Source organism: Leopardus geoffroyi, chromosome A1, assembly GCF_018350155.1.
Source record: "Leopardus geoffroyi isolate Oge1 chromosome A1, O.geoffroyi_Oge1_pat1.0, whole genome shotgun sequence".
NCBI lineage: Eukaryota > Metazoa > Chordata > Mammalia > Carnivora > Felidae > Leopardus > Leopardus geoffroyi.
Genome location: NC_059326.1, coordinates 17149630 through 17412026, shown reverse-complemented (window position 1 = coordinate 17412026; position 262397 = coordinate 17149630). Strand labels below are relative to the sequence as shown.

The 262397-nt window shown below is 40.9% G+C and overlaps 2 protein-coding genes across 3 annotated transcripts; one reads left to right on the top strand and one right to left on the bottom strand.

The window, feature by feature from the left end:
• The first annotated feature begins 1686 nt into the window (after window positions 1–1686).
• STOML3 (stomatin like 3) lies at window positions 1687–25637 on the top strand. The gene is made up of 7 exons (XM_045474839.1): window positions 1687–2274; window positions 17088–17191; window positions 17271–17343; window positions 19495–19577; window positions 20951–21154; window positions 23021–23155; window positions 25002–25637. Exons 1-7 carry the CDS (start codon window positions 2223–2225, stop codon window positions 25224–25226), a joined length of 876 nt encoding a protein of 291 aa, XP_045330795.1. The 5' UTR covers window positions 1687–2222; the 3' UTR covers window positions 25227–25637.
• Window positions 25638–36239: 10602 nt separating this feature from the next.
• On the bottom strand, window positions 36240–205123 carry FREM2 (FRAS1 related extracellular matrix 2). 2 transcript variants are annotated; one of them, XM_045474818.1, is made up of 24 exons: window positions 199665–205123; window positions 194322–194411; window positions 129530–129676; window positions 122227–122457; window positions 107882–108007; window positions 106511–106762; window positions 74767–74916; window positions 72596–72805; window positions 70936–71133; window positions 69981–70145; window positions 69002–69184; window positions 65363–65493; window positions 63670–63828; window positions 62073–62376; window positions 59289–59420; window positions 56234–56565; window positions 47175–47367; window positions 45149–45253; window positions 43608–43735; window positions 43120–43254; window positions 41738–41864; window positions 40692–40879; window positions 40337–40483; window positions 36240–38600 (listed from the first exon to the last, which is right to left on the bottom strand). In XM_045474818.1, exons 1-24 carry the CDS (start codon window positions 204844–204846, stop codon window positions 38088–38090), a joined length of 9528 nt encoding a protein of 3175 aa, XP_045330774.1. In that variant the 5' UTR covers window positions 204847–205123; the 3' UTR covers window positions 36240–38087. The 2 variants fall into 2 exon arrangements, with proteins under 2 accessions (XP_045330774.1, XP_045330780.1); XM_045474824.1 differs by lacking the exon at window positions 36240–38600 and adding an exon at window positions 39098–39324 and having other exon boundaries at window positions 199665–205113.
• Window positions 205124–262397: the final 57274 nt, after the last annotated feature.

Sequence of the window (262397 nt, the reverse complement as noted above, 5' to 3'; positions counted from 1 at the left end):
CAGTGTCACATGATCAGTTTGTAGGAGAGCCAAGACTTCTTTATACCCAGGCGGTGCGAGCCCAGGGCCTGCTTTCTTACCCACTGTGCCTCTGGCATGATTTCCACATCAAGCCATAACCAAGGATGTATGGGCGCAATGCAGAGAAAAGTATTCTACAGCAGACACACGAACTCTGTGCACACGTATCTGTTTTAATCTGAGTTTCTGGTCCCTGGCCTCCTTTCCCAAAGTTCTAATATTCCATATTAATTCTTATAATTACAAACTGTGCGTGACAGTTTTTGGCTATTACTGTAATTTGAGTTTGTAGAGGAGGCAATTAAGAGTATCGAGTAGTTGGCAAAAGTACCCCACAATCTGGGAGAAGACAATAGCTAGATAGTTGGGGAAGAAAGACCGGAAAAGACAGGATGACCTGGGAAAGATCCGAGTTTGTTCTTTATCGCTTTGTTTTCACACCTGGGAAACAAAATATTGTTTGGAATATTGATATAAAAAAGATGAACATCGGGGTGCCTGGGTGGCTCAGTCGGTTGAGCGTCCGATTTCGGCTCAGGTCATGATCTTGTGGTTCGTGAGTTCGAGCCCCGCATCGGGCTCTGTGCTGATGGCTCAGAGCCTGGAGCCTGCTTCGGATTCTGTGTCTCCCTCTCTCTCTGACCCTCCCCCGCTCATGCTCTGTCTCTCTCTCTCTGTCAAAAATAAATAAAACATTAAAAAAAAAAAAGATGAACATCATTAAAGTAGAAGATTGGCTCTTTCTTTTTTTTTTTTTTTTAATTTTTTTTCAACGTTTATTTATTTTTGGGACAGAGAGAGACAGAGCATGAACGGGGGAGGGGCAGAGAGAGAGGGAGACACAGAATCAGAAACAGGCTCCAGGCTCTGAGCCATCAGCCCAGAGCCCGACGCGGGGCTCGAACTCACGGACCGCGAGATCGTGACCTGACTGAAGTCGGACGCTTGACCGACTGCGCCACCCGGGCACCCCTGGCTCTTTCTGTAGTAGAGGAAGACCTACATTGTCCTTGACCGTAAGTGGTATGATGAAAAAAGCACTCCTGAGACAGGAGCCTGGGGACCTGAATTCGAGAAACAGGGTTGCCATTTGTGAGCTGTTATTGTTGACAAGTTACTTATTCATTCATTCTACATGTATCTGTTGGGCATCAGCTATGTGCCTGGGTTGTTCTAATGCTGCAGGTGCCATGGCACAAAAATAAAGAACTAGTCACATCCCTTAAGCAAGTTATGGTATAGTTCAGGGGTCATCAAACATTTTCTGTAAAGGGATAGATAGAAAATATTTCAGGCTTTGCAGGCTGCATGGTGTCTATAGCAAATACTCAACTATGCAGGTGTGGTACAAAAGTGGCCACAGCCAACACAGAAACAAATGGATGTGGCTGTGTTCCAGTAACACTTTATTTACAAAAATAGGTGGCAGACCAAATTTGGCTAGCAGGCTGTGGTTAGCCAACACCTAGTCTAGAGGAAGAAGCAAGTATTAACCAGATAAGTGTGCATGTGGCAACATATGCAAAGGCCCTGTGGCACAGAGGACACAGATAGCTTTAGTGGGGTTCATAGAAGGTCAGTGTGGCTATGTGCCAAGTGAGTGAGGATTACCATGTGAGTGAGTCAGGAAAGGGAGAGAGGGGCAGACTAGCAGGAACTTTGGGAGGCACTTAAAATTTTAGTCTTTGCCATACTAACAGTTGGCAGTCATTGGATTACTTTAAGCAGGATGGCAACATGATCAGATTCAGGTTTTAAAAGATCACTCACTACAGTGTATAGATTGAATTGAATGAAATCTCATCATCTGAAACATAAGAATAGGTAAACTATATCAACAGTTCGTTGTGGTGAACAAATCGCACAAGGTGCATAAAAGTGTGTTATGAAATATAAATGATGTAGCGAATTACCTAGAGCTGTTTTACAGGAAGCAAAGGTCATGTTCTTTTGAATGTTCTCTATGAACAAAGGCAGTCTGAATTCATGAAAGAAATCGTTTTGTTTATGTTAACGGGCTTCCTTCACCAGGGAAACTGCTCCTTGGGGTGCTCCAGAAAGACGAGGGACTTCTCTCTCTCTCGCTCATTCCGTCTCTGTCTCCTTTCCCTCTCCCAAGCACATCGGGGTGCTGCCTGGAGCCCAGGCCTGGCTCCAAACCCATGAAAATTGGCCAAGCATAAAAGCTTCTCAAGAATGAGATGGATCCTGGGGCATCTTCCCCCGAGAAGCTGGATAAAGAGAATTTAGTGGGTAAGTCCCTCTTTTGTGCCCTAAGCTTGTTTTTTGTACGTTAAGCAGGGCGAGAGTTGTGGCATTTGTGAGAGTTACAGGGTTACCCATGAAGGGGATTGATACGTTTCGGGACTGGCGTCAATTCCAGTTGGAGCCCAGGATTTTGGATTCATTGCTTTTTGTGGCTTTGTTTTTTCTTCTCAAACAGCAGTCTGTCATCTGCTCTTTTCTTCAATGTTACCTAGAATTTGTGTTTGCCTTTACACTCTTTGGTTTTTCTTTTTTTGCATATTACATAGCAAAGACCCCAGGCTGAAATGTATCCGTTTTCAAATATCAGCTGGTGATGCTGTGATTAAAAAGAAAAGTTGATGTGAGCTGCATCATGTTTGGTACATGGAGAAAAGTTGAGGAAGATAAAAACTTGGGCCATAAGCACTAACTACTACCTTGAACGGCATGTCGGTATTATGAAGCATTTTGCTTGCATTATATTTTTAAATATTTTTTAACGTTTATTCACTTTTTGAGAGACAGAAACAGAGTGCGAGCAGGGCAGGGGCAGAGCGAGAGGGAGACACAGAATCCGAAGCAGGCTCCAGTCCCTGAGCTGTCAGCACAGAGCCCGACGCGGGGCCCGAACTCACGGACCGTGAGATCATGACCTGAGCCGAAGTCGGACGCTCAACCGACTGAGCCACCCAGGCGCCCCAGATTTTTAAATCCTACAATAATTCTGAGGTAGCTTCTTGCATAATCTCATTTTATGAGGGAGAAAACTGAGTTTGGGGGAGCTTAAAAACTTGTTGAACTTCCGGAAAGTGATGATACACATGTGTAGGTATGTGCATATGTGTGAGGAGGGAGAGGGGGTCCTTACCCACCCTCTCTATACTTTATGCTGCTGAAGAAGTCCCAATGAAAGCTAGAAATAGAGAACACATTTGGCATGATCGATTTGTAAAAGGAAAAGTATACGTGTAGAGATATTTATCTACATCGATATGTTGGAGGCAGTAAATATCCCTTGGAAGCTAAGAGGGAGGTCTTTCGAGAATACCTTCCATTATCTTTTTAAACAAGAAGTTTCCTAAGACATTTAGCTTCCAATCAACAAGAGAAAGCAGCAGCTGGGAAAATGGTATGGCTGGAGCTCCAGACTAGTGAGATATTTAAAACTGTCCACAGGGTTACTTGGTTTTGGTTTTTTTTTTTTTTTTTTTTTTTTTCAACGTTTATTTATTTTTGGGACAGAGAGAGACAGAGCATGAACGGGGGAGGGGCAGAGAGAGAGGGAGACACAGAATCGGAAACAGGCTCCAGGCTCTGAGCCATCAGCCCAGAGCCCGACGCGGGGCTCGAACTCACGGACCGCGAGATCGTGACCTGAGCTGAAGTCGGCCGCTTAACCGACTGCGCCACCCAGGCGCCCCTGGTTTTGTTTTTTTTTAAATATAGTGAAAACCCTGCACTATCACAGTGCAAACCGAGATGGAGCTTATATGTCACAACCTCTGATTTCATATGCTTTTGGCAGTTTATGAGAGATGTGGCATCGGTCATTCTCTGGAGATGGGGGGGGTGAGTTCGCCCTTGCCCTCCTCCATCTTGGATACGTCAAGGAGCTGACCTTAGTTAGTGTTTCAAACTGTGTGGAAATTTCCACTTACAAATGTTGAGGGAATTAAATGAGTGATTGAGCCCTTGTTGTCACCTCCAGCAGGAGACTTCTGCGGTACTGTGCCACTAGCTTGTGGCACAAACGTCCGGAAGCCACCAGTGTGCATCTCTTCCCAACTCCAAGCTCAGTGACATCACAGGGGAGATCAAATCTATAGAGTGCTATAAATTAGGGCTCCCTCCCCCCCTCCACCTGGTTGTTAAACACGTACTCATGTAATGTACTCATGTAACTCAGGACGACACTACTCATTAGCCGTTGGCTTCTCTCACACTCCTTATTTTGTTCCTTTTCTCTTTAAGAATTAAAGTGAAGCCAATTGGAATCTTAATCATCCAAATCTTGGAATTTCTTCTCCATGTTAATATGAAAAAAAATTTTTCCCAGGGAGTTTTTTACAACACAGGGGGCTTTGGTCCTCATCCCTGGAAGGCCTGGTACTCTAGTTCTGGGATGGGCTCACGATTTTGCATCCAAGGAAGTTGCAAGCTGGTGAGGTTGCCAGGCTGAGACCACACTTCGAGTAGCACAGGATTTCTTTCTAGCAATTCTGTGTTTTCCCTGAAGAATATCCCTTGATGCAAGCTGGGTGCACATGTCAGAGAAACAGGCAGGAGGGAAAATGACCTACAGGTGATGAAAAGATAGTATTTACCAGGAAGGGTTTGCTTCAGATTTTATGTCGGGCACCTAAAATCCTTGATTCTCTGAAGAAAGAACCAGGAAAGTGCTGAGACTGTACTTCACTGACTGTATCTCCACAGGATTGGAAGTGAATAGAAAGAGGGAGAACTTGTAACGCTACATCCCCAGGCCCAGGGAAGGTGATCTCGTTCTACACACTTTTTATTTTTCCCCTGGGAGGCATCCAGGTTTTCCTGCTGTGGAAACAGAAAGGACTTTTTTTCTTTTTTTACTTCATGTGATTAAGTTTCTTATTTAAAGATCCCCTCGGGGCGCCTGGGTGGCGCAGTCGGTTAAGCGTCCGACTTCAGCCAGGTCACGATCTCGCGGCCCGTGAGTTCGAGCCCCGCGTCAGGCTCTGGGCTGATGGCTCAGAGCCTGGAGCCTGTTTCCGATTCTGTGTCTCCCTCTCTCTCTGCCCCTCCCCCGTTCATGCTCTGTCTCTCTCTGTCCCAAAAATAAATAAACGTTGAAAAAAAAAATTTTTAAAGATCCCCTCTTAATATTATAAAGGTATCAAAAATTAAGAAAACTTAGGACAGTCTTGCGGAGGAGGAAAAATTTCCCCTTACCCTTCAAAGACTCTTCTGGCTGGCCTCGGAATTAAATTGACCCGAGACTGACTAATGGGAGATAATCAAATCTAATTGTGTACAAACAGGAACCCCACATGCATAAGAGGTTCAAAGACAGAAAGATAAAATGAGGTACATGTGTCATCCTGACCTACGGAATGGGCCAGCGCCCTGGGGCCCCAAAGGGGAGGAGGGCAATTCTCAGGGCAATAAGAGCAGGTGCTTGATAATTACATGTTTGCTCGGCCACGGAGATGGGTCACTTAGAGAAAATTCATCTCTGGTAAGAACTCTCATTCTGGGAAAACCCTCCGATTTAAGTTCTTCTAGGTAGTTAAGGGAGGAGCAAAGATCTCTCTTGAGCTCACTGGGTCTTGATTTCTCCTCCAAATACTCACATGCCAAAGTAGCCCACTTTGGGGAGATTTGTTCTGACCCCCTTCAGTATAAACCGATCATACTCGCACTGTTCAGAATTAACCACTGTTAATATTTGGGTCAGTTTCTTCCAATATTTTTCCATGCGTGTATTTTGTGCTGATTGGGATCATATCATGCATAGAATTTTTCCTTCTCCTGCTTTTTTCTTTTAACATCATACCATAGGCATTTTCATGTCTTCATAAATTGTTTACAAAAATATCCGTGATGTGATATTGTGTGGGTATGTGGTGGTTTGTTTCATTATCTCTCCACTGGACTCTCAGAGAGTTTTTTACTTACCCGTGTCATAAATAACACTATCACGAGACTGCACCTAAATCTTAAGGACAAAGTATTTGTTGTTGCTGTTGGCCATGCTGTTATTTCACACAGAAAAGGGAGGTTGAGGAGACAGAAGAATGACGCAAGCAGGGGAGAAGACAAACCTTTTCTCTGCCCTTTTAGGTTCTTTGGCAGGTCTACTAATTAAATGAACGTAAGACAACTCGCGGGAGAAAAACACCTCGCATGAACGCGAGAGGCTCTACGACAGTCAGGCAATTGAGGGTTATGTGCCAGCCTGAGCTAAGAAGAAGGGGGCGGTGGGCTGGGGCTTCCAACACACAGGAAGGGGAGAAGAGCAAACGTTTGGTAAATAAATGTTTGTCATACCAGGCAGAAACCGTGGGACGCGGAGAGGAATTTAAACGAACAGGTCCTGCCCATCTCCCCTTGGCTAACCACACCCTTTGTAATGATCTCCGATGATCTCTCCCTGGACCAAAAGCTCTTCTTGAGTCTTTTGGGCCTTGCATACCTGCAGTTCAGAATAATCTGTGTGCCAAAGCAGCCTGTTCTGGGGAGGCTCATTCTGGACGCCTTCATAAGGAAAACATGTTCTTCGTTCTCTTCTCATAATGGTATGGGGGTTTGGTACAGCAGTAGCGTGAAGGACAAAATGTGAGACCAGATGGTTCTCAGTTTAATTGCCTCTCTGGAGAGCAGGCAGAATCTCTTCCGACGGATCATTATTTCCAGACAAGAGGCGTCAAACTGATCACTAAATCTACTGTGCTGCTGAACATCATCCTTTTTTTTGTTTGTTTTTGAGCATCATTTTTGATCATTCGGTGCATTTGGTTGCCATTCACCTCATTCATTTGATGAATGAATTTAAAATCTACCGTGTGTCAGGAGATGGAGACCTAAAAATAAAATGCCTGCTCTCAAAGCCCCACAAATCTCCAGGCAAGGCACACGAGTTAGCTGAAAATTACAACGTCCTATGAAAAGCCACGATGGAGGGTGTACGAGAAATTCAGAAGAGGAGCGCCCAAAGGTGGGGGTGAGAGAGAAGACTCTTCCTAGAAGAGGTGACGAGTGAGGGGAGCGGTGTGGCCAGGTGAGGGAGAGGAGAATGGGGGACGTGAAGGGGGGCTGGGGGCCACAAAGGCCCACGCAGAGGCACAAAGATGTGTGAGGACACTCGTGCTTAACTCTAATACAGGGGTTTGTGTGCTGTTAGCATGTGGCTTAGTCAGCTAGACCCAGAGGTGACAGACCAAAGCCCTGCCACCTGAAAAACTGAAGATTTCCTCAGAGCCCGTGTGTCAAGCCTGGTCTCCTAATGCGCGCTTGGGTGTTGCTGCATTTGACTGATGGGATGAAGGCTCATTGGAACTCATGGTGAGGAGGCTGCAGGCAAGGTTCCTCTGGAGGGAGGTCATGACACGGGCCGCACGAGGGGCTTCCCTTGGGTTGGCCGTGCTTGAATTCTTAAGCTGAAGGTGGGAGGGCATAAGGCATTAGAAGCAGTTATTTTTACACCTTCTTGAACATTTAAATATTCTATTTCAAAATATGTCTTCCATATTTCTATAAGAGACCCCACGGCACAAAGGAAATCAGTATACGTGTGTCGTCAGGTTCACGTAACTATTCAGCACCGATCATCGTTCTGTGGGTGAGACGTAATTATCACATTTTAGAGAACCCTCATGGTTGTGAAATGTGGTAGTCATAGGTGTAGCGACGATAAGATCACCACCTAGCTCTGATTTAGTAGTTTTGCACTGAAGATCTGGTCTCTCTCTCTCTCTTTCTTTGAGTAAGAACTTACAGTCAGGGGCTCCATTACTTTAGGAGGCAGATACATTCAGGGGTAGGGATTTATTGTACATTCTTGAAAATGTCGTTCTTGCCCACATAGAGGGGCCATCATCTGGACGGACCAGAATATCCACAATGTATATGTAGAATCTTATCTGGTAAAAGAAAGCAAATTACCAAATAAATAAATAAACAAATAAATAAAATATTATGTAAGTGCTCAGCGTAAAAAATGCACCAAAGTTAAAAAAGACTTAGTGAAGACTATTGCAATAGAGGAGAGAGGCCACAACTCAGTGTGAACCAACTGTGTTCAAACAAAGGCGAATAGGGTTTCTAAAGCCTGGAGCGAGCTACTGGAAAACGAGTGGGGGAGTTTAGGAGATGGTCAGAGGCCATCTGTGTTTGCTAATACACTTCTCTCATCTTTCTGACAGGCAGCATATTCACACCTTGCAGCGAGGTGCCCACGGCAGTCAGGCTCCCGCACCCCACAAAAAATTGGGAGTGCTACCTTCTTAGAGGATTACATTTCAAAAAAAGGGCTCCCAGGTGCTTGAGAAAATAATCCTAGCAAGAGGCTTTTCAAAATCTTCTTAAGGGGCACCTGGGTGGCTCAGTCGGTTAAGCGTCCGACTTCAGCTCAGGTCACGATCTCACAGTCCGTGAGTTCGAGCCCCGTGTCAGGCTCTGGGCTGATGGCTCAGAGCCTGGAGCCTGCTTCCAGTTCTGTGTCTCCGTCTCTCTCTGCCCCTCCCCCGTTCATGCTCTGTCTCTCTCTGTCTCAAAAATAAATAAACGTTAAAAAAAAAAATTAAAAAAAAAATCTTCTTAAAAAGATTTATGTCTTGGGGTGCCTGGTTGGCTCAGTTGGTTAAGTGTCAGACTCTTGATTTCGGCTCAGGTCATGATCTGGGCTTAGGTCATGATCTCACAGGTTGTGGGTTCAAGCCCCGTGTCAAGCTCTGTGCTGTCAGCACAGAGCCTGCTCCAGATTCTCTGTCTCCCTGTCTCTCTGTCCCTCCACTGATCTCTCTCTCTCAAAACAAGCAAACAAACAAACATACAAACATAAAAAAAAAAAAAAAAGAAGAAGATTTATGTCTTAAAGGGGCAGAGAAAGAACTTACCATAAGTGTTTCTAAAGAAAATGCTCTAAGAAAACAGAGATTAGGGGCCAAGAATCTATAAAAATCTGTTTAATGTTTAGTCAATCTGATGGAAATGTTAAGAGTGTCTTTTTTTTTTTTTTTTTTAAGTTTATGTATTTTGAGAGGGAGACAGAGAGAGGGGGGGAAAGAGCATGCTTGTGATCAGGGGAGGGTAAGCGAGAGGGAGAGAGATTCCCAAGAGGCTCTGCATTGTCAGCACTGAGCCTGACCTGGGGCTCCAGCTCATGAACTGCGAGATCATGACCATGAGATCATGACCTGAGCCGAAATCAAGAGTTGGACGTTTAACCGATTAAGCCACCCGGGTGCCCTACAAGTGTCTTGACCAAAATACACCTCTAGGACAATGCTAGGCAGTGTGTTGGTTGGTTAGAGGGCCTCCTGATACGGCTAATATCCTTTACACGTAACCTAATCCGAGCAACTAGTTATTATTGTATTAACAGAGGAGGAAACTAAGACTTAAGTGGCTTGCGTGGTGAGTCGGATGTCATCCAACTTTCACGTGAAGGCGTCTCAATTAGAATGTGTGGTGAATGACTCAGGGCCTCCACTGCTCATCGGGGCCGGGCACTGTGTCCATCTGTCCACAGGCTGGCTTTGCTGAAGGTTTCCCATTCTGTCTGTCCTCTCTCTGAGAATGCAGAGTAAGCAGTGAGTTTTCCATCCTCAATACTAGCCTGACCTTATATCCTCTGGTTTTTATTTGATTGATTGATTGATTTTTAATGTTTATTTATTTTTGAGAAATAGAGTATGAGCAGGGGAGGGGCAGAGAGAGAGGGAGACGCAGAATCCAAAGCAGGCTCCAGGCTTCGAGCCGTCAGCACAGAGCCCGACAAGGGGCTCGAACTCACGGACCTCGAGGTCATGACCTGAGCCGAAGTCGGACGCTTGACCGACTGAGCCACCCAGGCACCCCTGTTTGAACTATTTATTGAAGTGTGAGATACATACACATAAGTGCACAAGTCTTAAGTGTTTATCTGGACAGACTGAATAGACAAACAGACAATGGCTGGACCATATATAAAAATAGAACTCTGAGGAACAGCCTGTAGCCGCCTGTCCCCCAAAACAACCCCCTTTGTCTGTAATAACCAGCCCAGGAAGCCAGCCTGTCAGGAAGTCAGTCTTGCAAGAAACTAGATTGTTATCTCTAGTGACAACTCAGGAAGCTAAACAATAACTTCTGTAACTATCAGTCCCAAAGGGCCTAAATAACTGACAGCTTCTCTACTTTTTGTCCCTGCTTCCAACTTAGGACCAACTAACGAAAGCCAAGTCTGCTCCTTTACCCAATCACAGGGGATGCCTGGCTTTCAGGGAGCCCAGCTGTAGCTTCCACATGCCAACAGCCTCCAGTCGCCTGAAGCCTTCCCCCTTTTCCACCACGAAGCCCCCGACTCCTCTGTCCGCCTTTCAGTCTCTGACAAAACTCAAGTGACAGAGGCTGACTCTTGTGTCAGATAGCAAGGCTCTGGATAAAGAAACTTTGCTGTTCTCATTTGATTGGTCTTTGTTTATTTCCACAGCCTTGATATGTGTAAGTCTATGCGATCACCACCCTGATCGAGATATGGAAAATAACAGCACCTAGAAAGTTTCCTCATCCCTTCCCAGAAAATACCCAACCCCATTAATTAGAGACAGCTACTACTCTGAATTCAAACCTAATACATTAGTTTTGCTCGTTTTTGAATGAGATGATGCAAAATAAGTGAGATCTTACAGTATATATTCTTATACATAGGGTAAGAATATAGATAAGTATAATATAATAAGTATATTACACATGGGATCAAAACACGTGCCCTCTTGGGTCCCGCTTATTTTGCTCAATATTTTGTTTTGAGATTCATCTGTATTTTGCATATGGCGGTAGCTTTGTCTTTTTTTCTTTCTGGGTAGTACTCCTTTATATGAGTATGCCACAATTTTATTTATTCATTTTACTATTGATGGGTTAGGGTGGCTCTACATTTCTTGAATTTTATGAATAAAATTGCAATGACCATTCTTGAACGTGTTTTCACTGTCATTATTACTTAGAAGTTGAAGACTGAGTCATAGAGTCAGTGTGTTTAACTTTAGTAGATATTTTCAAATAGTTTTTCAAGCTGATCGTGTCAATTTGCACACCTGAGGGTTCGCTGGGGCACAACCTTGCCACAATGTGGTATTGTCTGTCCTTAACACTTGCCTCTCTGGAAGCCGTGTATTATTATCTCATTGTGGTTTTGCTTTTCATTTTCCTGATGTGTAATGTATGTCCTTCTGTTCTGGCGTTTTGAAACAATGTCACAAAAACCCAAACAGCTATTTCTGCTTAGAGAAGAATATAACTGTTTTGTAGTAACACGGATCTGCGGGCAAGGGGCAAGGGTCGTATGTGGTATTGACCTGATATTTAAATACTATTGACCGAGCCAAAGTAAGAAATAAGCAACCAAGTCACCTCGCCTGCTTTACTAAAATTCGTTTCTACTTCAAGCGCCATATAAGTGGGGATTTGGAATAGTCTCCCTTACTTCCTGGCCTCACCCAAGTAAGTTATCAATCTTGCTTTAAGCGTTTACCCATAGTCCTAAAGGTTATGTAAGTTTCCTCTGGTGCTACAGGCGGGGGCTAAATGCAGAAACAAAGCCCCGGAGGCATGCCTCTGTAAGTGAGGCTCCGTTTTGCCTCATTGCCTAAATCATTAAAGACACACAGGAATTACTGTCAGTTTGGGAGACGTGTGGGTCCCAGTTTACCTAAAAAGAGATTAAGATGATGATGACACCACTAACCAGGAAGTTTTCAGGCTGCAAAATGAAGGCTGGGCCTCCGTTATCCCTGAAGTCCTTCCAACTGAAGTCCCAGGGTCCTTTCCCCCAGGGTCAGCAGTGCAGGGTCTCGGGTTCTGTGTGTCAAGGCTCTGCCTTTCTCTTTCCAGCTCGAAGGAAGTGTAGTGACTGAACATACTGCTGTTCTTTGTCACAGCCACATACAGGAGGGAATCGCCGCTTACATTGCCAGGGGGACATTTCCTACAAGGCAGCACAGCAAAGACCCGACCCTGTGACTTGTCCCTCCTGTCTCTCTCCTGCAGACATGAACCCTTGCTGGCAAGTTCCCCATCTTCTCCTCCTTTGTATCCTCGGCCCCAGCATGATGCCTGGTCTAGAACTGGGAAAATACTGCTCAACGGAGGGATGAGAAATCGAGAGGAATTTGTTGGGGGTGGCAAAACCCCGTTCTCTGCTGGGCAGTGAGCGTACGAGGATGGCCATGTGATACTGTGACAATTACAGAAAAGACACCTCCGTGGATTTGGAGGAAGCGGGACAGAATTAGGCGTGCCGCGAGCTTAGCGGGGTAATGCCGAGGTTGTATGGGGCCCTTTCCTTCCGTTAAGAAGGCTCCTGCAGCAACCTTGTGGAGGCTGCAATGGAGGCGCGATGGGAGGTTCCTGAAGATCCTTGGTAACACAATCCCTGCCCATCTTCTCAGTCAGAATGGGGAGCCTGGGTCCCGCTTCCCCACACTTGCTTTGTGGGTTCTCTGTGAAGGGGAGGCTGGAAGATCGCCTCTGCTCCAAGCCTGTACAGCTGGCTGGCCAGGCTGGCTGCTGGGCCTGCAGGGAAGCTGGGTAACTGTGCTCCCAGCCCCACTTTAACGACAGCTAATGACACCCCCGGGCTCCACAATTCTCCCAGCGGTAGTGGCCTGGGGGATGCTAATGCTCAAGGGTAAATCTGGGCAGATTAATCACACTCTCATCTGTTGTGTCTCTCAGCACGTTTAGTACCTAACACAGCCTCACTGGCAGCTGGTGACGCAAGGGCTTGATGGCGCTCCGGAGGCATGCCGACGGTTGGGGGGGACGGGCCTGGTTCTCCGCCGCAGACACTTGCTTATGCAGCTTGGTGTTCAGAGTGTAGCTGGTCTGGAAACGTCTAGCGCTCCCTCAGGGCACAGACTGTAGCTCGTGTCCTTGTTGGAGCCCAGCTGCCTGTGTGCCTTGCTCTGCTGGAGTCACAGCCCCGGGACACCCCAAGGGGCCTGAATAGCAACGACGTCACCCTCACCGAGATTCCAGGGAAGTGCAACTTGTCCCCGAGAGAACGTGTACAAGCACGGGTTCGGGGGCGGGGGGCAGGGGGGGGGGGACAGTGTGCGGTAATTACGAAGAATGAGGTCGATCTGCACGTGCTGACATGAAGCATCTCTAAGATACGTTCGGTTTTCAAAAACGGAGTTTAGTGTGGTGCCACAGCTCACCAAATCTACAAATGTAAGCATTTTTAATGCTTGTTTATTTATTTTTGAGAAAGAGAGAGAGAGAGCACAAGCAGGGGAGGGGCAGAGAGAGACACACACAAAATCTGGAGCAGGCTCCAGGCTCTGAGCTGTCAGCACAGAGCCCAATGCCAGACTTGAACTCATGAACTGTGAGATCATGACCTGATCTGCAGTTGGATGCTTAACTGACTGAGCCACCCAGTGGCCCCGAAGCCAAATGTTTTCTAATAATGGTTACATGTATATAAATGCATTGAATAGGTCTATAATGAAATGCACCAAATCAACAACTATGGGACCATTCTAGATAAAAGTGGGCTAAGGGGAGGACGGTCAGGGGGACCTTGATTTTATCCATGTTGCTTTGGATTTTTTTTTTTTTTTTTTTACAATGAGAATGTTTATAAACAGGCTGTGTCATTAATAGTAGTTTAAAAAGCACTAATAAGCAAAATGCAGCAAAGATTCTATTAGAATGTACAAAATGTCTTTTTAGCCTGCATAATGATAGTCGAATCTACTTCAGTGTGGTCCGAGGCTTTGGAAGGTGATATTTTAAAAATGTAAACTTTGGGGGCTCCTGGGTGGCTCAGTCGGTTAAGCGTCCGACTTCAGCCCAGGTCATGATCTCACAGTCCGTGAGTTCGAGCCCCGCGTGGGGCTCTGTGCTGACAGCTCAGAGCCTGGGTAAACTTTGGATATGCAGGCCAGCCCTTATTGCTATTGAGTATATCTTTATGTGTGTCTAGAGCCTATTAAAGGGCATTTGCCCCCAAGTTTTTAATACTAAATATGTGTCTAAAACTTAGATGCTTCTCATCTGTCGGAATGTCATAATTGAGAAGACTCAAAATATCTAGTGAGGAGAAGCGTGTGGAAATAGCCACGGTGTCACAGTGTGCCATTGATGACAGTGTGGGGTGGTCTGAAGTCTTTGAAGGGCACTTACCGCTTAACAAAATTGTAAATACTCATCTCTTTGACCTAACGCTTTCACTGCCAGGCATTTACCCTACATAAAGTGTGTAAAAACACATATTAGAAAGCACTCATCACAAGATTGTTCGTAAGCGCGAAACCCTAGAACTCTCCTGAATGTTCATACGCTTCCGGCGTGGGCACTGACCAGCCAGTAACAGTAAAGTGGGTAAGTGAGGATGCTTTTGAGGTGGCATCAGTTAGACCTAGTGACTTCCGCGGCTGAACAGGGAAGGGGCAGCGATAACCCTGTGTCTCTAACGTGGACAATAAGGTGGATGGTTTAGGCATTAATGGAGCTAGAGACAGTGCAAGTTGTTTGTGGAATTATCTGGGGGAAGGCATCTAATATGTGCAGTTAATTCGGGTGCTTGTGTGGAGAATAGGACTCAGTTGGAGGAAGTGTGGGGTGAGGTGGGGCGGTCGTCAAGAAGAGGAGAGTGAGAAGGAATGAGAACGGAAAAGAGGGTGGAATAGTGAATATAAACAATAAAATAAGCATACAGGGTCAGCCGGACCTGTGGGTTTTACAAACATGAGCTCGAAAACCTGAGAAATTATATAATGGAAGTGGTGAAAGCTACAAAGTTTTAAGTGATTGGAGTCTGATTTGAAGTTAGCATTGTAGGGCAATAGTCTTTAAGCCAAAATGGCCCTGTTATCATAACGTGGGATTAGCAAAAAGACATCCAATGTAATGAGTCAGAGTAACAAGATTCTGTGAAAAGTCAGAAATGTCAAATACCAGTGGCTGACAATTCCCTGTAATATCTGTAAAATGAGAATAAGAGTAATAATATATATTTACTAATGTAGATGTTAATGTATGGGCCAAGTGCCATATAAAAATTATCTCATTTAGTCCTCATCAAATCCTTCAAGCTAGTTGACTGCCATCCCCAGCCTATAGATGAGGAAGTGGAGGCTTAGAAAGATTGAGTGCCTTGCCTAAGACCTCAGCACCAGCAGGTGAGAGATCTCTTGTAGAAACTCATACCTTGGGCTCTTCAAAATGGTTTTCCTGCCATACTGTCTCCCTTTGGGGGTAATGATACCTACCTGTCTCCCTAAAAGATTGTCTTGAATTTCAACCTGGAGAATCCTGGGGGCAAAGGAAGTTGTCTTTTAAAATGGTACCCTATGGCACAAAAACAGACACATAGACCAATGGAATAGAATAGAAACCCCAGAACTAGACCCACAAACGTATGGCCAACTCATCTTTGACAAAGCAGGAAAGAACATCCAATGGAAAAAAGACAGCCTCTTTAACAAATGGTGCTGGGAGAACTGGACAGCAACATGCAGAAGGTTGAAACTAGACCACTTTCTCACACCATTCACAAAAATAAACTCAAAATGGATAAAGGACCTGAATGTGAGACAGGAAACCATCAAAACCTTAGAGGAGAAAGCAGGAAAAGACCTCTCTGACCTCAGCCGTAGCAATCTCTTACTCAACACATCCCCAAAGGCAAGGGAATTAAAAGCAAAAGTGAATTACTGGGACCTTATGAAGATAAAAAGCTTCTGCACAGCAAAGGAAACAACCAACAAAACTAAAAGGCAACCAACGGAATGGGAAAAGATATTTGCAAATGACATATCGGACAAAGGGCTAGTATCCAAAATCTATAAAGAGCTCACCAAACTCCACACCCGAAAAACAAATAACCCAGTGAAGAAATGGGCAGAAAACATGAATAGACACTTCTCTAAAGAAGACATCCGGATGGCCAACAGGCACATGAAAAGATGTTCAGCGTCGCTCCTCATCAGGGAAATACAAATCAAAACCACACTCAGATATCACCTCACGCCAGTCAGAGTGGCCGAAATGAACAAATCAGGAGACTATAGATGCTGAAGAGGATGTGGAGAAACGGGAACCCTCTTGCACTGTTGGTGGGAATGCAAATTGGTGCAGCCGCTCTGGAAAGCAGTGTGGAGGTTCCTCAGAAAATTAAAAATAGACCTACCCTATGACCCAGCAATAGCACTGCTAGGAATTTATCCAAGGGATACAGGAGTACTGATGCATAGGGGCACTTGTACCCCAATGTTCATAGCAGCACTCTCAACAATAGCCAAATTATGGAAAGAGCCTAAATGTCCATCAACTGATGAATGGATAAAGAAATTACACAATGGAATACTACGTGGCAATGAGAAAAAATGAAATATGGCCTTTTGTAGCAACATGGATGGAACTGGAGAGTGTGATGCTAAGTGAAATAAGCCATACAGAGAAAGACAGATACCATATGGTTTCACTCTTATGTGGATCCTGAGAAACTTAACAGGAACCCATGGGGGAGGGGGAGGAAAAAAGAAAAAAAAAAAAAGGTTAGAGTGGGAGAGAGCCAAAGCATAAGAGACTGTTAAGAACTGAGAACAAACTGAGGGTTGATGGGGGGTGGGAGGGAGGAGAGGGTGGGTGATGGGTATTGAGGAGGGCACCTTTTGGGATGAGCACTGGGTGTTGTATGGAAACCAATTTGACAATAAATTTCATATAATAAAAAAATAATAATAAAATAAAATAAAATAAAATGGTACCCTAGTGATTCTGATGTAGGTAGTCCATACTCTGGGCAACAGTGTTTTATATGTTTTGAGGATTATAAACCATGTCAATCCTACCAAATAGAATGGTAGTTATTATTACTGATTGCTATAAGACTTTGCTTTGAAGGGACAGGTCAATTTCAGTCTAAAGCCCTGAGTGAACAGTGTGTGTGTGTGTGTGTGTGTGTGTGTGTGTGTGTGTTTACTGCATTTATAGGTGTGCCTGGATTTAGATCTCCGCCTCAGTGCCATCAGGCATGGCCAGCCATCTGGGTAGTATCCTTACTCATGCAGCTGAATGGCTTTTTCTAAGAACCACATAAATTACAGGCTTGCTTCCTCCTCATTTTCTAGGCATCAGCAGTAAACGGCTTGGTGTATGTGGCTGGATCCTGTTTTCCCTTTCTGTCCTGTTGATGATCATTACCTTCCCCATCTCCATATGGATGTGCTTGAAGGTAATACCCTGGGAAATAAATTGGACTCTGTATGAGCTGATGAACCATTAAGACTAAATGCTCTCCCTTAATCTCTTAGATCATTAAGGAGTATGAACGTGCTGTTGTATTCCGACTGGGACGCATCCAAGCTGACAAAGCCAGAGGGCCAGGTAGGACACTGTGGGTGCCCCTGACAAGGATCACAGGCACCTAATACTATGACTATTGCCACCAAAACTTTTCCCGGCACCTTCTACTGAGAAGAAAAAAAAAATCACAGGAAGCTGGAACCCTTGCCTCTCTGTATAATTGAAGGATGTGGTTCTGTTATGCAAGTTAATATGAATGACCACTAAACCATTAGTTTGAGAGTTTGGAAATCTGGTTCTGTCTCTTAACATTTCCCTCCGAGAGATTCAATGAACCTGAGCAAACAGTGGCTCTGTTACGTTGGCTGGATGTCACTTATTACCGAGACCACTAAAGGAGTGACGTGACAGAAGAATGAGGGGAGGAAGTAAATGGCCAAGGTAGATGATTAAATTACTCAGGAAGAATATTCCAGGAGCTGGTTTTTGATTCTCAGTCTTCGAAAAGAGCTAATGGAAAAGTAAAAGGCAATTTCCTCTTCTGGCAAGTAGATTAATAGAAATATAGAGCTGGAAGCCATTGTAGAACTCCTTTGGCCAAAGGTAGTATTTCTTTTCATCTTTTCTCTTAGAATGAAGAGTGTTCTAAATTCATGTTGTAAAAGGATGGGCTTTGGGAGAGGGGGCATGAGAAGGTCTGAGGTACTAAAACTCTAGAAGTTAGATATTGATTTAATTCTCGTAACTTCTCTTGGTCTACGTGTAGTTGAACTATATGAAGTGGCTAATATTTGTTTTTGACTCTCAAACATGACAATTTCATAGGATAAATTCTAATATTTTGAAAGGAGAGGTCACCAAAAATAGCATCCTAGAGGATACATGAAAAAGACGGGTTATCTGCAATACCTCTCTAATAACATTTGTTTCCTTCTCCTTGTTATGATGTATGTGAGTACACACGTTCTCTGTCCAGCTGGACTATAACCCCTCTGGGGGGCAAGAACTCTCCTATCCACCGTGATACTGCAAGTGCTCTGCACTTGACCATGCACCATGGTAGGCACTCAGATACCTGTTGCATAAAAAAATGTAAGAAATTTCAAAAGCAGAAGCTTGCTAAAGACAGTTGGTCATTTCAAGCAGTATAATCCTACTTGTGTAACTCTGTAAAGGACCTAAGAGAAAGAATGCAAGAATTATTTATGATGGGTGGTCTCATGAGTTTGTCCAAATAGAAGTGTTAGACTCATCCAACTCAGGTGTATCAGACCAAGGTTGACCCCTTGTTGGTTATGTTGCATTTGGTGCGGCCAAATGTATAAGCAGGGTAAAGTTGGATTTGAACTTGGAGGACTCTAGAGAAAACTGTATCTCTCTTAAATGAGTTTTCCCAGAAGATTTCACCACTAGATGTCCCAGGATAACTACTCTCGTCATACGTGTCTCTGGGGCTAATGAGTTACCTCAGAAAGCCATAAGAACTAGAGGGAAACAAGCCAAATTGCTAATGGAAAGCCTCTTCACTTTTGTAAATTGTCCATTATGCTTTAATAATGCAAGTATTAATAATAAGTTTTGCCAATTCTTTTTTTTTTATATGAAATTTATTGTCACATTGGTTTCCATACAACACCCAGTGCTCATCCCAATAGGTGCCCTCCTCAATGCCCATCATCCACTTTCCCCTCCTTCCCATCCCCCATCAACCCTCAGTTTATTCTCAGTTTTTAAGAGTCTCTTATGGTTTGGCTCCCTCCCTCTCTAACCTAACAATAATAACTAGTTGTGTGGATTAAGTTACATGTAAAGGATATTAGCCGTATCAGGAGGCCCTCTAACCAACCAACACACTGCCTAGCATTGTCCTAGAGGTGTATTTTGGTCAAGACACTTGTAGGGCACCCGGGTGGCTTAATCGGTTAAACGTCCAACTCTTGATTTCGGCTCAGGTCATGATCTCATGGTCATGATCTCGCAGTTCATGAGCTGGAGCCCCAGGTCAGGCTCAGTGCTGACAATGCAGAGCCTCTTGGGAATCTCTCTCCCTCTCGCTTACCCTCCCCTGATCACAAGCATGCTCTTTCCCCCTCTCTCTCTGTCTCCCTCTCAAAATACATAAATAAACTAAAACAGAAATCCTTAAAAATAATGTATCACATAACTAGGATATGATTTGTTGCAGTTATTTACCATAAGGTAAGATTTTAAGCTATATTTTCATTTTCTTAGGCTTGATCCTGGTCCTGCCCTGCATCGATGTGTTTGTCAAAGTTGATCTCCGAACTGTTACCTGCAACATTCCTCCACAAGAGGTAATGCTGGTTAAAGCTAAATCACTAGAAATAAAACCTGTATCTTCCCCATTACATGGCCAGTTGACATTTTACAGTTCATTTTCAAACTATAGGAGGCCTGCTTGAGAAGTCGTGGGTGGGTCCTAAAACCACTGGGCTTTGCTTTGAGAATAAAGCCAAGGGCAAGGGTTGGATTGCTCTAAGCCTTGGAATGGCTGGGAGGGGAAAGTGCCAGAGGATAGAGAGAAAAGGTACAGTTGGCAGAGAATCTGGGGTGGGGAACAATAGACAAGATGCTCGGAAAAGTCAGGTAAGTTGTATAAAGGAGCTAAATAATTTGGTGGAGGGCAGGGTTTGGTTATGATATTATCCTTGCTGTCATCTTTCCAGAAGGTGAGATATATATATATAGTGAGTGGATACAGCACAGTGGCTGGGCCTGGGGAAAGAACAGACATTGCACAGAGCCCACTGGCATTTGGATTTCAAATAACTGTTTTCAGTTCTTAAAGCACTGTAAATAAATATCCAAGACCAGTAACTGGGCAAAAAGGGAGGAGAAACAGAGTTGCTAATAACCAGAAGGATTCACGAAGAGGAAAGAAAATGGGAGTGGGACCTACAATGTGGGAGGGCAGAGGTGATGAGAGGGTTATGAGTCAACATTAGTTTTCTTTTCTCTGGCCCAGGAAACTCGGTCAAGACCCGGCAATCCTCGTCCTTACTTTGGGATTCGGCCTGTGTCATGAGAGCGTTTGGGATGCCTTGTGACTTATCGTGGGCCTTTTCATCAACAGTTCTAGATGGGAGAGGGGAGGCCTAAGTTCTGCTCCTATGCCAGAGATCTCTCAGTGGCTGCAGAGACCCTTGTCACCTCACTCAGAACGATTAAGGCAGAGCCTCTGTAAAATATAGACTATAGAACATCCTCTCTGTCTGAATGCAGGACGCGGTCTCCGGTGACATCTATGTTTTCTAAGAAGCACTGCTGTTCGTCAAATGTGATAAAAACTGAAAACCAAAAAGTTTTCAGGCATCAGGGAGACAAGCGTTCTACCTCTGTTTAGAGAGTAGAATTCCAGAGAGGTGCTCTTGCTACGTTGTAAAATACAAGTGCTGATTCTCACCAGCGCAAATCAAGGGCCTCGGGGTGTAAGACTTCCCCGAGATGAAGTTACGGGGCTGGGGACGGACTACAAACGTATAGGAATTTTTGTCGCCAACTACAATGATGTTGTACTCAAGCCAGGGCGGATTTTGGGTGATGCTGGCACGAGCCGTAATCATTAACGCTCTCCTCCCGTGGAGAGGGCTCTTAGGCTGGCTGGCACTTTGTCAGTTGCTGTGCAAGTCGTAATAAACACGTGCTTCTCCCTGTTCTTGCCCTCCAGATCCTCACCAGAGACTCTGTGACTACCCAAGTGGATGGAGTCGTCTATTACAGAATCCATAGCGCTGTCTCTGCAGTGGCTAACGTCAACGATGTCCACCAAGCCACGTTTCTGTTGGCTCAGACGACTCTGAGAAATGTCTTAGGGACGCAGACCTTGTCCCAAATCTTAGCTGGCCGAGAGGAGATTGCCCACAGCATCCAGGTAAAGATGCTGGGAACGAAAAGCCCGTATCTTTAGTCGGTTCATTTTAATGATCAGTAATCACCAAACATCAGCAGTTCTAAGAACCCCTCTCACGTGCATGCACACGCACTCACACAAAAGCCATATGCACACACACACACACACACACTCACAGGGCCGCTGTAAACACTGGGCCTCAGTGTTTGGTTTTATTCCTTTCTAATCACAAGGTGTAGATTTTGTTTATGTATTTATTTATTTAAAAAAATTTTTAATGTTTTATTTTATATTTGAGAGAGGGAGAGGGAGAATCTGTAGCAGACTCCAGGCTCCGAGCTGTCAGCGCAAAGGCCGATGCAGGGCTTGAACTCACGACTAGTGAGATCATGGCCTGAGCTGAAGTCGGACGCTTAACCGACTGAGCCACCCAATCTACAAGGTGGACTTAAATTTTGGAGCAGGAGAAGGGGAGCCATAGGAATTGTACACTTCACCCATTTTGTTTGGAATTCGAAATTATGACTTAGCATTGTTCACGTTAGCTTTCTGAAGAGCTTAGAGTCCTTTTTAGCTTGGGTTACTCCAGAAGAGGGGCCGCCATTTCTCAGCCAGCCCGTGTGTTTCTGCATGTAAGTGGAATATTAAAACAGGATTCAATGGAGACAGCATGGGCCTGCCATCCCTGGAAAATCTGACATCACACTACCAATATCAGTATTAACATTGGTAGTAACCATAATTATAATATTGATGAGGATGTTGCAGGCAGCCTCCTCACCTCTTGCACACCCCAGTTTATAGACAGGTTTCTGTATGTTTTTTAAATCAATTATGTTTTGATTCTGAGCCTCCCTTCCGTACCTTAGGAGGGAAATTCAACTTTGGTCTTGGCATCTCCTCAGTCCCTACCGTGGCACAGAGTCCCCAAGGTTTCATGAGATAATATCAGTTCTGCATAACCCTCCAAATCATTTGTAAGAGCCCCATGAGTTTGACAAGTTGGATGTTTCCCCTGCCACCGTCTGGTCACTGGCTCCTTGGGAGGTCTCCCCATCTCCCCGGGTTCTGCAGACATCATGGAAAGGCGAGAGATCACTTGCCATTTGGTAGCACAGAGATCTCTACTGCTTGTCTGATCTTACTGTTTCGCAAGGCATTTTTTTTTTTCATCCCTCCCCATCCAGGATAACCGACGTGCTATCCTAGGGTGGTCTTAAGTTTTTACAAAGGACAAAAATATCTTTGATTATAGCCTGCTTGTGCTCTACAAAAAAAAAAAAAATTGTGCCTGGCTACCTGTTTAAAACTGGACACAGGGCAGAGGTTAAATGGAGCAAGGCACGTAATATCTCAAAAAGTACCCTATGGTATTTATTGAGTTACCGTGAGGCACTGGTACATTTCTTACATATATAGTCTCCAAGTCTCACGAAAATCCTGAAAGGAAACCTTTTAAGGATGAGAAAACTAAGAATCAGAGAGGTTAAGCAACTGGCCCAATGATGCACAGCTGCAAATGGCAGAGCCGGGACAAAATCCAGGAATGTCTGAGGAGCCAGCGTGCTGCTGCCTGCTTGATGTCCGTGGCAAGAAAATGTGGGCTATTTGCTCAGCTCTAGGTGGATGACATTAGGAATAGTTTGGGGGTCAATCCTGATAGCTTTTGAAAGATCTATCCGGCTATGCTTCTGAATCCTTCCTGGGATTCACTTCAATTCCTGGACGTGATCGGTAAGGACTCCTATTCCTTTCCCAAACGGTCCCACTCCAAATGCCGTGAATACAAAAGGAGAAAAAGAAGAGGGATTTCTCTTGCAAATAGAAAGCATATCCGTAATATCACCTGTCTTCTGAACCGTGGCCTTTCTTTTGCTTTGGAAACAGACCTTACTTGATGATGCCACCGAGCTGTGGGGGATCCGGGTGGCCCGAGTGGAAATCAAAGACGTCCGGATTCCCACGCAGTTACAGAGATCCATGGCAGCCGAGGCAGAGGCGACCCGGGAAGCCAGGGCCAGGGTAAGGGCTACTCTGTCTACACTGCAAGATGCCTCCCCTTGGAGCAGACAGGAACAGACCTTGAATGGAAGATCAGGCGTTCTCCATTATTTTGTTAAGAAAAGGGTTTCTTTTTCACGGTCTTTACTGCGAATTTCTTCCTGAATTAAAAGGTAATGGGCAGCTTCATGTACCTTGAGGAAGTCTGGCAAGGAGACCTTGAGGAGGTCTCGGGTCAGGGGTCAGGGGTGACTCCACCCCTAAGTCGGGCTGCATTTCAGAGTCTCCGAGAGAGAACTTAAGGCAGCAAACACTAATTCCCAGGCCTCACCTCGGACTCAGCGAAGCAGAGTTTCTTGTGGCTCAGGAATCTACATTTTTTATTTTTTATTTATTTTATTTATTTTTTAAAGTTTATTTATTTTTGAGACAGTGAGAGACAGAGCACGAACAGGGGAGGGGCAGAGAGAGAGGGAGACACAGAATCCGAAACAGGCTCCAGGCTCTGAGCTGTCAGCACAGAGCCCGACGCGGGACTCGAACTCACAGACCTCGAGATCATGACCTGAGCCGAAGTCAGACGCTCAACCCACTGAGCCACCCAGGCGCCCCCAGGAGTCTACACTTTTTAAAGCTAACGACTGTGTGGTTTGTTTTTTTTAATTGAAGTGTAACTGGCAAAGCTAGATTAGTTTCAGGTTGTCAACACACTGATTCAACAATCCTGTGCATTAATCCGCGCTCATCGCGCTAGGTATACTCACCATCTGAAAGCTGGTAATTCTGAGGTAGCCAACGGGTGCCTGTCTTTTGAACATTATTGTTAAAGTGCCTACTGGATTAAAAGGGAGTGGTGGTGGTAATTAAATGCAATCCAGGTCAGAATTACAAAATTCGAGCATAGCCTGGCCTCGAATGCTCTTGAATCTGTTGGATCTACGGTCTTCACGTCTGCATGGATGGGTTTCCTAGAGTGTCAGCAACCAACTATGATGGGGGGGCGCCTGGGTGCCTCAGTGGGAGAAGCGTCTGACTCTTGATTTCAGCACAGGTCGCCATCTCACGGTCGTGGGATCGAGCCCTGCCTCAGGCTCCACGCTGAGTGGGGAGCCTGCTTGAGATTCTCTCTCTCTCTCTCTCTCTCTCTCTCAAAATAAATGAATAAACGTTAAAAAAAGAGCCCACTAAGAGAAACCTTTTGCGTACCCTCTTCAGAATCTTCCTTGTGAACCAATGCAAGTTTTCCTCTGCTCCCATCCCTTCCCCAGCTCTCATTAATCTGCAAAGCTCCAGCGGCTTCTCAGCAGTGGGCTTGGAGGGCGCTTTGGCACAGAGGCAAAGAGCGCTCAGGGCTGGTCTTGGGCAGGAGAGAACTAGGAGGGGAGGGAGCTCTAAAGGGAGCCTTCTAGTATTATCAGAGTGGCACTTGTAGTCAAGAGCAGAGAGAGCTTCAAACGGTTCTCACATTGTAAGAATGAGGCGAAGCTGACAACAGAATAAAAGAAAAACATCTCCTAGGATAAGTGAAAACCACAGAAAGAAGCCAGTTGGAGTCTTTGAATTTCAGACTTCTCTTGGTTTGAGTTAAAGTCAGGGCTTTTATTTTGTTTGCACATGAAATCTGGGGACTCCTAATTTGTACAATCTCTCCCGGCTTCCCGCAACCTCTTCATATTCCCCTGATCACATTAAGACGTGAAACTCTCACCCCCACCAACGAAGCAAGTAGAAGAGACCCTTGTGGGAAAGTGGGGGCTGGCAGGGAGGCGTCCGTATGCAGCCGCCGCAGCCGCCGGAAGCAGAAAGCACTAGTTAGTTACACCTGTAAATTTTGATGTCTGAACTTTTTTTATTTCCGTCCCTTTAGGTCCTTGCAGCAGAAGGAGAAATGAATGCTTCCAAATCTCTGAAGTCAGCCTCCCTGGTGCTGGCCGAGTCCCCCATAGCCCTGCAGCTGCGTTACCTGCAAACTTTAACCACCGTAGCCACAGAGAAGAATTCCACCATTGTGTTTCCTCTGCCCATGAATATCCTGGAGGGCATTGGTGGTGTCAGCTACAACGACCACAAGAAGGTTCCTGACAGAGCCTGAGGTCCCCCGGCTGTAGCCAGCCTTTGCTTTGGGAGTTGTTTCTGTCTGTCAGAAGAACTCAGCGGTAGAAGTGCGGAGAATCCCAACATTATTGAAGCAGAGGACTCCCCAGCTGGAATAGCATTAGCGAGGAAATGCCATAGAGGCTAAAAAAAGGAGGGCTGTGTACTTTTATTATTCAAGAGCATGAACAGCATGATCCTTATTGTAGTCAGTTAGCCGGCCTTCCTGACTTAAGGAGGGAGCTTTTTTGCAGTGAGGGGAAGAAATCCTTGGGTGACTGTGACTAAGATTTCGGCATTACTTTTGATTGGTTTGAGGACGTTCTCTAGATAATTTGTAAAGTCACATAGGCCTCCTGTTTACACGAGATGTTTGCTTTGTAATTCCCGAGTAAAATTTCCAATAATCGCCACAAACTCCCACGATGTTTGAAATTCTGATGGATTTTTAAAAAAATGTTCATTTATTTTTGAGAGGGAGAGCGTGTGCAAGCGGGGGAGGGGCAGAGAGAGAAGGGGGCAGAGGATTCAAAGCAGGCTTGATGCTGACAGCAGAGAGCCCGATGCGGGGCTCAAACCCACAAACCATGAGATCGTGACCTGAGCTGAAGTCAGACGCTTAACTGACTAAGCCACCCAGGTGCCCCAATTCTGATGGATTTGGACGTTAAGGACGGAAGAGGCACTGAGGCTCCCAGCTGCAAACTCATTTCCAGCCCCCAGAGCAGCCTGTACTCCCCTCTCTTGGTGCCCGTGCCCCTGCCTGGAGTGGTAGTCAATGAGCAGTGGCCTGGCACCTTTGTCGCAGGTGGGACAGGGCATGGTGTTTAGATATGAGAATGCTCCTATCTAACCCATTGGTTGAAATCACTGGGGAACATCTTCCTGTGGACTTCATGTTTTCACTCCATTATTAGTCCCAAGAGCCACCGGTCATTAAGAATTGTTTGTAAACTCTATTGGCCCCCTCAAAAAAACACACAAGAAAACAAAAAACAAAGCAAAAAACCAAAAAACCCAACAGCAACAACAACAAAACAAACACACACACAAAACACCTGCTAAAAATAAAGAAGCCACAGAATAGAATATAGATGTGATGTATTTTAAAAATTGCTTTGTCAGAAACTTTTTGTTGCCATGGTGCAATTTTCTTTTGAGTTCTATTCTGAGCAATGGGCTAGAATTTTTAGTTACCATTTAGTGAATGTCTGCTATGTGTTAACAGTGTGCTAAGCCCTTTATGGATGCCAAGAAGTATCTTTATTTTGCAGATGAGAAAGGGATGTCAAGAGGTTAAATAACTTGCCCCAGATCCTGCAGCTAGTTTGGGGTTAGGATTTAAAACGAGGTCTGACTCCAAAGTCCTTGCTCTTAAACATCACGGAGTTTTATTTGGGGGAGGTACAAGGGGGAAGGGGGAGAGGGAGGGGGGGCGACTAGAGCCTTCTCATTCCCTTTTTGTCTCTGGAAGTGTGGGTGTTCACGACAGTTTTTTTTTTTAATGTTTATTTATCTTTGAGAGAGACAGAGACAGAATGCGAGTGGGTTAGGGGCAGAGAGAGAGGGAGACACAGAATCCGAAGCAGGCTCCAGGCTCCCAGCTGTCAGCACAGAGCCTGACGTGGGGCTCGAACCCACGAGCCGTGAGATCATGACCTGAGCTGAAGTCGGACGCTCAACCGACTGAGCCACCCAGGCGCCCCTCCACAACAGGTTTTTCCTGTGTCCAGGACTGTGAGGATTTACACACACATGTGCACACACTCCTTTTCACACTGCAAACATACTTCTTATATAACCCCCTACCCTCACATCCCCCACCCCGCACCCCCATCTCTGCTCACATCCCCTCCGTATGCGCCCCTGTCACACGTAGGTATTATCTGCATATAAGTGCAAAATAGGGATCCCATTCTACCTTTGGTTTCGTAGCCTGCTTTTTTTCATGAAGCCATATCATACTTGATATGAATTCTGAACGATTCACAGTTAATACATTTTTTTAGTAGATTCCACTGACTCTATAACTCTAGCACTCATTTTTAACTCACCAGGGCTCCTATTTTTCCTACGAAGATAAATGCTTGCATTTTGACAAGAATTGGGAGCAGAAACCTATCATAGCTCATCCACACCGGCCAGACTCTGAGTCGGTGAAGTCCTACCGGGTAGACACTTGGTGACCCTACATCTTAAGAACAGTGGGGCAGAGACTGACCCACAGGCTTGGGACACCTGAGGAGGGAGGCTCCCCCTGTACAAGGACATTCTGTGGGCTCACTGCAAAAACCTCTTCCTAGCCTGTTCCAGAAACTCGCAATTATCCCTGCCTTTGGTTTCCAGGATTGCACTAAAAATGCCAATCTTTCCTGTCAACGTGCGGCAAACTCTAAACCAGTGGTTCTCCCTGAAGGTCATGGTTTCTCTCACTTCCTAGAAGATCTTTTGCAAACCGCACAGCCCCGTGGCGTGGGAATGGAGGTGTGGGAGCTGTGTCAGAATCTCTGGGGCTGTGCAGACGTGATCGGAAACTCTCCGGGAGACTCAAATTACTCCGCTCCTCCCGCACTAAGCCTCATTAATTCTTTGGCACTGCGGTAGGTCATTTATTATATCAGTTACTAAGGGCTGACTAAAGAAGTCTCCTTTGAAGGGAAGTATATTTGGGGGCAAATGGTACAGGAGAATGAGGGAAAGTCAGAGCTCTCCCGGAATGCTAACGCCAAAGACGATATTCAAAATACAGTAACCCCTGCCCCCAGTCAGGGTGAAGTTTGGTTTTCTTCTGGGGGAGCGGAGCTGGAAGGGAGGACAAGGCTGGAAGGAGGAAATACAGACAACCTCTTGGAGAGAGGGAAGCATCCGATCTCTTTACCTGTAGGCCCAGACCACGGTAATCCCCAAGAAGATCAAAGCCAGCACAGGTGACCCCTGTCCGTGCTTTTCCTGTTTGGACAGCAGGTATGGTGTGGTGTGGCCTTGAACACAGTGATCAGGCAGGGTCTGGAGTCCCCAGCTGTTCTGACCATTGATTGCCCTTCACATGCTGGGCCAATACAATTTCTGGGGGTCGTTGGCATCACACACATGGATCCCTTAGTGTATTTGGCTGTGCCTGACCTTGGAACAGGTATTCCTGCAGGGATGATCTCTTTCCTGGGTCTTAAATGGGCAACGGTAGGGGAGGGGCAAGATGCCTCTTCTGCCCTTGCGGTAATCCCCCGACCTAATCAGCTTCCCAGGCTCCTAGCCTCTCTCCATCTCTCTCTCTCTCTCTCTCTCTCTTAATCCTTCACACAATCCCTTGATACTAGAATAGGTCGGCTTTTACCCTGCTCTCTTTTTTCTTGTCAGGACTTGCCTCCCACAAAACTCTCACACAAAACTTGACTTTGGTTTTGAAAGTCTTTGTTCTTAGTGCTCTGGTTTTGGGTATAATTAAATACCGTGGAGTCTGGATAAAAAATCTTGGCCCTTCTTCTAGAGTCTACTTTTTTGTTTTTTTTTATCTTTTAAATTTTATTTATTTATTTATTTTGGAGACAAAGAGAGAGAATGAGCAGGGGAGGGGTAGAGAGAGGGAGAGAAAGAGAGAATCCCAAGCAGGCCCTGTGCTGTCAGTGCAGAGTTGGATGCGGGGGCTTGAACTCATGAACTGTGAGATCATGACCTGATCCAAAATCAAGAGTTGGATGCTTAACCTACTGAGCCACCCAGATGCCCCTAGAATCTACTTTAATTCTGCCCCTAAGACAGATTCAAAGAGGGTTGGTCAGTTCCTAGAGATTAATGCCTTTCATAGGCAAACCAAGCAATCCAGAGTCCCTACCCAACCACCTTCTGTATCTGCCTCTCATACTCTGGGTTACTATCCATCTGTCCAATCCTCCAAGGGCCAGATACCGGATATTTAGAGACAGCACGGGGCACCTGGGTGGCTCAGTCTGTTAAACATCTGACTTCGGCTGGGGTCATGATCTCACGGTTTGTGGGTTCAAGGCTTGCATCGGGCTCTGTGCTGACAACTCGGAACCTGGAGTCTGCTCCAGATTCTGTCTCCCTCTCTCTCTGCCCCTCCCCTGCTCATGCTCGTGCGCACTCTCTCTCTCTCTCTCCTGTATCTCAAACATAAAATAAACACAAAATAATTATTTTAGAGACAGCACTATGCCCTAGCCTCCATTAACATTATTCAAATCAGCTAAACCTCATCCTGCTTATCCTGCCTTGGCTGTTTCTGTCCATAAAAACTACAAGTGAGGCTCTTGCCCATACTTTCTCTTGTTCCCTCCGTCTCATGACTGACCCTGGTGCTTCCGTGTGTGGGGCTCCTGTGGTGCGATGGGCCGTCTCCCTTGGGAGCCTATGAGCATCATGTGCTTTCTTTTCAACGGCAATTGTTTCTTGATCCGTTGGCCTTGTCATATCTGAATAGTAACAAAACCTCCATTTGAAAACACCAAATTATGAGCCTGGGGTTAATATCTCCATAGAGAAAGTATCTTCTCCAATTTATCTACACAGAGCAGACACTTGTTTTAATGTGCATAACATGTCCCTGAAAATCATACTCCGTGTAGGTCACACCCCCAGAAAATCATGTCTATAAATTATAAACAACACTTCTTTCATTCATGCCACTGCCTCTGAGGCCTTCTCTTAGGCCCCTTGGGTAATAACAATGCCTCTCGATGTAGTGATCTCTTTAGAATTCAAGCCAAGTGGTAGTGACGGTGTGGAGGGGGGAGGGGCTCCTGTCCTCATCAAAAGTGGCAGAACCACGTCGGGCCCCAGCTACTGTATGTTGTAATGTAGCGTATGTTTCGGACTCAGGAAATCCTGGGGAGATACTTTTCCCTCTTTTTGCAGACACTTTTCCCCAAACGTTCTCTCCCTGATTGGTACCCTGCATCGTCTCTGACCCGTGTCTACTTCCTTTGGATATAATCTTACTCTGTCTTCTCTACCACCTTTAACCATTTTGCAATTAGTCACATTTAAATTTCTAGGATGAGATCATGACGTCTTGAAAGGCTTTTCACCCTATTGTAGGATTTTCAAAAATTGCTATTGACCTTCCTCTGCCACAGTTTACTGGCATGGCTGTTGGGTAGGGAGGGCTCAGACTGGCCTAACGCTGCTCCTGATGACTTCTCCCTCCTAGTCAGGTCCACATTCACTCATACTGGTTAGGGAGCGGTTTTCCCTTAGTTTGCGTCCCTCTGGGGTGATTACGACTTTATGGCATGATCTTATCTCCCACTGTCAATATCTGGCGTGGCTGGATCATGAGCCTTCCCTTCCTTGGTCCTCTTTTCCAATTTCTTGAAGGCCAGGATTTGTCCCTAGCAGCTTGGAAACTTCCTAGCCTACAGGCTTTCTTCTATAGTGAAGATGGAGGGGGGTGTGGGTGTCTCAGTCGGATGAGTGTCTGACTCTCGATTTTGGCTCAGGTCATGATCCCAGGGTCATGGATCTAGCCCCAAGTCAAAGCTCTGTGCTGAGCACGGAGCCTGCTTAAGATTCTCTCTCTCTGTCCCCTCCTCAGCCTCCTCCCCATTTGTGCACTCTCTCTCTAAAATAAAATAAAATAAAATAAAATAAAGATTTATAGTGGAGAAGAATTGAATCCATCATTTCTGGGGCCAATCATAGCTTTTCTGCTACAATATGGCCATTTCTTCCCCCAGCCCTCCACTCCATTTTTTGTGTATTTTGCCCTTTTCTTGGGATTATCCTTTAGTATAATCCTTCAACACAATCCTTCTTATGGCTCTAAGAGGCTGTCTTTGCATTTCTTTTTGGTACTACATTCTGGTGGCCACATATTAAAAATGTGACCATACAAAAATCAGATCATCATTGACTTGAGTGAAGTTCACATAAAGGCAGCTAGACTACCTTGGTCACCCTCTCAGCAATGGACCCGATCAGTTGATTCATCCTTATCAGTGTAGCTGGGCACAGCTTCATAACTGTAGTAGCATCTAGACACCCTGCTCCTTGGGACAGAGTCAGTTCCCTAAATATATAGTTTCCTGTAAGTATACATTGCCCCTGGCGGCCTCTGGCTGTGTCTGCACCTGCTACAACTGGTGAATAAGCACTAAGATCCTGCAGGTAGGTCCCGCTGAGGAGCGGCTGTATTTTTCCATCAGCATCAGAGAATTCGTGGGAACACATGTCCCAGTCTGGAAGCCTGCAGGAACTCAGGCTTCAGACCCAGGAAGGAAATAACCGACACTCATTGCAGACTGCACGAGTTAGTTGATTTTTAGTGAAGTTGAAACCAGAGAATGAACCACAATCATTTGACCATTTTAACACATTTATTTTTATATGGGCTTTATTTATATGAAACATGTGATGTGTTTTGATGGAAAACAGTGGTAGTTATGAAACACAAGTGGCAGCAAGAATTATTTTAGACATGGATTGAAGGCTGAATGGCTCCAGATTATTTGCATAATTGGTTTCCCAGGATAAGTTTCGATATCCAGCAAATATGAAGTATCCCAGTAAATAAACAAAAAAACTAGACCCCCGTTAGCTTTTGAAGAGTTCCCATGGGAAAATCACAAAGGCTATTAAGTTCTGCAAATAATTCCATCACACACAGATATGCCGCTCAGTGGCTGGATAAATATAAATTTACTGAGTGCTCTGGAGGGCTTTGGGGAAGGAAGCAGGCACTTAATACAATTATAAAACACACAACTCCTTGTCCAGGCTGAAGTTTCCTTTTATAGGCAAATGGGCTTAAAAGTACCTTGCCAAAAACTTGAATTCCTGAAACGACAGAAGCAGACTCTGCTTTGTACTTCTTTTTGTAATATGCTTATTTTGGCCCTTACAGAAATGATCTTTTATTCTTACCAGTAATTGCTTTTCTATATTTTAAGTGATTTGTATTATCATGCTTTTTATTATTAAGGTTACTTCTTAAAAATTTACATCTCTCTCTTTGCTTTCTTCTTTTCTAAGGCACAATACTGACAATTCTTATGAAAGGACGATCCAAACATTGGAAAAATAAATACCTGGAGTAGAAGTTCACTTAGAGCATTCAAAGGATCGTGTAATTGGTGTAGGCAACATCTGGCTCCTTGTAAAAAGAACACTGTGCATTTAATAATTACAATTTAAAACACTTCAATGCTGTTAACATTTTAACAGTATTTTTGTTTTGCCATTTATTTCGTTGCAAAGTATTCAATCATCCAAAACAGCCTCATATATGTGATCTCTGGCCTTTTATTTTTACTCAATCAGATCCTTAAAGGGATCTTTTAAAATATCTTAAATGTCAGTGTTGAACCTTTACTGAGAGAATCAAAGCACAGATTGTCATCACATTATTCAATATGATGCTTTTGATCTTTTGAAGGGAGTTCTTTCCTTCATCCAAAAGCCTTAACATTTTATAAAGAAAGGATAGTGCACATGTCCTATGCTCACCTACTAGCTTTCAGATGGATAAGAATATGTTAATTACGTAGTGAAAATGGCAATGGTTTCGAAACTAAAAGGGAAGCATTACAGGAAGAAAGATAAACAAATCTCAGAGGAAGAAAAAAAACCTAGTCCATGAAGAAAGGAACCAAGGAAGGAGGGAAGGAAGGAAGGAAGGAAGGAAGGAAGGAACCAAGGAAGGAAGGAGTAGATGTCATTGCTAGAGCAAGTTTTTTTTTTTATGTTGATTTTTACTAAAACACAATACTAAAAAAAACACACACACAAACAAATATCAGGGAAAAAGTAATAAAATGTACTTGAAAGATAAGAAAGCAACACTTTAAAAGTTTGCAAATTCAATATTCTGATTTTTTTCCCCAATAAAATTAAATCACAATGAGGCTGACGTTAGTAGAGTTTATCAACTTTAGTTCAAGAGGGAATCAGCATTCTTTACTCAAAAACTTTCTGTATAATCTTTCTGGTAAAAAAAACTATAGAAAATACCATGAACTTCTATGTTTAAATGCCTTATTAAAATCAAAATAACTACCAAAATCTGTCTTTTGTTCTTAACATCAAAGGACATGGCAACAAGGAGAACTAGACAGTGAGAGAAACTCTGAACCTATAGATAATATTTTCTGAAAGTGTTTACATCTTTACCAGGCAACACTAGAATCAATACCAGGAAAAAATCTTAAGGAAACATATCAACCTTTGAACTAATGTCCAAGAAACTTCCCACAATAGTATGTTTATACAAATAACCATTCTGTTGACCTTCTCGAAAATCTCCATGTGAACCGTTTCAGTTAAAACTGTAGTTAGGGGCGTCTTTTTTTCTAGAAATGAGATCTTTGGTTGTTTTTAGATGCACATGTGGCTGTGTGTGTGCAAGATAATAGTAGTATTTATAGTTTCCTGCCAACTCGCACATTTCTGAGGCATCGCAGTGGGACTGATTGAACATTTAAGCCCTATTCATCGTTTGCCCTAGGGTTAGTAAAGACACCTGTTTTCTTCCTTTTGTTATTGCTATCATGGCTACAAGAGATGAAAGCTGTTCAAAGAATCATAGCTCACTTGTTTTCAAATGAATACAATTATGTAAATTTCAAATTTGTAAAACATTTGCATCTTTAAAGATATTTTCTTCTTTTTCTTTTTAAAGGACTAAATTGGTTTCTCAGCCAAAACTAAATAGATATTTTCAAAAGAGTAGCAGAAATCAAATTTCCAACTTCAAAAATCTAAACGTCATTACATTCTGCTCTTATTGCAGAATTTTTTTATTCTTTATTATTTCTCAATCTTTATTATTATTCTTTATTATTTCTCAATCTAGGACTATTTTAACCCTTAGCACCAATTTGTACGAGGAAAGACTCCATGATTCTCATACGGGTCCATTTCCATTTTTATTTTTATTTCTTTTTATTATTATTTCTTTTAACGTTTAATTATTTTTGAAAGAGAGACGGAGCATGAGCGGGGGAGGGGCAGAGATGGAGGGAGACACAGGATCTGAAGCAGGCTCAAGGCTCTGAGCTGTCAACACAGAGCCCGCCGTGGGGCACGAACCCACAAGCCATGAGATCATGACCTGAGCTGAAGTCAGACGCTTAACCGACTGAGCCACCCAGGCGCCCCTCCATTTCCATTTTTAAAATGGACCTTGGAGTCGGTTCCCTGGGAAAGACTTAGAGGTAAGAGGACTTGATAAAGAAGTTGTTTGCTGCTTATAGAACTAAATCTCTTCGTATGGAGCCTAGAATCCGTCCTTCTTATCACAAATGCTATGCAGTAGCATGGCAGAATTTCAGTTGACCTTTACTCATACTATTCAAACATTGTGGAGGCTTGTGGGAGGGTGCACTTCAGGAGGTATTGGGGATGTTCACGGTCTGGAACAAGAGTTTATGCGTTATATCCCATTCTTGGAATAAAGTAGGCATGTCTTCCATTCAGAGGAAAAGGATATACAGGGCTATCCACATCCCTGCAACGTATCTTCTCTGTGTAGATTTCTTTTTCAACGTTTATTTATTTTTTTTGGGACAGAGAGAGACAGAGCATGAACGGGGGAGGGGCAGAGAGAGAGGGAGACACAGAATCGGAAACAGGCTCCAGGCTCTGAGCCATCAGCCCAGAGCCCGATGCGGGGCTCGAACTCACGGACAGTGAGATCGTGACCTGGCTGAAGACGGACGCTTAACCGACTGCGCCACCCAGGCGCCCCTCTCTGTGTAGATTTCTGAAGGGCAATTCCATTAAATTATTGATCTGAAACATTTTGCATGAGATCCACAATCAGAATGATCTATAACATGTGGGGTTCTTTCAGGTGAAAAAGATTAGAGCCACTGTCAGCGCTCTGGAGAGATTTTTAAATTGTGGTTCACAGATATGCCTGGTGTGTTCTTGGTCCAGGGGAGGACCTAATGTAAATCTTGATTCCTTTAGTCTAAGAGAAATGCCACATTTGAGCATAACCTGCCTGAGAGCAGGGAGGATACCTTGGTTTCTGTGTAATCTCTCAAAGTGGCTAATTCTAGGAAAGCATTTAGTAAATGTGAACAGAGGGAATGAACTGGAATAAGTAAAACCATGATTAAAACATAATTACGTATTTTAATGCTTCATTGTTCATATGCTAGGGGAGCTACTAAGGCGCTCTCTCTCTCTCTCTCTCTCTCTATATATATATATTTGTGTTTTGGGTTTACTATGCAACATCAAGAAAATCTTGTTTTAATTAGGGTCAGAAGCTACTGAGCATCTAAGGAGCTATTAGAGCTACATCCTGTTGTCTATGGGAAGTTATTTTATGTAATTGGATCTGATAATAAAAGCATAATTCTCTAAAAACAAAATATTGAAAAAAAGCGTCTGCTTTATTGACCAATAAAGCATTTTGCCTGATTCTTTCTTCCACTAAAAAGAGTTTTTATGATTAATGTATATTAAATCACATATTAAGTGAATAGATATAAAAGAAATGATGCCGAAATCCAAACACTTTATACTTAAGAAAGCTGTATCTGCCTATTTCCCTCAGACTCTCTGTTTTCAAGGGGAGGAAGGAAAAGAAGAAGACAGAAAGGGAGAGAAAGAGAGAAGGAAATGGGTGGAGAGGAAGAAACTTCTTTACTAGGAAAGGATGGACATGTTCTGTATTTTATAAACTCTCCAATTTGTATATGGCAATCTCACTAGAAAAACTTAATTGTGGAGTGAAGTTTGGTACAAAGCCAGTGTGGCCCAAGGGCTCAAAACAGACATGTTGTAACGATGCTTCGCTAATTACTACACTCAGTGACAGAGACGCCCAAGACTGCACGGTAGGCTCTGAAGCACCCAAGCTACCAAAGTAGCATAAGGTCAACTGAGGGTACTTGCTCTCACTAAGTGAATTGAACCCCATGCTAAGTCATGAGAAGTCCACACATTGGAAGCTGCGTCATTCATGCTTATGCCTATACTAGTTACGAGGTAACTGAAGCATCTGCCAAGCATCTGCCAGAATGCGAAGCAAAAGGAAAGGGGACAATTAAGAAAGCACTGATGTTTATTTGACAACTGAACTCCTGGGCCATCCAGTACTTTATGTAAGTCCCAGGGTGGAGGGACACCTTTGAGTAATAGGTGATGTTTGTAAATTCCCCAATGGAAGGGGACTACGGTCCACCATGTTCTTTGAAAGACTTTGAATGTCAAGTGCAGAGCTGCCCAAAAGAAGAGAGGCGAGTATCAGACACTTTTCACCTCTCTTTCTCAGCACCAGTGTAGATTCTTTTTTTTTCTTTCCAATAAAGAGATGGTTGGTGCTCACAGACACCAGGTAAGATCCATTCCACTAGATGTCCAGTGTGGCCAGGCTATGGATGCAAGTGAAAGGGGATTCCAGGCGACATTTGAAGGTTGGTTAGTCTTTAGGCACGGTTCTTTTTCTCCCGACTTTCTTTTTGCTTGAAATATATTTACCAGCTTTTGGAAGATTGGTCATTAGACCACTGACATTTTCCTTCCCTTTCCAACCGAAATCTCTGCCATTTGGTAAAAGCACATTTTTTTTTTTCCAGAAAGGCGACAGGAGCCTTGCCAAGCAAGCTCCCTATGTTTCTTGGTTTTTAACACTGTAAGCGGTGTTAAGCATTACATTTTCAGATACTCAGGGATCGCACTGCATCAGCTCCCTGAATTGCAGATGTCACAGAATGCTACTCTCCTCCTGGATCAAAGAAGAAGAAGGCACCTCCAAGACCACCTCTGGGATGACAGTGGCAGAGAGTCCCCTGGTTTAGACCAGATGCTGATTAGCAAGTTAATGAAATGTCCTATGGCCAGTTCGAGTTCTGGACATTGTTATGTGATTGTGCTACTCTGAGGGTTACCCTCAGGTGTCATCTGGCAAAATGTTCTATAAAATGTGTATAGAGGCACTTCGGTTAAACACGTTATGCTAATAAATATCACTTTCTCCCTCCACCACCTGTAATGATATTTTTCATTATCATCTGTGGGTTCAATACTGCAAATATCTAGGCTCAGTTCTTAGAGAACATTGTCTTATAAATGCAAATCTAACGCTATAGCATTTCTTCATCATCCAAACGCCACCAACCCTCTCATTTCCCACAAATGCTGAGCACCAATTAGGTATACTACCATGCAAGAACTCGACTACTTCTCACTATATAACAGCAAAGTCTTTCTTCAACAATCTCTTCCAGGTGGAACATATTCTTTGGTTTAATTTAAAATTAAATAAGCAAATAAAACAAGGACACCATAATTCAAATCCAGACTAGTCAGTTACTTCCCTCTCTCTTTCCTTCCATTCCCTCCCATGTAGTAGAAGAGGTGAATTATGGGTTGAGCTATCCCTGGTCATACTTCTGTGCCGTCTTCGCCTGTTAGAAAACTTGTCATAATAAACAGTGTGTTTATCATCCTTTCAGACTAGCAATTAAACCGTCCTAGTAATAAACTGTTAGGCAGTGAATAAATGATGTGATGATTGCACCTTCAAGGTTCAGACTAACATAGCAACAATAGACTCCTCTTAAACTTCTGAGGGAGTCTGTAGCACCTTTGAATAGATTTGTCTCCACTGTGTGGAGAAAATGCCTAAATGTGAAGTACATCCCTGGCGGTCCATCGCTGGCTCTGCGTATGTTGCCTTTTGGGCAAGAAGAAAGATGCGGTCTGCGGTCTGAATTTGTTCTGTGACGCATGAAAGAGTAGACAGAATTCAAATCCAAGTTCAGTAGTCTGGTCAGGTCCTCTGAGCAGCTTCGTAGCAGAAGTCCCCAAAGCTCTGCTGTTTACGGAAGCATTTGGGTTTCTATCATCTTTCCGAGGCACTTGAGGAAAAGGCTGAATCCACCCGTGGTCATCAAACCTCCGAGCTGTCGTTGTGGTGGCTGTGTGGGGGCATCATGGGCTTGCTGCTGCCCGAGCCCTTCAGGGCGTCCTTTCTCCGGGCGCCCTTCTTGCTCGTGCACATCGTCACTGTGATGGCGGCAAGGCAGAGGGTGAGTAACCCCACGGCGACGCCTCCCACCACCGTGACCAGGCTGACCTCAGAGCTGGGATGGTTGAGCTCCCGGGGGAGGACGCCATCAGGAGGAACTCTCCCGCGGGGGATCTGCTTCTTGCTGGTGCGGTCCAGGGCGACGTGCTGGATGTTTGTTCCCCGGTTGTTTTCAGCACCTATTTCCCAGGCCAGCGGGGGTGGGCTCCTCATCTCCCTCTTCTTCCGGCCTTTGGTACCTGCCTGTGGCTTCCCTGAACTCACCAAAGAGTGGTGCTGGTACTCCACGCTTCTTTTGCCAATACCTCGATTGGCGTTGTCTCTCGATCTTACTGTGTAGATGGTGTGTATGTACCACTCTCGGCCCAGAGCCACCTAGAAAACACAGCTCTGTTTGTTAGAAAATTAAATACCATACCAACCTACTGCATGACTATTGCAAGAGAAGTTAATGGCAGAGACAATAACTGATAATAGACTTTAGTCTGCAAAAGGAATCTACTATTTCAAAAAAATTTTTTTAATGTTTATTTATTCTTGAGAGAGAGAGAGAGATCTGATGAATGCAAGCAGGGGAGGGACAGAGAGAGAGAGGGAGGGAGGCATAGAATCCCAAGCAGTCTCCAGGCTCTGAGCTGTCAGCACAGAGCCCGACGTGGGGCTTGAACCCACGAACCGTGAGATCATGACCTGAGCTGAAGTCAGATGTTTATCTGACTGAGCCACCCAGGCACCCTGGAATCTACTGACTATTTTTGCACGTATAGTACGTACAAGGCTTTGTGTAGAGCACTCTCAAATATTTTGTGCAACTCTTGAGGGAGGGTGTGCTGGTAAGTATTTGGTCATCTGTGACTTGTAGCCATTGAACGTCAGAGCTGTAAAGCGCTTTAAATATCACACAGCTTAACTTATTCATCTCAACAATGAGTAAACAAGAATGCACAGCAGTAACTTGCTCGTGTCCCTCAACTAGTTAGTGGCAGAGGCAGGACTAGAACTCAGACCTTCTGACCCTCAGGACTCGTGTCCGATTTGTCTTGCTGCATATTTACACACAAGACCGTAGAAGAGGTCAGTTTTTCTGCTTTTCCAGGGCCTGTGAAAAGAAGGGATTTTCTGATGGTTTTTTGAAACTTTCAGGATTTATTTATTTATTTATTAAAAAAAAATTTTTTTAACGTTTTATTTATTTTTGAGACAGGGAGAGACAGAGCATGAACAGGGGAGGTTCAGAGAGAGGGAGACACAGAATCTGAAACAGGCTCCAGGCTCTGAGCACAGAGCCTGACGCAGGGCTCGAACTCACAGACCTCGAGATCATGACCTGAGCCAAAGTCGGAGGCTTAACCGACTGAGCCACCCAGGCACCCCGAAACTTTCAGGATTTAGAAGGGGTCAAATGCTTTGAGTGTTAACAGTAAAAATAATTTTAAAAAAGTATCAGAGCAACAAATATACTTCCTTAAGATTCTTCCTTTAGGGTTGAATAAAGATAATGTGTTTCTGCAGCCCATCTTGTCTGGACAATTTTCAGTAAATTTCCTAAAAGGTGTACTTGCTCCCCCAAGGATTCACAGTGGGAACACATCTCTGAGTTTTTCTCAATTGTCTGCTCAGTGTTACGGTCATGTGGGTCTCTTTACCATCTACCTCTAGGTTAGGACATCCTGTCCTAGTTTATAAAGTCTTTGGGAGTGGAGATTTATGAGCAGCGCCCACTTGTTTTTTGGAATCCAGCGTTTCATACAAGATCACTCTAATAAAGATGGTCATGGAAAGTCGACAGGAAGGAAGTTTTGAAGAAGAAAAGCAGAGTTCCCAACCATCAGACTTAGGTTTATATTCTGGGCTGAATGAGGGTCTTCTTTACACATGGACCTAAAGCAATGTTGAGGCATTAATAAAAATAACAATGAGAGTTTACAGAATGCTCACCATATGCTCAATATGGTCCTGTGAGGCTTACCTACCTTACCTAATTCAATGTTACTATGACTTCTGCAACATTACTGTCACTGCCATTTAACAGAAGACATCTGGGGCATTCTGATATTAAGTAACCTGAATGTCCTCGTGGAACTGTTGTAAGTGGCTTGTTACTGGCCCACCTGAAAGAGTGCTGTTGAGTCGACTTTAAACCCATCGGATCCAGGCTGATTCACTAAGAGAACAGCTTCAGGGTCATCCACCGCTAGTCTGGCATTAAACAGGACATTTCCAAAACTGGTGGCTTGTGTCTCTGGCTGAGCTTTGTCCTTTAAGCAACAAGAGAATGAGGAGTGCTGTAGCTAATGACAACTTTTGCAAGTACAGAGTGTTTCTTTCGTTTAGTTTTGTGCAAGTATAAGTATAAAATGTCAGCATTTGGTTTCATTTGAAAAGATGCTATTGTTTTTAAACATCAGGCAAAAACACTTGACTTTGAGTGTCTACCTAGTTCATTGTTTGGGTCAAAGCACTTACCACAATTTTAAATCTATACAGGAGCGAAGGAGAATCAGCTAAGCAGCCATATTCTGCATTCGTGGGACTATATTTGGGAACATAGCCATCAGCTCCAGTGCACAGGAACACCTTCTCAATGCTGCAGTAAAAGGAATCACCTAGATTCTGGACAGGATCTACCATGACTCGACCATAAATTATATCACCTGAAACAGAGACGTGGCAATGTTATTTCTGTTACATGGTAAAATGTGTCTATGTGACACTGCAAATAATTTGTGACAGAAATGCCACCAGAGGGTATTTCCTTCTTTTCCTAATCTGGCATCGAATATTGGAAGACCTTCAGGATCTCACACGCTCCCAGGCTAACACCACTTTGAGAACTGACTACATGTGACTGAAGATTTATTGACCCTTCCGTGCTCGGCCGGTAGCAGGAAGAACCTCCAGGCTTGGCCTATGGTTTAATATTCATAATATTCCACTGTGGCTAAAGCCTGCTTTAGATAAACAAATTACTTGCCAAGACGCAGACTAATAAAGTCTATAAAAAAGAAATATCGATAAAAAGCTGGGTTAGCTTTATTTGATTTTGAAAGAGAGTTTAGGGAAATTCCCTGGTATTCAATCATCTTTTTCACAGCTAGTACTGAACTCCTGCCATGCGTGTTAGGCATTTTGCTAGGTGTTAGAAAGACATCACTGAACAAGACAGCTATAACCCTTGCCCATGAGGCATTTATAATCTCAAGTAGCTGTAGGATTTGAGTCTACGCACCTTGAGAAAAGACTGAAGAAAGCAAACCTAGATTTGTTCCAAAAGTCACTTAGGTAAGGGACATAGAAATAAATTCTTTATTTCCCCAGAAGAAAAACCGTCCAATAACACACATACAATTTCAGTGGCCCTACCCCATCCCTGTCAGAGTGGCAAAGACCCAGTGATATTCTCATAACCATAGCAGGGGTTACAATTTCCCCTCTCAAACATGACCCCAGGAGAGCAAAGCCCAACAGATGCAATGGCAAACAGAGCAGGTGTCCCCCTTGTGAAATGATACCTTCTGCAAAGGCGACATCACTCTCTTGCCCAAATCCCATGGATCCATCAGACAACCAGAGACTCTTCTTGGAGAGCAGGTACATTTGGGTGTTCAAGCTAAACTCAGCTGCTACCGGGTCGCTGACCTGAAACCAAGCGTAAAAGCCCTTTTACGTGTTGTTGATTGTTCTGGTGGTGCATAAATACATTATTCACACACACACACACACACACACACGCATGCACACAGCTGTGTACATGGACCTGCGGAGTCCTAAAGCCTGCACTGCGATTTTCACACCCAACCAAACTAATGAAGGTAATTACAACACTGGTTCTGTCTTTCTTGAGAAGGCAGACCTGGTGAAGTGAAATTTTTTGGCTGGGACTAAATAGCACTGCTTGAGTTCTTTTCCATTGGTGTAACAGGATATATCAAGGTCAGTGGAAGGCCAGCTCTTAATAGAAGTTCTTGGACAAAAAGTGCCATCACCTGTCTTTTAATATATAATGGCAGTTAGGCCCTTTGAGGTGGCATGAACTATAGGATATTTACTTCCCTTGAAGATCAAGAATAAGATAAAGAAGTGTAGAAGAACTCTTGGGAAAATTCTCAGACCTCAAGGCAGCAAACTCCAGGAGGAGACAAGATCACATAAGAAAAACAAAAACAAAAAACAAACAAAAAAACCCCTTCTATACTTTTTTAAAAATTTTAATGTTTATTTATTTTTAATTTTTTTTTTCCAACGTTTATTTATTTGTGGGACAGAGAGAGACAGAGCATGAATGGGGGAGGGGCAGAGAGAGAGGGAGACACAGAATCGGAAACAGGCTCCAGGCTCTGAGCCATCAGCCCAGAGCCCGACACGGGGCTCGAACTCACGGACGGCGAGATCGTGACCTGGCTGAAGTCGGACACTTAACCGACTGCGCCACCCAGGCGCCCCGATGTTTATTTATTTTTGAAAGAGAGAGAGAAAGAGAGAGAGAGAGGGAAAGCTTGTGCGAGTGGGGGAGGGGCAGAGAGAGAGGGAGACAGAGAATTAGAAGCAGACCCCAATCTGTCAGTCCAGAGCCTGAAGTGGGTCTTGAACTCACAAACGGTGAAATCATGACCTGAGCTGAAGTCGGATGCTCAACCGACTGAGCCACCCAGGTGCCCCAACCCTTGCATACTCTTCAACTCTGAGTTGCATATCCTGAACCAATGCCAGATAAAGGGCAGTTCTTTCCTCTTTCCTTCCTTTCTTGCTTCCTTCTTGTCTGACTTCCTTTTTTCTCAGCATGTGAGAATTAAAGTCATTGGGTGAATTTATTTATTTATTTTTACCGAGAAGACCGTGACCTTAATAAAATGGGATTCTGTAAGTCAGGGGAAAATAACTCCAAAAGGCACACCTGTTGGAACCGTATGTCAAGGTCAAAGGTGACAGGCTCTCTGGGGTTGCAGGTGACTGGCAGGCGGTACTCTTGATTCGATGGAATGGTGCACGGCAGCAGCTTTACGGTGTAGGTCCCCGAATAGTCACGCACCTTTGAGGAGAAGAGAGGACGTTTATGTGCTTCATGTAAGAATCTGAGGTGGAGGCCAACCGTAAGAGATTCTTAAATACAGAGAACAAACAGGGTTGATGGGGGGGTGGTGCAGGGGAGAGGGGAAAATGGGTGACGGGCATTGAGGAAGGCACTCGTTGGGATGAGCACCGGGTACTGTATGGAAGCGACGAACCATGGGAATCTACCCCCCAAACCAAGAGCACGCTGTACACACTGTATGTTAGCCAACTTGACAATAAACTACATTAAAAAAAAAAAAAAAAAAAGAATCTGAGGTGTAATCAAAGGCAGCAGAAAAGCAAACTTAAGTAAGAGCCGGAGTCACTTACGGCAAAGTCAGAGACAAAGCTCCATTGCTGTACTGGCTGGTTATAGGTGGGTTCACTCCTTATGAGGCGCAGGGAAAAGGTCAGGCCTGGATGGTCAGCCGACATGATCATTGAGCTCGTGAAGGATGCTAGAAAAGTGCCATTATAATAATGGTATAGTAGTTAAAAGAGTACATAACACATTAGAGCTTTCAAAGTAACTTATCGTACATTGCTTGCTTTTAACACCCAGCCTTCAAAGTCACAGTGTTGGTATAATTGTCCTCATTTTGTCCCCGAGAAACCGGGCTGAGACTGATTATGGTGACTCTCCCAAGATCACACAGCTGGGATGTGTGCCCTCTGATTCCTAATTCAGTGCCTTTTTCCACTTTATAATTCTATCAAGAGATACTTGTGCAGATAACTGTGCTCCAACAGTTCAGGGCTACTTTCCAGGGAGAGGCAGCAGGGCAATAAAAGCTGATGTGAATGCATTTATTGTGCACCGGGGCTATGAGCTGAGTTTTCGTCTATTAGCATCCACACAGCCGGGAAAACCCAATTTATAAGTGGAATCTAATTTTACTTAGATTGTCTGTAATTGTGTCTAAACAAAGATTCAGTTTATTAGAAAGGTAGACATGTGGAAGGGACCTGTAAAGACCAAGAAATTTTATTTTCCAGAACTGTCCATTATAATAAAGCAAAATGAGCCTTTTTGGGTCTGTTTTTCTTGCGGCTCAGTCTCATAAAACTACAATGAACCCTCTTTCTCTTCTGAATTTCAGCCCTATTCTCTCCTTTGTTTAGAGCTCAAACCCAGAAAAAGGAAGGAAGGAGAAGACAGTAAGTGAACTATTTTCCCCTTCCAATCTGACAACAGTTGTCAAAGGGACAATACGCAAAACCAATTTAGTGATATGGAGAATCAAATAAAAAAAGATGTCTAATGAAATGTCCTTTATAAAAAAAAAAAAAAAAAAAGGCCTGGACATAAGACTTCAGTGACTGCCTCCTCGTTGATATTCAAACCACAATCTGCTGTCACAGTTAGTAAAATGACATAGCCAATCCTTATTAAAGATAATTAGTTACCATGTCTGAAATGTAAGTATCACCCTGAAGTGCCACTTCTGCCTCTGTTACAAAGGTTTCTTACAGTGTCTAGAAAATAATTGTGAACGGAGAAGGCTCGCCGAACAAACGACCTAAAATTCCACTTCTCATACAACAGAATTGAACCAGAGAAGGGGGTTGTTGTTGCTAGGCTCTTTATCCAAGGCAGACTCCACCAAAAATGAACTCAGAATTTTCTTTTAAATTTACTTTAACCCTTTTGCGTTTTCTCCAAAAATCTACGTACATAATGATGACTATGCAGCTGATGAGAGGGAGCGGAGCAATTCTCAGGCACCCTGCAGGTAAGTCACAGTGATAATTCATTTGAAAGGAGGGTTTCAGACCTCCCGCGGAAGCATGCTGAAACACGGCACTTGTGGGTGTGGGAAATCTGTATCCTGCTGTCTAGGGCATGGCTGTTAGTGGATTACAGGGCTTACCCGGGTGGGAGAGTACAAACAAGCCGTGGAACTGAGCCTCCGTCTTGAAGTTCACGACCAAGCGCCCCTCTTCGCCGATGCGCATGCTGGTGGGATAGAGAGAACCTACATGGGGAGAGTGCGCAAGAATGGAAATATGGGTGACCTGGGACTTCTGATGGGCAGGATTTCTTCCAAATTTGAAGTCAGAACGGTCTCATCTTTAAACATTCTAGCCAAGGGGTGCTATCGGAAGAATTCTGAGCGATAAGAGACACAAAAGTATTTTGTTTTGTTTTGTTTTGTTTTCTGACAAGAAAAGATGTCTAGAAGGGAGGCAAAATAGAATCAGGGAACGTGAGAGAGGTCACTATGAAATATACAGATTGACTATGATAGACCAAGATTTTTCCCCCCCTAAAAGCATTAGTCTACATAAATGAAGCTGTAAATTGAGGGACACAGTAAAATTGTGAAATGTTGAAGATTTGGACACAGAAGTGGGTTTGTGTTCTCCAGAATGATTCCGAATTTTACGGGCTTAATAAAAACTCCGGAGCTTTTCCAAGACTGTTAGCAGTGTGACCAAAGTTGGTTCCAGACAGAAGAAGGAAACTCCTGGGTGGCTCAGTCGGTTGAGGTCGTTTGTTCCAGGTACTGAGACTTCGGCTTAGGTCATGATCTCATGGTCCTTGAGTTCGAGGCCTGCATCAGGCTCTGTGCCGACAGCTCAGAAACCCGGAGCCTACTTCAGATTCTGTGTCTCCTCTCTCTGCCCCTCCCTGGCTCACACTGTCTCTCTCTCTCTCTCTCAAAGATAAAATAAAAACATTAAAATTTTTTTTTTCTAAAAGGAAAGAAGGAAACATGAGATCCTCATGTAATCCTTGAGAACCCTTGCATGGATCCACATTAAAATGTACTTAAATATACATTTTCTAAGGCAAAATACAGAATTAAAACATGAAAATGTAAAATAATCTGGAATGACCACTCAGGGTGCACATATTACCTATCACATAGCTTTAAGGCGATTTTACTGTGCTTAAGATAGCAAATTTTGATGCACTGTCAAATAGTATTTTCCTCCTGGCTCATAGTAAGTAATGCAGGCATGATGCTCAGATAAGCATGGAACCAGAATAGCAGCATGGGCCTGAAAAGAAACAGTACTCATCCTACTAATAGATAATTAGCTTTATGCTTGCGGACTTTGAATTATACTTCTGACGTGGAGACTGAAACAAAGATTTGCAGATGCTTATGGGCTCAGGAGGTAGTTGTACTCACTACACTGTTCCAAAACATTCAGCTAAAATATCATAGAATAATAGAATTTTAAAATAAAAAGACTACTGGAAGTCTAGCTTATCTTTCAGAAGAAACTGAGTGCCACAAAGTTTAAGGAGTATGTTCAAGATCACACAGCTAGTTAGTTGTGGAGCCAGAACGAGGATCCAAGATATCTCTCCTTCCTCCCTTCCTCCCTTCCTTCCTTCCTTCCTTCCTTCCTTCCTTCCTTCCTTCCTTCCCCTCTCTTCCTCCCTCCCTCCCTCCATCTTTCTTTCTTTTCTTTCTTTCTTTCTTTCTTTCTTTCTTTCTTTCTTTCTTTCTCTCTTCTCCATGCCCCACATGGAGCCCAACAAGGGCTTGAACTTACAACCCTGAGATCAAGACCTGAGTTGAGATCAAGAGTCAGACACGTAAACAACTGAGCCACCCAGGCACTCTCTGAGCCAAGAGGTGCCATTTCTTATGTTCAACTGGAACTTCCTCTATGCATTTTCTAGAATCTAGGAAACATGTTGACTGTAAAATGAACTGTAAGGATTAAATATCCATGAAATATATATGTTATATTTAGCAGGCACATATTATGCAAAATTTGGAGGATTGATATGATTTAGTTTTTCCATGACGAAATAATCTTAAAATATTTAATATAAAGTATATTGAAGGTCACTTCCATTAGTTTAAGCTAGAGTAAAAATTCCTCTTAAGTAATTCAGATGGGTAAGAAAACAAGTTTTCCAAATTATTAACCCACCTTGGAGTTCCGCTTCTGGTGGGCTGCCGATTCCATCATTCCACAAGATGGCAGTGTCATACACAAAAGTCAGACGGAGCTCTGACTTCAAGTCAAAATGTTGCCAGCCTCCTACCCCAACAGGAGAATGGAACACGTAGGAAACATACAGAGGCACTCGAAGGGTCACATAGGACTGTACTAGATTTAGGACCTGAAACAATAAAATTGTACCTATCATCATGATTCGGGGTTAATTAGAGGAGCCTAATTTTGTACAAGCTGTTGTCTCCACTCAGCTAAAGATTTTTAGTAGCCACTGAGGAAAGGAAGTGACAACATTTACACTACTGTCCCCTCACTTAATTATGGAGCAATTAAATAGTTGTTACTACAGTACCTTCCTTTGCAACAAAGGATATGCGGCAGAAATCTTGAAGGTGAATTCCATTGTTTTGAGCATATTATGCCTGCACAGTCTTTTCTGTTTTGTAACAGCTTTATTAAGATACAGTACACACACCATGTAATTCACCTATTAAAGTGGACAAACCCACAGTATTTAATATATTCAGGGAGAGGTGGAATTTTCAACACAATTTTAGGACATTTTCATCACCTCCAAAGGGAATCCCAAACCCATTAGAAGTCATTCTTTTATCCCCTCCTCCTCCAAATCTCTGGCAGCACTAGCCCTATTTTCTGTCTCTATGTATTTGTCAATCCTGGACTTTTCATATAAATGGAATCATAACAACATGCGATCTTTTGTGACAGGTTTCTTTCACTTATGTTTCCAAGGTGCATCCATGTTGCTGCACATGTCAATACTTTTATTTCTGAATAGCCTACCATTTTACGCATAAGCCACACATATTTAGCTGTTCATCAGTTGACGGTCATCTAGGTTACTTCCTGTTTTGAGTTATTATGAATAATACTGCTGTAAGATACTATTAAATTACTACATAAAGGAAGATAAAATAAAGCAGGAAAGACCTAGAAGCAAATATGTTTAGTAATGACATGTAACACTTAATATGTCTCAAAAATAATTGGTTGAAATGAAGTGAACTGCTTGGAATTTTACACTTTCCTTCTTCAGGTATTTTGCAGGTGGGCTAGGACTAATATAGGATAAACTAGTATTTATTTATTGAGCCCCTAGGTTCACAATAAAAGCCATTTAATACTTTTAATCTCCCTCATAATTATATTTATATGTATGTGTGGATGGTTGGATGGATAGATGCTTGGATGGATGGATGGATGAGTCATTGGATGGATGGATCGATAGATGATGCATAGAAAAAGAGAGAGAGGAAAGTTAAGGCTCAAAGAAATGAATTTCTCACAGAATTCTTTAAGCCTCCTCAGTGGCCCCTGCCATTACTGGAGCCCAGCCTTTGACCTGCGCTTTTCTACTCTATCACACCTCATCACATTCCAAACAAAGCTGAGGGTGGTCCTAAGATCACCTAACCAACGTTATCATACTTCAGTCTCAAAACAGCTTTGCAGAATAGCTGGGCAAATATCCTCTTCTACACAAGAGGAAACAGACTTAAGTCAGATCATACTCTTGAGAAGTTCCAGCTGGGCTTTCTGGTACCACTCTAATTCTCCTTCCACAATGAATGGCAACAGGGATCATAGACATGTGTTGGTGAATAATATGAATTATGAGAGCAGTAATTTATCACTTTATCATAGACTAAAAAATAAACTCCTTAAATCACAAAAATGATGATGTGAATTGCCAGCAAAAACATGTAAAAAGGAAACCATCATCCAAGCAAATGATTTGATTCCTAGCTGTGTAGTGGCTAGCATTCCCCATCATCTGCTAGCCCGGCCTGCAGAAGGGGGGCCTTGCAACCAAAGTCCTTTGAGATTATTTTTGTGAAGTGTCGGTATCATTGCAGTTAATGAGAACTGGATCTTGTAGTGCAATTTTAATACTCGGTGTAAAGGAGAGTGATTAAGTCAATGTATATTCCCCTGGAAATTAAGATTAATATTTCATCCTGTGATTTTAATAAACTTTTAAAAATTAGGCTTTAGGCATGAGTTTCCAATTAAACTTTCTAGGTGCTAATCATTTTTGCCAATGTTATGTATCAAATGTTACTATCCTGGAGAGAACTACTAGCATTCATTCCTACGAATAAGTTACTTGGCACAAAGCTCTCTAATTTTATTTTCTTTCATTGGTTCTTGTGGTAACTTAAGAGTTTGGCCATTTCTGGACATGGAATCAGCATCTGACTGCCTTTTCTTGCTCATCACGGCCAGGTCTTCTGTGTCCGCTTAGAACAGCTGTCTGGGGTAAGTGGAGCCAATGGAACAATGTCAATCACCCACGTCACCTCCTGTTCATTCCAGAAAAACTGAAGAAGGCAATGGGGTCAATTTAACTTCTGGACGTCATCTTAATGAGTACTTAATTTTCTTTCTGCCTGTATGACAGGGCTTTTTAAGGTGTTTATTTATATTAGAAGAAATATATCTGGTACATGGTCTTCAAGCAACTGTGACATGACATAGGAGTTTATGGGTCCTTCCGGATGTTTTGAGTTTTTTCAACAAAATGAAATGATACTTTAACTTCCATATTTGAAGGGAAAATATAAAATGCAAATTCTCTGGAAAAGGTAACACAGATATCAATTTCCACTACCACTACTAAGTGGCTAATAATGGGCAGCAAGTATATATTTGGGGAGGTATTGTCAGCTGAAGGGACAAAGGAATTTCTGCTGGGCCATGTCAGATGGGTAGGAGAGGGAAGTAACAGGAAAGAAGATGAATACTCTAAAAGAAAAATTATACTCCGAATGTTGTCTAAGGTGGGAACTAGAGTTGAGGGAAATCACAGTAGATTTAATTGTTCACTTATCTGGGGGGTGCCTGGGTGACTCAGTCGGTTAAACACCTGACTCTTGATTTCAGCTCAAGTCATGATCTCATGGTTTGTGGTGGGTTCGAGACCCATATTGGGCTCTGCACTGATGGCACAGAGCATGCTTGGGATTCTCTCTCTTTTTCTCTCTGCCTCTCCCCTGCACGCACACACTCTCTCAAACAAAAAATTAAATAAACAAACTTAAATAAAAAAAAAAATCTTCACTTATTGGGGCATACAGCTTAAGCCATCCAACTTACATATTGCCTTATTGAAGTAGGCAGTATATATACGCACTGCTTCTTATAGAAGTTGGCAGTATAGGGGCACCTGGGTGGCTCAGTCGGTTGGGCGACCGACTTCGGCTCAGGTCATGATCTCGCGGTCCGGGAGTTCGAGCCCCGTGTCGGGCTCTGTGCTGACAGCTCAGAGCCTGGAGCCTGCTTCCGATTCTGTGTCTCCCTCTCTCTCTGACCCTCCCCCGTTCATGCTCTGTCTCTCTCTGTCTCAAAAATAAATAAACGTAAAAAAAAAAAAAGAAGTTGGCAGTATATATTGTATTAACAAAACCTACCTAGGTTTACTTTGTTCTTTTGCACCTTTTACTCAAGCAAGACTATATTCTACATGTGTTGAAATTAAGCCATGAAGAAGTCAATTGGCTTGCCCAAGATTATTCAGCACAATCAGCACGAACATTCAAGTATCCAGACCAGCACTATTCAATAAAAATATAATGTGAGCCACACATGTAATTTAAAATTTTCTAGTAGCCATACTTCAAAAAGTAAAGGGAGGGGCACCTGGGTGGCCCAGTGGGTTAAGCATCCGACTTTGGCCCAGGTCATGATCTCACGGTTCGTGAATTCAAGCCCCACATAGGGCTCTGAACTGACAGCTCAGAGCCTGGAGCCTGCTTTGGATTCCGTGTCTCCCACTCTCTCTGCCCCTCCCCTGCTCACACTCTGTCTCTCTCTCTCTCAAAAATAAACATTAAGAAAAAAAGTAAAGAGAAACATGCTAAACTAACTTTAAGAATAGTTTACTTAGTCCAGTATATCAAATATATTACATTTTAATATGTAGTCAATAAAAATTTATTTATTTATTTATTTATTTATTTATTTATTTAAGATAGAGAGTATGTGTGTGTACATGGCAGGGGGGCAGTGGGGAGAGGCAGAGGGAGAGAGAGAATTCCAAGCAGGCTCACGCTGTCAGTACAGAGCCCAACACGGGGCTCGATCTCAATGACCATGAGATCATGACCTGAATCAAAACCAAGAGTTGGATGCTTAACCATGTGAGCCACCCAGGCACCTCATGGTTTCTTTGTTTTTTTTTTTTTAAGTGAGAGTAATGTTAGTTCTGTGGAAAGCTGGGAAACTAAAGGCATCTAAAAAGAAAAATCTTGTTCATTAGTCTGTTATCATTGTGCATAGCCAAATTTTCTAGTTCTCTCCAATATACACACACATTTTTAATAACAGCAATGTAATATCATTTATACTACCTTGTATATTGCTTTTTAACTTAATGTTGTTAGCATTTTCTCATGACAAGGAAAATTCTTCAGATACATGACTTTTGATGGCTATATAATATTTTTACCTTGTGGGTAATCATAACTATTCTATTATTGGTCATTTAGTTAATTTCTAATTCTATCATTGTAAATATCCCATAAAGTTATCCTAAATACTAAGGAATCTGTGGACCAGTATTGACCCTACCTCATTCCAGGGTCTCCCTTATGCATCTCTGATCTCATAAGACTTCAGAAAGTCTTGTATGTGGACACAAGCCTAGGCCTCTTTCTTCCAAGTGTTCCTGGATGTGTAGACTGCTAATACTACTAATCCCTTGGCTAAAGATTCTAACTTGTTAAAACAATGATCTCCCCTGGGTAGCTAAGTACATGCTTTATTGAGACTTTAAGCTATTGAGATCGATGAGCCTTCTTTACACATTCACAAACACCACCATCCTGATGATGTAGACATATTTCTGGTAACAAAAGGAGCAATAGAAAGAAATTTCAATCCGTGGGAAATCCATACTAGTGGTAGTCAGATAACATTCTAACAATTCTAGTTCAATTTTTAATCTTTGAAATAAGCACAAACCACATATCCCACATAAAGGTGGGTAGATATAAGATTGTAAAATATTTTTAAATGATCATTGTTTTCAACCTGTGTGGTTTAATTAAAAGACCTTGGGTAGGGGAGCCCGGGTGGCTCAGTCAGTCAAGTGTCAGACTCTCGGTTTTGGCTCAGGTCATGATCTCATGGTTTTGTGAGTTTGAGCCCCGCATTGGGCTCTGTGCTGATGGTGTGGACCCTGCTTGGGATTCTCTCTCTCTCTCTCTCTCTCTCTCTCTCTCTCTCTGCCCCTCCTCCACTCACACTGTCTCTATCTCTCTCAAAAATAAATGAATAAACTTTAAAAATGAAAAAAAAGACCTTGGGTAAATAGTTTAATCAGTGCTTCCCAATACGGTAACCACTAGCCATGTGTGGCTACTGACCATTCAAAATGAGTCTAGTCAGAATTGAGATGTGTTGTGCATGCAAAATACACACCAGACTTCAAAGACAGCAGCAAAAAAAAGTAAAATATCTCATTAAATATAATTTTAGAGGGGTGCCTAGGTGGCTTAGGCAGTTAAGCATCCAACTCTTGATTTTGGCTCAGGTCATGATCTCACAGTTGTGAGCTAAGTTTTGGATTTGTATAACTTTATCAGCAGGGGGCATAGACATAACTGGCATGCATTCTCATGACCACGGTTGGGGAGCATTTTGGTCCCAAGCACAGAGAAGTACATTTGCCTTTTTTGCAATTATATCTGGGACCACATCCATTCCTGTCATTCACCCAATCAAATGGCATTTAATTCACTCCATTAAATGTCCAGATAAGAATCATGATGTGGTTAAGAGCACAGGTTTACAAGTGAATTGAATTTGGGCCATTATTTGAATTCTCTTTGCTTCAGCCTTCTTATCTCTAATAAGGGGGAAAAATTCATATTTGTTTCATAATGTGAGGACAGAATTTGTGGAAATATTATTTAGAAGAATGGTGGGCACAGAGTAGACATTAAATAATTGTTAGCTATTGCTATTATTATCATTATTGTTATCGTTAGTACAATCATTAGGTATTTTCTCTTTTTCTCCAGAACTCAAAAGTAATGGGGAAAATTAGGGAAATATCTCAAAGAGCTACTATGTTTCTTCTACTTTATATTTTCCTCTTCCTCACCTATATTTAAGTAATGTGTGTGTTGGGGGGAGGTGGGGAGAAGTAAAAGTTTAAGCCTAAGGAAGAAAGTAGGGGAAATGGAGATGAACATCTCTGAGCTCCACTCTAAGAGAGTGATCAACATGTCTTATTAGATTGTATTAATGTTTAGTTTATATTGAGGCTTTTAAAATTTTATAACAGGATCCTAAAATTTCAATGATTTATACTGAATCTGGTCATCTCTATTTATGTTGATTGTGATGGTGATACTATTAGATTTATTTTCAACAATTCTAAAGCAAAAAAAACCAAAAACAAAAACAAAGCTTCTAAGAAGAAACTCCTATACGCATCTGGGCATCTTAGGAAGGTAATGCAAACCAGTTAAGGATTGGATGAGATAATTCTTCTATTCCTAGTGTTAGGTACCAGAAGTCTTGGAGGCAGGTTAATCTTAACATCAGCCTCCGGTTGCTAGCTTTCACCTAACGGAGCAGAACCGCTGACAGCTGAACTACAGAAGCAGGGCAGTGACTTTTCTGCCTGGCAGTGGTGATAGGAAGGAAAAAGCACTGAAGTTAAAAAATTAAATAGAGGAACTGTGATTTAAACACACACACACACACACACACACACACACAGCAAAGTATAGTCAATTTAGCTAAGCATTTTATGGTAAGATTTGGCTAGAGACATGAACACATTAGAGGGACAGAATTTGCATTCAAAATGGCCTTGGGGCGAAGCGTATGACTTCAGGTCATGATCTCACAGTTCTGCGTTGGGTTTTGTGCTGACAGCCAGAGTCTGGAGCCTACTTTGGATTCTGTGTCTCCCTCTCTCTGCCCCTCCCCTGCTTGTGCTCTCTCTCTAAAATAAATAAATATTAAAAAAAAATAATGCCCTTGAGACACTGAAGAAGTGGGCAGATGTAATAGGATAGGACTTCAGCGGGCAAGTGCAAGGTTTTCACTAGAGAAGGCTGTCTGGGTTGCAGATATAAAGGATCAAAAAATGCTGCCACTTTGCAGAAAAGATGGAAAACATTCTTGAGGGTGAAAATAAACTATAGCCTAGGTGAGACCCATAGAAAAGCTCCATGGTACTGAGTGAATGATAACAAAGAACTGGAACTAAAATGTAATCCTATTATATATCTAATTTTGTCTATGCTGATAGATCCTGTGACTTATGCAAGATCCTGAGAGAAGAGCAATGAGAAAGAAAACCGGAATGATTGAATAATGGATTGGAAACAAGTTCTGTGAGTCCCAGCTGAAGGAACCAGGGATATTTGACCTATAAAGGAAAAGGCTGACGTAGATTTGTTAATATGAGCCTTGATTTTTATTCTGGGGGAAGACTTTTTTCTTTCATGTTTCTTTCTGGTGGCAAAGATACACTGGGGAAGAGGGACCTGAAGAGGTAACACTTCCGAGGGCTTAAGTAACTCACCCAGGGACACAAAGCTAGAAAACCTCAGAGCCAAATTTAGGTCTACATGTGCTAGTTTCTAAATTTTTTTTTTTCAACGTTTATTTATTTTTGGGACAGAGAGAGACAGAGCATGAACGGGGGAGGGGCAGAGAGAGAGGGAGACATAGAATCGGAAACAGGCTCCAGGCTCTGAGCCATCAGCCCAGAGCCTGACGCGGGGCTCGAACTCACGGACCGCGAGATCGTGACCTGGCTGAAGTCGGACGCTTAACTGACTGCGCCACCCAGGCGCCCCTACATGTGCTAGTTTCTAATATCCATGCTCTTTCCAGCATTCCGTACTGTCTTCCTGTTGGTGTTTCGTGAATTTTTACTAATCCTTGCAAGTTTCTGAATATTTTGCTGCTTTCAGAGGAGATGGAGATAACGTCTCATTACCTGGGAGTCCAGTAGTCCCCAGATGTAATCAATGACTGCCCATTCCACATCAACACTAGCTGACTATGTCAGGTTTCACAGCTTCGCCTCAGGTTAAACTGATACTCTGTTGTCATTCACATTTCTAATGCTACTACATGTTTTATACTTTAACACCACAGGGATATAGATCGGTCAAAATCCGGCCTCACCCTGGCAAAGTCTTGAAGACGTGATACATACGGGGTACCATTGAACACTTTAATGTGTAAGCCTGCTTATATAAACTCTTTGTTTAGTCCAGGTAGGGCAGAACATGGCTTTTAGTTCAAACACTCATTACACTTCTAAACTACACTCAACATATTTTAGATTCTCTATCATAACTGCCAACGGAGATCTTGCTTCTTTATCATTTTGACAACGACTTTGTTCATGATGATGAGGGTAGGGATTTTGTGTGTGTGTGTGTGTGTGTGTGTTGTGTATTTTATGTGCAAATGTCTACGTAGTATGAAGAGGAGTCAGTAAACACAGAGGAGGAATAACAATAAGACTGTAGTACAAATGCTTTTGACTATGTTAGTGATGGAGAAATGAAGCAGACTGGGAGGCAAAGGGGATTTGAAAACTAGGCAGGAGAAGATGGGATAAAGGACAGAAAGATAGAAGGTGCAGGAAGAAAATAAGGAAGAAGAAAAACTGAACTCACCAGAGGATTGAAAATCCTCATCTTAGATGGTTTATGATACATTACAGACATCTGTATGTATACACAATAAATGATAATGTATACTTTGAAAAGAAATTAGTACTTGGAATTTAATAATATCAGAAGAGATGTGGACTTTATGGCAATAATTATACAGTGACCTTTTGATACAAAGACAATGATAATGATTCCAGAAGCAGACGTGAATTTTCACACCAGTCATGCCAGTGCCTCTTGTGCCTAATGAACTACCACCAAGATGGAAGCCTGGAGGTGGGCTTTAGTCCAAATCTGTATACTTGGACAGAACCAACTGGCTTTTCCAGTGACCGAAGCTCAGATGTTCAAATTCCATACCTGTCCATCCGTCCCGATGGTGCCTCCACAGTCAGTCAGAAGTTCTGACATGTCATAGTAGCTAACAAACTCCCATAAGCAGGCCTCCAGGTTCAGGTTTCGATAGAAGCGTAAGGTACTGGAACCTCTGATAGACGAGCTGTACTGGTAAGGATGCGTCTCTCCAATTATTTCTGGATTTTTTGTAGCATCAGTCAAGAAACCATGGTGGGTCTTCACTTCAGTATAGTCCAGAAGATTGGAGCACTGGTGGTTTCCAACTCTTGAGCCGTCAGGACTGAGGGTGAGCTCGAAGTTGGAAAGCTCTTTAGTGGAGATCACAGGGAGCATGCCTGCGAGGAAACGTAATCATGATGCCATTGTCACCAGCAAAGGGCTTAGAACACTTGTCATTTCTTCATCCTCCAGAAGACAAGTGTTATAAAATACTGTATGGCAGTGATTACTCTCAATGTGGTGTCCCAGATGTCCCCTGGAATTTTTCAGGAGATCTGTGATACTAAAACTATTCTCATAATGATTCTAAGGCATTATTTGACTTTCCCACCATTATTCTCTCACTAGTGTACCGTGGACTTCTTCAGAGGGTACAGGTCATCACACATTGCCACAGATTGAATGCAGAAGTAGATAAAAGAATTCAGCTGTCTTTCATTAAGCCAGACATTAAATATATTTTAAAAGTATAAGAAAACCAATAAATTTTTTGATTTATAAATGATAGTTTTTTTGTTTTTATTTCTTTTAATCTTTATTTTTGAGGGAGAGAGAGAGAGAGAGAGAGAGACACGGAGCATGAGTAGGGGAGGAACAGAGAGAGAGGGAGACACAGGATCTGAAGCGGGCTCCAGGCTCCGAGTTGTCAGCACAGAGCCTGACGCGGGGCCCAAACTCATGCACCGCGAGATCATGACCTGAGCTTAAAGTTGGACACTCAACCGACCGAGCCACGCAAGTGCCCCAATTATAGTTATTTTTGTTAAAAGTATGTTTTTCATGCTAATATGTAATGGATTTGTTATTTTTCACTGAATGAAAATAACTCCTTAATTTTAATTTTAAATCTAGGCCATATTTACAGACATAACTCATAAAAACAGGAAGTCTTTGAGATCCTAAATAGTTTTTAGGGATGTTCTGAGACCAAGTTTAAAACTACCCCTATAAAATACAGGCCGAGGGGGTGCCTAGGTGGCGCAGTCGGTTAAGCGTCCGACTTCAGCCAGGTCACGATCTCGCGGTCCGTGAGTTCGAGCCCCGCGTCAGGCTCTGGGCTGATGGCTCAGAGCCTGGAGCCTGTTTCCGATTCTGTGTGTCCCTCTCTCTCTGCCCCTCCCCCGTTCATGCTCTGTCTCTCTCTGTCCCAAAAATAAATAAAAATGTTGAAAAAAAAAATTAAAATACAGGCCGAGGACTGGCAAACTTCTTCCATAAAGGGTCAAATAGTAAATATTTTAAAATTTGTGGGCCATCAGGTCTGTGTCATAACGGCTCGATGCTGCCATGGTAGATGGGAGGCTGCCACGGGAGACATGTAAAAGTATTAACAGAAGACTTTATCATGAACAATGGATTATAATTTCATGTAATTTTCACGCTCCATGAAATATTGTTCTTTTGGTCTTTTCCAAACATTTAAACATGTAAAACCATTCTAAGGTTGCAAGGTTGTTTGAAAAGAGGCAGCAAGCTGGATTTAGCACAGAGGCCACAGTTTGTTGAAGCCCGGTGTAAACAACGCAGCAAAGGACCATGAGAGAGGTGTTCTCCTGGAACCTTACCCACCTCTCGTTCTCAGATTCTTCTAGAGCGACCCTTGGCCTCACGAAAGAACTGGTCAGCTTCTACCATGCTCCTGGAAGAGCTGTGGCTATTGACCAATGCACACAATGCACAGTCAGTGCTGGGAGCAGCATGAGGGACCAGCCTTTCTATTAGGACTGTTAGAGCTGGTTTTTCCCTGCTGGGTCCCTCCTTCCCTTCGCACCTTTGAGTCACATCTCCAACATGAGCCTAGAGATGGGCTGGGTGTACGTGGGTCCCTCACTATGCTGTAAAGTAAAGAGGTGCACATTCTTGCCCACCTATCTCCCACCAACACAAATTTGGGTTTGTAATAAGCAGGAAAAACACACTTACGTCTTTTTTTTCCTGAGAAAGAAAAATTCTACCTTATCGTTCCCAATACTGACCAGTTGTTTCCTCTCACCTAGCTACTTAAACTATAACTAACACACCAAGTGGTGAAATTAATATTAACAATTTATTTCAGGTATAAAGTCATTGACGAGAATAGAACTTGCAAATGTTTTCTGGGGGCGCCTGGGTGGTTCAGTCGGGTAAGCGTCCAACTTCAGCTCCGGTCATGATCTCACGGTCTGTGGGTTCGAGCCCCGCGTCGGGCTCTATGCTGACAGCTCAGAGCCTGGAGCCTGCTTCGGACTCTGTGTCTCCCTTTCTCTCTGCCCCTCCCCCACTCACGCTCTGTCTCTGTCTCTCAAAAGTAAATAAACGTTAAAACAAAAAAACAAAAACAAAAAAAAAAAAGAAAACATTTTCTGTACTTGGGAAAATGTTCCCGGTGTGGATAAAGTTAATGACTCATAAATTCTGGCCACACTTTCTTATCTGGAGAAAATGAACACCATTTATAAATTGGATTTATAAAATTCCGGCTATGAAATAGCAAATACACACTGAAGGCTCAATGAGATGTCGAGATGCTTTACCGGAATTCCAAGTTTAAGATTAAGAGTTTTTAAGGATGGACATATTTGTGCCATTTCATAAAAACTAGCACATTAACCAAAGTTTTGCTCCATCGTGTTTGGACAATGTATTAAATTTATTTCATTTTAAAGAATGCATAAATTGTCACACTTAAAAAAAACAGGATCGAGAGAAAGCAGAAAGACTTGAAAGAAGCAGGACTCGACGGTCAAGTTGCACAATGAACACGTATTGTCTGCTTGGTGATTTCGACCACTCAGTGACATGAACCAGGTACGGAGGAGCCCAAACCACTCCCGTGGCTTCGCTCACCCAAGCCACCTACCGTCTACGTGAGGCATCGTGACGGTGAGCTTGATAAGGTTTGTGTACTCTGGGTCCTCGGGGCCCGTGTAGCGCAGTTTAGCGGAGAACGGTTCTGCTCCCACCGTCCCTGGTACTCGGGGCTGACAAAGACCTCAGGGAAAAACGAACATGTTTATGCTAAAAGAAGAAAACAGACAACACCTAGAGAATGTTTTTAAACTAGGCACCCTTACTTTTTAAGTAGTAAAATTAAAAATTCTCTGTGGACCAAGGCATTGCTAAGAAGAGCGATAAAAAAGCCGAAAACCCTGGTGTGAGAAGCAATCATAGCAGACAGTTTACTGGCTACTTCTTTACATGTTGGGTGTTTTATAAAGTTTGAGAAAACATCGTTATTGTTCAGTGTTTAATTATTCTGTTTACTGTTCAATTGTTTAATACACTGGGCATTCATTCTAGGTTATAATCATACTGACAAAGTCATTTTAATATAAAATGTGAAAGCCGACAGGAAAAAATAACTACAGTTTAATTACATGAATTGGATGTTTACCATAGAATAATATACTTACTGACTAGTCATAAAGTATCGGTAGTGATAATCAAAGCAACTAAAAATGCACTCATCTTTAAAACAAAAAAACCTAAAGTCTCCTTAAAATTAGGGAACAAAATGTATACAGTAGAGTTTTCTCTATATATGTAACTTCTTATGGTATGTGTATTATGAATTATAATTTATAATATACATACTGATACAAAATATACTGATACTGACATATGCAGACACATACTGAAACACATGAGATATAAGATTGTTTTCTGTCTAACATCTATCTAGCTCTCAGTGATCCTCAAGAATGCTGACATGAAAATCTTCCTCCAATGTTTACTTTAAAAGAATTGTAATGTTTTCTTTTTCGTAACATGGAACAAAGATGCGGGGTTGTAATTTCAAGACAATTAGGCAATATATACTCTCTTTTCTATTTGTACAAAACAAAGGAAACAGACAAATATTTATTAAGATAGCAATAAAATCAAGGCAGTTGCCAGCATCTGGACTATTTTATAAAGAGGGGGACTCATTTTAAGGCAGTGTTTAATTTTTTTTTTCCTTTCTGGTACTAACATAACAGTTTGGTTTTTAGAGGAATTTAAAAACCATATATTTTAGGGGTGCCTGGGTGGCTCAGTCGGTTAAGCGTCTGACTTCAGCTCAAGTCATGATCTCGTGGTGAATTTGAGCCCTGTATCGGGCTCTGTGCTGACAGCTTAGAGCCTGGAGCCTGCTTTAGATTCTGTGTCTCCTTCTCTCTCTGCCCCTGACTTGCTCATGCTCTGTCTCTCTCTCTGTCTCAAAAATAAATAAAAACATTAAAAAAATTTAAAATCCATATATTTTAATTCTAACAGAAGAGCATGTTTACTATATATGATATCAATAAATATCGATCCTGAGTATTAACTGTGGGAGGTGGTACTTATAACATTTCTTTATGCAACAAATACACTTCTGAACCATTATATGCAAAGGCAGTTTTAGGAATAAAATCTTATAAACAAACTATTACTTTCAATTTTTTTAATGTTTATTTATTTTTGAGAGTAACAGAGTGCGAGTTGGGGAGGGGCAGAGAGAGAGGGAGACACAGAATCCAAAGCAGGCTCCAGGCTCCAAGCTGTCAGCACAGAGCCCGACGCGGGGCTCGAACTCACGGATCACGAGATTATGAGCCAAAGTCAGTCGTCAACTGACTGAGCCACCCAGGCGCCCCACCAGACTGTTATTTTAAAAATCTAATTAAAAGTTCTCCTCCAGAGTGCAAGATTAGTTTATAAAGTAGAGTTCCTGTCTTTTCAGTGTTGTCTCCAGCTACATCCTGTTCTTCACCTCCAATGTCTGGGCTTCGGCCCTGGACCCCCCCCCCCCCACCCCTCCACCCCTGTAATCACACAGTGTGGGCACCTGTACATCTCTCTCCACCTGCACCATCCCTCCTCGGGCCCGGTCCCCAGCAAACTCCTACTTGTGCAGCAACCAGGTCATCGTATAGGAGCCACCGTGTCCAGATTCTCCCTAGTCTCCCTCTCACATGCTTCCCCATGTCTCTGTAGTTTCCGGATTATCCCAGGATTTTTCAGCCTTCTATCAGTAATTGCTCATGCTTTTCTTTCTCTGTTGTTTCCAAGATTCAGCGTAAGCAGTTTTTCTTTGAGGAAACCTTTCCTGACCCACCCAGGGCAGAACGAATCTGCCTTGTCCAGACTAAAGTTAATCTTTGTCCCCGGCTTGAGTGAATTCCTTGAGAATAAGCATCTTGATCTCTTTTTCTCATCACCAGCAGAAAGTATGCATATGCCAGCCTAAAGTCTGGCATATAACAGGTGATCAAAACACGTGGAACAAATAAATACTTATTTTCTGATGAATATTTTTGTAAAAATGATGTCATTTTTTAAGTACTTGAAGAATATTTAGGCACCAGGGTGGCTCAGTTGGTTAAGTGTCCTACTCTCAATTTCGGCTCAGGTCACGCACGATCTCGCGGTTCGTGAGTTCCAGCCCTGCGTCGGGCTTGGCACTGAGAACACGGAGGCTGCTTGGGGTTTTCTTTCTCCCTCTCTTTCTGCCCCTCGTCCGCTCTCACTCTCTCTCTCAAAACAGATACATAAACTTAAAAAAAAATTAAGCACTTAAAGAATATTAAGGAATGCGTGGGGGCATTTGGGAGAACTAATAGCCAGGAACCAGACATTTGTGTATTTCAGTGGTTGTCATGTGACAATGGCAGTGCGGTACCTTCTTCTCTGCTGATGGTTACGACAGGGCTCATCAGCTCCAGGCCCTCATTGCCATCGGCATTCACAGCACGAGCCGCACACTGCACCCTAGAGCCAGGCTGAAAGTATACGGAGTCTAAGGTGATCATCTTGGATGACGTAAAGAAGGTGTCAAAGTCCACTTCTCTCATGGGGCTGGTCACGCCATCAGGGCCAGCGGGAGCGCTAGTCAGCCATCGGTACCGGGTCAAGGTGTCGTTGATGTTCTCACTTGCACAAATGGAGCCTGTTTTGTCATAGTCTGAGTATTTAGGGTTGCAAGCCTGTGGGAGACAAGTGACTGTTAGGGCCACGGCACAGAACAGCGGAAGTTCTGCCTCTCAAGCTCTCTATCCTAGTGTTTTCCCTGCTGCTTTTTGCCATTTCTACCTGCTATTCATGCAGCCGGCACATTTCTATTCTAGCCCTAACAGCGCATGTGGACTCTGAGCTTCCATTTCAAATAGCTTACTGGGCGTTTCTACTCTAACTTGATGCCCGTAAACTTGTTATGCTTTGCATCACCTCGTGAATCTCCGAGATCCCGAATCATTCTTGTTCTCCCTCCCTCCCTCCCTCCTCTCCTCATCTTGTCCCCCACTTCCGGTGGGTCAGTGAACTTGGCTGATTCTTCTTTTGCAATGTTTAAGCCGGTACCTTCCTTCCCATTCCCAGCACCACCTCGCAGCAGGCTGGGGGTCTTTCCGGGCAAGTGACACACTGCTGTGTGGGGACACTCCAACACAGCCCTCTTCTCCCGCCGTTCCTCTGCGCGAGAACCCCCTGCTACCCAACCGATGAAGTCCACGGTCCTTCGTATAACATGGAAAGACCTCTATAACTTGGCACCAAATTCTTACCTGCCTAGTTAATTCCATAAACATTTATTGTGTGCCTATTATATGTAGATCATTACACTTGGGCTGTGGTCATATAAAAATAACATATAAAAATAAGTGCATTCCAGTTTTGCTCGCAAGGAACTTACAACTTAAAGTCAAGGAGGGGCAAGTAAAAAGTAATCATAATGTGCCATTTTTTTAGCACTATTCCTGTAGCTATAGCTCGTGTTGCAATCACTTCCTCCTGGAATGGCCTTCCCCTATCTGACTCTTATCTTAAAAACTGCTGAAATTCCACACAAGTGCCCCAAGCCTCTTCTCACACATGGAGCTGGGGCTCTAGCTGGCTTTCATGGTCATGATCACATCTTACCCTCTGGTAGAGCGACGATTCCTATCCATTTTTCTCTTCCTTAAAAATCCAATTTTTAAGTTTCCTGAGTGCACAGTTCAACCCTTATTTATTTTTCTATCAATGGCAGACCCTGAGATAACAGGAGATAACACACTGTGTACACATCAGTTAATAAACCTTTGTTGGATAAGGAAGAAAAATGGGAGCTTTATTTGACTAACGTTATGTTTTCCTGTCCCCAAAGTTCAAAGCTTGTGCCTTGTGGTATTTTCCACTTGGCATTTCTTCACGGCAAAGCCTATCCTACACAGGCTAACATCTATAATTATTTTAAATAGTCATTTTGCAATTTTTCTCAATTTTGTCAATTGCCTACTCACTGTGATACAGACGACGGGATAGCCAGACACAGGTCCAGCACTATCTTTAGCTCTGGAAGTGTCATCATACATCAGTAACGACACAATTTGAGGGACAGAAGGAAAAGTGACGTCTGCCATGCTGTTCATTTCTTCTATATACACAATGGCTTTGGTGACCTACAGGGAAAAGATAATTACCTTTGATTATTAAAATATTTGGCTCTAGGAGCTTCTATTGTACGGTATGATACCCATGATGCTTGGCACGTCCCTGGCTTCACAATGATGAGAACTGTCACACGCAGGGCCCCTGCAGAGTGACAGGCCCTATGTGGTTTGTTCTGGGTGATTCTGGCACCTTGGCCATATCTTCTGGCACCAGGGGAGGGTGCATGAGCCCAGGGCAGCCGGGGTTGGCTGGTGGTTCACGAGGTATTTGGGTTCTATTTTTCCTCTCCAAATCGTGATGATCGCGGCTGAATCTGTCTTGGGTTGAGACATGGAAGACCCATGAAAGGGCCAATTAGTTGCTAGTGGGAAAAAAGCTGAGCGACAGGCTGAAATAAGGCAGATCCTAGGGGTCATGTGATAGCATGGCCATGCTGACGCGGATGCCAGTGAAAAGCGAGGCTCTAAATGAGCAGAGACCAGAAGCACAGCCTGAAGCCCAGGCAGAGCATGATGCCAGGACACCTTGCCGATAAATTTGCCTTAGCTCCTGAAGAACCTTCCGATATCTTATATATCACAGTTTCCAAATCTATATTCACCTGTGGATTTGTAAAAGAAGCTGTTGTCCCTTGAAGTGACCTGAATGAATCTCTGTTCCTTTCACCCCAAAGAGTTTAATGCAATGCTCCATAAAAATAACAATAATCATTTTTAATGTGATCAAGGGTTATAAAAAATATATACGTGGGAAAGGTTTTCAGCCCATACTTCTTGAATTTTCAATATGACTTAAAAAACAAGCCAGGCACTGTAGCAGAAATACCATCAAGTAGGAAAGCTTATAAAATGATAACAAATACTGAAGGAAGAAATCTGCCCAATTTGGTTTTGTACTAATAGTAAATCAAATAATCAAAGAAACAGTAAATTTAAGCATAGCTATTAGAAACATTGGTCTGTGCCTAAAATTATTCAGTTGTAGAGATTAAAGTTCAAACGTCAACATTCTGTGGACATTATGTGTATCTTGAAGAAAATTGGTCGGTGACACAATTTAAGTGAAATGAGCACAGAAAACCAGTATTAGGACCATAACATTTTGGTCGCTGAGGCTCCGGACATCAATTTGATAAAGCTAGGATGAGCGGTGGGAATTTTGAGGGACAGCAAACTGTGACGTGGATTAAAATGTACATTTTAATGAGCTGCAGCACTGAATTTACGGTCTTCTCTTTATGTGGAGATGATGCTCTCTTTCTGGAAATGAATCTCCAATTCAATGGCTGCCGACTGAAATGGAAAGGCTAAATGGGCAGACGTGGGGCTCAGTGACTGTAGTCTCTGAGTTTCTCTACACATGACTTTTCAAAGGAGGAGTAATAGGAGCAACATTTATTTCTGAGGTGAAAAGGGGATTATGCACATCTCCTTACACGAGGCTTGCACAAAATTCCATTAGTCTACTGTATACCATGTGAGGCTTATATGCATTTTCCCCGATTAAAGTGCAAGCCCTGAATTTGTGTCCGCATTCTCTTACCTGAGTCTCTGCTATCATGTTCTCATCAGGTTTTAGGTGAACAGTGAAGGCCTCTCTCATTTCTCTGATCCCATCGAAGATTACTTCAATGCTAACAAGATGCTGCGTTTCTCCCTCCTTAAACTCAATTTCTACAAATGCAGAATCACAGATTGAAGTCCTTTACGCACGAATATGTGAAATTTTTGTCAAGCTTTTTTGACAGTGACTCACAATGAGGAAAAACACTTCACACTGTGGCCCAGTGTGTGTGTGTGTGTGTGTGTGTGTGTGTGTATGAATAAAATGGAATCACAAGTTTGAAAACATCATTTATTTTTACTTCAGGTCTTGCACTTCAGTGTTTTCCATTCTATTCAATTTCATCCAAATAAAATTCTAATCAGAAGCTACTATATTTGTTTGTTGGCCCACAGTCTGAAAAAACACAGAGTAATGGAACAGAAAATCACCAGTTCTAATACTGAGGCGTAACCAGAAAAACTGACTTCTTGGTTCCCGAATTTCTGAGCCAATAGGATCCAAGTTAAGTGACTAATTTTACAAATATTATGAACTGTGAACAGCACTTGCCTTAAGTATGTATGGATAATGTAAGGTGGACATAAAATTGTTGAGCTTTTTAATATTATATCAAATTATGTTTTAAGAAGGCTTTTTTCTGTTGTTGGCGTTAATCTTGGAAACTCAGAAAATTCTTTTTGAGAGATGCGAATGGTATTCTTCCCCTCAATCCTGCCCTCGCTAAAAACAAATTTGTTTCATTGTCATGAAAATGAAACCCAGTTATGAGAATCCTTTTAAAAAATTATTCATTTCAAAATTCTTAAAACGTTAAAAATTAATTGCTTTTACTGAACTCAAGAGTCAGCAGCTACCCATATCATGTGACTTGGATAAACGACTTTGTTGGTTTTCCTGTACCTTTTGAGAAACTGGCTCAGAAGAGAAATAAAAAGTTTAATGTATATCGTTCCAATTAGAGAAGATAGCAGATGCTGTTTCCGACGTAACTGAAGTTCCACCATTAGAACTCTAAATTACAAATCCTTTAAAGTGTGGCAGAGGAAAATGTGTCTCCAATGTGTGTTTCTTCTGCTACTTCTATTTTTTTATAAATTATGAAAAAGATTTTTTTCTTTAAAATTGAGTTAGTAAGCCAGATCTCTCTAAAATGAGTTCTGTTTCTATATATAGCCATCTTCCACATTAGCCTTAGCGTGTTCTTTGAGTCTATTAGTCTTGGGTTTCTCAGACCCTGAGAGAATTTAGGGTTCTTGTTCCGGAGGATGAAAAGAGCTGATCATCTCTGGCCCATCAATTTGTTTGGTCTGACTCTGTGACATTTCATTATAAAATTAGTTTTTGAAACCAAAAATATCTGGGGATTGCATAGAAAAATACAGATTTTTTTTTAAGTTCTTTTGCACTTTCCTGCTTGGCAAAAGTCAGCTGGCTATGATGGTGCCGGCTTTTCCCAGCAGGGAATGGACTTTATGGTTCAGTAACGCCTCCAACGTGTCATTTTCCCTCCTACGTCACTTGCTTCACTCTTTTCATCACTTGTTTTAGCCCTTATATAAGCAGTCGAGTTTTATAACATCCAGAGCTACAGAAACCCAATTTCTAAGAAGTTAAAAACTTAAGTATTTCTTTTAAATATTTAAATGACTGTTTTCTCACTGTACACTTGCTAGATGATAGGTAAGTTTCCTCGATGACTCAATTACTTCAGTCTTTATCTGTCACTTTTGACATTTTTAGCACAAAAAAAGTTTCAATTTTTCTTCTATATTTGTTATTTCTGTTTGTTCATTAGGGACTGGCCTCAATTTTGACCACAGGGGGAGAAATTAGAATATGGGTTAGAAGAGATGACATTTTAATCGGAAGCTTTAGAAACAGCATGTTTACAATGGGATAAAAGAGGTACAAGCTGGGGCGCCTGGGTGGCTTGGTGGGTTAAGCGTCTGACTTCGGCTCAGGTCATGATCGCACGGCCTGTGAGTTCGAGCCCCGCGTCGGGCTCTGTGCTGACCGCTCAGAGCCTGCAGCCTATTTCAGATTCTGTGTCTCCCTCTCTCTCTGCCCCTCCCCTGTTCATGCTCTGTCTCTCTCTGTCTCAAAAATAAATAAACGTTAAAAAAAAATTAAAAAAAAAAAAAGAGGCACAAGCTGATTCACTGATATTTAACCTTTTTCTGACTTCATAGGTCAGTTTACTACAGAGGTATAGTTTTATTTCTGCTTCAGCAAAAAAATTTGTTTTGTTTCCTTGAAAAACATTTTCTGTTAAAGGTCACATTCTCCATCTTTAGAAGGTGTTTCCTTTATGTAAAATCTGCTTATTTACAGAAAAAAGACTTATTTTAGATTTTTATAATTTTGTAGCTAACCAGTTTTTTTCTTCTCCTTTTGGGTTGTATGTGATTTATTTCAAATATAATACAATATAATATAATATAATATATATTTAAAATATAAATATATCATTCTTTGCAAAGAGAAAATTCTGAGGATAACTTTGAAGCCTTACAGTTGTCAAACATTTACCATATATGCAAGGAAAACAAGCTTTTTGGTAGAGGATGCTTTTTTTTTTCCTATTGTCTTCATCAACTTTATTACTGACTCAGAAATCATTGTCCATCATTTTCCAACCTTTTTTTTTTTTTTCACAAGTTAGGAGATCAAGGTGAATGCCTGATGCTGTATGATCAAGAACTAAAGATTGGGGACGCCCGGGTGGCTCAGTCAGTTAAGTGTCCGACTTCGGCTCAGGTCATGATCTCACGGCTCATGGGTTGGATCCTCGAATCTGGCTCTCTGCTGTCACTGCAGTGCTCCCTTGGATCCTCTGTCTCTTTCTCTGCCCCCTCCCCCCCACATCAAGAATAAATAAAAACATTAAAAAAAAGAACTAAAGATTGTTGGTAGCAAGAGGTAGGATACTAGAAACAATGTGGATAAGTAGAACTCCACATGATTCACAAACTTACCTTTGACAAAGAAATCAATTTATAGCTATTCTGTCAGCAAATAGCTTATAAAAAGAGAGAGAAGAACTGATTTGTTTTAATTACTCATAAAAATAAATGGTGAAATGGTCCAAAAATTTGAAGAAAGAGAGGGCTGGATGAAAAGCATCCATTACGAAATCCTAAGGCCTGGAAAATTCATGGTCTCTTTGGTTGGTATTTCACCGGCCTTTTTCTGCCCTTCATTAACACAAAATTTGGTAGCTTGAAGTTTTAGATTGTTGGTGTTCTATAAACTAAAAAACTATCTCAGCTACCATGCATATTTTCATCGTACTAGAATATTCTAGAATCGAACTTATTTAGTATCTGATTATCATAATAAAGGTAACACCTATTAAAAGTAAAAGTAGACTTAGAACATAAAGTCATTTGGTCTATTCACAACTTCCCTAAGTCCTCACACATAAACCCTGTAAGTCAAAAGGAAAATTCTGGAACTAAATTCCACTGCCTTTGTTTTTCTGGAAGAGATTAATGTAAAGGGGTATGTCTATTTTTGTTTCAGTTGGCTATTTCTCTTCGTTTTCTCAAGGGCACCAGTGCCAATAAATAGTGTGAGCACCACCCACCTGGAGGCAGGCCCTGGGAACGCCCGTACCTTCTGACACAGGGTGATAGTCTTCTCCAGAGGTGGCTGATCCATCCTTGGTGTGGACTCTCACGATGGAAACCTTCGAAGTATCTCCTTGGCGAATCACTGGAATTTTTATAACCACCGACTCTCCTGGTTCTTTGGGTTCACTGACACTAAATTTGGTTTCTCCAAATTTAATGATGGCCTCTAAAATTGTGAGAAATGTGGATAAATTAAAATGTAAGGGGAATACTTTTTCTTCATTTCTAATGTTTCTTTCCATATGGGAAGAACTTAATTAGTATTACACTCCTGGCATCTCTCTGTCCCCTCACCCATAATTATTGGTGAATGGGTTAAGAGAAACTGAGTGTGTGAAGTCCAGCTCCTTCCTTGGGAATTAACCAGCCCCAGACAGCATGTACTCTGGGTGGCCTCTATGTGCCATAAGTCTTACAGGAGTGGGTCTCTGAGAAAACTGATAATAAATTTTCTCGCTGAGGGAGAAACTGCTGGTCCAGGGCTATCTCTACCAGGTGGGAGGTATGAACATTCAAAATTTGGCATTATATATAAACCATATTCTCCAACATCAACTTTCAATTTTAATGGTTGATTTGGCTCCCCATTTGTCTTACTCTTTTTCCCTATTTCTCAATTGCTTTAAAACCTTAGTCAGAAAGAGGCGGGTGGTACCTGAGTGGCTCAGTCGGTTAACCATCTGACTCTTGATTTCAGCTCAAGTCATGATCTCATGGTTCCTGGGATCAAGCCCCACATCAGGCTCTGTGCTGACAGAGTAGACCCTGCTTGCTTGGGATTCCCTCTCTCCCTCTCTCTCTCCCCCTATCCCGCTCATGCTCACTTTCTTCGTCTCCCTCAAAATAAGTAAATGAACATTAACAAAAAGCAAGAGGGGGTTATTTACCAAGCCACCAAAAATATGAACATAGAGGGATTTCAATTTCCAAATTACAGCTGAACACAAGAAATAACGTCTTACTATCAGCATCATCTTGGATCCTTATCAGAGTTTCATTTTGTTCCCCGACCGCAGCCCCGAAGGGGGAGTTGCTGTGTGGGGTGCCAAGAACCAGGCGGAGCTCCTCTACCTCCTCATAGAGTTTGTCGTCCATCAGCTCAAGGACACAAGGTTTTTCAGTCTCACCTGGCACAGTGATAATGACAGCACGTCAGTTACATCCCATCCCATCCCAATCCCATCCCAGGCCCTAAAGGACACATGGGCTACTAGAATACAAGCACCGCAAGGGCAAGGATGTTGCTTTTTCCCCACTGTACTGACAGGGCGAAGAACAGTATCCGGCATGTCATAAGCCTCCGATAAATATTTGCTGAATGAATGATTAAATGTTTGAACATATGCAACGAGAGCTCCTACTTGTATGGGAAATTTCTTTAATGTCTGTTTTTAAGTTCTGTCGCTCATCTTAGAAAACAAGGATAATGAGCAAATACCAATTTTATGTATGAATTTCTTGCATCACGATCAGGAAGCAAATTTAGCAGCCTTGTACCGGACGGTCAGAGTTAATGTGACCACAGTACTAGTTTCTAGTACAATTACGGGATCAAAGTGATCAAACATTTTGAGGCTCTGAATTGACATTAAACGTGTGACATCTGTTTCCTCTCCTTTCTATCGTTTGAACCCTATCTCCCAGCAGTGGGAGATATCTATACAGCATATCTATACAGCTGATATGCCACTGGGTAAACAATACAGCACATCACTGGAAACTAATTAATAAATTAATACGACATGAAAAAGACATTCGTTCAATCTGTGACAGCCTACTCTGCCCTATTCACACGGTGCCCGTAAAACCACGCCATAAGCTTGTGGAAGTCAGGGACATGTATTTTCCTGGTACGTATTTCTCATCAGAGACTCGGCTTCCTCAAATTCCACAGAAAAATGTCAGGCCCAACCTTACCAGGGAAGAACGTGATGATGGAGCCATCAGTGTTTGGACGTTCCTCAAAGTCCGCCATCACCTGTGCAGACCCCTGGCGTGTGTAGCATCTCACTGAAGACCTGTAGTGAGTGTCTCCATTCCTGTGGATCATTGCGACTATCTGCCCATCATTTTCATTGCCAATATACACCCGTTCTTTGAATTGCATCTTAGGCACTGCCAAAACAAATGGACATCAGGATCAAAGTGGACAGAGATCTCCTTGAGGAAAACGGCATTTCAGAGAACCTGGCTTAGTGGCAAGAATAATGGAACAGAAGTGAGAACTGAATTCCAGTTTCCACGCAGTCACTTGACAATGTTTTGGCGTTAAGCAAATCACTTAAATAAATGAAGTGTTTTGATTTCTCTTATCTGTGAAATTCTGCTCTGCCCATTCCACAGAGTAGGGAGATGCAGTAAAATGGTAAAAAAATAGACAAAACCAGAGACTTTGAGATATCTGTATTTACATATGTTGCTTAATCATGAGCTTTTCAGAATTACTGAAATTTCTGGGTAATTTCTGAATTATCTGTGAATAACACTCAATATTGTGTATATAATTACAAGCTGAGTTTACCCAGACTATGTGAGAAAAGTTGATAATGAATATAGTATTATATATGTGTATGTGTGTGTGTGTGTGTGTGTGTGTGTGTGTGTATATATATATATATATATATATATATATATATACTGTTTTTGATCCTGAATGTTATGTATATACTTTAAGTGATACCTATGATGGGTGAATTAAACATAGGCCTCATTAACAATAGGCTACATTCTTCCAAGCAACGCCACGATCACCATGGTTGAAACTTATTCAAAACTCCCTCATGAGGATGTGTCAGAGAGCCTTACCATGTGTCCAGCAGCTGCATGACTTAGAACTATAGTTTTGGCACCTTATTAGGGAAATTTCAAGTGTCTAGAGATGATAGAAGTCTTGTGTTGAGAAGTGGGAAAAGACCATTACATTCAAGGGTCTGTGCAACCCCATGTGGTTCCATCGAGATACTGATGACAAGCTCACTTCGTTTTTTTAAATTTGGAAAGAAGACTAAAAGTTTTCTTCTGAGACTACCTAATTTTAACAAAATGGTCAGAAGGAGAAAGGAAGACATGGTCAGATAGGGTATTGTTATGGGTCGAATTGCATCCCCTCCAAATTCGTAGGTTGAAGTCCTATAACCCACACAATCTGAAAATGTGACTTTCTTTGAGGATATGGTCTTTACAGAGGTAATCAAGTAAAAATTAGGTCGTGAGAATGGATTCTAATTGACTAGAATTGGTGTCTTTATAAGCAGGGGAAATTTAGACACAGTGACATACATACAAGATAATGTAAAGGCACATAAGGACAAGATGGGTATCTATAAGCCAAAGAAGAGGCATGGAACAGATCCTTCCCACACAGCCCTCGGAACAAACCAACCTTGCCGACATCTTGATTTTGGATTTCTAGCCTCCAGAACTGTGAGACAAGAAATTGTGGAGTCTATAGTACTTTCTTATGGCCGCCCTAGCAGACTTCTACAGGTATGTGAACCCCAGTTCATCATTTTACTTAACATGTATATAAACTCTAGCCTATCATTTTACTCATCATTGTCAATTAATAAACACTCACAATCTGAGACAGAATCATTTATGGACACTGTGGCTTTGCTGGGCTCGCCAAGGGCAGCGTTCATCGGCATACGAAGCACCAGTTCAAATTTCTCAATTCCTTCCAGCACTGGTTGCCCGAGATCGTCCAGGATGGTAACACGAACAGTCTGCATGTTGACTCCAGGTGCAAAATCTAAATTACGGCTGATTCCCACATAGTCGGTTCCAGCTATACGAGTAACAAAAGAATGATTCAGTCAGGGACTGACTAAATTAAACAAGATTATGAGATGCAAATTATGTAGACCTATTTGTGATTCTTTAAAAATATATATAGACCAGTATTACATTGCAAAACATACATTTAATGAAATGCAAAAGGTTAGTATCACATAGGTTTTTGAGATAGTAGAACAAAGACCAGGTTCTGAACTTTATTTTCTTTATGTCTAATGAGCTATTTTAGCTTTGGTTACATAATTCTTCTGTTTTTATTTTAGAATTCTCGAATAGAGTCAATAAAATTCAGGTCTGAGTTAATCAGCACATCAATCATATATATGATTATCGTAAAATTACCTATGAAATACATACATTTAAAGTTTGTTAACATCAGCTAAATATCTATATTCATTTTCCAAAGCTACAAGAAAATATCCTACTTAGGTGTGTGTTTGTCTGTTGGTTAAAGCAACATTTCAGATATAAGCTTTTGTCCCTCTCACTCTACCCATACTCACCCCAGGAAAAGAGAGCAGCCAGCTTTTATTCTCAAAGACATATCTGGTCTTTGGCTTATTATTTTTCAGACCATGGGGTGCAAACCTAGTGTCAACACCTCAATTTATGTCTAAAATAGTTACAAACAAAACTGTCCGTCAATCTTTAGGGAATTCATAAAGGCTGAGAGTGGGTGACAAGGTTTCCATATTATTGCTTCTTTGTTTTCATACCTTCTGTTCTCCTAACCCTCATTTTATATTCTCTCTACCTGTGAATATGCAACTGTGAGTGTATATGCCCTTAATTCATTTTTTTGAAATCTCCATCCAAATGTCCTTGTGGTTCTTCCAGTATTTTTCTTTTCCTCTGCTTCATCTTTAATTTTCATCTTTCTCCGATTTGAATTTTTTCTTAAAAAATGATGAATTCAGGGAATCAAATATTTCCTGGACACTGACTACATGCAAAGTATTATGCTGTTTCCACTACATTAAAAAGGTTAAAACTTCAGTGTGACTTTTAAAATGATATGGTCCCTGCTTGCTTTGTGGGATGAGTGTGTGATGCGTGCGTGATGCACACAAGAAAGACAGAGTGTGTATTGTTGGCAACTTAGAAGAAGAAACAAAGGACATTCCTAATCCTATGCTTACCCTAAACTTTATGATCAACTCTTTGGAGGTGTACATTCCAGAATAAAAGCAAGCATGGACCAGGTAGGGTAGCTTATATACTGAAGCATGGAAAAGCCTTTCGGATCTGAAGTATTTATGGGGACATCTGGTTAAAAGGAGGAGGGAACCAGGTCGGAGATGCACATCTTCAAGATACTTACCCTTCATTAGATTTCTGTGAGAGTGGCTGGCAAGATCATTCTTGTGCACACTGGTGCCATAATATGCAATGATGTTAGATTTGCAAAGTGTAAATCTAATGAATTAGAATCTAATGAATTAGAGAACCAATTCATGCAAAGAAGGCATTAGAATTTAGAGTCTTTGAGTTCTGTGTTTGTAACGAAGCCTCTGATTTGTGGCTTTAAAATATTTTTTGAAATGTTTATTTTTTGAGAGAGAGAGAGAGAGAGAGAGACAGAGTGTGAGCAAGGGAGAGGCAGAGAGAGACAGAGACACAGAATCTGAAGCAGGATCCAGGTTCTGAGCCATCAGCACAGAGCCTGACGCAGGGCTCGAACCCACGAACCGTGAGGTCATGACCTGAGCTGAAGTCGGATGCTTAACAGACTGAGCCACCCAGGCACCCCTGATTTGTGGCTTTTAAATGTATTTTCTCACAGTAATAAAGAGAGCCTAGACTTATCTCCTATATAATAATAATTTCAGAAAAAGTTCCATTCATCCAGACTGCTTTAGGAGGAATGCAGTATTTTAGCTTTCAAGTATTTTGCTTCATGGTGAGTTGAGTACTGTAGAGCAATCGAAAGAGCTGCCATAGGAAACTGCTCACCATCAGCAGAGGGGGGATCTGTTTTCCGAGACCTCACGGTGACACTGGAAGGCTTGGACAGGTCTGTGCCCGTCCTCCACACCCGCACTTCCACGTAGCCGGCGCTCTCGTCCACGGAGTACTCGACATCGCCGAAGTAGAAGACGGGTTCTGTTAAGAATGAGGCAGTGCCCTTTGGATTATTTGTATTTTTTCCGTATCAATCCTTACCAACAGAATTCCAGAGAAGAGAGAGCTTTATTGAACTGACTCCCTTAGATCAGATTTTCTCCTTTCGGTAAGAGAACATCTCTTTAATCTGTTGATTTATATCGTTTTCAGGGCGAAAAGCCTTTGTTGAAAAAGAAAAAAAAAATTATGGTGAAGTGCCTAATGGAACGTTCTCATTTTGAGGCTGAAATTACTTTGTCCCCCATATGTGGGATTATAAGTGGCTTCTAAATGTATTTCCTGGAAGGTTAGCTAGTAAAATAACCCCCAAATGAAACAAAACACATGGGCTGAATTGTTGTAAGTTTGGTTAGACGGCTCAGTGTATCATCTTTTCCCAAGCCTTCAGCCCGGAGACTAGTTGCATTATGACATTTTCTGGTCCATTACATTTGGTCATAATCTGGTGTAACTGGGTCTATCATGACCACTGCAGAGTTAGCACGTACTGGCATAATTGGACTAAATACATATGATTACCCATCCTGAAGACTTTAGGAAGACCACTATAGGTTACCTATAACTCTGTAGGTAGAGTGGGGTGCCCTAAGCCAACTGAAGTTCCACTAGAAAAATAATCTCATACCAAGGTATTAGTCTTAAATATGTATGAAAATGATGTGATTTAGGTCATTAAGGTAAGACGCATGCTCTGAAGACTCTGTATTTTTCTCTGGGTTTGGTGATGAATTGATCTAATCATCATTCTCTGTGTGATTCTGCTTGTGACCAACAATTTACCTTGTGAGACAGTTGACACAAGTCTGAGGAACAGCGAGAGATAGCTGAATAATGAAGAACACTGAGAGATCATTTGTGTTCTGACTTGTAAAAAAACTTACTTTGAAATATTTATAGGTCATAGGAAGGTACAGAAATTATAGGGTATATACTTACTCACTGTGAGCTTATTTTAGAATCAAACTTTGACAAAGATAAATGAATTGAGTGTAGACACAGAATAATAAGATTTGAGACATTTTAGTCATTTGTGTCTGGTTTTATAAGTCTCAAAAGGACTGAGTCTAGAAGGTCATAGGGCTCATCAGTGTTCCTTAAAACACAAGACCATTAAAGAGCTGACCGCCATGTTTCTGAGCATCTAACTGAATTACTAAACACCCAATAATCAAGCAAAACCCTACGATCATGGCTTACAGTCAAAGGAAATCCATTTTGTGCCCTGTTTAACTTGAGCATAAATTCTTTATTTCTCTGACCCAAATAAATTACCTTTGTTAAAACCGGAAAATAATGTTTTTCTTTGTTTCTTCACGTGGGGGGAGAGGCATACTTATCCAAGTTCCCCTGAACTTTTGGATAATACAAAACCAGCCTTAGACATTTTGTTTGCATATTTTGGTTCGGGGGGTGACACATCTGCCCAGGGCATACTTTACCTCCTTCTCACCCTTCCACAACTTGGATGGTGTTAGGACAAGTAAGTGTGTGTGTACATGCAGGTGTTATCTTATTAACCTCAGTCAAGGCAGACCTCAAATACAAGCCAAAAAATTCCTTACATTTCTCACACCTAAGTAGGGGCCAAAGGTGAAGACAGTCTGGAAATGTTTATTCTGACCGAATGGCCAAACCAGGCACATCTGTGTTTGTATGTATGTTTTATGGAGGTCCGATCATCCGTATCCAATGTGATCTCTCTGTGTCACATGGCTGGCAAACAATATCATCATACAAACTAGGTTTCCAAGTTAAGGGAGAGAGTTGTGAAATGCAGTGTGTGTGTGTGTGTGTGTGGGGGGGTGTTCCTATTAAATAACAGCATCTCTCATCTTCCATCCCCCTCTTCCTCATGGATATTGACTAGAAGTGGAACAGATTAAATCATGTGAGGGAGTCTGACTGTTAAACACAAAATGGGCTACATATCAGAGACAAACTGGTGTTCTGCATGTGTGTGTTCAGACTCATTTCGTCTACGATATGTTGTTATGTGATGGTTTAATGCAAAGTTCATACAAGGAAAAACTGAATGAGTCCTATGTAGCACTCTGAAAATTATCCAACTTGTCGATCAGAGTGAAGATTAATGATAACAGTTACCCTATTAGAAAATGAATCACATGTCTGACACATATGTTTTATAGGCATGTGTGTGTGTGGTGTGTGTGGCAGAGAGGCAGAGAAGAGCGAGGGATGGGAGGTCCTGGTCCATGTAACAATGCAATAAATGATATGATTTATGTGAACGGTACAAACCATATTATCACAGTTGCTTATCATACAGTACGGTGTTCCCTCCAGCAGGAAGAAATAGGGCAAATGGAAAAAGGTTTTAACCTTAAATCTCACAATTTTACTACAGTAGCCAACAGAAGGCATTAGAAAAGGTATTTATTTCCTTAAAATTAGTTTTGTGAAAATCAGTAGATTTATTTATGTGATTTCTTTCCCTCTCTGTGCTTCATTGATGATAATTGGAAAACGGATCTATTAATCAATTGTAATCATTGCAGTTAAAGTATAAAGTGATTAATACAATAAGCTTAAAACACATTCAATAGTTTTTATAAGAAAAAAATTCTTGTGAACTGCCTAGTTTCTTAGGATATGAATAAAAATGAGTGGCTAGACATTAGATCTCTCTATCTTTTCAGTGTAGTTGGATGAGACCTGAAAAGAATAATTGTTATTGCTATTTCAAGTTCTCAATACCTTGTAAAAAACTTCTACAATTTAAATATTGTTTATAACTGTTACCATTTGGACCGAATCTCATATACTAATAAAGGAGTTAAAAAATCCTTCAAGCAGTGAGTTGAGTTATAATCACTCAAGATAAATGGCAAGATGTTCCTGGAACATTTTAATGCATAGATAATAAGCAAGAAAAAGGATGCAAAGAATCAACAAATGAAGACTGTCAACGGCTAAAGGATACCTACGCAAAATCCAGAAGAAGTGCTTGTCCTGGAAAATTACTATCATTTATACGCAAGATTTTAACTCCCCTATCTTTGGCATGTTTTGTTTGCATGTTTTATTTCTAGGAGCTTGGTTTCCCTTAAAAGTTAACTGCAAGGGGGCACTTGGGTGGCTCAGCTGATTAAGCATCCAACTCTTGGTTTCAGCTCAGGTCATGATCTCATGGTTTCATGAGTTCGAGCCCCACATCAGGCTCAGTGCTGACAGTGCAGAGCCTGCTTGAGATTCTCTCTTTCTCTCTCTCTCTCTCTTTCTCTCTGCCCCTGTTCACACTGTCTCTGTTTCTCTTAAAAATAAATAAATAAACTTAAAAAAAAAGTTTAACTGCAGATCTTTGTCTATTAGTTTAGTAAAGGCCCACATTATGTCTTCACGTACTGTAGAAAAGCCTATTTATTCTGTAATCAGATCTTAAATAGACACTGTGCTGAGTAAGGTCATAGTCTTAATGGAAAAAACAGTGAGTGGCTGATATTATTACCTGGAATGAGAGAATAATCAAATAAAGCCACATATCCCACAGCCCACACCCCAAAATATAAAACAATTATTCCCCATCAGTCCAGCACCCACAGGTGACCCTCCAGAATACATATTTATTCCCTCTCCAGTGAAAGGTAAGTTATTATCCAAATAGTGTGTGAGCAGTGCAAGGGAGGTTTTAAATTGGTCTAGTGAAATAGTGTGAAATTTATAAAGGAAGTGAAACCATTCTCCGTATCCTTTGTGGTGTTACGTTTTTAAGTAAAAGAGCACAGATGAAGGTATTGAAGATCACAGAAGAGCCTATTTTAGCTCACCGAACAATAACATGCTCGTAAAAAATTTATCTTAAAAAAAATTAACACGCTTTTCAGGGTTGGGGATACTTTTGTCACGAACAGCACAGATAGGATCACGTCTGTTTCTTACAAAAGTAGTTGATGAGGAGGCCTGGCAAGCCAGCCAACAGAGACAAAGGGAAAATAACTCAGGTTCTTCCCCACAGGGAAAAAGTAAACTTTTTTTTTTTTGCTAAGTCTGTGGTATCTAGATTGATGTTTACAATTACACTGTGTCTCACGAGATGAAAGAAATAGGTGCCAGTAGTAATTGCTATCTGGGGCCAAACCTTATTTACTCACGTGTACATGGACCCATGTCAAGTGAGCTTTGTAGTTCTAACCAACAGGTTTGCTCAGAACTGAACAAAACAGACGCTTCCATGCTGTCTTTTGGTTGAGTGCTGAAAACAATACAAAGAAGCCTCCCCAAACTGTTTCCAACTCGGGTCTCTCTCTTCTGAGTTCTGGACCCTGACAACTGGCTGCCTCAACCTGCACTCAACCCCGTGCACCTCAAGGCAAACTTCTGAACAGTCGGCAGAGTCACCTCCACCGCCTGCTCGTGGTTTCTCTTGGTCTCAGGTGCCACTTCCCCAGATTCCGCCAGCCCAGCTGCCATTTTAATTTCCCCAACAGCCACTTAACCAGGCTCTTAACCAAAAAGGTCATCCCTCAGAGCAGATTTCACCACGGTAAGCCAGCTACAGAAAATCTGTCACTAGTCACTACTCTCATAGTTTTGCACATTCTTTTCTCCCTCCTCGTGGGGATAACCTCTGCTCCTTTCAGGCTTCTGCTTAGAAGTTACTTGTGCTGGGAAGCATCCTGTCTTCCCCATCAAATCCCCCACTCTCTCCACAGTTGACGTCTGTCTCTGAGTTCTCCATGGGGAAGAATTAAGCCTCCTTTATTCACTGGCATTTCTCCAACACTTAATGTTATCAATGCTTGGTAGTAGGTGCTCAACCAACATTTGTATAGAGTGAATGAGCATCAGTAAAATTGGATTATTGGTTTTCAGACCAAATGAAACAACACGTCTTTGTGGTGGGTCAGTGAGAAGACTACATTTCTAGCACCAGGTAAGTGGAAGGTTTAAAAAACCTCTGAAGAAGGAGCAAGTGGTGGTCTTTGCAGTAAAATGACTTGGTTAGGGCCACCTTTTAGATCTGGAGGAAGTCCAAGGGGAAAGGAAACTGAGTCACAATGAACACACAGAGAAGGTAAAGAGAATTCCCATTTACTCCCTGACTGACCCCTTCCCATATTGCACCAGTGTTTTTAAAAACCCTTACAGTTGCCAGCCATCTGCATCTTGTTTTAGCTCTTTTCAGCGTCTTTAACAAATAATGACTATTTGTTGAATATCACACTAATTGGTTTGAATTCAATATCTTCATCCTCACAATCACCCTATGTGGTATGTGCCGTACTTGTCTTGTTTTCACAGGTAAGGAAACTAGGGATTAAGGAGATTAAGAGACTTGTCCAAAGTCACACAAGAAGGAAATGGTGGATGCCTAGACAAAGCCTAAGCTCTGAACTAACTTAACTAAGGAACACAGGAGTCATAATACAAAAGGTTTTCAAGCACCGAATGATGTATGGAGGTGTTGGATCACTATATTGTACCCCTGAAACTAATATAATACCCTGTATTAAGTATACTGGAATAAAAAAAAAAGGTTTTCATAAGATTTTGAGGGATAAGATTTTTACCAAGCCATTCAATATATGGAGTTTATCATATAGAAATACTAACGTAAGTGTGTAGAGATTCCTATGCAAGAATGTTTATTGTACTCCATTTGTATCAGGGTGCAATTGGAAACAATTCTCAAATCTATCAGAAGTGGACTGATTAGTTCAGTGGACTGAACTAAATATAGTTCATTTCTAAAATGAAATACCAGGCTATGAAGGTGATTTTATGTTCTTTCTTAAAAATTTTTTTCTTTTAGGTAAAAAAGCTAGTGGAGACATTTACATCTGCTTAAAGGCAGCTTTGTGATTTTGTATCTTATATTCTCTAATCTAGCAGTAATGATAGATTAAAAATGAAAGGTAATATGCCATTTCTTTTTGGTAGCTTTGAAGATTTTCCCCTTTATTGTTAGCATACTTGATAAGGAAAAGGAGAGCTGTGCTCAAACAAGATAAACATCTCTGTGAACTAAAAAGGTAAAAGAACATCACAGTGGTGAGTGGGGCCAAAGTGAACGGTTCTGCTCGTCTCTGAAGTCTGGAGACAGGCTGTAAATCAACATTTGAGTCATAGAAACCGAGCGAAAACATAATTCAAAAGTGAGGGCAAAATATAGGTATTTCTTAGGCAACCAAGATGAAGAGGTTTTACTCCTTTATAGATGCATGCTGAGACATTGCTAAAAGCACACAAGAAAATAAATGAATTCAAAGGGAAGAACCTTACAAGCAAGAACCAACAAAATATGTCGGTAAATCCTATTAATTACAGGCATGAATAATAATCATACCTTACATTCTTCTATAGCAATATTAACTAAAGTCCAAATATGATTTAAAGCAAAATCATTAATAAAAGAGGAACTCTGTATACGAAAAGACAGTTCACCAAGTTTATATAATAATTTCAAATTTGCATTGAAATACATAAAGCAAAAATTGATGGGATTACAGGAAAACATTGACTAATCTACAATTATAGAGGGTTCTTTAATTGCACAACTCAGAAAATGATAGACGAGTCAGAAAAATTTGTAGAAATATCGAAAAAAAATCACAACGTAATCTTTGCCTAATGTATGTATGTATCCCTGCTCCCCAAAACAAAAGATCGGTATCCAAAATAAATTAAAACTCCCATAAATCTATAACAAAAATTCTAATAGCAAACGGAAATACTGGATTATATATAAACATATATACATATATGTGTGTGTGTATTAGACTTTATATATATATACACACACATATATAATATAAAGTTATATAAACATTTAAGTCTCAGAAGAGGAAACTTCCGTTGTCATAATGCAAGTAACCTTAAAATGGGACATTATTTAATACTCGTAAGGTTAGCAAAACCTAAACAGTTCAACAGGATGAGAAAACAGGCATTGTCAGATACTGCTGGTGGGAGTACAAATAGATTCAATCACTTTAGAGAGATTTTGCAACATCTCATAAAATGGAAATTGCACATCCAGCATGAGCCATCAATTCTACCGTTTGGTAAATATCCTACAAAAATTCTGCACATGGATACATAGAAACATTTGCAAGTATGTTTAATGCAATATTATTCATACTTAAAAAACAAGGGGAAAACCCAAATGTCCCTGAGTAAAGGAATGGATAATTAAAACTCATGTAAATGGAATGACTAAGTTGTATACCTGAAACTAAGGTAACATTGTGTATCAACCATACGAAAACAAAACAAAACAAAACAAAAACCAAGAAGCCCAAACCTCATCTAAATGCATCAAAATAGCAGATCTTGAAAAGACTGTGCGAATTAAAACAACAACAACAAAAACAACAACAACAAAGTTGTAAGATATGCAAACCCAATTCATGATCGTTGCTGCTTTGGGAGGCAATGGTAGTTGAAGACCAGAGGGGTCTTCCATTTTATGAAAAGTGTTTGATTCCTTTATTTATTTATTTATTTATTTTTTAAATTTTTTTTTTTTAATTTTTTTTTTCAACGTTTATTTATTTTTGGGACAGAGAGAGAGCATGAACGGGGGAGGGGCAGAGAGAGAGGGAGACACAGAATCGGAAACAGGCTCCAGGCTCCGAGCCATCAGCCCAGAGCCCGACGTGGGGCTCGAACTCACGGACCGCGAGATCGTGACCTGGCTGAAGTCGGACGCTTAACCGACTGCGCCACCCAGGCGCCCCATGATTCCTTTAAAAGATCTGAAGCAACTATGAAAAATGGTAACCATTAGTTTTAGACAGAGTGCATGTTATGCTGTATTATTTTTTACATTTCTGTAATAAAAAGTCTTACATGGTAGATATAGAATGGTACGCGTAACACGATTCATCTTATTACAATGTATGTGTGTATTGTTAATGCACAGAAAAACAAGAAAGAATATATGTCAAGCTGCTAACTGGTTATTTCCTAAGGATGGGATTATGAGGAAATCTGATGTCTTTTGCTATACATTTCTTTGTTCTTTTTTTTAACGTTTATTTATTTTTGAGAGACAGAGAGAGATAGAGTGTGAATGGATGAGGAGCAGAGAAAGACGGAGACACAGAATCCGAAGCAGGCTCCAGTCTCTGAGCTGTCAGCATAGAGCCCGACGTGGGGCTCAAATCCACGGACCACGAGATCATGACCTGAGCAGAAGTCAGATGCTTAACGGATTGAGCCACCCAGGCGCCCCTGCTATACATTTCTTACATACATTAATTTATAGTACACCTTTTATTTTTTTCAAGTTGCATCCATTATTTTGTAAATAAGAAAAACAAGGAGGAGAAAAAACCTGATGAACTTTCTCCTATAAATAACGTTTTCAAAAAATTAGTTTTAAATAATTTTGACTGGGCCTTTCTGTACTTTTCTTTCAAGAAATACTTTCAATATATAAACATAAATTCTTAAGAATGACCTCATATCTAGTCTTTAAAAAGCATTTTCAAAATTCTTGTTGAAAAATAAAGTTCAAATGTGTATTTAAGGGGAAAGCTTAGGAGTATGTATCAGTTTAAAGGCATGTTTTGACATTTCTTTTTCTTGCCAACTATAATTTTCTCAGAGAGAATAAAGAAAAGTCAGTACATGTCTAGAATGTTGATAATTTAAGGACTGAATCTTCCCAAGATTTCAGCTGAGAATACATGGTGAGCCTTTTTCTAAAGTGATAATGTTATCAGAGATTTTACTGACAATCTAGTTTCACTCCAAAACTCTGATTTTGTCTTTTCCAGGGTCTATATAAGTTTAAAATAAAATTTAAGTGTTATGGTCATCTGAGTTTTCCACCATCTAGTAGCATTTGAAAAAGTCTTCCTGAATGCCCTTTACTTAACAAATATTGTTGAGCATCCTGCCTTCTAGGAGAGTGGTTTTTTTGGGTAACTTTTTATTTTTGTTTCTATTCTAAATGATATATTGCATAAACAGAAAGGGGAAGGAAAACTGGTCATGACCCACGAATTGATTTCTCAACTCAAGGGGTTGCAATTTACAATGTCCTAAACACTCCTCTTTATGCGTGGCAATGTTTCCTAAAGGTGGTCACAAATCTGCATTGCAAGGCCCTAGCTGGAGGCGAGGGGGGGGGTGCGGTTTAAATGTAAATTCTGGGGGGTCTCACCTTAAATTGACAAAATCAAAATCTCAAAAAGTTTAAACCGTCCTAGGTGAACTGCATGCATATTCCAGTCTGAGAAACTCAGGAGGATGGTGGGTGGCATTGCGGGGGTGGTGAGGGGTGCAGCAACTGTACCAGGAGACAGGAGCTGTGGTTCAGAGGTTCTCGAAGGTGTGCTGGAGGCAGCAGGACAGCACCCCCGAGAAGACAAAGGTGAGCGTGTGGGCTGAGCAGGTGTTGACAGCAGCGAAAAGGAAGGACGTCTCAGAAGGATGAGGAGGAAGAAAGACCTGAGCATGCGTGGTGGGTTAAACAGAGGTGTGGCTCAAGTATATGGAGTTCCCGAGAGGGCAAATGATGAGGGCCAAGGCTGAGGTCAAAGCCGGTGGTGGCTGTGCCGCATTCTTGCATAGCAGGCCAAGAACTATGGAAAACGGGCAGCCCCTGATCATTTGCAAGCGGAAGCAACACAGAACATGATTTGCAAAAGGGACCCCAGTGGACTGAGGGCAGCAGGGAGATGATAGAGGCTGGAAAACAGTTAAGAAACTACAATGGAGGGAAGAGTTAGTGAGGTCTGAAAGTGGGGAAATGGAGAATTCAGATTCAAGAAGGGCTTCAAAAACAGAGTGGCCATGCTCTGTGATCAGTCAAACGTGGCAGGCAGTAGGAAGTGGATGAGTAGGGCTATCTGGCTTGGTCAACAGGCCAGCTTTTAATTGTGAAGGGTATTCACGTCATTCACAATGCCTTTGCCAACCGATTGTTCTATTATTCTCCCTACTTTCATTCACTATCCTTCTCGACACTCTTGGATGCTACATTTCTTCAAAAACTATATATCAGCGTGCTCCTATTCACGTCTGATCCTTCCTTTAGGGCAGATGAAAATTCCCGGTTATTTGTGGTGAAGAAGCCAGATGAGAGCATCCTCTAGATTTTCACAGAGATAATATATTTAATTAAACCTAAAGTTATGAGTGCTAGGTTTGTCAGAGGCTCTTGACAAACACTAATCATTATTTCCATTACATAATACAGATACTTTCTAATCATATGTATATTGTGACACCTAAAACCGATGTAATCGTAAATACTAGACAACGAAATGATAGATTACGTATGTGAAAAAGGATATTTAATTACAGCATATGTGTGATAGAAAAAGATCTGCCAACGACCCACATGTTCATCAATCAGGGGTTGTTAAGTATGTTATAGGCACACTGTGGAATACTACGTAGTCACTAAAAAGAATGAGCAGGTGTATATGGGCTGGCAGAAAAAGGTTTTTGTGATATATTGCTAGGTAAAATAAGTATATCATGAGATAATATGTATAATATGATCATGTAGTATTAACAAATATATATTATTTTCAATGTGTCTGAACTATTCTAAGTGCATATATATATATATATATATATATATATGCATATACATATTTCATTTAATTCTCTTAACTACCCCTCTGAGGTAAGTACTATTATCATCTCCACTGAGAAAGCTGAAGTCCAGACTTTTAAGATCAGCAGTCAATAAGTGGAAAGGAAATCACACCATCTGCCTCTAGAATATGTGCTACCTGCCACTCGGTATAGCAATAGTTACTTCTAATCAAAGTGAAGATAAAATGCGTGCATGTAAGCGTGCATATAAAAAATCCACACATCACACTTAAGTGACCTCAAGAAAGAGGTGTGGGTTTGGTGAGGGAGATGACCAGACTCTCACCATTTAGTTGATGTCCTTCTTTTTAGTACTCATGTAATAATTTTCTAATAAGAATATGAATACTGAACAAGGCTTAATCTGCATAATGTACCTCCTTTAAACACAACCGCACAGTATTATTAAAGAAAATATATTGATCGGAGAACAAAAAGTCTGTCCTCTCCTTGTTAAAATCCTTAAAACATTTTTTACTCTTTTTAATTTTTTTTTTTTTCAACGTTTATTATTTTTGGGACAGAGAGAGACAGAGCATGAACGGGGGAGGGGCAGAGAGAGAGGGAGACACAGAATCGGAAACAGGCTCCAGGCTCTGAGCCATCAGCCCAGAGCCCGACGCGGGGCTCGAACTCACGGACCGCGAGATCGTGACCTGGCTGAAGTCGGACGCTTAACCGACTGCGCCACCCAGGCGCCCCAAACATTTTTTACTCTTAAGAGGTTCTGGCCTCTTCACCAACTTGCTGTGGTATTTCAGTGTTGTGGATGAGTACACTCTCTAGGGAACTGGTCAGTAATTTCACCTTCAAAGAAACCATTATCTAGAAGTCCCAAGGCCCTGCAAAGTTATCTTTCCTTTCTTCTGTGTAACCTACGTCCGGTTGACAGCTGTCAAGCTGCCTCTGACTTTTCTCATACTGCACATTTCATGTTGTGTTCAAATGACTCATCCAGTCAATCCATCTCCCCCATTGGATCTTTCCAAAGGCAGAAATCATGTATTGTTCATCCGTAAACTCCAACGGGAAGCATGGAGCCTGGCATATGAGGGGTCATCGAAAAATGTGTGGAGACCTAAGCTAAGACTCATCACTGCTTCTAGGGTTCCTAATCAAAAGTAATCATTTTGGTTCCAAAGCTCATCTTGTAAGTGAGGATACACCAATTAATATTATAGTTAATGTCACAGTAATATTATAATTGCCATATTCACTGAGTGTCTGCCTCTGCAAGTCACATTAGAATGTCTGGAATCATTTTTCTTCTTTCTCTGAAAATAGTTAAGAAAGGTGAACATTGTTAGAATATTTTCTTTAAAGGCGTGTAATGAGAATCTTCTTGAGTGACAGACAAGAAAGGAACACAATATTCCATGTAAGAGAAAGTTAGGCTATTATAGATCAGTATTCCTTAGTTATAAAGATAACTTTCTTCATAAAAAAAAAATCATCATAGGAAGGTGGAAACAAAATGAAATATCATTTTAGGCTTAAATTGTCCACAACTTAAAAATTGTTACTGCTCCAAAAACCACCGATAGGCATCCATGTACATTTTTGTTCCTACCGAGACTGACGTGAACTTTGTAAGTGAGATTTCAGAATCGGTGGAGACTCTGACATGCAGGGTGATTTATGTGGGAATCCCAACAGCTGAAGGAAGAAAGATTATGACCAACAGAGTGTCGAACACAGTCTGTGTGAGGTCTCAGGAATAAAAGCATGTGGTTGACACTTGAGAAATAAATAATCTTGACCACAGACAGGCTCCACAATGGACACTTGGAACGTGCCTGCAGGCGGCAAAGGAAGGGCCTCCAGAATAAATAGCTACAACTACTCCATTTGAAGCCGAGGGGAATGTGCTCCTTTATTCTAAGAAGCCTTCTTCCTTGTCTCTCCTTGTGAGTGTTACCCAGAAGCAACTCCACCTTTGCCCCATTGCTCCTAGTGTAGTGCAGGAAAAGACGTCCTGAGAGTTTTCCATCCCTCTGTGTCTTGGTGAGGAAGACACACACCGACCCCTTCCACAAGCCATGGTGCTGGTCTCCGTTTAGGCACTTCCGAAGGCCGGACACCGGGGAAGTCAGCCTCGCTGGTGCCTGGATTTCTGGTCTGCAGCCCAATTGGGCCTGTGAGCAGTCACATCACTGAGCTCGCGGGTCTATGCACATTGTCTTGGTCCCTCTTGGGGACTGCTGTGTTTCTTGTCAATATGATGCTAGCTGGTGGCTACTCTCATTTAGCGTTCACACAACCTGTTCAGGCTTACTTCCCAAATTCTCTTTTGAGAAGAAAATAGTTGCTCCCTCTCACGGAAAAATAGTTAGATCATTTTTGTCTTGCAAATCGTCTGCAAACTAAGGACAAACCATAAACCAAGATGATAAAAATGTAGACATGATGATTTTTCATGTGACTTCTTATATTCAGATAAAACGTCTTCAGTAACATACATGACTCCTAAGGTAGCACCGTGTTTAAACCTTCAAACTTGTGTTTTGTTTTAATTTATAGAGAAGGAAGAACTATACTTCTTTTTTTTTTTTTTTTTAAGTATAGTTAAAAAATAAAGCCACCTCACATCCTAGGCTGTCTCTCCATATATCGTGAGTTAGGACTGAGGAACGGTCATGGCCGAAAGGTGTGATTTACGTGCTTAAAGGGTTGCTGAGGGAGGGGGTCGGTAATGGAACTGGGCAGCTAAGTAAATGGCTTATATGGGGAAACTTAAAAGCCAATTCAAGGCTATTAGTGTTCAGATAAATACAGTGTCACTAAGAAGCTGTCGAACATCTATACTCTTAACAGCTGACTATAAACTGGAGCACGCAGTTGTCCAGAGCAATAGCTATGCCTCCTTGTGACCTTTAGGTGGGAGACTAACTTTGGTTATCAGAGAAGGACCTCAGAAAATTCAAGTGAACTACAAGGTTCATATTTTGTCCTTAAAATGTACAGATTTTGTTCTTGCTGTAGCATTTTATAAACACATGAAATGTATTTTTTAAAATAAATAGAGCTCTGTTCTTTTTTTGTCTTTTTTCCACCTTATAAAAAATAGTAAGTGATGGTAAGACTATTAAGAAAGGTAGCCCTGGTCAGCCTGCTGTCTCTAGGCATTTATCCTTTCATTTATTACATATTTATTGAACACCTCTTATGGCTGAGCACTGTGCTCCATGCTGGACATACTGATGGAGACACAGCCCTTGTCTTCAAGCAGTTTCTGGTCCATAGTTGAAACAGACAGTAAAAGCTGTCATGACAGTAACAATAATGGCAGCTGAACACACTGGTGTTCTAAGTACTTTACATACACTAACTTATTTATTCTTCATAACAGGCCTAGAAAACAGGTGTTAATGTGAAGAAATTGGTACTGAAAGGTGATATATCTTATAAGATATAAGAGCCAGGATTAGACACCAGGCAGTATGGCTTCCAAGCATATCCTGCCTCCATGAATAAAGCAGTTCTAATTGCTTGAACTGTGCTACCAGATTTTGCTAATGATTTATGGTACAGATGATATCTATCTCCTCACTCGTTCTTCCCAACTCAAATGATCATAAATAATCTTTCCCTCAATACTATCACACCTTAGTTCACAGCCACAAGCACCACTATTTGACCGGCAAGTTTTTCCTTTCTTCCCTTCCCTTGAATAGTAACTTGAAAGACTATCCGTTATCTTTAACTTTTTCAGCTCCCATTCACATTGAAACTTATTGGTGCATGGTTTAATCCTCCAAAGCATCCAGAAATCCTCTCTCCAAGTTGACTGGTGCCCTTCTCTTTGCTAAATTCAACTGCATATGGCCAATCTGTGTTTTTTTTTTTTTTTTTTTTTTTTTATCTCTGCAAACTTTAATGCTGGGGGATCATACTTGTCTTCCTGAATCTCTTTATCCTTTTTCTTCTGTAATACCACTCTCCTCTGGCTATTCTCCCATCTTTCCCCTGGTCCTTAATTGTGGGTGTTTCCTTTTAAAGGACAAAAATAAGAAAATGGCCATTAAGCGCTCAGCAAATTACCCTCACACAGTTAAGTGCCAGCCGTGCTACTAAGTCATTATTCTTATTAGCAGTTGGATTTTGAGGCATCGCTGTGAGTTAGCCAGGTAATGTGTGAGCAGGTAGAGTGGGAGAGCATTCCGAGCGGAGGAAGCAGCACAGAGCTTCACACATTTAGGGACTGCAGTCAAGTGGGCACGTATGGTACGTCGCACAGGGCGAGGTGGCGGGGGAAGGAGAAAAACAGAAAGCAACGGCCAGGCCACACAGGACCTTGCGTGCCAAGCTGAGGGGTTGGAACCTTATCCCAGAAGCTGCCACTTGACAGGCGCTCAGTTTCAAGAAGGGGAAGGCAGCGATAAAATGCACGGTCAGGGGGTCTGGAGGATGGATAGGTTGGGGGTGGGCAAACCGGAAGCAGAGAGACTGGTTGACAGCCACTGCAGGAATCTGGGCAAAGTACGAAGCTGGCTGCACAGCTGGTGGCGGTTCTCATGGAAAAGAGAGTAAAGGTACAGTATTCAAGGACAGAAAGGAGGCAGATCAGGAACGTGGGGTGGGGAGTGAGAGAAAGGAGTCCAGCGCTGATCAAATTGCTTACGATGATTAGAAATACAGGAGAAAAGCCAGGTTAGACCAGCCCTGCTCTATTTCATTTGTGTTTTCTTGATTTGCTTTCTTTTAGAAGCGAAGGCACTAGACCTATGGTAACTTGTGTGCCTCTAATACTTCCCCTTTACTGTCTAAAAAGAAAAAGGAGAAGATCCCAAGCATAAGTGAATTACTGAGTTTTCTGTAATTGTGACACAAGGGCTTGATGGAGTTTCCCTCTTCACAGAAGTGTCAAGGGATGCGATGTTTTGAACACGGTAATGAAGCTTTCCTCAGAGAATTAATCAAACATCTTCTCCTGCTCATAGTTTATTTTTCCCCTCAGTACACTGAGCTAGATCCAGTCACACTGGTATTTACATGCACCGACATTTTAAAGAACTTCAGAATATGTCTTCTGGACAAACATCAGTTAAAGCATGCTAGTTAGATTTGTTACTCCGGAAAGTGGGCATAAAATTCGGTGTCTCTTTCCACCCTGACGCATTGTGTGGGGAGTACTCCCTCAGTTCACTGAGCTGTGGACCATGCGTCCTAGACCAACACCTACACTATTTACAATCGGATCTTGTATTTATAAGGTCCCCTTGCGGCAGTGAGAATGTGAAGTGTCCTATGCCTTTGGCTTTTTCAAGCTGTCCCTGGCAATAAGTATGGTCTTGAAAATTATCCCTCTAAGTATGATTTTTGAAAGAAAAAGAAAAAGAAAGGAAGAAAGGAAGGAAGGAAGGATGGATGGAAGGAAGGATGTATGGAAGGAAGAAAAGAAAGAAAGAAAGAAAGAAAGAAAGAAAGAAAGAAAGAAAGAAAAGAAAGAAAGAAAGAAAGAAAGAAAGAAAGAAAGAAAGAAAGAAACGGAAAAAGAAAGAGGGAAAGAATGAGCTTCTTGTTGGCATTTTGACCACAGTGGCATACTTCCTAGGACCATGAAACAGACTGTTTGTGAAACACCCTCAGGGAAACTGAAGCTGAGATATATTTCAGCCCTAGGAGGTGTAAAGAGAGCCCTCTTTCTCTCTCACAATGCCTATATTCTGACTGTTCAGGCTTTTTTAAAAAAAAGTGCTAGCTAATAGAGCTCTACCAACCATTTACTTTTTTTTTTCCTGGGACTGTGTTTAAATTCAGAGGCTGCTGATCTGTACAGTGACTTGGCTCATTCCAGACAGCGCGGTTGTCTCCACAACTGAGACTGTCACAGCCTGAGGGGACATGTGACAATGCACATCAGTTTGTGAGCTGCCAACTCGCACGACTCAGTCTTCCCAGTTCTCTGTGTGGAGGAGACCTGGCCTTTCCCGACCGGGGCCACACTGGATGCTCCTTTGAAAACTCCTGTTACATGTGGACCTGGTCTCCTCATTTGCCATGTTGTATCTGTTGGCCTCTACAGACTGGGCCCACCTTGTTCACCACCGTGTCCTCAGAGCTTTGGACAGTGGCCAGCACTTAGTAGGGTGCAATAAATATGTGAGGTGAGGGCAGGACAAATCTCGCGTTGCTTTTACCCTATCACAGCATCTGGCACCTTGGAGATGCTCGGCAAATATTTCAAATAAATAAACGTATGAACATATATGATTCAAATGTTTGTTCTAGTATGACAGAACGAGGACCTGTTTATTAGAAAAAGGATCAAGAAGGTGTTGATTTCTCTAGAAGTGTGAAGGAAATTTTTCAGCCGTAATTTTAAGTGCTTAAAGTGGCCTAAAGAGGAATTTTTAGTTTTACTATATTTTATATTCCCAACATAGATTATTATCGTAATTATTTGGTATAAAAATGATACAGTTCACTGGTTTTAGCCAATGATATTACCCATATTCTTTACCGGGCAATCTTGTATCTCTCTAGGGTCAGTAAAAAGGTTCTCTACCTCATTTAAAGGAAGATTTAAGGTTACAAGAAAGGGAGGCATAAGATTTATAAACTAGGAATAAAGGGAGAAAAAAAGATCTAGAAGTCTGCTTCAGCAAGACAGAATGAAGACCTGCTTCTTAGGGAATTCCTAAAACCTGTCTGCATCCTGTGAAAGGTAACGTCTCTCTGTAAAGGGAAAGGAAGGTAGGTACACGGAGAACCTGGTGACCCTGTAAAGAGCCCTCATTCCCAAGAGAACTGCTTTTGGTTGGTGGCAGGTTTTATAAGGAGGCAAACTCTCTAAGAAGTTTCACATCTGTACAGTGACCAATGAACTGGCAGATCAACAGTGTCAGAAAATAGTACATTATGTTCCAATTTTTTCCTGAATCTTTCATTCCAATACCGTAAAAGGAGACGCTGCTGTCTTTTAATAATGGAATTTATGGGGCGCCTGGGTGGCTCAGTCGGTTGAGCGTCCGACTTTGGCTCAGGTCATGATCTCATGGTGTGTGGGTTCAAGCCTCACATTGAACTCTGTGCCTGGAGCCTGCTTCGGATTCTGTTGTCTCCCTTTCTCTCTGCCCCTCCTCTGCTCGCATTCTGTCTCTCTCTCTCTCTCTCTCTCTCTCAAAAATAAATAAACATTAAAAAAAATTAACAAAAATGGAATTTATGAAGTACATGGTTTCCACAACAGACCACAGGTACACAGAGCCTTGTCTGGACTCAGTAAATAAATGATCACACGTCTGTAAGTTCACTGTAGGATTTCACAGACTCTGGCCTCTCCCTCCATCATGGGACATGCAGGTCAAGGCTCTGAAGCCCTGCCTTCAGCCAAGTTGCAGTCGTTGGTGTATCGGCATTTTCTTTGTGATTTATGATTTCAACAAGAGGATACACTAGACCTCTGCTGCTGGCGAATAATTAGCAATTTCTTATGCTAGCTTAACATTTATTAAGACATCTCTTCTATTTCCTTTTGCTGCCTTATTGTAATACCTCTCTTAATAATTTTAACCGTAAAAAAATCTGAAGTCTAGTATCTGAGAAGTCATTTCTCAGACGTATGTGATTTTTAGCACTAAAATGGAATTTGTCTGTGACTGAGATCTTGAGGTTCCTACAGATGTTTATAGAGATCTGCTTCCAGGGTTTCGGTGATCATAAATCAGCAATATTTACCCTCTGATGTCTACAAGACGGTATTCCATAGCCAGCATCCACTCTCCCGGGTGGAAGAGATGGGAGTCAGGCATTCAGTGTTAACCAGGAAAAAGACCAAACAAACACAAGACGGCATTTGTCCACAAGGACTTGACAAGAGAGCCGGGCGCCGATCCTTCCAAGTGCAACCCCTTCCCCTGGGCCGGTTGCTAAATGATGTGGAAAAAGCAATGCTGTTCCTTGTCCGGCTGAAGTACCGGAATGCACTACCATGCTTTCCTAACGATCCTTGAGGAATTAAAATTGGTAAAGGGGGCACCAAGATAGCTTATGTACGTAGCTTATGCCTAATGTCTGGAACTGTCAACATTTTAATTATTCCAGGATTCCCAGGATGCTGTTTGCGTAGAAAAGCATCTGGTTTGCTTTACCTTGTCGGGTTCTCTATTAGGATACCTCACACTCTCTCCGAGTAGTCTAGTGTAGAATCAGAAGGCAGCGGTGTATATTCCATGAGGTGGGAAGCCTAATGGTTAGTGCCACGGACCCTGCAGTCAGCCTAGCTGAGTCTTTACCAGCCGTGTGACCTTGAGCAAGCTACCTAGCCACTCACAGATGATGACACTGAGGCACAATTAAACCTCGCTCCTAGTTTGTGTGTCTGTGTGTGAAACAAAATAATTCAAACAAAAGCCTCAGCACACCTAACAAGGGGCTCATGTTAGTTATTATTATTTTATAACGTATATGATATCTATGAGGCCCTAAGAAAAAAAGACAAGGGTTAGTTGAATATTGTGTGGCCAGTGTGGTCCTATTCGGTACCACAGCCTTACCCTCTTAGAGCCACCCCGGCCATATGCATGCCTGCAAATTTACACTCCATGAACTTGAGAGCTTATTTCTGGGCGGACTGGCTCTGTGCCCCGGCCCCGCTCCCTGTGCTCACTCTCTTGCGGGCCATAAGGTCATTCTTCAGTGTAAATTATACAAAATGGTTAGCTGTTCTCGTAGAGAGCTCTGGAGCCTCTGTCTTTTCTGGTAATGGGGGGTGAATGCTTTCATGTGCCTCGCGGGAGAGATGCAAGTGGCTGCTTGCCAAGTGTGCGTGTGTGTGGTGGACGGAAGCCCTTCATGCCTTCCCTGCTGCGAGCAGCGCATTGTATCAACAGTTCAGGAAAGACCAGGGGAGTTGGCAACAGTACACTACCCAAGTCCTTCAGAGCCGCTGACCATAACAGGGTGAGTCAAATGTACTTCGGTTGCTAATGAAGTCCCTTGGGACCCTGGTTCATTTGCCGTATTTTAATACATGCCCCTGAGCCTCAGCCCGCTGTGGGGCTGTTCCCTGTCTACGCCTGGCCTGCTGGGCTCTGGGGCCTGCTGGGCTCTGGGGCCAGCCAGGTTCAGAATCAGGTCGACGGGACCGCAAACAGGGACGCTGAGGGTCCAACCAAAGACCAAGCCTCACTTCTCTGGACCCTCCTACTCAGATTTAGTGAATGACCCGCTCATTCACATCCACAAACGCTCTTTTCCTTACCCTCTCCCACTCTGGAGTTCGCTAGAAATGAATGAAGCCTATAATTTTTGCAACACCCTCCAGAAACCATTATAATTAAAAAAAAAACGATATGAAGTAAACTTTTTATCATAGATGGCTTCAATTTAACTGAAAAGTATAAAATGAGGGAACTAAACCACACTGCTTTAATGTTAGTTATTTTAAAAAGGGGCAACATTTAAAACCAGTTTAAAGGGCCTAAAAGTGTACTTATTGTTTGGTAATTCCAATAACGTGCATCATTTTGCACATTCCTGCAATTTTCTTGTTATATAACAAGGGATACTTAATTATTAATTTGCATGTAACAGCTCCCCCCCCAAATCTGTATATTATTTAATAGACCTATATTCTAATAACCTTTCATTATTCTACTTTACACACTTGACTTATTGGAAATACATGTGAAATTGTACTACATGGTCATCTATCCTTTCACCCTCCCCTCTCTTTCTCGTGGACCTCCTGCATCCTTCTGACTTCAGTTATGACCATCTGGTGCATGCAACCCAAATCCTTAATTCCGGCTTAGTCAGTTCCATATTTATGGAGGTCTATTGCCCAGTTTCAATGGTGTCGCATAGCTAACCTGAACTTGGTGTGTTGAAACAGAATTTCTCATCTTCTTCCAACCTCCTTTCTTCCAGCTAGTTCCCTCATCTAACCTCCTATAATGAATGGTACACCTCCCTACCTTGAGCCTGTCAAGCACAAAGTTTTTTAAAAATTCCCCTCCTCCCTCCGACATGCATGAGGTCCAAGTCATAGCAGGTATCTATAACAGTAGGTTGTTTCCTTTCTAGCCTCACCATCTCACTCTACGCTTCAGGTTCCAATTCTGTGCACATACATTGCTTTCTAGTTAATAACCTCCCAAGACAGCTCTGATTATTGCACGCTCTTGTTCAAACACTTCCGGTGCTCCCTACCCAGTAAATTCAGAACTCCTTATCTCATTCAGTGTCACCCCTGGTATGCTTCGAACCTCTTTTTCAGACTCATGATGCCCACCTTTCTTTTCTTTAGCTACGTTTTAAAGTGCTTTCATACAGATCATGTTCGGTCTTCACAACAATTCTGCAAGGTAAGAAATCCAGGTGATAACACGCTCATGTTTCAAATGAGGAAAACAGACCCAAGAAGAAAAATGGAGTGTTCAGGATTCCTCGACTGGACAACAGTAAAGTGTATCTACAGCCCTGATCGAAGGGTCAGTCAAAGGAGACGGGCACTCAACCTTTCTCGGAAAAGGCCAAACCTGGCCAAAATGGATTGTCCCCTGCTCTCAAAGCCTTTCCCTCCCTCAAGCTTTCACTCGTGTAATCTTGGAAGACTTGGCTCTGTTCTCCATTCACCTGAATCTTTTCTGCCTTCTCTTCCTCTCCTGACTCACAGAGTGATCATGCAATTGCCTTTAATCCCACTCTGCTTTCTGAGTCTCCTTTTTTTCTGTTTCAAATTATTATTGAAATGAATCATTCTCCTTTAACATTTTATGCACTTAGGTTTTTTTTCCTACCAAATAGACCATAAGCATTGTGAGATTCTGGTCTATGTCATAAATGTCCCTGTAGTCCCCACTTGTCACACTCTGTAAATGCATAACAAACATTTACTCTGTGTGTGTATATGTGAGATTCAATTTTTTTTCGTACAGCAGGATATTTCATTTTTGCTATTTTATTCTATTGTTATTTCCAAAGTGTATAATATTTACATCATTGTATCTAGAATCCTTGCCGTGTGAAAAACCTGGTATAATCTTTATCATTCTGGCAATACCTTTCACTCACTGAACACCCATTGGCATTCACTAAATCCTTAGTTAGCATCATCAACGATTTTATTGTTTTTTTAATTTTTGATATAATCATCATCAACTTTTTAAATAGTCTGCTAATGGCTGCAATGCATTAATATTCTAAGCAGTTAGAAACTCATTTCCCATGTCTTGACTTTTAATATTGTTCTAACTCAAGCATTACTAAACCAGAATGTGACTTTGTTTTGTCAAGCTGTTACTTTAATTGAACTTGGCCATTCCTGACAATGACTGGCCTGGCATTACTTAATTGGAGCTTACCCTAATCAAATAATGGTATTAGAGAAGAAAAACGATGGAGACCAGGTCTTTCAGCTCAGCACAAATGAATAAAACATATTTCACCCACATTCCATACCACGATGTATTTTTCTAGTATTAGAAATGTCTTTTTTTTTCCCCGATAAAGTAGGCTTACTGTTGAGAAAGCTTTTCTCATATCAGTAAGCTTTTGAACAGCATTGAATTGAGTTACATTTACCATAGGGCTCACCATGCTGCCTCTTACATGTTCCTGGCTCATATCTAGAATGGTAATTTGTCTAGGGTGGTCGAGGAAGCCAGTCACTTTAGCGAAAACCCCTGCGGGCTGTCACACAAAAGCAGAAAATGGAAGCTTGAATATTCCTTAATTAACTTCCAAAGACTGACAGCAAAGATTAGTGAAATACTGCTAGCCCTGACTTAATTAATACTCTTCCCAGTGAACAAATGCTGTAACCATTCCTGAAGTTGCGCGCATTAAGGACATTGATGGAGGATGTTTAGAAGAGCTGCACAAAAGGACGGCATTATTCTTTTTTTTTTTTTTTTAATTTTTTTTTTTCAACGTTTATTTATTTTTGGGACAGAGGGAGACAGAGCATGAACGGGGGAGGGGCACAGAGAGGGAGACACAGAATCGGAAACAGGCACAGGCTCTGAGCCATCAGCCCAGAACCTGACGCGGGGCTCGAACTCACGGGCCGCGAGATCGTGACCTGGCTGAAGTCGGACGCTTAACCGACTGCGCCACCCAGGCGCCCCAGGACGGCATTATTCTTATGTCAGTGTATAGCTCATGTGGAAGTCTTTCCCAAACACAAGGAAGGCGTTAGCTTCTTAAAGATTCAACACAGATTTTATCAGACGTATTGCTGCACTTTGAACCCCTGCTCTACTCTCAGACCACAGAGAGTGACCCGTGGTTCTGGGTGAGATCCTCAGATACTGGTACCTAAAAAAGTTGCTTCCGGCGTAGTTCTTGATTCTCTACTGTGCAGGCACCGAAACCCCATCTCATTACTTACTTGAGGAACCATCTAGCTTTGGAGAACCAATTCACTTTCGAAAATTCTGATTGCTCTGAGTTACAAAATTACAAAAAATTTATTTCTTATTAGTCAGGGAATGGTTAGATGATTTGCCATCTGCTGTACCTGTGCTGTACCAGACACAGCGGTCAGAGCAAAGGGCGTTGGAAAGTCGGGATGAATATTTCATCCAGACTACGTAACAGGCTTGGACATTCTCCCTACTCCAGTTACATAATTTTTAACGAGTGAGAGACTGGCCACCCTCAGAAACAACACACCTTCCCTCCCTACCAGTACGGACCTGTGTTTATTCTTTTCTAGATTCCATGTCAATGGCCTCCCTTCAGTTATGTCACTAGGTATTACTTACATTTTAATCCCCTTGATGAGTTTCAGGATTCATTATAGCCTAGTGATGAAGCACGTCGGTTCTGAGTTAAACAGACCTAAGTTTAGGACATATATCCAACACTTTACATCTGCGTGTTCTTAAGCAATTTTTTTAGCTTGAGTCTAGTTTTTCCATCTGCCAAGTAGAAGAGATACCTACCTATTCCACAGAGTTGTTTTTAGATTTAACTAGGTAATTCATGTAAAATTTTTGGCACATAGTGAGTGTTCTGAAGTGACAACTGTTAGTATGTATCGGTATTATCGTGCATGCATATACTTTGCCTTTCTCCCCATTAAGCCAGCATTATTTCCTCTCTCCAAGATGAAAGTACTTCAGGGCTAGCAGTATCGTTTTCATTTATAAATATGTACATGACAGGCAAAACATACTCATAAGACGTCAACTTTTAAAATGAAAAAAAATATACGTAAAATTAATATCCCCATTTTACTCATGGAAACTGAGTATTAGAGACATGAATAAAACTTTCTAACACTTTCTTTACTGGGATTGTCGTACCCTTCTAGGGACTACCTTTCTCTTTCCTGTTCTCTTCTTAGCATTCATGAAATGCACTCTGTTTTTTAAGATAAGAGAATTGAGTAAAATATGCCCATGTTATAAATCATATGGGAGCCATTAAACAATCTTATCTTCTCCCATGACTTTGTTATTATCAACAGAGATAACATGTAACAATGTCTCTAGAGCATAGTTCCATCTTAATGTCCAGACCCATATCTCCATTCTCCTACTCCATGGGTAGTACTTTGAAATCACACAGGCTCTTCAAACTAACATGTTCTAAATGAACTCATTGTTCATGTTCTTCCTATGCTCACTCTATCTTGGTGAACTGGACCAGTCTTAGCACAACTGCCCTAGCTAGAAGTTAAAGCATCATTCTTTGGACTTTCCTGTCCAGTCAATCACCATGCCATGCCCATTCTTTCCCAGCATATCTCTTGGATGCCTCCTGGTCCCTTCATCCTCATCCAACCAACCTGTTCAGGCCACTGCACCTATCACCTGCATTTCTCCAACAGCTTCCTGAGCAGCTCAATCTATCCTCTACATTTCAGGCAGAGTGATATTTCTAGGATATGAATCTGATTTTGTCATTCTACTTAAATTAAAGCCTGTTAGTCATTCCCTACTTCTATTTCAACAATAAGACACAACTTCTCTACATGGCAGCCTGGTCCTCTGAGATTGGCCCTTTCTCCATTTCTCCAATCGTCTTTGTTATTCACACCTTTGGGCTGTAGAGTTTTGTTACGTCCACACTGCCCCCTGGACTCATCACTTGCACTCAGCCTGTGCACTTGAGAGTTGCTTCCCCGGAAACATACTTCCCTTCTCTCTTCCCTGGGGTACTCTGGTCCTGCCCTCAAATTCCAGCTAGGACATCATGTTTTTTTTTTTTTTAATTTTTTTTTTTTTCAACGTTTATTTATTTTTGGGACAGAGAGAGACAGAGCATGAACGGGGGAGGGGCAGAGAGAGAGGGAGACACAGAATCGGAAACAGGCTCCAGGCTCTGAGCCATCAGCCCAGAGCCTGACGCGGGGCTCGAACTCACGGACCGCGAGATCGTGACCTGGCCGAAGTCGGACGCTTAACCGACTGCGCCACCCAGGCGCCCCTAGGACATCATGTTTTTTAAGAATCCTTTCCTGGGGCGTTGGGGTGGCTCAGTCGGTTAAGTGTCTGACTTTGGCTCGGGTCATGATCTCTCAGTTGGTGAGTTCAAGCCCTGCGTTGGGCTCTGTGCTGACAGCTCAGAGCCTGGAGCCTGCTTCAGATTCTGTGACTCCCTCACTCTCTGCCCCTTCCCTGCTCACGCTCTCTTTCTGTCTCTCAAAAAAATAAATAAATGTTAAAAACAAAAAACAAAAACAATCCCTTTCTGAACCTGGGCTGGGAAAGATGTCCCTTCCTGGTAGAACACTTATCACATTTATTTTATGCTTGTGTGTTCACTTCTCTGTGTATCCCCCAAAGTGTGAAAAGCCCAGGGGTTTGGAGTTGTGGTTCTTTTGTTTGCTTTTGCACCCAGCAGTCGCTAGAACAGAGGTGCTCAGTTTACATGTCTTTGAACGATTAGAGTGAATATTGGATTCTCACAAAATATTGCTGAACTAGTGAATACACAGTAAACAATACGACACTATCCAGAGATTCCATCTCTCGAGTCATGCTAAGGAAACTTTCAAGTGGAAACTCTCTTCTTTTACTAAAGCGAAACTTGTGCTGTACGTTATTAGGTTAAAAAATGTTACATTCTTAAGTTAAAAAAAATTAAAAAAAATTTTTTTTAATGTTTATTTATTTTTGAGACTGAGAGAGACAGAGCACGAATGGGGGAGGGGCAGAGAGAGAGGGAGACACAGAATCGGAAACAGGCTCCAGGCTCTGAGCCATCAGCCCAGAGCACGACGCGGGGCTCGAACTCACGGACCGTGAGATCGTGACCTGAGCTGAAGTCAGACGCTTAACCGACTGAGCCACCCAGGCACCCCAAGTTAAAAAAAATTTTAAGTTAACAAACTTTGAACTTCTTTAAAATAGATGGCACCGTCTTATTTGTGTATAGTTAATTACGCATTTTCTGGGGAATAATTCTGTTGGTGGATGTGTTCAATATGCGCTTTCCTTGTTTCTTCATTACAGTGAAAGCTTTCTGAGGGCAAAGGAGTATTTATTTTTTTGTTCTAAGTCATCTTCAGAGACCTTGTGGTGCTTTTCCCACAATACAGGACATCAATGAAAGTTAAGGGGTTAAATAAAAAAATAAAGATGCCAAACCAAAGGGTTTTGTCCTAACACAGGAAGATTAATGGCTTACAGTAGCAAATATATATCCTCAAGACATTTTGATTCATGGAAGAAAGGAAAAGACATTTTCATTTCCATATTTCTCTTTGTGGTATTTGTGTAGAGAAGTATATGGTAGCATTAAGATGACTTTCAGGGGCGCCCGGGTGGCTCAATTGGTTAAGTGTCCGACTCTTGGTTTCAGCTCTGGTCAAGATCTCATGGTTCATGGGTTCGAGCCCCACATCAGGCTCCATGCTGACAGTGCAGAGCCTGCTTGGGATTCTCTCTTTCCCTTTCTCTCTGCTCCTCTCCCACCCCTCAAAATTAACAAATAAACTTAAAAAAAAAAAAAGATCTTTCAACAGAGAAACAGAAAGACCTCTTGTTAAGTGATGAAAATTAAGGTCAGCTACAGTACGTTGGGGAGTACAAAACGGACATGGGAGATACAACTTGGCTGAAAGACACGAAGTCTCTTACTGGAAGATACTTTCTGGCTTTGAAAGTCAAGCAAATGGTAAGGATAGGAATTCGCCAGATGAAACAAATAGGGTGTTTTCTGTTGTCTGTGTCTTTTGTACTTTTGCATTTATTCTTCACGCATGTGCAGTTTTCTGGATGGTGGCCAACGTGAGGAATGGGGGAATAGTCAGCGTAACAAACGAGACAGGTTCGAACCAGAAAATTCACATGTAGAAAGTGAGGCACTTGATTCTCTCACTTGACTCCTTTCCAATCTAAAGCCAGACAAATCAACAAACTTAAATCTCCTTCATAAACATAGGTGCAATAGTACTAAATAAAATATTCTCAAATTTAACCTAGCAGTTTATAAAAAATAGGTCCTGAAAGAGGAAGTTTATTCAAGCATGTACATGTGGCTTAAGGCTAGTGCATCTAAACGTGCAAGTCATAGTGTGAATAGGCTGAAGGAAAAAAAAGACTACATGATAATTTCAATAGATGCAGAAAATTTGATGGGATAAGATTTGACTTACTCCTGCTAAAAGCTTTTGTCAGATTGGGTGTTTTCTTAACCCAACAAAATGTTACTAGAATCCTATAGCCTACATGATTCTAAATGGTGGGACATTCTAAATACTTCCTTTCAAGTCAGAAAAAAGACCCAGAATGTCAGAAAACAACAAAAAGAAAACCCCATGGAGGCCCATTCCACTGCTTCTATGCAACATTATGGTAAAAGTCCTACCTAGCACAGGAAGAAATGAGAAGGAAAGAAAACGATGCTGCTAATAGTTAAGGAGGAAACAAATTGTGATGAGTCAATGAGAAGGAAAGGTTGAGGTCTGAGTGCAGGTCCTAAGCACTGTAGGTCGATATTGTTAATCAAGCCAAGGGTCAATATCTGATGTAGTAATCAGCACTGATTTTACACACATCAGAAAATCTCACTGAACGAGTACTATAAATGATCACTTAGCCAGTGGGATGGTCTCTGAAATACTTCACCCAAAAGAACTCTGTGGGGAGGCAGCAGTGGATAAGCGAAGCGTGGAAGCCATCCTCAAACGGTTTCTTATTGCACTGAATATAAGCTCGATCCCCACAACTTCCATGTCAGGGTGGAGATTAAGCCTCAGGAAGAGTTTGTGCCATCTGCTGTGCATGCTACGTGGTCCAGGGAATAATTCCTTCTGATAGGTCATAGTAGTCTCAGAGCTGAGCTTCTGAAGACTTAAAAAGAAAGCGGTTGAAGAGCTGTAGGCAGCGTTCATTTTGCTAGTGGCATTTTGAAGAACTGTGGAGGGAGAGACTCACCGCCCAAATGGGTACAGGATGTGCAGAAGTGGTTTATTCTGGAGACTTGTCTCTAGTCTTTTTTCATCTGGATTGTCCTTTCCTTTCCTCCTTAGATATGAAGGTCTTTCATTTCTTCCGCTAATTTCCTGGACTGTCCTAGTCTTCCTTCTCAGTCTGACTTTGTTTGTTCTCTTGAGACCCGCTCTCTCTGTGTCTACCTCGCTGTTCTTCCTTCCTTCCTTCCTTCCTTCCTTCCTTCCTTCCTTCCTTCCATCCTTCCTTCCCTTTCTTTCTTTCTTTCTTTCTTTCTTTCTTTCTTTCTTTCACCTATTTTTAATGTTTATTTTTGAGAGACAGAGAGAGCGAGAGCATGAGTTGGGGAGAGGCAGAGAGAGGGAGACACAGAATCCGAAGCAGGCTCCAGGCTCTGAGCTGTCAGCCCAGAGCCTGACGCGGGGCTCGAACTCACAAACTGAGATCATGACCTGAGCCGAAGTCGCAAGATCAACTGACTGTGTCACCCAGGTGCCCCTCTTCTCCTTTCTTTTCTTTCCTTTTCCTTTCTTTTTTTTTTCTTCCTTATCCTGACCAGACAGAACGTTATATTTTTAAGAAAATAACTGCAGTATTTGTTGAATAACATTTATAAATCTTGCTTTTAATTTAGAAATAACTATAATCTTTAGAGGTTTCTCCACTGTTATACCACCAGCACAGTTGAAGCAATGCTTTATTTTTTCCCTCTTGTGCATTATTGGCTCTTGGGTGAGGAAAGGGGAATGTTCCCATCCTCCTGATGGTGGTAACATTTTGCCGTCAATGGTTTTGTGTTGAGGGGAGGCATGGACTCGAGTTTAAGAAAGATTAAATTGGTGGCAGTGGGAACAAGGGTTTGCATGGGAAGACATACCAGGATGTGAAACCTGTGAATTCACGATAATCTACATGTGAGATGGAAAGGGTCTCTCTGGACTAGAGAAGTGGTGTTAGAAGTAGAAGGGAAGAGACAGAAGAGAGAAAACAGAAGGAGACATAAAAGGGGTTGGGGGAATGAAGAAATGAAGATGGTTCCTGATAGCATTCCTGACAGTCTGCTGGTCCAATGCTTGCGTGGCGTTCTGAAGCCTTGAAATCAAAGCCCGTGGCCCCAAACCCCCCAGCCCTATTCTGGGGCAAACAGCTCTCGGAGCTTTAGTTACCCCACCCAGAATACCACTTCTGCTGCCTATACCAGGGAATGGAAAGCTCAGTGAAGCATTCGTAATAATAAAGTATTTTACAAATATTATGTAATAGTAGACATCGTACCAATGGTTTCCACAAACTCGTCACCCCTAGATACCAGTGACAGGATAGAAAAGTCATGTATTTGGGGCCCCAATAGTAACTTTGTAGTGTACTAACTTTGTAAATTCAAGTCAGCCTAAGTCACTTGGCCTAAGACTCAGTCTTGCCATAGTAAAACAGGGATCATGACATCACCCTTCACCCTTGAAATGATTTAGCTCTGTACCTATGAAAATGCCTGGCGCTTAATAAATAATGGTTTCTTTGTGTACCTTTATTGTTTCCCCATGTACATCCCACAAAAATCCATATGGGAAAGATTTTTTGCCAACAAAACGAACTGAGCTGAAGTAATCGTTAATTATATTTACTATTTCTAAATTTTTTTTTTTCAACGTTTATTTATTTTTTTTTGGGACAGAGAGAGACAGAGCATGAACGGGGGAGGGGCAGAGAGAGAGGGAGACACAGAATCGGAAACAGGCTCCAGGCTCTGAGCCATCAGCCCAGAGCCCGACGCGGGGCTCGAACTCACGGACCGCGAGATCGTGACCTGGCTGAAGTCGGACGCTTAACCGATTGCGCCACCCAGGCGCCCCTATATTTACTATTTCTAAATTAAATCTCACAATCTTTCTACCTACGTTAACAGAAATAGATAAATATCTAGATAGCAGATAGGTGTTTAGTGTGGACTAGTAACTCTGTTTTGGCTGCCTGGCTTCCTCTCTAAGATCATTTAAAATAAAATTTCTGTACTTTATTTAAATACAGAATAGAATTGCTTATTAGTTTATAGACAAATAAGCTAAAGCAACTGGACATCATTTAAGTGATAGCAGAATCAACACTTTCTTCAAATGCCTCTTGATAAAATCATTCCTAATTTTTGTCACTAGTGGTTTTAAACGTTTTCATTAAAAAAAAAAAGACATGATCTATTTCATGGGATTGTCAGGAGGATGATGTACAGAGGACCCAGGGCTGTGTTTGGCACAGAGTATAAGCTCACAAGCCACGTTACTATCCTTTTAACTTAACTGTCTCTAAACTGTCAAAGACCCTCCCTGGTAGGTTATAATCTTTTTCCTGAGTTTTCATGTTATTTGGAATGAAAACATTTTGACTCTCTTCCAGCTCCTCTCCGAGCCAAAAGATTCATCCACCCAGCTTCTTCCTCTTTAATCGACTATGAGGAAGAGAAAAATATTCCAAGTACTGGGTGCCGGTGGGGGGGGGGGGTCCTTTCGGTTTGCTGCTCTCTCTGTTCCTCAAGAGGTTACTCACAATCGTCCCCCTGGTTCTCTTTTCTCAAGGCACAAACTATTTCTTGAGCTGGGACGATAAGATCTTCTCTGTTTTCTATTCCAAAAGCAGGATTATTTGATGATAATTGAGTTTCCCTCTAAGATAACCCCCCACCCTCCCTTTTTGGTGCAGGGAGCTACCTGTGGGATTTTATTTTCTATATGCTTATTATCTTTCTAGCTATTCATTTATTTTATTTTATTCATTTATTTAATGTTTATTTTTTGAGAGAGAGACAGACAGAGTGTGAGCAGGGGAGGGGCAGAGAGAGAGACGGAGACACTGAATCCGAAGCAGGCTCCAAGCTCTGAGCTGTCAGCACAGAGCCCAACATGGGGCTAGAACCCACAAGCTGTGAGATCATGACCTGAGCCGAAGTCAAACATTTATCTGACTGAGCCACCCATGTGCCCCAAGTTATTTGTTTATTAACAGCCTTGTCTGACGGGTTTCTTTGTTAAACAAGTTCAAATACTGAGATTAATACTGCAAACTATAAACTTTTAAAAGCAAGACAAAACAGGGGCACCTGGGTGGCTCACTCGGTTAAGCCTTTGACTTCAGCTCAGGTCATGATCTCATGGTTCATGAGTTCAAGCCCCGGGTCGGGCTCTGTGCTGACAGCTCAGAGCCTGGAGCCTGCTTCAGATTCTGTGTCTCCTTCTCTCTCTGCCCCCTTTCCCCACTTGTACTCTCTCTGTCTCTCAAAAATAAACATTAAAAAAAATAAATAAATAAAAGCAAGACAAAACAAACAAAAAGGAAATAAATTAAATTGATTATCGCTTCCATTCTTCCTCATGAGACTGGAAAAATTTCATCACCTAACAGTAAGCAGCATTATAAAAGAAAACTGTACAGAGGGAGAAAGCGTACATAGGTGTGACTTTTGCCTTTTAAAAACATTAAATCAAGAAAGCCAAATGGATTGATGCGGCCAACTTTGAAACTTAGTCCCACTACGAAACCAAGCATAATACGAACGTGCATAATTCTCTCACGCTCTTATTTTTCTGTCTAGAAGGTTGTGCCTGATGTTGTTCTGCCTGGTAGGAGGAATAACTTTCAAGTAAATTAGCACTTACCATCATCTTTGTCAGGGACGATTGTAACCCGAGCCCTTGGGTATTCTGATCCAATCCTCCCGCCCATGGGCACGCTCAGAAGGACATGGAATGTTTCCTCCTCTTCATACAGGGAGTCGTCAATAACAACGATGCGACACGTTTTTTCACGCTCATGTCTGTCAAAGTGGATGACACTGGTGTGGTCTTCGGGTCTGGATATGTAATCTGAGTAGGACAGCACCGACGTCGGCACAGTTCCGTCTGCCGTGCCTGGGGACAGAGAATCCAAAAGGTGTTTATGGAGAACATATTACACAAGCGTGTTTCCAGAAATGATTATTTTCACATGCAACACCTTCACGGTCAATTTGTATACGTGAACCTCCCTGGAAATTACCATAGCACCTACATGGTATTCTAGCATTACGTGTCACCTTCACAGTGGTCTCAAACATACAAAGAGTATTACATTTCCAGTGTTTTCTCCTCTACTTCCTGCCACTGGTCTTTCAGAACAACACAATATTACAAAATAATAGCTTCTACTATTCAAATGCTTACTGTGTGCAGGCAAAATGCCAAGTGCTTTACATGCATTGCCTGATTAATCCTCTCAACCACGCTATTGGGGTTTACAGAAGTTAAATCACTTGCTCTGGGACCCAGAGCCCAAGGCTGACCCTGAAGTCTGTGTTTCTGACCACTATTCTTTATTATCTTCCAATTCATACACACACACACACACACACACACACACACACACACACACACATTAATGGGAATTTTCATGAATGCTCAGGTATCAACTGCACATATGACCTTTTGACCTTTTCTTTTACATTTTTAGAAAATCTACCTGTTTTCTAGTTACTAGTATTTAGTATATTAATGAATATTATATATTAATTTTAATTTGGTATTACATAAAATCATCTTTCAGAGGAGGCTTACTAATGAGCAAAAGAAACATCTTGAAATTTGGTTGAAATGAGTTTCAAACTAGTTTACAATGATTTTCTTTTGAGTATGCATTTCTTTGTCTCTGTCTCTCTCTTTTTCCAATAACCCTCTTCCACTTGATCAGGTTTGGGTGGGGAAAGGGGACTTCAATTTCTTACATTCCAAATGGCTTTGAGTGTTCGGATAAGCAACCACAAGAATCAGATGTATTTTGATAGGTAACAGCAGTCCTTCCAGGCCCTCTTGGAAGAGGTCCCCAGAAGTGTAACAGTGAAGGAAGACTTCTGGGCAAGTGCAGCTTTTTTCTTTATGAAAACTGGAATAATAAAACATACCCCTCAAGGCATAATGTTCTGGCTCCAACATGTCAAAGAGGCTTATTTCTATGTCTTTGCGGGGACAGTTCAGTTCATTGGCAAGTCAAGCTACCTTGTTGCGTATAACAGACCACCATCAATTCCTGGCTCACGTCTCCACTTCTTCGGATGGGAATGAACAGCTCACCCACATCTTCTTCAACGGAGTATTCCAACTGGGGAATAAATACAGTCGACTCTAAAGAGAACACACAATCACAGTCACTATTACTTTTATCTGAACTTCAGCAATCCTATGCAAATTAACATTGCTCTAATCCTCAACTTTCCCACTTGCATATTCTTTGAGAATGCCACCCTGTGAAGGGAAGGAAAGAGAAGAGGGGGGCAAAAGCAGGTATAAAGCATGCAGGCTCTGGGCCAGTGAATTCCTAGCCTCGAAATAAGACGCAACATTGCAAAAATAGATAAATAGATAAAAATCTCTGGTAATTGCTTTTTTCCTCAATTAATAAATGCTGCTGACATACTTCCTTTAAACACAGCTTTGTTCACTTGACAGATCAACACCTTCCAATGGTGTAGACAAATTTTAGAGGCAGAAGAGACCTTGGAAGTCACCTTGTCCTACCTCGTACTTTACAGATGAAGAAACCAGAGAGTTGAACTTATTTGCAAAGGCCTCTTTCTGGGTAAGTCAAAATTAAAACTCAAACCTTGTAATGTCTAACTCTAGTACCCTTTTTTTTTAAGTTTTTTAAAAAATGTTTATTTTTGAGAGAGAGAGAGAGAGGCAGAGCATGAGCTGGGGAAGGGCAGAGAAAGAACAAAGAATCTGAAGCAGGCTCCAGACTTTGAGCTGTCAGCACAGAGCCCGATGCTAGGCTCGAACCCATGAGCTGCAGGATCATGAGCTGAGTGGAAGCTGGATGCTTAATCGACTGAGCCACTCAGGCCCCCCAACTCTAGTACTCTTTTTATCTCAAGTCTATTTATCAGCTATAAGGACCATACGTGTGGTTTTCTTCCTCTCCTAGACAAATAACAATGCAGAGTATACAATATTATATTTGTATAATACGTCTAAATGATTCATTTTTAAGGTAGTTGAAAGGCACACTAAATAACAGAATGACATAATTAAATTGTTGAAAATACAGTTCAATGTGAAGCTATGTTTAGTTCAGGATGACATTTAGTTCAATAATTTGACATGATAACTCCTAATAGATACTTTGGTATTTGACTGGGAGTCTGTTTCACTGAAAGTCTCACAAACACATAAAAAAAAAAACGCTTCATGGTTATTTTTAAAACAGTAAGCCACTTTGCTTTTCATGATTATAAAAGACCACTGGAACAGGAGACACAGGCCGCTCAAGGTCTGTGTTCCCTCCTCTCCACCCTGCCCCGTCCCCCAGGAGCTGACTACTATGAACCACATCAAAGGTTTCCCTTGTGCTCTGGCTTCCAGTTGGGTCAGCCAAAGGGAAGCACAGGCAGGACTTGGAGGTCAAGAGCAGAATGGGGTCTGTGGCATTCATTCCCCTGGCTCCCTCAGGGTTCAGGGCTGACCGCACCCCTTCCCCCAAGTAAAGGTCATGGTGCCCGCTGAACTCTCTAGCTCACTCTCTGGGCTCAGCTAACGTCTTCTTCCCTTTCCCTCAGGCCTAGAGGTGGTAATGGTGCCCACTCTTATTCCTTGGGGCACTTTACCATGCCTGGTGGTTTCCTAATCTTTGACCTCAATGTTGTAAATAGTCATATTATTACATTCTTTTAAAATTACTTAATTTAATTTAAGCTATTACATAAAAAAAATGAGTATGTGGGGGTGCCTGGGTGGCTCAGTCAGTTGAGCATCTGACTTCGGCTCAGGTCACGATCTTGTGGTCTGTGAGTTCAAGCCCCGCGTCAGGCTCTGTGCTGACAGCTCAGAGCCTGGAGACTGCTTCAGATTCTGTGTCTCCTTCTTTCTCTCTGCCCCTCCCCCACTTACTCTGTCTCTCTCCCTCTCTCTCTCTCTCTCTCAAAAATAAACACTAAGGGGCACCTGGGTGGCGCAGTCGGTTAAGCGTCCGACTTCAGCCAGGTCACGATCTCACGGTTCGTGAGTTCGAGCCCCGCGTCGGGTTCTGGGCTGATGGCTCAGGCCTGGAGCCTGTTTCCGATTCTGTGTCTCCCTCTCTCTCTGCCCCTCCCCCGTTCATGCTCTGTCTCTCTCTGTCCCAAAAATAAATAAACGTTGAAAAAAAAAAAATTAAAAAAAAAAAATAAAAAAAAATAAACACTAAAAAAAATGAGCATGTGGTTTATTTCTTCTGAGATTCTCACTGATACACCAATTTAAAAAATGGTACCACTAAAAAAATGATGGGTGGATATAAGGTTTTATAACTAATTATTCTTTCATCAAACATTGGTTGGGTGACTTTTACTTGCCAGACATTCCTACTAGGCAGAGGGGATATGGAAGGAGACAAAATTCCTGATCTTACGGAGTTTTCATTTTATTTGGGGTTGGGAAAGAGGAAGAAAATAAACAAATATACAAGAATATGTAGTATGCCAGGAGGTAATGAGTTATGTGAAGAAAATAGAGTGTGCTGAAGGGGACAGGGGCTAAGGCAGGGGAATGTGCCACGGTCGGCCCGTGTTACATGGGAAAGTATCTGTGACAGAGTCACATTTGAGATGAGACTTCAAGGTGGGAATGAGATGCCTTACATACATAGTTTAGAGAAGAGAATTCTCGGCAAAGGAGTGAACAAGTGAAAAGGGCTTCAGGCCTGGGTGTGCCAGGTGTGCACGAGGAATGGCCAGGAGGCCAATGTGGTTTGAGTAAGTTGGGTAAAAAAGAGAAGGCAGGACATGGGACCACAGCAGCAGTGACGGGGTGGGTGCCGGGAAGATCACTTGGCACTTCAGGATCATTGGGAGGATGTCGGGTCTTACTCGGAGTAAAATATTGTGTAAATAATCAAAGACCAACCAACGGGATGAAAACAAGCACAGGCCATTTATTCACTGCGCCATAGCAAAGGAGTCGGCCACTATCACTTGTCTTTAGCAGAGACTCAAAGGCAGGCCGAGGGGTGAGAAAACTGTATAGCGGGAACAAGGGAAGGCTGCAGGGGCGCCCTGGCTGGAGGCTGTGGGTACAGGGAAGCTGTGGGCAAGCTAACTAGAAGCGGGGCATCCTATGTGACTAGTTAGGGGTGCACATCTGGTTTCTCTGGTGGGTCTTAAGTTGAAAATGAGGGCAAAATGAAGGAAACTGTCAGTTATTGATCAAATTTTGACCATCTGGGGCTGACTGCTACGGACAGAGGCTGTGGTTTGGCTTCCCAGTTGCTGTAGGCTGTGGGTCAGAGTTGTATGTTAATACGTGGTCTGTCCGTTGTCTCTGGGTACACTCATCCAGCTCTCAATATAAAAGCATGAGAAGGCTTTAAACACAGGGATGCTGTAAGCTGACATATCTTAAGGACGTTATTTTTGGCTGCTGTGAGATAAAGAGACACTGAGGGCCCAGGAGCTGGCCAGGAGCTCAGTTAGGCTTTGCAGCCGTCTAGGAGAGAGATCACAGCAGAAGACCAGGCGGCGGCAGTGGAGCTGGGATAACATGGCTGTGTGCAGGACATACAAAGGAAGAGCCAAAAGAATTTTCTGATGGATCAGATGTGGTACGTGAGACAGCAGAGGAGTCAAGGGTGATTCCAAGTTTTGCTATCTTGACCGGCCAGAAAGATGACATTGCTGTTTACAGAGACAGCAGGAGAATCAGATGTGGGGCGCAGATCAGGAGTTCCATTTTGGACATATTAAACTTGAGGTCTGAATTTTAGCTGAGATGTCAAACGAGCCAGCTGAGCATACAATCCTGGATTTCAGTGGACAGGTCCAGATTGGAAATAGAAAAATAGAAAAGTGCGAGGCACCAGCATTTTGCTGTAGGTGAAGTCTGAGTCAGAATAAAATCAGTTAGGGAGGGATTGTAGATAAAGAAGACAATGGATCCAAGCACTAACCTTGGGGCAGTTGGAGGTCAGGGAGATAAGGAAGGCTGAGCAAAGGAGGCTGAGGAGGGGTCCCAGGGATGAGAACAACCGAGGGAGTGTGTGGATACTGGAGGTCAAGTGCAAAAAGTGTTTTCAGAAATAGGGAACGAAGGGGCCCCTGGGTGGCTCTGTCGGTAAAGCGTCAGACTTCAGCTCAGGTCATGATATTGTGGTTCATGAGTTCTAGCCTCGCATCGGGCTCTGTGCTGACAGCTCAGAGCCTGGAGCCTGCTTCAGATTCAGTCTCCCTCTCTGTCCCTCCCCCACTCGTGTTCTGTCTGTCTGTCTCTCTCTCTCTCTCTCTCTCTCTGTCAAAAATAAATAAAAAACATCAAAAAAAAAAAACAACAGAGAACAATCAAATGTCTCAAGTGTTGCTGGCAAGTCAAGAAAGCTGAGAATCGATCATTGGATTTAGCAAAGGGAAATTATTGGTTACCTTTATAAGAACTGTTTCAGTGGAGTGGAGGGGACAAAAGCCTGAAGGAATTGGAGGAGAGAAACTGAGAAGACAGCAGGCACAGACACTTAAAAATGTTTGCTGTAAATGGGAACAGAGTGACATCTAGAGAAATATCTTGTTTATTTATAAGAGGAGTTTTTTTAAGGGCAAAATTATTCCTACTAGTATGAAGTAGGATTTTACCAAACATAAAATTTCAATATAGAAATTATCATAGCGCTTCATTAGAAAAAATACACAAGGTGCCATGAAATATTCAAGTCGGGTCTTCAATGAGTTCCAATGAGTTTCTTTTCATGGAAATTAAGTCTGGTACCACCTAGGTTCTGGCAGTCCTCAGGTCATTTACTCCAATGGCATTCGTAGAAATATTACAGAAAGTTTGGTTTCTTTGTTGGGGGTCGGGGGAGAAAGTGAGTGGGGGAGGGCAGAGGGAGAGGGAGAGAGACAACCACAAGCCGACTCCACCAGTGTGGAGCCCAACTCAGGGCTCATCTCACAACCATGAGATCACGACCTAAGCCAAAATCAAGAGTTGGACGCTTAACCGGCTGAGCCACCCAGGGGCCCCAGTTTTGTATCTTTATTAAAGTGTGCTGTGGACTGAATGTGTTCCTCAAAATTTATGCATCGAAGTCCTAACCCTCAAAGTGATGATATATGGAGGTGGGGACAGTTGGGAAGTAATTAGGTTTAGATGAGGTCATGAGGGAGGGGCCCTCATTTTGGGATTAGTATCTTTATAAGAATAGGAAGATCTCTCTTTCTCTCTTTCTCTCTCTCTCTCTCTCTCCCCCCAGGTGTCCAGAGCTTCCTTTTAGCTCTGAAACTCACTCCTACACTTGGTCTGAAAGAGGGTAAACGGGTCCAGCACCACATTTAGGTCTTTCGTTGACCTAATGTGGGCAGAAATGTGCATCTATGGGAGAAACTGGAAAAGGCGAGATGAGGAAAGGCTTTCCTGCTAGGTTTTTCCAGTTCATATCATTTTTCAACTTCATTTTATATATACAGGAGAGCTTATACACAGACTGCCTCAAGTAAGCATAACTTTTTAAAACCCCTGAAAGTGGCATTTGTTTTTTATCAGCCTTAAAAATTATTAGCTCATATGTATGGGATTCTTAACTATTTGCAAAGCCCTATTCTAAACACTTTACATGAGGGATGCCTGGGTGGCTTAGTCGGTGAAGCGTGCCGACTTAAGCTCAGGTCACGATCTCACAGTTCGTGAGTTCGAGCCCCGTGTCGGGTTCTGTGCTGACAGCTCAGAGCCTGGAGCCTGCTTCGGATTCTGTGTCTCCCTCTCTCTCTGTGCCCCTCCCCCGCTTGCACACTGTCTCTCTTTTTCTCTTAGAAATAAACAAACATTAAACACTTCACACATATCGGCTAGTTTTATCCTGGCAACAATCCTTTCACATAAGAACTATTATGATTGCCATTTTATCTCTGAGGACATGAGGCACACAGAGGTTCAAAACCGGCCGAAGCTTAGGCCGGTAGGTAGTGATACCCATATTTGAACCCAAGAAGTCCATCTCAAAGCCCAAGATAGTAACTGCTATGATCCACTTGTAAAAGAAGAGCGCTCGGATCGGCCGGCAGCTGCACTTAGGCCAGAAGGCCCAACTGAGCTTATAAGAGACATAAATTACTGCTAAAAAGCTGGCGGGGACAGCAGAAGCAGAACAAAGGAAGCTAAAAACAAGTATTTGAAAATTTGTTTAGACATCTAATGTATTCATAGAATTCTATATATAAACTTATAAAAGTGTTATGTAAGGAACAAAACCTGCATGATGGTCATACTGACAAAGTTACAGAAGTATTATACAAGTTACATGTATAAATGTACAATAATATGCTTATGAATATAATACCTGTATTATGTAATATAGCAGCATATCATATGTCAGATCCCAACTAGCCCATTAGATGGAAACCATAGCAGTCTCTGGGAGGGTGTTCTTTGAAAGACAAAGCAAGAGTGGTATTATAGAAATAGTAAACTCTGCTAAGTAAATAGAGATACGTAGACAAAAATGACTACAAGGTCATCCTCTCTAACCCTTAACACTGGCTTTCCCATGTAGTAGGTCTATGAGTGACTTTTATTTCCTTTTCTTAAATTTTTTTTTAATGTTTACTTATTTATTTGTGGGGGGGGGGAGAGAGAGAGAGAGAGAGAGGTTACACGTGAGCAGGGGAGGGGCAGAGAGAGGAACAGAGAGAATCCCAAGCAGGCTCCACACCATCAGCCCCCTGTGGGACTCGAACACATGAACCGTGAGATCACGACCTGAACTGAGATCAAGAGTCAGATGCTTAACCGACTGTGCCACCCAGGCACCCCTGGCTTTTACTTCTTTACATCTTTCAGAATTCTTGACAATGAACATGTGTTACTTTTATAGTTTCAGATTGGTTTCATTATTCTGTAAGTGCAAAGATGAAGCTGAGTAAAGTGAATGCATTCGTCATTAGTCACTGCAACTCGATTGTAACGAGTGCTTTGATCTGCAATTACAGTTTTTATTTTTAGGTTTGACTGTGCTGTAACTTTGGCCAAAAATGACTTTTGTTCTCAGAAATAAAATAGTTGTAGTTACATTTGAAAGCTACTGTTCATGCCAGTCTTTTCTCAATTATACTGAACAGATTAAAAAAAAAAACAGATTCTACTAAAACCAAGATAGAACAAATTATCTTCTAAAAATCTCTGTTACAATAGAACAGAGAAAGCAAAGGCAGTGCATGGACAAAGGCACTGAGTGTTTGTTGTCTTTAGAAAGTCTGGAACATTCAAAAGTAACACAGAAGATGTTCCGGTACCTCCTCAGGCTACCATGCTGTCCTCAGCCTGCTCGACAAGTGGCACTGAGTAGGAAGTCTGTCCCTGATACGTTTGATCTTGGACAGCTCTCTTACATTTCTACGGTCTGTTTTTCACTCTCAAACAGACATAGCAATTAGTACAGGCTAATTCAACAGGGACTTGAAAAAGACACAAATGAGAGTAATGAAAACATCTAAATAACATGCTTACAAGTGCTTTTTTAATGGAAGGGTTTTTTTTTTTAATGTTCTTTATTATTTATTTTTGAGGGACAGAGCACGAGTGAGGAGGGAGAGGGGGGACAGAAAATCAGAAGTGGGGTCTGCGGTGACAGCAGTGAGCCCATGTGGGGCTCGAACTCAGGAACCGTGAGATCGTGACTTGAGCTGGTCAGGCGCTCAACTGACTGAGCCACCCAGGCACCCCACATGATAGTAAGTATTACAAGCTCATACCAGGATGCCGTGAGATCCAAAAATTATCCTTTAGCACTAGGCAAATGTTGGTAAGAGTGAATCTTAGGGTAATCTTTGTGCATATCGTTAAAAGTTTTTATTTTGTGAATGTAGAAACTTTCAGGAAGTTTTACAACACTACAATGGCTTTATTTTACACCACCTTTTTTCATATCCACCTTTTGGTGCCAGAAATGTACAGATGTGTGCTGTAATTTTAGCCGGTATTTCAAATTGTTTGCTTCTCTTAAAACAATGGCCTGTGCTTCACGGCAACAGGATTCAAAAAGAAAAAAAAAAAAAAAAACTTCCACTCTCACTGAAATTGAATTTTTTCATGCTTCTTATTATTTTGGTGTCATAGCTGCCGTGGATTACCATTTCATTAATTCTGGACCTTCAAATTTGGTAGCCAATGATCTCCCTATGTCAACTGTGACAACAGTACCAACTTTTAGAAAGAATAATTAATGTTTGTGTTTCACGTTACAGCCTATGTCATCTGAATTCTACTGCATGAAACGGGTTGGCTCACCCAGCACACAAAAGTTTGCCTTTTCTTTGTAGCCAATAAGATTAGCATTCTTGACATAAAAGTTCTACTTTTCTTTAGAATGGTATGTTTATTCTCTACTGTATATTATACAGAATTAACCTAATCTCGTCATACAGAAAATGATTACACAGATCAAATATTTAATTCCCTAGGTTCATGGTTGATTTTTGGTATCATAAAGGTATCAGAACGAGCCCCTTTCAATCAGAAGTTTGCAGATACTTCAAGTATGTACATAGTAAATAATTGCACGAAATACTTAGGGACTTTAGACATCTATGTTCGGTATCTGTACTCGAATACCTATATCTGAGGTTGTAGTCTCGTAGTAAAGTACAAAAAACTAATTTACTCTGGTTAGAAATTATACAAGGTAAAAAAGGAATGGGATCTTAATATAAAATAAGTTTTAGCTCTTACCTATTTTCCTCTTAACAGAAATGAAAATGCTTAATGTTAATTAATATCTAGATGCTTCTCAGAGTGAGAAGAGATGGTGTTATGTCTGACAGTTAGGGAACCGAATAAACAGGAAATCGAGAATCTTCTTTCAGGCTTCTCCTGTGGGTGCTGATTGCTCCTTTATCACAGCACATAACATTGTACATTGTTAGTTATAATAATTTTGTGGAGTGTAATCACCTAATGATACCCTTTCAAAATTAGTATGCCTTCTTCACTGTAGCACCCGCATCCCTACCTCTTAGCAGAATTCCTGACATGTAGCAAAAACTCAATAAACAGCTGTTGAACGTACAGATATATAATGCTGAAGCAGTCTTGATTATCTTTCTAGAATACTTGGTTTTGTTCACCTATACTAATATATTTTTGGCTCGATATATAAAGGGAAAATTAATAGAATAAGAAGAGAAGGAATCACTTTGTTCTTGGGTCTGTTTGTTGGTTTTATATACAAGAATGGGTGAGACAATGCTGCTGTTGGCAAAGCACGTGGTTTAATTAGGATATTATTTCTTTTCAGTCACAAGAAATGACAGAAGATTGCAAAACTCAGAGAATAGAGAGAAGGGCTTCGTAGAAAAAAATCTATATATATTCAAGCACTGGCTCTGGCACTTATTAGCAGAGGACTTTAGGAAAATACATTCTTTGAGCCTCAGAGATCCGATTTGGAAATTGACATATCAATCACAGGTTTACATGAGATGTGACTGCCCAGCTCCTAATGCAGGGTCTGGCTCAACCATGGATATTCAAATATGGTAGAGATTGGCATTGTGATTACTATCTTACCCTTGGCCTATGGAATAATCCTTTTGGAATTCTCTGGGTTAGGTTAGAAAAAAAGGGCAGAAGGAGTAACAGTGACCCGAAATTTCTTCAAAGCCCTTCTTGTCTTATGGCCATCTGCTGTCTGCTGTTGATTCAGTCCAGCCTCGTGGCAGAGGGTCTTTCCACCACAGCTAATTGTTACCGCCCTCAGATAAAGGGTAATCTCACCCATCTCTGACAACGCTAAAGACAACCAATGGACCAAGTGGTCGACTGAGGCAGAGATTTAAGGATGGCACTATTTCTCAGGTTCCTCATCCAGACAACAAGTTAAATGGTTTATGCACTTTAAAACCCCTCCCGGGGTGCCTGGGTGCCTCAATCGAGTAAGCGTCTGACTTTGGCTCAAGTCATGATCTCGCAGTCTGTGAGTTCAAGCCCTGCGTCAGACTCTGTGCTAACAGCTCAGAGCCTGGAGCCTGCTTTGGATTCTGTGTCTCCTCTCTCTACCCCTCCCCTGCTTGCTCTCTCTCTCTCTCTCTCTCTCTCTCAAAAATAAATAAATATTAAAAAAAAAATTTTTTTAAACCCATCCCAACTGGAACTGCATTTGTAAAGGATGGAGACTGTGGAATCAAACTGAAACAAGGAAAGATAACAGTGATAGACGACTGAAAAGTAAGGTAAAAATCTTGACAATAAGAGCAGATTTTCCATGGGAGTGCCTCCAAGGCCACAAGAACCTGGGACAAGGGAAGTATGCCAAAGAGAGATTAACATCTCTGTTTAGCAGTCTGTTTTCTTCTTATTCTAGTGTTCCTCTTTGTATCGCAGACTTCAATTTTTGAGGACATTGAATTGATTGATTTACTCAATAAATGACTAAATGACCCCATTTGTCTAGAAAGCTATTGATCCCTACAATCATGGCAGAATGGTGTGTCCCTCTTTTGTGCGCCCATAGCACTTTGTTAAGTAGAAGGAAAAGTTCTCCATTTTCAGTCCTCTTTTTTCATGCGACAAAATATGTCTGTTCTAGGGGTGCCCGAGTAGCTCAGTCGGTTAAGCATCCAACTCTTGGTTTCAGTTCGGGTCATGATCTTATGGTTTGTGGGATGGAGCCCCACATCAGGCTCGTGGCTAACAGCATGCAGCCTGCTTGGGATTCTCTCTCTCCCTCTCTCATTCTGCCCTTCCCCACTGTCGCTGGTTCTCTTTCTCTCTTTCTCTCAAAATAAATAAATAAACTTTAAAAAAAAACTGAAAAAAGATCTCAAAAAATACATTCTAGACAAAAATGTGGGCTTCTGAAGTCCCATCTGACAGTTGAGCTGTCCGTGCATGGCCCCTCTCTCACTGGCAGGGCAAGTACCAACACGGCAATGAGATTTGCATGTCAACTGTAGGAGATTAGCTCCCTTCTATTCATGGCCACCCAGGGTGTCCAGGGATGAGGAATGGGGTGCACTTGCTCCCAGTGGTGACTGCCCTTTGAGGCAGGCTGCCTTCTTGCACACAGGATGCAGGAAGACATAGTGACTGGACCCACTCCTTAGAGAATGGTCATTTCTATTGATCACAGAGCTTGGCTTTCCAGCCAGAAACCAGGCTGTGTTCTTGGAACCATGTGTTCCCAGCCAGACATTCAAAACATCTGGAGGCATGAGACATATTACAGAACATCCATATGGGTACTGAATAGTACTTGAGGCTAGATAAGTAACTACTTAAGTGTATGCCGTATCTCCGCAGTAGATGTAGATACTCATGTATTGAATAAAACGCATAGTCAGGGGCGCCTGGGTGGCTCAGTCTGTTGAGCGTCCGACTTCGGCTCAGGTCATGATCTCACGGCTCGTTGAGTTTGAGCCCCACGTCAGGCTCTGTGCTGACAACTCAGAGCCTGGAGTCTGCTTTGGATTCTGTGTCCCTCTCTCACTCTGCCCCTCCCTTGCTCATGCTCTGTCTGTCTGTCTCTCTCAAGAATAAAACATTAAAAAAAATTTTTTAATGCAGAGTCATTTAAAATCTTTACCTAAATCACAACTATGTAAGTTAAAAAATATAAATGGATAGAGTATTATAAGAGTATCATTATGAACATGTGAGAATTCAGGATGTATGTATGTATATGCTTGTGTGTGTGGGTAGAAAGAGAGAGTTTATGTTAGTAAGTTGTTTTGTTTGTTTTGTCACAAAACATGGGAGCAAGTGTTCTAAAATTTGTCACATGTAAAATTGAGAGCATTCTATAAACACCAAGTAAAATGCCTAAAATGGTGCATAGGTCTACAAGTATGGAGGTAATAGGGAGGGAGTGAAAGAATGTATATAAAATGTGTTAATTGTGCTGTTTGTCAGCAGTGAGTATGTGATGAATTTCAATTATTATCATTATCAGTAGCCGTTACGGGTAAGTAAGGAACTGGGAAAAGCTCTTTTCTTATATTAACTGGCTAGTAAACAAACAATTTGCAGACTAAAATGAAGCAGTGGTGGTTATTTCCTTTTCTTGCTGCCATAACACTTTGTTTATACTTTATTGCATCACATCACATTCTATTGCAATCATTTATTGGTAGGGCTCTCTTTCCCATTAGACCATAGGCTCTTCGACAGAAAGATTTCTATCCTATTATCTTTGCATCCCTAACACATAGCGCTGTAGCCAGCACACATACGAGCTGAACACATTTTGAATGCATGCAAAATAGAATCTCATAACACGACCTAGAACTAATACATAGAGGGGAAGGTTAGAGGCATAATAGTTCCTAGGGCTAGCAAATTTCTATGTGAAGAGTTACAAGAGAGTGTAGAAAGAAACAGTCAAAATTTTGAAATGGTAGGGAGAGTGACCCTTTAATGGTGGGGAACAAGGGCTCTTTAATCTCTTAAAATGAAATCTAACAATGTTATTTGTGACACTAGAAATAACAACCGTAGTATTGTGTTTATGTTTTATAGAATTCTTTCACAAGAATGATGCAACATGAGACTCATTAATTTTTCTTATTTTGTGCATTAGGAAACTAAATCTTAAGAAAAGGTGTTTGATTTGATTAAGGTCATAAAACTAGAAATGGTAGAATTGGGAATCAAACTCAGATCTTATAACTTTAAGACCAATGGTCTTCAACAAGACATGGAATATACCAGACGTTATGAGACACTTGTCAGTTATCACAGGAACGATCATGGCCTGGAATGACTAGGGCTGAATGTCATCTAGAAAATTCTATAACAACTTTGATGACCATTACATTAAATGACATTATGGCAAAGTTGTGTGTGTGTGTGTGTGTGTGTGTGTGTGTGTGTGTTGTATGTACGTATTTTAATATTCCACTTCTCAGATCTACTATGGGTACAGAGTATAGAGTGTTACCCTATTCTGAGAAATAGAAAGGGACGGATGAGTTTAAGTGACTTATTCCTTAAGGTAAACAATGACAATTATACCAACTGGCAAATAAAGTATCAAAAAATGGCTTCAGGGGTGCCTGGCTGGCTTAGAGGGTAGAACATGTGACTCTTGGTTTCAGGGTTGTGAGTTCAAGCCCCACACTGCACCTAGAGCTTACTTAAAAAAAAATGAAGAAAGAAAGAAATGGCTTCAAACAAACTCTAACTGATGGGCCAGTTCATGTGCATTAAAGCTGCCATGGGCTGGTTCAAAAGAGAGAAGCTTTATTATGCTACCACTTATTCAAGACTTAAGACTCGAAGAAACTTTAATTATTCATTCCTAGATAATGCAGATAAAACTAAATGTAATTAAATGCCAACTGTTCTTTAAAGGAATTAGAAGCATAACTGAACTTCATATTTAACTAAAAGAGAGATGTTAAACAAACAGACCCCGAGCCCAGTTCTCTTATGCTCTCTCTCTAATTAGGTTCAGTCTTTTAACCCAGAGATTTCCACACAGGTCTCCATTTCAGGTACTCAGTAGATTGTATCTTCAGAGAAAATTTAAGAGTTTTCTGACTGACAAAATAAAGTAGGCTGGCAGTTAAAAAGAAAGTCACGTCTGGCTTCTGACAGGATTTCAGCTTGAGAAGACTCTCTCCAACCTTTGAATAAATGCCAGCCCTCAGAAAGCCATTCAACCTTTTTCTTTCTTTCTTTCTTTCTTTTTCTTTTTCTTTCTTTTTCTTTTTTTTCCTTTCCTGACTGCACGGAGACAAGCTAGCACTTAGAAGGATGGCAAGGGGGAGGGAATAGGTCAAATTACACATGAAAGCAGTGAGGTTCACTTTTACCAACATCAGCCAAAGGTGTGCACTCACAAAAAAGCATAATCTAACAGAAATTAAGAGGAGTGATTTAAGACACGATTCGCCAAAGAGCAGGGATAGGTCTGGTGGGTTTTATGTAACAAATGTGGAGGCGCACAGCCAAGTGAAAACTGTTGGCTGATAAAAATTCTAACACTTGAACAATCAAGTGGAACGTGGGGAACAAATTAATCCCAAACGTTCTGATTCTTAAACTCTTTGTTTAAAGGACACTTTAAAAGACATTTAAAAGACTTTAAAAAGTAATGAATTAATTCAAGAAAAATGAGACGAGCAATACTGATTCGAAAGAACAGAATGACAATAAGAGAAAGAACATGCTGATAATTCATATGAGCTTACGTAGTTCATTTACTTGAAATGATATAGCTTCCCTTATTAGTTTTTGGCTTCCCTCTCCCATCAGCATACGTGAGAATATGAAACTATTAGTCTAGAACATTCTCCCCATAGAAAGTCCACACACTGAATTTAAAACTTCCTTTATAAGGTATTTTGTCATTAAAAACCCAACAGCGACGAGACAAACGAGTCGGCAGCTCTCACCATCTCCAGGGTCAACAATCTCCACCGTGGTCACTGCAGGAAATTCCAGAGCAGCCAGCACAGGCTCTGAGAGAACCACCTGGAAGGTCTCCGACTGCTCGTGTTCTCCATCGCTCATGATCCGCACTCTCCAGGTGGCCCTGGTCTGGCCTGGGTTGAACTGCACTTGTCTCTGTGCTTTGCCCTTGAAGTCTTTGTCTTTTTCTGCAGTCCCATCTCTTGTGCCGATACCTGCACAAACACATGGTATCATTTTCTCAGCTTCATTTTTAATTGGATTATTAAAGTTTGCCTTGTCGTTAACCTTTTGTGTGTTATTTATTCTGCCTGCCACTACGTCCAGCTTTGATTCCATGAGCTGGACGATTGGGGTACAGGTGCCACAGTAAAAGGGTTCTACTGTAGGTATTGGGGGTTCATGATTCTGTTCTATTCTTACCTCATGATGGTTTTGCTATATATTCTTTGAACTGTGTTTGTGTTAGAACCTCTTGTAAAGCAAGACTCAGTAAATTAATATTCATGTTGCAAATATTCTTATTCCTACAGTTCATTCAGTCTTAAAAGCTCTTCACTTTTTAAATTTTTTTTAATGTTTGTTTATTTTTTAGAAAGAGAGAGACAGACAGACAGAGCATGAGTGGGGGAGAGGCAGAAAGAGAGAGGAAGACACAGAATCTGAAGCAGGCTCTAGACTCTGAGCTGTCCGCACAGAGCCCGATGTGGGGCTCGAACTCATGAACTGCAAGATCATGGCCTGAACCAAAGTCAGATGCTTAACCTACTGAGGCACCCAGGTGCCCCAAAAAACTCTTCACTTTTACTTTTACATGTGTTATACTGCATGTGCCATATGAGAAAAACATAAGAAAAATTCTCTAACTAGAAAATAAGGAACTCTGTGAGTCAAGAATTCTTTGATAATCAAAGTCGTAAATGGCCAATAATAAAAAAAATTACAATATTCTCTCCACATTTACTGGGGCTAAGATCCTTAAAAGAATATAATTCAGTGATTGTCAATATGACCACATCCAGGTTTGTGTGTGTGTGTGTGTGTGTGTGTGTGTGTGTAACACTTCAGAATTCCATGAAACCATGTGAACAGAACTGGAGAGCTAAATATATGTGATTGCTATGAGCAGTATGTTGGGCTCACTCTGATGGTGCAACTCAAGGTCAATTGCAGTTAGCTGGGAAGGCTGAAGGATCTCTGAGTCTCTCACTACATTACAAGAGGATCTTCACCATCACTATACCATGTTCTCAAGTCACAGGTTATCTATAAACAGTCAACAGTTAACAAATCCAATGTCATCGAAAAATTGTAAATTGCAGTTAGTGCTTGTTCTACTTTGTACTTGTACTAGTATCTCCTTAAGTGCTGAATCCAAACCTCTTAGTGAGCCATGTTAATAGAATAATTTTCAGATAGCGGCATCTGGGTGGCTTAGTTAAGCGTCTGACTTTGGCTCAGGTCATGATCTCATGGTTGTGAGTTTGAGCCTCGTGTCGGTCTCTGCACAGATAGCTTGGAGTCTGGAGTCTCCTTCAGATTCTGTGTCTCCTTCTCTCTCTGTTTCCCCCCTGCCCCCTGTTCATGCTCTGTCTGTCTCTCTCTCTCTCAGAAAAACATTAAAAAGAATAATTTTCAAGTAAATTTCTTTAAATATTGGCATTTTGAGAAAAATTTGTAGGAAAGACAGCTTTAAAAGGGAGGAAATAAAATCTTGTGACTATTAGAATTAAGCCTGAAAATAAAGTGTAGCATTTCTTATTTAATTGAAAAAATTACCTTATTTTTAAATAATGGTGCTTACGTCAGATGAATCTGAATATTCTCATCTGACTGTTAGTTTCATCTTAAAATGACAATGAAAATAAATATTTCATTAAAATATTTTTGCCTTGGGGCCCCTGGGTGGCTCAGTCGGTTAAGCGTCTGACTTTAGTTCAGGCCATGATCTCACGGTTCCTGGGTTTGAGCCCTGCATCGGGCTCTGTGCTGACAGTTCAGAGCCTGGAGCCTGCTTCAGATTCTGGGTCTCCCTCTCTCTGCCCCTCCCCTGCTTTGTTTCTCTCTGTCTCTCAAAGATAAATAAATGTTAAAAAAATTTTTTTAATAAAATATTTTTGTCTTATAGCTCTCAGAAGCAACTGAGATAAAAATATCTCATTTTTTTCAATAGTAGGTAAAACATGATTTTTTAATATCAGGAGGAAAAAGGGCACAGAACCAGGCATTCCAGCACTACGTATCCTGTTGAATGTTGCAGACTTCCCGTTAGCTCTTTGGTTCCTAATGCACACAGACGGGTTGTCAACACCTCTTGGGTCCGCCATGATTCACTGCCAAGGTAATGGATGATGAGAGGAATCATTCTCTATGAGGTTCCAGCACACATGCTGCTCATTGACCCATCTATCCACAGTGGCATGGGCCAGCAGAAGAACTTGCTATTTGCTCTCTGATAACCACTTTTGTTTTGTTTCACCAGCAATGCATTATTTTCTTAGAGATTCAAAAGGCAGTTTAAAAACAAAAAGGAATGCATATAGGGCCGCTCAGTCGGTTAAGCGTCCGACTCTTCGGACTCTTGATTTCAGCTCAGCTCATGATCTCACTGTTTGTGGGTTCAAGCCCCGCATCGACCTCCACACTGATGGTGTGGAGCCTGCTTAAGATTCTCTCTCTCCTTCTCTCTCTGTCCCTCTCCCATGTGCACTCTCTCTCTCAAAAGTAAATAAAAGAATATTTAAAAAAAGGAATGAGTATAATACAAAGAACGTCTACTAGTTCCAACTAGTCATCCTTACTAAGTGATAATCAAGTTATCCAACCTGATAAAATGTAGACTGTCATACCAAATTTCATGGTCGCTGCTAAAAACACATACAATTTTTTTAGATGGACTTTATAAAATATTCCTGATTGGATGTAAATTATAAATAGGCAAGATCGTTGATTTGCCAAGCAAAGAGGAATGGACGTCTGTTTTGTGAAAAAAGACTTACGCCTCTCAAACATGAGGTAAAATTAAGACGGACGTGTCATATTTTTAGAGGGTAAAATAAGACTTAGATGGAATACTAAACTTGCTTTGGGTCAGAAATAAAGATTTCCTTTTTATAATTAACACACAGTACCTAATCTGAGTGTAGTGTTAGTCTATCCTGCTACAGGATACAGTTACTTACTATCCAGGGACCAGCAGCATAAACATCTGAAAGCTTGTTAGAAATGCAGAATTCCAGGCCTTACCCCAGACCCACTGAATCAGAATCAACATTTTAGCAGGATCCAGGTAAATCTTAGATGCATTAAACCTGAGGGTAGGTGGACACATACTAAATATTTCATACCTCCATAGGGCCCTTTACATAGGTGCCCATTTTTTTAAAAATTAAAGAAAAAAACTTTTTAATGTTTTTATTTTTGAGACAGAGAGAGACAGAGCATGAGCAGGGGAGGGGCAGAGAGAGAGGGAGACACAGAATCTGAAGCAGGCTCCAGGCTCTGAGCTGTCAGCACAGAGCCTGATGCGGGGCTTGAACTCATGGACCGTGAGATCATGACCTGAGCCAAAGTTGGACGCTTAACGGACTGAGCCACCCAGGCACCCCTAAACAAAATTGTTTTTAATGGTTATTTTTGAGAGAGGGAGAGAGACAGAGTGTGAGTGGGGAGGGGCAGAGAGAGAGAGGGAGACACAGAATTGAAGCAGGCTCCAGGCTCCGAGCTGTCAGCACAGAGCCCGACGCGGAGCTTGAACTCAAGAACCACGAGATCATGACCTGAGCTGAAGTTGGACGCTTAACCGACAGAGCCACCCAGGCACCCCCTAGGTGCCCATTTTAACAAAGGATGAAGAAATGGTGTGTAGACTGTGGAGGACACAGATTAGTCCACGCTTTAATCTAACATGGTAGATGAGACAGCAAAGTACACACAACGTTCAAAACATGCTCTTAATTGGAGATACAAATATTCAGCTGGTAAATCATACCTATTATAAATAACATTATTAGATGGGGCAAAAAGAATTCTAGAAATCAAAAAGCTTATAAATTGGGCTTAAGTTTATGCTTTTATTTTTTCAAAGAGAACTAATTATTAGACAAACCATATTCCTTTGATTTACTAAGCAAAACCACAATTGCAGCTCTTCCTCTGGTGTGGAAAAATGGCATGGAGGGTAAGCAAGGCACTTTTGGAATGAGAGAACAGATCATATCCTACCTTGGCCATGTAGTGGCCATGGGACCACAGGCAGGTTATGAACTTCCTCTGTTATGGGGGATTTCAGAAGCACCATAGTGTGGTAGTTAGGAAAGTTACCCCTGGGGCCAAATCTCAGCTCTGCTCCTTAGTAGCTTTGGGAGGATGACAACCTCTCTGTTTCTTTACCTGCATCATGGGGGATATAATGACACTCCTCTCACAGGGTTGACTATGTAAGGTATTGGGAACTGGGGCTGGCACATAAGAAGAACTCAATACATTTTAGCCATCATTATTGTCACTTCATAGTCCAGTATGTAACACAGTGGCCGGCACTGAGTAAGCCACTCAAGAAAATGTGAGGTTGAATTAGCGAGTGAAGTAAGTCGTAAGGAGAAAAAGACTAAGGTAACGTACTTAGTGTGCCTAACGAAGTATCTTTTATTTAGTAAATTCACAATAGCTGGTAGCAGTAAGATCTTTGAAATTCCAATACTCTTATGAAATGCAAACACATATTTAATTTGTTAATGGATGATACTGGTTATAAAATTAATAATCATCTCTGAGAAAACACTTACATAAATTTCATGTGATCCATGGCCTCCTAACTATGCTCCTGAACTTAAGTGATAGTCTGCCTCTAGATATCATGCAAACGATCTAATTCTAGAAGCTTGTAAGTGACAGTGGAGGTTTCAGGAAACAGTAACATGAAACACATTCATCGTAGAACTTCTTCCAGGCTTCCCTCCTCTTTAATCTGACTTCCATTCTCCCTCCCAGCTTGAAGTCTATTATCTCTTCAATGATTGATGGGTGTGGGCCACACACAGAAGCCTTTCCAACTTCCTATCTCCCCAGGTTACTGAGTAACGTGTGAGGTTAACCAAGTAGAGCTAAAGAACCTTTGTAGAATGGCTGGTGCTCATCTCCACATGCAGGAAATCATAGTTCGCTAAAAAATTATGCTAGGAGAAAAAAAGAGCCCTTGTTTGACATTTTAGGATTCGGCTTTAAAAAAGAAAATGAAGAGAAAAATGCGAAAAGATAGCTTGAAAAATATCTTTCAACCATTAACTTTCCCATTACTTTCAGTGGAAGTGAGTAATTAAACATACCCACCAGGAATTCTGGCAAAATGCAAATAGATGAAGGCATCCTTAAGAATTGCTGAGGTTCTCTGGGTCTCAGTTATTATTTCCTGCATACTTTCAAGCACAAAGTCCAGTTAAGGCTAATCTCTCACGGACAATAAGTAAGACAGGATCAGATTCTTGATCTGCAGAGCACGCGTGTGTGTGCAAAGAAAACATGCTTCCAAAGAGAGAGAGCACCAAGAGCATTCACTATGCTTTAGAAGGTTAGACAAAGAGAGTGTAAATGGCAGCCAAGAGGAGGCATGTGCAAATCCAGACGGAAGCAGAGCAAAACATGAAAAAAAAAGGGGGGGTGGGGTGGCGCGTGGGTGGCTCAGTTGGTTGAGCGACCGACTTCAGGTCAGGTCATGATCTCACAGTCTGTGAGTTCGAGCCCCGCGTTGGGCTCTGGGCTGACAGCTCAGAGCCTGGAGCCTGCTCCGGATTCTGTGTCTCCCTCTCTCTCTGCCCCTTCCCCGCTCATGCTCACTGTCTCTCTCTCTCTCTGTCAAAAATAAATAAACATTAAAAAATTAAAAAAAAAAGACGGAAGCAGAGCAGCACAAGGTCCGCAGGTGGACCAGCCACCCTGGAGCCAATAACCTGACGGGGTCAGCAGAGAGTGGTGTGAAAATCCCTCTTACATGCTTAAAAAACAAAAAGCACTTAAAAAAATTTTTTAATGTTTATTTATTTTTGAGAGACACACACAGAGAGAGAGAGAGAGAGTATGAGCAGGGGAGGAGCAGAGAGAGGGAGACAGAGGATCCAAAGCGGGCTCTGCGGTGATAGCAGAGAGTTGAATACGGGGCTCAAACTCACGACCCATGAGATCATGACCTGAAGCCAGACACTCAACCGACAGAGCCACCCAGGTGCCCCCAAAACAAAAAACACTTTAAAAATAAGGAGTAATTAATATGCAGCATCCAAATATCAGGGGGGAGCCTGGTGGGGGCAGATTGTGGCTGTGGCAAAGGTATTGTGTGTGGTATGTGTGTGTACCTGTGTGTGTGTGTGTGTGTGTGTGTGTGTGTGTGTATAGGGATCTACTCTTGAATGCTTTTTGAATTTCATGGGCCAGTAAAATTTCAAGTAATTGTTTTGCAGACAAACAAAGGATTAGCAACTTTTATTTTTTATTGCCAACATTTTCCTAGATTCCTATCTTAGCTGATATTCTCACTCAGTGAAAGCTCTTTTACCTCATGAAAGTTCTATCAGCCTAGATGTTATATGTTAGCTTGAACTGGACTTGTAAAAAGGCTTTAGTCTTTGCTTTTGACTTTCAGTTTTATTTAAAAGAGTAAAGCAGGAGAAAATGATTAGTATTTAACGCCTGAGCATTGGTTCTGAAGAAAAGTCACAATGTGCATCTTTTAAGTAGAGCTTTTATGTAGAGTTGGGGTTCTTGGACTTTTTGTGACCTACCAGAGCATTCAAATGCAACAAATAGTAAATTACACGTCAATGTCTAATAGATTACTGAATAGTTTTTCACCCCTTATTATTAAAGTTGCCCTCATATATGTTTTACACTGGCATTTCTGCAGAGTTTTATATTATGGTTAGATTACACACTCCTCTAAACCTCTTCTAAGGTCTATTGACATTTAAAAAATTTTAACCTATGAGCGATTACCGCCATTTTTATGAAGTTATTTATATCAGAGAAAGGTCATATGTAGGTAGAAGGTTTGAAGAGGTATATATATATTTGGTTACACATTTCCTATTTTTATAGCCTTTTGTCTCTATGATTTAGCTTTGACACAAAACTCTTGGCATGTTTCTGAAGCAGTCAAAGAACCTTTAAATGTCAACATCTCCTTAAACTTTAAAACTAGAGCAGTAAACTAAACATATTTTAATCATTGTAAAATTATGGACATTTGCTAGGAACAAAGGGGGATTTTGGAACAGAAATGTCGATTAAACTTACTTATAAATGAAGTCTCTCCCAAGTAACCTCTGCGTTTAAGAACGACATCTAGAAATTTGGAATCCTCATTGATCAGGTAATATTCCTTTTCAAACGAGATCCATGCCCAATTCAGACGAAAATGCTGTTTGGTTAATTTGTTTCCGCCTAGAAAACAAAAATTTAAAGGCCCCAAATTAGTGCTTTCTTGAATGAATGGCCCTAAAATTTCCACAGAGTATTTGGATGATACAACATTAAGAATCATTATAGCCACTTGGTTTGACATGCAACTCCATAATACATACCTGGAGAACAGCTTACTGTTCAGCGATTGTTGTACAGAAATTCAATAGCTGACATCCTTCATAAAATCCCTTGATCTTTAGAAGGCAAAGTGGGTAATGGGGAAGAACCACACAACTACTAGCAGCAATTTTCTTTAAACGTACACCTATCCAAGTTGCAGGACGACCCACGTTCCACAAGGTGCCACTGGAGAGCAAGTTTTCTTCTATAAAGAAGGCTTCAAGGCTCATTTGGATGTTAAAAACACACATACAACTTCACAAATACCTTTTTCTGGTTCACCGAGCAATTGGATGGAAGGCTTTAATTATAACCACTTAAGAAAAAACAAATATCCCTTCTCCGCCTCCCTTCCCACTATACTCCACTCCATTCTTTAGAGCAAACAGACAGCTCTTTTCATTGATTCCATTCTGTTCTCAAGATAAGGCTCTCTCCTCCCACCTCCCCACCAAAATGGAGCTGGCTGCCTATCAGGAGAAAACAAACTGTGTGTGATCTCTCTAATGTGAAAGCTGCTAGGCAAGGAAAATGAAAGGAGAAATGGTTATCAGCTGATCACTCTGCAGTATCCTTCCATTTCCTTTGATCTACACCAATTATTTCAGAGTAAAGTGAAGTTTATAAACAAAGGCATTGGTAATTTCTTTTAAGTCTTTCTGGAAGAGGGTGGAAAAAAGCCCAAGTAACAAACACAGCTAGAGGCACCATTTTAATTCTAATTTCTTCTTTTCTGAGTTCACGTAGAGAGAGCTACTCTAGAGAAGGAGAAACGAAACAGGAAAACATCATGATTTCAATAGACGGAGGGCAAAAAATCTGCACAAGGAGAAACACAGTGACTGAACAAGCACATGAAAAAATGTCCATCTCTGCCAGAAACTTTTAAGAAGAAAAGTTGCAGTGACTTTGAGTTATCAACCAACATGTACTGAAGATGAAAGAGAAAATACCCAGTGCAGCAGAGATTATATAGGGAAATTGGTTTTGCTGTTTATTGCTGTTTGAATTGTAAATTAGCACGAGCCTTTCAGGCAGCTACATGGCAAAATGCAGGCAAGAGACAAAAAGCTGTTCGGTTCGTACCGTTTGATCTTGTAAGTCCTTCTGTGAATTTTTGCTTCAAGAGAAGCAAAAAGATATTTGTAAGGAATCCTTCATTTCAATATTTTCTATAATAGGCACCCAAACCAAAACAACTTTTGAGTTTTTGGGGTGCATCAAATCAATGAGATACTATTGGGCCATTGAACAATAAATGTGACATTCTTAGTGGAAAACTTAAAACACCTAAAGACAGAAACACAAGGCGTTGAAGCTGTGAATGTCGTAGCTACGTAAAATGAGGCATCACAGATGTGGACCTCCTTTGTGTGTTACATGGGCAGGACTATGGACCTTTCCATGTTTTGGTTAATTTTTACAAATATAAATAGATCAGAGGGCAGGAAGCTCATCCATTTTGTCCTTAGGAACGTATCATGCCTACCATCTCCTGCACACGGTGCCGTCTTCGCGAGGAGAGCCCACGGCTGGGGCCTGAAGTGTAAGGCCTACTTCGTTTTTCATCTGCTGTCTGACTTTCAGCAAATGTCTTCCCTAGACCTCTGCTTCCTCATGTGGAGAGTCAAGGGAAGGTAATATTAATTAACGCCTGCGTCCGGCGTGAGAACGAAGGGAGATGACCCACGCAGGCGCGCGGCACGCTGTGGCGCATCGATTGCATCATTCCACAAAAGTTAGCTCGCTGGTCCCCCCCGCCACACCGCGCATGCTCACATCCAGCCCACGCGCCCCCTGCCGGACTCCAGGTAATCCGTCCGAAGTCCCCTTGCGCCTGGCTCCCCTCTGCCTGGTTCCCGCCAGCTGCCGCAGGCGTCAAGGCAGGCCTTCCTTGCGGATTTCCAGTTTGGCCTTGACCTACCCTGTCTTATCCCTGATGCACTCGCTCACTCCCAGATCCAGCCAAGAGCCCGCTGCCCCATGGATTTGCCAGCCTCAGCCACTCCTCCTGTCCCCTCTGTCCTCTGGCCTAAAATGATGGCCCATCATTCTTCTGCTCACATTTTCCACTCCTCGTAGGCTCCCTTAACCACCTCCTTCATGAAGCCTCTCCGGCGCCGACTCCAGCCTCTCATCTGGGTATGATTCACTCACAGATTCCTCTGCGGTTTTGCACGTTAGCAGACATCCCCTCATCTTGCTTAATTGTACAAATTTAATAATTGTACTACATTATACTGATTTTTGTCGGGGAGTCAGAGCGGCCATTCATACTTTTACTATTGCCAACCCTTGGTTTTATTGCCTTTAAAGATATTTAAAGACTTTTTAAGCTCTTGTGTTTATGTTCTCTTACTTGGAACATTTCTCATAGAATGTAACAGATAAGACTAGAATAGCATTTGATCACTTGCACTAACACATAAAACATTTCTGATCTTTCAACTAATTATTACAGGAAAACATCTTTGTGCCACACTTCTCTCTTCCTTCTCATTTACATTGTGGCTCCATCACGGGCCAGATTTTATTCCAAACTTCTTGTACTTCTCGTCAGGCTCTACCAAGCCATTCCTTCTTCATCCTAACATCTCCAGCCTTCTATACAGAAACATCCAGGCACACCCAACTTCTCAGCGTTTTCTGAACAAAGCCGGGGGGGTGGGGGTGCAGAGAGGGAGACACAGAATCTGAAGCAGGCTCCAGGCTCTCAGCTGTCAACACAGAGCCCAACGCAGGGCTCAAACTCACAAACCGTGAGATCATGATCTGAGCCGAAGTCGGACGCTTAATCGACTGAGCCACCCAGGAGCCCCAAACCCACAAAACCTTGAGATCGTGACCTAAGTGGAAACCAAGAGTCCGACACTTAACCAACTGAGCCATTTGGGTGCCCCACAGTAATTGTAATTATTTATCTGCATGCCTGTGTGTGCTTCTTCTAATTGTCTGACCTCCTCGGGACAGGTGCTGGTGAAATTCACCCTAGTCTCCAAGTTCCAAGTAGTGTCTGCAACACAATGAGGATTGAAGAAATCTGTGTCATAAGTATGATTTTTAGGACTAGAGTGGCTAATTTGTGACTCCTGCTTGTTTTATTCCTTTTTTATTCATAACAGTTTTCAGCTTACACAAAGCACATACTTCAGTTTTGACTTGTGACTAATAACACCTGACCTCTTTAGTAACTCTTGTGCTCAACAAATGAATTTTAGTCGACAGTTCTGAATATTTTATTCCTATCTCTTTCCCCTATATCCAAGAAGACATCACTAAACACAGTTTCTCTATTTTTCTAAATTTTTTGACACTTTTTAGCTAATTGTGAGATCTGATTCTAATCCTCTCCTTAAATATTCCAGAAAACATCACACTTCTAAATATTACATGTTTTAAGAATACTGAGTCAAGGAGGCCTTCCCTTCACACTCTGTATAAAACAGTGAGCCCTAGTACAAACCGCAGCATGCTCTAGGCCCTTTATTCTGATTAATTTTTCTCCACAGTCCTTTCCATAACCTCATATCCTATATATGTCTACTTTTGTGTCTGTTCACTTGGTCTGTCCCGATTGCAACACATGATCCAGCCCATTTTGCTTAACTGTTACAGAAACACCTACTAAATGAATTAAGACACTCTAACGTCTCCGTTGAAAGAAATTCAGTACTGCTTCACTTCTCAGGCAATATCAATGTCCTGCATAAATGTAACATAACTCTTTCAGTACTGAGTCTTTTTCTTATATTACAAAAAAAGGAATTGTTTTTAATAACGCCCTTTCTGAAATGTTCTGCATGCGTCTATTCTTAAACACTGTGTAAAGGCTTTAAACGATTACCCATGAATGTGAATCGCTGGGATTTGTATTTATCTCAATGACACCTCCAGGGGTTATTGATGACTCCAGGCCCATTTAACCCTTCCATTGCATTATGAAATAGCTTGGACGGTCTTAGGAACAGGTAACTTCATCTCTCCTTACAAATTTATAAAACTTATTATTGGGTTGGTGCTTATGTTCCGGAAAGATGAAGGTGCCAGGTTACTGGTTAATCAAGGGTTTCAGGTGACACACAGCTGAACAAGTTTGCCAGGATTTCATATGTCTGCGGCTTTGAGATTCTGTTTGAAATAAAATTCAGAAACAGTACCGAGAAACTTGGCTTTGTGAGACAGTGACATGCTCTAAGGTAATTGTTTTAGATGCTTAGCTTTCACTCTAAATCTGGGCTTTCTAAGTAGATATCTTGCTAGAGAATAGGAAGTTAAGTGTATAAAGCTTAATGCTGAATAAATTAAATGCTACATAACTTCTGATTTTTGTACATATGAATGCTACTGCATTTTGGAATTTGTAAAATCTTTTTTTTTTTTTTAATTTTTTTTTTCAATGTTTATTTATTTTTTGGGACAGAGAGAGACAGAGCATGAACGGGGGAGGGGCAGAGAGAGAGGGAGACACAGAATCGGAAACAGGCTCCAGGCTCTGAGCCATCAGCCCAGAGCCTGACACGGGGCTCGAACTCCCGGACCGCGAGATCGTGACCTGGCTGAAGTCGGACATTTAACCGACTGCGCCACCCAGGCGCCCCTGGAATTTGTAAAATCTTAGGCACTACTTCTCATGCAGGAGAGATACAGGGATCTGAGGAACTAAGCTGCCGTTTACTGTAATTCTTTTTACTAAAACTGACCTTGCACAATTGAACTCTGTATTTTATCTAAAGAATGAAAAGACCCAACATATATTCATTCATCACATGCCACATAAACTCCTCTAGCACCTTACTATATGGGAAATAAATGTTAATACTTTTAATACCAATAGCTGCAGCTTACTGAATGTGAAATTAACTTAAACTGACAATTTTTCACTTCAATTTCACTTACTGCTTATTTTACTATTTAATTTTACTTTTATTTCTGATTTTAATTTATTATTTTGCTACTTATTTCAGTTCCTAAAACAGACTCTGTCATCTGTGATGCACAAAGAATGAGTCTCAGCGTGTCACTGGAGACAAGCTAAAGTCCCTAACTGTGTCATAAATCCATACAACAGGTGCCTGCCAGCTGATAACCACACTCCCATAGGCTTTGTCCCCAAACCCTGACACTAAAGCCATTAAGGGTTTGATGAAAAGACCTCTTTTGAACTTTTCCAGCTGGTCTTTAGGGTTCTTCATTTTCTTTTTCAATGGGAACACAAGAGGTTTTTTTTTTTTTTTTTTTTTTTTTTTTTTTTTTTAGAATAACAAAGAATTGCAACCTTCAATTAGCCCTCCCTAAGAACATAGAGCTGCCTGGTTTTTCTAAAGACAAAGTATACATCTTCAATATAAAACTATTCACACCTCTGACTTGTCTTGATCAGGGTAATTTCTAGGTGCCCATTTAGCTTTGATTTTTTTTTTCAAACATATTTTAACAAATATTTTCCTTGGACAAAAGTTAGTTACTGATAGAACCTAATTCTATTGGTTAGATTTTTCTAGCTTGCTAAAATTTCATTTGCCCTCAATAAGGTTCAGACTGAAAGCTGGACTGAAAATCAAATCCATTTTTAAAAGTTGGATATTGTCCTTTATTTTTATTTATTTTTTTTTTAATTTTTTTTTTCAACGTTTATTTATTTTTGGGACAGAGAGAGACACAGCATGAATGCGGGAAGGGCAGAGAGAGGGAGACACAGAATTGGAAACAGGCTCCAGGCTCTGAGCCATCAGCCCAGAGCCCGACGCGGGGCTCGAACTCACGGACCGCGAGATCGTGACCTGGCTGAAGTCGGACGCTTAACCGACTGCGCCACCCAGGCGCCCCATGGATATTGTCCTTTAAAGCAGCAATAGAAATAGACATTTATATTAGAAAAGAGTAAGGCAACGATATTACCTAATTTACTACGAAAATTAGATAATTTGGTTTTTAAGCAGTCTTGTTCTCTTAGAAGGCAAGAACAGTGGTTAACAACCAATGCAGCTACCATCAACATCTATGTTATTAATTGTAGTGAAAATCAAAAACTAAAACTGAAATAAGGCATTTATTGTGCTTCACTTCTGTGCTAGGATGATCTTTTAAACTTTACTTTGCCTTAGAATCTTCCATACGAGAAACTTTGAGAGCTTCCGGAGCCCTGTCCTCCAGCCTTTAGTCAGGTGGATTTCACGGTTTACTGCAAACCCTGGAGGTAAAGCTGCAGTCAACTTGGCTTTGAAACATACCCTCCCCAGTCCCCCAGGAGCTGATATTCAAGTATGGGAGATGGCATAAATACATAGATAAGTGTATATGCTGAAGATTGATAAATGCTGTGGGAGAGGCACTGATAATGAGCTGTGGGAGATCACAGAGAGAAGGACTGCTTTCACCTGAGGGCATCAAAGACAAGTTCATAAAAGAAATAGTGTTTAAATGGGGCCTTAAGTACAGGGTGGTATTTGGACATTCACAGAGATTGGGGGAAGGTGTTCCTGGAAGATTAAGTCTAAGAACGGAGATAAGAAATCCAGTGAGAAGGAAACTTCAGGGAATTCAGTTTGGTAGGAGTTAGGGACATTTCCTAAATACTCACTTCCTTGCCTTCTTGTATAAGTGATTGGATAGTAAAGAAAAAGAGGAAGTGATCTCGATGCTTTAAAATCTGCCCCAAGGGTGTAATCCTGCCTCGAGGCAATCCTGCCTGACCCGGCCACCCCAGGGATGAAGAATCTGGACCTTAAAGGCAGCTGTGCCTTAGTATGACTCACGGAGCTCCCGAAAAACTGAGAGACAGACCCAGAAAAATGGTCAATAGATTTTATACTTTTGTCGACTATTTAATAATTCCAATGGTTGTTTTTGTCCGATAGTGACTTTTGATCATTGATATATCATTTTCTTCCTTCCATCCGTTGATATATCATTTCCTTCCTTCCAGCCACCCCCCGCCCCCCACATGCCACCGCATTCCCACTGCCTTAGACATTCTGAAAAAGAGGCAGCACAGGACAAAGTATCAGGTTCACAAATACAGAGACTATATAGAGAAACGTACAGAAAGAGAGGTAGTGTGCCAAAGACCCAAAGGTGGAGAGAAACAGACACAGCACGTATTGACCTCTATTGGATATGCACAGTCATATATGGTGGTCCCTTAGGCTATTCTCAGGCAAGGCACCTATAAGTTCATCTTTCATAACCAAAACCTAAATGCAGCCCAGATATCTTGGTAACTGTCTCATGAACTACAGGGAATGGAGCTCAAGCATGGATTAGTTCACGTTTTTCTGTAGGATGTAAAGATAAGAAATTGCCAGACAGGGGCGCCTGGGTGGCTCAGTGGTATAAGCATTTAACTTCGGCTCAGGTCATGATCTCCAGATTCACAGAGCCCTGCGTCAGGCTCTGTGCTGACAGCTCAGAGCCTGGAGCCTGCTCTGGATTCTGTGTCTCCCTCTCTCTCTGCCCCTCCCCCACTTATGCTCTGTCTCTCTCTCTCTCAAAAATAAATAAAATGTAAAACAAAATTAAACAAACAAAAAAAAAAAGAAGTTGCCAGATAAGGTGAAGGCAGAGACGGAGCTGACAAATAGACCAACATTCACAATTAGAAGCCAGATCACAATTCGCTTTACCACATGTAGTTTTGTTCCTTAGAAACGTGATTTCATTGAGTACATACCCATGATGGGTATAAGATGCGTACATATACCCATGATGGGTATATGTGTACATGAGATTCCAAAGAGCTGAATTCCTACCCATGTACTCTACCAGAGGTTGATGTACAGTTGATGCCCATTCATTATTCCTGGATTCTGTATTCGCAAATTGGTCTACTCACTAAAATTAATTTGTGACCCCAAAATCAGCACTTGCCAGGCTTTTTGCTCGTTTGTGGACACTTGCCGAGTGCCTTGGAAGAATCTGCATCACCAGATTCTCTGCCTTCGTGTTTCATACTGTAAACTAGTGTCCTTTTCACAGCCTACTTAGTGCCCCCCCCTTCCACATTGTTGTGCTTTGTGTTGGTAATTTCACTGATTAAAATATCACACAATCATAGCGCCACAGTGCAGCTCAGTGTTCCTGAGCAAAGAAAGCTGTGATGCCCTACGGAAAAAATACACGTGTTAGGTAAGCTTGTTCACATATAAGTTATAGAGCTGTTAGCTGTGAGCTTACTGTTAATCAATCTACAGCATGTACCAAATAAGGTATCTTTAAACGGAAACACACACCTAACAGGGTCACGTATTGATTTGGATAATAAAACGTCGTGACCAGAGGCTCACAGGGAACCTTACTCTGTGTTTCTCCTAGGAGCTATCACTCAGCATTGGCAGTGATTTTACAGAGTATGACTACCGCAAATAACAGAAATCAGTTGTATTGCCTCAAAACAAGCTACAATAAGTCATCCTTCTGGGACAAGATAAAACGGAGCATAAGGATTGGAAAAGTGTTCCGCCTCCACACACATCTCACCTCCCTTTAGCCAACCCTTTCCGTGGCACGTGATCAGGAGTGTGAATGGAAAAGAGCCGTCAGTGCATTGTCGGGTGGGCAGCCTGGCCATCTGGACCCAGTAGCACTAATAGCAGTAAAGGGTAAAGGGGATACCGGCTCCTGCGTGGCTATCCTGCCACAATCAGAATGGACAGCAAGAATTCATAGGCTAATTTTTTTAAGTAGGCTCATGCTCAACGTGGGGCTCTAACTCACAGCCCGGAGATCAAGAGTCTCATGCTCTACCGACTGAGCCAGCCAGGGGCCCTGATAATTTTTAGCCTAGAGGAAAATAATACACATGGGATGAGTTCTGATGCACAATAACTCCTAATCCTGCTAGATTCTAATTATCTTAGACTCATTTGTCCTGGGGATATCGGTTCAAGCACAGCCCCCATCTGGGATTCATGCCTATTTATGCTTGTTTGGGGAACGGGAGTAACAGACCTCATGCAGGCTGATTTTTTGGGGCTATGAGGAGCCACTGGAGAGAGAACTCATTGTAATAGAGAGGGATGTGTCAGGCGCAATGATGTAGACTCTGTACAAAGTCTTAAATATCAGAGCAAAGGAGAGATTCAGAGCACAGTGTAAGGGTGTTTGTTACTCATCTCTAATTCATGCCCGGGCTCCCAAATGAATGTTTGGTTCCCGTGAAAAGAGAAAACCGTAAGTGGAAATGGAAAGAGTTACCTGATCACCCTCATTCGTACCAGGTTCCAAGCAGCACTCTTTTGGATATCCTGGTCATTGGATACACAACACAGGGAAAAGTTCACCACGGAGCTCTGGCGCCCACTCCTGGTGGCTCCTGGGGCCATAGGCAGGTCCCAGCTTTGGGGCGGCTGGACCTAGGGACTGGGACTCCAGGCAGAGCTATGGCAACATTGTGGGACTGAGCTTCTCGTGAACACCGACCCTTGAGCAGAAGCATGGGCTTGAGCGACCAGCATTGGCACAACACTGACCAGTCATAGGAGATCCTGGCCAAAAACAACTGGAACTCACGCCAGCACAGGTATAAGTGGGCTGAATGTCAGCTCTGCACTGGAGACCCTGAAATTACATGGAGAATCGGGCTGGACACAATGGGGCCAAGAAGTCAAGGTAATTTTGGTAATACACACATTATCTCAACGCATGTCACAATAACCCTGCCAATTAGGCATTTCTACGTTCTATGGAGGAAGAAAATACCGTCAGGCTAAATTATATGCTTTAACTTGCTGGGTGTGTCATAGATCTAGGATCCACATTCAGCCTGCTGGTATTTTGTACTTCCTCTGAGGAAGCAGATTACTTCATTTGGGTCTGCATTCTATTTACAGATGACTCGAGCTTAATTTTCATTTGCTGTAATTTAATTAATAAATGAGTGCTATAGAACAGAAGCAAACGTGATGTTCTGAGTGTTTCCCACCACCAGCAGCAAACCTTCTCATGCTAATGAGTAGTGAGGCAGACAAATGGTAAGAATTAAGTGGGAGAACAAAGGGTGTAAGGGACAGTGTCCAAAAATTTGAGACTGAATCCTAGAAAAATTAACAGAAGCTAAGAGTAAGACCCCCCTGTTTTATGAATGAATATGGGGACACAGCCAAAAGTTGGGGAAGCTGGTAGGAAAACACTTCCAGGCTGAATGATGTGCTCCATCAGGCCACATCTGGGCCAGAGTGGCAAGTCTGAGCCTGTGGGAATCCTCCAGGTTTCATTAGGCGTGTTCCCCTCCCCCCAACTCCATCCTCCCCCTCCCCCACCCCTGCCTCAAAGGAAAGAACTTACTTTCAGGCTCTGTAACAAAAAGAAAAAGAAAAAGAGGGAACCTCCTAACCTCAGGCTTAAAAAAAATATTTCCTTAATCTAAACTTGATTTAACTGTGCAATACTTGGCTTTCTTAATTAGAAGTTTAAACCCAGTGGAATGAATGCCTTCACTGTTGGTATGCACGGCCAGGATGAGGAATTCAGGTGTACATCTACAGAAGACAAAGGACAAAGCAAACATATAATTGCAAGGTAAGCTCTCATGTACAGCATGCACGTTACCAGATGATCACGTGCGATCTAAATTAAAAGCTAACTTAGTCATCTTAATGCTGTACTTTGAGTGGCCAAGGAAACTTTGTTCTGAAAATGAAAGTGTGATACCGTATTTTAAACAAGAACACACACTAATTCAAGAAGCCATTATGCAGATGAATACAACCATAAACCGCAAGCATTTTGGAACAAGAATGAGGCCTGGGCTGCAAATTTGCATATTTTCTCACTGCCGAATTTTACCAAGATCCAGAAAGCTGTGATTTCATCAAGATTACCAAGCAGCCATGTGCAGAAGAGGAGTGAGTTCCCAGGGGTTTTCAGGTCTAGTCTGGTGGACTTTTGATTTAATAAACTATGATATGATTTCAAATATATTCTTCAACATAAGATCGTAGAACTTGTGTGCTTAAAACATTATGAAATAGTATGAAATATATATACAATTTAAAATTTAAAATTATATATATATATACACACACAATTTAAATTTAAATTTTAAAGGGGGCTTAATTATTTCTCATTAAAGCAGCCCAGAAATAACTTTCCATCCTATTTTTCCCATTAACACATAGAATTAAAAAAAAAAAAAAACCCCAAACCCTGTACTTTCACAGAAACAATACCTGCTCTATCAAAAGCTGAGTTCAGTTTTGTCAAGAAGATCCACACCCTCTCCTGCCTCTGGGGAAAGGAAAAAGTACATAACAAAACACCTGGTGCAGTAAGACTTCTTGCGAGCACCGCCTGAAGCAACAAATTATATAAATTTATTAGATCTCTGGCAACACATTCTTAAAATAAATTTAATAGCCTTAAGGTCTCTGTTCAAACCAGAGTCTAATTCCTTTTGTGGCGCCAGACATCTCCCCCCACCCCATGGAAACTCTACGGGGAAATGAAAGGGGTGCTCCCAGCACCTCTCTGAGTAACCGGTTCAGCACCATTTAGTTAATTCCCTGGGAAGTGCGGTTGTTTTTCTAATTCCTGTTTGTATAACAGCACCATGCACACACACGGCCATTGCAATTAACGGGGATTACAGCTGGAGCTGTAGTTTGGATTATCGTTGGAAAATGCTGTATCCACGTTGAGACAAAAATATAAAAGAGAATAAAATCCCAGAAGTACCTGGATCCGTTAAAAACAAAACAAAACAAAAGAAGAAGAAATCTTCTTTCACCTGAGTTGTTTCTATTGCTACAAACATTTAAATTTAATGGCTGGGAAGGAGGGATCAAGAAGGAATGACAGCATAATAGCCATTCTACGAATTACAATATCATGAGCAAATTTTAACTCCGAATCCTAGAATATTGGAGCTAACAGAGATCACCCCAAAGATACTTTAGAATTAGTCTGCTGTTATTGTTGTTTTTAAGTCTTGAGTTGGGACACGTGTTCCTAGGTCTATTTGTTCTCAGAAACAAAATCAAGGTTTGGATGTTTTAGATTTCTAGACTTAAAATTTAAAAGAAATACGTGGAATCACGTCTAGTTTCCTGGCTGTTGCTCCTGTGACAAACTAAAAAAAGCCTTGTCTTTGAGGTCTGTCAAGGAAGGAAGGAGAGAGGGAAGGAGGGAAGCAGGAAGGGGAGAGAGAGGGGGGCGGTGGGGAATGAAGTAGACGGCCTTCAACGCAGTATGTTTGTTTTTCACATTTTCTTTTCATTTATTTCAGATTAATTTTACAAAGCTAGCTTTTGTACTTAACCTGTGTATTATTTAATTAGTCAAAACCCTTTGGTGACTGCTCTGATCCCTTTAAAATTATTCCAGTGCTACAAATAGAGCCCTCTTTGGTGATTTTACTGTCTCTGATTAACATAAAAGCCATTCTTTTAAATATTTAGCTGCTAAAGAAAAAAAAACACAATAAACATAAAGACAAGCTGGTATGGTCTCAGAGCACGAAACCTTGTAGGAAAAAGATTCAGCCAACATACAGCAATACAACAGTGGTTTTTGTTTGTTTGTTTTTTGTTTTGTTTTGTTTTGTTTTGTTTTTTTGAACAGACTCACAGCACAGTTATTAAGTAGAATGATGGTTCACACACAGTCCCTTCTGTAAGATTTAGACTCTAGTATGGAAGGCAAACCAAATACCCTACATTAGTTATTAAACAAAATGTAAGGTAAACCAGTGAGTATGCAGTACCTGGGGCTCAGAGGAGGGAAGAGAAGATGTTCAGGAGGGGAGACCACCAAAGGCATGGCACGAGGGATACGGAAGAGGGACCTCAAAGGACGGTGTCCCTTTAAGGGAAAGGAATCACAAGAAAACAGGTGTAGGAGAACAGCAAGGTGTGTAAAAGTTCAGCTCTGTGGGGTCTGCAGAAGCAAAGTGGGGAAGGAGGAAATAACCTGGAAAGTGAGGGATTGATGACGGGGTAGAAAAAGACATAATCTGAATTCTGCTTAAGAAATATTAACTTGGGAGGCACCTGGGTGGCTCAGTCAGTTAAGTGGCCGACTTCGGCTCAGGTCATGATCTCGCAGTTTGTGAGTTCGAGCCCCACGTCGGGCTCTATGCTGACAGCTTAGAGCTTGGAGCCTGCTTCGGATTCTGTGTCTCCCTCTCTCTGCCCTCTCCCTCTGCTTTCTCAGAGCACATGCTCTGTTTCTCTCTGTCTCTCAAAAAATGAATAAAAATGTTTAAAAATAAAAAAAGAAAGAAATATTAACTTGGTAGAATTATTTAAGGATTCATTAGGATAAACAGAGACTAGGAATCAAAGATACCATTCACAAATAGCCCCCAAATGCTCCCTGAAATGGATGCTCTGCCAGGGGAAGAGAAAATTTGCATTATGATACAAATGAGTCTATAAATATTGCCGTAAGAAAAATAAAAATCTTCTCCTCAATAAAATGGCAATCCTTAGAATATTAAAATTTACCTTTGAACAAATCAAATGCCTAACCAAAGATGCCCACCGTAAACAGCCAATATCATGAATACTTGAACTAGAAGATTGGACATAGCTTTTGCCAAACTGCCATATCAAATAACTCCTTCTTATTAAAATTCTTTTGGCAACTAACTCTGTATGGATGGAAGTCAAGAAAGAAGAAGGACCCTATCTTTCACTGAATTTTAATAAAAATTTTTAGTAAGTATGGTTTAGAAAGACCCTGATGTCTTTTTAAAACTGAAAACTTTGTATTGTGTTTCAAAATAATTTACAACTGGGATATTCTTGCTTTCAAACTAAACGTAACTTTCTGGTGAGAAAAAGTTGGGTGTTTAATTTGCTACTTCTGTCTGTTTAAAGACAATTACTCTTTTTACTGAGAGAAAAATGTATTATTGTAAACCAGAAGCCATTATTAGTAGCAATGATAAGTTATTTCAATGATCCTTCAATGGCCATCTCAGTTAAAAACTTTTTTTTAAATTTTTACTTTTTAAGTTTCCTTATTTATTTTGAGAGAATGTGAGCTTGAATGGGGGAGGGTCAGAGAGTGAGAATCCCAAGCAGGCTCCACACTATCAGTGCGGAGCTGCTGTGGGACTTGAACTCAGGAACCATAAGATCATGACCTGAGCTGAAATCAAGAGTCGGATGCTGAACTGACTGAGTCACCCAGGTGCCTCTGCATTAAAAACTTTTAAATAAACATTGCCAGCAAGCTTGATGAGTAATTTTCATAATAACAAACCAGGATGAGAAACTAAAACCTTTATTTGAGGTCTTACAATTTAGGCATGAACTTAGGGGTTGGAAACTCAGGCCCTATTTAAATATGCATAAAATCTGATAGTTCTAAGAATTTTTTTTTCTTTTTTTAGTCCTTAAGAAAATGGTGTAAAGTACTTTAAGAGCTCATTTATTTTGAGCAATAAAAAGAAACAATGGCTAGATTTCTTGGGGGCATTTTGGACCTAAGTGTCTATTTGGTATAAATCCACAGGCTAAAGTTTCTTTCTCTCTCTTTCTCTCTCTCTTTCTTTCCATCTCTCTCTATATATCTATCTCAACTTAAAAAGAAAGTGAGGATCCATTTGACAAATTCTTTTAGGCCAAGATAAACCATACAAGTCATAGTATAAACAAGTAGTTCTCGGTTTGGGGGTGGGCTGGGGGAATACATGATTCCCCCATGGGAATACATGTACCCTTGTGGGTACATTGGACAATGTTGGGAGATATTTTTGGTTGTCATAATAAGGGGGAGGGAGAGGTGCCTAGCCAGTGGTGCCTTGTGTGTGGAAGACAGGGAGGCAGGGACTGAAAAATGCGCTGGACAGTCAGATCTCTGCCCCACCAAAAAGAATTAGAATGATCTGGCCCAAAACGTCAATCATGCTATGGAAAAACTCTGGTCTAGACTTATCATATATATATGATATGCATATTATGTTATGTTATATTATATTATTATAATATATGTATATATAATATGTATACACACACACTCATACAACTTAACATAAACATATTATCTGACTTTGTAAATTCCACGCTTTCTTATGAATTGATAATACATGTAGTCCCAGGACGAACATGACTCTTCTTACATACATATGCAGAACGTTTCAAAGCCATCATGGATGTGGAGAAGTTTCTAGGACAAAGATTTTATGTTCTTGTTGCAGGAAGTAGCTGAACCAGTCGTTTTCCTGTGCAGTCAAAATTTGTGGATAATCCTCTGGGAAGTCAGGAGTGAGGATCTTGAGAAATCACCAACTTGTGATAAAAACTGTCACCAAACTGTGACATACCAAACTGTGTCAAAGTGACAGTGCATGCATGATTTAGATTTTAGTATGAAATCAAATATGTGGGTAATGATTTCCATTCCAGAGCTTTTCAGCAGATTAGGCTTCCCTAGAACACCTCTGAGTGAAGAGTAGGATATGGGAGGGCTTCCCGTGGTGATTGTAGGAAGGCAAACCTGGACACTGAATACAGGCCATCCAGCTTTCCATGCCCTTCCAGAACTGAAAGGAGAATCACTGCATATTCCAATTCATGTGTGTGCTAGTGTGCACACACGTACACGTGTGCACGTGCACACACACAGATCCTTACTTTTGCTTTTACAAAGAATGAAAATATTGTCTGAAACGTTCTCCAAAAATATAGAACGTACAGCCATTTATGTAGCTTTCCACTGAACAATTTAGGAAAACATTTCCCAAAATGTGTTTTTTCAAATCTTGTTTTTCCTGTCTGTTCCTAGATATTAAAAAAAAAAATCACTGAGTCAACCAGAAGAGAAATGTCCTGGGATTAAGCTATGTATACAGAATTCTTTACTCTCACATGTCTTAGGGACTTCGATATGGGAATGTGCTCTAAGCATGTATGGGAGGGATAGTGCATGTGGCACTACCCAATCTCATCTCACCAGGGAACCCAGTTTTCAAGGTACTGGGTGAGACTCTGTCCTATAGAATGTCTGTTGGGACAAGATGGCTCTGGGTACAAACCATTTAAAATCTACATATGAGCAGAGAGTCTTGTATAGCATCAATCGCATCCAAGTAATATAATTTTCAATTGCCGACATTTGACACCAAAAGTTGGGATTGCATTTTATAGTCTTGAGGAACAAAACCAATAAAATGAAGTCATTTGCCCCCTTTTCTGTCAGCTGTACAAATTCTGGTTCAAGACACTTCCATTCCCTAATCTAAATGGCAAAGTAAATACATGAGGTTGTAGAATACCAACAAAACCAAAGTTAAGTTCACATAAACCCAACGGACTACTGGTATACTTGTTCCGGAGAGACCACAGGGACTGGTGGAGATGCTTTGCTTTTTTTGTGGTTGAACAGGATAGTGTCCCAGCCATGTTTTTTAATTAGTCAAATGCGGGATCAGATGTCACAGGAGACAAAGATTAGGATTTTGGCCAGTTCCAAAAAACGCAGCTGAAATCACCAACAACGTACAACGAGCCATGTCAGCCTCCCATTTTTTTTGAGTTGGATCTTACTCCCTGTGGATATTTGAACCCTATGATCTGCCCAGCTCTGATAAGGGATTTTAAAGGCTTACTAAAAAGAATGCTTCTGAAGCTATTAAAACAACCGGCACGGGAAGAACTGACTAAGCCGGGTTTTAGAAAGAGGATAATGCTGCAACAAAAACGTTAAGGCTGATAAACAGATAAAAAATCTGAAAGCACATTGTTCCCTCGTCTGCACTTCTTCCTCACCCTGATCGGTAACTACTTCCCATGAGAATGGGATAAATGCTGTAGCTCGGCACTCATCAATTTTAGAAGGGAGCAGAAAGACATCTTTGAGTCAACGACTCACGTCTCAACTGGTTGCCGTCCAGTTCTGTTGGAAAATATCTTTCATTCACTGAAGAACCCAAAGAAGATGGAAAATGTTAATTAACGCCACTACTGGGTCATATATGTATGGAACTGTATGTATATCAGGTGCTCTGGAGATTTAGGGCAACACATGAATATACGTATAGGCGTATGTGTATGTTTTATACACACACACACACATACGCATATACATATATATCCACTTTGGGCCGTCAAGAAACTGACACTGAAAATCCTTACAAGATAAAATTTATACAAACAGAAAACCAGATCATGAGAACCCTTTAAAGAATAAGAAGAAAATGATCTTTGAGGAATATAGAAGATTCTCAAAATGGTTTCTTAAGAGAGGAAAATCTCATAATACGTGTTAGCACCTAAGGATAACAAAGTGAATGAAATGTGGGGAACACCATATTTCTTCCCTTTTTTACTGTCCTGTGTCAGTATGGGAGGGTCAGGATCGGTAGGTGGTGAGACTCTAATAGGATATACCTGATAGACATTACAGAAGCTGGACTCAGTGAATCTGAACAAGGGAAATGGACGGAACTGCCCTAGCTTGTACTCTCAAGGTCTGAATTAAGATATCTGAGCTCGTATGGAAAGCTACACCTGGCCAGTATTTGGAATTCTGCCCTGGTTTCCACCAAGGACCCAGGCACAACTGCCAAATAGGCAGAGTTTGTGCACCTCCTGTGTTGGTAAATTCCTCTTCCACACCTTCGCTCGTTCTCTGGAGTACTCAGATCCCTTTCTGGCCATTTAAAGCCCTCACTCCTTGCGTGTTGGCCCTTCAGCTCTGCATTTTCCTTCTTTCCTCCTAGCCTCAGTTATAAACCCCTGTACGTAAACATTGTCAGGTATAGGACAACTTGTCTTAATTCAGTTATTTGGCCTAAAATATGCATGATTTTATCTTTGCGACGTTTCTTCTAAATAAGGGGCTTTTTGACATTATTCTTCTGCCAGAGGAGACATTTTTAAGGATGGACATTCCACTAATTGTTGCCGACTCTAGACCATTATTCTTGGTTAGTCGGCCAGGGAGTTTAGAGCATTTACTCCTTGGAAGAAGAATCCCATGATTGGTTTACTTCATCTTTCCACCACCACCCACCGGCCTGTCCCCACCCTTCGCCTCTGTCATTTCTAGAGAGAATTGTGGCTAGAAAAATGATTTTGAGTGTCATGAATATAAATGTGGACACTCTGATATGTTTTGGCAAAATCTGGACCACAGCCTTATTTCTTGTTGTGGTCAACATACCTACACGGTATTGCAGCTCTTTCTTTGGGAAAAGTCTGAAGACGTATGATAGCTTCGATAGTGCCCACGTTTCTTTTTCTACTTAGGAACTTGTTTACAGGCCTCATCAAAAAAATCCAACAGTCCTGGGATGTCGTTATGAAGAAAAAAGTCGAGATTTTGAACTTATTTTTAGGGTTCCTAGTTAGCATCAATTATGTAAAGGCCAAGTTAGGACGGATGAGTAGAGATGAAGGAAACTCTTAAGAGTTCTACAAAACAAGATACCCCTGAACACCTGGGAATGAGTATTTGTGCTGTCTTCAGTGAGACAAGATTCCCTCATGTATATGGTACAGGGATCACGAGAGTGAGAAACGGGACTGGATTCCTCATACAGGTGGATCGTGCAGGCTCGAACGTGTACATTACCAGAATGTGAACTTGGCACAGGGCCCCAAACAGAGGCTAGCCGTAAAGAGCCAGGAAGAGAAGAAGGAGAAATGAGGTAGGCAAGCAAGCACACTCAGGAAGAAAATTCCCGCTTTTGCCCCCAGCTCTGTTCTAAAGATATGGATAATACCCCGGCACTGACCGTCTGTTTTCCTGGTTTCAATCTGTGCCTCTTATATATTGGATTAAAAGAAAAACCGAGCTTTTCTATGGACAGGATTTATATAAGGGATCTGAGATAACAGTGACTGGATTGGTGTGCCAGCCTAGACTTCTTCGGTCACTAGAGTTCTCGAGAAGGGGGCAAATTATGACAACTATTTTTAAATTTTCAAGTTTATCCCTTTTTAAAAGACAAAATATGGGAAAACCACAGAGGAACGATGGAAGTGAGCCTGGTGTTTCCAGGGAGCTGATTAAGCACCAAGCCAGAACTTTATAAGTAGTCGTGCCAGAATGAAAAAAATGTATATATATGAAATGTTAGGGAATATACCCAAAGATTTTAACTATGGCATGAAGTCCAAATAACTTTATTTAAATGAGGTATGTTTCAAGATTGACTTTGCAGCCCAGATTGGAACTTCCTATGAAGATGTATCACAAAATATGAATAGCATGTGCAACAACGCTTTTCTTTCTGTCTTTTCTTTCTTTCTTTCTTTCTTTCTTTCTTTCTTTCTTTCTTTCTTTCAAGTTTTTTATTTAAGTTCTAGTTAGTTGACATATAGTGTGATATTGGCTCCAGTGCTCATCCCAACAACACTTTTCTTCTTAAAATAAAAAATACACTTTAAAAAGAATTTATAATAATTGAATTAGATTAAAACCTGGTGAATTTGTGAATATTTACCCTCCCCCCCCCAATCTTGCAGATTCCTTATACTATGTGTGTTCCTTATAGTTCTATTTTCTTTGTTGGTATCACCTTAATATATGAGGATTGCTGGGCCATTCTCCCTAATTAATATTTTATTGGCCATGAATGAATTTGCTTTAGAAAAACACAAGCTGTAATCTGAATGTATACAGTTCGGCTTCTAGTGAGAAATAGGTAATTCAGGGAACTTCAATGTCACGTTGGCTTATGTAAAACTAAATAAATAATGGTTGTGATGATTTGTTACTGCATCGGTGCATCTGTGAGGACAAGTACTGTTGCAAATCTTCCTAATGCCTGGAGAAGGATGGTGGCATTCCTTTTTAATTAAAGAGTTGACATCTATAGAATTATTTGGGATTATTTTAAATTTGGTAACAAGTTGGGGTCATTCAAAGAAGAGCTAAGGTTTGCCACTAATCTGTTAGCTAGAACTACAGTAACAGCATATTTCAGATGCTTCTGTTCTGACTTCATGGGTGTTAATCATTTATATTCTTAGCTGACACTCTTTAAATTCAAAAACATCTTTGTGTTGACTCGGTTCACCTTATCTTTTTTCCATCTCTCCCCTTCTATTCTTGTAAGAATTAGGGGAATGTGACTTTTCATGGTTTGTTTCCAAAGTATTTCACTGATCTTCAGCAATATTTACCTGTAACTGTTTCTGTCAAATATATATATATATATATATATATATATATATATATGCACATGTATATATATACGTATATATACACATACATATACATACATATATAGACACATATACATATGTATATATATTCATTACTACCAATTTTAATTTTTTTAACATTTATTTATTTTTGAAAGACAGAGAGTGAGCAGGGGAGGGGGGGAGAGAGAGAAAGAGACAGACATAGAATCCGAAGCAGGCTCCAGGCTCTGAGCTGTCAGCACACAGCCCGATGCAGGGCTCAAACCACGAACCGTGAGATCATGACCTGAGCCGAAGTCAGACCCCAACTGACTGAGCCACCCAGGCGCCCCAGTTACTACCCATTTTATTAGTCCATTTATTATATAAGTAGTTATGAGTAGTTATCATGAATAAGTCACTATGCTAGGTGCTGGGGACACGGACATAAAAGGCGAGCTCATGATGCGGTAAGGGAAAAGACAAAGAAAGACATCTTTACTGTTGTGTTTGGAAGGGACAGAAATATTGGGGAGCGAAGGGTGCTACAGTGGTTTAGAGGAGGGACACACACAGGCTTGAATACACAGGAACATAATGATGAACAGCTGTTATTGTGTTGCTCTGTAATAAAGTGATGCCTCGTGGCTTACTGAGACTATAAGACTTTCTGTGCTTACGCTAAATGGCCCCATTGTGCCATTGGAGTTTCTGGGCTTTTTCGAAAACAGATTTCTCTTCCTTCCATTATTGTAAGTAGTTTGCTGGCACTTATGTTATCGATGCTCACTTCCTTTGCTAGACTCTCTACCCCCATCCTACTGTTATCCCTGAAATCTTCTGGGAGACTGAAAAAATGAGACAAATGAATGCAGGCTCTCAGTGAACCAAATGGGAGACACCTTGCCACATACGGTTTTGGGGGAGAAAGGAGAGTGGTAAAGAACATACCATCTAGAGTGATAAAAACTTGGGTGGAAAATTTACTCAAGTATGCCAAATATCAAGTTGGCTGGAGCATCTCTGGATTGTAAGTTAAGAATAGATTTGGACAAGAGGAGACCCCCACAGAGGGACATATCTGTAAGTATCGTGCATGGACTTAGTGGCATCAGTTTTGTTCAACAGAGACTCGTTTTACTTACTTGCTCTTTTATTCCAATGTTCTATACACATAAGTTTGTAAAGTATGTTAAGTTTTATCCACATAAAATATCACAGTATTTTCAGTCCTAGTTCAATGTCTAAGTTTTGCAAGAAAACCTAGTTCAGATCTTGCTATTGGGCCATTTTGACCAACAATATGATTGCTTTTGTCCTGATGATTATTGAACAGTTGCCATAGTGTACAAATGTTGGTTCTTGCCAATGTAGAGATAGGGTACCAAGTTAAATCCTAATTTAAATCCTAAACTCAAAACTCATTGGAAGAACTATTGTAGTGTAGTAGCAAAAAAGGGTTGAGGCTCATGGTTAGAAGCTTATGCACAGATGACACGTAGATACTTCTACTCTCTTTGGAAGCCCCTCAAAATCATAACCCTATAAACAATAAAATGGCATGATCCCTCCAAAACCAGAGAATAAGAAAGAATGCAAAAGCAATCTCATTTGAAATCTGGAAAGCAGATGTACAAGTGTAACAGCTTTGGAAGAGTGGAGAACGTAAAAAATGAAATCGGCCTTGGGAAAAGCCCAAAGACCTTATTTGTGCCTATGGACTCTAAAAAGGCTTTATAAGGTGATGGTACCGTGGAGCTCCTCACAGCTAGCCTGTTTTGTCCCCCAGGCCGAATTCACATTCCGGTACCCTTAGGAGTCCACATAATCGCTCTATATGAGGCATCTGACCCTATTTCTCCCTTTCATGATTCTATATCATATAGATTAGGGAATCCTGCTTCACAGAGCACAGCAGAAATAGTCGTTATCAGATTTACAAATGCATATTTTTGCAGAACTCTTAAAGTTGTATCCACCTCTATTCACCTGGCCTAAATGGGTCTGTAAACCACTTAGGCTGAGTGGGGGCTGTAAACATGGGCTCAAGCCCAGGTAGAGATACTTAAAACCTGAACAGTTGGGTATCCTATAAGGAAGAAATTTTCAAGACTGGAAGATTATTGTCTAGCTGTTACTGTAATTAGAGTGCTACTTTGCCTTATTTTAGTTGAACGATTCAAAGATCTATTTTTAGTGGTTTACTCACAGCACATTTCCAGCCTCTGATCAACATGTATTTTTTATTGCCAATATTTTTTAGATGAACAGTAAGAAAAAAATATTCAGAAAACCCTCAGAGCCTCCTTTACCTTCAGACAGCATATCAGACTTTGGCCCTAGACGTACACACTTTGGCTTTGGGAGATTTGTCACCGGTGTTTTGATGAAATGATTCCTACTTTCACTTCCTCACAAAAATGCATGCCTAGACCAGTGACTACGTAGCCTTCCAGGTGAATAATTACTTCCCATGACTGATGAACACAGCTGCTTCCAGTCATTTTCAGAGAAAATGAAAACAATCCTTTCAAAAGGTGAAGGGTCAGGGAGCCCATTAGGTGAAGTGCTATTAAGGTAACAGCTTTCTCAGATTTGTGGTGTCCCGTAGGAAAAACTAAAAGCAAGTATGTCCAGTGCCTTAATTCACTTCTGACAGTGACTTCCCTGGAACCAGAGAGGTCCACGCTTCTAGTTGTTTGCCACGTACCACATTTTACAGACCCACGCTGACTTCGACTGTCCCCGTATATTGATTTTTCGGGAAAATTTATTAAGCTCCAAGTTTGTGGTCATTCCATGACTCGCTTCTGGGCACACAAGATCTTCATTCGAGCGTAATTCCACTTATTTGTAACTTGGAATCAATAATATTTCTTCAATGTTTTAAAATGTGTTAAAAGAGCACAGCATACTCCTGACATTCTCTCAGTTTTTTATTTCTGAACATCTAGCACTGTTTCCCCTCTCAGGGCTGAATCAGGCATGAGCCTCACGCGTCTCTTTTGTGGCCATTCTGCCCTCGCTTCGGGCAGCATGGTTTTGTGGAAGAAACACGCGCTTCTGAGGTAGCTCTGGGGAGCTTTGAATCTCGGCTCTACCAATGACTACATGTGGCTTGAGATATCTTATTAAATTCTCTGTGCCTCAGTTTCCTACCTTGTGACATACCTTAGAGGGTGAGGATGTGGAGTCAATGTGTATAAAGCAAAAATATATATTCTTTTTTTTTTTTAATGTTTATTTATTTTTGAGACAGAGACAGACAGAGCATGAACGGGGGAGGGTCAGAGAGAGGGAGACACAGAATCTGAAACAAGCTCCAGGCTCTGAGCTGTCAGCACAGAGCCTGACGCGGGGCTTGAACTCACGGACCGCAAGATCATGACCTGAGCTGAAGTCGGCCGCTTAACCAACTGAGCCACCCAGGCGCCCCAAAAATATATATTCTTAAATATTATTATGGAAGGTGTGTGTGTGTGTGTGTGTGTGTGTGTGTGTGTGTGTGTGTGTGTGAGTTGTATGTACACAAGAGGGCTGCACTGCTTACCAATGAAACTTATTCTTCACTTTCCGGAGGAACTGTCTTCCTCATCACTATTAAGGCAGGCAAAGAGTCAAGAGTTGCAAGTCTAATCCTTATTCCTATCCTTTTTAAACTAACCACTAATATTGGGGCAAGCTTCCAAATTAATGTCATGCATAAAAGTTTCCTAAAACCTTAATATACAAGAACTTGATTTTCTTTTTTTTTTTTTTTTTTTAAATTTTTTTTTTTTCAACGTTTATTTATTTTGGGGACAGAGAGAGACAGAGCATGAACGGGGGAGGGGCAGAGAGAGAGGGAGACACAGAATCGGAAACAGGCTCCAGGCTCTGAGCCATCAGCCCCGAGCCTGACGCGGGGCTCGAACTCACGGACCGCGAGATCGTGACCTGGCTGAAGTCGGACGCTTAACCGACTGCGCCACCCAGGCGCCCCAAGAACTTGATTTTCTTAAGTGGGGACATACAACTGGGTCTCTATCCGCGATTAAAATTTTAATTATCATATGTACTGGTGCCTACGGAGCCAATAACACTATATTAAATTTTTCATCATGACGAGTGCTGTAACGAAATTACAACCGAATATGGAATGATCCATTTGTTCCCTAATGAGGAATAAAGCTTGCAAATAGGATCCTGTAATTTTCCTGGTCTCTTTTGTTCTTGCAGCAAAGACTATAGCACAGAGAGTAACATGATCATTAAATGTACCGATTGGCTCCAAATAATCATATCGATTCATAGATTTTCAAGTTCATTTGAGAGGCTATAGCTCCTAACAGCGCACGCATTGGTAAAGCCCCATCTCAAACGGTGCATGTTTAAAATCTCACTTAGTTTGCTTTGTTGCCATTCTTCAATGTTTATAAATCACAATTATGTATTTCTATAACATGAAGCTGACTCAAATAGTTAAACTATAAGAGTGGAAGGAACAGTTGAAGAACTATGATTCATCTTGTTATCTAAACAGCTATAAATGTAAGCCATTCTAAACTGAAAGATAAAATTGTGTAGGCATCCGCAGGCGAGGTCCTCTGAATGCTCTCAGACATTAAAAATGTATGAGGGGCGTCTGTGTGGCTCAGTCGGTTAAGTGTCCAACTTCAGCTCAGGTCTTGATCTCACGGTATGTGAGTTTGAGACCCGTGTCAAGCTCTGTGCTGACAGCTCGGAGCCTGGAGCCTGCTTTCGATTCTGTGTCTCCTTCTTTCTCTCTGCCTCTTCCCCACTTGTGCTCTCTCTCTCTCCCTCTCTCCCTCTCTCCCTCTCTCCCTCCCTCTCTCTCTCTCTCTCTCTATATATATATCTAAACAATAAACATTAAAAAATTAAAGAAATACGTAAATTTGGGTTTCTGACACCAATATCACATTTTCTTTTTTTAATTTTTTTTTTTTTTGGAGGGGAGAGGGGCAGAGGGAGAGAGAGAATATTAAGCAGGCTATAAACTCAGCATGGAGCCAGACATGGGGCCAGTCTCATGACGGTGAGATCATGACCTCAGTCGAAATCAAGAGTCTGACGCTCAACCAACTGAGCTGCCCAGGCACCCCCACTGATATCACATTTTCTAAGCTAATGAAAAAAGCAGGTTTAAATTATATCATAATATATTCCAACTACTTTATCATTATCAATAAAACAAGGTCTAGCAATATACTGCATCACCTAGTGCGACCTGGAATCCCTGTCCTTAGAGGGACTGGGTAGGATCTGTTTGGGAATTAGATGAAAAGCATGAAGGCAATCCATATTGCTTTGGGGCTGGGGTGCAGGGATTATCCACTAAAGGAGTGAACACGGGGAGCCTGTGAAGGAGTGAAGCAAGGGGGGTAACAGGAGACTTCATGGAGCAGTTGGGACTTGGGTGGAGTCTTGGAGACAGGCATGATCAGAGCGGGCTGGGTGGGCTCAGGCTTCTGGAAAGAACTCTTCCAGTGTGAGCAGAAGAAGGCATCTATGGGTGGAACAATTTTGTTTCAAGAAGCATCAGGTTGAAACAGGCCAGGAATGCTAGGCAGAACGGGCTACACCTAACTGTTGCCCTATTTTTTTTTTTCCTTCCCATAAAAATCAAAAAAGAAGCCTCTACCTAATGAATCCCAGTTTCCTTACCTGCCATTAACACCTTCTCCACATTGCAGGAGGTCTCCTGGTACCCACCAAAATTGGGTTGTGCAAGGTCACCAATCCAGCCTAAGTTGTCAAATCCATTGGGCAGGTTTTATCATTTGTCTTCCTTTGTTCCCAATATTTGCCAATTTAAAAACTCGTATTAAATTATTTTTGAAACTCTCAATAAAAGAGTGATGATGATGATCATTATTACAACTACCACTACTTTATAATTTCTATTCCTACTAAGACTGTCTCCACCAACAGCAATTATTGTGCACTTACTATGGGCTAGATATTGACAAGTTCTCCACATATATGATATCACCTCATCCTCACGTAAATTCTAGGAGATCGATACTTTAGCCATACCTGCTTTCAAATCGAGAAGCTAGGACTTAGAGAGGTTAGTGACCCTGCCTAGTATGATATAGCTAATATTTCTGAAGTTCAAAACTGATGTCACCCTCCAGGTTTTATTCTGAGCTCTCTGGATGTCTCGTTTGTTTCAAGCTTTTCATGAGCTTGTCTTTCTCAAGAGACTCCTTAGCTGTTGCTCTCCAGGGTTCTATGCTCAGCAATCTGCTGGTCTTAACGTTCTGTGTCTGGCTGATCTTGATCCATTCTCATGGCTCTAGCTCCCACTGGACTCCAATGCCCTTAAAATCTGCAGACTCATCCAATCTACGTTCATCAGCTTCCAAGCAAGGTCATGCATTTTCCATTGCACGTCTGCCTTCGTGTCCCATAAGCCCTTGGAACTCACATGTGTGTCCAAAGCTGAACTCTATTTTTTTTTCTGCAAAGCTGTTTCTCCTGATGTATTCTGTATTGTAGGAAACAGGGCTTTCTTCCTTTCAACTACCAAAGCAGAATCATAGGAGAATCAAAGGAGTCATACCAGCGGCTCATTCACTCACTTCCATATTAATCAGCCACCAAGTCCTAAACATCTCTGGAATCCATCCTCTTTTTTTTTTTTTTTTTTGGCCACAGCAATTTCCTACATAATCTTCCTGCAATAGCTTTCAACCTGTTGTATCTGTCCATCATTTCACACTCTTCTATCTGTCGTCCAAGCTCCACTTAGTTCCCCAATAATCTTCCTGAAATGCTAGTCTATATCATAGCGTTTCCATATGAAAATCCCTCACTAGCTCCCTATTGCCTTGAGGACAAAGTCCAAAACCTTAGAATGCAGGGCATGCAGGAACTTTCATCATCTGTCACCTCCTTATAGTCCAGACTCATTTCCCTGGTGCCTCAATACCAACTGTTCACTAAATCACACCAAACCGGCAGTCCAGAAACATCACGCGTTCCACACTAATGAATATTTAGTGAACACCAATTACATGCCGAACACTGACGTAAGCTGTTGCCTTCACTGCTCTATTCTGCTCTCTTAAAAATTTCTTGGCCGTCACTTTGTTGTAATTTACTATTAGGTCCAATTTTTAAATTATAGTTCAGAACTGGTATGCACTCCACAAGTCAAAGCAAAGTTTCCCTGTAGTTTTATGCACGCTACATAATCTCTGGCAACCTGCACTTTGCCATAGACATTCAAGAAAAATATGGTATTGGTTTATTGTTTCCTTTAGATTTGTGTTAGATCCTGTTTTGAATTTTTAAAAATCTGAGTAATAAAATATATACATTCCATCCATTCAGTATTAAAATTACAACTGTTTAGAGACCTTCTTGGGTTCTTAATTCTTTAAAAGCTAAATCTGTTCCCTATTTTATTCACGTATTCAACAAATGCATGATGTGCAAGGACTATGTTAGGGGTGGAGTATGAACAGATGAAGGAAACATAGTTCCCAGGGGGAAATGGACAGGAGCACCAGCTACTAAAATGCCCACATGTGGTACACACACACACTCTCTCTCTCTCTCTCTGTCTCTCTCTCTCTCTCTGTCTCTCTCTCACTCAGGACTCTTATGGCACAGGGAGCACAAAGCAGTTGTTTCACATAAGTCACTAATGGTTTTCCAAAGTAGACTATGCTGAAGCCAGATCTTCAAAGACAAAGAGGACTTAGTTTAAATAAAAAAAGAGAGTAAGGACATTTGAGTTGGAAGAGACTCCCAAATACCGAGGCCACTAAAAGTCAGAGAGAAAACAAATAAAAAAGAAATAAGGAAGCAGGCACAAGTAAGTGTAAGTTCCCTATCTGTATGACTTCTGTGAAAAGTTAACACTATGTGCTGGTTAATGGGATTTCTTTCTTTCTTTCTTTCTTTCTTTCTTTCTTTCTTTCTTTCTTTCTTTCACTTTGTTTATTTTGAGAGAGAGAATGAGGGAGAGAGGAGGGCAGAGAGAATCCCAAGCAGGCTCTGCATTGTCAGCGAGGAGCCCAATGTGGGGTTAGAACCCATAAACCATGAGATCACGCCTTGAGCTGATAGCAAGAGTCAGACGCTTAACCAGCTGGGCCACCCAGGCACCCCATTTGGGATTTTCATCAAAGGGAAATAGGTTGGTTTTTAAAATCAACATAAATTTCTGTCCCTGATGGTTTCTCATTATTTACTTAAACTAGGAGTATCTAGTTATTCTAAGCTTTGTCTTCCTAATGGTTGAGGTTTAACCAAGAATCTGTGGATGTTTGTCTCATAAGTCACATATTCAAAACAGGCTTCCTATATAATATCATGGTGTATACCTAACAGTGGATACAGAGAACATACTGTCTTAAACCTTTGGGCAAAGGGTGTAAAAAATGGAAATGTTTCATTGTAAAACATCAAAGAGGTTTCATGTGTTGAAATAACACAACATATTATAATAAATTATAAGTACCTTTTTTTTTAAGCTTTTCATAAACCATGCCCGCTCCCTGGTTACAGAGAGCAGTTATGGGAGACGTACCAGTGAATAAAATCATACTTTTAAAAAGGTTCCCTTCATAGGAGTCCCTCAAGGAGACTTCAAACGGGTCCCTCAACTCGTTTCCACTCTCTACTGTGAGGCCCATTTGTTTCCTTTCGAAACAACGTTGTAGCACCCTAAGGCCAGAAAACCTAAGCCAGTTAGAACCACTTGCTCAAAATCATTCTTACAAATAGGTTACTTTCTAGTTAAAAATTATCTTTCAAGGTTTGAGATCTCTTGTATCATTAAGTGAAGCTCTGAGGCACAGGGAAGCTGGACTGGATAAACACTGCAGGGGCAGGGGCAGGGGCAGGGGCAGGGGGCCGTCAGAGTACTGACAAGGTTTCAGGCAGCTACAGGGAGCCACGTTCTACGCCCTGTGTTTTGCCGCTGACGGCTCCTCTCTGTTCCCCGGAGAAAGGAGGACTCCCGTTTTCGCACAAAGTCATGGCATCTCTGTGCCTACGAGGGGGCCAAGTGAACTAAACCCCACGTTTCCTCTCCTCATCCGCTGGCAATATGGGTGGCGATGGCCGCCCAGACGGGGAGGCAGGAAGAAACAGTTGGTGTCACTTAAGGTGTTCACCTCCCCTCGCCTCCACCCATGCTCCTCTGCCCCGAGCAGTGTTTCTGATGATACAAACTCAACTCTAACGGAAACGTTCTGGACTCTTCGCAATTGTGGGTTAAGCTGTTTGGCAACAACGAATGAAGTGTCCTGAGTAGTTCCTCAGTAAGCCTTTTTTTAAAACCTCTTACTACAATTTCTTGTTGTGATGACAAGTAATTACTATTTTGATAAATGAGGTGTTTTGTGTTTTGTTTTTTTTGTACTAAGAATAAAAACTGAAGATGAACGGACAAAGGAATGGTTACCTTTTTCACAGATATAATCAGAGAAAACCATCAAAGACAGCAGGTAATTCCTTCCTTTAATGAACTTCACTTTCAAACGTGGCCATTATGGAGGGGTGTATGTTGCTATTGTAGGTCTCTGCTTATCTAAATAGGCCCACATAATTTCTCAACTCAGGGGCACATTTATAATTTGGATTATAAGGATTAGGAGTTTATACATAAGGGTGTGTGTCAGTTCCTAATAACTATATATAGTGGGAAGATATTAAAACTCTTCATAAAAGGGCAAGTAGGGAGGCTAGGTTTTCTTAATGTACTTTAGCCAAAATGACAATGCCACTACAGATTGAATGCAGAATCAGATATGAGAATCCAGCCAAACATTAAAGAGAGTCCCCAAAATGCATGGCAATGCCACTCTTCTCACTAAGATTTTTATTTAGGAACACATAGTTATTTCTGATAAAAATTTAATATGTTATGGGTACATTATTGTTATATTCAAATGACTCAATACATGGATATTTACAGGTTTTCTCAGCTCAGACTATGGTACATATCAATAGATATATCCCTAGCAAAAGCTCTTTGAGGTCTTTGAGAAGTTTTTCAGAGTGAAAGAGGTTCTAGATCCAAAAAATCTGAGAACTGCTGTTATACGATGTGTATAAACAACAATTTAATCACAAAAAAGCTCCAGGGTTAAGGAAATATCTTTTAACAGGTTATGTATGTAAAAGACTTCATAGTTGCAAACGAAATTCATTTCTTCCTACTAATTTATCTAGCCTCTCCTTTCTCATACTACCTTTTCCTCTTGCCAGATTACAAAATGAATGCTGGATATGTAAACACGTGATTATTGGAAAACAATAGGGTAACACACTCTATTTTTACAAATCAAAACCACTGTAGGGCAGATTAATTTTGCTTTGGTTTGTTCACTTGAAGATGGCTTTTTTAGAAAACCACAAATGGCTAATCATAAGGTGATCTCATTTATTATTCAAATGATTTCTTTCCTGCATTAACTAACACAACCTGTTTATTAGGCTACCTAAATGTTTATTTAGGTATGTTACTTTTCCTGGATTGAGACCAAAAGATTCGCTTTTTATTATTAATTGAACATTAAAGGTGGTTCTGTATCAGACATTTGGTCAAATGCAGGTAGCTTATGCTTCCAGAATATAGATATCAGTGGTATTTTATTCAATAATTTTTAAAATAGTAAAACAAAAGAAAGGAATTTGAACTGCAGAATGATTGCACGTCTCTGCTTCAATTGCTTGGTGTAGATAAAGATTCTTAAAAACTCTTTTGTTTTATTAGAAGAAAAATCCTCTACTGTAATGTTTTCCTAACACATTCCATTAGTGTTTCATGAAATCATTTCAGTGGGTGGATTGCAATCAACGTTTTAACAAAAGAAATAGAGTCAAAAATGTCTGTTTATTGTAGATGCGAAGGAGAAGTGTGATTTCATAAAATGGGTTGTGCTCTTTTTACTTGTTCTAGTACAGGCACACATTTCTGTGCCCTGGAGCTTTTCTGTGGCCCTCCACTGTCTTGCTTTTATTGAATCTGCCCATCCTCAGAAAACACCACTGCCCTCACAGTCCCCTGCAACAGAGGTTGCTGCGTCCCCAGAATCTATTCCCCACGATACGAGAAGGAGGTGCTGGTCCATTCCGAACTCCTCGGTGCCCCACAGAAGCTGGTGGTGGTTCTATTGCCATCCCTTGAAAACCCCTTCCCTCTCTGGCTCCCACATGTTAGCCTGAACCTTGAGACCCCTTGCTCTTTGCCGGATGATGGTCTCAGCTGGCATACGGTTTTCCTGTCACCTGCTGCCAGCCTCTGTCTAAGTAACTGAAATGTTCCATGATGAAGCCTCCCTCATAGTGCCCTTATCAAAGACATTCTGTGTCACTGGTACCCCAACAACCCTTTAACCACTCTCAGTTACTGAAGCCGCATCCCAATAATACAGCGCACACACCCCTCCCCCACTTTCCAGCTCCTAAGCTCAACTGAAGTTCCCCAAACCACGTTTGGTAGTGTTCTCTACACACACAGTCAGTACTGAATTTCTGCTGAACTTTGGCAAGTCTTTCATTATTAATTCCCTATTAACCTGCATTATTAGTCTTGCTTCGATGAACTTCCACCTTCATCAGTTTTTTTTGGCGAGCTTCAGTGATATTTCAGAAGGTCTGCAGCGCTAGAGGCATTGCACATAACTTGCCGAATTTGAACCGGGTCTGACTCCAGCGTCAGTCCTTTCCCCACACCTACACCCATCCCAGCAGGGGCCAGTTCGTGGCGATCTCTGAATCACCGCCTAGAGGGGCGCCTGGGTGGCGCAGTCGGTTAAGCGTCCGACTTCAGCCAGGTCACGATCTCGCGGTCCTTGAGTTCGAGCCCCGCGTCGGGCTCTGGGCTGATGGCTCAGAGCCTGGAGCCTGTTTCCGATTCTGTGTCTCCCTCTCTCTCTGCCCCTCCCCCGTTCATACTCTGTCTCTCTCTGTCCCAAAAATAAATAAACGTTGAATCACCGCCTAGAGCCTAGTACAAAGCCTCACGCACATCGAGAATTCAATAGACACTTGTTCAATGGACAGATAGTGCACTTTGTAAATAATGACTTTGATAACTACATTAGTTTATTAAGTGAAAATAAATCACATGTTGTAATGAACACGGTACTGATGTCTTATTATTTACAGCAATTTCTGTTCGATTAGCAGCATCCCTGGATTGGCAAAGCGCAGTAAGGAAATTGGCAAAATCTGACAGGGAACATGACTCGCTGAGTCCTCATCTGTATGGAGTCTTCGTATCAAAAATCTAAGAGCAAATAATATGAAAATTTTTCCGCTTTAAAGGGCTGCTAAGACATGACATTTTGTCCAACTTAGTTACATTCTTTTAAGAGGATTTTAAGGAAGCTTAGACGTTAAGCACGTTTACTGTTAACATACTTCACAATGAAAAGGATGATGCGTATGTACATATCCCACATTTCTTTTGCAGTCACCATTTTAACTGAATATGAAGTAACTGGTGGCATGAACTATTTTAACGTTTCAAAGCTCTACATGACACATCTAAAGATGAAAATTCAGAATCATTTGCTTTATACCAGGTGTATCAAATGCTGTTGATTCATGGATCTCTTTTCACATCCAATATAATTATTTTCTTAGTTTCTCCTGCACACTTAAAGTTATATATGTGTATGTATATATATCTTTATATTAAATATATGATATGTAATATATAACAATAACATATACATATTATGTGTATTTGTGTATAGATAGATACATGATTCTCACGGACATGAACAATAGCTGTGGACTGAGGTCATCTATCTTTAAGTCACTCTGTTCTGGGCAAAGATTTTCATGTTTTAAAATGTTTATTTACTTTTGAGAGAGACAGAGAGACAGAGAGACAGAAAGCCCAAGCAGGGAAGGGGAAGAGAGAGAGGGAGACACAAATCTGAAATAGGCTCCAGGCTCTGAGCTGTCATCACGGAGCCCGACGCGGGGCTTGAACCCGCGAGCTGTGAGATCATGACCTGAGCCGAGGTCGGACGCTTCACCGACTGAACCACCCAGGCGCTCCTCGGCAAATATGTTGTTTTGTAGCTGGTAATATGGGTGAGCTCCAGGAGAGCAAGCCTGTCTGCTCATTTCAGAACTGCTTCCCAGAGCCTTGAACAACAACAAAATAATGATGACATGTGCTTATTGAAAAATTTTCTTTTCTTCTTGTGAGATTCATGATCTGTTAGCTGGCCAATCTTTTCTACCTGTCCAGGACTATTTTGGTTTGTATCAGTCATCTTGGTGCCCAGTGTGGTTAGTGTCCTCTTTCTCTTCAAAAGTATCCTGGCTAGGTAACAAATTAGACAGTCCTTCGGTAATGACATAGAAGGACTGTGTGTCGAGCGAAGGCCTCTAACAAAGGACCTGCTGCTTGGCTACTTTACATTGGCATCTTGTAATTTCTGGTATACACCTCACCCCCTCCAGGAACACCTATATACTGTTTCTTTTAACGCTTATTTATTTTTGAGAGACAGAGAGAGATAGAGAACAAGCAGGGGAAGAACAGAGAGGGAGACACAGAATCTGAAGCAGGCTCCAGGCTCCGAACTGTCAGCACAGAGCCCGATGCGGGGCTCGAACCCACGAACTGTGAGATCATGACCTGGGCTGAAATTGAACACTTAACCGACTGAGCCACCCAGGTGCCCCATATGTTGTTCCTAAAGCCAATTTATCTACAAATAACCTTTAATCATTTACTTTGTATGTTTTAGCCATAATTTTCTTGACTTAATACCTAAAATAGTTATTGAGTATAATAAAGTCAGTTGAGCAGAAATTTTTTATTTTCTCAGTGGCTACATTTTCTAGAAGTTAATATAGACTTCTCAAGTCTTCTTGAGGTTTTTTTTTTCCCTTATCACCCTTATGAAGAGTACTTTAATAAGATTTTGAATGGTACACTGTTAAAAAATTGAAATTGAACACTAAGTTTGAGTTTTGTGTTTGAACTTAAATTCAGAAAGCAAAGTATGGATTCTTGGGTTTAGACAATAGTCATAGGAGCATTAGTATTTCTCAGCAAAGACATAGGTAAGAACTGTGGAGAAGAAAAACTTATGAAAAATTGAATTGCATAAGAAAATTTTCATAGCCATTTTAGTGTTATTTGAGCTAGGTTTTACCCTTTAAAACTTGAAGAAAAATTGTTTTGAGACTTTTAAAACATACAAACAATAATATTTCTGGCTATTTCTCTCACCTTACCTGCACCTATAAAATGAGGGTGAGAAGCCTTATCTAGATGATAAATCACAGTTCCATAAAAGCTTTTTCATCTTGTAAGGGAAACTATGAACACATCTCAAAACACATAGGTGCAAATAATGGGTTAGGGGGAGGGTGGGGAGTGAGGGTGAGCTGCCTGAGGAATAGGTCAAGTATAATTCTTTTAGTTTCTTCTTGCAACTCTTTCCAAGAAAGTGCCAAGTCTTAATGAGAATCTCCAGCAATCCAGCATTCCTTTCTCCCAGAATAAGATACTGATTCGCACTGATAGAAAGGCAAAGCTCACAGAAAGCCCTCCATCAAGCACATAAGTGCCTTTATTAATCACCTGCCCTGTACATAGTCTAAATATTAAGTTCTTCGGTTCCATTTGCATTTTTACCACTGAATAATGGGTTAGCAGAGAGAATCACTTTATAAGCAAAAAGAAATATCCTTTATAAAGAAGTTGAGTGTATACAAATCCACCTGTTTTTTAAGACAAATGAACCATAAACACACTGAGACAGTACAACAGAAAATTTTAAAATTCCAGTTATAGCAAAAACCTTGTTTACATTGCAACTGAGCCCAGAGCTGCCATGAGATGTGCACAGCAATGGGATCTTGGTTTATTCAACACTAGGCAAAGGCAGGGTCCTAATACTCTTTCTAAATTCTTGGCCATCATGACTCCACTTCCCTTTATCATTCCTAAACAACTATCCTAATAATTAGGGCGGGGGGCGGGGAGTGGAATTGCTCTTCATGTTTTAACTCTCTTCATTTATCTACTTCACAGACTTGTAACCTTATTGTGACGGTTGTCTCTGTTTTATCATTTAAAAACTCTGGAGAAAATCATAGTTCGCCAATGTAAGACACTATGCTTACTGCCAGATTGAAAATAGGACTCTCATTCTTCCTGATATTGCTAATTCATTATATAAAGCACAATTTAAAATACTCTATAATTATGCACCTTTGAAAAAAATGTAACCATGTTTGACCACGAATGCTAAACTTCTAGGGATGATAGAGACCACATGTAGCACTTACGCAGAGGTCTAAAGAAAGCCTCGGCCCATGTATCACACATACTGGATTTGTAATAACACGTCACTCACAAGTGAGGATAGGGTCTGTAAAGAAGTACTCTTTGGTGGAGAGAGTTGACTGAGAATTAATCCAAGTCCTTTCATTAGACTCAAGATGCTAGAAATAAAAGTAGTCCAAATTCCTAGTTTGATCGAGAATTTAGTGATTATTGAAATAAAATTTTAAAACTCACAATCTCATGGAAAGAGCCCAAGTGTCCATCAATTGATGGACTGATGAATAGATAAAGAAGATGTGATATATATAATGGAATATTATTCAGCCACGAAAAAGAATGAAATCTTACCGTTTGCAATAAAATGGAGGGAGCTAGGGAGTATAATGCTAAGCGAGGTAAGTGAGAGAATGGCAAATACCATATGATTTTACTCATGTGGAATTTAAGAAACAAAACAAACAAGGAAAGGAAAAAAAGAGAGACAGAGTGAAAGTAAGAAATAGACTCTTAACTACAGAGAACAAATTGATGGCTACATAGGGGAGGGGCGTGGGAGGATAGGTTAAATAGGTGATGGGGATTAAGATATGCACTTCTGATAACACCAGGTGTTGTACAGAAGTGCTGAATTACCTATATCGGACACTATATATATATATATATATATATATATATATATATATAATATATAATAATATATTTATAATATAATAATATATTTATATATAGTATATTATATATAAACTAATATAACACTGCCTGTTAACTAACTGGAATTAAAATTAAAAGTTAAAAAATACAAAAAAACATAAAAGAGGGTTAATGTAAAAAAAGAAAAATAATAAAAATCACAATCCTGGTGATGCTGGAGTGATAGAAATTATATGCTATTATATTCTTGAGGCTATGACAAATTCATATTCTTTTTGGACAGCAATGTGGGAATACGTTTCAAGGATGACATATAAATTTTTATCACGTTATCATTTCATAAATAAATTAGCAGAAGGACAGTGACACATGCACAAAGAATCCATCATTCGATCCCATAGTGTGCATCATGAGCTTTGTCCTTTGGTATCACCTTTAAAGGAAAATGTCTGTGATCAAATGAGTATGGGGAATTCTGAGTTAAGGTTTTATTTTCTTCAGGACTTTCAAACTCTGTGACTCTTTGGGATGGGGATAAAGTAAGCAGCATTTTCAAACTATATTTGACTATGAAACTCTATAGGGAGTATCTCACGAGCTGGGCATTTCATAGAGAACATATTCATAGAAAGGATAGGGCGGGGAGTCTCTGTGGATGGTCCTTCTAAGTCACAAAGCTTCTGTTCCCTGTTATGTGACCTTCTGAAGAGCCCAAATGGAGAACATGATAACTCAGGCTCATTGTATAACACCTGTAGTACTAATCCTGTTTGGTGAAAATGGTAACAGTGGAAGTCTTGGCAAAGACAAAAGGTGCCCTTGTCTGGTCCTTATCAGAGATTCAGAAAATCACTAGGTAGAAAAAAAATAATATATAGTATTCTGCATTATTTACGGTCTCATGTGCTCTGCAGGGCAAAGCTTCTCAGAGGATCCTAGCCCTGAACATACTATTTATGTGAATGTAAGTATAACCTGAAACTCACTTTCTTCATCCAAGAAACGGACCAACAATATGTCCAAAATATGTTTGTAAGGTTAAATATGGCTTACTTGAAAGTTTTGGCAACGTTATTGTTGTATAATTGTCTATTCCTAAGCCATGCTCATATAATGAGCTTGAATTAACTTGTAATTAAATTGAAGAAGAATATCATTGATTTTATAGTTGTGAATTGTTCTGCTTTTTTTTTCCATCACAAAATTACCTAATAAAATTATGAAATACTATTGGCAGAAGCAGAAGCAAAACAGGTCTGAAGAAAGGAAGACATTGAGATGCTTTGTGGTGCAAAAAGCATGAGGACGTGGCAATAATTATTACATACATAATACATGCCGCCATTGTAATTTACTTGGTGTCCATTCATACATGTATCCACTATGTTTTATTAATAGCTTACTGTGTGTCAAGAGCTATGCAAGGTGCTAGACACAATGGTGAACAGCCATGGTCCCTGCTCTCAGATGGCCTGCAATATTTTATCTATAAAAGTTTTCAAATGCATTTGAAGAGCAGAGTGTTGATCTGTATTTTTTTAAAGCATTTAAAATAAATGAATAGAACGATACGCTACTAAGGGAGATCCTTTTAAATTTACTTATATTGATGATACAGTAAAGATTTCTGTCTTAGACTCAAATCTAAAACCTAAACACCTATGATTTAGAGGTGCTTTGGTGCAGTAGATGAAGTTTCTGGTCAAGTACAGTTGAAATTATATCTAAGGCATAAAAACTACCTCTAATAAGCTTTGGGGAAATAAAACAATACCTTCTTTGCACCTTAATTAAAGTCAGTAAAGAATCTTACTTTGTCAGGCCTGACAATTACCACCTTTCATTTCAACTGTTTTAATTAAAATACCTAGCAACTTGGCAGACGTTTTACCGATTAACTCAACCACCACTTAACTCTTTTAGAAACATCTATCAGATTCAAAATTAAGGTGCAGCAACAGCTGTATGTCCATCATAAGCATAATGGGTAAATGTTTTTATTTCCTCCACCCACAATCCTATGCCTGTGCTAAAACATCACATAAGAACAGTTTGGGCAAAGGGTGGGGTAGGAAGAAGCAGCTGTGATTTCTTTGAGCCCCTCGTGGCCGTGATCTTCACTAGTGGAGGGGAAAAAAAACAATAAAAGGAAAAAAAATATTTCTAACCTTTCTTTTGGATGCATTTTCAAGCATTTACCAAGGGGATATGAGATAGTGAATAGTTCTCAACCTTTATTTAATGGCTCCCTTCCCGTCCCTCCCCGCCACTATATACATGACAGATACCCCTTACAGATTCATACGTCCAAACCTATACTGTCTCTATTTTTTTTTTTTTTTAATTTTTTTTTTTTCAACGTTTATTTATTTTTGGGACAGAGAGAGACAGAGCATGAACGGGGGAGGGGCAGAGAGAGAGGGAGACACAGAATTGGAAACAGGCTCCAGGCTCTGAGCCATCAGCCCAGAGCCTGACGCGGGGCTCGAACTCACGGGCTGCGAGATCGTGACCTGGCTGAAGTCGGACGCTTAACCGACTGCGCCACCCAGGCGCCCCTACTGTCTCTATTTTTGATGCTCTGGCATCTGCGGCCTTGCTGCTGATGGGGAAAGAGACTGCCCCTCCCAACCAACCAACCAACCAACTAACCAACCAACCAACTAGGTGAGCTGAGCCAAACTGAGAAACAGAACGATTCCAGGTTCTCATAACGTCACATCTAATCACCCCTGCAGTCAGCCTCTCCTGGTTTTTTTAAAAAAATTTTAATGTTTATTTATTTTTCAGACACAGAGAGAGACAGACTGCAAGTCGGGGAGGGGCAGAGAGAGAGGGAGACACAGAATCTGAAGCAGGCTCCAGGCTCTGAGCTGTCAGCACAGAGCCTGATGTGGGACTTGAACCCACAAACTGTGAGATTGACTGAGCAGAAGTCAGATGCTTAACTGACTGAGCCACCCAGGTGCCCCTGTCCTGGTTTCTTAATTACACGAATACATTTATTCAAATGTACATACATTTGTGTATAATACATTTATTACAAATACATTTATTTTTGGCTTAAGGACATGTCAATTTTTTTTTTATCACTTTCAACAGAAAGGGTCCTGGTAGACATGAGTGATGATGCTGCTCTCATAAGGATAATTTGTATTTTACATAAAAAAAAAAACGAAATTGGAAGTTACTTCTTCCTGGGTCTCTGCCATGTATACAGGAGTATCCAAAAGGATGCATAGTATTTGCCGGGTCTTGAAGAAGGAAATAATGATGACTGGAACCAAAGTCCCAGAATTCTCCATAAGCAACTCACCATGTTACAGATTTCTGGGAGAGCTGTTTAGTAGGAACTGTCTATTACGGAATGAAGATTTGTGCGCCCTCCCCATTCCTATGTTGAAGCTCCTAGCCCTAGTGTGATGACATTTGGAGATGGGGCCTTTGAGAGGAGGTTGGGGTTGGATGAGGTCACGAGACTGGGCCCTCCTGTTGGAATCAGTGGCTTGATCAGAGCAGAAGGACAGATCTCTTTTGGTCTCGATACACATGCACTGAGGAAAGGCCATGTGAGGACATAGTGAGAATTTGGCCATGTACAATCCAAGAAGAGAGCTCTCACCAGGAACTGAACTGCTTGGCACCCTGATCTCGGACGCTTGTGTGCCTCAATCGGTTGAGTGTCCAACTTCAGCCCAGGTCATGATATCATGGTTCATGAGTTCGAGCCCTGCGTCAGGCTCACTGCTTTCAGTGCAGAGCCTGCTTTGGATCTTCTGTTCCCTTCTCTCTCTGTCCCTCCCCCACTCCCACTCATGCTCTCTCTCTCAAAAATAAATACAGAAATTAATTAACTAGAAAAAACTAAACTAAATTGCTTTTTGGCATTGGTTGCTTAATCTCACAAATGATAGTAATAAACACCCCTAAAGTTGGGCTCTGGAATCCAGTACTCCACCTCTAGTGTGAATTCTGTCACATGCTGGCTGTGGGGTCTTGGTTAAATTACTTTATCTTTCTGCATCTCTGTGTCTTTAAACTGTAAAATATTTTATCTTAGAATGTTCTAATGAGAGGTGCCTGGGTGGTTAAGCGTCTGATTTCAGCTCAGGTCATGATCTCAAGGTTTGTGAATTTGAGCCCCACATCCGGCTCTGTGCTGACAGCTCAGAGCCTAGAGCCTGCTTTGGATTCTGTGTCTCCCTCTCTGTCTGCCCCTGACCAACTCATGCTCTGTCTCTGTCTCTCAAAAATAACCAACCATTGAAAAAAACAAAACAAAAAGAATGTTCTAATGAAAATGAAATGAGATCATGTATAAGGCGTATAGCAAACATTAAGCCAAGTTTGGTTCCTTCCTGTAAGCAGGGCTGACTTTCCATCTGATGGCCATTCCTTCTTACTGTACCTCCCACTACCATCCCCAACTAGTTGTCGATACTATGTAACACACAGGACATAAGGAATAACAATCTAAGGCACAATCTTTCAGCCTGGATGCGCTGGGTCATCTGACTCAGCAAGTAAGTAAATATAAAAGAAACACAAGCCTAACTCCAGAAACATCAGCACTCTAATAAACACAGTGTTAGCAGAGCAAATAAAAACACCGATTCCACCGTTCTTATTGTGCATACAGCCTCTATTACTTACTCTTGACCTTGGGCAAGTCCCTTGGTTGTACCTTAGTCTCCTCACCTGTAAAAAATGGGGATAAATAGCAGACTCTACTCTTAGGATGGTTGTGAAAATTAAGTAAGCTATTAACTACAAAGTGCTTGGAGCGATGTCTGGATTCCAGCTCTACGGGAAATGATGTGAATGATTACGTTTCTTAATTCTCCCAGAGTGGTACATAGCTAGTACCATTGTAGATGCTTGCTAACAAAGTCAATTCACTTCATACAATGGATACTTTCAGGCATTAGGGATTAATCCTTTCCTGGAACCCCAGGTGAGAAGGGACGGATATAGAAAGAGCCCCATAAATGGTGGTCATTACTGAAATTCTATTTAGGGGATAGCGAAGGTACAATTACATCACAACTCACACCCGGCAAGGATCCTAAAAATTCCTTCCACACATTTCTTAACCAAAAGTTTTTTCCTCCCCATTCCTTATCCCAATTCACCAGAAGCTAGCAATGGACATTTTCTTTATGTAAGTAGGAGCAGGGGAAGGATTTCAAACAGTCCTAATTTAATTCAGTATTTCCAAATATTTCTTCTTCTGATATTTGACAAAATAAAAAAGGCATGCCTATGTTAGCAAGCTGTACAGAGTGTTCACTGTGTGCCAGGCACAGATAATAATTCATTTAAGATGAATAAACAAGTCGACTGTGGCACGCCTCCCCAGGTATCTCCAGCTAGGTTCGAAATACTTCAAAGCGCAAATTTTCAACATTCAGCTAAAAATTTTGCAAACCTCTTCAACAGATTGTCAGAAATGACGACTCTAAAGCACTTGAAATCTCGTGTTTGATGTTAACTCTGGATCATAGATTGAATCCCTGAGGTCATTTGAACAGGCAGTAGAATGGAAAACGTATTACCAGTCATAAACTTGGCTTAATTGTCTTTACATCATCGTTTTAAAAAAAAAGAGTTTCTCAAAATGTGCTTCCAATGTCAGTATCATTGATACCTGCCTGAGCCCCGCACTAGACCTGCTGAATCGTATGCTCTGGGGGTTGGGTCCATTCGTCTGCCTTTTAACAAACTCTCCAGGCTATTTTGATGCATGATACGATGTGAGAAGCATGGCTCAAGCAATACAGACTCAGCCTAGTCGGTTAAATAGGCATTAAAAAAAAGAAGTCACAATTTCAGGCAGGATTGTAAACCTACTTTTTCTAAATCAGTGGTTTGCAATCTTGGCTGCTGGAGGACACATCAATGCTTGTGTCCCACCTCCAGGGATTCAGATTCCTGGGACTGGATTTTTTAAATCTCTCCAGGCCATTGTGATATCTGACTAGACTTGGTAATTTATTCTCTCTAAGCCATAGGTAATATACAGGAAAGATGGAAACTATCATCATCTTCAAACTGTATTTTCAGGATTTAACTTTCTGGCACTAGTAGCTTTTGGTATCACAAGGAGATAATGAACCTGTATTCATTCCACTACAACACAAGTGTAAATATTACTTAATTTACATTCCTTAGAATAAGATTTGGCAAATTTCATCAAAATGACTGGATTCATCAGCGCTAAAGATTAGAAAGAGCTAGACTTGCCTCAGAAATAAGACAATGAAACAGTTGATATTTTTCCCCCTGCAGGTTCACAATTTGTGGATAATTTATGCCTGAATATGCAGAGCCTGGCCAGCCACTCTTTTTCATAAAATATGTTATTAAACTGCCTTTTGGATGAGTCTCAGCAGAGGTCATCTTCGATATACTCATTTGGCTTGGTACAGGTTATGGGTCTGTTCCACGGTAAGGACCAGCTTGCCATTGTCCCACAGCAAAGCACCTGCTAGGAAGCTATTTGGCTGGTGTTGTTTCTCTCTACCCCGGGTGGCTACCCGAGGCCATCCCTGCTCTCCTTCTAGTGCGCTGTCTTCACCCAAGGCTGGGACTTTGTGGGGTTGCTCTCTCTCACCCTTTCTGTCCCCTGCCTGTGCTCTCCATGACTTTCTTCTGACGTCTTGCCAGTTTATTTTACTTTCCTCAAGGTCTGGGGACATCTGGATTTGATTTCAATATACTGTCAGCCAGCAAGATTGTTTTTTCTTCTGGACCTACCAAACACACGATTACTTTACTAGTCACAGCACGTGTGTTCATCGCAAGTTGTGATCAGGAATATCTCCATCTACTTCCATTTTTAAGGATACCCTGAATGATACAGGATCCATATTGAGGAGAGGAATAATGCATCTTAGAAACAGGACTCCTTCTTTGGGACCCCAAACCCCTGGGTACCCTAACATTTCCCTCCTGTCCCCAAGGAGGTCAAGAGACCCCATGTTGTCCAGATTCAGCCTTTCTCTCTCCCTTTTGAATGGTTTCTCTGTCCTTGTTCCTTCGGGATATTTCATTTTGGTTCATAAAGCATTTGCAAAACACTTTTCAGCATCTTCAACTGGCAATTCAGTTCAACTGGGGATTTTAGCTTTCTACCCTGTAGGCTCTGGGCTGGAACACTACCCTTACCCTATTCTAGCTCAGGATCAGAGATCCTTCCTGGGGGTAGATACCTAATTTTACAGGGGTATGATTCAGGCAACTTTTTTCTTTAATTTGTACAGATCACTCTGGTCTGAATTTTTAAACCTAAGCTTTTATATGTCAATATTTACCCCAAATTAGATACAAGTAGAATCTGTTGAAGCATGTGTAAGCCCTATAACTGTAAGCAATCTGTCTTGCACATGCAAATAATTGAAAAAAAATCGTCCAATTGAATTGGCTACATTTAGTGTCAATATCTGTAGACAAACTTCCATCTCAATTCTGGTTGATAGTGGGCCAGTTGATTTTCTTTACAGTTAAACTGTCAAGTGTCAACAAGATAGTAGTAAATAAAGATTAATAATGGAGAAAATACATCAAAGAAAAGTTACAATGCTGTTTGTGCATGTCTCCTATCCCTAAGTAACGGGGAAATCCTACCACTAAAACTAGCTCTGGGCCAAATGATGTAATAGGCTAGAAAGAAAATTAGCATCATTACACTTCCCCTTTTAATGACCTTTTTTATTATCCCTTTCCCTTACTTCCTGCCCCTAAAATGTTCCCTGTGAACTCAGCAAGCTGCTGATAAATCTTTTTTTGAAGACCTCCTAGAAATCCTTGATGACTTTTGCATATGAACCTCAAAGAAACTAATTCTAATGATAGAAATTCAAGTATTAGGGAAGGCAGTGGGTTAGATATTTTTACACAGGAGGACCTATCTTATGCCCCTTGGATTCCATCAACATATAGACAAAGTTGGACTTAACTCATTACTTGGCTTATTTTTTTTTTTACAAATTCACTTCGCTTATTTACAAATAGGATGGCTTTGGCAGGCAAAATAATGGCTCTCCAAAGAATTCCACAACCTAATTCCTGGGACCTGTAAATATGTTAGTTTATGTGGCTAAGGGAAATTATGACTGCAAATTAAGTTAAGGGTGCTAATGAGCCAACTGTGAAATGGGGAGATTGTCCTGGAATATCTGGATGAGTCCAACATCACCACAAAGATCCTTTGAAGTGGAAGAGTGAGCAGAAGGTCAGCATTAGAGAGATTTTTGAAGATGCTACACTTCTAGCTTTGCAGATGGAAGAAAGGACAGACCATGGGCCAAGGAATGCAGGTAGCCTCTACGAACTGGAAATGGCAAGAAAACAGATTCTTCTCTAGACCTTCCAGAGGAACACAACCTTGCCCATGCTTTCGTTTCTGCCCAATCAGGTCCATTTTAGAATTCTGACTTCCAAAGTGTAAGACAATAAATTTGTGTTGTTTTAAGTCACTAAGTTGGTGGCCATTAGTTACAGCACAGATAAAATATTAATACAGTAACTTTGAGAAATTTCTTTCAATTCTTTGAGTTTCACTTTCTTCCGAAGTACAATGGGGATAATAGAAATCACGGATTGCTTTTATAGTAACTCAGTGAGTTGACTTGGGAATTTTCTTGTCACATAGAAAGCATTCAATACATACTGTTCCTTACCTCTTCTATCTGCTAGCCCACGACTGACTGAACTGCCACCATAAATCTTGCAATGATCGCTATACTGAGGGCATGTAATTAACAGACAATTGTCTAACAGGTTTTATAAAATAATCTCTTAAATGTATTAGTGTAATTTTTTATACTGAAGGAAAGGGAGAGAAACTGGTATTACAAGAGCCATTAGCAAATACTAGGAAGCTCTGTTTATGCACAGCTTATCATTGGAGGATGTAAAATGACTTCTGAGCTAGTAGATGCTCTGAATAAGCACGCCAGGAATTCAGAGTTCAAAAGATCATTACAAACCATACTTTCTTTCCATTAACACTAAGAGGGAAAAGGAATGCTAAAGGGGGTATTGGTGTCATCAGCTCTTCGAAGAAACAAGAATGTAGCTTGATTCCACCTGTTAGCAGTGGAAGTGAAAATGTAGATGGACCCAAAAATATCTTTTCACCCTGGAGCGGGGGTGCCATAATTAGTCATGTTAATTGCATTAAAGTCATTTAACAACTCATCTCCTAAAAATACGGACTTTAAAAAATGTCTGCAAGTATTTAGATAAATGATAGAATATAATTATACAGTGGTATATAAAGCCATCATTAAAAACCATTGTAGATCTATATTTATTGTTCTAGAAAGATGTGCAAAACATGCTCTGAATTTGGAAGCCAGGATTCAGACTGGTGTACATTGAATGATGCCTTCTTTTTTTTTTTTTTTTTTTTTTTTTTTGGTAAAACATGTGATATGGAAAGAGACACAGCTAATGCTAATCGTGATTTTCTCTGGTGAGTGAGATTATGACTCATGTTCTTTTTAGTTCTACATTCATGAATTCTTCTATCATGAATATGTATACTTGTGTAAAACCTTAAGTACATGCTATTGATGAAAACTCACTCTAAGAGTCTTTCAGGTTGTAAAATGGAAATGTTTTTAAGAAAAAGCTCTTAATTTTCTATATTTTTATCAAGATAAAGATTTAGCCATCTTTAAAAGATCATTCCTCAAGTGAAGCTTGAACCCCAGAAATTTAGAATCAATATCTAATCGAGTCTCACCCTATCTAATAATCAGTTTTAACTCTTGACAACGGCCATTCAGTCAACTTGAATACTTGTAGTGACAGGAAGATATGACATGACAGCTCACTTCAATTAAAGACTGCACATCACCACCAGCCAAATCATATCTTTCTCCTACTTCCAAAATTTGGCTGTGGTTCCAAACTTAAGGTACTTAAAGTCATTTACAACCAAAGCTCTCTTTACTTGGATGCACACCATTGGGAACAAATATAAAGAGAATCTCATTAAAACTTGTGTGTGTGTGTGTGTGTGTGTGTGTGTGTGTGTACGTGCGTGTGCATGCATGTGTGTGTTGGGAGAACAAGAAACAGCAGATATGATTCCTGAGCCAAGGACGTAGGAATAGGTGTGAGGAAAGGGGAAGGAAAGAAGGAAGGTAGAAAACAAGGCCTATATGAAAATATGCTATGTTGATGTTAGGGAACCCCAAAGGTGTTTCCTAATGGTTTGGGGGTATGGGAATAGCTGGGTGCAAGCTGATAAGAATTTTGCTTATGTATATATATTTCTAAGTAATTAAAAAAAATATGAGTATGGTTGACACGCAATGTTACGTTAGTTTCAGGTATACAACATAGTGATTCGGTAAGTCTATATGTCAAGCTATGCTCACCCCAAGTGTAGCTACCGTCTGTCACCACACAACATGATTACAATACCATTGACTGCATTCCCTCTGCTGTGCTTTTTATTCCTATGATAAGCAGAGAAACATGAAATCATACTTTAAAAAAGGGAAAGCAGGAATAAATGTGTTGATTGGTGAAATTACAAGTAGGTGTAATGGTGAGAAATCCATTTGAGGGAGAATATAAGTAGACCGGAGGAAATAAAATAGCGAGCATCGGTTGGGGTCCCAGAGTGACAGACTGTAATTGCATAACCTATAGCATGGTCTAGTTGGTAGATAAAGGAAAGAGATTGAAGGTTTTGAGCAGGTGAGTGACAAAAGTATTATAACAAGGAAAGATACGTTAGTAATAATAGTACACATCACAGGCTCATTCCATTATATATTTGCTTTCCTTGTGCCAGGTAGTCTTTGTAATCTCGCTGAGAGACTGCTACATCAAAATTATGTTCCCATTTTTATAGACGGGAAAACAGAAGTGTAAGGGACTTGAAGCGTAACACAGGTTAATGGACTTTCCTGCTGTCATCCACTCCATTAACAGGTGGCAAAGGGGAGAGCTGGGCTTAAGTTTTCTGAGTCCAAATCCAGGGTGAATCCCAAATCCCATTGAATCACAAGTGCCTAGCTTCCTCTGTGAAGTATTTTATTCAGGAGGAACTTGAAGTTGGGGAGACTAGAGAGGAGAGACAGATTAGAAACTACTAGAATAGTTCAGCAACTCCAGGTACTCGGGTGACTTTCACTGAAGGCATGGAAGGGATCCAGTGATAGTGTGCAAAAGGAAAGTAGCAGGTTGTAGGGACTGGTTAGCTAGAGGATGGGGGAGGAAAGTTAAAAGATGTTTAGATGATTCCAAGGACAGACATACCATGAAAAAAAAATGGGAATGACAGAAGAGCAGCATCAGATAAAGCACCTTAAAACTACAGTCAGAATTAAATGCCCGATTAATTACCGTCTAAGGGTAATTCAGAATATAAGAAAATATTTCCAGCCTTTTTTATATTATTGCTTAAGAGGCCAATTTTGGAGCTAGTCACAGGAAAATGTTACTAACTAATTAAGGTGTAAAACTGGTCCCAAATAGGAATATACTAGGATCCTACTCAAGCAAGATGTGTGTGTGTGTGTGTGTGTGTGTGTGTGTGTGTGTGTGTGTACCTGTCTGCCTTAAGTAACTGATGGGATAAAAATAGAAATGTATACAAAATGCTTTCTGAATTCTAACAAATAAAGGCCATTAAAATACTAAAAGGGGGTCTATATGGATACATTATCCTTGGGGAAGAAATAAGAATATGGCAGATCCTGTATTATACTACCTTGTAGATTCAAAGAAGTCTTAATCATGAATTCAGTTGTATCTATTACTTAAAAACAAAACAAAACAAACAAACAAATTAAAAAAAAAAAAAAAAACTTGGGCCAAGTAACACAATCACCGTGGATTAAGCAACTACCAAACAAGTCAGAATCATGTTTTTCTAGAACATCAGAGAAGAGCCCTTAACCACCGCCAATGTATATACCGTATGCTCCCTGTGTTCCCTGCTGCTTCTAATTCTTTCATTCAGTTTCAGAAATTCACAAGGTAGCTGCTGTATTTAAAACTGTTTGTGGTTACTGTCAATATTTGTGAATAGTAATAATAAAGGGTCAAATGCTCTTTCTACTTCGTGTTTTGTAATTACATGCATTCAATTCACTTTTTTTTCATATAAAAAAAAAAAACACTTTAAAAACTCTAAGACGAGGGGCACCTGGGTGGCTCAGTTGGTTAAGCATCCGACTTCAGCTCAGGTCATGATCTCACAGTTCGTGGGTTTGAGACCTGTGTCAGGCTCTGTGTTGCTAGCTCAGAACCTGGTGTCTGCTTTGGATTCTGTGCCGCCTCCCTCTTTTCTCTCTGCCTCTGTCACTCATGCTCTGTATCTCTCTCTCTCTCTCTCAAAAATAAACATTCAAAAAATGTTTATTGAAATAAACATTCAAAAGATGTTTATTGCAATAAACATTCAAAAAATTAAAAAAAACCTCTAAGATGATTTTTAATTTTTAAAAAGCATTTTAAAAAACTTTAAACATTCAAAAATTAAAAACAATCTGTTTTTTTAAACCACCTGCACATGAATAAAATAGACTGGTGATTGGATCAACACACTGAAAACTTTGGGAATATTCTACTTGAAAGACAATCCTTTCTCTGAACTCTCAAAATCAAATGTCTATCATTCTGAAGACTCTATAACAGACGGTCTTCACATTCACTACGTATATTTGCACAGTGAATATTTAATCAGGCAGGTGAAAATAGAGACTCAAAGATGGACATCTTGAAAAAGGGACTTATTTCCAGTATTTCGACTTTGTCACGCCATTTAGCAACATCGTTTATTTAGAAAAATCGCCAATATAAAGTACTTTGATAATCCATTTTATCTCTTACAGTGTTACTTTTCTCCCAAATTAAGTGAAATTGACATTTAATTGACTTGATGCTTTTTTTTATGAATGTTGCCTTTTACCACATACACACTGGAGGTGGACATGGGGAGGGGTGGTGGGGGGAAGGGCTCACTGGTTGTCTCTGTTCCTGTCAAAGTCATGTAGCAAAAGGGGAATGAAGTGAGTCTATTAAGATAAGGGTAGAAACTCATTCCATTCTCAATGGTGTCTTAACATAAATCAATCAGATTCAGCATGCTTATTATAGTAAGTAAGCTAAAGAAATTTCAGCTGAAATGTCTAAAGGCTAGATCTGTAAAGTAGAAACATATCCGTACGCATAGGAAGAGAAACTCCATTTTATAATAAGCAAGACAGAGTCTGATGTCACCATAAAAGTCTATGCAAAGAATCTTGGAAATGTATATGTTTCTATACACTTATGTGTGCTTGAAAGATATTTAAAAGCAAACACAAGCATCCATTTATTTTACATTTTTTAAACTGGCAAGACTATTCTATTTTCCTTTGGATCCCTCTCTTTACTTCTGAAATGACTCCACCCACAGCTTTAAGAGAAAGTGGTAATCAGTTATTTATGTTCAGTGTTTATTCATGGCTTCACTCTACAAATATTTATTGGACTCCTACTAAGTGCCATGTAGAAACTAAGCACTGGACAAGGAGACATGGATATAAACGAAGCAGCTCCTGCAGTGGAGAAGCTTTATAAACACAAAAATACATAAAAGACTGCAGTGCAGAGTGGCCTGTTCTGAGTGGGTATACTGATAGCTGAGATGGAGAATGCCTTCCGTGCTGATTAATAGATAGACAGAAAGATCATTTAAAAGTTTGCAGAATCAAGATTCAAGCCCAAAATGCTTCGAAGAACTCATATGGTTCACCAAGGTATTACACTGCCTCTCACGAGTCCTAAGGTATTAAGTTCCACCTAATTAAACCTTGCTTTCTGGCGAGTGATTTTTTTGTAACTTTGTCTATAAATGGAGATATTGAATATATTAGAGTCTCATATAATTTGTAAGTCTTAGAAATAATTTGGGTGTCATTGATTAGTTTAAGAAAATCTCAGAGTAGATTTAATACCATGGACAATATCATTGATGTTAAGAGCAGTTTTCTAGGAGCACCTGGGTGGCTCAGTTGGTTAAGTAAGCATCTGACTCTTGATCTCGACTCAGGTCATGCTCTCACTGAGTTGGATCCCCACGTCAGGCTCTGCACAGCTCGTGCTCTCTCTCTCTCTCTCTCTCTCTCTTTGTGTCTCTCAAAATAAGTAAATAAACTTTTTATAAAAAGAGAAGTTTACTACCAACTGGAGCTACAAGTCACTTGGTAACAACCAGTTTAAGGGCTAAGTCATTGGAAAAGTTTGATCCTATGCCAACTCATGGCCCAGGAAGGGTGTCTTTTAGCTTATGAAAGCTGCTTTAAATAAAAGATGGGGTAAAAACAAAAGATATTTAAATTATTAGTGAGTTGATGAGTAATTTGTACTATACCAATACACTTGTGAGAACCTTTAATATTTTACATTGCATAGTATATTAACAACCTTATACATTATACTATATATTATTTGTGCTGCCACATCTTTCGCTTGGTAAGTGATATATATATATATCACTTATATATAATGTACATATATATATGTATGTATATATGTATGCCTCTTCAAGAGACTCAGGCCAGATATTTCTCCCTGACTTCTTCTACCCTTGTGCTTAGGGTCAGACATCACCACCTCTGTTTCCATAACTACTCATATTTGTATTCAGGGATGATATGCAAAGTGTTTATTTATAGATCCATATATTGATATATAAAATAATTTAAATCATACCAATTGCTATATATAAAATACACATATATATTACATGTGAGTGTGTATATGTATATGTACATTATATATAATGTATCATTATATATCATATCATATATCATATTATATCATATTATATATATCATATCATCATATATGTATATATGATATATACATGATATAATATGATATATATATATATATATATATATCATTATATATCGTATCATCCCTGAATACAAATATGAGTAGTTATGGAAACACAGAGGTGATGATGTCTGACCCTAAGCACAAGGGTAGAAGAAGTCAGGGAGAAATATCTGGCCTGAGTCTCTTGAAGAGGCAGGAGGAAGGATATTCAGGAAGAAAGTGAAAGAAAAGGCAGAGCACAGGACGTAGCACGGCATGTGTGGGACTCCTGAGTAGGCTGGGTGGCTGGACAGATCACACTTGGTCAGTACGGACATCACAAAGGGTCTGAATTTTATCCTGTGTTTAACAAGACACCATGTGACAGCTGGAAAATAAAGATGACATCAGATTCGCATGTCAGAAAATCAGCTGTGACAGCAGAGGGGAAGACAAGTTTTTTGTGTGTGTTTTTGTTTTTATTTTTTTAAAGACAATTCAAAAATCACATTTGTAATTTTAGGTAACTATGGAAATGGTATATCTGGATCAGAGGGGAAAGCTGCAAGAGACAAAGAAATCCATTAGGAAAATCACATTAGAAAGAATGTATTCATGCAGCGCCTGGGTGGCTCAGTCGGTTGAGCGTCCGACTTTAGCTCAGATCATGATCTTGTGGTTCATGAATTCTAGCCCTGCACTGGGCTCTGTGCTGACAGCTCAGAGCCTGGAGCCTGCTTCGGATTCTGTGTCTCCCTCTCTCTCTGCCCCTCCCCCACTCGCACTGTCTCTTTCTCTCAAAAATAAATAAACATTTAGGGGCGCCTGGGTGGCTCAGACCATTAAGCGGCCACCTTCAGCTCAGGTCATGATCTCACGGTTCATGGGTTTGAGCCCCGTGTCGGGCTCTGTGCTGACAGCTCAGAGCCTGGAGCCTGTTTCCGATTCTGTGTCTCCCTCTCTCTCTGCCCCTCCCCCACTCGCGCTGTCTCTTTCTCTCAAAAATAAATAAACATTTAGGGGCGCCTGGGTGGCTCAGTCGGTTGAGCGTCCGACTTCGGCTCAGGTCATGATCTCGCGGTCCGTGAGTTCGAGCCCCGCGTCGGGCTCTGTGCTGACAGCTCAGAGCCTGGAACCTGCTTCGGATTCTGTGTCTCCCTCTCTCTCTGACCCTCCCCTGTTCATGCTCTGTCTCTCTCTGTCTCAAAAATAAATAAACGTTAAAAAAAATTAAAAAATTTAGAAAAATGTATTCATTCACTCATTAAGCAGTTATTGAACATCTACATGTGCCAGCAATGAGGACGCGTCAGTGAAAAGCAATGCTGGGAATCTTGGCTCTCACAGATATCCAATTCTATGCTAGTGGGGGAGTGGCTAACATTTACATGGCACTTCTCTGTGCCAGTCATTATTTTAAGCAGTTTACATCTATTAAGTCATTGAAGATAAACCTCAACATGATTCTAATGGGATCACCGGGAATGGAGTTAATGCAGGAATCTGTTTCAATTGAAATTCTGAAAGCAGGTAAAATTAACTGGATTTAGTAACGTGATGGACACGCAGGGTGAAACAACATGACTCTTGAGCTTTAGGTAGCGAGGGTCATTTTTTTCTTAGCGGTTAATAACAATTTCTGAAATGGTTACATGTACCCCACCTTTCTTAATTTTATAGCCATGATGCAGTGCACTTAATTTTGGGCTATTTCTACACACAATAAAGTAAGAGAAGAATTATGGGAACACAGAATGGTTCTTTTCTGTCTCCTGGATTTCTGAAGTCTACTGACCAGTTTTACCACTTTATTTTCAATTTCTGAAGTGGCTCTCTTGAGCTAAGCTTGAGAACACTGTTTTCTGTGTTCTCAACTCAGGCCTCTAACAGTTATATAAGTGGAGTTAAAGGTAGCAGGCGGAGGCTTTACCAAGATGAAATAATTAAACCTTTCTGCACCGAGTTAACCAGCCAAAAAAATGGAGAGCACGTACTCTGTCTCCGCCTGGAAGAATGTAGTCAGAGCTTTCTTGAAACAAAAAGGAAGAGAATCGTGTCCTGGCTTCCTTCACCAAAAGATACTACCGAGGGTGCTATTTTCAAGCTTAGTTCAAAATTAACATAAAGAATATAAAAAGTGTTCTAAATTGAAAAACACATATAGCTTATATAATTTTTCCTTTCATCGTTTTCTTCTAATTTCTTATACCAATAATACTGATATCTTTTGCAAAAAGTAAGTCTTATTGTTAAATAGTGGCTAGCCATAACTGAATAATTCATTTTGGGAACTTCTACCATAACAGCTCTGTAAGAATTCTAAAGGTAAACATCCAAAGGTACATTGTTTCTTTAAGGTACTTATTCCTTCAGTAAGAAATTACTTATATACAGCTCCTAGGCATTGACTTTTTGATTCTTAGGGGCAGAACCAGATGAGTAAATCAGTGACTTCAGTAAGTTTAAGCGAACTGTCCTAAAACAGAATAATACTAAAGAAAATTGTTTATTTTCATTTACACAAACATTTTTGCTCTTAGGAAATGTACATCATTATATCAGTCTACATTTGTGAAGCAAGAAAAAAAATACCTGTTTTTATGTGTGTGTGGCTCACTCACCCTTTTTCACCAGGCCTCACTAAATTTTATTTTTCCTTATTTGCAATCAGGGTTAGGTATCACATTTGTCCCTTTGGCCTCACTGGATTATTACAGAAAGACACATGGCTTTAATACTTATTTTATCACTGTCGTCAGCTGGTTAGACTTGCAGTCAGAACTATCACTTAAGCCTCATATTTGCTAAATCCAGATGCTTTCGAGTGCTATTTTTTCGAGTTACTATATTTAACCTTCAAGTCTATAAAAATTAAACTTCCAGTTATTAAAAGGAAAAAAAAAACATGTAAACTGAGCTGAAGGGACATGGTATTTTGTATTTCCATTGTTTCACCATAGGGAACACTTTGTATTACTAGTTTAACAAAAACTTTTGTTTCACCATTTACTAACAACGAAATAACCTTGGAAGACTTCTTAGCCTTTATTTATTTATTTATTTTTAAATTTTTTTTTTTTCAACGTTTATTTATTTTTGGGACAGAGTGAGACAGAGCATGACCGGGGGAGGGGCAGAGAGAGAGGGAGACACAGAATCGGAAACAGGCTCCAGGCTCTGAGCCATCAGCCCAGAGCCCGACGCGGGGCTCGAACTCACGGACCGCGAGATCGTGACCTGGCTGAAGTCGGACGCTTAACCGACTGTAGAAGACTTCTTAGCCTTTAACCTCAGCAGTATGGAGGTGTTCACCACTTTTCCACTTGCATCCCTGTATTATCTCGTCTCTCCACCCAAAACAAATAGTCTAACTTTATAAACAGCTGCTATGAGAAAAACAAAAGATACTACCGAAGGTGCAATTTTCAAGCTTAGTTCAAAATTAACATGAAGAATATAAAAAGGGTTCTAAATTGGCGCGTCTGGGTGGCTCCATCGGTCAAACGTCTGACTTCGGCTCAGGTCATGATCTCACAGTCCGTGAGTTCGAGCCCCGCATTGGGCTCTATGCTGACAGCTTGGAGCCTGGAGCCTGCTTTGGATTCTGTGTCTCCCTGTCTCTGCCCCTCCCCTGCTCGTGCTCTGTCTCTCTCTGTCTCTCAAAAATAAATAAATGTTAAAAAAAAAAAAGTGTTCTAAATTGGAGACCAAACATAGCTATATATGATTTTCTATTCATCCTTTTCTTCTAATTTCTTAGTACCAATAATACCGACATCCTTTGTAAAAAGTAAGTCTTATGTTAAACGGAGAGGAAGAGGAAAGAAAGAAAAGGAAAGAAGAAGAAGAAATAGAGGAAAGAAGCAAGACATAAAAGAAAGGGAAAGAAAGAAAAATCGGAAGAAAAACGCTGGAATCCGTCAGAGATGTAACCTCAAAAGCCTCACTGGCTACCTGCACGGTCATTACTATGCAACGGGAAGTGTGCCGCATGAATGGTCCTATTTCCGTGAATTATCTTACTTAATCTTCAAAAGAACCTTATTAGCCAGCTAGTGCTATTGTTCCACGTTACCACTGAAACCGAGGCCACAAAAGATTCAGTTACTTGGCTCGGGGGTCACATCACCAGTTACTGCAAAGGGCAGAGCCAGTATTTGTTCCAGTTCTAACTCCGGAGGCTCAGCTCCTAACTGCGATGGAAGGGAAGATAACCAGGGTCAATAGGCTGGCCTTCCTGTATGCACATTTCAAAGTAAGGCATCTCATAATTATGATGTCCAAAATGACCTCCTAATTTCCTCCCTGAAATCTGCTCTATGCCCCCTTGTCTTTTCCATTTCAACGAGTAGTGCCACTGCTGTCCTCTGGCAGAGAAGCCCAGAATTGTGCTTAAGTTCTCCCTTTTCTCCCATAATCCAGTCTGTCAACAAGTCCTATAGACTGAGATCCACAATTATATCAAGCCCGTCCTCTTTTTTCTGTCTCACATCAATCTTACTGCGTCAGCCTCATATTGGTCTCGCTGTTGTCCCCTTGCTGTTTCCCCTGGATCCTCCAGGGCTGCAAGCGTCATCTTCTCAAAACGTAAATTGCAACAAGTTACTCCCTTGCTTTAAAACGATGGGGCAGTAGGGATTCCCTTGGCCTTAGAACAAAATCTAAATCATTGTCCTGGGTTATAAGGCTCTGCACCATCAGGCTCCAGTCTAGCTCTCCAGCATCGTCTTGCGTGACACTCTGTTTGTTAGCTAAGCTCCAGGCAAGTTGATGTTCTTCCGGTCACTTGAGCACACAGAGCTCAGTGCCTTCGCACATGCTCCGTCTCCCCCCCCCCCCCCCCCCCCCCCCCCGTGCTTGGAACATTTCTTCCTCCCTTTTTCCGGTGGCAGCTTCATTCCATCCTAAATGTAAGCCTAAATATCACCTCTCAAAAGCCATTCCTGACAGCTGCATCTCTAACTTGGATTAAATGATAACCTCCTTAATGTGGTAAACACTGTATAAAAGTTTTATCGGTCTATTATTTTATCATCTGAGCCTATTGGAACCTCAGGTCAAAGATCACGACAGTTATGCTCATCCCTGTTTTCCCTGGATCCCGCAGACGTCTGAAACATGGGTGCTCCAAAAATGCTTGTTGCCTAATTCAATAAATAAATGAGTAGGGGACCTCTTTTTCACAAGTAGGTTTTGTCACAGAAGCTCTGACCCTTTTTTTTACACTGCATTGTGATTCTCTTTGTACTGTCGTAGGCTCAAGCGAATATAGGACCATACCAATGACAACGATGTACTACACCATTGAATACTACCTTCTATTTTGCCCAGCCACCCAGAGCAAACTTAAAGAGAAAGAATAAGATAGAGTTGAGCTCTGTAATATATACCACGAATAAATATTTGATGTGAGATTATGACCTTTTAATAACCTGTGAAAGATTTTCTTAGTTTTAAAAGGTGACTATCATCGCTTTTGAGAGTAAATACAGAATCACGCTAAGCCTCTAGAAACGTGACTAATAAGGATTCATATTCACCAAAAGATTGAACAATTTAACAAAAGTTGCCCTTAAATTAAAGCCAGTTAAACAGTATACCCACGTGATGTATAATTTTGAAACGAACCTAACCAATAGTAACCGATAACATTTAGTTTATATTTTTCTATCGAAAAGGTATGACTTCTTTCATGGACACAGTACAGGTACCTAACAGCCATGCTTCTCAAGGCAGGCCTCTGGAATAGAAAGACCTCGATGATCTGAACAATTCTAAACTGCTCGTTGAAAAGAGAAAGGCTTCCAAACTTTGACCATAGTAGCCAACAGCCCTTGCCAGGCCCTGTATCCTAGTAGATCTTATGCCCTCTCGCAGATTAGAAATATTTGTCTCGGTGCCTGACGTTACTTCATCTTCTTATTATAACTCCCTAAGGCACCAGTGTCTTTCCTCTGGTTCTCATGTCACTAGCGATTAATTTTATTGCCAAAGAATGCTTGCTTTTCTCTCTAAGCTGAATGTGTCTGTATAATCTTTTAATGCTTGTACTCAAACCTCCTTTTCCGACTTACTGCACTTAGTTGTATTTTTCCAGCCTTTGCTTTAAATTCCAGCTACGTGTCCGTAATGACTTTGCCTCACACCCTGAGTTACTGGTCACTTTCAGGCAAAATCGTGTGCTCCTTCTAACTAGAATGACGAGCTCCAGTCTCCTTGTGTCTGAGTATTCAGTCATCAAATATGGAATAAAAATCTGAAAGCCGTGTCCTTAACTGACATTTCATATAAAGAAATGACTTTGCAGCTCTATTATGTCAAGATGCTATTTATATCTTTCAATAGCGTATGAATTAAAGATCTTGGCGAACGAAATATTGGGCACCAAAAGACATGCTCAAAGACGGAGGCAACAAATGTCTGGCTCTGGACCAGATACGTTACAATGGCCAACACGGGTATCATATCCGATGTCCCAGTTTTACTGCCAAACCAGGAGACGGAACTCTCTCAGACTGTGCTCCCAAGTCACATGCGAGTTCAAGTGAGGAAGCAGCAAACCAATTTTCACAATGGAGAAAAAACTAGGGCTCCTCCTACGGGGTATGTCAAGCCAGACAGATGATCACATATCCCACTGCTTTCTTATGCCCATCGAGAAACGTCTTGGATCTGATGCTGCGGGCTTGAGACTTAAAACAAACATATAAACAAGAAACTAATAAAAAGTTATGTAATGACATTTCAGTGAGGACTGAGGATACTTTCTTTCTACTTCTCTGCCTGGCCTAATGTCTATCACATGAGGCAAAAAAATTGGGGTAACTAAAAATACCTGAGTTAGTGGTGCTGACTTTAAAATTACACTGATTTAGGGGCCCCTGGGTGGCGCAGTCGGTTAAGCGTCCGACTTCAGCCAGGTCACGATCTCGCAGTCCGTGAGTTCGAGCCCCGCGTCAGGCTCTGGGCTGATGGCTCAGAGCCTGGAGCCTGTTTCTGATTCTGTGTCTCCCTCTCTCTCTGCCCCTCCCCCGTTCATGCTCTGTCTCTCTCTGTCCCAAAAATAAATAAACGTTGAAAAAAAATTAAAAAAAAATAAAAAATAAAAAATAAAAAAAAATAAAATTACACTGATTTATAGAAAATGTCTACTACCCTTTAAATTTTAAAGGCATTCCATAGTTTATATAATATACTGACAACTTTTTGTTTTCTGAAAAGAATTCTTTAAGAATAGCATGAGCTCCAGGGGTGTCTGGGTGGCTCAGTAGGTTGAGTATCAGTCTTCGGCTCAGGTCATGATCTCGCGGTTTGTGGATTCGAGCCCCATCTCGGGCTCTGTACTGACAGCTCAGGGCCTGGAGCCTGCTTCGGATTCTGTGTCTCCCCCTCTCTCTCTCTCTCTGCCTGTCCCCCACTCGCACTCTGTCTCTGTCTCTCTCTGTCAAAAATAAATAAACATTAAAAAAAAAAAGAAGAAGAAGAAAAACATGAGCTCCAATCTGGTGGTTCCTGGGAATCTGGGAATCTCCTCTGTCTTAAGTATATTTCACTGAAGGTTCCAAAGGAATTTTCACAGCAGTTGGTTTCATGTGTTTAAAATTGTGAAAGCTTGGGGCGCCTGGGTGGCGCAGTCGGTTAAGCGTCCGACTTCAGCCAGGTCACGATCTCTCAGTCCGTGAGTTCGAGCCCCGCATCAGGCTCTGGGCTGATGGCTCGGAGCCTGGAGCCTGTTTCCGATTCTGTGTCTCCCTCTCTCTCTGCCCCTCCCCGGTTCATGCTCTGTCTCTCTCTGTCCCAAAAATAAATAAACGTTGAAAAAAAAAAAAAAATTTAAAAAAAAAAATAAAATTGTGAAAGCTTTACTAAAAATCTTTCTTGGTGCCACAGGGATTTAAGTTAATGCTAGGATGGGGGATGCTCTAAAGGAATGCCAAGGTCCACTGGTAATTGTTTAGAGGGAGTTTTCTTAGAATATGATGTAATTGATCTTTATGTAAAAAGGGAGCTTCTTTTTCCCATTTATCTATTCATTCATTTTCATATCTGTTAACTACTAGCCCTTGTTTTCAACCCTGGGGAGGCACTGTGCTACAAACATTAATGACACCTTTTTTGATCTGAAGGAGTTCCTTCTCTACAATGGAGGTCTTTACATTAGCAAATCATCAGAATACACCATTGTTGTTGTACCTCAGGGTAGCAGTAGAAGCACAAAGAAGGGCACGGCTAACTTAGTCATCATGACCTTGGGAGCAGTTCTGGAGATGAAATGCCACTTAGCCAGGTGTTGAAGAGTGGGAAGGTCATTAGGGTTGAGGGCAGGACATGCCTGGAGGAGCAAGTGAGACCAGCTTTCGCATCACAACAAAGAGCTAGAAAAGTTCTTTGGAGAAAAGACTAAAAAGGGACAGATGCATTTGCATGTTAGAATACTTGCAGACCGTTGAAGGCTGGGATGAAATCAGATAAGAATATGTTCCAGTAGGAACAAGATAAAAGAATACTTGCTTTCGTCTTCTGCTAAAATGCTGGAGCACTAGCTCTCCAATCAGACTTCAAAGAGGCGATTATCAAAGGAGGATGTCTTTTCCAGGTCTGTAGTATTATTGTATTGAGCTCCCCTCAGGGTGACAGAGAGGATGAAGCAGAAAGGAATGAAAGACGGGTTAGCTAAACCCACATGTGATTGCTACATGGCACCTTAGCTGCAGCCCGTAAGGAGAGCACATTTCATAACTTCCGAGTTTGACCTTATAAACTGTAAGTGACAATCTGCAACTACATAGGATATCCCTGGCCCCAGAGTACCTGGATGGATGGCCTTTTGATGTACTATTCTCATATTCTTTACTAATATTCCAAAAAACATATTTAATTACTAAATGATCATTTTAAGAATTACACTCTGATGGACTCTACCACTTAAAATTTTAAGGACTGCATTAAATTTTAAGGACTGCCATTACTGAAAAGCTCTTTATGTTTATTGGTCATGGAGAATAATTTCTGCTATTTGAGTACACGGTGACATTAGTATGCCTGTAAGGTTTTTGCTTCGGTCGAGCCGTGTCTTCAGTGGAATACTGCACCCTGTATGGCTCTAACTACATATTCGCAGGTTTTTGCAAAGCGTTTTCTCACTTTGTAGCTTCACAAACATTACAGAAATATACCTGTTTCATCATAACTCATATATTTGGTATTTTTAAAATTTCTTCACAATTTAATTGATAAAATAAGTAAAAAAATAGCAGATAAGTTAAGTAAAATTAGATAAAATAAGTAAAAAATCAACTGTAAGGTTGATTTGATTTGTGCTTATTTGAACTCTAGAAAGGCTATATATTTTTACATGTAATTTTAAAAAGAATTACAGTATGACATCAAAAAAGAATACTGTAAGTTTGAGTACACAGAGCCATTAAGAATTCTAAAATAAAAATTCACATTTCGTAAGAGACAAAACTTTTGTCTGTGGACACATCTACTCTGATTTCATTCTCACCTACTAAGCATTCCTAAAACCCTGGTCAGGAAAACCCGGAAAACACTGAGTTAACACCCCTCCTCGCTTATCCTGAGTAAGTATAGAAGTTACTGCTTGCAGAAAGGATCCTGGGATTCAAATTGGCCTCTAGTTGCCTGGTTATGACACTTGAGGAAAGTGCCTATTTCTGTGACTCAGTTTCCTCATCTGCCAAAAAAGAATAGTAATGTTTTTGTTTGTTTTTACTAAGCTGACAGGAATGCTATGAAGACAAAATTGCATAAACCATAATAAGTCATATATAAGGTTTAAGATCTGATTGAAAGAATCCTAAAATATAAGAATCTGTGTGTGTGTGTGTGTGTGTGTGTGTGTGTGTGTGTATTACATGCACAACCAACATTCATTTATTAAATCCAAACACAGTAGAACTCCCTGAGGTAAAATCCTGAAATTATCTATTCTTCAAATAAAGTCCTCTCAGCCCTGTCATTTGGTAACAGCCCCAAACTAAAAATCCCATCCCATTAGTGATGGGTGGTCCTAATCCATTCCTACATCATAACAAGATTTCTGTGGCTAGCCAGTGTCTTATGATAATATAATTAAATCTGAAACAAGGGCTTTTAGCTTTCTGCTTTCCTAAATCTCTTCTTGACTCCTGAAAGCAAAAGTTATATTTTATTTATTTTTTGGTTATTCAAGGACTATGTTTGCTCCAGTAATTTCCTTAGTCACTGTCCTAAAAAGCAATCTTGAGGACTTGGAGGAGGTGAATTTAGAGGACTGGAAAGAGAATTGGAGTAGACATTTCCTAATTTTATGGCCTGGTGCCTTAACTGGCCTCCCAGATGTGAAATACTGGAGGCATTTTGTGTATTTCGTGGAGAAGCTTTATCGTTACGCTTCCTATCGTTGTATAAAAGAGGTGATAATACATCACTACAGCTGAAGTTGATAGTCAAACCCACTAGTCCAAAAAGTATGTCATCACCTAGATGGGAAGAATAAGTTACTCTTGAGAGAGGTCTGTTACTTCCTGGACAGATGGATGCATTTGGAGAAGTTACCTATCTTTTCCGAGACCCAGATCACTCCCACCAAACAACAAGAATAGTGCTTGTTCATAAGATTCAAGTACTTTCCATAATTCCTGAGGAATACATATCTTTGAAAAGTGTCAAAACATATTATGTATGTGTCTTCATACACATGTATTGTATTACATGAAACGTATATGTTAAACTTGAAGATTTTGAAAATAAAGGTTCATGTTACAGTCTATAAACATAGATTTTTTCTGGAGTATATTTTAATTAAAATTATTGACTGTCTTACCAAGATATATCTTGGTAAGACAGTCAATAATATAGCGTATAACATATAATATACTGTATAATGGATATATTGCATGTAACTGAGTCAAAAAAATCAAAATTCTTAGTTTAATATTATTTTTACAGAAAAGAGAGATATCTTTATTTTCTCTCTTTCCACAAATACTGCAAATATTTTTTTTATTTCTCTTTGGCAAAATACCTCACACTTCCCAGAGAAGTAATTTCATTCAAGATACTCTTTAAGTTAAATAGTATTGCACTTCTCATTCAAATATTAGAGTATTTTACAAGACAATGCAAAACCCCTACAAAAATAAGTATCATATTAAAATAATTTTGAAATATATATATGAATTTTTATTTTTTCTATAATCCTGAGGTTTTCTGTGTTTATTCTGCTAGAGGGAAGTTTTCTTATATCAGGTGAATTAAGATACATTCTGTTCCATAGATAGTTTGCCAGAATCTGCCTAAGCCCCATAAGTAACGCCATGTCAACGGTGAGAAGAAGGGTCAAGAACATTATCTCTGGAATTTTTCTCTCTCACATGAAACTCCAGCTCTAAAAAAGCCCCCGAAATGATTTATTTTCCATTTCCATAAACACAATCCTTAGACGCACAGCCACATTTTCAGCAAATCCAAAAATAAACTCAGTTTCTTCAGCTAGCCATTCCTCGCTTACTATCTTGAAATATGATACAGCATAATGTTTTCTAAAGTTTAAATACAAATCAAAATTTTAAAGTAAATGTTACCATTCCATTAACTAGGGAGAGAAATGTGCCAAATAATAGAGCAGCAGTATCAGACCGAGACTATAATAACTGAGGGAAAAAAGCAAAATATTAAAAAAGCAAAAGCTAGGGGCACGTGGGTGGCTCAGTCAGTTAAGCGTCCAACTCCTGATTTTGGCTCAGGTCACGATCTCACAGTTCATGAGTTCGGGCCCGGCAATGGGCTCTGTGCTAGCTGTGCGGATCCTGCTTGGGATTCTCCGTCGCCCTCTCTCTGCCCCTCCCCCTCTCTCTGCCCCTCCCCAGCATGCACGTGCTCTTTCTCAAAAACAAATAAATGATTTTTATTTTAAAGTAAAAACTATAATATCTGAGAATTGTAACCATTTGCTTTCAAGCCTTTTTTGGCAATTTTAAAGAAAATCATACTTTTCCTATTGAGGTATATTCAGTCATTCCAAGTGACAAACACGGGGCCTTGAACCAATAACTTAGTCTTTAAATTTTGATCTACTACACAGATTTACTTCTGAGTTCCACTCTAAAGTTTACTGACAGTAGGATTTCCCATTTGAGCATCAAGATTCAATAAACACATTATTTTTTATAAATTGGCATCCTTCTTAGAATTGGTTTCATACTAAGATTTCTTTTATCAACACAAAGAATATTAAACTATGATTTGGTTACTATAAAAACAAAGGCATCACATTTATTAAACATCTGGACTGTAGGGAAAATCACATAGTTGAACCCAAATTAACACACTTTTTTGCCTCTCTGGCATGTATTCGACAGATGTCATTTTTCAAGGCTGTGATCGATCACATTACGCCCAATGATATTTTAAACAAATGGCCATTTAACGCTTCAAAAAATATGGAGGATAAACATGTCATCTTTTTGAGATAGATGACATAATTATGTACTTTAAAAAAAACCATCATTAGGGGTGCCTGGGTGGCTCAGTTGGCTAAGCGTCCGACTTCGGCTCAGGTCAAGATCTCGAGGTTCTTGAGCTCCAGCCAGGCGTCGGGCTCTGTGCTGACAGCTCAGAGCCTGGAGCCTGCTTCGGATTCTGTGTCTCCCTCTCTCTCTCTGCCCCTCCCCGACTCATGCTCTGTCTCTCAAAAATGAATAAACATTTTTTAAAAAGTTTTCTTTTTAAAGCATCATTAGAAAATAGATGACTGGACCCGAATCCTTTCTTTTTCCCTCCTTCTTCTCTTACACACATACTCCCACCCCCACTTCCTGTGTCTTGTTCACACAACACATGTACTTCCTGAGGTTCTTTCGCTTCTCCTGAGAGCATGAGAGAACAGAACATCTTTATGATTAATCTAGAAGTGGCCAGTTTTTCTCCCAGCCTGTGGGATCAGGAAGAGAACAGAAAAGAGAGTGAGCAGCGGCGGGGGCTTTGGGGGGAGTAGTGACGGTGACCTTGTGGAGGGGACTCGGACCGACCACAAGTCATAGCCTATCCTCTGGAGTATTCTTCAGACTTCACCGAGAAAAAAATTTTAGCTAGACTAAGTCACAAAATCCCCCGAACTGAGGACATCACTAGACATATTGAGATTGGTAAGGTAAAACACACCTTTACGTAGCACTGTTTTCCTGGTGAATGCAATCATCCATCATCATAAGTCCACACAGCACCCATGTGCAAACTAGCAAAGGGCACCCGCTTTGGGCAGACACCCCCCCGGGTAGGCACATGACTTGGAAGTGTTGCCGGGCTGGATTCCAGCATCCTCTTGTCACCTCAAGTCGGCAGCTTCATGCACGGCATATTCTGAACAACTGGACATGGGGATCCTATGTACATAGATCTTTCTTTTTTAGTGTTTTACTAATCCCAAGACAAAAATAATATAACTGGAACATTCATCTCTACTCATTGCAGAGTAGTACTGTGGCAGATTGAGAATGTAAGATTTTCTATCGGCAAATAACAAATGCACCCAGTATACATTCAGGTGAGCATAAAATGATACTCGAGGCAGATTCCTTGTAATGAAGTCATCAAAGAACAACCAATAAAAGTCACTCTCCTTGTTTATACTAACAGGAGAGTGAACACTTACCACCATCTTCAACTGTAAAATGGAACATATCACTTGTGGCATTGGCCCCATCTTTTAAAACGTAGCATATTTTCATGTCTTCGATGTCAGCTAGAAAATAACCAAAGAACAAGATGATTCATTACTAGGGCAAGGTTGGTGACTCATTACTCATGGTAAATCCTACTGGCTATTACTTTTCTGTAACCATATTTAGATTTGCTTCTCCTAAGGGAAGCAGTGCTATCTTATTTCTCCTATCTCTAAGCCCCTTGATTTCAGCTGTCCCATGGAAATCTGATCCCTTATCCAGATAGAGTTCAAGAGTTAGGTTATAATAATAGCAAGGTGTTGCCCCACCCAATGGTATTTGCATGTTCATGCACCAAAGAAGTGACTCTCTAAATACGGAATGTCAGACTTCATGACAGGTGGAAAGGAAGATATTTTGAGGCATGGCAGATTTCCTGGCACTCCTGAAATCACACTCTTTCCCTCCCTGTAGCGCTGGCCCTAAGAGGAAAGAACTTCCCTGCCCCCCTCTGGCTAACTTTTCTTACCTCTGGCGGTATACAACATGCTGTTTTTAAGTTCCCCAGAACTTGAAAGAAAAAGAATCAAGGCCGTTTTAAATCTCCAAGATTGAAATAAGTGTCATGACCCCAGAGAGAAATGAGAACAGAAAGCATCTAATGAGAGCTGAAACTTTTATTCAGAGTGAAATTTATTCTGCCTCAGGAATGCTCTGTAGGTTGCTTCCTGTCCCCGCTTTCAAATTCACTGGTATACTTTGTTTTCCGTATTGACTAAGGTACAATTTCAAAAATTGATTTCCCCATTTTACGAGTTACTCTCCTTCATGATGCCACACAGACAACATAATGAACCAAATATCATCCTGTTGTGTGATGCTTGCAACACCATTGTTATTTGATCTGGGCCGGGCAGTAAGTAGTTATTGCCGAAGCTACATAAAATCAAGATCGCAGCTAAAAGTGGCTTCAACAATGAATGGTATGTAATATTTATTTGTCTCGTGTGTGCTCTGCAGGTTTCCCATCTTCGGAGAGGTCTACTGAGTTCGTGCTATGAAGTCCACAAGCATTGTATATGAGAAAATTACTTTATGAAAGAATAAACTCGAGTGATGCCAGGTGTTGGGATCAACAAATTACTCCATGAATTTTTGGGACTCCACTTGACAGACGTGAAAAGGACACTCCCCCTTGGCTCACGCAGATTTGAAATGTGACTCACTTACAATCAGGCATCTGAGGAGGGGAAAATCTGATTTAATAGTTAATGGTAACTTCTTATAAAAGAGGTACTAGAAGGTGAAGCAAATTCAAGTTGTTTTATTCTCCCTTAGCATTTCATTTTGAACCTGCTGTAACTTTCCCAATTTCTGCCTAGTGTCCTTTGTATCTTCCTGCGTGGCTATCTTTCCTAGAAGACTGAAAACTTGTGGGATTGTTGTTGTTGTTGTTGTTTTCATCTTAACTTCCCACAGTCCTTTGCTCGGAGTCTAATATTCAGCCATGGCTCAAATGTTTCTTAATTTAAAATCTGAGAGCCCAAGGGCACCTGGGTGCCTCAGTAAGTCAAGCATCCCACTCTTGGTTTCAGCTCAGGTCATGATCTCATGGTTTGTGGGCTCGAGCCCCACGTCAGGCTCTGTGCTGACAGTGCTGAGCCTGCTTGGGATTTTTCTCTCTCTCCCTCTCTCTCTCTGCCTCTCCCCTGCTCATGATCTCTCTTTCTCTCTCAAAATAATCAGTAAATAAACATAAATAATCAAACGAAAGAGCCCAGAGGTCTGGTGGACCACGCTTGGACCTTTACCTACGCATGTATGATGTTTCTACAAAGGTAAGGAGTGAAGCCCCCACAGGCTCTTTCTTTGTCTACTCCCACAACTCTGAGCCCTTTCAGCCTTTAATTCATCAGGAAGAAATAAGGTGAACTCTACTCTGACCACACATCCTTAGCATTAGAACAAAGTCCTCTGGTCATGTGGGGAAGACCTTTTTCCAAACTTCCCCATTCCTTCTTTAATTTTATAAGAAAATCTAAAGGCTCTACTATGAGAAAAGGAAAAACTCATTAGTATATCCACGCTTTGTATTGATGTTTTCTTGCAAAAATACAGTATTTACAAAACAGTTGCACTGAAATAAATCACCACTTCAAAACTGATTTTTTTAAAACCTTTTTTTTTTCCTTAAGTAAAGTGAACATGAATGCAATTACATAACACAAAGGTGTCAAATTTTCCCTCCAAGTTAGGGCATGCAATATTGATTAGTTGGAACAAACCAACATTCTTTTCATTTTCGTTATAACTCAGTTAATAATTCATAGCTCAAAAAAGGGACTTTAAAAAAATCTCAAATAAGTAAAGCCTTTGATCATAGTGCTGTTATTCTATAGGAACCTCTAAAACTATCACAAACATCATAAATATATAAACAGTCGCTTCTTAAGGCACAGTGGTATTAGCTAGATCAAAACCTAGCTGCCAAAATGTTACCTTCTTTCAGTAAACATCTAACAATGAACTGGATTTTCTTCTAACCACTACTCATGCATCAGATGTATTTCAGTTTATCTACACAAGCATTCCACATTTTGTGTTTTTGTTTTGATTCTAAGTTCATTGACTTGCCTGGCAACCATACCCTGGCTCGAACTCTTTGGGGGAAATTTCTGAAAGTGATCTACAACTTATCTCCCACAAGAGATCACTGTGTACTACTCATAGAGAAAAAAGTCCAGGTCCTTGACACAAGTGATTTAAACCTGGGATAGAGCGAGCAGGGACACCCTGGCAAATTGAAATAATTAATTTCTCTAATTGGTCTAATTCTGCCTTGTTAACTCTTCCTAAGAATAAAAGTGAATAAACTTTAGAAACAAATGGATTTTCATCTCCTAAGGACCATTTTGTGAATTGGTTTGGGAATAACCTTCTTTGCTCACTTGACTCAACCCAGTGCATTGAAAATCCATCAAAATATAGTTAAGCATCCCACTCTTGATTTCAGCTCAGGTCATGATCTCGTGGTTCGTGGGTTCGAGCCCCACGTCGGGCTCTGCACTGACACACACACACTCTCTCTCTCTCTCTCTCTCTGCCCCTCCCCTGCTTGTGCTTTTTCTCTCCTTCTCTCTCAAAATAAATAAACATTAAAAAATATATAGTTTAGCTTATCCTTTCATGACTACAGAAAACAAAAACAAATACAAAGTTTGTGTTGTCCTCACTCCAGACACTGCTTTTATTTGTCTACTAAGAGAGCAGCCACCGTAACTCTATGATGGGAGCCTTTCCATTTTTATTCACCCATCTAATTTCTAGAAATAACTGCCATGAACCAAACCGCAGTCTCAAGTTTTCAAATGAGTGCTCTGTGATTAGCTACCAATAGTTTCCCTAGTCAGTATTTGGGTTCTTATTGGAATGTGATCGTTTCTCTTAGCAAAGGTAATCTTAAAAGAGTACCTTCACTTTTTATAATAAACTGATTATATTTACAAATGACCATAAAGAGTAATCATGGTGAGTTCATCTCTAAGGAATAATCAGGGTGAGTCCACATCAGTGAGAGATAGGGCAAGAGCCTATAAAGAAATCACATAATTTAGGGTTCGATATTTAAGAAATAATATTCCAATATTTTTTGAGCTGTTGGACTTGGTCCATAGAATTTAAACCACATCGTCTGCCTGTCGTCACACAAAAATTCCTTTTTAAAAAATCTTTAAAATCAGATTAGTTTTTCAGGTCAGAGGAGTGATTGGAAGTAACATTTTCTATCCTGTAATATATTCCTTTTACCCTCTTCACTTTCCACTTTCCATGAAAAGAAACCAGTCTAAGATTGCATGGCATCTCTGTCCTCAGAAAGCCTTCACACAAAAGTTTCCTGCCGGTCTGGCATGACACTGGGCACTCTGAGGTTTTCCTGTCCCTGCAGGCCCTAGAATATATTCAGGCTTGCAGCCAAGAATCAGGAGGTTGGAGTGCAGGGCCATTTGCCAGAATCTAAAACAGAGGAGCAGTTCACTTTAACACTAAGTACACTTCGCGACATCCGTTTATTAAAGCATCTGTTGTCTCAGAGCACAACACTATTGCGGGAAAAGAACACCCCCCCTGGGATGCCCTGAGGATAAACCTCATCTCTACTCACAGAGCCCACAGAGGGTAGATCTCGTTTCCATCCTGACACGGTGAGATTTCCAGGAAAGCAACCCAAAGCCCTTTGTAGTGAAGGTCGCACGTTCTAGAGAACAGAGCCCTAAGTCCCAAGCCAGCAGACCGAATGGGTTTCTCCCGTCAGTCACTGAGTAACTGCACAGGGCACCTGCCCTTCCTGTCATACATTGTGTCCATACACAAAGAGGATTTAGGTTAGAAAAACGCTTTAGCCTCAAGAATGTAGACGCTTGAGGCAACGGGTGTTCGTTACTGTGGTTGAAAGGGGACGCAGAGAAGATCTGAAATAAGGAAATAACTTCCTCCTTCTATTCTATTAATCTTGTTAACATATCTTCAGGTTCGTAACAAAGTGAACGTATATTCCAGTGATGGACATGTTGTCTTACACATCATGAAGCGTGCTTTCTTTTTGGGCCTGTATCACGTGACACACTTTGTACATAGAACTGTTAGAACTCTAGACAGGTGCTCGCTTACCTCTTAGGTCTCTGGTGTTTGCCTAAGGCATAAAATAGAAGAATTAGAAACCTACAAAGTAAATATAAATACATCTCTTTATTCCAGTTCCAAAGTTCCCAAGAACTATGACAGGATTAGAACAACGCTCTCAAGAAAATTAATCAAAGTAATATAAATTTGAAGGCTCTGTGTGAATGGTAGGTGAAAACAGTAGTCCGAATACAAAGACTTGAGAAAGCACTTCTCTCTCGAAGGTGCCAAAATGCTGCACGAACTACCCGTTTGTACCACAGTATAAACCACAGTCTGCTCAGAGGGCAGGTGTGGCACACAAAACAGAACGGAAGAGCCTTCTTCAGCTTAAACTCACGGAGGTCTGGCCCCTGGTTTGGCAGCATACCTTGCTGCTGTCGAAATACATTGATATTCCCTCAATGCAATGTCGAAATACATTGATATTCACTAATGCAAGTCGCTGCGGGGGGGACATATGGCAAGAAGGGATATTCTTTCCCCAGGAAAGTGAGTCCCTGTACTCTCCCCGTCTCTTTATTTCCCTTTCCTTTTCTTCCCTTGGACTCAAATTCGATCCCCTACTTATAACGTTTTTGGTGACCGCCATATCCTCAGAAAATAAGACCCGCGCTTTCCGTTGGGTAGAAGGAAAGAAAAGTGTACCGTACCTTGTGTGAACTGAGAGACACTGTGGTTGCCTCTGTCCAGGTTGAGGAGATACCCATGTTGAGGGGCCTCCGTCACAATAAACCTGAGAGAAAAACGTAAGCTGTCTCTGTCCTCCACTTTCAATATTTTGCTTGTGATCATGAATCCCAAGTGGCCAGTAGCCAGAGTGCGAAGTGTAGAGGCCCCTTTGTTCACTGCAATTTGGGGGACGCTATCGTCAACAGGTAAGACTTGGATTTTCATCACTTGGGGTCTCCTTGTTTCAAATATTGTATCGGGGAAAACATAGAACTCTGTATGGGAACCATCAGTCACTGTGAAGGAGAAGCTGTCTTCATTTGACTCAGTGCCATCATGTCTGTAGCTGATTAAGTTTTCGTTCAGGTCTTGCTTGGTAAAAACCATGGCAGGTCTGGTATTGTTGAATAGGAGTTGACCATGAACAGGCACCTGCGTGACAGTGAACTTCAGGAGTTTGTCTGGAGTATCTTGGTCTTCGACAGTGAGTTCAAAGGGAGTGATCAGCTTGTTTTCACCCTCACTGACAACCAGGTTATGGATGGTGACCACTGGCTTTTTGTTGTCCACATCGCTAATGGAGATACGGAATGTCCGGAAGACAGGGTTACGTCCATCAGTGACTTGAAACTCAAAACTGTCCATCTTGACCTCATCGTCAGCTGTGTGGATGTAGTAGATTTTGTTGCCAGCCAGTTGGAGCTGAGAGAACGATGTGATGGATGCTCCAGGTTGATCTGTGCACTCTAAGTGACCTCTCATGGGAGCCCTGGTGATGGTAAAAACTAAGTTTTCATCAGGACTGTTCAAGTCACTAGTACTTAATAAGTCTGTCGTGAGGGTGACTTTACCACCTTCTTTCAAGGATACTCCCTTGCTTATCACATCGGGGAAGACAACGTCAACGCTCCCAACAGAAACATAAAAGTAGCGATCTATGAGCGCATTTATTCCATCAGTCACATCAAATTTAATTAGGTCCCGAATGCCCTCTTGTCCAAAATGGACGTACTGAATTAAGTTTCTGTCCACTTCATCCTGGGTAAAATTCATGCCCACTGTGATATTTTCAAAGGCACCTGCAGGTTTTTGTCTCTGTAATAAGCCATGTCCCGGCCCATAACGAATAATATAAACCAAAGATTTGTCTTCAGAATCTAAATCAGTTGCCATCAATATTTTGTTGTTGATAATTTTGGTTTCCCCAATTTCTATTTCTAGACCATTATTGATGGTCATTCTGGGGGTCTCATCATCAACTGGGATAACCATAATGAGGACCATCCTTTCCACCGAGTGCTTACCGTCTGTTAGTTTAATCACAAAACTGTCCTCCTGGGTCTCAGAATCATCATGCTCGTAAATAATGCTTGAACTCTCTATGATCTGGTCCAAGGTGAAGCTTTCAACCAACACTGTGCCATTTATCAGCTGATTCATGATGTGACCACGAGTGGGAAATTGGGTAATGGTGAAAGTTAGTTCATCCGGGGGAATGTCAGCATCAGCAGCATTGAGGATGGGTGTATCGATCACCAGACTCATGCCTTCCATCACCATAAATTCTCTCATAAAAATTTCTGGCTGTTCGTCATTGGTGGGAATGATTATAATGGGAAAAAAATGTCTCTCTGAAAAGTTAATGCCATCAGAGCAACGAAATATAAACCGGTCTTCCACAGGTTCTACCCCTTTGTGGACACTCTGGACATAGTTAATATGACTCTGCCTGAGGTCTTTCAGGGTAAAGGCACTTATGGCAATTCCTGCTCTTGATTTCTCAGAGCCTGGTGCTGGAGAAATGTTTTCAACATAACCGGAGGTAGGCTGAATAACTATAGTGCACAAGATGTCATCATTGAGGGAATCAATATCTTCAGCACTTATATGTGTTGAGGTTATAACACTTTTGTCACCTTCCATGACTATAAACCGTTCACCTACAGAAATTTCTGGAGCTTGGCTATCGACAGGGAGGATGGTCACCCACACAGTAACCCCTTGGATAGTACTGCCACCTATTACCCATTCTTGAGACATATCTGACAGACTCAGGTTAAAAGAGTCCCCTTTGGGCAACAGGCCTATCTCACCGCTTGTGTGGGCATAGACGACAGAGCCCTCTAAGATGTCCCTTTGGGTAAACTGCTCCGCCGGAACTCCGTTGACCAGGATTTCTCCATACAAGGGTGGGTCTTCCAAGAGGAAAGTCAACATCAAATCATCAGTGTCCCCATCAGTCCCCTTGATAACACTGGCAGTGAGTTCAGCAGCTCCATTTTCTAAAACGTCTAGATATGACCCCAGAGTACCAGCAGGAAGGCTCAGCATGGGCACCTCATCACCCGCGGGCCGGACATTCACTCTGAGAGTGATGGGCACCACGTGGTGTCTGTCGCTGACCTCCAAGGAGCAGCTGTCAGTCAGGGACCCGTCCCCATTATGGACATAGGAAATCCGACCCTGTTTTATATCTTCCAAGCGGAAGACCTCCCCCACATGCAGTATCTGTCCAGACACTCTCATGTGGCCATGTTCGGGTGCCCGTGTGAGAGTGAAAGAGATGTGGGCTACATCGGTGTCTACATCATTCACACGTAACTCAGTCTCGCTCAGGATGTGGTGGCCCTTCCCCTGAACGGTGAAACCGGTGTTGAGGATCTCAGGCGGCTGGTTGTCCACGGGCTGCAAGTAAAGGGTGAAGGTGCCTGGGGCCACATTCCCGGCTTGGTCCTCCACCTGGAATTGAAACTGGGCCACTCGGGCAGCCACTCCCAGTTCTCGATCCGGAGGTCTGTAGGCAATTTTATGGTGGTTGATCTGGGCTTGGGTAAAATGGGCCACCACAACTGAGGGGTTGTCGGTCAGGACCAAGGTGCCCAGGGGGGCTGGTGAGTGGTTTTCATCTGTGTCCGTGGGGGGCTGGGTCACGGTGTAGCGCAGCTCTCGGTCATCTGTGTCCAGGTCAGTGTAGCGCAGCCACTTTTTCCTCAGCGGCGTGAGCTGGGATTCTTGCACCACCATCCGAAGGGGACAGCCGCTGCCCAGCTCTGGAGGGAGGCGATCCACAGGATGGATGCGAATCGCAAACCTGTGTGGTCCAGACTGATTAGGGGGGTCATGGTTATCCTGGACCCGGAACGTGAACTGGTCCATCACTGGCCCAGGACTATGGGGCCCGGAGTGCCTGTAGAACAGCCTCCCCTCTGTTATGTCCCGCTGCCTCCACTCCGTCACCGTTTGCTCATAGAACGCTCCCTGTTTCCTCCAAGGGCCCCTGCTCAGCTCCTCTTCCTCGCGGGGAAGATGGGTTTGGCGGAGAAGCAGATGCCCTATGGTCGAGGAAGGCGACTCCAGCACAAAAAGCAGCAGAGGGTCATCTGAGTCGATGTCCGTTGCACTCAGGGCCAGGGGAAGGATGGGCGCCGTTTCACCCTCTGCCAGCGTCAGGCCCGTGTTAGCATTGAGGACTGGCGGCTGGTCATCCACAGGCACCAAGGTGATGGGGAACAAGAACTGCACCTGGTGCCTGTGTCCTCCGTCCACCATTCGAAGTACAAGGTTGTCACTCAGTGAGCCATCTCTGTCATCGTGATGGTAGACCACCTGGCCGGCGGCCAGCTCGGCCACCGTGAAGGTCTTAGGGGCAGAGTTGCCATCGGTGGCGCCCAGAAGGACAAGGTGACCGTGGCGGAGCCCAGCCACCACCTCTAGCTGCACTGCCTCTAGGTCATCCTCATCGCTGACGACCAAGTTCTGCGGTCCACTGCCTGCAGGGCCCGTCAGGGGCCGAGACTGACCCTCATAGAGAATGAGACCGGTGTTCCGGGTGACCACGGGAGCCAGTGTGTTCATGGGCTTCACCACTACCATGAAGGCAAAAGGGTCTGAGGCTGCTCCTTCCGGGTCCACTGCTTCCAACTCCAGTTCAAAGAGACGCTCCTGGTCAGAGTCCTCAGAGGGGGGCTGGTAGGCAATCTTCAGGAGCCGCAGATCCCTCTGAGTAAAGGAGGAGAGGGGCAGGCTGCGGTCATCAGTACTCACTAGGTAGCCCTGGCCAGGCTGGAAGGGAGAGGTGAGGTTGAAGATCAACAGGTCAGGGGGCGACTCGGCATCCTCGGCTGCCAGCATGTCTGGGGTCAGAGCCGTCAGTACAAACTGGTCCACCTCCATCATCATCATGGCCACGAAACTGGGCCTGGGTGCGGTGTTCTCCGCCCCTCCTCGGATTCTCACCAGCACCTGGAAGTGCTCACGTTTCAAAGGGGGTCTGCCCACAGGCGAACCCCGAGAGCGCAGCTCCACCACCATGGGCACCCAGTCCCTGTTCGGTGACCGACTGGGGGCTGTGTGACGGTAGCGCACCCCCAGCTCCTGGAAAGCTTTGCAGTCCATCAGGAGAGGCTCCGGGGCGCCCCCCTCGCTGGCTGGACCCGGGGCCTGTGGGTAGTGGAGGAGCTCCCCATAGCGAGGCAGCGCGCTCAAGCCGGACAGGATGCCCACGCGACACTCCTCGGTCTCCGGCTGGTAGGCGAACTCCAGGCTCCGCGCGTCCAGGGCGTTGCTGGTCCCCAGTAGCTCCTCCACGACTAGGGGCAGGTTCCGAGTCACCACCTCCAGCTGGGTGAAGACCACCTCCACCTCCAGCACCAAGGGTAGCACTGCGGCCCCTCCCGGCGCGTCGTAGCGCAACTGCAGCCGAATGCGATCCCGCGACGGGCTGCGCGCGCCCAGGTGCGAGTAGCGCACCTCTCCCGGGCCGAAGTCGCACGGGAAGCGCTTGGGACTCAAGCGTCCAGGCCGCTGGGCCAGCGCGTCGTTGTCTAGCACGGTCACCGCGCAGCGGTCCCCCGGCTGCACCTGCAGCACCAGGTCCTGCAGCGGATCCAGCCAGACCTCACGGCCGAAGGGCACCCGGAGCCCACGGTTTGCCAGCACGATGGCCTCCTCGGCTGGGACCCCTGCAGCCCCCGCGAGATCCGGGGACAGCAACGCCGGGCCAGGGGCAGCGGGCTGTGCCAGGACGCAGCTTACCGGTGACAGGAGAAGCAGCAGCAGTAGCAACACCAGGCGGGGCGGCAGCGTTGGGATCTGCTGAAAACTGGTGGGGCTGGCCACCGCGCCGGCGTGGGAGGCGATCCCGGGGGTCCTGGCCGCGTGCATGGTGCAGATATTAGGGCTCGGACAGGTCAGCCTGAGAGAGCACAGTCAGTCCCCGGGCAGGGAGCAAGAGACCTCTCCGCAAAGTGCCAGGAACTCCGCACTTGGTAGCCGCGTCTGGGCCGGGATGGAAAGTTGCGCGGCGCGGGCCGGGCTGGCGCAGCAGAGGCGGCTGAACCTTCCCGAACGTCCGGCTCCGCCGCCCGCGGCTCACGAGCTGGGAGAACCGAGTCCCCCGCCCCCCAACTCCTGCTTCCCAGGTCCCGGGACCCAGAGCTTTGAGGGAAATCCCTCCCCCAGCACCCCCTGACTCCAGTCCTCCCAGGAGGCCAATCGTCGGTCCCGGGAGGAGGCCCCGAGTTGAGGGTTGGGTAGTGGTATCTGCCAATCAGCTCCTAGGGGCGGAGACGGGGAAACCGCGCGGTGGGGAGGAGGTGCAGGGTGCTACAAAGTTGTCTTGGAAGCGAGGGGCTAGCTTCCTGACGCTGCGCAGCTTTGCTCGCGCTCCGCTTGGGCTAGGGGTTCCGGCAGAGGAGCCACGCGTCTGGGCTCGAATCAGTCCTTCAGCTGCCTGGGACCCAGGATTACCCACTGTCGCCCGCACCCCCTCCAATTCGATGCAGCCTAGCGCGGAGGAGTGTGCGGTTATTGCTCACAGACGTTTGCAAACCGGAGAGGAAAGTTATTCGCAATGTTGCGTGTGTTTGAATCGAAACCCAAGAGCAGTTGGATGGAAACTCTGGGGCATTTTTGCAAGAGAAGGATAGCTGGAATTAAAAGCCAAGGCTAGAGCAGGTTGCTCACCGCCCCCGCCCCCAACACACACACACACACACACACACACACACACACACACACACACGCCCCACCCCCGCCTGCTGCTGTCTCCTCGTAAATTACAAGGGGGCACAGTCCTTGGATTGGCGAGTTTTAAACAAGTCCCTCCTTTGCAACCAAAGTTCTGAGTAAAAGGGGAATAAAGGGTGGGGAGGGGGGACGTTTGGAATGCGTGAGAAATGCAGTCCGATCGGAATCGCGAGACTAGCACCAAAAAATAGATGCTAGGGAATGTAGCCCCCAGGCTCTCCCAAAGCCGCCGCTGTTCAGGTAGTTGTCGTTAGAAACGGTCCTGTTCTCTTCGCAGGAATTAGACCAAGTGCAAACTAAACCTACTTGTCAGCGTCACATTTCTTTGCATACCAAGAGAATTGATAAATATCCGGAGGGCGTAACGAAAATAGGTTAGCTCCCATTTCAGTCGGCTGGTTGTTAAGTCAGATCTTGAGCTCTTCCTGCCCCCTTGTGTTTGTCCGGTTTCAGGAGCGTGTGGATTCCCCTTCTAAAGAGTTTCTAACAGCACCCCTCCTCTCCAGCGTCTTGGGGCGGGGGAGGGGGGGGGAGAAGAAGATGGAAAAAACTCTTGTAGTTAATAAACCAACCATTTCCCGATTCGTTTCTTGAGCAGTCTTGCTTACTTATCCTGATCAATATGTTTTATTTTAGGTAATATTCTTTCCTGCTCAGTAACACAAGTCGGATTCTTAGTTGGAATATAGAGTTGGAACTATGGTCATCCTGCCCTTTCCCCTTTAAAGGTAGTTTAGATTTGGGGAAGAAAAGAGTGCAAGAAACTGTCATGACATTTTAAACTTCAGCCTAGATTGAAGATATAAAATGCATATGTGGGTACATTTCAGTAAGAAGTATTTGTCTTATTAACTCTTCTGGGTCTTTAGCCTGAGTTTCTCTAGTCCCGAATTTTGATCTCTGCCTGGCACACTCATAGCTATTTTCCAGGCCACAGCACTGAGCCTCTCTACAGAGTATAGCTGGGAAGTGTCAGATTCTGTTCCAGAAAGGCCACTGGGCAGTGTCTGTCCCTGGGAGTCAGAGATGGAAAGTTCTGAAATTTTCCAAAAAGAAGCAAGGGAGAGAGAGAGAGGGAGGGAGAGAGATTAATTTAAAGGAGCCACTCATACAAGCGAACAAACAACATTTAGTTAATTAAACATTAATTGAACTTATTCCTTTTTCTTAATGCTTTGCACTTTGGGGCAGCTTTTAGCTCCCACTTATAACTGATGAATACTTTTCACAATTTAGTATAAAATGAGCATCCACAAACATAGAAGGGATAGGGCTGAAATTTTAAACCTATGAGAAAACCCCCATCCAAATCCATCAGTTTCCAATTCACTTTGGCATTATTATTTCATAACTTCTTATAAAATCATTCGTCATTGCAAACAGAGTTCAAACTGCAGTGACAGAGGGACGTTTTATTATGTCCTGTTCACAAATAAAACACAGGGGAAAGATGCCAAATGAAATAGAACATCAGTGTCAGAATATGGTTCTTTATAGATTATATTCCAAAGTTTGGTTCCATACTTTGAAAAATTTCAACTGGAGGAAGAAATCATTCAGGCATTGTGACTCTGGGTGTGTTCTGACCAGAATCAGATCAACACCCTGACCCTTGATGCTTCCCAGTGGCTCCAGGGTTTTCCTTTCTTCCTTTTAAAGTCCAACTCTGTTTGACTTGCAAGCAATGATAAGATCAGCATTTGAAGTATGGTAGTATGCCTGAAGGGCAGAGTTCAATATGTTGTTTCATGGTAAAAAGAATAGAGGTCCACATTTATTTTTAAGTAGCCTAAGGAAATCAATAAGCTATAATCTTTTTTTGACTTTTTAATTTAGCCTGCCTTGATTGAAGTGATGGAATGATTCTTAGGAATTACTTGTTTTGGAGGAGGGGTAAATGCCTTATTTGTTGTTGATTTTTTTAAATCACATAGAAGGTACTGTTAGTTGCTTAAGTATATTTTTCAGTGATGATTATTGAAAAATAATGAAATATTAAATTCTCATCTGAAAGCAAGTATTATTGATGATAATCCCTCTTTAGGATAAATATCTCAGTTTTTAGAAGATTGCTACACTTAAATTAGCAAGGAAATATTATTCTATGACCAACAGTCTTAATATCATAAGGGGCAAAATAAGTTGGCAAACTTGTAATTCTTTAAATCTGAGTTTAATTATTCAGTTCTCACTTTCGTAAACCTTGTAACTCTCACTGTGCATTCTCTGGGAAAAATATCCTTTAAAATAAATTCTTAAATGTGCTTAGTATATGAAAAACACACTAAAATGCCTCCTCGAATCAACTTAAAGCTAAAATTATTCATTGTTAAAACTCGAATGATCTCTGACCTAGGGTTAAGCACCAGAGAACTTATTTCCTAAAATGAAGAAGGTTGTGTGATGAATTCAAGATGCAAAAAAGATAGTCACGTGTAAACTGAAGGTGAGTCTGGGGCTCTGGTTAAACTTACATCTGGTCAAATTTTGAATGTTACATTGCCATTCCAGAGTTTATTTCACTTTTTTTTTTTTTTAAATGTTCCTCTACTGGCCTTTAAGACTCCAAAAGAAGAAGATTGCTTCAAGGACACCTGTAGAGTACTTACAGATGAATGTTTGGGGATTTATGCTAAGCATGTTTAATAGTTCTCAATAGAATTTTATTCTTTGATAGCTTCAAAGCCATTGCTTGCCTGCAAACACCAAACATGACTGCTTGCAGAGCTCCGCTGAAGGGGTAAACAGCTCTGGGCTGATTGACGGAGACCTGGGTTCCAGGCTTGGCTCTGACATCCACCACGTGACTCGCAACAATTCTCTTTCTTTTGCAACTATGGTCTCCATAAGTGTAAACCAAAGGGCTCATTTTTTTTTTTTTTTGGACAAATTCCCTTTTGGCTCCCCTTTAGTTTTGGTGTTTGGCGCCATAAGACCATATTCATGGGTGACCTGCCATTTTGCTTCCTCGTGTCACTTTTTAGCTGACCACACTCCTTCTCCCTGCAATACTCTCCGTAACTGACTGTGGGAATCAGTCGGGACTTGAAGATCTGTAATAACCTTGCAGACCACTTGCTGTGACTTCCTCATTTCATGAGGGGAGGAAACAGAATCCAGGAGGTGAAGACCCAGGAGTGGAGCTGGAAAGGAAGAGAGATTACCAACTGACTGCCAAGTCAGTGTCCATATCCTACCTTAAGCTCCAATTCAGCCTTTAAGGATGATGTCAAGTATTTACTCCCCCATGGAAACTTTGTTCATCTATGCAATTTAGTACAAGCCATGCCTCTTTTGACTCTCTATACCACCTCCTTCCCTCTGCGCCATATGCCTTTGCTTGTATTTCTATTATGAGATCACTCTTACTGTATGTTGTGTTATAGTCATCCGTGTTCTTGTTGTGCCCTTCACTATTTGGAAAGCATCTTGAGCTCACAGCCTGCATTTGCTCATCCTTTACCTCCAAAAAGATTTTAATAAATACTCGTTATATGAAATTAGGTCACAATTTATCATTTCCCAAGCCAAGTCACTTGAAAAAACTCAGCCAGATTTTGCAACTGCTTTACAAGGTAGCCAGGTATATTATTCAGTTTTCTTGGGTGCAAGCAACAGAAACTGACTGGCTGAATTAAGCAAAAATGAAACGAAAAGGTAATGAATTGCTCCCATAATTTCTGGAAAGGCAGCAACATAAGGCTCAGAGAAGTGAACATGAACCAAAACCCAAAGCTTCTGCTTGGTAATCGTCTGGTGGGGACAGCACTAAGCCACTGCTGAACACTGGAGCCTGCAGGTGACACTCACACTGTGGCCAACACTATGTTTGAGTCAACAGCCCTGAAATCCTCCGCTGTTCTTGGACTCAGATGTCACTGCAGCCAATGACCGATGATTTTTCTCTCTCTGTCACTGTAAAATCAAAGGTCCAGGCAGGATTGGATTATCCAAGCTTAAGTCATAGGCCCACCCCCTGGCTGCCAGAGGCATGGGGGAGTGTATGTGGGGCCTCCCCTTACTACCAACATTCATACTGTGGGTATTTCTCACCTAGAAGAAAGAAGACCACATTTGAAGGAGGCAAATACAGCCTGCTCATCACAACAGGTTAAATAGCAATATTACCATTTTATGTTTGAGAACAGAGACATAACAGGGTTCAGTGATTTTTTTTTTCCGGTTCATACAGTTATTGACAAAACCAGAATTAAATAAATCAGATGAAATAAATTAAAAGAATAAGTAGTCTCTTCTAGTCTGCTTTTTCTTTTACATTCTGAAATATACCATTTTTACTTAAAAAAATTTTTAATGTTTAATTTATTTTGAAAGAGAGAGAGAGAGAGCGCGCATGTGAGCAGGGGAGGGTCAGAGACAGAGAGGGAGAGATAGAATACCAAGCAGGCTCTGTGACACGGTCAGCACAGCGCCCGACATGGGGCTCGAACTTACGAACCATGGGATCATAACCTGAGTCGAAATCAAGAATCAGATGCTTAACCTACTGAGCCACCCAGATGCCCTGCCATTTTCTACTTTTAAGGATATTTAGCAAAACTTCCTACTTTTTTCTTACTCAGAGAAAGCATTATTGAGCACTACAGAGTGGGGGACGTGGTTCATGATAGCCTTATCTTCTGACAGCCTTTGATAATGGGGATTCCTGGATGTACACACTTGGGAACCTACTCAACCCACACAGTTGTCAAAATCTTTCTTGTTAAAGAAAGTCATACATGGAGGAGAAGAAGAGGGAGGTCAGCTTACTGTGGCCACAGAGGCGTGGGCTGGGCCAGCAGTAGGAACTCAGTGTGGCCCGAGGGTCAGCACAAAACCCTGACTTGGCACCCTTTGAAACAGTTTTCTCAAAGAGTTGGCTTGTCCCTTGTTAACATCTTTTACGCCAATGATCCTGGGGGATTAATATCCGTGGATTTCCCACTTGTAAGTTTTCAAACATAACTCAGAATGAAATGGAATTTAAACATTGTTTAAACAAGAGACCACTACTCAGCTGAACCAACAAGAACTAAACAAAGAACAAATAAGGGGGAGAAAGTTCTTCTCTTATTGGGATTTAAATTAAAAAATAACTTTATGGGAGGACTTCTGTATGTTTCTAACAGCAATCCTATTTTTTTGACTCTTAATAATAGGCCTCCATGGAAATAGTCCCCGTGTCCTTGGCATACACAATGGGAGATTTAACAAAAGGCCTTCTGAAACGGAGTACCTTCTCCTGTGTACATCTCACATGAATTAAGTTCTGTAGGACAGAGTAATCTAAGGGATAAATTTAAATAAAAAAAAAAAGATCTATATAAGTCTAATGTGAGGTGCACAGTAGACACAGTTGTAGAGGGGAAAAATCTTCTTTACTTTGGTAACGGCTTTAAAACAGATTTACAAAGTCGTAACTTACAGACACAATCACAGGTTGGTTTTTGGGAATTATTCTTTAGGATGAATCAAGTTTTGAGAATGACTTCATGGATAAGCTGCTTAAAAATTTCCAAAAATCATCTCTTGCAATTTTTATTTATGAATCAATCTCCAGATGCCAAATTTCAGCAAGCTTCTAGCCTCTACTGGAAAGACTCCAGCCTTGCTCTGGCCAGGGCCATGATGAGGATCTCAAGCAGTGCTCCCGAATCGCTCCCTCGAGGGCGAGTCCTATTATCTTTTGGCAGGCTCCCCAAATTCCAGTTTCCCATCCCCTACATTCCTGTCTAGCGTTTAACTTTCACCATCTAGATTAGATGGTCATTTGGTTGCCATGGAAATCCTCCAATGACAGAAAACTCGCTGTTCTGGGTGGAAGTCAGGTTTATCCCTGAAAAGCTGTAATTATTAGAAAGCCCATCCTTCTGTAGCATTGAAACTGCCTTCTTGTGATTTCCATCTGTTCTCTTCTCTGGCATGAAGTGGATTCTATCTACTCCTTCTTCCACATGACAGCTCTTCAGGTATTTGAGGTCAACAATCACATCCCCACCATGTTATCCTTTCTCCAGACTAAATAGTGCTGCTTCACTCAACTGTTCTTTGTGACATGTTCCCAGAGCCCTTGCCATTTTGTTTGCTGTTTTTCAGTCTTTTAAAAGGTGGCACCAAGACCACAACAGCTTTCTTGGGATTGCACAACTCATAAGTGACTGGGCTGGGATTTGAACTCAGGTAGTGTAGATCCAGTGATTGGGTTCTTCTGTACTAGACAATTCTGTCTGTCAACACTGTGCCTCAATTATTTGTGGTTTAGGGATATTTTTAAGTAAAATAAGCTACATAATCTTCCTAAATATATTTTGAAATGGTAGAAGGGAACTAACTGGAAAGATCCCCAGCCCCATTTATACCTTTCAAACTCTCAAACAAACAAAACAACAGTGACAAAAATTAAAAAGGAAAAGGAAAGAATAGGAATGCTAAATTATGAAGGGTATATACACTGTTATCACATTTATTGGAAAGGAATTAGTTTATTATTAGTATATTATTTAGTTCCCAGTGAATGGATGATATGTTTATTCCTTTGAAGTAGTCATTGCAATTTCAAAAATTTATCCTAGGAACTAATCCAAAGTTGAAATAAACTCTATATAAATAAAGGTGTTTATGGTAATATTATTGATTTTGAAAAGTCACCAAGCAAAACTAAATGTCTAAAAGAAAATGGAAAGATTAAGGCAAATCTAGTATACTGATTCCTTATATTGGTATGCATAATTTAAAAATGTTAATTATGTGAGGTAACAACATGGAAAATGCATAATATTAAATATGTTTACTGTGATTCCAATGTACAAAAGTAATACATGGACAAAAACTAAATATGCAAAACAGGAAATTATCATTGTGCTATATTGGTGGGTTCTTGGATGGCATTTTTTTTAGTTACCATATTTGTTGAGTTTATAACAAAAGAAATTTAAGAATTAGTTTATTCAGATTTGTCTTAAAAACGACACCAAATTCTTTTGAAAGGTGAGCTGAAGCCCCACTCTTGAACTGAATTCGTGCAATAATTCAACATACTTAGGCGTGAGTGCTTAAGATAAGTATTGGTCATGCTGTAAATTGTAATTCTTCCTCTCTCTTAATAAGTTGGCTTGCACCCTAATAGCAATTAGTATAATAAAAATAGCATATACATGATGCTTCATCAATGTGCTAGATGGCAAACATTGTTGCCAGAAATGTAGACATTTTCTTACTATTATATCAGGTGGGCTACATCTACCACATTTATAAGCCTTTGCATTTTAAGACAGTGAGTAACTTGTAATTAAGGACACACACAAAATGAAATGTGGGCAGGTAGTGCTTCATAACCAATGTTAATGATCATATATCTTTATCCAATAAATTATGTATATATGAATAACAATTTTCAATACAAAGTGTATTCAGAGTAATGTTATTTATTGAGCTGAAAAATCTGGGAATGTCATTTATGCGGCTTACCAACTTGTACATAGAGTAATATTGGAAATGATTTGTAAGCTGCTGATTCAGTTATTCAGTGATTTCTAAAGTTCAATACAAAAATATCTCTTTTCTCTTCCTAGCTTTACACCTACTTATTGTGTGTGTGACCTTACAAATTTGCTTAATTTCTGTTCTCTGAGTCCTTTATTTTTTTAAATTATTTTTCATTGAACAAGACATATCATTATTGCCTTATAGTAAGGATCAATATACTTATGTTACATTAAAAATAGGTTTTTAAGTATTATACCAATATCTAAGATTTGGGGTAAAAATCTCAGTCTTGCCCTACAGAATCTATATTCAGGCTATATTCAATGACTTAACTCACTTAAATGTGTAAATGTAATGTGTGCTATTTAATCTTTATAAATAATTAAAATTGTATAATTACATCTGTTATTGAAAATTTTGAAGTCTTATTCAATTTAGTCTTGCCAAGAAACATTATCGCCGACATCTTGAATGTATGAGAAGTTACAAAATGGATACAAGGCAGAATGTAGGACTTAGAATTAACAAGAAATCACTTTACACGATATGGTAGGTAAATGCTGTCTTTTTATACACGAAGTAATGCTATTGAGTCATCAGCTATGACTCTGTCCATACCTATCACCTTGACCTCACTAACTCCATGTCCCGAGCAAACAAAACAACACCAGGAAATCAATTTAGATGAATATGTTTATTTAACAAGTGCTATTATTATTATTCATAATATTTTGGGTTGCTAGGGCCAGATCGGATGATTAGGGGGGCTGCAGGAATAAGGAGAAAAAAAGAAAGACTTGAACATTTGGAAGTACGAATGTGTTCATAGCAAGTAATTCAAGGAAGTAAATTTTTTTTTTCAACGTTTATTTATTTTTGGGACAAAGAGAGACAGAGCATGAACGGGGGAGGGGCAGAGAGAGAGGGAGACACAGAATCGGAAACAGGCTCCAGGCTCTGAGCCATCAGCCCAGAGCCTGACGCGGGGCTCGAACTCACGGACCGCGAGATCGTGACCTGGCTGAAGTCGGACGCCCAACCGACTGCGCCACCCAGGCGCCCCTCAAGGAAATAATTTTTGAGTGCTTATTATGTGCAAGGCTAAGCAGCTGAGATTTGAATTGATACAGGAAGGAGACCATTCCTCATTAATGAAAATATCCGTTATACACAACAAAATGCGTCCATCTCACTTTAAATGAACGAATGTATTTTAACTTAATAATGAATCCAATACATTTAAAAAACCAACACCTTGAAATGAATTTTCTAATTGTTAGTGTTCTGTTTTGTTTTTGTAAAATGTAATCATATTCTTTTCTACTACTTGTAAGAATATTCAGGTTTCTCACCTTCCTTGCTTTTTAAGAAAGCTTACTAGAATAATAGGTGACTGGAAAAACAAGAGAAGTGAACTCTACCGAAGCAATTTCTGGATTTCCTTAGATTTTCAAACTCATATTGCTTCAAACTTAATGCACCTACCTACTGTTTTCCACAGCTTATGCACCATTCTTATCTTTGGCATTGATTTCTTGGAAGGAAAAAATAGTTTTCTACTTTGCTTTCAATTAGATTCTTTGGGTTTTCTGACTTAGTGCATCAAAATCAGTATGCAGCATTAATAAGACCAGTAGCTATTTTCCATATGCCCAGTGCTCATGATTTTGAACTTAGAGTTGATGATTCAAACCTCGTCCTGACCTTTAGTGTTTTGATCATCAAATTGGATAGACCAGATTGGAATGATTAGAAGGAACTAAGGGACACTGGAAGAGAAATAAGAATAATATATAACTGAATAATGAATGTTGCAAGGTGGATTAATAACTGTGTTCAGGGGGGAAAAAAGGTATGTCAGGTACTTGAAGTAAGAAATAGGAGGGTTTAATGAAGGATGTGGGCTTGAGTTGGAAATCAAAGGATGAGTTTGGATAAATGAAGAGAGAGGAGTGCCTATTGGCCAAGGGAATACATGAGACAAAGTTTAGAGGTTTGGCTCAACCTGCATCTTAGCAGTAGATAGTCATGGTGAAACGAGGCTCTTTATTGGTATAAGGAGAAGTATTGACGAATAGGCTGTGGTTGCCCAGGTTAGAGATTCACCAAAACACCAACAACGAAGTATTACGATTTAAAAACACAAGAAGAAGTAGCTCTTGGAGATTTTGAATGCCATCCATGGACAATTAAAGTAGTATTTTAGGGAGATTGATCTAACAGCTAGCTCTCCTCTCTGCAGGGTGAAAAAGAATATAGTACCTAGGACATCATTGCAATGGAATGACGGGTGTCACTGCAGAAATAAGGAGAAAAAGAAAACTCTAGCATGGTTGGAAGTAAAAATATAACCATAGCAGGTAATTTGAGGAAATAATCACTGAATGTTTATTGTATGCAAGGAACTATGCTAAGAACAGACAGGAGCACAGAGAATAAAGAAGAGAGAAGAATTAAAGACGGCTCTATGGTTTCTAACTGGAAGAGTGGAAAATGGATTTCACAAGGAACGGAAGAGGAGCTGTTAGGACTCTATCTAGAAGACTTTAATGGGCCCAAAGGACTGAAACTCAACGCAATCTAAGAGATTTTGCCGCAAGTTTCTTCCAAAAGAGCATGCGTTAACATACGTGTGCACACACCCACATCTGCCATCAAAGGAAGGGAGGCTATAATTATATATACAAGGATGGTAAGTTTCTTTGATCTATTCCTGGTGTAAGACTATTATGTTCAAAGATATTCATAATGGGCTCTGCTTATGGTGAGCAGTTGTAATGTCTCACACTCCAGTGAGTACTTTTCTACTCACTCTTTTCACTTTTATTTGGACTTTGAAATAATAGAATTACAATGCTTTAAATGTGCACCTTGCAACTTAAATTCTAGAATGTGACCTTCGCTTCATTATGCAGTATAAATATTTTTTATACTCAACTCATTTCGTTGAAACTACACTGTGCATGAACCTTCTTTTTTTGTGCCAAATTAATATTTTGTGGCACATTCATACTTATTCCTCCTAACGCCTCAAGATTCCTGCATGTTGATATCTGTCTGGCTCTGTATTTGACTACAGCTTTCCAGTGTAGGCGGATGGTTTTTATAAAAATATGCAGTTGAGCTAGATGAGTCTTAACGCAGAAAAATAAATATATATCTTTGGGTTTGGGGTTTTATCTAGAAACATATTGCTTTTATAGGTATGCTGATGTAGACATATGATATTGCAGAAGATTATCTTTTTTTTCCCTTAGGCCATGATGGAATATCTGAGTTTAGCTGCTTACTGTCTCTGTTCCCTAAAGCATGTGGCTCACAGTGCTCACAATATTATTGTGTTTCCAGACAGGCTACTGTGGCTGCTTAAAAATAATATCTTTTTTTTTTTTTAATTTTTTTTTTTAATGTTTTTATTTATTTTTGAGACAGAGAGAGACAGAGCATGAACGGGGGAGGGTCAGAGAGAGAGGGAGACACAGACTCGGAAGCAGGCTCCAGGCTCTGAGCCATCAGCCCAGAGCCGGATGCGGGGCTCGAACTCACGGACCGCGAGATCGTGACCTGGCTGAAGTCGGACGCTTAACCGACTGCGCCACCCAGGCGCCCCTTAAAAATAATATCTTGATGCTGATTCTGCTGGGCTGGCCCCTGACTGTAGGAGAGATATTAAAAGAATAATAGAATTATATATATATATATATTATATGTATATAATATATATATATATATATAAACATACATACCATATGTAATAGAAATTTTGAAAGTTTACAAAACATTCCTCTTTTTGAGAGAGTATTACTATGACGTCATCTGGGAGTGGATGTGACTGAAAGTGCTGGTGTATTACAACTATAAATACCAACATATTTCACAAGTGTTCCGGATAATATTAGATAGGGGAAAACCAGGCTATTAAAAGAACTAATTGATGCCTCCAAATGAAGGTCGATTCTAAATACGGTTCCTTTCTTGGAATATTCCAATTCCATTTCTATTATCATTGCAATGACATATTCAACTTTAATAATATTAGAAAAATCTCAACAATTTCATGAGACACGGTGGCTCTGATTTATAGAGGTTCTTTTTTTAATTTTTTTTTTTCAACGTTTATTTATTTTTGGGACAGAGAGAGAGACAGAGCATGAACGGGGGAGGGACAGAGAGAGAGGGAGACACAGAATCAGAAACAGGCTCCAGGCTCCGAGCCATCAGCCCAGAGCCCGACGCGGGGCTCGAACTCACGGACTGCGAGAGAGTGACCTGGCTGAAGTCGGACGCTTAACCGACTGCGCCACCCAGGCGCCCCTGATTTATAGAGGTTCTGAAGAACTGGCAATAAAAATCAGGCAGCCCGAGGGAGGTGGGTAAAATACAGTACCCCACTTTGCTGATGGGACTCATCATCAACAGAGTCATGCATTCACTACACGTATAATGCTAAAGCTGGGACAAGGATCCTGAGCTCTGTGCTGATCTTTCCACCAGGCAGCTTTAATTACAGGGAACGCCCAGGGCATTATGACTTCATGAGACACTGAACCCCCCACGGCCCAGCTTTTCCTGGGACAGAGGATAGCAACCCCAGCCCATCACAGAAGTATAGAGACTCTTAGGGTAACAGGGTGCCTTGTCATTCTCCAAACAACGAGAAGTGATACCTCCTTTTGGGGGTTTAGGTGGGGAAGCATGTTCTCCTCTTATTGAAGGATGGTAGGACAGGGGCGCCTGGGTGGCTCAGTCGGCTGAGTGTCCGACTTCTGCTCAGGCCATGATCTCATGGTTCGTGAGTTTGAGCCCCTCATTGAACTCCTGCTGACAGCTCAGAGCCTGGAGTCTGTTACGGATTCCGTGTCTCCCTGTCTCTCTCTCTCTCTCTCTCTCTCTCTCTCTGCCCCTTTGCTGCTTGTGCTCATGCTCTCTCTCTCTCAAAAATAAACATTAAAAAAAAAACATTTAAGGGGCGCCTGTGTGGCTCAGTCGGTTAAGCATCCGACTTCAGCTCAGGTCATGATCTTACGGTCCGTGAGTTCGAGCCCCGCGTAGGGCTCTGTGCTGACAGCTCAGAGCCCGAAGCCTGTTTCAGATTCGGTGTCTCCCTCTCTCTCTGCCCCTCCCCCACTCATGCTGTGTCTCCCTCTGTCTCAAAAATATATAAACATTAAAAAAATAAAAAAAAACATTTAAAAAAGGATGTTATGGTAGGACAGAACATGAGGGTTGAATCAGAAAGCATCTGGTTCCTACTCAGTGAAGGTTTGTTGAATGAGTATTGCATAAACGTTCTAGATGCTTCAGTGAAGATAAAACAAAACTTAGGAAGCTCAGCATTTAATAGGGGAAAAGAACAAACAATCTGATGGTGACAAAACAATGAGTAAATATCCTAACAGAGCTATGTCCTGGATGCAATAGATGGACAGAGGGAAACTTCATCCCTGCCTGTGGAAGAGCAGGGGGGATGTTTTCAAAGCGAAGATGGAAACTCAGTGGAGTCCTCAAGAAGAGATTCGCATACGTCCATCAAGTAGATGAAGTGGGAGAACGGCATCTCATCACTGAACTTGATGCCCCATTGACTGATTCAGTTACTTGTGGCTGAAGTTCAACTTGACACGTGCCCTGCTGAGCCACGAATTGTAGAAATACCTCCTGTCATGTTCTCAGTTTGCACTTGGATACAACTGGTGCCCTCTGTTCCTCTTTCGCCTGCCCTGATGTTTTGCTTTAAGCTTTGTTTGCCAAACTCTAATTTCCTGCTCAACCCTTCTCCTGTCCTGTCGCCTGATTGCCTGCTTTGAGTCCTATTTTTGACAATGGACATCATTTTTACTTACCCAGTTTCAAGAAAAAGAGAACACGGTAATTGTCACTGCTAGAAAATAGTGACAGGTGCCTCCTGACTTGAAAAAACACAAGAATATTTAGGGGAAAGTGTGTTACATTGACTTGGAAGCATTTATCTATGCATTCAAAACAATTTATGGGTACATATTTCTGTACATGGAAAGAGCAAATTGTTGAGATAATTATTACTGGAGAGTCAACTGTGAATTCTTTCTTTTAGAGCCCCTTTTCTTTACCTTGCTATTTGGAATATCACTTAAAAACATCTGATGAGTGGGGCACCTGGGCAGCTCATTTGGTTAAGCGTTCGACTCTTGATTTCAGCCCAGGTCATGATCTCACGGTTCGTGAGTTCCAGCCCCACATCAGGCTCTGTCCTGGCATTTTGGAGCCTGCTTGGGATTCTCTCTCTCCCCCCTTCCCCTGCTCTGCCCCTCCCCTGCTTGCTTCCTCTCTCAAAATAAATAAATGAAAACATTAAAGAAAACACCTGATATGTGCCTCTTTGTCACATATCGTTCTGTGCAAGAAGATGAAGTTATTTAATTGACCCTCGCCCTGGTTTCTTGTGCTTGATTGGGCATTCTCAACCAAGGGTGATTTCTGTCCCCAGGGAAATATTTATATATTTATGTCTATATATATTTGACAGATGGAGGCTGGGAGGGAGAGAGAGAGAGAGACAGAGACACAGACAGAGAGAGAGAGACGGAGGAGAACTCCAGTGAATATTGGAAGTAACACTTTGACTTCATTAAAACCAAAGAGCTGGAGATATTAAGGAAAGGAGGGAGGTCAGTAGCCAGTGGGCATCAGTACAGCCATCAGTGAGGGAGACAGAAAGGCTGGAGGGCAGTATTCCTTCAGGTTAGGGGCAGTCACTCTTACAGAGGAGAAGAAGTTACTGTTACTATAATTGTACTTTACCCCGGAGGCTAGCAAGTAGCACAATTTACAATTCTATGCTTTTCGCGGACCCTTTCCTTGTATTTGTAAACAAAACGATTTTTGATTTCCTAATGGCACTTGTTGTGTGGGCCTTGCTATTTCTTTTTTATGGCAGTAATGGACTCATTGTTGTGCGGTATTTACCCCTGTGGCAATTTTGTCAAGGTTATTGAGTCCCTCCCTGTAGAATGCACATCTGCACAGTCACACAGAACTTTCCTTGCAGTTTCAGGGAGTTCACGCATATGAACTCCCCCCTCCCCCTCAAGCTCATCCATGGAGTCCAAGAGTTCCTGGATCTTAGATTTAGAATACCTGCCTTATAGAAACTAAAATGAAGGTGCACAGAAGGCTAAAGACTGACATTTCAACACTGGGATTAAGACGGAATGGAGCCTGGAAATGGATAGAAGTGACAGTGAGAGGCAGTAAGAGAACTCTCAGATTTAACCCCTCTGCAGAATCATAAAATTCATCCCATACTGTCTTGATTTTTTCTGATTCTGAACGTTTTGAATTTTTTTTTAAATTTTTTTTAACGTTTATTTATTTTTGAGACAGAGAGAGACAGAGCATGAACAGGGGAGGGGCAGAGAGAGAGGGAGACACAGAATCGGAAACAGGCTCCAGGCTCTGAGCTGTCAGCACAGAGCCCGATGCGGGGCTCGAACTCACGGACCGTGAGATCATGACCTGAGCCGAAGTCCGACGCTTAACCGACCAAGCCACCCAGGCGCCCCTGAATGTTTTGAATTTTAAAACTAGTAAGCTACGGTGGGCCAGAGTCAGAACCTCCTGACTAAATGACCTTTGATTCTTCTGAAGGGCACTCCTCAGCTTCCGTGTGGCTTCAGCTTCGGATACAGATGCTCAAATGGAAATGAGAAATAGAAAATGTGGTGTGGAAATAGCATGAGCTTCTCCCACAGGGAGTATGTTGGGGTTTTTTGGCTCAGCTTGTGTTAACCTTGGTGTTTTCATTGATTTACTTTACGACCGTAGGCAAATGACTTAACTTCAGATCTGTTGTCTTTCCCACAAAATGGGAAGACCGGTGGCTGGCACCGTGTGCCTGTCTTTGATTCTCCAGGATTTGAAGGCTCTAAGATTTCGGGCACGACTGCGGGCAAAATACCACTTGTACATATTTGACATAATTCACTCTGAGGCAGATTTTATTATTCAAACACCGAAATTACACTCCATCAAGTCTGAACTTGTAGCGTACCTTAGTTAGGCTAAAGAAAAGCAATGGTGACAGTTTGAAAAGCAGATACCTGTTTCTAGAGGCAGACAAAACGCAGAGGCATCCCACATGGTGTGGCGTGCAGTAAATGCTTATTGATTAACTGTGAGTTTGCAGCCAGTTGGCTAGGTCACAAGACCAGTCAGTCCTTGGTTCCAGGCTCCCATCTGGAGTTTGTGTCATTCATTTGCTCGGGCTCTAAGCTTATGTTGCTGAATTAAAATAAAACCAAGACAAATGAAACAAAGCAAAGCAAATGGTCTCTGCCACAGGAGAGACCTTACAACTTTGCCCAAGACAAGTGATAAAGAAGAAAGCTGGGGCGCCTGGGTGGCTCAGTCAGTTTGGCAGCTGACTCAATTTTGGCTCAGGTCATCATCTCAGGGTTCCTGAGTTCGAGCCTGCATGAGGCTCTGCACTCCCAGTGCAGATAGGCTGTCCCCTCTCTCTGCTCCTCCCCTGCGTGTGCACACGTGCTTTCTCTCTCAAAAATAAATAAATGTTAAAAAAAAAAAGAGCACTGCAAATTTTTACGAGCATTACAAATGAAATGCAAGATGCCTCCAGTAGTATAATGTTCATGACTTTACTAAAAGTTCTCTCATTTGTGGTCTGAAAATGCAATGGCATTTAGAGATTTAATGACCTTCCCTAACCCAAGCATACCAAGAAAAAAACATTGGTTTTTGCGTTTTGGTTTCTTTATGTGATGACTAAGGATGGGAATGGTTAGTTGCTGCTTTGGGACCTGGCTTTGCAGGAGGGGTGGAGGTTTTGTATACAGGGACTGACCTGCACTGGCAGTGAGAGGGGGGAACATGAGAGCAAGACGGAGGGATGCAGTGAGAAGATTTTCATATTTCAGGGGAGACATTGCAAGTGAGTCAACGAGGGAAGGGTGCAGACAATAGGAAGATTTCAGGAAATGGCGTTTTTGTGAAGGGATGTGAGAAAAATGGGGCAGCTAATTATTGTGCAATTAAAAGAACAGGAAAGTTAGCAGTGACTCTGCTTCCCACTTTTGGTTTCTGGAAACAGGGTACTCTCGTCTGCAGGAAGACGGGAGGCTGAAAACGAAGCGTGGCAAGAAAGGGAAGGCTCCCCTCTTCATTGAGCACCGCTCTGTTCGTTTTCGTGATTCTAAGCTTCACATGTCAAAGGCTCTTTTGCTCGTTTCAAACCCTGTTCTTTCATAGAAGGCATTAGGGGGTCGTGGGTAGAAAAGACCTTTGATGTTCCACCACATAACTCATAAATCTCTTAAATTCCTGAATTCCTCATAATATTGATCTCTCAGGTGATTGTGAGAATTAAGGGAAAGACTGTCACACCCTTCTCTCTTGCCGAAGACTTCACCCGTGTATATGTAGTTAACTTATGATGCCCATTCTGGCATCATATGTGGGGATGTGTGTGTGTGTGTGTGTGTGTGTGCATGTGCACGCATTTCATAGCTTTAAACTCCCTAAGAGAGGATTTTTTGTCTGTTTGTGCCAAGAAAGTGCCTGGCACATAATAGATGCTCAATAAATGCTTGTTGATTAAACAATTATGTCATTTTATTAACAAATCCTTTAGTTGACTTCATAATGTCCTGAATTAATACAAAACACACACACACACACACACACACACACACACACACACAAAACAAACAAACAAACAAAAAAACACAAAAAACAAGCAAAACCAAACCTCACTGGAATTGTCAGTGAGAAAGACCAAGATAATCCCATTACACCCGGAGCAGCTGGATCTTAATATTTGGGTGAAGCTAAAACAGCATGCCTAATAGATTCATTCTGAAAAATGGAGTCTCTTCCTATTTATGTCTTCCAAGTGTTACACGGTTTGTAGGAATTTCAGCATCTCTCAGAGAGGGAATAGAAGATGAGCAGAAATAAATATATTCACGCTTGGCCCAGAAGGGAGGATTTGATGCAGAGGAAGAACCGCCACTGCCTGAGGGTATGGCGTAGCGCGAGATGAAGCCATCAGTGAGACCCTATTGCTCCATCCTGTCTTTGGACCAAGCACACAGCTGGGAAGCAGGGCAACAGTTTCTCAGAAATGTATCCTATTTGGGAGATTGGAAGTGTCTTACATCTTTTCTAAAGCTGAACAGAAGCCCACCCACCTCCTCCTGACCCCTACCTCTACCATCTACACACACCAAAGGTGGGAACATCCCCGGGGATTTAACACTGCCTCTGTGCCCTCTGAGAAAACCTATAATCTGAACTTCTTGGGAAGAAGGAAGGAAGAACTGTTCAGGGTAGACAAAGTACCTCTTGGGGCTGGTATCACGGGAACCGAGCTTTGGAATTGATGAGAATGACACAAAAGTCCTGCAGATCATAAAGACAGAAGACAAGTTTCTCTTGTCCTTCTGGTTCATCTTTCTGGTCCTAAGCCTCCGATAGCGTCAGAGGCACAGCACTCAGAACTTCTGTGAGTGAATACATTTGCCCTGTGGTCCCTACCCCTCTGAGTGAGGACAGACTCGGGGGTACATCGGCTTTCATGTTCCTCCTAGAAGCAGATGACGAAAAGCACTATCATGTGCCGAAAGCCTTCCAAAGAGGCAAACTACGTATGAATGTTAGGATTTAAACCTAGAACTAATGTTTACAATGGAAAAAAAACCCGCATTTTCTGTATGTTCTCTTTGGGAGAAAAACTTCCCACCCAGTTTTAATGTGAAGACAAAATTGGCTCAGTTATTACTTCTGGAGAGGAAAAGGTTAAATTTTGCTCCCGTCTAAGTTTTTTCTGTGTTAGCTTTCTTTTGAGTCACAACTGTAAGAGTTACCTGCCTGTGACCAGCTGGGGTCTTGCCCGGGACTTCAGTTCAATGACTCATACAAACTCATAGCAAGAAAAAGATTGGGAGCTGGTTTTGGATTCAGCCCCCTCTCTTTGCAAAGCGTGGTTAGCAGATAAAATAGAGTATTTAGAAAAAAGGACGGTGGAAACTTCTGGCCCCGTTCTCTTCTTCTGTAGAGAATAGAATGAAAAATACTGCATGCCTGTTTATTTAAAGCATATTTTCAGAGTGCTTACAGAGAAGGTCAAAACACACGAGGCTATTTTATTTTTTTCATTTTTATTTTTGTTCTCTAATCTATCCGCTAATGAAGAGCAGAGCACAGGATACGATAGCAAGAGTTTCCAAATTTGCAAAATCCGGATGAATCAAGATTTAAACAAAAGAGGATAATTAATACACTTGTTAGTGCAATTTTCCCATCCTCTACTCCCATCCTCACCTGTTTCTCACAAAGGTAATAAAACATGACTGAACTTCAATCTCATTATCATCATTAAAGTTCAAAGTAACTGCAGACAGAAATTTGGGAACACGAGCGTCTGGATCTTTGGATCATCACTTTCTTCTTTGGGTTATGTGCCACATAGCCAAAAAAATCAACTTTTAATCTCAAGCTTCAATTTATTTTTTTGATTTTTAAAAAATGTTTAATTTTTGAGAGACAGAGAGAGACACACTCAGCACAAGCAGGGGAGGGGCAGAGAGAGAGGGAGACACAGAATCCAAAGCAGGCTCCAGGCTCTGAGCTGTCAGCACAGAGCCCAACGTGGGGCTCGAACTCATGAACCATGAGATCATAAGCTGAGCTGAAGTAGGATGCTTAACTGACTGAGCCACCCAGGGGCCCCTCAACTTTCAATTTAAATTCTAGGTCTGTGTGTGTACCAAATACCTTGGGAAAAAAATTCTCTCTCTCTCTCTCTCTCTCTCTCTCTCTCTCTCTCTCTCTTTTTCTTCTGAGTTCCTGGGAACCAAAGAATGAGTGTATAAAGACAATGGTTTGAGGTGTTTTATATTCTTATATATTGTCTTTTTCATTTCCAACATAATTTGCTTTTACATATTCATATCTATTTCTGTATTCTTCCCTTTATTATAGCATTATCATCCATGTATGGGAAGGTGCAATGTTATGGTGATTTCTTAATGTCTTATAAATACCCAAAATTATGTAAAATACTCAATTTTAAAACATAAATATTCTGTCCTTTTAAGCTTCTTTTTTTATCTCTAGCTTACCTAGCCTTTCAAAAGCCTTTGGATCATAAGGGACTCTTAATGCAGAGAACAAACCAAGGGTTGCTGGAGGGGTTGTGGGTGGGGGGATGGCTAAATGGGCAAGGGGCATTAAGGAAGACACTTGGGATGAGCACTGGGTGTTATACGTAGGGGATGAATCACTGGATTCTACTCCTGAAATCATTATTGCACTAGATGCTGAATAACTTGGATGCAAATTAAAAATAAATAAATAATAAATAAATAAATAAATAAATAAATAACCAAAACCTCCCACAAAAGCCTTTGCATCAAACCAGTCACAGTGTGGTGTCATATCCATGCAGGCTGGACCCTGATATAAGCTTCAAGTTCAGTGTAGCTGTCAGCACAGAAGAATTCAGTAATGGGCAGGTCCCGGGGCCGTCGAAATACGTAGATTGTAGGTCTCCTTCTAGTACTTTAGTCGAAATTAAAGATCCTGAAGGGGGAGGGAGATTTCAGATTCAAATTTAACGAGACCTAAGTTGGATATTAGGGCCTTCAGCCCATGGCTCCAGTGTCTTCGATTCCAGAGTGGGAAGTGGATGCACAATTAAACATAAGCCGAAGCATGTGGACCGGCCACGCGTGGAAGGTACGTGTGTAAGGTGAGGGTGTTGGAGGGAGCGGAGCAGGGGTGTGGACTGGAGAAGAGGGTGGCAGGTAAAGGATTAGCACACGCTTAGGGCAGCAAGATTAATTATACTCTGCTCCTGCACGTTAGTGTGTGTAAGCCCATTGGAATGTAGACTGCCATGGTGAGGCCTGGCTCAGTATCAGAGCTGAGCAAAGACTAAAATTCAGTAAAGTGAATGCCTGCAGAGGAGAGGAGCTGGAGAAATGAGGCGCTAATTAGTCCATCTTGGGAGCCATCCAGGTTAGAACATGTGACCGGGGTGCATGTGTCTCTAGACACATAGAAAAATCTTCTCCTTCCTCTCACCTTTGGTTTTAATAACCTTCAACCCACTCCACACGATCAAGTCATGCATAAATCTGTAGATATTGTTACTGTTTCGAGTGTGATGGAATACAAAACTTGATAGTCCGTGAAACAGAGAGAGCTACGTTTGGTTCTATGTGTTTTTGGTGCAGCGTAAACAGCGTAACAGTTTGGTTCTATGTGTTTTTGGTGCAGCGTAAACAGTGTAACAGTTTCGTCGAAATGGAAAGTAAAAATCATGATGCGGCATGAGCACCATCTCCTAGAGATGTTTATCAATTGCTACATCAGCCTATGTCCCATGAATCATGAAGACTCTTCTTTTTATTTTGGACAGGGGAGGTCGATATTTGTACCTTCTGATGCCACTCACCACATCCAGTACACTGCTAAGAAAGCAGGTCTCTCCTTTATGGTAGAGACTTCTGATTGTCACCAATTCCATTTTTTCTTTTTGGCTGGGTATAAAAAGTGAATTGTGCAGCTTCCCTTGAGGTTAAGTTGGTGCCGTGTGACAGAGTGTGGTGGCCCTGGGAAGTGGTCAGAAGTGAGGTACTGTAATTTCCATCTCCGCTGATAGGACCCCATGTGAGACCCTCCTGACTTTCTCCCGTGTGGGGAGATGAAAAAACGAAAGAAGCCTGCCTACACTGCTGATCCACTGCCTGGAATACAACTGTTCAGGCTGCATCTAACTGCTTTCCTAGGGGCGCCTGGGTGAGTCTTTTTGTTAAGCGTCTGACTTCGGCTCAGGTCATTATCTCACAGCTCGTGGGTTCAAGCCCCACATCAGGCTCTGTGTTGACAGTTGGGAGCCTGGAGCCTGCTTCGGATTCTGTGTACCCCATCTCTCTCTCTCTCTCTGCCCTCCACCCCCCCCCCTCAAAAATAAAGACGCATTAAAAAAAAGGAAAGAAATAGAGCACTGGGTGTTGTATGTAAGTGATGAATCACAGGAATCTGCTCCCAAAGCCAAGAGCACACTGTATACACTGTATGTTAGCCAACTTGACAATAAATTATATAGACTGCTATGAAAAGTCGCTGAGATTATGGGGCTGGTTTAGCCTATTGCAGAATTTAGCTTATCCTTGCTTGTTATGGGGTCTTTGAAATTTACTGAGATATATCCTAAAGAAAAATCACTCCAGGAAGGGGAAGTTACACATCATTCCTTTGGATAAACTGGAAAACGAGCTCTGAATCTTAAAACCAAACTCAAATACCCGCACGTTGCTGAGTGAATAATTTAGTGCTGTATTGCAAGTTACCCCAAACTTAGTGGCTAAAAACACTAAGCATTTGCTATTTCCAGTTTCTGGGGTTCAGGAATCTGGGAGTGGCTCAGCGGGGTAATTGTAGCTCAGGATCTCAAGTGAGATTACAATCAAATGTCAGGCAGGGCTCTGGCTGTCTAAAGGCTTCAACTGAGGCTGGAGGGTCCAGTTGCAAAAAGATTCACTCGCGTGGCTGTTGGCTGGAGGTCTGTTTCTCGCTCATGGAACGCTTGCTGGAACTGCTCATCACATGGCAGCAAATGTCCTCCAGAGTGAGAGATCCCAGAGAGAAAGGCAGAAGCCACGGTGTCTTTTATATTCAACTCTTGGAAGTGATTTACCACACATAATACACTTCTGACTCTACCTTTCCTGAATTTGGTTATATTTCCTAGGTCAAGGGCACGGTCTCCTGTAAGGCTGCCCTCAACCTCAGACACCGGCTTCAAGGGCTGGGTTTCCACACCACCTGCACTTCTGATCAACTGACTACCGATTTGTGGGTTTGTACTGTCCCCTCAGGCTCAGTAATTAGGATGACTCAGAACTCAGGAAGGTACTATATTTACCATTGTTCTAAAGATATAAATCAGAACCAGCCAAACAAAGAGTTGAAAAGGCAAAGTCTAGAAGGGTCTCGAGCCCAAAGTTTCATGTCTTCAGGATACATCGTGCTGGCAGTGTTGCTCTGTATCACCACCCAGGGAGCTCACCCAGCTTCTTGGATGTTGAGGGTTTTCATTAAGGTTTTGTTCTGTAAGCTTGATTGATTGAATCGTTGACCACAGGGTTAAATTCAATGTCAGCTTTCCATTTCCTCCCATGAGATCTGACTGATATCATGTGGCTCTAAAGTCCCACTGCTCTGGTCACGTGGCTGGTTTTTCTGGTGTGGCTGGCCCCCATTGTGAAGCTCTCTAAGTGATGTTTCAAGTCAGCTCATTAGCATAAACTCAGGTCTGGCCTGAGGGGTGCACTATGAATGACAGACACAAGCTCTAACTTTTTTCAGGAACCAGGGATGAGGCCAGGAAAATTCTTTATTATACAATAGCATGCTTCTGCCATATTCTGTTTCCATACAGACCATTCCTGATATAATTTGGGAAGGGGCCAGACAATGGCACAAACACCAAAAGTCGGGGACCACGGGGTGCCATCTCAGAGCCTGCCCGCTGCACCTAACATGAATAAAATCAAAATATTCATATATCATACTCGTATTTCTTACAAAATATTATTGGAATTATTAAAGTGCTTTTACATAGTAGGCAATCGACAAGTGTTTTTGGATGTGGATTGAACTGTAGCAAGTAAAAATATAATTCTTTTCTTCTGGAAACATGGATTATGGTTAATTTAAAAGGATATCAATTACACTTAGTTCATAGATAACAGTATTTAAGAAAGAACTAACAGAAACACGAATTTGTGTCGATGAAGTAAATACTTTTTAATATTGTTACATTGAATATCAATTAAGAAAAGAAGTTTTTAGTAAGAAAGCTTTGTAAACTGATCTAAGACAAATGAAGGATGACCAAAGATCAAACAAACAAACAAACAAAAAAAACCCAGGATCTTTTATTTGGCACCCATTTTAGATCAATATGTCTGAGTCAAGGGAAAGTCTTCTGTTTCATGCAATCAATTTTCTTTCTTTTCTAATATGACATAGAAATTAATTTTAAGTATAATATTTCCTCTTAATTACAAAGTGAAAGGATTTGAGGAAAGTGTAAGAACAACCAGAATTAATCTTTAACTAAAGTTACAGTAGCAACTCAGTTATATGGGTCAATAATTCATGAATACAGTATATTTAAATGAATATGTTATCTTTATGCCTTTAATCATAAATTGAAACCAAATGACTTTGGATGCTATCATACTTAGAAAATTTAACTCGGCATATTCTATTTGAAGATTAAGTTACAGATTTCTTTTATTTTATTCCCAAATGATATGTTTTGGTTCTCTGAACTGAATCTTTTCCTCATTGAAGCTTAATGGTAGAAACCTTTAATTCTGTTGACTCTTCTTTTGATAAATAATCTTTGAAAATGGCCTAAAGGACCAGAAGAGGGCATGCTCTTTTATAGGAATTATTTCTTACCTTTATTTTTATTGATGATTAGCAGAATTATTATAAAGTCAGAAGAGCCCATTCTTTGCCTTTTTTCCTTTGTACCATGCAACAAAATACACAGTGCAATAGAAATCTCTCAAGAGATAGAAATTTAGGATTTAGAGCTGCCTTTTTAGGGAGTTATTTAAAAACATAAACTAGCTTATTTTTAAATCATCTTGGATTAAATCTCAGCAATTGTCTGGCAGCATAGATGAAATATGGATAGAAGACATTCGGGGGCCAGTAGGGCTTATAAGAATTATTTTATTTATATCCCTGAGAGGACAAGGATCAAGGGGATTTGAAAATAAATCAAGCAGGCAGTGGAAGAACCAGACAATTATGACTTGATGACAAAAGAGGCGATTGCCAGGATATTCAGATAACAGATTATGAGTTCCCATGAAAACAGGATTCATGTATCAAAGCTTCTCAATTTAACTGTAGGCATCGAGCTATTTGGATTTAGTAGATTCTGAGATCTCGCTAAGACTGCATTGCTAGAAAGATAAAGAAATTCTAGTCTTGTCCAAGAATTTAAAAATCTCTAGAAAATCTCTATCTTTCATCAGTTTTCATTCTGATGAAATCTGGGAGTCTGCCTAAAAGATAGATCAGTCCACAGTGCACGATATCGTAAATTGCAGTGGCACTGATAGGAAATAGAGTTGGGCCCAAAAGCTACTTTAAAAAGACCTCCATCTCTGGGTGAGAGAGATATTTTCAGAACAGTAGGTTCAATGATGGTATCTGGGCCAGGACTCAGACCATTTAAAAAATCACTAAAAGCAGCAGCAACTGTTTTTTGATCACTTACTTTATATAAAGTTCTAGGCTCCACTTAACAAAGAAATAAACAGACAAGACACCATTTTACTTTCAAGGCATTTTAACAGACTGTAGAAGGACGATTCATGAGTACAAACAATTAAAAGTGAGGTGAATGATACTGGAAATTTCTCTAAGCTATGTAAAATTAATGTTCGAGTAAGTCTTAAGGCACAGGGATCTCTGAAGTAAGAGAAGAGAGTTCCCTGAATAAAGAGGGGACAAGATGGCATTACTCCAGTTCCATTGGAACAGCAGCAGTCTGAAGTTGAGTAGAGCCAGGAGCCTGAAAAAGTAGGTTTGGGGGCAGATTGTTGAAGATCATAAGTGAAAAGTGAAGGAATTTAGTCTTCTCTCTTTAGATAATAGGAAGTTCTCAAAGATGAGTGTTTCAGAAGGATTGATAAGTTGGCAATGTTCAGAATAAGCCGTAAAGAGAGAAATGGATGTGCAAAGAGCAAGAGGCTACTAGAGTAATTTGAGATTAGAAGGCTGTGAACCTGGTAACCACAAAATGAATCATATGAAATTATTGATATTTGATCAGATCATTTTTGACCTACAGAAATAGAAATTTCATATGGTTCGATAAAGAATCAATGAAATTCAACATTTAAATGAAATTTGTGTAGGTGACTTGGTGAAAGATATTACCACAAACAGAAATAAGAAACTTAGGGAAGGAAAACCAAATAGTGTATATATATATATATATATATATATATATATATATATATATTTTTTTTTTTTTTTTTTTCCTTTTCAAATGGAATGTTGGTGAGGCCAAGTTGAAAAGCCCAATTTTAATATATTGTATTTAAAGTGACAAGGGGGAAACGTCCATTGGTAGTTGAAGATGAAGAACTGGAACTCAGGGCAAAGTCAAGGATGACAATGTAGATTTGAAAATTCACCTTACAGGTAGGAGACCAGGAGAACAAATGGGATCTCTGAAGAGGGAAGGTTGGGCGAGGAAAGAGGAAGATCGAAGACCCATTTTTGTAAGCGAGGGGCAAATGGAGAAGCAGAGGTCAGAAACAGAAGGGGAAATGGAGTGGTTTAATGGGATGCCCCATAGTATGAAGTGAGTACCAGTCATTGGTTTTGAACTTAGCAGGTGGTTCATAACTTTGGAGGAGGCCAACTCAGTAGTGCAATGGGGATGAAGCCAGACTGGTCACGAAAAAGGAGGCCATGGATAACAGTGGCTGTCACCTTCTAAGAAAAAGAAGATAGTACCAGCCTGTAAGTTTGCCTTGTTAGTAGAAGCAAAATTCACCCGTGCTCTATGACTTCAGCCCATAAAGAAGGATAAACAGTGATCTCTTATAGTTTTGTGCATGTTTGGGCTTCTCTATGGCACGCAACATCATTTCCCTTAGAGCACCTCAGAACACAAATAGATGAAACTATCTTAAAGAGGATTCAGTTTACAGTTAAGAACGAGAGCCGTGTTTACCATACTGGTGTCGATTGTGTTTTTGTGGATTCCCCCAGCGACCTCAGCTGCCAGGCCTGAAGCATTCTCACCCAGGTGCAGGAGCCGGTGCAGGACGTTTATAGGGAGTGATACTTGAGACTGCCAAGGCCCGTGGATCAGGAGTCCAGATAAACCTGACAGAAGCTGGCACACAGGACCGTGGCCTGGAAGGAGCTCCTTCCTGCTTCTCAGTTCTTGTTTAGCCCAAACAGCAGAGCTTCAGTCAAACACCACCCATAACGACCATCGTAACTCAACAAATGAACTTATTAATTCCAATTTATATCATTTCTTTGTAAGACATTCTCATAGTTTTGGTTCCATGGTTATGACATCCATTTCTATCTTATAACATTTTTGTTGTTTGCGTTGCTAAAAACTGTTTTACATAGGAGAAACTATGTGGAAATTGAAAATAAAGCTTATCCCAATCTGGAGAATATGAAGATAATAGGGAAATTAATCAGATCACGTGCACACGGCCATGTTCAACTGCACGTTGAATCCTGATTTCAATAATTGAAATATTTTTAGGGGCTGTGATGCTAAAGAAAACTTTCATAAATACTTTTTTCCTAACTTGGGTGTGAGTGTGTTTCTAACTTCAGTATTAAACTAAACTTTTCGTTTAGACTCAAATTAAACTTTAGTATTACATAAACATAGTATAGCGTTAATAGACATTTTCTCATAGGTATCACACTAAAATAGGACTCTATAGACTTTTGCTCTTTTATGCATAAATACCCATTGTGAGGCTTAAGAATTAGAAGACTCTATTCTCTGCCTCCTGAGCCAGACCCTGATCCCTACTGTCAGGGAGATGTCTCAGAACGAGCTTGGACCAGACCTGGCAGGAGTGGATGGGAGACAGAAGGGCATTCTACGAAGTGCTGATAGTGATTGCATTTTCTAAAATAGGCTTATTTAATTTTCTTAACTTTATAGATGGATGTTGAAAGTGAGGCATGAAGGAGATAGATGTAAGATTTTCTTTTTTTTTTTTTTTTAAGTTTTTTTTTTCCCAACGTTTATTTATTTTTGGGACAGAGAGAGACAGAGCATGAACGGGGAGGGGCAGAGAGAGAGGGAGACACAGAATGGGAAGCAGGCTCCAGGCTCTGAGCCATCAGCCCAGAGCCCGACGCGGGGCTCGAACTCCCGGACCGCGAGATCGTGACCTGGCTGAAGTCGGACGCTTAACCGACTGTGCCACCCAGGCGCCCCAAGATGTAAGATTTTCTTAACTTAAAATAAAACAGATAAGAATAGGATATGGCATTTTACCATGGGTAACACCATTAGAGTTTATTATTGTGAAGAGAAATATACCCAGATATGGGTAAAACAACTGTCTCTAGTTTTTGAAGAGTTTATAATCCACGGGCCTAGCAAGGGCACCCCAGTGTAATCAAAAGCCCCTGAAATCTATGTCATGATAAGGAACAATACAATTTAAAAGAAACTAATGGAAAAGGAACATAGTTTCTTCTGCTTTTCAGTGGGGGACTATGTGAGTCACTAATCATAATGGTGCCCTTGAATCGACAAAATCTACTGGGTGCCGACTGCATGCCAGCTGATGTTGTAGGCACTGGGAATACAGTAATAGAAAGCTGCTGCCTTTGTGCAGTAATCATATATACTTTTGTGAGCTAAATACTGGGAACACAGAGGGGGATGTTTCTCAGCCTAAACATCACTCTCCCAGAGGAAGACAGATTTACACTCAAGTAAGTGCAAAAATACAATGTACTAAGAAGGGAAACCATTACTCAGATAATAAGTCACTGGTGGGGCGACATTTATTTAAGAGTATCACAGGAATACCGTTGTCTTAAATAAAGCTGGTGAAAAGTCTTTGGCAAAATTCTGAATGTTCAGAAAATAAATATGATACAGGACATTAAATTTAACTTTTGTTGTTATTTCAGTTTTGAGATTGGCAAAGCCAAGAATAGCAAGTGGCAAGTACCCCAATGGTGTAAGGAAGTTGCTAGAACATCTATGCAGGACTTCTGTTTATGCTTCCCAATTGGAGAGTGTTGGCTGAACCATTCTGAATCAGTTCATTCTTCATTTGTTCTGTGTTTAAAGATGCCTTCTAGGGGGCACCTGGATGGCTCAGTCGGTTAAGCATCCAACTTCAGCTCTTGCCATGATCTCATGGTTTGTGGGTTTGAGCCCCACGTTGGGCTCTGTTCCGACAGCTCAGAGCCTGGAGCTTGCTTCAGATTCTGTCTCCCTCACTCTCTGCCCCTCCCACTCTCTCTCTCTGTCTCTCTCTCTCTGTCTCTCAAAAATGAATAAATTAAAAAAATTTTTTTTTAAAAAAAGATGCTCTCTAGGAATAAAAAATAGAGAACTTAGTTTATGGACCCTACTTGACTAATACAAGATTTTCCTGTCTTTGGTATGCGTACCAAGTAAAGAGTGTCTTTTAGCAAGAATGCTGTAACAAAAACCAGTTTTGTCGGCTGTTTTGTACATAACCAAAGTGCTAATTGCTGTTAAAAGAGGGGTTGATAAATTCCACCACAATCTATTCTTCATTCCCAAGTCATACGCTTTTGGCCACATAACCATCACCAATCTCGTTAGCTAGACATAAACGTCTGCCTGAGTTTTATCCAGTATGCATCAAAGAGCAGACCTAAGCATCATAAAATTTTTGCTCTGACCTTTTTCTTCAGTGTACTTCAAACGATTCTTTTAAACAGTGTTTGATGTCTTCTTTGGTAAAGAGCCACAAACCAAATAAAAATACAGCTATTCTAATTTTACAAAAGGAATTTGTAGTTATTACTTGGTCCTCAGAATTATTTTAGTAAACAAAACACGGGTCTTGGTTACAAGAAACAGCTGCCACCTGAAGAGGAAAAGCAGGGTGCTGTCTTTTTTTTTTTTTTTTTTTTTTTTGCTTTCGGCATCAGATCAAGGCTTCTGTTCTTTCCCCTGAACTTTCCTCACTGGATTAAAAGAAAATGATGAAAACCATTGCATAATAAATAATGATTTCTTCCATTACTCTTCTACTGGTGTACTGGTAGAAACAGATGCTTCATTTGGTCAGTGTTACCTTGGTCTCTTTCTCTTTAAAAGAGAAAGGGGGGGGGGCGCCTGGGAGGCCGGGGAAGTGACCAGCTTCGGCTCAGGTCATGAACTCGCGGTTTGTGGGTTTGAGCCCCTGCAACGGGCTCTCTGCTGACAGCTCAGAGCCAGGAGCCTGCTTCGGGTTCTGTGTCTCCCCCTCTCCCTGTCCCTCCCCCGTTTGTGCTCTCTCTCTCTCTCAAATATAAATAAACATTAAAAAAATAATAAAATAAAATAAAAATTAAGAAAGAGAGATAAAATGTTTGGGGCTTAGATATCAGCTGTCTTGGCCTTTACGTTGAGCGGGCAAATGTAGTGATGGGCCCTCGTGGTGCCTTAGCATATAGCAACACAGTACAGCAAACTACACTAGCAGTCCCTGTTTTCTTTACCACCAGGGCACATGCAGTTAAGAATGTTATCGGTGCAGGGGCGCCTGGGTGGCGCAGTCGGTTAAGCATCCGACTTCAGCCAGGTCATGATCTCGCGGTCCGTGAGTTCGAGCCCCGCGTCGGGCTCTGGGCTGATGGCTCAGAGCCTGGAGCCTGTTTCCGATTCTGTGTCTCCCTCTCTCTCTGCCCCTCCCCCGTTCATGCTCTGTCTCTCTCTGTCCCAAAAATAAATAAACGTTCAAAAAAAAAAAAAAAAAAAAAAAGAATGTTATCCGTGCAGAAGTAGACAGAAGATTGAGCTGTCTTCTGCTACGCTAGACAGTGAAAGGTTTGCCCGAAATATAAAATAATGCCTATTTTCCCCACTGTTGTTTTTTTTTTTTTTTTTTGGAAAATGCAGTTCTTTCTTATAAAAATATGTGTACTTAGGTTAACCTTTCATGGGATTATTATTGTTGGATTAATACATCAATACATCGATAAATACATCCTTAAAAATTTCTTAAATTTCTCGTACGGCAAATTTAAAAAAGATGTCATCTACAGAGACAAAAATTCTTTGAGATCCTCAATAAATACTAAGAGCATTGTCAAAAGCATGAAGGAGCTATGGGGCCAAAAAGCATAGGATTCTTTTTCCACATTACTGTGCAGGAATAAAGCAGGAAAGAGATTTTTTTTTTTTTTTTTTTTTTTTGAGTGACAGAAATCAGGAAGGATCATCACCTGGTGATATCTCACGACTGTGTAAGCAACTGGAACATTGGTTAGGATGTCCTTTGTGTCGGAGTTCCTGACATCTCGATCAGGCATATTCAGATTGTAAAGATACTAGTGTGTAATTCAGGAGGATAATTTAGTAAGCCAGGGTAGCATCGTGTGATACTGTGAAAGTTGGAGTCAGAGGGCTTGAGTTGGAATCCTTCTTCTCCATAGTCTAGTTGTAGAACCACTGGGCACATTGTCTTATTTCTTCATTCTCAGTTTCTTCCTCTGCAAAATGGGAATCAAAGTAGTGCATAACTTACTGCTTAGCAGAATGGTTATACGGATTAGATGAGATAATAGATGTAAAGCCATTACAAATGTGACAGCATCGTAGTAACCATTTGGTAAATACTATCCATTATTCTGCTTCTTCCTATCCCACTTGCTTTCCTGCTTATCATGTTCCTCTGCCAGCTTTCAGTATCTAGTAATCTCGCTTAATTGGCAAAAAGGACTCCCCCTGCCTTTTTTTTTTTCTGCTGAAACATTTCTTCTCCAATCCACTCTAACTGGGCATGTAAATACACTGTAGGAAGTTTTTAGGGTGTCAGCAACTAATACCTCAGATAAACAAACCTGGGAATTTCCAACAAAGTTGATTCCAATAAAGCAACACCATGTAAACCATGCCAAGAGAAGAAACACACACACCAACTTAATAAGCAGAGAGACTAGGCTTTTTACTTAAGCCCTTATTTTTGTTTAATGTTCATAAATCTTTATAAATAGGTTAGGACCTTGAGACATTTTTCTTGGGTTAGGGAGTTTTGGGAAACAATCCAGAATTCATAATACCAGGAGCGAAAATTCTTCAGCAGTGGCAAGGATGGAAAGATTAACATAGCAAATAGGGGTTTTGTAATGAGGGTTTTTCATGTTAGTATTTACATTCAACTGGCTGGCTATGTGTTTGCCATTTTGCTGTCTTTCCACTATAAATAAAGTGTCTTTTTTATTCCTTTTGTGCCTCCTCTCCCAGTGTCCCTGTGTTGGCACAATCCAATGTCTTGGCTGTAAGAAAATAACGCTTTGCCTTACTTTACCCTAGGGGAGTTTTAGCAGGAGAGAAAATGATCAGACAAAGGATCTTTGTAAAACTGACCTTTTGACATTCATCTTGCAATTTGTCTTGCTTCATAGTTGTCAACAACTAACTTTCCATGCATAAAATACTGCTCCTTTATAAGAATGAAGAAGGAACGGTGAGATTTTGTGCATTATGGGAAGAATAGGACTGACATGAGGGATTCGTGGTAAGATCTGTAGCAGTTCATTCCATAAGTAGGTCGCATTCATACCTATTCAATCCCATAAAGACAAGAGGAGTCCCTAATAAAGCAGGTCAGCTGCGCAGACATTGTCCGCTAAATGTAGATATAGACAGACATATATAATTTATGCTATTAACACGTTAGAATGCAAAATGAGCCGAGACACATTTTAAAAAGCGTTGTGTGCCCCGTCCATCATTCTCTCATGTAGACATTTCCTTAGGCCCAGGAAACCTCTCCCAGATTTCTGAGCAGAAAAATAAGAGTTCATTCCAAGACCATCTCCAAAGGTATTACTCAATTTGAATTCAGGAAGGTCTACTTTCTTGCCTTAGATTTAACAATAGGTTAGTCTTCCTACTGTCTATTTGTTGAAAGAATGAGACCAAATTGGATGAGATTTATTGTATAAATTTTCTTCTAAGCATCTGAAAATATTTTATTATTGATTATTCCACAGAAGTATAGCTTTTAAAATTCCTCTTGCTTAAACTTTATTCCTTAGTTTTATTTCCCTATTTTTTAAAGTTTATTTATTTATTTTGAGAAAGACAGAGAGCACAAGTGGGGGAGGGGCAGAGAAAGGGAGAGAGAGTGAATCCCAAGCAGGCTCCGCACTGTGACCCCAGAGTCTGAAGTGGGGCTCGAACCCAGGAAGCTGTGAGATCATGAGCTGGGCCCAAACCAAGGCCAGACGCTTAATGGAGTCACACAGATACCCTTATTTCCTTGTTTTTAATTCACATCTCTCATCTGTTTCTTATTCCATTTTTTTGTATGTTTCTTTTTCTCTGTTCACTTCTCTACCTTCTTTTCATAATCAGTTATTTACACTCCTCATAATTCTGCTATTTTTATATGCTAAATGCAGGCCAAATGTCTGCTTTCTTTTCTTCTCATCTGTCCATTAAGAAGGTATTTCGTGGCAATTGCCTTAGGTACAGAATTGCATTGCAAAGGCAAATTAAAATGTTTTCCTCTAATTAAGAAAGAGAGAGGCATATTTTAAAACTGAAAAATCATCAGAAATAGCTTCATTTGAGTGCCGATGGAAGAAAATTTCTTTCCGAGTATGAGTAAAGGTGACTTTTGAATTTTCTAACACTTCTCGACAGTATAAATATTTGAATGCTGACACTCATTTTGTATTGGAGAGTTTAATAAGCAAATAATCAAAACTTACTCATAAAGAATGTATATTCCTGGTAACTAATGAGTATTCAATAAATGTTTGAACTGAACTGAATTGTTTGTTGAAGTAAGAAAAGAAATTCCACATGGATAGTCCTTGTGCATATGGAGCTCTAGTTCAAGGTTTAAATGTAGATACTTAAGCTCAAATGGAATGATTAATGGTTCTCATTGAATAAACAAATAAGCTAGGAATGTTCAGCGATTTCTTTAGGTACGTGCCTTAAAACCCATGAAGGTCATGACCTGAAAGACAGCTACAATTTTCTTATTTGGGTATTGTTTATATGTTACCCCAAATGAATTAAAGGACATTTTCTTGGTTATGACTTTCTGGGTACAAAATATATTTTTTAAGGGTTTATTTATTTTTGAGAGAGAGAGAGAGAGAGGGCATGCGCAGGTGCGCGCGAGTTGTAGGGGGCAGAGAGAAGGGGGACAGATGATCCAAAGCAAACTGTTGACAGCCTGGAGCCAGGATGTGGGGCTTGAACTCAAGAACCAGCCGAAGTCAGACACTCAACTGACTGAGCCACCCAGGTGCCCCTCCGGTTCCAAAATATTAAAATGTTTTGTTTATACTATTTGCACATACAGTTTTATTTCTCTGTTAATACACAGCTCTTTGATATGAGTTTTAAGTAAGGTTATTTTTTTAATCTCCATAGTCTCAGGACATTTCTTCTCTAGGATGCTGTTGTAGCAAGTTCTTTGTTACTAAAAATGAGGGGCTGAGATAACAGTTTTTATATAGAAGCATTAACATTATCATGTGGTATGCGTGCCTGGTATCAGCAAGGGTTCAGTCAGAGAAGCAGAACCAGTAGGAGGTGTACATCAGGATATTTGTTGTAAGAAATCGGCTTCCATAGTTGTGGGGGCTGGTTAGGCAGGTCCCACATCCAGATGGTACACTGTCAGGACGGGCAGGCTGGAGCTCTGCAGCTGAAGCTGTTGTCCACAATGAAATTTCTTCCTTACAAAAGCATCAGCTCTACTCGTAAAGTCTTTCAACCGATGAATTGGGCACCCCTATATTATTTGGAAATATTTCCCTTATTCCAAGTCAACTGATTATAAACTTCAATCATGTCTACAAAATACCTTCAGAGCAACATGTTGGATGGAATGATTGGGGACTGTAGCTTAGCCAAGTGGGCACATCAAAAGACCATTACACCTAGAAAGATAGGAGTTTACTTTGAATGACCTCCCTCCTTATTTATTGCCTTTTATCATTATTTTTTTCTGTCCTTTTGACTTTCTATAGTTCTATGTTGTGTTGATTCAAAATACAAGATTTTGGTTTTGTTTTTATTTTTTCACAAAGGCTTATCTTTCCCAAATAAGAACAGTTGTTGAAAGCCAGCTCCCTCTGCTCATAATATTGTATCCCAGCTGGGTAGCATGATTATTCACTTGGAATACGTTATTAAGTCGACTGAAGCTCTATGTTCCAACAGGCACTTTTTTTTTAGTGATTTTTTTTTATTTTTTATTTTTAAAAATTTACATCCAAATTAGTTAGCATATAGTGCAACAATGATTTCAGGAGTAGATTCCTTAGTGCCCCTTACCCATTTAGCCCATCCCCCCTCCCACAACCCCTGCAGTAACCCTCAGTTTGTTCTCCCTATTTATGAGTCTCTTCTGTTTTGCCCCCCTCCCTGTTTTTATATTATTTTTGTTTCCCTTGCCTTATGTTTCATCTGTTTTGTCTCTTAAAGTCCTCATATGAGTGAATGGTAGACTGTCATTCTACCATGGCTTGTCTTTCTCTGACTCATTTCACTTAGCATAATACCCTCCAGTTCCATCCACATAGTTGCAAATGGCAAGATTTCATTCTTTTTGATTGCCGAATAATACTCCATTGTATATATATACCACATCTTCTTTATCCATTCATCCATTGGTGGACATTTGGGCGCTTTCCATACTTTGGCTATTGTTGACAGTGCTGTTATAAACATGGGGGTGCATGTGTCCCTTCGAAACAGCACACCTGTATCCCGTGGATAAATGCCTAGTAGTGCAATTGCTGGGTCGTAGGGTAGTTCTATTTTTAGTGTTTTGAGGAACCTCTCCATATTGTTTTCCATTGTGGCTGCAGAAGCTTGCATTCCCACCAACAATGCAAAAGAGATCCTCTTTCTCTGCATCAACGCCAACATCTGTTGTTGCCTGAGTTGTTAATGTTAGCCATTCTGACAGGTGTAAGGTGGTATCCCATTGTGGTTTTGATTTGTATTTCCCTGATGATGAGTCATGTGGAGCATTTTTTCATGTGTCGGTTGGCCATCTGGAAGTCTTCTTTGGAGAAGTGTCTATTCATGTCTTTTGCCCATTTCTTCACTGGATTATTTGTTTTTTGAGTGTTGAGTTTGAGAAGTTCTTCATAGATTTTGGATCCTAAACCTTTATCTGATATGTCATTTGCAAATATCTTCTCCCATTCTGTCCATTGCCTTTTAGTTTTGCTGATTGTTTCCTTCGCTGTGCAGAAGCTTTTTATTTTGATAAGGTCCCAGTCGTTCATTTTTGCTTTTGTTTCCCTTGCCTCCGAAGACGTGTTGAGTAAGAAGTTGCTGCGGCCAAGATCAAAGAGGGTTTTGCCTGCTTTTTCCTTAAGGATTTGGATGGCTTCCTGTCTTACGTTTAGGTCTTTCATCCATTTTGAGTTTATTTTTGTGTATGGTGTAAGAAAGTGGTCCAGGTTCATTCTTCTGCATGTCACTGTCCAGTTTTCCCAGCACCACTTGCTGAAGAGACTGTCTTTATTCCATTGGATATTCTTTCCTGCTTTGTCAAAGATTAGTTGGTCATACGTTTGTGGGTCCATTTCCGGGTTCTCTATTCTGTTCCATTGATCTGAGTGTCTGTTTTTGTGCCAGTACCATACTGTCTTGATGATTACAGCTTTGTAATACAGCTTGAAGTCCGGGATTGTGATGCCTTCTGCTTGGTTTTCTTTTTCAAGATTACTTTGGCTATTTGGGGTCTTTTCTGGTTCTATACAAATTTTAGGATTGTTTGTTCTAGCTCTGTGAAGAATGCTGGAGATATTTTGATAAGGATTGCATTGAATATGTAGATTGCTTTGGGTAGTATCAACATTTTAACAATATTTGTTCTTCCTATCCGGGAGCATGGAATCTTTTTTCCATTTTTTTTTTGTGTCTTCTTCAATTTCTTTCATAAGCTTACTATACTTTTCAGTGTATCAATTTTTCGCCTCTTTGGTTAGATTTATTCCTAGGTATTTTTATGGTTTTTTGTGCAATTGTAAATGGGATCAATTCTCCTTGATTTCTCTGTTGCATCATTGTTGGTGAATAGGAATGCAACTGATTTCTGTGCATTGATTTTGTATCCTGCAACTTTGCTGAATTCATGAATCCATGCTAGCAGTTTTTTGGTGGACTCTTTCGGGTTTTCCATATAGAGTCTCATGTCATCTGTGAAGAGTGAAAGTTTGACCTCCTCCTGGCTGATTTGGATGTCTTTTATTTCTTTGTGTTGTCGGATTGCAGATGCTAAGACTTCCAATACTATGTTGAGTAACAGTGGTGAGAGTGGACATCCCTGTCTTGTTCTTGACCTCAGGGGGAAAGCTCTCAGTTTTTCCCCATTGAGGATGATATTAGCACTGGTTGTTCATATATGGCTTTTATGATCTCGAGGATGCTCCTTCTATCCCTACTTTCTTGAGGGTTTTTATCAAGAAAGGATGCTGTATTTTGTCAAATGCTTTCTCTGAATCTATTGAGCAGATCATATGGTTCTTGTCCTTTTTTTTATTGATGTGATGAACCACGTTAATTGTTTTGTGGATATTGAGCCAGCCCTTCATCCCAGGTATAAATCCCACTTGGTCGTGATGAATACTTTTTTTAATGTATTGTTGGATCCAGTTGGCTAATATCTTGTTGAGGATTTTTGCATCCATGTTCATCAGGGAAATTGGCCTATAGTTCTCCTTCTAAGTGAGGTCTCTGTCTGGTTTTGGAATCAAGGTCATTCTGGCTTCATAGAAAGAGTTTGGAAATTTTCCTTCCATTTCTATTTTTTGGAACAGCTTCAAGAGAATAGGTGTTAACTCTTCCTTAAATGTTTGGTAGAATTCCCCTGGAAAGCCATCTGGCCCTGGACTCTTGGTTTTTGGCAGATTTTTGATTACTCATTCGATTTCCTTACTGGTTATGGGTCTGTTCAAATTTCTTTATTTCTTCCTATTTCAGTTTTGGTAGTGTATATGTTTCTAGGAATTTGTCCATTTCTTCCAGATTGCCCATTTTATTGGCATATAACTGCTCATAATATTCTCTTATTATTGTTTTTATTTCTGCTGTGTTGGTTGTGATCTCTCCTCTTTTCATTCTTGATTTTATGTATTTGGGTCCTTTCCTTTTTCTTTTTGATCAAAGTGGTTTATCAATTTGTTAATTCTTTCAAAGAACCAGCTTCTGGTTTCATTGCTCTGTTCTACTATTTTTTTGGTTTCGATAGCAGTAATTTCTGCTCTAATCCTTATTATTTCCTGTCTTCTTCTGGTTTTGGGTTTTATTTGCTGTTCTTTTTCCAGTTCCTTAAGGCGTAAGGTTAGGTTGTGTATCTGAGATCTTTCTTCCTTCTTTAGGAAGGCCTGGATTGCTATATACTTTCCTCTTATGACCGCCTTTGCTGTGTCCCAGAGGTTTTCAGTTGTGGTGTTATCATTTTCATTGACTTCCATATACTTTTTAATCTCCTCTTTAACTGCTTGGTTAGCCCATTCATTCTTTAGTAGGATGTTCTTCAGTCTCCAAGTATTTGTTAACTTTCCGAGTTTTTTCTTGTGGTTGATTTCGAGTTTCATAGCGTTGTGGTCTGAAAATATGCATGGTAGGATCTCAATATTTTTGTACTTACTTAGGGCCGATTTGTGTCCCAGTATATGGTCTATTCTGGAGAATGTTCCAAGTGCACTGGAGAAGAATGTATATTCTGCTGCTTTAGGATGAAATGTTCTGAATATATCTGTTAAGTCCAGCCGGTCCAGTGTGTCATTCAAAGCCATTGTTTCCTTGCTGGTTTTTTGATTAGATGATCTGTCCATTGTTGTGAGTGGGGTGTTGAAGTCTACTACTGTTATGGTATTACTATCGAGTTTCTTTATGTTTGTGATTAATGGATGTATATATTTGGGTGCTTCCATCTTTGGTGCATAAATGTTTACAATTGTTAGGTCTTCTTGGTGGATAGACCCCTTGATTATGATATAATGCCCTTCTGCATCTCTTGATACAGTCTTTATTTTAAAGTCTAGATTGTCTGATATAAGTATGGCTACTCCGGCTTTCTTTTGTTGACCATTAGCATGATAGATAGTTCTCCATCCCCTTAGTTTCAATCTGAAGGTGTCTTGAGGTCTCAAGTGGGTCTCTTGTAAACAGCATATAGATGGATCGTGTTTTCTTATCCATTCTGTTGCTCTGTGTCTTTTGATTGGAGCACTGAGTCCATGGACATTTAGGGTGAGAACTGAAAGATATGAATTTATTGCCATTATGATGTTTGTAGAGTTGGAGTTTCTAGTGGTGTTCTCTGGTCCTTTCTAGTCTCTGTTGCTTTTGGTCTTTTTTTTTTTTTTTTTTTGTCTTTTCTCCCCAGAGAGGGTCCCCCTTAAAATTTCTTGCAGGGCTGGTTAAGTGGTCACGAACTCCTTTAATTTTTGTTTGTCTGGGAAATGTTTTATCTCTCCTTCTATTTTGAACGACAGCCTTGCTGGATAAAGAATTTTTGGCTGCATGTTTTTCTGATTCAGTACATTGAATATATCCTGCCACTCCTTTCTGGCCTGCCAAGTTTCTGTGGATAGGTCAGCTGCAAACCTGATCTGTCTGATGCTAGATCCTAGGTGTGTTTTGGTCTATGTGTTGAAAGTGGTTTGACAGATTAGAGAAAGAAAGGGGCGGGGGGGGAGAAGGAAGTTGTTTGAGAATTTGAAAAAATGAATACACTGAAGTAGACTAAAATGAGATGTTGGGAGTAAAATAGAATTTGAAAAAATTTACACAAAAGTCAAGAATATAGTAGAAAAAAATTAAAGAAAAATATTTTTAATAAAAATTAAAAATAAAAATGAATTTTTTCTCTTTCTGTATTCAAGAAAAAGAAAAGAAACAAAAAAGAGAAAAAAGGAAATCATTTGAAAATTTGAAAAAGTGACTACACTGTAGTAGACTAAAATAAAATTATGGAAGTCAAATAGGATTTGAAAAAATTTACACAAAAGCAAAAAATATAGTAAAAATTAAAGAAAAATATTTTTAATAGAAATTGAAAGTAAAAATGAAGTTTTTCTCCTTCTGCATTCAAGAAAAATAAAAGAAACAAAAAAGAGGAAAAAGAAAAAAGAAAGGAAATCATTTGAAAATTTGAAAAAATGAATACACTGAAGTAGACTAAAATAATAATGGAAGTAAAATAGCATTTGAAAATATTTACACAAAAATAAAAAATATAGTAAAAAAATTAAAGAAAAATATTTTTAACAAAAATTGAAAATAAAAATGAATTTTCTCTTTCTGTATTCAAGAAAAAGAAAAGAGGTGAAAAAGAGGAAAAAAAGAAAGAAAGAAAATTGAATTGATGGACCTGCTAACAGATTGAAATAGGACTGTAATTACTTCATTTTCCCCTAGTAGTCAGACTATGAAGTGCTTTATAGTCCATAAAGTAAACAGGCGGTGAGACTTATGTTCTTGAAGAGCGAGGTTGGTCCAGTTGGGTGGAGCTCAGTGTAATGACTCCGCTGTCCACTAGATGGCGCTGCTAGCCTCCTGGGGTGGGGCGTTCTGGCGCTCGTAGGTGTGTATGCGCATGCGCGGGAGAGGTGACAATGTTGTCACCCAGTACCCAGTGTCTAGTATGGGAACACTGTTCTCTCCGATCAGCAATCGCGCCCCCACCCTCTGTCTTCAGGTTTCATCCACTCCCCGCGTCTTCACTGTCCGTGACCAAGCCCCAGGCAGTACCTCTCTCCCGAGTTTTGTCTCAGATGTGGCTGTTTTCCCCAGCCCCTTACTTCTGAAGGACTGCGGCTTTGACCTGTTCCCGCCTTTCTGCAGGAGGGCTCACTGAGCAATGGCCGAATGTCGGCTGCACCCAGGAACGCAAGCTGGACCCTGCTGCTGTCGGTGCCCCGAGACTGCGGCCAGGTGCCAGAAAAAGTTCGCGAGACGGTGTAGCAGCAGCGTTTCAGGGATTGTGGGAAATCGCAACACATCTGGCACCAGGCTTCACCCTCAACGACCTTGTTCCAGCACCAGCGAATGTGGCCGCCTTCTGGGGTCTGCTGCGACCAGGTGGCTTCAACGAATGTCCTACCAAATGTCCTTCCAGCAGTGGAACCGCTTTTCCCCGTGTGGCCCGAGAACCTCCCGAACCCCACTCTGTTCCTGGGGATTCGCCCTTCCCACCAGAGCACCGCCAGGTACCGAGCTGCGGAGTTGCAGCCTTTGCGCTCCCCTTGTTTACAGTCTTAATGGAATTTAAACCCTTTCCTTTCTCATTTCTCCCTTTTTAGTTTAGTCCCTGCGGCTGTTTCCAATTTTCCACTTTCTCTCCAGCTGCTTTTGGGGAGGGGTGCTTTTCCCTATTCTCCCCCCACTCCTGCCCCGTCTCCGTCCTCTCTCTGCCCGCAAAAGCACCTCTCCGCCAGCTGCAGCTTCTCGCTTCCCAAGTGCACCTCTCCGTGCCGCGAACCTCCTGAATTCTGCGGTTCAGGTTGTGCAGATTGTTGTGTTAATCCTTCGATCGGTTTTCTAGGTGTGCAGGGTGGTGTAGTGTTGGTCTGGCTGTATTTCATGGACGTGAGACACACAAAAAACTCCATGCTGTCCCGCCATCTTGGCTCCTCTCCTACAGGCACTTTTTAAGCAGTACTAAATATAGAGCCTCTTCCTTCTTGAGATTTATAACTTAAGAAAAAAAAAAAAAAAAAAACAAGCTGGGTATAAAGATATACCTAAGCATAGTAAATAAAATTTCTCATGTTTTTATAAAGGTTCTTATGTGTATATTTTAAGAGTAATGAAGAAAGACTTGTAACCATTGTGTGCTTCTAGGAAGCATCTTGAGCTTATAAGTGGCCTTTTAAAATCATTCAGTCCTCAACCTTTATTGAATATTTACAATGCATAGAAGCGAGCTCAAGACATTTGGGTTTTTCTGGCTAACTGGAGATTGGATCATATTTATTTGAAAGACAAATAATGAACTCAAAGACACATGCATGCAAGTCCCGATTTCCTGTGTCAGTATGAGGTTATGTTTTCAATGTTGTGGTAAGAGTTGAATACTGTAACACTAACTGATACAAACAGAGAATTTTTGTTCATTTGTTTTCATCTATAAAACATGTTATCTCAACAACTTTGGAGGATATTTATAAGAAGTATTATGGTATCTATTAATGGTGAGAATCATCCAAGGGCAGAAGGTCAAAATAGTCACTTGTGATCAACATCAGCTAATCAGGACAAAAATCTATACCAATAGTGTTTGTACCACAGTTCACTAGATATCTGTGCGTCTCAGAGATTTGCTTAGAAATTCAAGACATTTTTGCTCGGCAGTTACTCAATGGATTCTACGGTCTATTTAAATTCACATAAACACTATATTTATTAAGCAATTACTAATGCCACATGCTTCGCAAATTATACTCTGTTCCATCTTTAATTTCCCTCCATCACACACACACGCACACACACACACACATGCATGTACCACCCATACATGCTTCTTCTTCCATGTTTTCCAAATGTCTTTCTGATATTTCCGGTATTTTCTTCCCTATTTAATTCTGCTGAAATCTCATTTCTTCTATGGCGTATTTAGTATAAGGTCTGTGCACAGCGTTGCTTTATTATATGGGTTTTGTACTTGGGCATTAATTTTACTTTGGTTTTGTGCTTCCTATATATATATATACATATATATATATATATATAGTTATGTTTCTCATAAATGTTTTTAGTGATGATGATGTTTTGATATCTTTTCCATGCTTTATTATATGGGTTTTGTACTTGGGCATTAATTTTACTTTGGTTTTGTGCTTCCTATATATATATATACATATATATATATATATAGTTATGTTTCTCATAAATGTTTTTAGTGATGATGATGTTTTGATATCTTTTCCATGCTAAACTTATTACTATATTTTCAGGGAAATTTATTACAGATTTTAAATTATTAGCTTATGTATTGCTTGTGAACGTATTTAAATTCCATTCTCTTGAGCAGAGACTAGATTTCTTGTATACTTGATATTGCAAGTTATAAAGACACCAGTAGTGATAATACTAATTTCTATACATGGAGAAAAGAGGGAACTTTCTGGGGTGACAGAAATACTTGATTTGTTTAAAGTATGCTTTATATGGATGTACACATTTGACAAAATTCATCAAACATTACATTTGGATTTTTGCATTTTGGTACTTGTAAATTACACCTTAGTAAAAATTTATAAAGATAAAAGATTGGGTACTGGAAGATGTAAAATGAGAAGGTGGCAAATTTTGTCCAAATGGATATTATTGAGCTGTTTTCAACCTTGCCATGGACCAAATTTAAAGAAACGCTGAATGGGGCAACTGGGTGGCTCAGTCGGTTAACTGTCTGAGTTCAGCCACTCATGATCTCACTGTTTATAAGTTCGAACCCCGTGTTGGGCTCTGTGCTGACAGCTCAGAGCCTGGAACCTGCTTAGGATTCTGTGTGTGTGTGTGTGTGTGTGTGTGTGTGTGTGTGTGTGTGTCTCTTCCCCTCCCCCTCTTTCATTCTCTCTCTCTCTCTCTCTCTCAAAAATAAATAAACATTAAAAATAAAAAAAATAAAGAAACACTGGCAAGGAATTTTTAGATTAAAGCGATATGACTTTTCAATCTCCCAGCTAGTTTTATTTTACTGTACATGTTGCTTTTCTATTGTTAACAGCAATAACAACAGGGACTCTCTGAGTAGAGGAAATATATCCAGGATATGATGGAGGAATGAAAACTGGGTCCTCTAGTTTTGATTTTAGATACATGTTTATTTCATAAACAATATTTTCTGGAAGTATACTGTCTAGTTGGCCGCCATATAAAATCTAGTAAAATAGACATTTATAATGAGCAAGTATGTTTATAAAATATGATTTTCTTAAATTTGAAAATATTTTTGTTAACACACAAAACTAGGGCAGAGAAATGTTTGCCAGGAACATTTATAGCTAGAAGACATCATTTATCTTTAGCCCTCTGCCTAAAATACTTTCTTCTCACTTTTCCTTCTGTCAAACTCTTAATCATTCTCAAAGACACAGAGAATATTACTTTTTCTGCTAAATATTCTAGACTTTCCCTGAGGTGACCACATTTTTGCTCTTCTCAAAACCCCTCATTTTTCTCACAGAGCACATGCCATGATTTTATGTAATTATGTTGGATCACCTTTGTGTTTCCAATTAAACAGCAACTTTTCAAAGGTAGATTGTATCTTGTTTCCCTCTCGTATTACTATGGGTCTGCATCTTGTGCTCAGGACGGAGCCAGTGTTCTAAAATATTTCTTGAATAAATGATTTTTTTTAATTGAAACATATTAAGCATGACTTTTATACTCTTTCCATCTATCAGCACTGACCAAAATAGAATGCCTCAAAATGATAACTTTTGTGATAAAGAAAAGGAGAGGGGCACCTGGGTGACTCGGTTGGTTAAGCATCAGACTTCGGCTCAGGTTATGATCTCGTGGTTTGTGAGTTCAAGTCCCGCGTCAGGCTCTGTGCTGTCAGCTCAGAGCCTGGAGCTGCTTCAGATTCTGGGTCTCCCTCTTTCTCTGCCTCTCCCCTGCTCATGCTCTGTCTCTCTCTCTCAAAAATAAGTAATAAACATTAAAAAAAATTTAAAAAAAAGAAAAGGAGAAAGTGGATGTTTGGCCCTTAGGTCAGGTTATTAAAGAGCTCCTGATTGATAATTCAGTTCAAACACATTTATTTCTCTTGGTAAAAATATGCTCTCTAAAAATATGTCATCTTAATTCCTTGCCATTTTTCTCCCTCAACTCTGTGCTCTAAACCACCAGACTGAATTCAGCAGGCTCCCATTTTTTTCTGTGCTTGGCATGCCCTTCTTTGCTTAGGAAACTCCCACCTTCAAGGCTAAACTCAAATGTCTTCTCTTTTTATAAATCCTTACTAGTCCTCCCTAGAATACTCATATGAATCTTCCTCTAATATCCAACAGTACTTGGATGCATTTCTGTTAAAGCCTTGTCACTTTGTCTTTATTTAATTATTGGTTACTATTATCAGATGGTGAGTATCTTAAGGCTCAAAACATATTTGTTAAGATTTGAAGAAAGGAGTCAATCCAACCATTTCTACTCTCAATGTGCAAATGAAGTAATCAGGAGATAAAATTCATGGCAAGATGAATTTCCTTCCAGTCTATATGAGTTTAAAAAAAACATAAGATAAAACTCAAATAGAATCATAGAAACTAATCCTAATTGCTCTTTGGGCTATAAGACCTTGTCTCATTTATATTGGATCCCTAGAGCTCAGCACAGTGCTTGACACATAGCACATGTCAATAAATCATCATTGAATTAATAAATAGATATATGGGGAGTTACATCTGATATTCTTAAGGTTCACTTGTTTCATGATCTTGTTTGACATATGTCCATGATATGCAAATGGGTATAATGTCTATGTCACTATCAGCTCCACTCCTAGCCTGAAAATTTTATAAGGACAGAGCTATACTTAGCTAACCATTCAGCACTTACTAGATGTTCATTAATGATTGTTTTAATATTGTTAAATGCTGATATCCTGGGCATTTAGAGGATAGGGTTTGCTTTGGTTTATAGAAAAAAACTCCTACTTACATCTTTCATTCTAGTTATTTAAATTTTCTGTCTAATAATGATGGAATTAATTTGAGCCCATTACATAGTTATTTTGACATATTGAGTCAGGAATAGCAATACTTTTAGTCAAATATCTTGATATTCATGCAGTGAAATACAACATGGCATTTATACATGTTATCTATAAATAAATGTTTAAAAATTTTAGAAGTTGGGAATTAATTTAAGTCATCCAGAAAAATGTAGGTGCACAGCCCAGTATAGTGCTTAATATATTCTTATGATTGAGTTAAAAAGTAACTTACTCAGTGGCAAAAATTTACATTCAGAGTTGCAAAGAAGAGCCCCCCCCTAACAAAAGTCAGAAATAATCCCTTTTCTTGAACGCTTTGAGTTTTCCTCTAAAGCAGTTGTCATGAATGAGGGTTGTCTATACCTATGATAGCTACACATCCTTTTAAATAATTTCTCTTGTCAATTCTGCTTCTAATTAACTTCATAGGGAAGCAAATGGGTTTCTATTCTGATTTTTCTCATCTAAGGAAGAAAAGAGAGGGTCATATATGGTTGCATGTTGTTAGATCAGAAAGCAGAAATATGTCAAAGATGATTTAATTGTACCACGTAGCGTGGGATCTGTTGAAGTAATGAAATCTGAGAGATTTAAATAAATAAACTCATCTAAAAAAGTGAATTTTAACTTCTTATGAAAAGTTCAAGAGCAATTAGCTGCTTGATTCTGTGGGTCTTGGATGCTGAGGGTAGAATCTAGGGCTGTGGGATGGTTTTGGATCATCTATTGTCAAGAACGTAAACTCCCTTCAGGTTGAATAAAGTCATGGCCCCATGTTGTGTAATGCACACATTACTCTAGATCAGCATTCCAATACAGCTTTCCGTGAGAATGGAAATGTTCTATGCCTGAGCTGTCTTTTATGATCACCGACGGCTATTTGAGCACTTGACATGCTGCTAGAGTGACCGAGTAATGGAATATTTCACTTTATTTACTCTTTACTGATTTAAATTTAAATAGCCACCTGTGCTTAGTGGCTACCATATTGGACAAAAGAGTTCTACACTTCCTGTTATTAAGGAAAATGCCTACTGTAAAAATTAGTCTGTGCCTCCACTAGAGGGAGGTAATAGCAAAACCTAGGCAACTATATTTGCACAGATAATTTCCTCAAATAAGACCCTCCTTCCTTCCATAGTCAAGAATAAAGGATTCAGAAAAAGTGAAAATTGCAATAAAGAAATAAAATGGGATTTCTTTTCACCTACTAGAACAAAGGATTGTTGGACCAACTGTAGAAAATATTAAAGTGTTTCTTCTTAAAAAGTGAGTACCTTAAAATATTTCTAGTATTCCGTTTGCATTAAAGTGATCAAAGACCATCAGAAATAAACTTACCATTCATGGAAATACGATGAGGCAGTGGAGCGCTAGCTTGAAAGAACCCTTCTTTAGGGTACTGAACTTGCCACAGGTCTACCTGTTCGTTTATTAGTTGTGAGCTGTGATCGTTCAAGGTGACACATGAAAGCGATGGGTCCTAAAAAAACAATGTTTCCTACTTTCGTGCCTTTGAGTATTTCATCTCTTTTTCATTCTATAAAGGATGTAAGATGTGAAAACACCAAGGACTCAAAAAAGAGTTATGTAATTTTTTGTTAAAACTCTTAGCAAACAATGAGGACTAGGTGATCACGACCTTGATTTCGGTGCTTAGATTAGCCAGTTGGCTCAGAAGAGCCAAACAATAACCAAGACTTCTGTCCCGAAAATGTACTATGGATTAGGATCATAACAGAAGTGAGTGTGGAGAGGACTTAGGGAAATGATTCTCAACTTTTGGAAAAAGTGACCCACAGAATTGATGACATGACTTTCATATATGGAAAATAACATTGTTACGGGTGACACAGTTCACGTGCAAAAGCAAGTCATGGAAATGCCACCTGATGTCTAGACAAAGACTTTCAGTTATTCTTTATCACAAACTATACATTTAATATTTTCAATCCATACTAGTGCCTTTCAAGGGAAGGTAATTTTGAACAGTTTGGCTGATTATGAGTGTGATATGGGTTGGCAAAACAACATGAACATAGATTCAATCGGCGTCACAGCACGGGGAATAATAACTTTAATGGTTAGAAATAATTTTCGGAGTTTTTAATTTTTTGAATGTTTATTATTTTTTAGATGGGGGGAGGGGCAGAGAGAGAGGGAGACACAGAATCTGAAGCAGGCTCCAGGCTCTGAGGTGTCAGCACAGAGCTCGATGTGGGGAGCTCGAACTCACCAACCGTGAGATCATGACCTGAGCCAAAGTCAGACCTTACCTGACTGAGCCACCCAGGTGCCCCTGTACCTTAATATTTTAAATCCTTGTTTATTTTGTGCCTTAATGTATGTAATTTAACTTTTATTTTAACTAATATTGTAAAGGTAAATGGTTTTATAACAAAATTAGTTCTACTAGGTATAAAACTAAAACAATACTATCTCCTGTCCTCATTCGGAGTTTTACTGCTTGGAGGCACATAGCTGCTTCTTTGGTATTTCCCTTCATATTTATAAATATAATGCTTCTACTAATATTTCTGGGTTTTCAGTTTCAAGTATTGATTAGTTTTGGAATCCTTGCATATCTGAAAAAGATGTTAATTATACTTTCCCACTTCAGTAATAATTTTGATGGTTATAAATAATTTTCTCTCTGAGTTTTTAAAGCATGGCTTCATTGTTTTCTAGTTTCTAAGTTGTTTACAGCTAGTGGCACTTTGATCCTTGATCCTTTGATTCTGATCATTTTTTTCCTCTCAAAAACTTTTATAATTATCTCTTTATGCCCCGAGTGCTACAATTTTTCTGATGCTTTATTTTTATGCAGCTCTTCTATTGTCTTGGGAACTCAATGGGCCTTTTCCATCTGGAAACCATGCCCGGCTCTGGAAAATCATACCTCCTCTTTGGCATTTTTTGTCCTCTGTCTCTCTGGAAGTCCCCTATTTTAATGTTGATTCTTAATTTTCTTGTGTAATTTCTGCGTTTTTATTTTTGATTTTTTTCTTCTACTTTCCAAAAAAATTTCTTCAACTTTGTTTTTCAAGCCATTTTAAAAAATTTTCCATTTCTGTCATGTTATTTTCAAGTTCCTTGAGTTCTTTTATCAGACTTCTCCTTTTTAGAATAACATTCTATTTTTAGTTTAAGAATAGTATATATTCTCTTGTATCTTTGAAGATACTAATTTGAGTTGTGGGAAATTTCCTTCTGCTATTTGCGTTCTCTCTTCTTTTCTGAGTTATTTCTTAATTATTTTGGCTTTTATCTTTCATGTTAGAACTGACTGGAACCTGTGTGTGTGTGTGTGTGTGTGTGTGTGTGTGTGTGTGTGTTGGAGGGGGGCTGTCACTGTAGGATGATCTGGTTGGCTTATACGCACTGTTGCAAAAGCTCTCAACAGTCAGATCTTCGTACCTTCTCTCTTAGTCTGGTTGCTTTTCCCGGAAAGGGATTCTCCATTTTCTCTGGAAGTATGAGCATAGGCCAGTTAGTGCTTTCTCAGAGTTGACTAGAAACACTGATGGGAGATTTTTCTCTTCTTCAGTTTGCGGTTTTAAGGGCTAAGTGCCTTGCCAGCAGAGCCTGGGGTCTGGCCTCACAATCCCCATAACTCAGCCTTTCCGGAAGGCACCCTGGCCTTCTTCTGCCCAGGTGGGTGAGGGGCAGTTGCTCAACTGAATGGGATAAAGAGAGAAAATTGTTACTAACATGGACATTTAGCCCATCTTTTTTTGTTTTGTTTTGTTTTTTCAGGTTTATGTATTTATTTTGAGAGAGAGAGAAAAAGCGTGCGAGGGACAGAGGGAGAGAGAATCTCAAGCAGGCTCCACACTATCAGTGCAGAGCCTGACAGGGGGCTCGAACTCATGAGCTGTGACAGCACCATAGGTGCCGAACCCAAGAGTTGGTTGCTTAATGGACTGAGCCACCAGGAACCCCTAGATCATCTTTGTCTTTTCCTTAACTGCATCCTTCCTTTTAGAGGCCTACGGTACCTCCAGTTTCTATGTTTTGTTGGGTTTCTGCTGCTCAGAGGTCTTGCCGCTGGCCTTTCTCTGCTGCCACTCAGATTCTGGCTTCCTCTAGTCTGGGAAGTTAGTTACTACTTGTTCATCTGCTTTTCAGCTTCCAAAATTTGGCTGTTGCCACCCCTTCTCTTCTATGTGTCCTTGGGGATTTATGCTTTAAACAATCCCTTTTTCATCATCTTAGTGCAGTTTCAGGAGGGAGTAGAGGGAAGCACGTGTGTTGAATCTGCCATGTTTCTCTCTCACATTTTTCATAACCATTCACTTAACCCTTTACATTAGCTCATCAAGGACTTCGTCTGGGCTTTTATCATGTGGAGTCTGGGCCTCTGTGATCATTTAATTAGCTCGCTGGTTCATCTTTTACATGTTCCTTGTTCAGGTGTTTGGACTACACTCTCCAGAATGTCTGCAGGAACTGCTAACTGACATAAAATGCTACCTATTGAGCTCAAACTGTATAATCCATCTTCTGGGTGCTTTAGCTTGTTGTCATTGAAAAAACAAAAACAAAAACAAAGGAGACAAAACAGATTATTAGTTGCAATAGCTGGGAGAAAGGCTGTGGCCTCAGAAGGCTTTTTCCCACCTCTCTTGGTATTCTCCATATTGTGGTTATGCTCAGCTGCTGTGAACTTTTGTGATTGTGTCACTTGAGTTGTGTTTACCTACCATTAAATGTCTAACTAAAGCAGAAATTAAAAAAAAATTTTTAATATTTATTTATTTTTGAGACACACACACACACACACACACACACACACACACACACAATGAGAGTGGGGGAGGTACAGAGAGAGAGGGAGACCCAGAATCCGAAGCAGACTCCAGGCTCTCAGCTGTCAGCACAGAGCCTGACATGGGGCTCGAACCCTTGGACCTGGAGATCATGACCTGAGCCAAAGTCAAACGCTTAACCCACTGAGCCACCCAGGTACCCCAAACTTAAATTTATTTAAATATTCATTTAATGTGAATAGCATTTTAGAGATCAGAGTTGCAGAATGCATTATTCCCATTAACTACTTTTTTGTAACTTGAATTGAAATGCAACAGATTTATTAATGACTAAGTGTCATTAATAAGAAATAACTCAAATTGGGGCACCTGGGTGGCTCAGTCAGTTAAGTGTCTGACTTCAGCTCAGGTCATGATCTCAGGTCATGATCTCAGGTCATGATCTCGCGGTTTGTGAGTTCGAGCGCTGCGTCCGGCTCTGTGCTGACAGCTTGGAGCCTGGAGCCTGCTTCAGATTCTGTGTCTCTTTCTCTCTCTGCCCCTCCCCTGCTTGTGCTGTCTCTCTCTTTCCGTCTCAAAAATAAATAAATGTAAAAAAAAATTTTTTTTTTAAAAAGAAAGAAAGAACTCAAATTTGGTTGATTGTTTACATTATACAGTACTTTATTGTTTTTAGAGACTAATAATTCATATCAAATGTGAAATACCTATCTGTAGTTGTGGTGACAATTTAATAAACAGTGCATGGATTAAAGGCATCTCCAGCCCCTGACATACTTAAACCATTCTATGAACACGGTGTATTCAGAATAGCAACATTTGCTAAAAACAAGCATTATTTGTATTCTGTATATGCTTTGCTATATTTGAAATTGCACTTAAACTTTTCTAAAGTAAAGATAATCCATGTTTACATCAAGTGTCTTATCACTGAACCTTGATAGTGTAAGACACAAACATTACTTACCACTTCGCTCGTAGTAACCGTTCAGAAAATGCATTTCCTGTATTACACATGCCCTCAGTCTTCTCAGCCAAAACGTTTTGCAATGTGGAGTTAAAGTTTAATCAGCCCTTGTTGATAACATGCATTGATGGAGAGTAGACCAACCTGTTCGACTTGTTCTTAATGACACACAGTTCGGAACAGACTTTCAGCCAGACATCACCCATCTCCCAAGGGCTGGACGCACATAGCAATGTTCTTCTATTCACTAGCCAACCTCACTTTACACAGCACTCATTTTAACAATAAATCCTTTTAGCAAATTCTGCGTTGTTATCTGTCAAGTTTTGATTTATCACAAATTTCAAGGTTTACAAAGAAAGTAATCCACTTGTATGTCCTTATACAACCTGTGCGTTCAGATTTTATATGATTTCCAGAGCTTAATTCAGCAATTACACTTTAAGAAAAAAAATCAGCTTTGCTTGGCTACCATTTATTTCCCTGATATATCACTATTTAATGGTCTTGTAAATCAGTAGGGAAAATCTTGACTAACAAATGCAGAGAAAACAGCAGCGACAGTAACTGTCATGGAGAACACATTGTCCCAGAACAAACACACATTAACTTGAAATCTTGGCTACTGGTTCATCATAAGTTATTTCTTGCTCTGAACAGATTCTAAACTGACTTTTATCAAGGGTATCTAAACATTGATCGTTTATCCTCATGGTTGGTTTTTCATACAAGAGTATGTTTAAGTTTAAACTTAAATTGACATAATTTATATAATTTTAAAAGATTCTATAGAACATGTCCAAACCTCCTCTTTATGATGATTCTCTGAGAATAATGCTGAGACGTCCAAGAGATTTGCTAGTGTCACAGCATGTGCCCAACAGTGAATCAATGGAACAAAGTATAAGAAGCATTGAGCACCACTTTGTACCATGCAGTGGAGGTCTCTAGGGGAACAAACAGAGTTCCTTCCCCATCAAGGTTCTGCACAAATTAAGATCTCAGCATAAGTGACGTCCCCCTTATTCACTGGGGGACAGCTTGCTCTAGGTTTGTTCTTAAAGAGGAAGAGGCATGCCATGCCTTATTTATTTTTATTAAATGTATCAATCTGATGAATCACTCCACTTAGAGCTGACTGAGTAATGGGGCGTAGAAAGCCCAGAAGTCCCCAGGTAAATTCCCTAGGAATTTTCATGAAAAATAAGGAGTGGGTAGAGAGTATTGTCCCTAACAACCAATGTTGTGGATGCCAGGCTTTGCCCCACCTTAATTATTTACAATTAGATCGACTACACGCTTATTTTTCTATATCTTTCTTTCTGTTTTTTTTTTTTTCTTTTGCTTTCTTTCTAGTGGACCAGTAAGGAGTCATCTACTTAGTATTTCTAAAAGCTTTGCCCCACACTGTCTGTCCCACCTAGTGGAACACACATTAAACACACAGTGGCATAAGTATAAGCCACAATCCCTATAAAGGAAACACACACACACACACACACACACACACACACATTACCATGAGAATGCAAAACTATGTGACCAAATTTAGATTAGGAAGTCAGGGCCTGGAGGCATGGGCCTTTTGTAGAAATGATGTTTCATTTTGATCTGAAGGATACGAACATAACAGGAAACCTGCCTTTGATGTACTCATGGAACGTATCTTTCTGAAAAGTCCAATATGAAAATATTGTTTCTGATGCACACCTTCTTCAAAATTGTATGAAAGGAAAATTCTTAATCCTTAAAGTGATTCAAAGTGGTGACTTCCATTTAAGTGATAATAAAAGGAAGATTAGTAATCACCTGAATTTTGTTACCAAAATAACTTAATGCCACCTGCCACTATTATTAACCTCGCTGCAAAGTTGAGATAGCATTATGTATGAGGAAAACATCTTTCCATCACACTGATGATGCTTAGTTTAAGAGCAGTGTTATTCGTGGTGTTCATAACCTTTGCAGTGTATATATATGCCTTTGTCTTATCTCTGCCAGAAAGATCTTTGCATTACCCTCCATTGATGTAAAGTCTTTATATTTTAACATTCTGGTTATTTCTCCTACATGAAAGAATTCAAAGCAATCTAAAAGATGAATAACAATGAGGCAATTATCAGATATCTGAGGTTCCAGGGACAAAGGCACACCACCTGGGGGTGACTTGAGCTGAGTGCCAATGAGTTAGCCTTTTCGGGTGCAAGTTAGGAAGCAAATACAATGATTCTAGCATGGAAGAAAAAATAGGTACCATGTGCCTCAGAGATAAATTCTTCATCCCAAGTTCTGCTCTTTCTTGTTTTTCACTCAAAATACAGCCTATGTCACCACATTCCCGTTCTCTAGTTTACTTCTACGCTAAATTTTGAACTTCTATTTTCTATCTTCTAATTTATTCCCACTGTTTTTAAGCATCTCCATGGCTTTGGTAGCAGATCCCTTTATCTTAATTCTGATATTGTGAAATAACTTGAATAGTAAATGTGTTCCTCAGCAATAATGTGTGGGATAGTATTTGTAGCATAACATGTAATGATCAATGTCTTGAACAGAATAAATTAATTTTATTTGGGAAATTTTAATTCTGTTTTTTTTTTTTTTTTTTTGCAGTTTACTGCCAATTTGAACTGTGGAACTAGATATTATATTCTAAAATCATTCATTTTACTAATTTTTAAAATATTCAAAAGGTTAAAAGGCTGTAGGTCTCAGTAACATGAGCTTTGGAATCAAGTGGACCTGGGTTCAAGCAAACTTCATAAGAATCTCTACCTTATTACTTGATCGTGATGACCAAATCATATAGAGTATGTACAAACTTAGTATTGTACCAGGTCAAGGCTGCCCCATCATTTGTAAGGATTGGACCAGAGTACAAATGGAGAGCCACATCTGATCTAAGTTTTTAAAAGTTATAAATGACACTAGGAAACTGTTAAAACCATTAAGTAAAAATGAGTGCTACCCTTCTGCCTTAAAAAATACACTCTAGGGCGCCTGGGTGGCTCAGTTGGTTAAGCATCTGACGTTGGCTCAGGTTACGATCTCACAGTGGGTAGGTTCGAGCCCTGCATCAGGGTCTGTGCTGACAGTTCAGAGTCTGAAGCCTGCCTCAGATTTTGTATCTCCCTCTCTCTCTGCCCCTCCTCTGCTCCCACTCTGTTTCTCTCTCAAAAATAAATAAACATCAAAAAATAAAAAAATAAAAAGCAAACGCTTATTAAAATCAATATCATAACATTTTCTCCTGGGAATAGCTTCCTCCAGCATAAAAAGAAAAATTGTATCACTTAGATCCAGGAAGATTTAGGAGGTTGGGACTGTATTCAGAATGTTCACATAAAATCACACATTTCTTCAAAATACGAGGAATAGTTTTATGTTAGGTGAAGTTGCTTAGCCCTAGGTTCATGGAAAAATAATTGAATTCCAGAAATCTTACTGATTCCCGATGGTTCAAAAAGCAGATCCGGACTCTTCTTTTCCAGATCAAGGAATTGTCTATGGTATTTAATCCCTGATATAAGGTCCTTGAGTCCAGGCATGGATTCTTTTTCATGTTTTTTATCCCTGTCTTATTACAGCATAGTGTCTGTACACAGCATTTGCTTAACAAACATACGTTGTATGTGATAAGTGATAAGTGATAAGAACTTACTTGTATGTATATAAGAACATACGTTGTATGTGATAAGTGATAAGAACTGCCCGATTTTCCCCCCTATTATTTTCATGTGAAAATACAGGAATTATACTGCATTAAACCCTAGCAGCAAAATCAACATTGGGAAAAATCAGAATAAAGTTCTAAGCCTTCAAGAATGTTGCTATTGTAGCCTACCTGGGAACTTTGCCTAAAATCTGAGGCCCACCCTTATCATTCCTGTCTAAATATTCCTGCCTCCTTGCAAAGCTGCATTACTAGAGGCTTATCATCTCAAATGTAATCCCTTGGCAAATGAGATTAAAAAAGAAAGAAAGAAAGAAAGAAAACTACACATTACCTGAAATCAAAGACAAAAATGTGATCATGTGAGTTTGAAGGAAAGAATATGTGACTCAGAATACTATTGATACAGTGGCCATGAGATCACTCATGTATTCATGGCATCTGTGTGTATTAATTTCCAATGTGATTTCTCCTATTAAGTGAAAAAATATTATATCTGATCTAAAATATTTTCTATGAGTAAAATGACTCCAAGTTAAAAAAAAGATCTGTGGTGAATGAATGGGAAATATAAAGAGAGAAGTCAGACAGGCTCTATCCGTTCAGTTAAGATTGGTATATCATTCATTAAGTATTTACTCCTGAAGTCAAGAAGAATTTCAGTTATGATTTAGATTGCCACATATCCTTGTTACAGCAGGAAGACTTGTAACTTCTCAGATACCTACAGAATTTAGATAGTGCCCATGAAACCTACAGAGGGAATCTGGGAGTAGGTCAGGGAAACTGGGATTTGTGTAGCTTCCATTAGGAGCCAGGTATGTATTAGGCTTGCTAACATAAGAGTTTTCATTTCATTTAATAGTTTTCTATAGAACCCATACATTTTTAACAGTTGGAAGACTTATGGGTGGTCATTCTGGTTGCAAGGATCAGTGAATCTCTCTGGCTAACCTAAAGAAGGGTCTAGTAGTTCTTAGGAATTCAAAGAAAAAAAAAGCCTTAAAAGATCTTTAGCAACAGTTTCTGTTTCATCTCTCCGCTATTCCTTTGACAATGACCCTGTCCTTTGACAATGACAATGACTCCTGTCACTTCCTTCTTAGTTGTAAGATCAAAAGCAAATCATTCCCTACTCTGTCCATATTTTCTCCATTTATAGCTTCTATGTATTAATATTTCAGCTCATTCATAATCACTCTATGACTTATAACATTTTTTATTCATAATCTTTTAGTTTTCTCCCAGTTACTAAATTCTTCTTGTGTGTTTCTAGTCGAATTTCCAAGAAAGAACAATCCCATTGACCTAGTTCTTTCTTATTTTGGCAAAGTTTTTTGAACTCGGGTCATTTTGTTACCATTGCAGGCCTATGGATTGCTTATCTTTAAGTCCGATGCCCAATCCTGGCCCAAATCAGTTAGGACCTTGAAAGGGTGTTGAAACAATTCAATGGGAAAAAATAGTACCTTCAACAATTGTGCTAAGAGAACTGGGTACGTACGTGCAAAAGAATGACATTGGACCCTCACCTCAGACCGTATACAAAGATTAACTAAAAATGGACTAAAGATACAAGGATAAGAGCTAAAACTATAAAACTATTAGAAAAAAACATAGGTATAAATCTCTGTAACCTTGGAGGAAGCAATGATTTCTTAAGTAATGACACCCAAAGTATAAGCCAAAACAGAGATAAGATAAACTGAACATCATTAACATTAAAGTCTTTTGTGCTTCAAAGGACACTATCAAGAAAGTGAAAAGACAACTCCAGAATGGGAGAAAATTCTTGCAAATCATATATCGAATAGTGGACTTGTGTTTAGAGTATATAAAGAACTCACAAATAGGTAATAAATGGACCAATGACCCAATTAAAAATGGGAAAAATATAGAAATAGACATTTCTCCAATGAAGATATACAAATAGCACATGAAAAGATGCTCAATGTTATTAGCCACCAGAGGAATGCAAATCAAAATCACAATGAGCAACGACTTCACCTCCCTTAGGATTTCTAGAATAAAAAGGTTAGAGAATAATCAGTATTGATCCAATCAATATTGGTGGAGATATTTGAGTCCTCATCTACTGCTGGTGGGAATATAATATGATGCAGCCATTTTAGAAAACATATTGGGGTGCCTGGGTGGCTCAGTCGGTTAAGCATCCAACTCTTGATTTCAGCTCAGGTCATGATCTCCCGGTTCATGAGATCTAGCCCCGCGTCGTGCTCTGTGTTGACAGTGCAGAGCCTGCTTGGGATTCTCTCTCTCCCTCTCTCTCT

Excerpts from the sequence above, each read along its gene's own strand:
- STOML3 (XM_045474839.1), top strand. The coding sequence starts at position 2,223 with ATGGATCCTGGGGCATCTTCCCCCGAGAAGCTGGATAAAGAGAATTTA. Across the intron at positions 17,344-19,494 it reads TGACAAAGCCAGAGGGCCAG|GCTTGATCCTGGTCCTGCCC; the intron begins GTAGGACACTGT and ends TCATTTTCTTAG. Across the intron at positions 21,155-23,020 it reads AGATTGCCCACAGCATCCAG|ACCTTACTTGATGATGCCAC; the intron begins GTAAAGATGCTG and ends CTTTGGAAACAG.
- FREM2 (XM_045474818.1), bottom strand. The coding sequence starts at position 204,846 with ATGCACGCGGCCAGGACCCCCGGGATCGCCTCCCACGCCGGCGCGGTG. Across the intron at positions 108,008-122,226 it reads GATTGTTGACCCTGGAGATG|AGTCGACTGTATTTATTCCC; the intron begins GTGAGAGCTGCC and ends TGTTCTCTTTAG. Across the intron at positions 106,763-107,881 it reads GGTCTGTTATACGCAACAAG|GCACGGCAGACGGAACTGTG; the intron begins GTAGCTTGACTT and ends CTCTGTCCCCAG.